Here is a 243,793-nt window from a genome sequence, read left to right as displayed (position 1 = left end):
TGGATGGCACTGGTCTCGAAAATGAAAACCAGCCTGGCTGTGGTGGTGGCCCGTTTCTGTGGTGTGAAAGTGAAAGTCACTAAGTCATGTCCTACTCTGCAACCCCATGGACTATACAGTCCACGGAATCTTCCAGGCCAGAATACTGGAGTGGGTAGCCTATCTCTTCTCCAGGGGATCTTCCCAAACCAGGAATTGAACCGGGGTCTCCTGCATGGCAGGGGTAGTCTTTACCAGCTGAGCCACCAGTATGCCCTTCTGGCGGACTTCCAGCTGTCAGCGGGGTGGCTGTGAGCATTACTACAGTGTTCCCATCACACAGATGCAGTTAGTGAAGGAAGGGCAGCAGACGGGAAAAATTAATTAAGGAAGGAAGCACTTAGTTCTGAACTTTACCTTTGTTTTTAACTTTTAAGTAACAGCTGTGTTTGACAACTGACTCACAAAAATTCTTAAAATGTAACAATTGGCTGTTGGGAGCGGCTTCCCATGGAGAGTTTTGAGCAGAGGAGCATTTGGGCAGATCTGGGGTCCCGCGGGCTGCAGAGCTGAGTGGTAAGTAGGCGTGGATTAAGAGATTTCAGAGGCTGGGGCCCTCCAACTGGGTGCTCCCTGGCGCACTTCCCCTGGTGCCCACAGAGCGGCAGCAGAGCCCCAGTGTTGGTGCCTCCAGTGGTCAGGGGTGGGGGGGCAGCCCTTCCTTGGTGTAGAAGGAGAGCTGAGTCCCCAGGGGAACAACGAGGGCTCCCTGCTGCTGCTGCTGCTGCCTGGCTCAGCCAAGGCCCCAGGGGTGGGTATGCAGGGTGGCCCAAGGTCTTGTGGGTCAGGGTTACCCCAGCTCCATGGACCTCCAGAGAGTTGTGTGACCCAGTGCTGCCACTCCAGGCTGAGACCCAGAACCTAACTCCCTACTCCCACCCTCTCTGGACTCATTGTGAGTGAGGCCCTTTATGATCTGCCTGATTTAATTCTCATCTCAACCTCTGATATATCTTATCTGGGGCCCAGGCTCAAATCCTGACATTGCCATGTACCTCTGGGCAAATTACTTAACCTCTCTGATCTTGTTTTTTTCCTATGTAAAACAGGCATAGGATGAAAGGAATGACCATGGTGCCTGGCACAGATCAAGTGTTCAGTGTTAATAAACGGTAGCAATTAACATTTGCCCCCATCTTGCAGATGAGCAAACTGAGGCCCAGAAAGATGAAGTGGCAGAGCAGGATTAGAACTTGGAGCCACAGAGACAAAGCACAGAACTCCACCTTCCAAAAGGTCTGTGACAGTCCCCTGGAACCTCAAACCTGACACCCCTACAGGGAGAGGGCTGCTGCTGCTAAGTCACTTCAGTCGTGTTCGACTCTGTGCGACCCCATAGACGGCAGCCCACCAGGACTCCCCTATCCGGGCTCAAACCCACCATGAAGGATGAGGGCTATCCCAGCTTGGGCTCCCAGTACTCTCAGTCAGCCCCCCAACCCTGCTAGAACCCTCGCCCACCCCACCCCCAGCCCAGATTCCACTCCTGGAATCCTGGGGCCTGCCAGGCCCCTGGAGGAGCCGCCAGGAAGAAGCTGCTTGTGTGGTTTGGGCAGAGGAGGAGGGTCGCGGCCTCAGCTGGGATCTGGGCCAGCTCCTGGAAGGCGGGCCTGCCTCCCGCAGCCAGGCTCTCCAGACCTTCCTCCCATCCTGGGCCGCCCCTGTTTGGCCTCCCTGGGGGGCTTTCTCACCATCCCTTCTCCTGCCATCTCTCAGCAGGTGGCCTTGGACCTTAGCTTCCATTTCCTGTCTATAAAAAGGTTTGTCCTTGTGACTACCTCCAGTGTCACCGCAAAGATCTGAGCAGATAAAACACAAATGCAGAGTCTATTGGGGTGCCTGCCTCTGAGGACACCCTGGATGCACGCCAGCCTGGCTCTGGGACACCCCTACTCTCCCTACATCCATCAACCACCAAGTCCTATGACCTTTGACTCCCAGTGTGGGTTATTATTTGCATTTTATATTTTTAATGCAACATTTCAACCACACTGAAAAATACTTAAGAGAAGCCACATTACCAACCACATGTGTTAACAGTTTGTCACACTTGCTTTCTGACTTTTTAAGATTAATTCATATATTTTATAAATGTGTTGAGTATCAGCTGTGTGCCAGGCACTGTTCTAGGCACTGGAGACACAGCTGTGAACAACAGCATTCAAAACCAAGCCCTCAGGGAGCTCATTCTTAAACTGGGAGACACATAATATATATAGATGGTGGGTAAGAAGAGGCAGGCAGAGAGGAAGAGGCAGGCAGAGAGGAACAGGCTGGGGAGGCGTTGGAAATCTAGAGGCCCTGGTGGCATGAGGCGGGGAGTGGGTTCCTTGAACAAGTGTCATCAAGTCAGGACTAAAAGGAGGAGAAAAGTAAAGTGAAAGTTGCTCAGTCGTGTCCAACTCTTTGCAGCCCCATGGACTGTAGTCTGCTGAGTTTCTCTGTCTGTGGAATTCTCCAGGCAAGAATACTGGAGTGAGTTGCCATTCCCTTTTCCTGGGGATCTTCCCAACCCAGGACTAGAACCCAAGTGTCTTACACTGTAGGCAGATTCTTTACCATCTGAGCCACCAGGGAAGACTAAAAGGAGGGGAGGGATTTGGCAAAGCATCTCAGGCAAGGAAACAGCAACTGCAGGTCTTCTGAGGAAGAAGCCCACCTGGTACCTGTGAAGACTGGAGAGGCGGCCAGTTCTGAGCCGGCTTGCCAGGGACAGATCCTGCTCAGCCTTGGGCTCCACTCCTGCTTAAATCAACTCATTGAGTCCTTACTGCGTTTTACAGATGGGGAAACTGATGGCCAGGTAAGATGGCTTACCAGAGGGTACCCAGTTGGCAAGAGGATGTCTTGGGATCTGAAGCCAGACCTAGGTCCCACCTCAGAGCTGGGCGGGACCCTGGGGTGGCCGAGGAGAAGGAGGAGGAGGAGGAGGAGGATGTAGGGAGAGGCCACCCCACCCAGGAAATGCCGAGAAGTCCCAGCCCGTCCCTGGCCCGAGGCTGACCTGAGGCTGGGAGGCTGCAGGATGGACCAGCTTTCCCTTCCGGTGCTGACTCAGGTGCCCTCCTGCTCCCCCACCTCCAGGACAGGTATGGGGGTCACCCAAGGTCAAGAAGACCCTGTGTGCAAGCCCTTGCCTGGGCTCCCCTGAGTCTGCTTCCTGCTCTGAGCAGGCTTGGCCCTGCTGCCCCGGGGCAACCGTGGTGATCACAGGCTGGGCCCAGGCTCTCGGGGTAGGGGAGGTACAAGCAGTCCTTGGTGCCCCAGACCTGCCCTGTGCCTCTCCTAACCCTGCCTCATGTCTCAGTTTACCCATTTAACTCCTTTCAACCTGATCCGATGGGGCCAAGCTGGGGCCTCAGAGTCACCTGGTAAAGGGCTGTTTTAAAGTCCAGACTCGGGCCCCATTCCACGGGCATTCTCACAGGTGTCGGGAATCCCCTCTTGCCTGGGGCCCTCGTGTCTCTCCCTCCTGCCTTCTCTACTGTTGAACTGCCCCTTTCCACGACACCTACCCCAGGTCAGATGCCTCTTCTGGGTTCCCAATACCCCCGGCATTCCCAGTATAGCACAGCAAACTCCGGGTTGCTGTGGTTTTCACTCAGTTCTGTGTCCCTCTAGACTGTGTGGAGGGGGAGGCATGGCTGCCCTTTCAAAGACAGAAATGGAGACTGAGAAAGGGCAAGGACCAGGGTGACAGAGGGGCGGAGCTCAAACAGCAATTACCAAGAACTCTAATGACAGCTGACTCCCACATGACACTTCCTGTCTGCCTGGCACAGTCTGGTCTCAGGGCTTTACAAATACTAATTCACCTCTTGTTCATAATGACCCTCTAAGGCAGGTAGAGGCTGAGCACCACAGAGTTAATGCTTTTGAACTGTGGTGTCGAAGACTCGAGAGTCCCTTGGACAGCAAGGAGATCCAACCAGTCAATCCTAAAGGAAATCAACCTTGAATATTCATTGGAAGGACTGATGCTGAAGCTCCAATCCTTTGGCCACCTGATGTGAAGAGCCGTCTCATTAGAAAAGACCCTGATGCTGGGAAAGATTGAATGCAGGAGGAGAAGGGGACGACAGAGGACGAGATGGTTGGATGACATCACCAACTCAATGGACATGAGTTTGAGCAGGCTCCAGGAGATGGTGAAGGACAGGGCAGCCTGGCATGCTGCAGTCCATGGGGTCACAAAGAGTCGGACATGACAGCCACTGAACAACAAAAACAAAGGCAGGTACTAGGATTACCCACATTTTTTACAAATGAGGAAACCTGAGACACAGTTTAAATGTCTTGCTCTAGGTCACATAGCTTCTAAAGGCAACTAAGGATGTGAATTAACACCTTCCTAACACTTCTCTATGTGAGGCCTTCACTTTGCAGAAAAGGCCACTTAGGGCTCAGGCAGTCAAAATCAGCCGAGAGTGGGAGGGCACGCACCAGAACCCAGGCCTCAGAGCACCCAAGTTGGGTGCGGGCAGTGGCCGGAGAGGCCTGATGCTTCTCAGTGCAGCCAGCTTGCACCTTTGCCTGTGAGCATCTGTCTTAGCTTCCTCGTCTAGAACACTGGGCTTTCCTCCTTCCCAGGACTGTTGAGAGCACTTAATCAGCTGAAACCGGGAGAGGGTTGTGAACAGTGCTTGCCACACCTGCAGACACTCAAGCCTTGTTCTTATCATCTTCCCTTCTCTCACTTTCCTGCTCCCCGGCTCACCCTTTTTCCAGATCCAATCCCAAGGAAGGGCTGAGCAGGGCTGACATGGGTGGGGTGTGGGGGCTGGGCCTGTGGCTTGGCAGCTGCCTGGGGTCACAAGTCAGGCACGCCTCCCTTGACACAGCTGGTGGGGTCTGGGCCAAGTCTGTCAGCCCCACCTAAGCTTCTGGGACCCTGAGCCCAGAGCAGTCTATTCTCAGCCTTGGAAGGGAAGGTTCAGCCTTCAGGCCATTATCCAGATGAGAAAAGGAAGCCTGGGAGGTGGGTAGCGATAGGCCATCCTCTCTCAGAGTGGAGGGCTGCAGCTTTGTTTTAACAGTTCTCTGCGCAGGGAGGCCTTCCCTCCATCTTGGAGAAGGCCGGATCCAATCTCAGGACCAAATGCCAGCTCTCGAGGAAAGGTCTCTTCTCCCAACTGGGTCTCCATCCTTCTCTTCAGCTCGTGGTGCGCCTCGTGGTGGCCCCCGTGAGGCCACCAGAGCTTCTTAATGTAGGATCCTGGAGATGCAGGAGTTCCCCAGGGGCTGGGGGCGGAGGAGGGCATTCCCGACCGACCACCCAGCTGGGACAGGAGTGTGGCGTGGGCGGTACTCTGGCCCGCTGGGGTATGGTCCACGTGGGGTCCCGGGAAATCCGTCAAACAATACAACTGAGCAATCACTGGGCCAATAGCGCAGATGGGGAAACTGAGGCTGGGGGCTAGGGAGTCACCCGGGTCAGAGCTTTCCTGGCTTTAGGGACGGGGCTGCCTCATAACCTGGGTGTGCTCATCGCTGGTTCCTGGCAGGAAGGGAAAAACCTTCTCCGCGTTAGGAAACGCGCTGCCACTCAAAAACCAGTCCCCAGTCATCCACGCCGAAGCCCCGCTTTCGGACTACAAGTCCCGGCAGGCCCCGCGCCGCGGCGCACGCGCGGCGGGGCGTGCTCGCGGGCGCCCACTGAGTGCCAGGGAGGGGCGGGGGCGGGCGGTGTGAGGGTCGTCCATTGGCCGAGCGGCGCGTCCGTCGGACAGCCCCGCCCCGTGCAGGCCCTGCCCCGCCGCGCCCGCGCCTGGCTCCCGCCCGCCCGCGCCTCAGGACCGGCGGGGCCGCGCGGCGCATCCTGCGGGCGGCGGCGGGCGGCCGGGCGCAAGATGATGAAGTTTCGGTTCCGCAGGCAGGGCGCAGACCCGCAGCGCGAGAAGCTCAAGCAGGAGCTCTTCGCCTTCCATAAGGTGCGGCGGCGGGCCGGGGGCAGCTGGCTGGGGGCGGGGACGGGGGCCTGGCTGGAGCCACGTCGGGCCGGGGGAGGGGGCGCACGCCGGGCCGGGCCGCCCAGCTCCGCTCCGCCCGAGCCGCGCGCCTGCATCCCTGCCCTCCGCTTCCTCCGCTCATGTCTCCGCGCCTCGGACTTCGCTGGCCTCTCCCCGAGGGGCCTCTCCGCCTCCGTGCGGCTCTCAACTCTCGCTCTGGTTCCACTCTCTGCCTCTTTATCTCTTTCTTGGGGACCTCGGCGCCCCTGCGCAGCCTTTGGGCCCGATTTGTTTTGCTTTCGCACCCAGGACGGTGGGGAGGAGTGCTGAGTTGGGGCAGATGTTGGGGGGTGGGGCTGGGAAATCCCTTCCCGGTTCCTCTCCTCCCTTCCCCCACTGCCTGGGACTCCCGCCTGAGCTGTGCCCGGCCTGCCCGGGGCTCCAGGGGGCATGCCTGGCCGTGTAACCAACTGCACTTCGAATCCTGGGGTCTCAGTTTCCCTTGCGATGAAATGGGGCCACGGTCTTCCCTGCTGCGGACTCTATTGCGGGGGCAGCCGACCCACCGCTTCTGGAGCCTTGGCGGAGGTGGGGGTAGAGGGCTGCTCCTTCCTTTCTTTCCTGGGTAGGGCCAGAGGGGCCACGGGAAAGGGGCTGCCTTCAGCCCCGCCTTCCTGCTCTGGTGTGTGGTTGAGAGAGGCCCGGCCTGCCGCTTGCTAACTCCCCCCAGGGGTGTCACTTCTGGCCTCAGTTTTACACCCAAGCCCTCTGATCACATGCCCCCTTGCTGCTCTTGGGGCTTCGAGTCGTTATGCTCACATGAGGGTGACAAAATTGAGGTTCACAGAACTGACGACCTGGCCAGAGACAGAGTGAGCGGGGGCTTGGTCTTTGTGTGCCCTTGTCAGTGGGATTTGACTTCAGCTTGAGAGCCAGGGCCCCTTGCAGGGGCTGCTGTAGATTCCGAGAGGCTGGCAGGAGACCCTGGTCCAGGGAGACACTCTTTGGGCACTGCTTCTGCACTGGCCAAGGCCGGGACGTTTCTCAGGGCAGGCAAGGTTTCCCAGGTGGCAATAGAGGGTGCCAGGATCCTCGGGCTTGATGGCCAAGGGGCCCAGAGGGGAGGCTAGTGCCCAGGGGTTCCCAGGTGGCCCCTTCCTATGCTGAGTGACTGAGGGTGAGCCCCTCGAGGTGAGAGGACAGCGTGGTGGGGCAGGTGTCATGCTAAAGTGTCACCTCCTCAGCCAGGAGTCGAGGTGTGAAGTGGGGGCCCCAGAAAGGTGGAGGGGAGGCGCTCCCCCATCTGGCCCCTGGTGGCAGAAGCTGGGCTCCCTGCTAAGGCGGGCGAGGCCGCATTCTGAGTGGGCAGCAGTGGTAGGAGGGGGGTGGACTTAGGCTGAGGGTCACTAGAGGGACTGGCAATTGATCACTAGAAAATAGGTCCCCGGGACTTCCCTGGTGGTCCAGTGGTGAAGACTGTGCTTCCACTTCCTGGGGCTCAGGTTCGATCCCTGGTCCAGGAACTAAGATCCCACATGCCGCGTGGCAACACCAACAAGCAAAAACAAAAAGCCTCAGATTCCCAAGTGGCCGGGGGTGGAGGGTGGTCGGGTGAGTGTGGACTTTGGGCTGTCTTGGGTCCAAATCCCAGCCCCTGCCCCTGGTTGCCTGTTGTGTGTCCACTCTGTATCATCTTAACACATACTGCCTTGAGGGGCCAGTGTCCTAGCTGGGGAGACAGTGAGAAGACGAAACAGGGAGTGGGGTGTGCAGCTGGCAATGGCTGGGCTGGTGGTCAGTGCTGTGGAGGAAGTCAGGCCGGTGAGGGTGTAGAGGAGCAGCTGCTGAGTTGGGGGAAGGCTCCAAAGTGGGGAGGGCACATGCCAGGTAGAGGGATTGTGGTGGGTGTTCTGGTCCTGAGGCAGGAAGCTTCCATGGTGGACTGGAGGAGAGCGGAAGGCCAGCAGCCAGGGGTCAATGGAAGGGAGGTTGGAGAGGGCCAGGTGGTAAGGACTAGGCTTTTGACTTGGAGTGAGCTGGAGGTCCCCGAGAGTCCTGAACAGAGGAACAGGCTGCAGGACCTGGTCAGGTCCAGTGTGGGCACAGCGGTGCCAGTGTTTGCCACCTCACCCTGGTCCAGTGGTCCACTCTGTCCTCAGGTGGGCTCCCTAGTGCCTGGATGGGAAGCTGAGGCTCGGACAGTGCTGTGACTTGCCCAGGGCCGAGCCAGCTGCTCAGACGACTCAGTCCTTGCCTGGATGGGCTGGGGCTGGAGAAGGACACAGGCCTCAGGGGACTAGGGGTTCTTATAAAACCTGTGTGTTGATGACGCAGTGGTCAGGAGGAACTGGCAGCCACGTGTGGTATCCCACCTTGGTACTGGGGGCTGGGGGCCCAGGGGTGCAGCTTCCCGGGGAGGGCTCCTAACCAGGCCTTGGGGTTGACTAGGGCTCCTTGTGCTGGTGGGCGGGTGGGGGAACTAGGGCTTTGCCAGGAGCAGGGAACCCGGTGGGAGCTGTTCCCCTGACACCCCCAGTGTGCAGCACTGCCTACTGCCCTGACCAGGGATGGGTGGGAGCCATGTCCCCCAGTTTCCAGGTCGGAGCCTGAGTCTGGGAGGTGCGTGACACCTTCAGGGACTGGGCAGGAAGCACCCTCTGTCTGGGCCCCCTTCTTCCTGTCTCTGGGGCTGGGAGTGGGGAGCAGCCCTGGTTCAGGGGAGTTAAGAGCCTCTGCCTAGCCAACCTTGCGTGTTGGTCTCTGACTGCCATGCAGAGCCTATGTGTGGGGGGTACCAAGGACTGTACCCCACTTCAGTCTGCCTGGGCGAGTGGGGTGCAGAGCCCACCCCGTGGGGCAGCTGGGTTTGCGTCTGTGCCCGCGCATCCTCCCTTGCGAGCCGCATTCTGTTTGTTGTCATGGACCCAAGTGTCGAGTGGGACGGGCCTTGGCTGGGAAGGCCTGTGGTGGTGCCAGGGCTCAGGCCCTTCCTCACCTGCGGGAGGTGTGGTCATCCATTTCACAGCTGAGGACACTGAGGTCCAGGGGCCGGGCATGCAGCAGGGACAGAGCTGGAGACTGCCATGGGTGGGCCTCGGGTGGGGGCTGTGCCTTGCAGACACCCCCACCTCCCTGCAGACCGTGGAGCATGGCTTCCCCAACCAGCCCAGTGCGCTGGCCTTTGACCCTGAGCTTCGTATCATGGCCATCGGCACCCGGTCTGGGGCCGTCAAGATGTATCCTTTGGGGTCGTGGCTAATGTGTGGGGCGCCGGGCAGGGCCCCTGGTGGAGGTCGTGCAGCTGCTGCCCTGAGGCGGCGCCTCAGAGATGAAGGGGTCCACAGCTGCCCATCGCTGCAGCCAGTTACCTCGGCAACCCTCCTGTTGTCCCAGCAGCTGTGACTGGGGAGGTAGGCCGGGGCTGGCAGCACATGGTCCCCAGCAAGGGTGGTGGGAGGACCAGGGTCACAACAGGCCTTACCCTGGGAACTGGGTGCACACACGTGTGCCGGCCTGAAGACACGTGTGTCCAGCTGAGGGCTGGGGGCAGTGCCAGGCTCGGCGTGGTGAGCGCGGCGCGGCCCCCACCTGGACGCTGGCCCCGCACAATGGGCCTGTGAGCCGCACAAAGGGCCATTCTCCTGAGAGCTCCAAGGGGAGGGGGCGGGGCGGGGGGAGGCTGGCAGCTGGATGCCTCCTTCCTGCTGTGGAGCAGCCCACCCCCACTGCACGAGGTGAGCCCCCCAGGTGGGGCCCAGGTGCAGGGTGTGGCTGGCCACTACAGGGTGGGATGGGGTCTCCCCATCCGGGACTCAGGGCACTGGTCGGGCAGTTGTGAGTTTGCCAGCTCCAGGGACCAAGGGGAGGGGCTGGGTCTAGGTGCCCCCTCCTCTTCCGTGGATCCCGAGGCATTCGTGGGACAGGGAGGAGACGGTGCCCTGGTCGTCTGCCCCAGGCTGCTGCCTGCCCAGGAGTCCCCTCCCTGCCTGCTGCTCCTGCCTCCAACTGCTGCCTGCCTGTGGGAGCCGTGGTCCCATGGCCCCTTCTCCCGGCACAGTGTGTCTCTGCCGGTGGCGGGGTCTTCCTTGCACACACACCAGCCCCTCATGCTGACAAAGGATGGGCGGCCAGACGGCCTCAGAGGAGGACGAGCCCCCGTCCCCCAGACCACTCCTACCCGTGTCCTGTGTTAGGAAACTGAGGCTGGTTACAGGGGCCATCCCACTCCCGAGTCTGGCCCGTCTCCCTGGCGACCTGGTTCCCGCCCAGCACTCCTGCCCCTCTTTTGTCCCCTTGTCTGTGTTCTCCCGGCTCCAGCTCCAAGCAACGGCTCCTGCCTTGTCTCCCAGCAACGTTGCTGACCCCAGCCTAGTCTTCCCCGCTGGGGCCCCTTGGCCCGCCGTCCACGGTGAAGCTTGAGGTTGCTGGGACGCTGGCGCTTACACTGGGCACTTGTAGCCAGGCATCCACCTCTCCAAGTCCCTGGGGCCTCTCCCCACTCAGTGAGGCTGCCACCCCACGAGGGCATGGATTTCCTGGCCTGCGGCTGGCAGCAGCCTGTGGTTGTGGAGAGGCAGCCTGGACTCTGCTCTGCCCCGGGCTTCCTGGGCCTGGCCTCGCATCTCTGCCCATGATGCCAATGTGCCAGGCCAGCTCTTGCGCCCACAGACCCGTGAGGCTGACTTAGAGCCGTGAACTGGGCCTGGGCCGGGTGTGCCGGGAGAACCTGCGTTCTTAGGTGTCCTGTGTCTGCCCCAGGAGGCAGGTGAGCAAGTCACTGGCCGGTTTTACAGATGAGGAAGGGAAGGCCATACGCAGCACTGACTTGCAGGACCGAATGGGTCTGCATCCTGAGCGTAGTGCTTCTTCCGTAGAGGAGCCCCCAGACCTGGGAGGGCCCCAGGACAGGGCTAGGTGACACCCCTCCCCGTGTCACCGGGGGCCTGATGCAGTGGTCCTGGGGAGGAGGGGCTAGGTGATCCCTGGTGTTGATGTCCTGGCCTGTGCCTGCTTTCCACCCTTGACCCGTCACCCTCAGCTACGGTGCCCCTGGTGTGGAGTTCACGGGCCTGCACCGAGATGCGGCCACTGTCACCCAGATGCATTTCCTGCCTGGTCAGGTGAGCCTCGGCCCTGCTGCCGGCCCCCAGAAACCCCCTGCCCCGCCCCCGATCCCAGTCAGCTCAGTCCTGGTCTTACTCACCCGCCAGGGTCGAGTCCTGACCCTGCTGGATGACGACAGCCTCCACCTGTGGGAGATCGTCCACCATGATGGCTGCGCCCACCTGGAGGAAGCCATCCACTTCCAGGCACCCAGTCGGCCTGGCTTTGACGGCGCCAGGTACCGAGGGGCTTGGCCGGCTGTGGCTGCCAGATGTAGTGGGGGGCCTGTGAAGGTGCAATGGGGACAGGAAGCTGCCCCAGGGCTGGGACTTGAGGTGGGGTGGTGCACTTCAGGCTGGGCCTGAGTCCAGAGAGCTGCTCTGTGGACTTTGTGGGCATCAGACGGGAGTCCCAGGTGAGCCCATGGTCAGTAGGGAGGGTCTGTGCCCTGGCACTGCCAGGGCCCAGGAGGCCCAGGGTGGGGAGGTTGTGTCCCAGAGCCTGGGGAGCGGCCCTGTGCCCCTGTAGCGAGAGGGGCATCTGGAGCAGGAACTGACCTCAGCACTGGTCCTCTGGACCCTTAGACAGGTGCGGGACAATGGGCCCTACTGTGCGGGGAGGAGAGGGCAGGTCAGAACAAGAAGGGTCTCCCTGGGTTGTGAGGTGCTGGCAGGACGCCCCGGGGGGCAACAGCATGGGGTTCAACCCTCACGGGGAGAGTAAGGGGCCTTGCGGTTCCTGGCCCACAAGCCCTTGTTGGAATGGCTGCAGCAAGTCTGACCAGGTCACAAGATGCCCATCCAGCTCAGAAACAGGCTTGTCCTGCTTGGGCTTGGACCCAGCGTGGATCTGAGGTGTTCCAGCTCCTGTGGGGGAGTGATTGGGGGCCCCCTTCAGGGTCAGGGAGATGTCTGAAGGCATGGGGCTTCTTGGTGGGGCTTGGAGGCAGAGTCCTGGAGCTTGTGGTCCCTGCCCAGGCGGGACCTGGTTCCTGCCGCTATCCCCTCTGGGTAGGGGAAGGAGCTCCAGGGCCTGTCTCCAAGACCTGGGGACCTATTTTTATCCCTCTCCCTGCCGACATCCTGGTGAATAATTGAGTGAGCTGGTTATGGTGTCTGCAGCCACCACCGTGGCCTTCCCGGGGGCCAGCCCCCTGCATGACCAGGGCCCAGCGAGACCAGAGGGGCTGTAGTGAGCTGACAGTCACGGGCCCCCATGCCCTCCCCAGCAGGTGTGTGGGCTCCCACCCTCACCTGCTTCCCCTCGGCCCCACAGCGGCCTGCCCAGCCTCGCCCACATCACAGTGGTCCTGCTGGTGGCTGCGGGTGACATGGCCGCACTGGGCACCGAGGGCGGAAGCATCTTCTTCCTGGATGTTCCCACCCTGACGCTGCTTGAGGGGCAGACCCTGGGCCCAGACGAGGTTCTGCGAAGGTGAGAGGCCACCCAGCTTCCCTGTGCCCCCTCCACCAGCCCCCGCCCCCCCCACTGACCACCCCGCCCGCTCACTCCCTCTGCTGCCTTCAGCGTGCCTGATGACTACCGGTGTGGGAAGGCGCTGGGCCCCGTGGAGTCACTCCAGGGACACCTGCGGGACCCCACCAAGATCCTCATTGGCTATAGCCGGGGCCTGCTGGTCATCTGGAACCAGGCTGCTCGCTGTGCTGAGCGCATCTTCCTGGGGAACCAGGTGTGTGGATGAGGCTGGCGGCCACCTGGGGCCTCTGCTCACCGCCGCCAAGCTCACGCCTTTCCCTCACCCCACAGCAGCTGGAGAGCGTGTGCTGGGAGCGCAGTGGCCACACAGTGGTCAGCTCGCACAGCGACGGCAGCTACGCCATCTGGGCCGTGGACACCGGCAACTCCCCAACAGCGCAGCCCACAGTGGCCACCACACCCTATGGTGAGTGTGGGGGACCTGTGTAGGGTTGGCTGTGACCCCAAGCTCCGACTGGCCTCAGTTGGAGAACTTCAGGGGGGATGTGTGGAAGGTGGCAGGACCAGGCCAAAGGTGAGAGCACCCCCTCTGCCCCACGTTGGGTAGCATGCCTTCCCCTTGGGGTGCAGGGAACAGCCGCCCGGTGGGGATGATGGAGGCAGGAGGAGATGGGGCAGTGGTGAGAAATGCGATCCAGGGCCCTCAGGTCCCTGCCTGAAAGCCTGCAAGTGAGGCCAGTGCTGTCTCCCCACAGGCCCCTTCCCCTGCAAAGCCATCAACAAGGTCCTGTGGCGAAGCTGTGCGTCTGGGTAGGTGGGGCCTGCCTGGGGGTAGGGTCGTGGGGGTAGGCTCTCCTGGAGCCCCACCAGCTGCTCATGTGGCTTTCTCACCCTGAACAGCGAGCACTTCGTCATCTTTAGTGGTGGCATGCCCCGCGCCAGCTATGGCGACCGCCACTGCGTGAGCGTGCTCCAGGCTGAAACCTTGGTGACACTGGACTTCACCTCCCGCGTCATCGACTTCTTCACGGTGCACAGCATGCGGCCCGAGGATGGTGCGTACCCAGCCCCCCTCCCAAGACCTAGGCCCCGCGCATCTCTGGCTGCGCTCACCCGCCCCGTCCTGCAGAGTTCGATGAGCCCCAGGCCCTCGCCGTGCTGCTCGAAGAGGAACTGGTGGTGCTGGACCTGCAGACGCCTGGCTGGCCGGCCGTACCCGCCCCGTACCTGGCCCCCCTGCACTCGTCCGCCATCACCTGCTCGGCCCACGTTGCCAATGTCCCCGCCAAGCTTTGGGCCCGCATCGTGAGCGCTGGCGAGCAGCAGAGCCCCCAGCCGGCCTCTGGGGCCTCGGTGTGTGCCGGTGGGGAGGGTGGGGCAGGGGTCCCCCGGGGGTGCACTGCAGGCTGGGCCCGAGGAGGGGATGTGGCAGGTGTAGGTGGGACACCTGCCGGGCCTTTGCGTCCTGCACGTGGTGCCTGGCATGACTTCAGCTTACACCCGACTCCATCCCCCAGAGCTGGCCCATCACTGGGGGCCGGAACCTGGCTCAGGAGCCATCCCAGCGAGGCCTGCTGCTGACCGGGTAGGTGATACCTCTCCAGCCTAGTTGTGACAGGTATGTGAGCGTGTGTGTGTGTAGGCGAGCAGGGTCTGGTGCCACCTGCGCAGGTGCGAGGCCTGTCCTGGGCCTGGCGGGTGCTGACCTGCCCGCTGACTCAGGCCTGGCCCCTGGTGGGACCAGGTCACCCTCTTCACTGGGTGCACCAGGTGAAGCCTCCCTAGACTCTGGTTTAAGGCCCGTCCCTCCTTGATGAAACTGAGCTCCACCCACTCAGCCTATCCCGGGACCGGAAAATCTGGGCCAGCCCACGCCGAGCTGCCCAGGGCAGGTGCCGGAGAGCCCGGCCTGGGCCTGGCGGGCGCCAACGTGCCCGGTGACTCAGGCCCCACCTTCTTGCCCAGCCCCTGCCGTCTGCCTGTGCCGGGACCCTCAGGCCTCTGGAGGTGTCCCAGCCAGCCCGCAGACTTTGAGCTTCTCCCTCCCTGGCTCTGGGCTGCCGCCGCCGCCCAGGGGCCCTGACCCGGGCTCTATGGCTATGTCCTGGGCTGCTTCCTTCTGGCCTCCCCAGGTTTCCTGCTCCTGCCCTCCCCAGGTTTCCTGCTCCTGCCCTAGCACACTCCTCTGCTTTGGGGGCATCTCTGTCACGTGTTCTGGAGGCCCCTGGGGGCAGAACCCCCATGGTCCTCTGTGCCCTGAGTCACTGCTCCGCACCTTTTCTCATTATTTCCAGTGGTATTTCTGCACCTTCTCATCCTCTCTGCAGGGAAGGGCCAGGCAATGTGGCCTGGCATACAGTAGGTGCTCAGTACTTGCTTGCCCTATACAGTTGGTGCTTCCTGTTTGCTGTATGCAGTAGGAGTCCAGTCAGTGTTTGGCTTAGGTGCTGGGGGCCCAGTGAGCAGTTGCTGGCTGAACAGATGCGGAGTGGTGGGGTGGGGCCCTGGGCCTGACGCCGCCTCTCCGCAGCCACGAGGACGGCACGGTGCGTTTCTGGGATGCCTCCGGCGTGGCCCTGCGACCGCTCTACAAGCTCTGCACCGCCGGCCTCTTCCAGACGGACTGCGAGCACGCTGACAGCCTGGCCCAGGCCGCCGAGGACGACTGGCCGCCCTTCCGCAAGGTACGAGCCCCCCACCCCCTCCTGGCCCGGGGAGCCTGTTCTGGGCTCTGCCCTGTCACCAGTTCCCCTCCCATCCCCGCAGGTGGGCTGCTTCGACCCCTACAGCGATGACCCGCGGCTCGGCGTACAGAAGGTGGCACTCTGCAAATACACGGCCCAGATGGTGGTGGCCGGCACCGCGGGTCAGGTGGGGCCGAGGTGTTGCCAGGGCTGCGGGGCTTGAGGGCTTCTAGCAGGTCCGCTAGGGTGCTAGAGGGGTTGGCCCGGCAGAAACCCAGAGGTGGGAACGGGGGAGGCCAGCTGGGGCCTTGGGGACCCTCACAGGGTTGGGGCCTGGGCGGGAGCAACCTGTTAAGTGAACCCTGGGAGGGTGGGGCCTGCAGGTCTTGGTCTCCATGGTGTTGCTCAGTGAGGGCCCTGGTATACAGTAGGCACCAGTCAGTGCTTATTCAGAGGATGCTCTCCAGACAGACTCCTGGAAGCACCCTGGCAGTGGTGTCACTGGCTCGGGTTGGGTGGGGGTGTCCTGTCCTCCAAGCTGACTGTCCCCCGCCGCCCAGGTGCTGGTGCTGGAGTTGAGTGACACGCCGGCAGAGCAGACGGTGGGCGTGGCCAGCCTGGACCTGCTGCAGGACCGCGAGGGCTTCACATGGAAAGGCCATGAGCGGCTGAGCCCGCGCCTGGGACCACTGCCCTGGCCAGCCGGCTTCCAGCCCCGCGCTCTCGTCCAGTGCCTGCCACCAGCCGCCGTCACAGCCGTCACTCTCCATGCCGAGTGGGGCCTCGTGGCCTTTGGGACCAGTCACGGCTTTGGCCTTTTTGACTATCTGCGCAGGAGCCCCGTGCTGGCCAGGTGGGCGTGAGCAAGCCCCTCCTGAGGTTCATGGGGGTGCAGGTTGGGGTGCTGGAAGCCTCAGAGGGCCCCGCTGGGGGAGGTCTGCCCCTTGGCTGCTTGACTTGCGCTTCCCTGATGGCCGGCCTGCACCCCCAGGTGCACCCTGCACCCCAGCGACTCCCTGGCCATGGAGGGGCCGCTGTCCCGCGTGAAGTCGCTCAAGAAGTCGCTGCGCCAGTCCTTCCGGCGCATCCGCAAGAGCCGCGCATCGGGCAAGAAGCGCACGGTTGCCGGCAGCAAGGTGGGGCAGCAGGCAAGGTGGGCAGGGTGATGGGGGCGGGGGGCAGGATGGTGGCCCGACCTTGCGCCCCTGCAGTTGCAGGAGGCCAACGCGCAGCTGGCGGAGCAGGCCGGTCCCCAGGATGTGGAGGTGACACCCGTGCAGCGCCGCATTGAGCCCCGCTCAGCCGACGACTCCCTCTCGGGCGTTGTGCGCTGTCTATACTTTGCAGACACCTTCCTTCGAGATGGTGAGACTGGGCAGGGTGGGCAGCCAGGGGTGGTGTGTCCCTTGGTCTTCTGGGAAATGGGTGATGGGGTGGACCCGTGCCTTCTGGAAGGCTGGAAAATACTGTGTGCCTTCTGAGTGCCAGGCTGTACTGGCAACAGGGTACCCTGACCCCCAGCAGCCCCTGGAACAACCCGATGGTGAGGCTCGGTGAGTGGGTGGGGCGGCCTTAGACCTGGGCAGAGAAGGGAGCCCAGGATCTGGGGAAAGTACGGGCTGCAGCACCAAGGCCTAGGCGGATGTGAGTCGCCCCGGCAGTGTGACTGGAGCAGAGGGCAGGCCTGGGAGGAGCTGGTTTTGACCCCAAGTGGGCAGAGCTCCAGCAGGTCCTGCCCAGGGCAGTGGTGCGTTGAGGTTTATGGACAGAGCCGCTGATCAATTTAACTTGGCAATGGGGCATTTCAGCCCTGCACTGACTCCCGACCTGTTCTCCATACATCGTGTATCTTGTAAACACATTTTAAACACAACTTAAAACGAAGGTTACTGGGCAGCTCAGGGTGTGTCTGGTGGACCTCACTTCTGGCACAGGGCCTGTGTCGAAGCCTGGAGTGTGGATACTGATGGCTGGGGTTGCCTGTCACCCTTGGCCCACAGGTGACCCCATTCACCTCAGAAACGCCTTCTCAGAGTTGGCATGGGGTCAGCGTCCAGCTCGTGTGCGCATGGTATCTCTGCATCTTTCCTCCTCCATCTGGGAGGGGAGCCCCCCACTTCTGATGTCATTTGTTGAGGGCCCCTTTGTCTGGGGGGTCTTCCCACTGTCTGCATGTGGCAGCCCGCGGCAGGGGGAGGGGGGCGTGACCTGGTTCCACTGTCTCCCTGAGAAGCGTGGCTTCCTGTTGCTCACCTATTGGTTGCTCGGGTATCCCCTCCCTCCCAGGTAAGATTGTTGCTGAGGTCACCAGGCCATTGAGGGTGCACAGTGTGACTGCCGGGTCCATCTGCACCCCAGTGTTTTTAGCTCACTGTCTACTCAAGAGCCTTCCCTAAGAGTTGGACTGTGTGGTGTGCATCCTGGATGGGCCCGGGACTTGGTGCCTGGGTGCCCTGCGGGTGGGGCCCAAGTCCAAGTCTTTGTTGGGACTGGTGATGGGCCGCGTCACTGGGATGCTAGGAGAGGTCTGAGAGGTCAGGGTCCAGTTTGATGTGCCTGTGGAGGGACCCTAGAGGGCACTCCTGTGCCTGCAGGGGGCTAGCCGGGGTCACCAGGGATGTAGGAGAGACCCAGTCCAGGGTCCTAGGGCACCAGAGGGGAGGGATGGCACACACCCGCCTCACCAGCCTGTCTCCCTGCAGCGGCCCACCATGGCCCCACCATGTGGGCAGGCACCAACTCGGGCTCCGTGTTCGCCTATGCACTGGAGGTGCCGGCGGCAGTGGCAGGTGGTGAGAAGCGGCCAGAGCGAGCGGTAGAGGCTGTGCTGGGCAAGGAGGTGCAGCTGATGCACCGTGCCCCCGTGGTGGCCATCGCGGTGCTGGACGGGCGTGGCCGTCCACTGCCAGAGCCCTACGAGGCCTCGCGGGACCTCGCACAGGCGCCCGACATGCAGGGTGGCCATGCTGTGCTTATCGCGTCCGAGGAGCAGTTCAAGGTGAGCAGTCTCCGAGACCCCTTGGGGTTCTCGCCTCCTGGATGCCGTCGGACCCTTGGCCTGCATCCACTCCTGCTCACTGGGACCTCCTGAGAGCCTCCAGCCATGGCAGAGGCACCTTGGGGAACCCTGGTGCCCCTCAGGACCCTTGGGTGGTCTGGCAGGAGCTTGTGGTGTGGGGTACTGGCTTCCAACTTGACCACCCAGCATGACTGGCTTTGCCACAGGTGGAGGGGCCTGGGAGGTTTCTGGGCTGTGGAGCTGGGGTCAGGGTGGCAGCTCAGGGTGGGTGGTTCTGGATGGAGGTGGTGGGGGCCGGGCTAGACTGGGGGCACTGGAGTGTGTACTGGCCCGGGCTCCGCTTAGCACCCACTCTACACCCACCTCCAGGTGTTCACGCTACCCAAGGTGAGCGCCAAGACCAAGTTCAAGCTGACAGCCCACGAGGGCTGCCGCGTGCGCAAGGTGGCTCTGGCTACCTTTGCCAGCGTGGCCTGCGAGGACTACACGGAGACCTGCCTGGCCTGCCTCACTAACCTGGGTGACGTGCACGTGTTCTCAGTGCCGGGCCTGCGGCCCCAGGTGCACTATGCCTGCATCCGCAAGGAGGACATCAGCGGCATCGCCTCCTGCGTGTTCACGCGGCACGGCCAGGGTGAGGCGGGCCGGCGGCTGCAGTCAGGGCTCCTGGGAGGCGGGGACGTGGCCCCTTACTGTGCTTCCTGCCGCCTCCTAGGGTTTTACCTGATTTCCCCCTCGGAGTTTGAGCGCTTCTCCTTGAGTGCCCGGAACATCACCGAGCCACTCTGCTCTCTGGACGTCCGCTGGCCCCGAGGTGCCACACACATCAGGTGTGTGAAGGGGTAGCCCCTGGCCAGGGGGTTGCAGCGCTGGGACCAAGGCTGGGCTTGTTCCATCCCCCAATTCAGCAAGCAGCAGGGTGGCCCTCCCCAGTCATCCCTCTGGCCCCAAGGCTCAGGAATGGGAGGGCGGGGATCTGGCCCTCAAGCCATGAGATGCCTGCCGGGGGTCTGCAGCACAGCCCATCTGTGCAGCCACAGGTCCCGAGAGTCACCCAAGCTGAGCCAAGCTAATGGGACCCCGGGCATCATCCTGGCCCCACAGAGCTGTGATGGAAGCCCCGATCCCATCTGCAAGGAGGCTGGTGAGGAGGCCGCGCGTTAGCTGGGCAGCTTGTCTCGTGGCAGTGGGGGTGTTCTGCAGGAGGCAGCTGCCCAGAGGGTCTGGGGAGGGGTTGGTTGGTGCTATGGTCCACCGTGGGCTGGTCTGGGACCAGGTCAAGTGTGGACGGGGCCTTGGAGCCCTAGAAGGACCCTGTTCACTTCCTCCCTGCAGACACCCCAGAGCCACCTGAGGCCATGCTCTCACCTATGTCCATTGACTCGGCCACTAGTGCCGACACCACACTGGACACAACGGGGGACATGACGGTGGAGGACGTAAAGGATTTCCTGGGGTGAGGAGCTGGCTGGGTCCACAGGAGGGGCTGGTCGCTCCCAACTTCCCTCCCTGACCCTTCAGCCAACCTCATACCCCAGCTGGGCGAAGGACTGAGGAGGGCCTGACCCCAGATCTGCTGACCGCTGCCCCTCCCTGCAGCTCCTCAGAGGAATCTGAGAAGAACCTGCGGAACCTGTCCGAAGAGGAGGCTCGAGCCTGCGCCATCCTGATCAAATGAGGCTGCAGGTGCGCAGCCTGGTCCCCTTGAGTCAGTTACCTCCCCCAGCCTCTCCCGACACAGACCTTGTGGCTCCTTCTGTGTGACCCCCTCCCTCGCTTCGGGGTTCAGGCTGTCACTGCAGGGCCCCCCATCCTGGAGACTGGTGGCACACGTGTGGCAGGCCGCCTGCCCCGTTGGACCTCCTTGGCCTTCTGCTGATCCTGTTTGTCTCTGCTAGGGAGGCCAGAACTGCCAGGTCGCCCCCGCCCTGCTCGGAGCTGGAGCCAGAGGTCCGGTCCTCCATGTAGACCTGCACCTGCTAACTTTGGGGTTCTGTGGGGCCTGCCAGCCTGGCCCTGAGCCTCAGGGACTCCACCGGGCCCTGCCTGCAGGCAGAGGCCACCCGGAAAGTCAGGCGCCACAGGGGAGGCAGCCGGGTCCACGGCTACCACCTCCCAGGCCATGTGCCGTCCCCTCTTCTCCTTTTGCAAACAAAGAGTATTTTTCTAACGCCTGTGCCGGGCACCACAGTCATTTCTAAAACTATTTTGGTACTTGCTCCTGGGCCAGCACCCCCTCGACCACCGTGCTGCGTGCAAGTGTGTGTGTGAAAGCTCCACTCTGGAACCAGGACCAAGGCCTGGCCGTGTGTGCGTGTGCGTGTGGGGGTCAGGATGGATTTCCTGTAGATTGTACTCTGGGGGACTTTTTTTCTGTCATTTTTGTTAAATTAGCGTTTTAAAATTAAAAATACTGATTTTTAATATTGAAAATAAAAGCATTTAATATCTCTTAAAGGACAGCCACACCTGCTTTATCCCTGGCAGAAGGGGAGTCACACGTGAGCTCAGAGTGGAGGGAGATTGCTTTGCCAGACCCCTGGAGACACTGGTCAGGGTCACCCCACTGGTGGCGCTGGGGACGGTGGCAGGGGGGCACTTATCCCTCCACAGAGGTGGAGCGCGGTGGCCTTAGGCCAGGGCTTGGCGGAAGGTGCTCCAGGCGTGGAAGCAGCGGGTGAAGGCGTGCTGCTCATTGCCCTTGCGCACGAGGCGCAGGCGGCGGGGCCGCTCGTGCTCCTTGGAGCGCATGTGCTGGATGTACACCTGGGGGGCGGGCAAGGGGTTGGTGAGGGCAGCCCCAGCCTCGGCCCCTCCCCCAGGCCCATCCTCGGCCCCTCCCCCACTCACCTGGCAGGCCTTCAGGCTCAGCTTGATCTCCACCTGGCTGGTCTGGGACCCCACCCACATGTAGACCTGTGGGGACAGCAGGGGACGTGGTCTCCCAGCCTCAGAATGCCTCTTTAGGGACCGTCAGGCTCCCAGTGTGGGCAGAGTCGGGCGGAGGGGGGGCGGGTCTCACCTCTTGGCCATTGTCTAAGAGCATGATGTCATCGTCTGCCAGGTCATCTTGGCAGAAATCAGAGCACTTCTCAGTCACTGCGAAGTAGCCCTTCTCATTGGAGCATCTGGGGGAAGTCAAGGGTCAGGGAGAGGCTGAGGGTCATGGCAGCAGGGCCAGGACTGAGGACGCTGGGAGCGGTGGCGGGGCGACCTCACCGGAAGAGCCGCGTGTGCTTCATGTACTCAGCGTCGTCGTCGTAGGGCTTCTGTGCACCAATGCCCACCCAGAAAAAGTTCTCGGGCTCCTCGCCCTCGTTGATGACCTAGGGGGAGAAGGCTGGTCAGCTCAGGGCCCACTGCTTGCCCGCCCCCACCTGATCACCCCCCCGCCCCGCCTGGCCCCCCGAGCCCCACCTCCCTGTCACCTGACCACCCGCCCCAACCCCGGTCACCTGCTTGCTGTAGGAGGCCTCAAACATGCTGTTCAGGATGTCCTCTGCCAGCTTGGCCTCGTCAGGGTCTGACGCCCGGCCCACCCACGCGTACACAATTCCTTGGTTGTCCTCGCTCTCAAAGGGAACCTGGGTGTGTTGGGGTCAGGTCAGGCCCACCCTGCTCCCCACCCTGCCCCTCGGTCCCAGCCACACGAGACCCCACCTTGAGGATGAAGCAGAACTCCGAGTTGAGGAGACTGGAGTCGGTGTTGATTTGGATGCACCTGGGGGAGGGGAGGGGAAAGTGAGGGAGGGGTCAGCAGGGAGCAGCCAGGCCCGACCTCTGTGCACCCACGGCCGCCCCGCAGCCAGGTACCGGGTGCAGAGGGCGCTGCCGTTGGTGCGGATCTGGTACAGGCTGGGCTGCAGGGCGCCCTGGGCAGCCTTCCTCTTGCCCCGGTGGATAATGAACTTTCTCTTGAAATGGGACAGGAACTTGGGGTTCTCCTGCTGCTGCGTCATGCGCACCACCTGCAGGTGTGGAAGCATCAGGGGCAGCTCCCTGGACCCCCACCCTGCTCCCAGTGGGGCAAGCCTCCCCAGGAATGCCCCCCGCCCAGGGCTCTGGGGCAAGGCCCCCACACCTCCAGCTTGCCAGGGAAGAGGCTCTCGAACTTCTTCTGCAGGCTGAAGGTGAAGGTCAGCCAACCCATGTTGGAGGCCTCACGGCCCTGCCAGAAGTACACGATGCACTGGAAGTCCTCCTCAGGCTGCTTCTCCTCCGCCTCAGCTGCCGCCTCCTTGCCCTCCTTGTCCTCGGCCCCCGCCTTCTCCTCCTCCTTCTCCTCCTCCTCATACTCCACGGGGACCCAGTACCTGCAAGGTCAGAGGGCGGTGGGCAGGGCTGAACCGAGGCCCCAGCACCGGGGGAGGGCCGGGTAAGGGGGGGGTGCAGGGCACCTGCAGAGGAAGACATAGCAATCCTGCGTGTAGAAGTGGCCGAACTCCTCTTCTGGCAGCCGAGCGAACTTCTTGCCCTCCAGGACGAAGCCCTCCATGCCGTCCAGGTCCTCGTTCCATTCCTCCATCAGCTGCTCGGCCTGCGTACGACCCCACCTGTCACGGTAGGACCGGCACAGCCGGCCCTCCCGCCCCGCGGCCCGGGGCTTGCGCCCACCTCGGCCAGAGCCATGGGCGGCTGCCGCGGCAGGAAGAGCGCCGTGAGGTCTGCCTTCATCTGGTCCTTCTTCTCGGCGTCACGCTTCACCTTCCCCGCGAGCCCCGGGCCCTGCAGCATGGCCTCTGCATTGCGCGTGTAGTCCACACTCAACACGTCGTCCCAGTTCTTGAACTTGGCCTTGAACACCTGCGAAAGCACAGCCTAAGGAGGCGGGGTCCGCGGAGCAGGGTGGGGCCTGGGACCTGGAACGGGGCGGGGCCGGAAGGGGCGGGTTATAGGGGTGTGGCCTGGGAGTGGGAGGGGCGGGTAGGAAAGGGGCTGGGCTGGCAGCAGTGCTGGAAGCTGTGTAGGGATGTTATGTAGTCTGTAACCCGTTCATGGGGCGTCAGGGCAAAAACGCGGTCACAGGACCTCGGGGAGGAAACCTCCGAGGGCAGCTGCATTCATCCGCACCTGCGCCTCGGTGCCCTCTAGGCTGCGGCTGACCATGGCGTGGCGTGGTCGGTGGAGCATCCCGCACAGTTCCTGGCCCAGCTTGAGGGCTGCGGCACGCACCAGGCGTGGGGACTTGCGGCCGAGCCAGATGAACACGTCGGACCAACAGTCCAGGATGTACACGCAGCGAGTGTCCAGCAGGCTCTGCAGCTGCGGGGCCCCAGAGGCTGGAGGTCAAGGCCAGGGTCAGCCAGCAGGGAGGGATCTCGGCCCAGGGGCCTAACTCCCTGTGAGTCTCACCAGTCGCATCCGAGGCATCAGTTCCACTTTGGGCCGCTTCTTATGTTCCACGGAGAGCTTGTAGTTGATCTGTGGCAGCTCCAGGTAGCCCAGGCCCAGGCCCACCTGGCAGGAGCAAGAGATGGGTTTAACTAGGGTGGGTCCAGGGAACACAAGACCAACCCACAGCAGCCCCTGGTTAGGCTGGCCACTGTGCTCAAGTCCACAGCCTGCTCCTCTCCAGACTAGTCTCCCTGTACCCCAACCTCCTTTCCAGGAAATCCTACCAGCAGAAGGGTTGTTAAACCTGCCTTCCCTCTCTGGGTCCTTACAGATTTTCTAACTGGTCCTTTTCCTGCCCACATCACCCCCATCTTCCTGTCACCCACAGAGTCAAGACCAGGTGCTCAGGCCAGGCACCCATGTACTTCTCGGCCTTTCTCTCCAGTCCCACCTTCCTGGAACCACAGAGCCTGATGCTAGTTTCCACGGCCCCACTCAGACCCTGGCATTTCCTGCCCAGGAGGTGGCACCCTCTCCCCACCAAAGTCCAGAATGAGCCCACAGCCACCACAGTGGTGCAAAGGCCCGCCCATATCCTGACCACTGATGAAGCTCACCTTATACAGCTTGGGCTGGGGTGGCCAAAAGTCATCAGGCACGTGCTTCTTGATCTCGGAGGGCTCCCCACCCAGCGTTTCCCAGAACTCTGGGGGCTCCTGGCCCTGTACCAGCAGCGAGATCTCTGCCTTCCCTTTTCGCTCATTCTTGTTAATTTTCTCTGCAAAGAGCCTGAGGGCAGATGCAAAGCCTTAGTGAGGCCCATACCTCCTCAGGTGACCATGTTCCTTTGCACAAAGCACCCAGGATGTCTGGGCAGGGTGCAGTCCTCTTACCTGGCCTTGGTAGTGCTGCTCAGCGTGGCCTGGGCCCCTCGCCACACGTAGATGTCCAGCCCTCTGTCCAGCAGGAAAACAAACCTGGACAGAAGTGGTGGGAGGGGCTGCAATGGGCCACATGCAATAACTGCCCCTGTGCCTCTGACCTCATCCCAAATCCCTCCTTGCAATGTGGGACAAGGGCTGGGCGGCTTCTTATCTAGAGCCCAGCTTTGTCCCCCTACACTTGTGGGGAGGAGGTACGGGGTTAAGCACACCACCTCACATCATGGGGCTCACCTTGGGTCCAAGGAGGCCCCCTTGAGAGGCACGGGCTCCAGCTTGATGTTCTTCTTCCCATACACGCGGTACATCCTGGGGGCCAGAGCGAGAGTGGCTTGGGGGGGCACCAAGGGCAGATTTACCCCAATGCCCTCCCCCATCCTTCCCGACTGAGTCCAGGTCAGTGCCCCTCACACACAAGCCTCACCTGGTCACGTAGTGCGTGTCCTCCACAGTGTAGAAGCCACTGGCTGTCCCACCCTCAATGTAGGAGATGTCGTTGTCAAATACCTGTGAAAGGGTGTGTGACCTTTTACTGAACTGCCCCCCTACCCCCACCAAATACCACCTGTCAGGAGAAGCAGAGTTGTGTACAGATGGATCAGATGCTATGAATCCATGACAGTGTTAAAAAACAATATAAGATCTATGCCTGCAGACAAAAACACACTTGGGGTGTTAGTATACACACAACCATGAACCCGTTTGCTCCTGTACAAGACACAGCATGGTAAGATTCAAGCGTATCAGGGGACAGGACCAAGCACGTTTACAGAACATGGCAAACTTAGGTAAGTACCCAAAATCTTCTGTAGGTGTCTGCATGTAACCAGCTGGTGGCAGGCCAGCATCTCTCACTGACCCAGTTCACTGGATGACTCTGGCCCTGCCCTTGGCCCCACCTCCTTGGTAGCCAGTCCCTTTGCAACTCTTGCTTCAACTTCCCGTCTCTCCTGGCTACACCCCCACCAAGCGGACTCCCAAACTAGCCTGGCCATCTCATCTTCACCTGACCCAGCTCCCAACCAGTGGTCTCATCTCGCTCCTCTGACCTCACCCCATCTGTCCCCGCACTGGACACATCCCTGTCAGCCCCACCCAGCCCTCGCACCTGCAGGAACTCCTCGCTCTCGTCGCCCATCTCCTCGCGCACCGTGCGGCACTCGGCACCCAGGTAGTTGCGCAGATTGACGGCGTGGATGGCAGAGCAAGCCTTCTTGTCGAGTGTGGCCTCCCCGCCGATCCAGTAGTAGATCTCCCAGTTCAGAGAACCGCTGTCATCCAGAAAAGTCTGGAGGCCGGGGCAGCATCTGGGTCAGCCCCTGCCAGTGGCACCGCCATGCTCTGCAGAGCTCTCCCCTCCCACCCCATCCAGAGCGATCCAAGAGACGCCCCCGCGGCCCCTCGCAGCATCCAGACTCGCACCTTGAGCACGATGTAGCAGTCTGCCTCATAGAACTTGCCGTGGAGGTCTTCCTCCACCAGCACAGGCACGAAGTTCTCGATCTGCCAGATGGTCAAGCCAGGCAGCTGGCCCACGTCCTCGGTGAAGAACTCCGAGTAGTCAAGGCGCGGCTTCTCCAGGCCCTGGTCCCAGCGCCGTACCTTGCCCCCAGGCGCTCCGGCCTCCGCGCTCTCCTGGTGGGGGTGGGCACAACACTGACTTGACTCTGCCCATGCCCAGCTCTGGTAGAACGGAGCCCTTCTGCCCTTGTCCCCTCTCCCACCCGACCTGGGTCCCTGGCGAGCAGAGCCAAGCCCTGGTCTAGCCGGATTACCTCCTGCTTTCTGTTTTTCTCCTGGGCCACATCTGACATGCCCTTCAGCACCTGCTTGGCCTGGTCGTCCTGGGCCGAGTCCTTGCGCCTCCGAAGCCGCATCTTGCGAGCCAGGGGGTCCTTGGGCCCACTCCCTGCTGAAGGGAGGGGCACACGGCTGACCCGGCTGGCTCCGACCCCTTCATCCCCAGGGCATCCAGCCAACCAGGGGCCAACCCCACACCCCCTATCCAGAGAGAACATCCCACCCTGTTTACAGATGAGTAAGTTAAGGCCCAGAGAGGCATCCCATGCTCACCAGCGGCCGCCGCGGCCACCGTGGCAGGGGAGGCACCCGCCAGCCGCAGCTGATTCTGCAGCGAGAAGTCGATGTTGTACCACTCGGCAGCACGGTCCACAGGTTTGGGGGGCATGACCAGGCTGGGGTTCTCCCGCACATCCAGGACCTGCCTCATGGGTGAACAGAGCCAGTGCTGAGCCCCGGTTCTCCCTCAGTGCCCCCAAACCCCATCTCCACCTCTGCACCACCAGGGCCAAAGGGCCCAGGTCCCCACCCTGCCGCCCCCGTGGGCCTGGCTTCCCCATCTGCGAAGAGCGGCCTCACAGGCTGGCTGTGAGGCTTAAGTGACAATGCCGAGTGTGATGTGGATGCCGGATAAGCGTCACCCCCTCCCCACCCTGGCACCGGCCAGCCCTCCAGGAGCCCCTGCTGCCCTCTTCCCAGGACCCCATTGCTTGGTCTTTCCTGGGGGTCTGTCCCCACCCCCAGCGCCAGCTGCCTGCAGATAAGCATCACCTCCTCCCCACCCTGGCACCGGCCAGCCCTCCAGGAGCCCCTGCTGCCCTCTCCCCAGGACCCCATTGCTTGGTCTTTCCTGGGGGTCTGTCCCCACCCCCAGCGCCAGCTGCCCGCCAGACCTCAATCTCCGTCAGGAAGTGGATGGCCTCTGGGAGGGTCACCAGGCGGTTCTTGTTGAGGACCAGCTTCCTCAGCTTCGTGCACCTGTGAGGACACGGTCGGGCCTCAGGAGTGGGCAGACAGGGGCCTTCCAGTCCTGGCTTGGACAGCCAGGTAGGACCAGAGGACCTGAGCAGCCTGGCCAGTTAAGAAACCAGCCAGCTCCAAAGAGCCCAGAAGGCTGGGGGCGGGGCGAGTTTCCTTGTGGCTGAGTGACTGGAGGCCCTTTCTGTGGCTCCTACAGGCAGCATCCTCCACTATGGCCTTCTGAGAACCAGCGACCCCTGGACACGAGCAAAAGGGCATCAAAAACCACACTCTGCTCTCAAATTAGCTCAGAAGCTGCCAGGGGTCTTCTGTTCTCAGTGCCGGGGACCATGCTAGTGGATGCTGTGACCTCGGGGAGCAAAGGCAGCACAGCGTCTCAAAGGGGGCAGCAGTGCAGTCCCTCTGGCCTTGCCCCTTGTCCCTGAAGGGCGTTTGGGGAACCCACTGGCATGAACCCAGTGTCTTTATCCACAAACTCAAGTCAACCCCTCGTGTTCTGTACAATGCACAGAGACCATGGGGCGCGGGGGAGGCCCCACTTCAGCCCAGCACCTGCAGAGGCTCTCGGGGATCAGCTCCAGCTTGTTGTTGGCAGCCATGAACTCCTCCAGGCTGGACAGCTTGCCGATGCCTGAGGGTAGCCCGTCAAAGTCCAGCTGGTTGGAATTCAGGTACAGCCTCTTCAGCTTGGTCAGTTTGCAGATGGCCGACTGTAGGGGACACAGCAGATGTGGGGTCTGAGGTGGGTGCCAAGATGGCCTATGGCCGCCCCACCCTCCCCAGACCTGCACACACGGGCAGCGAGGTCAGCTGGTTCCGGGACAGGTTCAAGGTCTCCAGGTGCACCCACTGGTCGATGCACAGGGATAGCTCCGCGATCTGGTTGCTGCTGAGGTTGAGGCGCCGCAAGCCAGGCAGGGCGTACAGGCACTCGGGTACGCGCGTCAGGTCGTTGCAGGACAGGTCCACATCTGGGCACAGGTGAGCATGTCAGCTAGGGCCCCTAGTGGCTCCAAGGCAGCTATGTGAAGCCTGGCTACCCCTCTGGCTCTGTAGCCTCAGGCACATGATGGGTGGTAACCACACCCCTTCCCCTGGAGGCACCCCTCCCCCTAGAGGCTTTTAGGGAAGTAGGGTCCAGCGGCCTCCTCCACGAGGAAGGAAGGGGCTGAGGGCTCCCGGGGACTGCCCACCTGCGAGGTGGCTCAGGCCCTCCAGGCTGGTGGGCAGGTTGCTCTGGGTGCGCTGTGTGTTCCGCAGGTGCAAGGTCTGCAAGGCTGTCAGTGCTGGGAGCTGCCTGTGGGGAGACGCGGGGAGACACTGCCTCAGGCCAGGGGCAGGGCCCGAGGGTGGGTGTGGGCGGGGTAGGCGGGATGCCTGGTGTTGACAGCTAGGCAGGCGGGTGTCGACCCAGCTAGGCCGGACCCAGTGGGGAGGGCGGGCGCCCACCGGAGCTGGGCATGCAGCAGTGGGTTCCCATTGAGCACAAGCGTCTGCAGGTGCACGAGCCGGCGCATCTGGGGGGGCAGGCTCTCCAGGCGGTTCTCGCTGAGGTCCAGGTACAGCAGGTCAGTGAGGTTGATGAAGAGCTGGTTGGGGATGCTGTCGATGCTGTGGGCAGAGGGTCAGTGGTCAGGGCTGCGCTCCGCTTCTGGGGTCAGCCATCTCCCCGGCCCAGCCCAGCACGCGGCACCTGTTGTGGCTGAGGTTCAGCACCAGCATGTTCTTGGCGTTCTCCAGCTCCCGCGGGCACTCTGTCAGCTGGTTGTAGCTCAAGTCCTGGGGAGGGAGTGAGGCTGGGTCAGGGGTAGCAGGGCTGACCCCACCCCGCCAGGCCTGCACACGCTCAAGGGTTGGGATGGGTGCTGAGAGGACAGCAGAGGAGGAGGTTTCCAGGCCAAAGGGAGACAGTGGGACCCTGGGAGGAAGCGGCCTAAGTCAGGGAACTGAGCAACCTTGGGCAAGGCACTGTCCATCGGACTTCTCCAGTTCCTTCATTTGTACAACAGGAAAACCATGGCCCCAGGGACCAGGGCAGTGGGGGGAGGGTCACTGAATAGTAGGGTTCACTGCCAGGTGGTGGGTGACCACTGACCAGGACTGAGAGATCGTCCAGCTTGAAGATATCATCAGGGACTCCTGAATTCTTCAGACTGTTGGCTCGAGCCACAATGGCCTGGGGATAAACCACGAGAGTCCATGAGCCCTGGCTTCCACTCCAAGGAGAAGCAGAGGTCAGGGAAGGCTACCTTCTCCGTCAGCCCACGGGAGACCAATCCTGAGTGCTCTCCCATTCTGGTCTTTGCTTGTAGTCCCTCTACTTGGCAAGCCCTTCCTACTCTACCAATGAGCTCCTATTCACACTTCAAAGCCCAACTCAAACGTGCCTCACAGCCCAGCACACAGAAACGCAGGGAACTTTTTCTGATGGAATAACCCCTCTTCCTCCCAGTTCCACAGGGCAAGATAGGGATGGAGCTCTGAGTCAGAGTTTCTGGCACAGACGGAAGAAGGCTGGACCAAAAGCATCCGAGTGTAGACTCACAGCAAGCCTGCTTTCTGTGCCCTTAGGGCTGAAATCTGCTCAGGCTTTCATGGTGCAGGACGTTAGTGCAGGATGGCTGAGGAGGGGGGGACGGACCAGGGGACGGCACCATGGCCACAGGTGACAGAAGGAGAAACAGGAGCCGCCACTGTGGCTCCCTGTCTGCCCAGTGTCTGCATGGTGACACCCTGCCACTTCACGGCGGTCACTGAAGGGCCATCTCGGAAAATGCAGAGCTCAGCTTTAACCCGACTCCAGAGGTGTGCCCTTCGCATCTCAGGGCTCCAACCTAAAGGCCATCCACTGGAATGGCCTGAAGATCTGGGACGGGAGGTTCCATGGAGAACAGCAGGAGGAATGACCCACCCAGACCACCTCCCCTGCCCTGCCCCAGCTTTATCACTGGGGATAAACCACAGGCAAGTGACCTGCCCCCGTGGTCAGTTTCCTCATCTGTGAACTTGGTGGAGGTTGGGATCACATGAAAGACCCTTGAGAAATAGCTGGAGTGCTGCTCGGCCAGGATCAGCTATCACAGCAGTTCAAAATGGATCAGACTTAGGTTTTTTCACCTTTTCTCCTACGTGTTACTCAACTCAGGTCATTACTGCATGCTCTCTCCCCCAACCCCCCTGACACCAGGGTGGACAGAGGGGCTGGCCTGGCCCCCAGGCGCCACCCTGAGTTCTGCAGTCTTGGGCGGCACTCACCCGCAGCGATGGTAGGCTGGACAGCTCCCCATGCAGAGTGGTTAGGTTGTTGTGGCTCACTGACAGGTGTTCCTGGGCCGGCACAGGGTGCAGAGGCTCAGCAGGGTGGGCTGGGCATCCACAGAGCACCCACTGGCACCACAGCCTTCCCCTGTCCAGGGACCCTCCCATAGAGCCCCCATCCACCACCAGGGCCTTGCCCCACCCAGGGATCTTCCCACAGAGCCCCTATCTGCTACCACAGCCTTGTCCTACCAGGCACCCTAGGCCATCCAGGTCCAGTCTACTCTTGCATCTTTCCTCTTTCGCACACCTAGCCTCTTCTTGCATACTTCCCAGGAAGGGTGCTCATCCCCTCTCCACCAGTTCTGCTTGTGACAGGCAATGTCCTGCACAGGCTCTGCCCACCTGGCTAGCCCCATCCACCAGGACCCTCCCCTGCCTGCCCAAAGCCTCTTACCAGCTTCTGCAGGGAGGCCAACTCCTCTGGCAAGTAGCAAAGGCCGGTGCGGTTTAGCTTCAGCCACCGCAGGCTGGTCATGGCCTTGACGTTCTCAGGGAAGTAGCCACCCTGGGGGAATGTCACAGGTCTGGGACATGGTACCCTTGCTCTGCCACCTTGTGGCCCCCACAGCCCGTGGGAGCCTTTGGGGGGCAGTAGTCACGTCTAGTTGGGTGTGTGACCCCAGACACATCACTTGGCCACTCTGTCTCAGTTTTCTCACCCGTAGAATAGGGCTGGTGAAAGCCCTCTGATGACAAAAGCCTCCTGAGAACCCACTGGTGATCAGGATGGCTGCTGACCTAAGACCCCCGCCTCTCCTGCTGGATTCTCGGCCCAGGAAGGCTTATTCTAGGTGCCACCCCACAGTCCGCTGTGCGGTCAGATCAACTCAATGTTTTCGCCTTGCATCCAGGCTGTGCCTGTTCAATTTGTTGAACTGTGTCTCTGCCAAGGCCCCACCTGTGCCCTGCCACCCACCCCCTGCATGAGGCCCCAGCTCCCCACCCTTTCCCACACAGGAATATTCATTAGTTCACTCACCCATTTGTCCCCCAGACTCAAATGCCCACCTCAGGACCCCAGCCCTGTGGCCAGAAGCCTGGGGAGGCTTATGCCTTCAGTGCTCTGGGCTGGTGCCTCTTCTCCCTACATCCACATTCCCTGCTGGTGACTCACTCTCCTAGACTGGAGAGGACACTTGGTGACTCCAGGTGAGGACGGTGGGGATGGAGGCAGAGGAGTGTGCATGGTGTCAAGGGTGGGTAAATACAGGAAGAAAGGGCCTGTCTCCTCTGCCCTGACCCCAGCCACTGCCTGGACCACTGCACCCTGCAGACCCAGGCTGACGCTCCACTGACGCCAGCCGGGGTCGACCCACTCATCCACCCTGCAGCCCTAAGGACCATCCTGGAACCAAGCCATCTCTCAGGGCCTCCTCTCTGGTCACCAGCCCTGCGGCCTCATTCTCAGTTCTCAAGAACCACTGATCCGCCCCGAGGCTGGGCTGGTGTTCCCAGCGGCCCTGGTCTGCCAGTTCGGCAGCTGCTCAGACAACTGGCACCCAGGGCCTCGCACACCTGCCCAACACGCCCTCCACAACTAATCCCTGCCTCCAGGGGTTTCAATGTAAGCCCCTCCACCAGTCGAGAAGACGAGGCTCCGAGAGGGGAAGTGACTTGCCTAAGACCACACAGGATGGGGTGGCGGGTGCGGGTAGCGCAGAGCCGGCGGCGCAACCATGAGTCAGGGCCCGGCTTGGGCTATGACCTCACAGGGGCGGGGAGGGCTGGGGAGGCGCGAGCTCGAGCTCCGACCGGGACCCCCGGCCGGCCTGCCGGGGCCAGGCGCCAGTACCCTCCCCGGTGGGCAGACCCCGCGCGCCCCGCGCGCCCCGGCGCAGCTCCGGGACCCTGCGCGCGCCTGCCCGCCCCGCCCGGCCTGGGCTGTCTTCGCGGGCGCCGGACGGAGGCCTGGGACGTCGGCCCGGGGCGGGGTCCGGGCAAGCCCGTCTGCGGTACCGGGCGCGCAGGAAGCGGAGGGGCGGGCCTGGGGTCCCGGCTGCCGCCCGGAGGCTCACCTTGAAGTCGTTGCCGCTGAGGTCCACGCCGCGCACGAACGGCAGCACCCCGGTGCCCTCCATGGCGGCGCTGGGCTGAGGGGAGCGGACCGCGGGCGGGGCCTGGCGCTCGGGGCGGGGACCGCGGAGCCGGCGGGGCGGGGAGCGCGCCGGCCCCGCCCCTCAGCCCGGGGCCGCTCGGGGCCAGCTCTGGGGCGTGGGGCCTCGAGGAGCGCGGTGTTCCGATACCCCGAAGGGCCTTCTCGGCCCGCGGCTGTCCCTGCGTTGGTCAAAGCCGGGGACCCGGGTGGTTCTGGCGGCAGTGCCAGTAGGACGCCCGGATCGTCGTCCGGAGCCACGAGCCTCAGGGAGACGCTCCGGGGCCAGTGCCCACACTCCTAGGCGTCCCGGGTCGTAGGCCAGCCCGGGTGCGCGGTTACGTGCCCGCTTGCCCCTCGAGGGAGGCCTCCCTGGGCCGGCACATGGCGGTCCCAGTAAGTGACAGGACCAGTATACCCTTCACTGGAGAGGCGGCCGCAGACTACAGTGACCAGGAGCTCCACCGGATGCTTCCTTTGCCGGGAAGGAGCTCACGTTCCCACCGACTAGTCCTGGAGCACGGCCCTGCGCCTTTAAGGAGGTGCTCGCCGAGGAGCCCCGCCCCGAGGAGCGCTCGGCCGCCATTGGCCGAGGCCGCCTCAGGGCGGCACGTGGGCACGGCCTTGAGCGCTCTGATTGGAGTCAGGGCCCATCCGTCTGCGAGCCGGGGGCCCGCGCCCGCCCCAGGCTTCGGCGTTCCACTCCCGGGTCCTGCACGTTCCATTCCCAGGCGGCCCCGGGGCGCGGCCCGAGAGGCCCCCTGCGTCCCCGGGTCGGGGCGCCGAAGCCGCGACGCAGGTACGGCCGGGGCACGGGGCGTGGCCTCCACCGGCCGCGCGGTTCCGGCCGGGAGAGAGCCGGATCGGGCCGAGCTCTGGTCGCTTCTTGGGCCCATCCTGGCGTTCCCCGGGCTTCGGTGTCCTCGCGTCCGGGGCTTGGTGGAGGCTAGGGGAGGCCTGGCCTTTCCCTCTCCCCTTCCCTGGTTAGGGTCTGCGCGCCCCGGGTCAGACAGGCGGGGGCTTTGTGCGCTTTACAGTTTGGAGGCGGTTGGCAGTCCTGATGAAGGAAGCCGCCGCGGGGCCACGCTGGGTCAACCCCCTCCGCCGTCTTTCCTATTTTTAGCTTGGGAAAGGGGGGCGGGTGCGGGGCTGTAGGCCCCACCTGGCAACCGGGCTCCGGCACCCGCTGGGAGCAGGGCAGCCAAAAGTCCTTGGGGCTGAGTTGGCTCTGAGCTCAGCGTCATCTGTTCAGGCATCCTCAGGGTGACAGTTCTGCCTGGCCATCTGACTGGTCCCCTGGGCTTGTCCCTTGGTCACACACACTCTCAGTGCTCAGGACCTGAGGTCTGGGGCTCAGCTTGCTGGGCCTGGCAAAGATGCCTGAGGTCCCAGCCATCTGTACTTCTGGGTTCCGCATGTCTAACGGTTTGTCGTGGCACCTGCTCCATCTTACAGACAAGCTAAGAGTATCTGGCACACTCAGGCCCTCAGCTCACCTGCCGTGGCCTGGGCTCTCAGCAGCTGAGACCCCTCTCCACCCACTATTGTCCCGAGCCTTAGAGGCCCTTGTCCAGGGCACTGGACCGACCCTGCTGTGGTCTTTAGAGCCCCCTTACACCCTGTCCCCACAGCAGGGCCTTCAGCCTTGTCTGACACATACCTGTTGACAGCCAGCCCTTGCCCCCCAGGGTATCGTGGGCCATCTCACTTGTCCTGTTCTTTGACTTGGTAGCCCTGCCTCTGGGGCTGCCCTGCTGAGATTTGGGGGTAACTGTGGGCCCCTGAATTTCACTGAGGTTCCCTCAAAGGCCTGAGGCTGTCCAGTGCAGGCTGCCTGGGTCCCCAAGCCGTGGTCTTCTCTGGGCCTTGGTTTTCTCCTGCAGGGCCTGGTTAGGAACCAAGATAGACCTGCTCCTGGGATCATAGGTTGGGTCTGAGTCCCCACCACTCACTGTGTGATCCACAACCTATTTCTTTGTAAATGGGGATGGTGCTGATAAGACCCACCTCATGGTCTTTGGTGACATCAGGGGGCCTGGAAGGTGGGATCGGGGAGATCGTCTCCCTTCTCTGACCTGCCATGGGCCTTAGGGTCTTTCTCTGTGAGAAAGTCATACAGGTGGGTTGTTTGAGGGTTTTGGTGGGGGCAGGTCTCTGGGCCAGCTCTCAGTCTCCTCCCAAGAAAACCTGGAGGTGTCCCCTTTCTCATCGGAAATTCTCTGGAAGCCCCCTTGTGACCCCAACTCTGACTGTAGAGCACCTGCCTGGATGCCAGGCCGGCCCCTCACTGAGTGGCCCCTGCACCCTGACTCCCTTACAGGCAGACTGACCATGGCGGAGTTCTCCCAGAATCGGAGCAAGCGGCGTGACGGCGAGGTGCTGGGAGGCGCTGTAGACTTCCTCCTGGCCAATGCCCGCCTGGTGCTGGGAGTGGGCGGAGCTGCAGTGCTGGGCATTGCTACCCTGGCCGTGAAGCGGGTAAGGCTGGGCTGGCCTGCTGACACGGACTCCACAGCAGGGCTGGGGAGGTGGGACTGCCTGAGATTGCACCTGCCTCCGCCTCTCCGCCTGGTTGGCTCTGCCGTGGCCACCCAGGCCTCAGATGCCCTCACCTGTGTCCCTCTGCCTGCAGCTCATTGACAGGGCCACCAGCCCCCGGGACGAGGACGACACCAAGGGGGACGCCCCATGCCTGGAGGACAGCTGGCAGGACCTGAGCCTGCTCAAGGCCACGCCACGCCTCCAGTCCCGGCCCCCGCCCGCCGCCCTCAGCCAGCCGGTGCCGCCTCCAGCCCCCTCACTCTCTGCTCCAGGTGAGCGGCACCCCTTCCCCTCTGACCTGGGTGGGTCCCATTTCGGTGGTCACATTCGGGAGATGTAGCCCAGGCCCTGCCCTGGTGACCGTGTGACCTGCTCGGGTCCCTGCTCCCTGTGGGCTCCCTTGTGTGTTGGATGCCTTCTCCCTCCTGCGTGGTGCTGAGGCTCCAGCCACCAGGACATGAGACCATGGGGGCTGGCACCAGAGCGAGGTGGCAGCATTGTGATGGCGGGGGCCCTCACCTGGGGAACTGAGACCTTGGGTTTCAGCCTCAGGGTGTTGGGAGGGGTCTCAGATGGTGAGAATGCGTCACTGAGCTCAGTGCCATCTCAGGTGGTCCCATCCCAGGCGGGTCTCTGACCCGTCCCCCTTCCCTCTTCAGAAGGGCCTGCTGACACAGGGCCCCAGACATCGCCTCTGCTTAGCTCGCCGGCACCGCCGCTGTGTCTGACGTTCCAGGAGAAACTGCTGGCTTTTGAGCAGGATCATGTGACCGTGCCAGGGGCTCACGTGTCTCTGGCCAAGCAGCTGGCGGGCGACATTGCCCTGGAACTACAGGCCTATCTGCGGAACAAGTTCCCAGACCTGCCCTTCGGGGCGCTTGTGCCCGGCGGGCCACTCTACGAGGGGCTGCAGGTGGGAGCTGCCGACCCTGTGCGGCTCTTGGTGCCCCTGGCACTGGAGCCAGGCCTGTGGAGCCTGGTGGCCGGCTCAGACACTGTAGCCCAAGACCCTCGCTGCTGGGCTGTGCGTAGGACTCAGCTGGAGTTCCGCCCCCGTGGGAGCAGCCCCTGGGACCGCTTCCTGGTGGGCGGCTACCTCTCCTCCCGGGTCCTGCTGGAGCTGCTCCGCAAGGCCCTGACTGCCTCCGTCAACTGGCCAGCCATCGGCAGCCTCCTCGGGTGTTTGATCCGGCCATGCGTGGCCTCAGATGAGCTGCTGCTGGAGGTGCAGCACGAGTGCCTGGAGCTCACCGTGGCCGTGCTGCTGGCCGTGGCCGGAGCCCAGGACGGAGACCTCTTGCTGGCCTGGCCCTTGGAGGGGCTGGCTGGGAACCTCTGGCTGCAGGACTGGTACCCGGCTGAGGCTGCCCGGCTGCGGGCCCTGGATGAGCAGGACGCTGGGACTCGGCGGCGGCTGCTGCTGCTGCTCTGCGCTGTCTGCCGCAGTCACCCAGCTCTATGGCGGCTGGGCCGGGACCGCCTGGCTCAGGTGGTTCTGCGCCTGGGCGAGCAGGAGGCTGACTGGGCCGAGGAGGCCCTGGGGGAGCACTTCCTGCAGGCTCTGGAGCTGCTGCTCAGCAGCCTGGAGCGGGCCAGCCTGCCCAGCCACTTCAACCGCAGTGTGAACCTCCTGGATGGCCTGCGGGAGGAAGAGATCGACGACTTGGGCTTTGCGCTGTACCATGGCCTACAGGCCCCCGAGGGGCTGCTCTAGAGGGTGGACGCAGCTGGGCAACAGACACCACTGCTTTTAGCTGGAATGAGGGGGTGTGGGCTGCCCTCTTGGCTTGCAGGAGCTGCCATGAGTCCCAGGCAGGGATGAGGCCACTGTCATTTTCTGTCTCGAGGGTATCATGCTTCCCTTGGGTGCGGGCATCTCCAGGTTGCTGGTGCTTGGGTGGACATTGTTTGGTCCCCCCCACCCCCGGGGCTGGAGTCACCTGGGATCCTCAGAACGTAGCTTTTGGCTGACCCTCAGGCCTGTTTTCCGTGCTGTATGCCTGGTTTGCTCTCTAGCCTTGACTAGCGGGGGCTAACCTGGGGGAAGGCCCTTCCCCTCTAGCCTCGGAGGCCCTGGGAGGGCTCTGTCGTCATTGGGGGAGCCAAGGCTCTCTCTGCTGCTCACCTGGCCCAGAGCCTAGGGTGCCCCTGGCTGCTGCCAGCCCAGCCCCCACTGTGCCAACACCAGCTGTCCTCGCTGACCCTGTGTTCTCCCTGGAGCTGGCGGGGGCTTGGGCGGGGGTGGGTGTTGTCTGCCTTCCCTCCCAGGCATCTCTCCTCTCTGGTATCCTTCCTGCCGAAGTAAAGCTATGCCGCAAGGACTGTGAATGAGAATAAAAAAAAACTCAAATGTCCGTGAGACGCATATTGGGCTCTTACATGCAGCCATTTGAGGCTTTGTGAGCTTGGCCAGAGGGGCTTGGGCTCAACCTGGAAGCAGGAGACTGACCTGGAGTGGCATCTAGCTTTAGTAATAGGCACCAGCTGGTCAGGGTTTTCTTTCTTCCAAAAAGCCTGACCCCTGGAGCCCTGTAATCTGGATGGGCGGGGCTGCCAGGGGGCCCTTTGGCCAGCAGTGGTCCACATGCAGAGAGACATGGACCCTCAAGTGGAGGGCAGGCTCCCTGCTTTGTATAGACGGGGACGCAGGCGTGTCTAGGTGTCCCTGTGGGAGCTGTGGCTCCCATGTAACCCCGTGTGGCAGACGAGCCAGGGAGGAGGGCTTGGGGCCACATGGGCTTGGGGTGAGGCCGCCACAGCTGTGCCAGGCCCCTCCTTCTTGTCCCATGTCCTGAGGCGACCCCCTCCCACCTGGGACATGGGGACAAGGCTGGAGGAGGTGCTCTTGGGCACTCTGGTTGCAGGGCCAGTGGCCTCTGTGGATAAGGAGGGACCTGCCTCCCGGGTATTCCCATGGGCTCAGTGGCTCTGCAGAGGGGCAGAGGGCAGGAGACTGGTTTCCCCAAGGACTGTTAGGTCACATGGTCTCAGGAGCTGCTTGGCCTGAGTGCCTTCAGTGGTGAGCAGCTGTGATGGTTGCAAGGGGACAGGCTGGAGGTGGGGCAGCCTTGGCCTCCTCCCTGTAAGATGAGGGGTCCAGAATACCTACTTCACAGGTGGGGGTGGGGTGTTAACCCAGTGCTGGCACAGAGCAAGGCACTCCCGAACCAGTGACCGAGACAGATGGTCCAGTGTCCGTCAAAGTTGGGGGCCTCTGGAAAGTGTCCAGACTAGACAAGTCCTTTCATGGATTAACTCGCGAGCAGGACCCCTTAGGACAGTGCATCACATCCAGAGCCGACGCAGCCAGTGCTTTCAGGCTGTGCAATTACTAAACAGAAAAAGCCCTGATCAAAGTCTGCACAGGCACTCTCTCGCTGAGGCTGCAGACTGGGGCCTGCTGGGCACAGCCACACTCAGGTCCCTGGGGATCTCACCAAGCCTCCTGACCGGGTTGTAGTCAAGGTCCAAGGGCCCTGACGGGCCAGGCTGGAGCTGGATGGGAGAGGGAAGCCCTTGCCTCTAATCCAGGACCACTGCTGTCCCCAGCCTGGTCCCCTCCAGGATGAGCAGCCTTCAGCCTGGTTTAAGTCACATACATCTGACGCATTTGCATTTTTAAGCATATTCTTTTATAATCAGGATAGTCTTTTAAATACTGTCCAAATAAAAAAAATTAAAAAGTTAAAAACCCCAGTAACGTAACTGTTTGGTGGCACTCAGTTCACTAAGGACAGACACCAAAGCTGGTGTCACCAGCCCAGTGCTCCCAGGGCCACCACGGGGCCTGGACGGTGCTCTGGGTGTTCTCAGCAAAGCCACCCACTTCCTGAGCCAGCAGTTCAGCTCGTGGGCCTCAGGTTCGCCCGCCTGTATGACCTCAGGGAACTTTCCAGGCTGACCCTGCACCCCTGCCCAGCATGAATACTGGTGAAGACAGGATGGTGCACCCCTGCCCTGCGGAGCAGGCCCCTCCCACCTTTGAGCTGAACACGGAGGCAGCTCAGGAACCTGAGACAGAGGTCTGGGGGGAAAGGTGGCCGATGCGCCCCGAGGGCAGCGGGGCCTCTGCCCAGCATCCTGGGAGGCCTGTGTGGAAATCTCCCTCACAGTGTCCACCCATCTGTGTGATGGTCTCACCACCTGTGCTGACAGCAACCCTGCCCCCAGAACCTGACCACCCTGTGAAGGCCCAGCCCAGGACCCCCAGTCCCACTCGGCATTTCTGGTCCTGGTGGGCACGGGAGATCCCCGTGGAGAGATTGCAACCTACAGATGAGTTGAAGGTCGTATCCTTCAACTCAACAGCAAAAGCACAAACCACCCCACTGAAAAACGGACAAAGGTCTTGAAAAGACCTTTCATTTCTCCAAAGAAACATGAAAGGCCACGTGAGTAGTGAAAAGCATGCCCAACTGCAGTGGTCACTGGGGATATGCAAGTCAAAGCCACGAGATGCCACCTCAGGCCCATGAGGATGGCAATATGGGCAAGGGCACGTCGGCAAGGATGTGGAGAAAGGGGAACTCTGGTGAGAAGGTAAAATGGCGCAGCTGCTGTGGAGAGCTTAGTGCATAGAATTAACTGACCCAGCAACCCCACTCTTAAGTGTGGATCCCCAAAAATACAGGTGTTCAAATAACTTGCACACAGAAGTTTACAGCTATACTGCTCCCAACAGCCAGGCGGTGGAAACACCCCCGTGTCCATCAACTGATGACGAGTGAACACAGCGGACTAGCTCAGTCAGAAAATCACAGAAGGCACCGCTGCATGACCGTGAGGGCCACCCCAGGAGACGGGCGCCAAGAGGGAAGCAGAGAGGGGCCACGACTATGCGGCTGTTTATGTGAGATGGTCAGCACAGGTGAAAACCAAAGGGACAAAGTGGACTGGGCCACTGGGCTAAGACCAACACCCAGTGACCAGAGGCTCCAGGAGCAGTTCTGGGCAGCCCACTGTCCAGTCCAGGTGTGAGGGCTGGTCTGAGGGAAGGGTTTGGGGCCAGGAGTCCCAGAACAGGTTGCTGCTTCAGCAGCCATACAACTCAGTCATGCTCAGCTTACTCCTACTTATCATCTGAGCTGCAGAGCAAAGTCCACCGACTCCCACTCAGCTCCATGGTTCTTGGGAGGCCGAAACGGCAGCATCTGCACCAGTTCTTCTTTGCCCCAAAGGACAGTGGTGGAGCTGGGGGAGGCAAGGCAGGTCAGCACTGCCCAGTATCCTGCCAAACTTCCCCAGATGCTACACTGCCAGGGTCAAGGGGCTGGATTCTTTACTGAGGCACCTGAGCTGTGGGGCATCCTGGCTGCAGCTTCTTAATAAAGAGGCAAAAACCTTCCACAGACACAACCTCCAAACAGGAGCCTCTCCCTGGCATCCCACCCTTTCTCAGGCCATCTGTGGGTGGAAGCCCCTTGCAGACAGGGCCAATCTCCACTAAGGCGCTGACAGCACAGCCCCTGTGAGTCACAGAAGGCAGCCTCTGTGGCTGCTCAGCCGTAGACACAGCTGTTCCTGGGTCCTGCACACAGGGCCACTGTCCAGCAGAGAGGGATCTGGACCCGGACTCAACAAACAGGCCAAACCCCGAGAGCTGCTGGTGGACCCTGAGAAACAACGTGCTTCCTAAGACATAAGGATGGGAAGAAGGGCAGGGGGCCCCCTCAGCCCGACGCTGCCTCATCTGTTCTGAGGACAGAAGGGACGGGTATGTCCAGGCTGGTGGCAAAGGCTGCACTTCCGGGGTTTCTTGGCTGCAGACCCTGTGTCTGAGGAGCCGGCCCGAGGCCTCTTGCTTCTGGCCTCCAGCCCCTGGGTTCCTCTCCTGCTTCCTGGCCAGATGGGGCCTCCGAAGGTCCCTGTGGGGAGAATGGAAGGTTGCTGAGTGCAGACGGGAATGCCCTCCGAGAGCCTTGCCACCATGGCCTTGGTTAGGGGCCCATGTCACCTCACATGCAGAGACGAGGACCTATTAGCCCAGCCACCCGATCGCGTGCGCGTGCGACAAAGACACGCTGGCTGTAACCAACACTCGCTCCCACACGCCGTGCGAGGAGCCTGAGCTCTGGACCCTCCCTGTCCCTCAGGAGCCTCACAGCATGGACTGCCCCGTCACCCAGGACCAAAGACACCACCTCCTCCCAACAGGAGACCCCGATGCCCGCCGTGCAGGAGGTGGTCCAGCCCTGATGCCTCCTAGACAGACTGCCTCCTACAAGGCAGACGTGGGTCCCTTGGAGCAGTGGTGTCTCCAACCCCTGGCCTGCACCCAGGCTCTGGGCTCTTCCTGTGTGTGCAGACCTGCCACGTATGTGTCAGGATCACAGCTGTAGGTTAATAGGAATGAGAGAAAGGGAGAAGGCGCCCATCTTACTGAGTAAACAGGCTGAGAAACCACACCAAACGGCTCAAGGACATACAGACATACAAGGCCATTTGGTCTCTCTCAGACACATGACCAGGTACCTGCTGTGTCCCAAGATGGCCAGGTACCTTCAGGTACCTCATCTACCTTGACCCTCTGTCTGGGCAGTGGTTCTCCCCACACCCATCTGCGGGGGGCCGACTCAAACCGTGTAACGTGGGGCAGGTTCCAAATGTCAGGGACAGGGCTTCCGTCTTACTACACCAGGCCCCGACACAGACCCTGCCAGCTTCACAACGGTAGGAGGGGCTCCCAGGTCAAGCCCCACCGTGGGGATCCCAACAGGCCACGTGGCCAGTGTGGGCCTCATGGTCCCTGTCTGGGAGGCACGACGGAGACAAGAGCAGCTGTACATGGAGTATTGTGCAGTGCCGGGCATTTGCCCGGGGCAGAGCAGGCTGCCCGTGACCCCGCGGGTGTGAAGTCCTGGTAGGGAGGGCAGCCCCACCCCTCACCTGGGGCCACGTTCTCGTCCACCCACTGGAAGAAGCCGCACTGGTGCTCACGGGGCTGGGCACACGTGTGGAACTGGCGGCCCTGGTTGGGCCCCTCCTTCTGCACGGTGCGTGTGACAGCCGGCTGGCCACACAGGCAGGATGCGCCACCGCTGCCACCACTGCCAGGCCTGCTGGACCCGCCCAAGAGAGTCCCTGAGCCTGGGGGGTGTTCCAGGGGGCCGCCTGGGGGTCTGGACGCTGAGGAGGGAGGCCCGGCTCCTGGGTGGCCGCTGTCAGCCCATAGAAAGAAGCTGCAGCCACCACTGCCACACTTGTAGAACTGGCGGCCCTGGTTGGGGCCCTCCTTCCGGACGGTGAGCAGCAGGGCCTCCTGACCACAGTTGCAGGTCACCGAGTTGCTCTCACTCTCAACGGCGGGTGGAGGCAGAGTCCTGGTCAAAGCCTTCGAGGGCCTGGTGACGGGCGGCCGGGGCTGGCCCTGCTGGCCACTGTCCATTCTGTTCAGGGACTGACTAGCCTGCAGGTAGCCGGAGGTCTGGCTGGCAGGCTGGCTGACTCGGGCGGCGCCCTGGGAGAACCTGAGGGCCAGGATCTCCCTCAGGGTCTCATCACACCCGCCGATGCAGCCGACAAATTCTAGGGGCATGGTTGGGGGCAGGCTGCCTCGTTTAAACTTGAACTTCAACCTGTGAGAACAGAAGATGACAAAGCACTCAATCCTTGGGTTAAGAGTCTTCTCCTGGGTCCACAGGGGGCTGTCCCCGACCCCCACCCCAGGGAAGCCACACAAGGCACAGCCACCTCACAAGAGGGAGGAGGGGGCTGGGGGGGTGGGCTCTGGGACCCAGTCAACCGCCCACACCAAGGTGCCTCTGAAAAGTGCCTGTCCTCGGGCCCCACTGCAGCAAGGTCCAGGGCCTCTTGGCTTATGGCTTGGTAATGGCGCCCAGCAGCAAGCGGCTCTGCCCTACTGTTAACCCAGATGTTATTCTGGCAAGGTTGGAACACAAGCTGTTCTCATTTTTTTGCTTTGAAAATAAATTGTATCCTAAAGACCTGTTAGTATGCAATTGTTACAAATTAACAAATATTTAAAAACCTGCTTTCACTTTGAGAATGTGGTAAATCCTCATAAGCATAAGTTCTCTGAGATCCTTGTGATTTCTGACACATGACCAAAGGTCCAAGGGCCAGTCGAGCGTCCATCTCACCTGTAAACTGGGTGCGGCTGGCACACTGGGCACACGCTCACATCCCTGCTGGCCTCCAGCACGCTGTCCGGGAACCAGACGGCCGACCGACACTCAGGGAAGCCCGTGCAACCGAGGTAAAACCTGGGGAGCAAGGCCGGGTCAGATGGGCGGCCCCGACGCTGGGACGGTGCCATTGGTGGGGACACTTATGTCTGATCACAGGTGATACTCAAGCTTCTGGAGACATGGTCCGTGACACCAAGTGACGGGAGGCCCAGCCTGCACTTGTGTCCTTGAAACCCCCTCAATCACTGCTGATGCTGTCTCCTGATGAGAAACCACCAAGCCGCCACCAGCGCCCAGACTGAAGTGGGGCCTGGCTGCCCAGGGTGCCCTCCGAGCCCCCAGCTGGACGCGCCTCAAAGAACACAGGCCTCACCCTCCTGCAGCTCTGTGAGGAGCAGATGGGCTCAGTGGGTCACTGATCAGGAGGCCTGCGCCACCGTCCATGGAGCATCGTCCATCCCCAGGGGACAAGCCCTGCCTCCACCAGCCCTCAATTCCCACGAGGCCTCACACCCAAGGCCACCATTTCAGCACCAGCACCCAGTCTGGGCTTTTAAATAGGACACAGAACCAGAGGATGGGCCTGCATGACAGTACTGGGCCTCAGGGGCGGGGGTAGGGTGAGGCATAGCCAGACACTGACCCGCCACTCTTCCTGGTCTTAAGAACCATGTCCCGGCTGCACTGAGGACACTTCCTGATGGGCTCGGGCACAGCCGGGAGGGCGTCCTGTGGGGCTACCTCTGTAGCCGCCCCGAAGTACTGGGACAAGGCCTCATCCAACCTGAGGAAACGGAGAGCATTTCAAGTCAGGCGCCCATCATGCACGTGTGACTCACACAGCATTCTCCCACAAACGGGGCCATGGGGGCCACGTGGCCTGCTCCCGAGGTGGCCGCTCCCGAGGTGGCCGCTCCTGGGAGTGATCCAGCTGCAGGCAGGTGCCCCTGCCTCACCACCTGCCCCACAGCAAGCAGACCTTAGGCCATGCACACACTCCAGATGGTCTGGAATCAAGTCTAAATGGCTCGTGCATTTCTTTTCAAAATTGGCATGGAGTAAAAAAATGTGTTATTTCCAACAGAATACATAGACACGCTACTGGCCACGGGCACCCCCGAAGGCCCAAGAAAACGGGGCACACGCCCACACTTGGTGCACCCACAGGCAAACCACCACCTGCTAACTCAGGATGGGATGGAGATGGCATATCTAAAGCCCAGAACGACTGGACCAGACCCTCCTGGCTGTGGCTGCCAGGCTGACAAGGCTCTGGTGTGAGGAGCCAAACAAACGGATGGAGAGAAGGGAAACTGCAGGTGGGGTGAGTGCCTGGCAAGGCCACAGTGCACGGAGCGGCCATCCCCAGGGCCCAGCGGGCCGCCCAGCACTCACTTCCTGGCTTTGGCCACGGCTTCGATGAACACCTGCTTGTACTTCTGCACCTGCTGATGCAGGACCACCAGCTTGTCCTTCTTTCCCTCGCAGATGAGCTTCAGGTCAGCCTCCAGCTCGGCCCGCAGATCAGGCTTGGACATCTCGTAGCCCATGGAGTCATAGCCTGTGGACAAGAGTAGCGTCGTGTGGCCTGGATACACTGTGGGGCTTCGTGACCATCACCCCCAAAGCCCCCAGCTCCTCACCTTCCACGAGCCCCATGCCCAGGTGCCCAGGGAGAAAGCGCTTATCTGGCGTGAGCCCGACGTACATCCGGGCCTTGATGGTCTCGATGTGCTCAGCGTGCGTGGCGTCCGTACCTGCAGGCCATTCCTGTCACTCAGGCTCATCCTTAGCCCCCAGCCCCACAGGCCCCTTCCTCTGCCTGGACTTCCTACTCCAGGGGACACAACTCCACTCAGAGCCAGCCGTGCAGAAGCCTCGGCAGCAACCTCACCTCTCCTTCACACCCACTCACTCCAGCAGTCACATCCCGCTGTAAATCCCCTGTAAGCTCCTCCCCCCACCTCCCTCTGCAGTGAGGGCTGGGGCTCTGCCCTGCTCCACCCTCTCCCTATACTCCCACCCTTGTGGCGCTGGTCGCCCTGGACTCAGCTGCCCTTAGAGCTGTGGTGAAAACTGAGGGGCAGCAGGTCAGTCACAAGGAACCCACCTGTAAAGCCTGGGCCACAGGACTAATGGGAAAAAGTATTCTGGCCCAGTTTCTTTAAGAAAAAAAAAAAATCTGATTTTTAAACAACTATGGGAAATACTTTATCAGAAGCTAAGCACATGGTCATCCATGAAGAACCCGAGAGGCAGACTCAGATCGCATGGGGGCCCTGCACGTGCTGAGCAGGTGAACAAAGCCAAGCGTGACTGCCAGAAAACAACCGCCACTCTCGGCTGCCAAGCCGCCAAACCCTGATGCTCCTGAAGAGGAAGGTACCTATTTTTACGTGGGTCTTCACAGTTTTAAATGTTGGTACCTTGCTAAATATACAACAAAAACCAACAAATCCCTGTGAGGGCCAAGAACGCTGGTCAGCGTGGCCCAGGTGAGCCTGAGTGATGGGGAGCGCCTGTGTCCACCTGCGGACGCACAGGGCCGCGGCCAAGGGCGCCGACTGTGGCGTCACCTGGACCCAGGGGCTCACGGCTCACACACTCTGTGCCCTGAGGCAAGCTCTTCACTGCTCCTGAGCCGCCCTTCAGCTATGAAGTACGGAGAAGACAGCCTCACTTCAGCTAAGGAGTACCAGTTACTATGACAACCAGCTACTGACCAATGCCGTGCTTCTCCATGAGGGCAATGAGGTCAGCCTCGGTGAGCAGCTGGGGGGGACTGGTCTCCCCGTCCACCATCTCCACAGTGCTGGGCTGAAAGCAGGTGCCTTGCTCGTAGACAGGGAGGGTCTACAGAGGCAGAGACGCAATGGTCAGCCCACCTGGTCCCTGAGCCAGGAAAAGGACGGTCCCCCGCCCAGACGCGTCACCTTGTCACTCCAGCGATCATACGGGTACACGTCCAGATAGTTCCGGGCCAGGATCATGAGGCCGTGGGCCACGAAGCGCTCCTGCGCGATGTCGATCTCCACAGTGGTCTCCTGGCCCTGGGCATCCTGCGAGCAGCAGGCCAGGAAGTGGCGGACGATGAGCTCGTACAGTCGCTGCTCATCCCCCTGAGGGCAGAAGAGGAACCCAAGCGCCTCCAGACACTGTCTGGCCAGTGCTGCCTCCCAGCCCAGAGCTCCACACCCGTGTGCAGGGCAGGCAAATCCATGCTGCTTGTGGGTTCAGGCCCATAAACTTCACAAGTGGAGTCCCCTTCCCTCAAGACTGGAAAGCAACTCCTCTGACGTAAAGCCTGTCTGAGCAGGAAAAAGGTGAAAGCAAGTTTCCAAGAGGGCCCGTGTATGCAGGACATGCGGCGTGAAGACACTCAGGCAACCCCAGACCTACCACAAACACAGGGTAACGGTAACCTCTGCCCTTTCAGTTACTAGAGACACAGTGAGGCCCCCTGGCAGGAGCCTGTAAGACGTTCACACTCAGATCCCAAATCCTCCTCTAAGAACATGTGCAAGGGAGATGTGACATCCACACACACAGCCACGGTGCAAACGCCTGTCGAATACAATCCTTCAAAGCCAAGCCCAGCAAATCTAGCACATGCACACAACCATCAGATGTCATGCTGCACGACCAGCCCAGTCTCAGGGGGAGAAGGTGGGGGCTGTGTAAGGGCTCAGCGAAGGGCCGCTTGGTCTGCGGGAGGGTCAGGGAAGCAGTGGAGGGAGGGGACAGCATGGTGCGGGGCCTGGATGGCCTGTGGGACCCCTCAGTGAAGCCAGGCACAGACTGTGGGAGGAGAGTGTTGATATGACATCTCTTCCCCGCAATGGAAGAGAAATTTTCAGTCACGCTGTTCCTGAAGTCAGATCCCACAGAGCAGATTCAACCTAGGCCTGAGCCCTGACCTCCTCGTGGTCCCGAGGCAGCATGGCCAGGAATACCCACCTGCAGGCTGTCAGTGTATTTGGTGGGGTGGATGGGAGGGTGCGCTTGGTCAGACTTATTCCCATTGCGTGGGGTGGGGCCACCGCGCTCTAGAATGTTTCGAGCAAAGGCCCCCCAGCGTGGATCCGGGGTCTGTTGCTCCACCAGTGCCGCCAGGTCTAGGTCTTTGGGGAAAATGTTCGTTTCAGTTCGAGGATAGCTGATGTACCTAGACAAGGCCAAACACACACAATGAAAAACGGCTGAGGTGGTCGAGAAACGACTGAACTGACCCAAGAACACTGGTGACCCCAGTAGCAGCCCATCTGATCCAAGACGTTGCGGTGCCCAACCGTGGGGAAGTCCCGAGACGAGACCCCAAGGGGAGGAGCAGCAGGCACTCCTGTGGGTCACTCCGAGGGGTCAGAGCCGGTTCCAGGCCGCCCACCCTAGCCCCGCCCTCCCACAGGCACACAAGTGCCACATGTGCTGCCTGCCCTGCAGGGTTCCCGCGCCCCGTCTATGAGAGGTCAACAGTGGGATCTGGACGTACTCTGTGGGATCTTATTTTAGGTTGAAAGTGACTCTGACGTGCCCTTTCCATTCTAAAAGAAGACAAGGCCAAAGTCTCTCCATGGAGAGCTGGTGACATCTAGACAGTCTGGTTTCCCCACGAGCTCAAGTTCTAAGATGCTTCACCCTGACTTAGACGCATCAAACTCTCTTCCCAAATGAGGACTCAGGCTTACCCTTGGGTGTAGAGCTTTTCTGCAATCCTCATGGTTTCTTTAGCATTTATCCTCAACTTCCGAGATGCCAGCTTCTCCAGCTCCTGTCAGATGTGTGACAGAGCACGGGTCAGAGAACACAACATCCACACCCTCTTCTTCAGCACCCCTCGGCCATCACCCTGGCTGTGTCACACACGTGTAAAAGGCTGTGCTGGGGAAGGACTCCAGGCCCGTCAGACAGTCAGGCCACAGCCCAGGGGTTGTCGGACTCTGAGTGCAGAAGCCAGAATGAGTGGGGACAGGAGTGGACACACTCCTGGGCACAGGCACTAAGGGATCTGACGAGGAGGGCTGGACAGGGGCGGGGCCAGGAACTGCGTTTCTAACAACGGGCTAAAGGACTTATTCCACTGCCACAGTCTGAAACCTGCACTCTGGGGACACCATCCAGACCTCGGGGCCTCCGATGGTGACAAACATCCATGCAGGCATTCAGGGGGTCACCAGCTATCCCTTCCTTTGGTGGGGGGGGCCCTCTGAAAATGCTGCTGGCTACATATCTGAGCACGTCAACCAGCAAGGGATGACGCACGTAGGGCCACTGCACACAGCCTGTAACCCGTGCTGCCCCTGCTGTCCCACAGGCTCCACCTTCAGAGTGAACACACCCTGAACTCTCCTGAAGAGTGGGGGCTGGGAAGCGGCACCCTAAGGTGTCCTGCTAGGTGGCTTTTCCTGGGGTCACAAAATTTGAGACGCCCTATTTGGGGGCAGGTTCATAAAGTGGGTATGCAAAATGAGGTTTACACAGATTATGCAGAAACAAAGAAAATGCTTTTCCACTTTGATGGAAAAAACTAGCTATTCCAATAACAATGCTGTTAAAAAAGACAGGGAAAACAGAGGACAACACCAAAACCGCAGCAGCAACCACCCAAGGCTGGGACGCTTCGGTGACTTCTCCCTGCTCGTTCCCCACGCCCCGCACAGAGCAGTTACGACACGTTTATTAGCTGCTCGAGCACGTCCTGCTCTGGGGTCTGTTTTCCTTCCTGCGTGGCACCAGGAAGACAGATGCCCCTGGGCACATTCTGCAGCAGAAGCTGGTGCCCCCCACGGACGCCAGGGCTCCTTGGGGCTGGCACAACGCCCCCCACCAACTTCCATCCAGAACGTACCACAGTGTCCAGAGCTTGAGGCCTCCACTTGCTCTTGGCTTTGGACCTGACCTCTACCACCGTCGCCCTGGGATCCTGGGAAGATAGGGAAAGCTGAGGTCACCGTGGCCGGCCAAGCATCTTCCCCAGTTCTCAGGGCCTGCAGAGCACCTGCTTCTACCCAGTTCCCCAGCTTCCAGCTCCAGGATCTGTGGTTCCTGGCTGGCCTAGCGGGTCCTTATCTGCCTCTGGCGAGAGTGCACTGTTTTGGGACAGATTCCAGCTACACATTTATTAACATTCCTGGTTTCACCTGAAAGTTCTACAAGTCTTTCCTTCCACAGTCAAAACTGTTTTCATGGGGTCTTACTGGTGCCAAAAGCTGATGTCCTGAGATGCATGCTGAAAACTGCAGTCCCGTGGGACACAGGACAGAGAGGAGCAGCTTGGGAAGTCCCAGGACAGTCTTCCCAAATCACCACCTTCCTAGACCTTCTCAGACCTTCTCACCTCCATGCACATCTGGTAGAGGACGAGACATGCCGTGTGATTGAAGAGACGATGCCTTTTCCAGCTGAACTCTACCACGCCGTCCCTGTGGTCATGAGTCACTGTCGGAGACACAGGAAGGCCATGACTCGGAGAGAGAGGCCCATCACAGGGACAGCAAGAGCCACCTCAGACACATGACAAAGGGGCGAAGACGGCGAGGCACAAACCACCCCCTGGACCAGTACCCGGGCTGCCCTACAGGCCCCGGCCCACACCTCGGATCTTGTGGAAGACTTCCGGCACAAATGCCTGAATGGCTTTGAACCTCTCCACCACGAACCCCAGGGTGGGGAACTGGCAGCTGCCGTAGCTGATAAGCTGCTCTGCCAGCACCTCGGGGAAGATCTTCTGCAGCCGCAGCGTCTGGAACCTGGTGAAGGCCGCCCCTGGCAGAGAGGATGGACAGAAGTAGACACCACAGATGGCAAGGTCACGGCTGGATGCGCGCCCAAGCCCCAGTCCCCCACTCCCATAGCCCCCTCCTCACCGATCCGCAGGTCCAACTCCTGCCTCACATCCACGGCGTCGCTCACTCTCTGGTCGGGCTCCGTAAGGTTTTCACATGCCGTCCGGACAGCGCGGGTGGTGATCTCAGAGAAACGGGCTCGCAGCACCTGCAGGCTGGGCTTCACTGCGCAACAGAGGGGGCACGGGGCAGGCTGGTCACACGGGCTCGCTGCTCCCAAACCACCCTGAACCCTGAGGGGGTGAACCAGTCCAAGAGGCTATGGTGTCCAACTTCACTGGTTCAGTTAAATTAGCCATGTGCTGCCTAAGAGGGAAGCCTTGTGGTGGCCAGGCTGAGAGCTGTCAGAAACAGGGGCTGAATGCATCTCAGCAACCAGCTGAAGAAGCCTGGTGAGCCTCGCGAGAATGCCCACGTCCCTTGCTGTCTTGGGCCTTGGGCCTAGGGAAAAGCACCCCCACTCTCTGAAGCCCAACAGTGGCCTTCAAGTCACCCTCTCACTTACCTGAAATCATTCAGCGGATGTCAATGGTTATTTAATGTCCAGGTATCGTACAGCCTGGGCCAAACAGGCAACAAGCCCTGGGCTATGGGGGCCAAGCCCTGACACACGCCTGGTGAGTCTGGCAGGGGGACCTGGGCTGAGCACCACCCACTGTGGCCTCAGATACTCACCGGCCTTGCACACGTGGATGACCTCAAACCCAATGTTTTCACCCTCTCTGTCGCAGTCGGTCCAAATCACCAGGGCCTGGCATTGCTGGGCCTCTCGCTCCAGAGTTTTCTGAAACGCCCAGTTGGGATAAGAGGGTAAGAGCAGGCCCTGCGGAGCGATCGCCCGACAGCTCTGCACTGGACCTGCCCACTGCTGGCGAGGCTCCTTGAGATGCCAGCTCGGTGAGGCCTGTCCCCACCGGGGCACTGAGGAGGCTAGGTCACCAGAGCAGCCAGCCTGCCTGGGAGCTCCTAGAAGACAGGGTTTATACCATGACACCCACGTGAGGAGCCCAGAAACTTGGCTCTAACACACACTTTCAGCTCTAGGAGTTCTGACCATGTCCTGGGTTAAAAAAAAAAAAATCAACCCTGAATTGAGATTCATCCCAAGAAGGGCCCCCAGTCGGGAGTGAACCAAGGACAGGTGCCCCAACAGCCTGAGAAAGCAGAGTTCAGGGCCAGATGGCCACTCAGGGCCTGCATTCTCCCTCCAGTGCGGGGAGCAGGAGCTGCTCTGACAGAAGCACGCTCACCCCCAAGATCTCCTCAGGTGGCCACAGTCCACACAAACGCTCACCCGGGCCCTCAGCCACTTAGCCGAAGTGGCCTCACCTCTACAGAAAGGATGGGAATGTTTTAAACCATGGTGCCTTGTTTAGTGGAAAACCTCAGTTCTAAAGCCATCAAAACATATAGAAACCTCTCCATTTAATTACGTGGTGGTTGTTCAACTGCAGGGCCACGCGTCTCCCAAGATCCTACCTTGATGTCTACAAAATTCTCTGGGCAGTACTTTTCAATTTCTGCTTCAAACAGGACAAGAGGATTGCAGCTCTGCCTGGAAAGGAAAACACAAAATCCTAACTCAGCGCAGGAGGGAGAAAGCCATCCCAGTGCCCTGGTGGTGCGTTCCCGCCAGACACAGGCCCCGAGAAAAAGCCAGAGGACATGAGTGAGACTGTGACCTTCGGAGAGGCACTTCCCCTGGGGATTAACAGGAGCTGCTGAGAAGAAATTCTGGAGCCCTTTCCTGTATATCTGCAACAGGGTAAACGCAACCCAAGGTCTGGGTGGGGAGTTCCCTAGTTGTCCAGTGGCTAGGACTTGGCATTTTCACTGTACAACCCTGGTTCAATCCCTGCTTGGTCAGGGGTCTGGGTATTTTGGGGAACACACCTGAAAGCGTGTATTTATTCTAAGCATGTGGTGAAAATTCACAGCAAACAAGTTAATCCTAGGTCACTGCCATGGTATCTGCGGTTTGTGTCTTCCTAGATTCACAGGCTGGAATCCCAACAACTGTGGGATGGTGCCCGAAGGTAGGGCCTCCTGGAGGCCATTTGAGCTCTTATAAGGGGCCCTGGCCGGCTCTCAAGACCATCTAGCGCTCCGACCTCTGGCCTCTGTAAGTGGGAGAAATGTGTTTCTGTCCTGCACAAGACACCCACTGACTGTGTTTTGCTACAGGAGCCGAATGGACTCAGTTATCTTACTGCTGTAAGTTACCTAACACTGACATGCCTCAGACTTCCCGTGATACTTTACAGGTCACTGTAATAATCAGAATGTTCTGCCCCCAGGGATTGAACTGACCATTTGCGAAACTGCATCCGGAAATCATGGGCCAGCAAGTGTCCTGAGACTGAGGTCATTACCATGGTGACATTCTGAATGAGGACAAAATTCACGTTAGCCTTGTTTTTCTTTAAACGTCAAACTTTTTATTTTGTATTGGGGTACAGCCAATTTAACAATGTTGTGACAGTTCCGGTGAACGGGGAAGGGACTCAGCCACACACAGACGTGTATCCATTTCCCCCCCAAACCCCCATCCCATCCAGGCTGGCACATAACACTGGGTAGAGTGCCACGTGATACACAATAGGTCTTTGTTGGTTATCCACTTTACATCAGCCTTTTAGCAATTAGATTTTGCCAAGTCAAAGTAGGGAACTTTTATAACTTCTATCAAAGAGAAAAAAAGTGGTTCTCAGGGGGCTGGGGGGAAGGGAGGATGAATGGGCAGAGCACAGGGGCTTTGGCGGCAGTGAGAATACTCTGCATGGGGTCCTAATAGTGGGTACAGGTACACATTCACGCAAACCCACAGAATGCACAAGAGTGGGGTGAACCCTAATGTCAACTTGGGACTCCAGGTATAGATGATCTCGTGTATCCCGTCAACTGTAACAAAGGTGCCATCCGAGGGGGTTGCTGGGGGGCTGTGTTGAGGCAGGGTGTGTGTGTGGGAAACCTCTGTACCCTCATCTTAGCTCTGCTGCAAAGCTAAACACACACAACCTCCCCAAACCAGAAGACTGAAAAGAAATAAACAAATACACCTCTTCAAAGCCAAAGCCACAGTAATATTAATACCATTCTAATTCTGGCTCCATGATGCCTTTTATATTTAAACTACAGTATACTAGCTTGTCTCTTGTCATAGACAGCTACATTGGGACCATGTTTTATAAAAAATAGACTTCCTTATGAATTATAAAATGATAACCTGTCACCAGTGATCTTCAGGTCATAGAAACAGTTTTTCTTAAAAGACATTGTATTGTCTACAATGGTCAGGCTAATTCTCCTTGATTAATTCTAAAACACAAGCTCTCTCTTTAGCCATCACTAACACCCCAAGGAATGTACAGCAAGATGGCAGGTGGATCCAAAAGCATCCTTCAGCCACAGGATAGAAGCCCTGCAGCACCTACCTGGCCACACAGATGATAATCAAACTCATAGATCTTGTTGAATCTTGAAAGTCCTTCCCTCTAGAAAGTGAAATAAAAATAGAAAAAAATATATAAAGCACATAAAAGACAAACTGAGTCCTCACATAAGGATCAAGCAAACTCCTGCAGAATATTACAAATGCAACAGAACTTCCTACAGCTAAATACGAGGCGAGATCACTAGGCCCATTTGTGAAGTGGCCCCTCCACACTCAGGGAAAAGCAGGGACCTGGTCATGTCCACTGAGGTCAGCGGACATGTTTCTACAGGTGAGACTGGACTTGTCCAAGATCACGTGACAATTACTTCAGACAGGATTACGACGTGTGTCACCAGTTCTCAGTTCTTCACACATATCTCTACTTCCCAGCCATACAACTGCACCAATAAACAGGACCATGGGCAAGTCATTCACCTTTCTGAACCTCACTTTATTCTGAGTAAAGTCATCTGTAAGGTCCCTCTCTCTGGCTTTGAAATCCAGTGAAGCTGTGAGTCCCAGTCAGGCCTGGGAACCAGCCTACACCTGCCTCCTTAGCTATACTTTTCTGTGAATGAGACCCTCTCAGAGAAGATCCCAGCCTTCAAAAAGGTGTTAAAAGTAACTACATGTGTGAGTTTCACACCAACACAGCACATAAGACAAGACACAAGCAAAGTGGGACTCTGGGAACCTGCAAGCACCAAGGAGGATTGTGTCCAGAACATTCTCCCCCAGCCTCACACAAATTTTCTGTGGGGAACAATGAGTGCAGATCCCTTCAAGCCACAATGGCAAACTTAAAGTGGGAATTTATTTTCATATCTGATACACCAGTTCACTGGGTCTAGTGCCGCTGCTGCTGCTAAGTCGCTTCAGTCATGTCCAACTCTGTGCAACCCCACAGACAGCAGCCCACCAGGCTCCTCTGTCCCTGAGATTCTCCAGTCAAGAATAGTGGAGTGGGTTGCCATTTCCTACAAACTGCAACTGCTGCTTAAGCCCTTTTAGTCCAGAGAAGAGAAACAGTTGAATCAGCAGCATTTCTACCTCTTTCTAAGAACGCATCAAAGCTTCTCAGACAAACTCCTGCTTGGGCTCTGATACGTACCAAGGCCCAGACTCTCTGGCTGCCACAGGCTGAGTCCAGCCAACAGCCTGGCCCCAGCCCAGCCCCCGTGGTGTGTGTCCATGGTCCCCACTTTCCTGGGAACAGTCTTGAAACTGTGTTCTAATCCTCTTCCGGGGGATGACCTGTCTAATAAGATGTGTGCACCCCAGGGCAAAGCTCTCCCAGGCAGTCTCCGCCAGTGGACTGTCCTGAGGAACCAAAACGTTTTCCTGGCATTTCAAACTTGCCCCTGACCGACTCCCCCTAAGTTCCCAGCTGAGGACAGCACTCAATTATGCATGATTCCATTGACTGGGTAAGGTGCTCAGGAGTGGGCTGCTTAAATTCCAGCAGAGTTCTGGAGCCTAGAGAAAGAAGAAAACTGTGTATACAGACCAAGAAGGTGGCTTCAGTGATCTCTCTGCAGAGTCATCCATGCCGTCAAAATTAGAGAAAACAAACAAACTCCCCTCCAGACGCCAGAGCAGTCCCTGTTCTAAGCACTCTACAGGAAGTGATAACGTTGCTGCCACTGAATTTACAAGACTTCTTCTGAATATAAATCCTCAAAGATCTATGAGTTACTATCAGTGGTCACTGTCCAAGTGGGACTGCTCTGCTTATACACATTTATGTTCTCTGAACTATCTTCAGTAGTTACTACCGTTTAAGTACTACTATTCAGGAGAAAAAAGGTTTTATCTTAATAGTGAACTTCTCTCAAACATATATATGTTTCTACATACAAGTCTTTTCCATGATGAGTATCTAATTACCTATCATAAAAAAAAAATAATAATAATTACCTATCATAACTACGACTTGATTTTACCCCCTGGTGCCATTACTTGTTACTTCCATTCTTTTCTACTACTAAGCTGCAAAGGCCATCCCCTGATTCTGAGCTCTGCGTGTGGATGTCTGGGCTCCTCCTTCAGAATTTACGTCCCTGAAAGGCAGGGATTATGTCATGGGAAGCAACCCCTGTGTGAGGGCTAAATAAGTGAACAGACCCATCTCTGTCTTAGAGAGTGACATTCATGGGAGAGAGGGACAAGCAGCTGGAACGTGACCCATGACAGAGATCCCAGCATCAAGAGCTGTGAAAAATGCATCTGGAAACAGAGATGAAAATAGATGGAGAGGAGCCTGAGGAAAGACTTCACAAAACAGGTTACTTAACATCACACAGAAAAATTAACCCAAAATGGATCAATGACCTGAATATAAGAGCTAAAACTCTTTCGGTTTGCCAATGGTTTCTTCAGTTCAGTTCAGTTGCTCAGTCGTGTCTGACTCTTTGCGACCCCATGAATTGCAGCACGCCAGGCCTCCCTGTCCATCACAAACTCCCGGAATTCACCCAGACTCACGTCCATCGAGTCAATGATGCCATCCAGCCTTCTCATCCTCTGTCGTCCCCTTCTCCTCCTGCCCCCAATCCCTCCCAGCATCAGAGTCTTTTCCAGTGAGTCAACTCTTTGTATGAGGTGGCCAAAGTACTGGAGTTTCAGCTTCAGCAACATTCCTTCCAAAGAACACCCAGGGCTGATCTCCTTCAGAATGAACTGGGTGGATCTCCTTGCAGTCCAAGGGACTCTCAAGAGTCTTCTCCAACACCACAGTTCAAAAGCATCAATTCTTCGGCGCTCAGCCTTCTTCACAGTCCAACTCTCACATCCATACATGACCACAGGAACAACCATAGCCTTGACTAGATGGACCTTTGTTGGCAAAGTAATGTCTCTGCTTTTGAATATGCTATCTAGATTGGTCATACTTAGACATGATAGTAAAAGTATAACCAACAAAAGGAAAATTAGATAAACTGGATGTCATCAAAATTAAACTTTTTTGTATCAAAGAACACTATCAAAAGAGAAAACAACCCACAGAATGGATGAGAACATCTGCAAGTCATACATCTAAGGAGGACCTAGTATCCTGAATATAGAAAGAACTCACAGCTCAATAACAAAAAGACAATTCAAAGCTGGACAAAAGACATGGACAGACATTTCTTCAAAGGCAACCCAGCAACTAACAAGCATATGAAAAGATGCTCAGTGTCATCAGTCACTTGGGAAGCACAAACTAAAACCACAAGGTATTTCACACCCACTAGTATGGTGGTGGTTTCGACTGTGCCAAAGCCTTTGACTGTGTGGATCACGACAAACTGTGGAAAATTCAAGAGATGGGAATATCAGACCATCTGACCTGCTTCCTGAGAAATCTGTATGCAGGTCAAGAAGCAACAGTTAGAACTGGACATGGAACAACAGACTGGTTCCAAATCGGGAAAGGAGTACGTCAAGGCTGTATATTCTCACCCTGCTTATTTAACTTATATGCAGAGTACATCATGAGAAATGCTGGACTGGATGAAGCACAAGCTGGAATCAATTGCCAGGAGAAATATCAATAACCTCAGATATGGAGATGACACCACCTTTATGGCAAAAAGCAAAGAAGAACTAAAGAGCCTCTTGATAAATGTGAAATAGGAGAGTGAAAAAGTTGGCTTAAAACTCAACATTCAGAAAACTAAGATCATGGCATCTGGTCCCATCACTTCCTGGCAAATAGATGGGGAAACAGTGACAAACTTTATTTTTTGGGGGGGCTCCAAAATCACACTGAAGATGACTACAGCCATGAAATTAAAAGATGCTTGCTCCTTGGAAGAAAAGTTATGGCCAACCTAGACAGCATATTAAAAAGTAGAGACATTACTTTGCCAACAAAGGTCCGTCTAGTCAAAACTATTGTTTTTCCAGCAGTCATGTACAGACTGAGAGTTTGACTATAAAGAAAGCTGAGTACTGAAGAATTGATGCTTTTGAACTATGGTGTTGGAAAAGACTCTTGTGAGTCCCTTGAACAGCAAGGAGATCCAACCAGTCCATCCTAAAGAAAATCAGTCCTGAATATTCATTGGAAGGACTGATGCTGAAGCTGAAACTCCAATCCTTTGGCCATCTGATTCAAAGAACTGACTCACTTAAAAAGACCGTGATGCTGGGAAAGATTGAAGGTGGGAGGAGAAGGGGATGACAGAGGATGAGATGGTTGGATGGCATCACCGACTCAACGGACATGAGTTTGAGTAAACTCTGGGAGTTGGTGATGGACAGGGAGGCCTGGCGCGCTGCAGTCCATGGGGTCGCAAAGAGTCGGACTGAGCGACTGGACTGACTGAGGATGGCGATAACTGGGCTTCCCAGGTCGTGCTAGTGGTAAAGGACCCGCCTACCCATGCAAGAAACTTAAGGAGTTCAATGCCTGGGTTGGGAAGAACCTCTGGAGGAGGGCCTGGCAACCCACCCCAGTATTCTTGCCAGGAGAATCCCATGGACAGAGGAGCCTGGAGGGCTCTGGTCCAAGGTCTTGCAAAGACTCAGACACAACACAACTGAAGCAACTTAGAATGCATCCAGAACAGTGATAATTAAAAAAGGAAAAAGTGTTGACATAATATGAAAAAACTAGACCATCAATGGAGAGAATATATTATGTTCCAGGCAGTGTGGAAAATAGTTTGGCAGTTCCTCAAACAGTTAAAGATAGAATTAATTTATGACCCAGCAATACCACTCCTAGGAATTTACCTCAAAGAACTGAAAATGGGTATTCAAATGAAAACTTGCGTGTAAGCGAACGTTTACAGCAGCTCTATTCCCAACAGCCAAAAGGTGGAACCAACCCAAATGCCCACCAACTGATGAAAGGATAAACAAAATACGATCTGTCTATACAACGGGATATTATTCAGCTGCGGTGCTAACACACGCTATAACGTGAAGCTTCCAAAAATGCTAAGTAAAAGAAGACTGACACAAAAGGCCACATATCACATGAATCTCTTCGTATGACATATCCAGGACACATCTTTGGGGACACAAGGCAAATTAGTGGCTCCCAGCGGCTGGGAAGAGTGGGGAAAGGAGGGTGACTGCTTAATGGCTACGGCATTTCCTCTTGGTGTGATAAAACCTGGAACTAAATAGAGGACAAAACTGGGGGTGTAGTGAACACTGATGAATGGTACCTTCAAGACAGTTGATACTCATCCATGAAACACGTGGCTCTCTCATCCTCTCTTGCTATGCCCACTTGTTCCTTCCCCCAGCACCCTACACTCTCAGCTTTCCAGTTTAGAACTTGCCAAGCTGTTTCAAGCCAGTGGGTTGCCTTTTGTACATGTGGTACATGGAGCAAAGTGTAGTTGCTCAGTCGTGTCCGACTCTTTGCGACCCCATAGACTAGCCTAACAGGCTTCTCTGTCCATGGGATTTTCCAGGCAATAGTACTGGAGTGGATTGCCATTTCCTTCTCCAGAGGATCTTCTCAACCCAGGGCTTGAACCCAGGTCTCCCACGTTATAGACAGACGCTTTACAGTCTGAGCCACCAGGGAAGCCTATGTGGTTCTCACTGCCTGGTAAAACTTCAAGACTGAGGTCAAATGTGCACCCAGAAGTGCTGAGTGAGGGCCTGCTGTACTCCACACACATATTGGGTATGAGGGATACAGCAGGGGACCCAACAGCCACAGCTCTTTCCTTCGGAGCTGAGGGTCCATGGAAAGGCGACGGGGACTCGGATGAGATGAGCAACTTGCACAGCACATTATGGAACTGTAACCAGGAGGTGCCTTCCAAGTAGAAAGGGACACAGTGACAGTTTATCACACTGCACCCTGACCCTTCTGGGGGAAAGAAACGTGAAGAAAAGGTTCCCTGAAGAAGAGACACTTAAACGGAGGCCGAAGGATACAGAAAGTTAGCTGTGTAGACAGGCCAATCTCAAGGAGCCTGGAGCCCTAGGAGTTGGCATAGCCTGGGGCTGGTCACCAGGACGCTCAGCTCTGGGAAAAGGTGATGCTGTCAGCCAGCACCCGTACAACCTCTGCTCCAGTTCCCACCACCTATAGGCAAGAAGCAGAGGCCTGAGGACCCTGAGATGTGAAAGAAGGGACTTCCACCCGCGCGCCGAGATATGTCCAGAAAACCATTTCGGGGCCCACTTTTGTAACTGAGAGCTTCCTGAACAGCTTGTAAGGCCTCCGGTCACCCCCTTCCCAAACCTTTTCACCGTCTCTCTCCTCTGCGCCTCCCGTGGTCCAGAACAGACACTATCGCCACCTCGCCCGCCGGAACAGGGGCTCGGGCAGGTCGCCGCGTCGGATGCACCCAGACCGACGACCCCGCAGGCTCCAGAGCAAGCCAGGGGAGTTCGGCCGGCGGTTCCGCGTCTCAGACCAGCTTGGCACCCGCCGCCGCCCAAGGCGGACCTAAGTTCTCCAAACAAACTAGAGACATTAACTCCGTTTCTAAACGGGTTTAGCCCGTCGGTCGTAGCAGGCGCCCGGACGCCCTGCCCCGACGGCGGGGACGCCCGGAGGGAGCAGAGGCCGCTCGTCCCCGTCCCGCCCGCCCGGGGACCTCCTCACCCGCCGCATGCGGCCGCCAGACAGCAAGTCGGCTATGCCCTTGGCCGCGTCGTTCTTCTCGGCCACGCAAAGGATTTTCCGCACGCCTCGCAGGGCCACCTCCATGGCGGCGCGAGTCAGGGCCCGAGTACCGGGCCGCGGCAGCCCCCGGAGAGCGCGGTGGGCGGCCGGAAAGATCATCCCCGGGCCCAGCGCATCTGCAGCGCCCGCCCCGGGAACCGGGAGTCTCCAGCTGGCCCGCTATCCCGCGCACAGCCCGCTTCCGCCCGCCTTTCAGCCGCTTCCGCCAGCGCTAGTCGCACAGCCCCGTGAACCACAACTCCCAGGCCGCCCTGCGCGGCCGCCTCACTTCCCTGCCTTCCCGCTCCGCTCTCGGGAAACGCAGCTCTCCGGTTCGGAAGTTGACGCGGACGTTTCCGGGTCACGCGGCACGACAGCTCGAGTCATGTGACACCAAGATGGCGGCGCCGCGGTAGCTGGATCCGGGTTGTGGCGTCCGAGGAGCCGTGACGGTTTCTGCCTTCGGGCCGTGGGAGTCGTCACGCTTGGCTGGTCCGTGCCGCAGCCCGCAGCCGCGCACTGGGCAACTGTCCTGAGGTGGGGCTGTTGCCGTGGTGGTGTGCTCGGGGGAGCGCCGGTGACCTCGCTGCGGGTGCCCGCCGCGGTCGCGGGAGGAGGCGAAGGGCAACCAGTCTCCTGGGTCTTCCTGACCTGCGGAGTTCCTGGGGTCTCCTGAGGCCTCCGGAACCCTTGAAGGAGCCACACCTTTGAGGGGCTGCGAGAACTCGAACCTCCGGTTTGTGATTGGCAGCCTCGGACCCCTGAGGACGCAAAGAAGACTGCTCCGCAGGCACTTTGCTTCCTCCTCCAGAGGCCTGGCTCCCCCGCGTTGGCTACCTCCGCATCTGTTCTACTTCCTCTCCATGTTCTTCCCATATACCTGAAAATATGATCAGCGCCCCTGACGTGGTGGCCTTCACCAAAGAGGACGAGTACGAGGAGGAGCCTTACAATGAGCCGGCACTGCCCGAGGAGTACTCGGTGCCGCTCTTCCCCTTCGCCAGCCAAGGAGCCAATCCATGGTCCAAACTGTCCGGGGCCAAGTTCTCTCGGGACTTCATCCTTATTTCCGAATTCTCTGAGCAGGTGGGACCCCAGCCCTTACTGACCATCCCCAATGACACCAAAGTTTTTGGTAATTTTGATCTCAATTACTTCTCTTTGCGGATCATGTCTGTGGATTACCAGGCCTCCTTCGTGGGGCATCCTCCTGGCTCTGCCTACCCCAAACTGAACTTCGTGGAGGACTCCAAGGTGGTGCTGGGTGACTCCAAGGAAGGGGCCTTTGCTTACGTGCACCATCTCACCCTGTACGACCTGGAGGCCCGCGGCTTCGTGAGGCCCTTTTGTATGGCTTATATCTCGGCAGACCAGCACAAAATTATGCAGCAGTTCCAGGAGCTCTCAGCTGAATTTTCCAAAGCATCAGAGTGCTTGAAGACAGGCAACAGGAAGGCTTTTGCCGGGGAACTTGAAAAAAAACTGAAAGATTTGGATTACACCAGGACAGTGCTACACACGGAGACAGAGATCCAGAAGAAAGCTAATGACAAAGGGTTTTACTCATCTCAGGCCATCGAGAAGGCCAATGAACTGGCCAGTGTAGAGAAGTCCATCATCGAACATCAAGACCTTCTAAGGCAGATCCGCTCATACCCTCATCGCAAGTTGAGGGGGTCCAGTTTGTGTCCTAGGGAATCGGAGCCCATCCAGGATCCGCCCAGCCAGGCAGCCACTACCTCTGACCCTGAAGAGTCTGCTGACACCGACCATTATGCCTGCAGACCCTCCTACACCCCGAAACTCATCAAAGCAAAGTCCACCAAGTGTTTCGACAAGAAGCTCAAGACCTTGGAGGAGCTCTGTGACACCGAGTACTTCACCCAGACCCTGGCGCAGCTCCGCCACGTTGAGCACATGTTCAGAGGGGACCTTTGTTACCTCCTGACCAGTCAGATTGACAGAGCACTTCTGAAGCAGCAGCACATCACCAGCTTCCTTTTTGAAGACTTGGTGGAGGTCAGCGACAGACTGGCTGAGAAACAGGAGAGCACAGTCTCTAAGCCCCATCACTACGTGCCGCCTTCTGAGTCTCCAGAAGACTGTTTGGTTCCTCAAGTATTAATCAGCGTGGGCTCCTACAAATCCAGTGTGGAGTCCGTGCTCATCAAGATGGAGCAGGACCTTGGGGATGAGGCATCAAGGGAAGCGGCCGTGATGGAATCAAGCAGTTTTGACCCCCAGGAGAACTTGGACTACCTGGAGATGGACATGAAAGGGAGCGTTAGTAGCGGAGAGAGCATCGAGGTTCTGGGCACAGAGAAACCCACCTCTGTGCTGTCGAAGTCTGAGAGCCAGTCCAGCCTCACAGTGCCCTTGAGCCCCCAGGTCGTCCGGAGCAAGGCAGTCAGCCACAGGACCATCAGTGGGGACAGCATCGAAGTCCTCAGCACCTGCCCCTCTGAGGCCCTCATCCCTGACGACTTCAAGGCCAGCTATCCAAGTGCCATTAACGAGGAGGAGTCCTACGCAGAAGGCGGCCAGGGGGCCATCCACTTCCAGGCAGGCATCAGCCCACCGGAGGCGGGGGAGGCCGAGGAGGGCAGCTCGGGCCTCGCTTTGCTGCAGACAGATGCCTCCTGCTGCATCGGGAGGGAAGCTGGTGCTCTGCTGGTGCCGCTCTCCACCCCGGGCCACACACTCTCCGATGAGGACGGGGTCGTGAGCGTTCCCCCACAGCGCTACTGGCAGAAGGACCAAGGGTTCCACGTGGACTTCTCGGTGGAAAATGCCAGTCCTTCTTCCCGAGACAATAGTTGTGAAGGCTTCCCTGCTTATGAGCTGGACCCGAGCCACCTGCTGACCAGCCTAGATGGCAGTAAGACCAGCCTGGATGACCACTCCGATGCCACCAGCTATGGGAGCAGCGTAGCCTCCACCAGCTCCGACAGGACTCCCTCCTCCATGCCTCCTGCTGGCCCCTCTTCCGAGAGGCACAAGAAGAGGGCAGGCCAGAACGCCTTAAAGTTCATCCGCCAGTACCCGTTTGCCCACCCAGCCATCTACTCCCTGCTCAGTGGGAGGACGCTGGTGGTCCTGGGGGAAGAGGAGGCCATGGTCAGGAAGCTGGTGACTGCGCTCTCCATCTTTGTCCCTGGCTACGGCCGCCATGGCAAACCCGTGAAGCACTGGCTCTCCTCCCCTTTGCACATCACGGACTTCCAGAAGTGGAAGCTTATTGGCCTGCAGAGGTAACTGGTCACGGGGTGGGACAGGCCCTGGCCGTAGGAGATGAGCTGTCGGGTGGCCGTCCCTTGGGGTGAGGTTCATGGGTCCTGTGGGGGGCCCCACACCAACTCACTGTGTCACTTTGGGCAGATCCTTTCCAAAGGGACTTCGGTTGCGAAGTGGTTCCTGACCCTGGTCTGTACCTTGTTGTATCAAAACTGTTTGGGAGCAATTTCTAGAATCACAGGCTTCTTGGCCCCACCTGCAGAGATTCTGATCGGGTTGGCTTGGGGTATGAAGTGGAGTCACGTGGTTTGCAGCAAGGTTTGGGAATGACTGGACTTCTGGATCTCAGGTCCCTGCTGAGTCTCTAGTTCACACTATGGTGTAAATGACTGAGGCGAGGTCTGGGTCTTAGGAGGGTAGCAGTGCTGGGAAAGGCAGCCTTCCTGGCTCCCCCTCCACTGTCCTGTCGGCTGTGAGAGCCGATTCCTCCACCTCTTAAAAACTCTGTCTCCACTTCACTCCCTTGTGCTTTAGCAGTTCCTTTTGGGGTTTTCCACTCTGTTTGTCTAGCTTGAAGGACTCCTGTCCTTGAATGTGCTCTGGGCTCAGCCTCCTCGCTCCTCTCCCCAAACCTGCCTTTGCTCACCTGCAACATGCGGGCATTGAGAGGGGTGATAGCTGGAGTCCAGTCCTTGGACCATAGAGAAGGGCATCCTTGAGTTGCTCCCTTGCAGTGGGCACCCAGGCAGGGCCCTCCTCCCTTCTGGGGAAATAGGAGGGTTGCATCACTGAGCAGTCATTTGCCAGATGTTTACTGAGGCTGATAAGTGGCAGCCACTGCGCCCAAGGCTGGATTACAGATGTGTCCACAGTGGGGCATCCCTGTGACAGGCTGCCCTGCTCCCACTCCAGCTGTGACCTCTCCGTGGGCTGGGTGTTGGGCCAATTGTGTCTGATCCCTGTCTGCTGCTCTGATGTCCACGGGGTGAAGACCTGCCCTGAGGAAGGTAGGCTGGGTGGCAGGGGCAGAGCCAGGCCCTGGCCCCTGGCCTTGAAGTCATGGAGGGTTCCTCCAGGAAAGTGGGAGACCCGTCAACAGTGGCAGCTGAGACCTTGGAGGTTGTCTGATGACTCGTGCCATGAGCCCTCCCTCCCAGAGCTCCTGAGTGCACAGGGGTTGAGAATTGGGACATGTGCCCCCAGAGGGTCCTGCTTGGGTGTGAGCCACAGTGGACAGGCTGGGGGCCTTGCCCTCCAGGGCACCTGTCGCTGGAGGGTTGACCGAAGGACCAGGAGGAGAGTGGGGACTGGGCTTGCTGCGGCTTCTCTAAAGGTGTCCTGGGCAGTGAGCAGCAATGAGGTGGGGGGCACTCTGAGGGGATGAACCAAGGCTAGGGCGGGGGTCCTGCAGCTGCCCTTCAGAGCAGGAAAGGGCTGCCCCCTGGGATGCACGTTGAACCCGGGCCCCAGGGGTGCTCAGAGCTGAGGTGGGTGGTGAGCCAGGCCGGCAGGTAGGTTGGACACTGAGATACGAGGCAGGTCGAGGCCCCTGAGGGTCAGTGCTAGAGGGTCCAAGCAGAGGGTGCCTCTGTGTGTCCACTGCGCTTGGTCCCATGCTAAGTCAATATGGAATCTGAGAGCTGGACCCAGGACAGTCCCTACCCCGCCTCCCCTGGCACTCCTTCCCTTGCTGAGCGAACCCCACCCACCTTCTCGCCTCTGACATGCAGGGTGCCGCATGGGTTACAGATCCAAGTCTGCAGAAGCTCCTGGCACCACACTGGTCAGCACCAGGCTCGGGGTAAGGGCCAAGCGCTGTCCTGAGCACCCCGGACTTGCCCTCTGAGGTGACCCAGTAGCTAGGACCAGCGTCTGCCTCACAGACAAGGCTCAGAAGTAAAGGAACTTGACTAGGTCACAGAGGAAGAAACAGGTGCACACGGAGGTCAGGGAGGCTGGGTGAGGTTTGAGTTGTCATAAGCCAGGCACAGCAGAAAGGGCCTGGTGTTCAGGCAGAGCAGAACCTGCCCCCCACTGGAAAGCTTGGCATGGCTGCAGGGGAGTCCCCAGGGAACTAACAGCTGGGCCTCAGAGACCAGCAGAAAGCGGTCATCAGGGCTTCATGAGCCACACTAGGATTTGACCTCCATCATGAGGGCTGAGGAGCCGTGAAGATCTTCGCGACCACATTTGCCTTCCAGAGAGCACCAGCGAGTGGGGCTGGCCGGGGCTGGCCTCTTGAGAGGGGGCCCACCCCAGCTTCTGCCCCCTGACCTTGATCTGTGTGTTTCAGGGTGGCATCCCCCGCCAGTGCCAGTGCCCTGCACGCCCTGAGCCGCTACAGCCGCTACACGAGCATCCTTGACCTGGACCGGAAGACCTTGCGCTGCCCGCTCTACAGGGGCACCCTGGTGCCACGGCTGGCGGACCACCGTACACACATCCGGCGGGGCAGCACCTACTTCCTGCACGTGCAGAGCATGCTCGCACAGCTGTGTGCCAAGGCCTTCCTCTACACCTTCTGCCATCACCTGCACCTGCCCGCGCACGGCGGTGAGGCCCCGGAGCTGGCTGCCAGTCGCCAGGCCAGCTTCCTGCAGCTGACACTGGGGCTAGTGCATGAGGACGTCAAGGTGGTGCGGTACCTGGCGGAGCTGCTGCGGCTGCACTACACGCAGGAGCGGCGCGGGACCAGCCAGCCTGCCCTCAGGTTCGACTACGTGCCCAGCTTTCTGTACAAGATCTGAGTCCAGCCCGCCTCGGTGACTGAGACCTGTGGCCCAGGGTTGGGGAGGGGTTGGCATGACTGAGCGGTCCTCTGAGCTGTTCGGACTCCTGCTGTTGTCAGCGGGAAGGACACCAAGGCAGCAGCCATGGTTCCCAGGTGCCTCTGGGCAAGGGTGGAGGGCCTGGCCCTCTGGCAGTGTCCCTTGGAGGAGAGTGGTTGGCGTCAGGCCCAGAGGCTGGGACAGAAGAAAGTCTCAGTGGTGGATTAGGGCAGCGGGGCAGAGCCCATGTGGAGGACCACGCTGGTTGCGGGCAGGTTCTCTGGACACTCACACAAGCAAGATCAGGGGGGCAGCTGTTGCTTGGAGGACACGGGAATCAGGACGAGGCTCTTCACTCGGCTTCGTGGAGCCGCCCTCTCAGGGAGGCTCCTGAAGGCACCCTACCCAGGCCTCACCTCCTGACCAGGCATGGAGGCACCTGTCACTGGGCTCTCCAGTTCAGCAGGAGTGAGCGGAGTCACTGGCACCCAATTTTCAGATCTGTTCTCGGGGGTGGGGAGCCCCGGAGACAAGGCCACGGGGTTCCTCGAGGAAGAGCCAGCCCTGTCCACCCCCCTGGCCAGGTGATCCTACTCTGTTTTTTCAAAGGGTCTGCCGACAGGCTGGAGCTCAGTTGGCAGAGGTCACCCCAGTCCTCACACCCACAGCAAACCTTTGCAACCACTTCACTACCTCGTGGGGTGTCACGGGCCTGGCGGCCGCTGGGTCCTACTCAGCCAGCCACCAGGCTGGGGTCTCCAGGAAGGCTGTGTGGCAGTCTCAGTGATCTGCCTCAGGGGCTGTGCTGGCCTGGAGCATGGGCACCTTACGGCAGCTTGCTCTGCTGCAGCCCCCCCCCACCCCGAGTCCCCCACACCTTCACCCACCAGGACCCCCGAGGCTCTGACAGTTAGCCCTGATGTATATAGATGGGTGGTTTTTGCAATCTTGAGACTTTTGTACCTTCTTTTCCTCATGCTGTTTTTCCTAAAGTAGAGAGAACTCTTGGTGTTACTGCTTTATGTTTCCCCAAATTGTGATAAACACACCTGAACCAGCCACAGTGGTTGCTCCTGAGCATGTGTGTGCAAGTCTGCTGGGGCAGCATTCCGTGTTGTTGGCTCCATGTCACCTCAGTCTGGTGGCTTCTCCCTGCCTGGGCTTCTGCTCAGGGCCTCCATTCCCGCTGGAGGGCTGGTCCTGCTCCAGAGTCTGTGACTGAGGCCCCTTGGGGGCATTGTGTCGCCTTGTCTTCTTGGCTGTGTACCTGTGCTGTCACCTGTGTTCCCCCAGAGGCGTCTCCGCGGATGGCCCAGCAGCTTTTAAATGTGCAGTGTGGGTACAGGCAGGAAGACTGTCCTCCTGTTACTCCCCACTCCCCGCTCCTCGTGTTCTGAGGCTTTGTTTCCAGGTAGGTGGCTGATTGTGTCTACTTGGGCCTCCTGGGACATGAGCTTTTGTGACACCTTACGTCCAGGGAAGATTGGTGGGCCATGGGGCTCCAGTGACCAGATACAAGGTGATCACTGGCCCACCTGTTTTGTTCCTGGGCCATCAGCATGGACTCAGCAGTTCACACCTCTTACTTGGGAAGCTGGGAGGGGCAGCAGGTCAGTCACACTGGCCTCCTTGAAGCAAAAGTCCAATTCTGGAGAGTATTTGTGCAGAAGCTACACCTTAAGTGGTCAGGAGACCCCCAGGGTGTGGAGGGCAAGCCTGGCTGGTGTGAGCAGGCCTGGCCATGGGGCAGCCACAGAGTGGGCACCCGGGAGCCAGTCCCTTGAGCTGTGTCTTCACTTAGAAGTAGCCTTTGCTAACTAGTGGTTGAACTCCAGCATTTAAATGTTGGTTAGACACCAGCTCTGCAGTGTGGCTGTTTCACAGGCTTGCTTGATGGCAAGTATGTTTCTCTTCAGAGGATCTCGAAAGGGAACCAGGCTCTCCCTGCCCTGCCACAGTTCCGGAACCTGCCGGAAGTGTCAGACGCACCCAGTCTGAGCGATGGTAGCCTGTGCAGCAGCTCATCTTATTTGCTCTGTAATAATAAGTGTTCAGACACCAAGACACTTAAGAAATCGGGGTGTTAGCATCCCTTGTTCAGTCCTGGTGTCACCTTGGAGGCCCAGGCACCAAAACCTTGAGGTTGGTTTCAGCTTCACTTCCAGTCTGTTACGTGCACCGCGCCCCCCTGCCACCACCTTTTTAAAGTAGTCCAGGTTATGAAGAACCTGCTCAAGCTGGCAGTTAAGAGATTTCCGGAAGCTCCACACCCGCCGAACCCTTTTACAGCCCCTGGGGGGCTTGCTCCTTCAGTAGAAACTGATCCCAGGTCATTTCCCAGTTGGTTCTTAACATCTTGTTTTAGGTCAGTTACCACCTGCAGAGATTGTAAATTTCACCCCCAAACTAGTGACAAGTCACAGGAAGGCTGATAGATTCTCCCCCAAGCGCTGCTGCAGCTCATGACACGTCCCCAGAGGCCAAGCAGTCCAGACAACCCTGCACACAGCTTGCCGCCCCCTCCCTGGCCTGATGTTGCCTGCCCGGCCAGCTTCTCCACTCAGTCCATGATGCTGCCGCTGCCACATGGTCTCCACACAGACAGGAGCCCTCGGCTAGTGGACAGCCTTTCCCATCTCCCTAGAGGCTTGAGAAAGTGCCTTGGCTCGTGCTGTGAAGCAAACCAGCTGGCTTTCTGGCTTTTCCCCAGTGTTGTGATAGAAACTGCTAAAACTGAAATTTTAAAGAAAGACAGCATTAGCAGACAAAGCATCAAATCTCTACTTCTGCCCAGAAGGAAAACCAGCTTCAGCTAGGGTTTGAGCACACTGGCCCTACCTGAGGAGGTTTGGTTACCACTGCTGTGGGGAGGAGGGAGCAGGCGTGTGGGGTGGGCGTGCGGCAGCCTGGGGATGCCCCTTTGTCTCAGGCTGGGCAGTATGACGACCCCACAGCCTCCAGAGGTGGCGGCTGCCCTGCCCGCTGCGCTGGAGCCCCCACCCACAGCTGCGTTCAGGCCACGGTGAGAAGCATAGGGCGTGACCAAGTCGTATTTGTCACTTTTTTAAAGGCTATTTTATTATTGCATGTTCCTTGTCATGTGTGAGTGTGAGTCCCCCGGGTGAGCTGTGGGCACTGCAGGGTGAGAGCACGCTGCACATGTGTGTGCCCACAGCTCTCGGTGTGGCTACACCAGTTTAACCAGTCATGCCAAACAAATAGTATGAAAAGTGTACTTTTTAAGAAATTAATTTATTTGAGTTGAGATATTTTTGAAATATAAAAATTGGTTGTATTTTTTAAAACTATAATTCTTGTAGACATCCTGTGGTTAAAAATTTGACTGTGCTTATTAAAAATGGTCATCTATGTTTTGCACTTGATATTTGTGGAAAATAAAGTTTCTCTGGGAAGGTGACCTCTGGTTTCCTGATCAGGGGAGGGAAATGGTCGTCTGGACCTTGGTGGCTCCAGACTGGCTTCCAGGGTTGCCCATTCCAGACTGGGAGAGGAAACCACAAACATCCCCCTCCTCCCCAGGTGTGAGAGCCGGACTCCCACCTAGCCGGGTGGCACCCGAACAAAATCATCTGACTTGGGATTCTGGTTGAAAGCACAGGCCAGGATGCTCCTTCCTCACTCACATCAGAGCTGAGCCCTTGTCTGGTGTCATAGCAGCAGCTCAGTGCTTCTATTTGTTGCAATGTCGGGAAGCCCAGGGGATCAAGATGGGGTAAAGGTCCCAGTGTCTTCCCAGTAGCTGTGCCCACACTCATCTGGATAATTAAGGTGGAATGGCTAAATTGTATTCCATTTTCCCATGATAACTGTATTTGAAGCTGCAAGAAGGTGAGGTTCAGATTTATACTCCTTCATAACTTGTCCCAGAAGCTTTAAATGTTGATTTGTGCAGCAGGTAAAAAAGGTAGCAAATTCTGAAAAGAGGCCTTTGGGAAGGCCTGTGTGGGGCCCACAGGGTGCTGGGTCCTTGGGCAGGCAGGCGCTCCTCTAGAAGCCAGGCAGGCCAGGCAGCGGGAATAGGGTGGCGAAGCTCTCCACCTCTGCCCTGAGGGCCGCCACGGCCCGCTGGTGCTCCTCGGCCCCTGCCAGCTTCTCCATGAACTCCTTCAGGGTGGCCTTCACCCCTACGGCGTCCTGGATCTGCAGGGTCAGCTCTATGCCTGTGCCAGCGAGAGACACCACTGCCCACGTGCCCAGCAGCCAGCCAACTGCTCTGCCGTCCAGGCCCCAGTGTGTGCCTCCCACCCACGCCCGCCACCCTCTCTGCCCATGTATTCTGCTGGGCGAGGCCCTGTCCCCTGGCCATCACCGGCCCTGACAAGAGCAGTCCTCCCCCGCCATCCCACAGCCCAGCATGGCCAGCAGCCATGCCTCCCCCTCACCTCTGTGAATGAAATGGGCGACCTTTTGGAAATCTTCTTCCAAGAGCCCTCGGGAGGTCAATGCTGGGGTCCCCAGGCGCAGCCCACTGGGCCGTAGCGCGCTTTTATCACCTTCAAGATAAACAGGCTCTGTCCCCCACTGACCCCCCTGAACCAAAAAGGGACGCATAGGCAAAAGGAATGGGCCTGAAGATACCACTCAAGCAGACACAGCCCAAGGGGGCCAGAGCGGAAGGCAGAAGCCAGGAGGTGGAGCCAGGTGTCGGCTGCACTACTTTAAATACCAGGAAGTGGCCTCCTGGACGTGGTCCTTGCTCCTGACACCAGGCATTCACATCTGCATCTGAGATGCATCTCCCACATCTTACTCATGAGCCGCTGAGAAATCCAGTTTTCCAGAGGGCCCCCACCTCCCGCACCCTCTCCTGCTCTGTCCTGGGCAGGCTCAGTGTCTCATCAGAGGGGGCAGGCAGCGGGGGAAAGCCTGGCTCCTGTCCTACACAGCACATCTTGTCCCCAGAGCAAGTCACCATCAGCCCCAAGAGGTCCAGACAGGAGAGGACCAAGGATGCTCACCTGGGCAGGTGTTCTTATTGCAGGCAATGGAGCAGGCTTCCAGCACCTTCTCTGCCCTGCCGCCATCTGTGCCTTTGGAGCGGAGGTCCACGAGGATCAAGTGGTTGTCAGAACCCCCTGGAAACCAGGTGGGAGACATGGAAGGTGATCCTGTGCTGAGCACAGGGATCCCTCTTCCAAAGAAGTGGCAGGGTGCAAGGGGGCTACAGCAGGTGAGGTCAGGAAGGTGACCCCACCACGTGTCCTGCAGGGCTGTCATCACCTGCTGAAGACCCAGGGCCTCAGGGTTTGAGATGAAGCACAGAGTAGTTGAGAAAGGGAACCGGAGAATGCAGAGGGGGCTGAGGGTGTATGGCCAGCCCAAATGGCCCATGGCTGCATCCCAACCCACCAGCTCCCAGAAGCCTGTCGGGGTGACGACCCCCCTTGGGAATTTCCCACTTGTCTCTAGATCCATCTTCAAGGCTCCCTCTAAGGGGCCTCAGGGCAGCGGGCAGGGGGCAATGGAGGTGCCCGGGTAACTGGCACGTCATGTGCTTTACCCCTAATCCTGCCAAGGTGATTGTATCTTCAAAGTGGTGTAGGTGAGGGTATGGAAGAACTTTCTGGAACAGCCCCTGGCCTCCCAGGCATCTCTCACGCACCTGATCTTCACTGTGAATGAACCCTGCATAATCCCCAGCCACTGACTTCAAAAATGCTCATGGCCTAAGCTGACCCTTGGCCCTCGACCCATCCTCCTACCCCTACCCTCACTGCCCCTAACTCCAGTAGTCGTGTGGCTTTAGGAACCTCAGATGCCCATTTGTAAAACAAGACCAGTGATTCCCAAGGATGTTTCAAGGTTTGAATCCAGAGGTCATGTGTCCAGAGCTGGGACTCCTGAGTCACCCCAGAGCTATGGCCACCTGCCCAGGCCACGACCTACTGCCACACCTGGACGGAGATGGGACGAGGAGCAGGGCCACCCCATGGGCTCACTTCCGGCTGTACCTGTGACCACTCTGTAGCCCAGTCCCATCAAGGCCTCGGCCAGAGCCCTGCAGTTGGCCACCACCTGGCACTGGTAGGCTCTGAACTCTGGAGTCATGGCCTGCTTCAGAGCAACCGCGACCCCTGGCAGGAAATGAAAGGCAGACCGTGAGTCAAAGAAACACCTGTCTCCACTCAGGCATCCAAGCTTCTCAGTGTCACCAAGGCAGGGTTACATCTCCTCCCAAATGATCCCATTTTAACCCTGCCGTTCCCTGGCTGGCTCTCCAGACCTCTCTAAACAAGAGTTTTTCAGGCAGCCCCTGTCCAGCATGAAGTTCCAGACTAAGATCGCCATGGGAGAGCGGCTCCCTGTCCCCAGCAAAGTGGATGTGGGACATGCTTCACTTAGCTGCCACTGCTTTGATGCGAAGTGAAGCAGCTTTCAGAGCAGAGCAGGGGAGAGGAGTGGCCGATCCACCAGTTCATCCAGGCTCCTCTGGATTTGTTCCATCCCAATGGCTGCTTAAAGGGGCACCAAAGATGGAGGAGGATGCAAGCTACCTGCCCGAGTCCTGGCACAGGAGCCTCCAGTCAGCATGTGGAAAGGGCTGGAGTGGCCAGTGGATGGACACCCCACCATCACAGAGCTGGGGCACCTGGGCGCTGAGCTGGGAGTGTAAAGGGAGCCACCCCGCCCAGCCCCAAACCTAAAACTCGCCCTTCACTGCTTCCTCCACATCCCTCCTTGCAAACACTGGTTGAAAGGGAAGTGACACCTTGACCCCGGCTCCTCCACCAACTGCTTTTCTCCAAAGATGGAGAAGTAACTCTGAGGTCATCACAGATTCTCTAAGGCTTGTGTACCACCAGAGAACTGCTTCTGCCTGGGGTGGGGTGGGGTCGTGAGCAAGGTGGGGATCGGGCTGTGGGGGGTGGGTAACAGCAGGGAAGCCATGGGGTAGGGTGCATTACCAGCAATGGCGTGGTTGTGGGGTCCCCCTTGCAGGCCTGGGAACACAGCAGAGTTGATGAGCGACTCCAGGTTGTAGCGAGTCTCTCTGCCTGTCTTGGGGTCCACACTGCGCACTCCTGGATGAAGGACAACATGGGACATGGGACAGGCTGTCCCCTCTGTCCTCTCCCTGCCTGGACACAGACCTGGCCCAGACCCCACTCCTGGAGCTGACACTGCAGACCAGGGAGGGTGCTTGCTCCTGAGGGGTCAAGGGAGGGGGAACCAAGCTTTAGAGATTAAAGGAAGGATGAAAATATCCCTCCATCAAGACAGGAACGAGTACACCTTCGGCAGTTTCTCAAAGAGCCGTCCAAGATGATGCCTCTGGAGGAGATGGGGCTCACTGGGCCAGAAATGGGAAAGAAGCTTCCTTTCTGAGAATAGTTAAGGATCAGGGATGGGAGCTTCCAGCATCTCCACTGAGCTTCTTGTGAGCCGGGAACTGCTCTGAGCAGCTTCCCTAAATTCATTCATTTAATCCTCACGACAGCCATCCCAAGGGACAGGCGCTATTGTGATGATCCGGAGGTGAGGAAACAAGGCACAGAGGGGCTGCATAACTAGCCCAAGATCACACAGCACTTCTGTGGCAGAGCCAGGCCTTGCTCTGTGACTGGGTCAGTCAAGTACCACCAACGTACAGCAGGGAAACAAATGTCTCCCAGGTGGGTGGGAAAGGCTGCTGGCCTTGGAAAGCTTAAAGCAGCTGGGGAGGGGCCTCCAAGGAGCAGCAGGGCCCTGGAGGCCCAGTGGGCGATGGTGTGTCCAGCCCTAGCCAGGGGCTGGGCAAGGGGGTCTTTCAGGGGTCAAAGAGACTTGGTCCCCAGAGTGGGTTGTCTCTGTTGATGGAGCTTAGTCACCGGTACCATCTAGGGCTGAAGGACCGTGGGACCCTCATCTGGCTTCTCGGGAATGGAAACCCCAAACAAAGGCTCCGTCATCCAGACCCCTCCCCGCCCTCCTGCCCCACGACCTGGACTGCTGTGCTCTCGCCCCCGGCTCTTCACGGGACCCCGACCCCCCCCAGGGATAAGCGCACCCTTCCTGTAGAAGATCATGCCGGCACGGCAGCCCCGCAGGGTCTTGTGGGTGGTGGTGGACACCACGTGGCAGTGCTCGAAGGGCGAAGGCACCACGCCGGCCGCCACCAGCCCACTGACATGTGCCATGTCGGCCATGAGGTACGCCCCGTTGTCATCAGCGATCTTGCGCAGCCGAGCGTAGTCCAGGTTCCGGGAGTAGCAGCTAGTCCCTGAGATGGCAAGGGTGATGTGGAGTCACCCTTGGAGAGACCTTGGCTGGCAGTCAGCTCCAGTACGAGCAGAGCCCCTGCCCCGCCCACCCAGTGTGCCTGCCTGAAAGCCGGGGCTGCTCCCTCTAAGGTTCGAGAAATCCCATCCGTGCCAAAAGCAACCCTGTCCTCTGCTCCTGTGTCACAGGATCGGGGGGACAGTTTCCCCACTGTTACCACTCCAGCTCGACAGGGGCCAGTGTGTCCAGATGCTTCTGGAGAGCAGGGCAGTACTAACAGTCCCGAGAGAGACGGAGATACTCAGACCCGAGCAGCCCGGCTGCACAGCAAAGCCAGCAGGGACCAGCACGTGGTGGAAGAGCACACCTCCCGTGTGGGGGCTGGGGCCCTGGCCCGCTCTCACCAGCAATGATCAGCCTTGGGTGGAAGAGGCGGGCGTTCTCCTCCAGCTGGTCGTAGTTGATGTAGCCGGTATCGGGATTCACCTGTGGATGTCACAGAGACTGGGCTCACACTGCTCCCTCCAGCCACACGGGCCACTCCGCCAGAGCACACCCAGCTGTTGAGGGTAAGAGGACTCCCTCCCCTTGCCTAGACCCCTCTGCTGCCCTCGCCCCTGACCAGGACTCGAAGGCAAGACAGGCACAACTGTTTAAAACAGTCAGGTATCGTCACTCTCGGACAGGATGCCCTGGGGGGTTCCAGCGAGCCGTGAACACCCAAGGGTCCCCAGAGCAGGGAGATGAGAGACAGTGATGACGAGACTTCCTGAAGTGCCTTGGAAATGAAGCTCCTTATTCCTACAGGCATGGCCAGTGAGGAAGTTTTGAGAAACAAGCCACAGAGTGGAGACACACACACCCGTACCTTGTAGGGCATAGATTCAAAAAAGATGGACGTGGCAGAAATCTTCTTCTTGTCAGTCATGAACCCATGGGTCAGGTGGCCCCCATCTGGCAGGTCCAGGCCCATGATGCGGCCATGGGGCTCCACCAGGGCCGTGTACACTGCGAAGTTTGCTGGGGAGCCTGGAGTGGACAGACCCGGGAGGCACAATTACTCCTGCCCACAAGGCCATCAATCACAAGTGGCCGCAACAGCCTGGCTGCTGCCATGCCCTCTCCTGGACCCAGGTGCCCGAGTAAGTAGCAGGGACATTCAGAGATAGGGGTGGGGTACCCAGGAGGCATGCATGCAGTAGGCAGTTGAGGGGGATGGGGGAGACCTCATCTCCCCCATCTGGCAGGGTGTCCTGCTTATACTCTCCTTTTCAGGGAGCCCCAGGAGGCTGGCAGGAAGGGGGCCACCCAGGCTTGTCTGGACCTGGCCATTACCTGAGTAAGGCTGGACGTTAACCCCCCAGCACTGGGAGTCCAGGCCATAGACCTGCAGCGCTCGCTTCTGACAGAGGACCTCTAGCTCGTCGATGAACTCCGTCCCACCATAGTACCTGCGGAGGAAGGCGGGAGGTATAGGCCCACTGGTGCCACTTCTGCATGCAGGACAGAGGCCAGGCTCCTAGTGGGATGAAGGAGCAAGGGTGAGAACACGCACCCTGAACCCACAAGACGGCTTCCACCAGGCCCAGGTGGCCGTGTCTTGCCATCTGTGGGGAGGTCTGACCCCACATCTCGGATGAACCCTGAGGACACTGTCACAGCCATGTGATGGCCTGTGCCAGCTGCCCAGGGATCAATTCATAGCATGTGGAGCAGGACAGTGGTTTCCAGGGGCTGGGAGAAGGAGTTACTGGTTTGGGGGGATTAACTTTGCATTTCTAATAAAATTTTATTTTTTGTTTAATAATTGCATATCACAATGTATCACGCACTTATGTTTTTTTTATTATTTGTGACTAGTTTTGGCCTGGGACGGAAGCCATGCTCTTCAAGTCAACTTGACCTGCCAGAGAATGGGTGCTCCTCTCTCCTCCTGTTGTAGTGGGAACAGAGCTGGGGGCAGGGGTGGTGTGCCATGGTCACCATGCCCTCAGTCCCAGCAAGAAGCAGCAAGGCTGTAGCACCGCATCTCTGGACAGAGGAACCAAAGTATATCCTCCAGGGTCAACTAGAAACACTGGGACCCCAGGCAGCCTGGGGTTTGAACACAAGCTTGGTGTCCCACAATTCCACTTGGTTCCCAAACTGACCACCCAGAGTCAGTGCGGACCGACAAGCTGAGGGCGCAGGCCCACAAGACTGCCCCCACTTCAACGCCAAAGGCAAGTCCCTGGTCACTGGGCCACCAGCACTGCTGCCCCAGTTGGCTACAAATGACCCCCTCAGTTTCAGAAATTCACTTGAAAAACTCAAGACTCAGGAAAGCACCTCACTCGTGATCCCTGGTTCATTGTGAAGGACTCAATTTGTGAACAGGACAAGGTTCAGGAGGGCATGTGACCCTACAACCCCCTTCCAGGGGGAGGGTGTGGGGGTCCAAAAATTATGACTGTCTAATCAGTGTAGAATGGCAGTTGACCCTCCCTTTTCCATGTCCTCTGGGACACAAGTGTGCAATTTTGCAAAAACCACGTGTTAAATTTTGTCATCACCATCTCTGCCTGATGACAACCGTAAGAAACACAAATGAATATGACTTCTTCTGGTTCTCAGGAAGAGAAGCTGACCGAAATCTCTGGTAGGTAAACCCAGCATTTAAAACACTAACCCAGTTTCCAGTGTGGAAGGTCAGTCTCACCTTGGGGTCCCTGCTTACACAACCTTCCTCTGGAGGCTCAGCCGCAGCCAGCAGCTGCTCCTTCGGGCCTGGTTGTTATTCTAGAAAGGCCCAGGGGGACTGTGCAAGTGAGCCCAAGTATCTTGCCCCCAGAACATGGGTGCCACCACCCGCTAGGAATTGTTAAGAGAGGAGGGGACAGGAGGCCCTGCCATTGAGAACCTGGCTGTTTTCTGAAATGTCCACTCTCTTCCTGGGAGGCAGGCCTGGATGATACTCACATACCTCTGGCCTGGGTACCCCTCAGAGTACTTGTTGTTCAGGCAAGAGCCTAGGGCCTCCAGAACAGCCCGGCTGGCAAAGTTCTCGGAGGCGATCAGCTCCAGTCCAACCCTCTGCCGGTTACTCTCCTTCTTAATGATGTTGTAAACCTGACAAGAAGAAAACAGGAAAGGGGACACTGCAGTTTAACATCTGCTCTGATCCGAGCAGTAACTGAGTAAAGAGAAGAGACGCTTATACTTTCAGATTTTGCCCTCAGAAGCCAAGTGTAACCAGACTAAGATGACTCCCACAGCACCTGAGGAACAAAGGAAATCCTCCTCAAAGCTTTTAGCACCTGGAAGGAATTAATAGAAAGTGAATTAAGGAGAACAAAACAATGGAAGAGAAGATGATCCTTAAAACATGCATCCCACGGAATTTTAAAATTCTGCGCCACCTTGTTATTTTCATCCCTAGATTTCACCAAGTTTCCCTCCTGAACTTTGTTCCTTATTCCTTGCCTTAAAATAACAGATACCTAGATGAATCCACAGAGACAGAAAACAGACCAGTGGTTGCTGAGGGTTGGGAATCTGGGGGATGGAGGGGGGCAGTTGCTAATGGGTTTGAGGTTTCTTTTGGGGGGATTAAAATGTTCTAAAAGCAATCATGAATACACTAAAAACCACTGAACTGTGTACTTTAAATGGGCAACTTGTATGTTAAGTGCATTCACTTATCTCATGTGTAAAGCTGTTGTGAAAATACATAAATAAAAGATGCTTCTAGAAATGCTCCTCTGAACTGTAAGAAGAGGGTCAAGTCTCAGTGAGCCCACCCCTTCCCCTTTCCTCAGCAGCAGCCAGCACACTGCTCTTCACAGAAACTCAGATCTAAATGCACCCTCAAGGGACTTTCAGCCACTTTGTAGCCACTGTCTATAAACCTGTCCTGTGTCCAAACCACAAGGCTGTCCCAAACACAGCTAATTTCTGGTAAGAATCAGAGGCCTGAACAAGGACCTCCAACAGCAGAACTTGCGAGAACACCCACAGCCTCACCTCGACATCGTTGTCCTTCAGGGGCTGTGCCAGCATCTTCTCGTGCAAGGACCACAAATTGGCATCTCTGGGTGCCTTGTTGACTGGAGCTGCCATTGTGCTGGTTCAGAGGCACCTAAAAATGGAAAAACTTCGAAAATTAAACTCAGTCACAGCTCATCGCCACCTGTCAGTTTCCAAGTTGCTGAAGGACTGACACACGTGTGGGCCTTGTCCCAGAACCGCCTGGAGAGCATGAGGACTCTGCTGCAGATCCACCGTGTGGGACCACCTGTGGATCTCTGCAGGTCACTGGCTCCTCAGGAGACCCGCCCTCCTTGCCTTGAGGCTGCTCCAGCCTCGGGGAGTCCAGCACCCTCTCTTCCTACCTGAACTTCTCCTGGTTGTGGCTTAGCTCCCCAACTGAGCCAGCTTCCTGAAGGCAAGGGCTGATGGTTACTTTGTAAAAAAATTTCCCACAGTACCCAGCACAGCCATATGAGAGTAATATTTGCCAAATGAACAAGTGAATTGCTGACTTATGCATTACTTTTTCTATTTCTCAAGTAATGAAAATGAGACTCAGAAAAGTATCTTAGGGGAGGGCTGCACAGCCCACTGGCCTTGGAGGAGAGTCTCAAACCCCACACAGGCTCCACCACCTGGTGTCCCGTGGCTGGGGCTGCAGGTAAAGTGCACGCTCTGAGTTGACCCTTACCTCTGGTAAGGTCCACGGGCAGAGGTACACACCTGGACTCGGCATCATCACAGTACAGCAGGCTTGTGTCTTCACATACGTGCCCACAAAGAACAAGAGTCTGAGCTCAGTGCTATTTCAGCTAAAGGGACAGCGTAAATGTTTACAGGAACTGACCTCCTTTAATTGATGGTTGGCAACTTTTCAGTACTTTCTACTAATTAGATAAGCTTTCATTTCAAATTCACTCCCTTAACAGTTACTTAGTGAGGCCCTTCCCCTCAGCAGCCACAGGTCGGGACTGGGAACACAGTGGGACCCAAACAGACTGAAACTTCACGGGGCTTCCTGGGGGAAGGTGAGCAGGAAACAGCAAGCACACTAAATGCAGACAGATAACCAGGCCCACAAGGACAAGCGCTGGTGGCAGGTCAGCTTGGAGGGTGGTGACTAGAGGAGAGGACACCAGGCTGAGAAGGAGCCCATCAGACGCAGTCTCCTGAGAGCACTGTGAGAATATAAATAATTACACACACACACAGGTCTCTGCGATTTCCTAGTGACAGGAACATCTCTTGTTCCAATGATGCAACTCGGGGTGGGAGGCTCCCAAGTTGGGGCTGGTCCCAGAAAGACCAGGCCATGATGAGAAGCATTTTCAGCCCCCTCAACTCCTCCAGAGAGGGAAAGGGGCTGGAAATGGAGTTAATGACCCCCTCACAGGGTTCAGGGAGCTTCTGGGTGGTGCACCCCAACTCCATAGGAACCCTCCCAGCCCTCGCCCTGAACATTTCTCTCTTCCTCTGGCTGCTTGTCTGTGTCCTTTGTCATATCCTTTAATGAACTGGTGAACGTAAGTTAGTGTCTGCCTGGGTTCTGACAGCTCTTCTAGAACATGTTCGAGTCCAAGGAGGGTCCTGGGAGTCAAGCTGGACAGAAGCTGTGGGTCCCTTGGGGACCTGATACTTGTGACTGGCATCTGAAGTGACGAGGGGCGGCTGTCTGGTGGGACTAACCTGCGGGGTCTGTGCTCACTCTGGCTCACGTTAGAACTGAGCTGAAATGAGCGACACAAGCTGGTGGGGCAGAACTGCTGGGTGAGGGAAAGCTGCCCGGTCATCTGGTGTCACAGGTGCCATCAACAGCAGCTGGGAGAGTCAAGAGCAGACACAGCAGGAAGAGCATGGTTCTCCTGCACAAGGTGCACATGCAGTATCACTTGCTAGACACATATACTCACTAAATAAACCAGCCACACAGTCCCCAGTCACAGTATCCTCCTTAATCTCTGGGGAAGCAAATATCTACCAGCAGGAAGCTTTAACCAGGAAATCCCAAACTGGGGTTTTTGAAGCAGCCATTATTTTAACATGAGCACAACAGGATCAGAAACACGGCCACTCCCGCAAAACCAGCAGTGAGTGCAGGACTTAGGCCACAAATGCGTCTAAGGCAGAAGTGGCCCCAACCCCGGTGCCAGGGCCTCCGCCACATCACCCCCCCCGGAGGTGCAGGGAGACGAGGTGGTCTGGACACCTGGCCAATGGCTCCTCTGAACTCAATGGTTGCTTCCCATGTGCCCTCAGCAGGTGGTGGCAAACCCACAGAAAACCAGAGACCAAATGGGTACACTCGTCCTACAGTCTTTTTAAAGAGAAAAGTTTCTTTGAAATTCCAACTGCTCAATGTTAAAAAGGATTCAAGCAATACAGAGCAAGTATTTCTCAACCACCAAATAAGTAAATAAAGTCCCTTTGGAATGCTTTCTCCCCCTTCTTCCAGGAAAGTTACATCTGCATCAGCTCCTAGAGGCACTCAGATCCACTCCACTCCACCTCCGCCTGTGGTCTCAGCATCTCCTGTTAAGATCGCCACCCGCAGGGTGGCAAAGCCGACTGCTTTGCCCTCATAGCAAACTCTTTCTTTTATGGCTGCATCGCAAAGCATGTGGGATCTTTTGGGATCAAACCCGTGCCCCTGCATGGGAGCATAGCGTTTTAACCACTGGACCACCCGGGAAGTGCCAACAAACCCTCCTCTCATCTAAGATGCAAACTTGGGAGTCCCAGTTCCTTCTCAACCCCTGGGTGAGGGCTGTCTGTGTGGTTGGCCCCCCTCCAAGGCTAGCAGGGCCCCCTTGCTCCTGCTGCCACTCTCTGGGGGTGTTTCTCACCCTGCATCCTGTTATCACTCAGATCAAGTCACCCCCACCCCCAAATGGAGTGCTCAGTTCACATTCTTATTAAATCCACCCAAGTTGAGTTCTTTTTAAAGTTCTTTTTTAAAAAAACCAAAAGTCAAATAGGTCTGAATTCTTTATTAAAACAATAACTTCAGGATTCTTTGTTTTGTTTCAGTTAAATCTGTAATATCTATTACAGTATAATGTATATCTTGCAGCATTCTAAATTACAGCAAGAAAGGCAGAGAACCCTGACAGCTGGCAAACAAGTGAGACAAAGATCCCGAGACTGTCCTCTTTTACATCAGAGGGAAGACCAGAAGATACACTGAGCGTCTATCCTTCAGGTCTGGATGTTGACTGAGAAACAGGACACCTTGCACTTTTCTCACTTTTTTTTAAACTGTGACAGAAGTGCACAGCTCAGTGACATTAAAAACATCCACACTGTCATGCAGCTCCACCACCATCATCTTCAGAATGCTTCCACCTTCCTAAACTAAAACTGTGTCCCCATTAAGCATGCTCCATTCTCTTCCCTTCCAGCATAGGGTAGCAACTATGCTAGTTTCTATCTCTGTGAATTTGACTATTTCAGGGACCTCCTGTAAATGAGGTCACACAATATTTGTCCTTTTGTAGCTGGCTTATTTCACACAGCACAATGGCACCAAAGTTCAACTGTGTGGTGCAGGTGTCAGTTTCCTTCCTTTTAAAGGCTGGATAATAGTCCACTGTTCAGAGAGACTGCTTGTTTATCCATCCACCCATCCATCTGATGCCTGGGCTGCTCCCACCTCCTGGCTATTGCAAGGAACGCTGCAGTGAACACAGGCGCACAAATATCCAGTCCCTACTGTCAGTTTTTTTGGGTTATACTCAGAAGTGGAATTTCCAGGTCATATAGTAATTCTACATTTAATGAGAAATAAGCTTTTGATATTTAGGAGCTTTACTTCACTATCATTAACCTACAATGGATTCATTCGTTCCTTTAACAAATATTTATTAAGTGACACCTGTGTCCCAGGCACTGAGTTAGGACCTCAGAATACAGAGGCCAACAAGACAGAGGCCCTGCCATTATGAGAAGCAGGATATAAAAAAGTAAATAAGTTCACAAGAGATAACATCAGGGAGTGATGACTGTTGCTGCTGCTGCTAAGTCACTTCAGTCGTGTCCGACTCGTAGCGATCCCATGGACTGTAGCCCACCAGGCTCCTCCATCCATGGGATTTTCCAGGCAAGAGTACTGGAGTGGGGTGCCATCGCTTTCTCTGGTGATGACTGTTAGAGGGCAATAAACAGTCAGAGGGCTTGTTTAGACCTGCCATGGAAAGCGCCTGAGCTGAGATCGGAACAGTGGAAAGGAGCCAAGCTTATGAGACATGGGGCAAGAGCAAACACCAGTCCAAAGGCCCGAAAATGGGAAGAGGTTTCAGTTGTCAAGGATCAGAAATAAGGAACACAACAGAGACGAGGAGATGAGATTCGAGGGCCTAAAGTCCAGTGCAGGGATGAGATAAGATCCTCACCTTGGCAGAATAGAGCTCACAGGTTTCAAACTGTGCTCAAGGACCTAGGTCTCATGTTGTTTCCCAGTGTACCTGTTTGAGAAATACCTGTCTGAAACTAACAACAAGAGAAACCCGACTGGAGAAGATCAAGGTTCATTTCGTGAGAGCAGTGGACATTCCATGGGTCGGACCCCCGCCATGCCCCACTTCCCATCAGTGAAGGCCACATCCAAGGGAGCTGTGCTGAACTCACTGCAGAGCCAGCCTGCAGAGTTTGAGTCCCGCTCTCCACTTCCTAATGTGCTGCGGACACCTGTTTCTCAGTCTCCTTGTGCATGACACAGGGATGACAACAGTCCTGAGCTGGTTGGAGTTAAATAAGGTATACAACACAGAGCATTCAGACAGGACCAGGCAGAGTGACTACTCAACAATCAGCAGCTACAGGACATCACCAGTGGTCCAGTGGTTAAGACTCCATGCTTCCACTGCAGGGGCCATGAGTTCCATCCCTCGTTGGGGAACTAAGATCCCACATGCCATGTGGTGTGGTCAAGAGATTTAAAAAAAGAGAGAGAGAGAGCAGCTACTATTATTATTAAAGAGACTTGGGTACCTTAGGGCCATCTTTACTACCTCTAAGCACCCCGGGAAACACAACCTACTGCAGCCGTCACTGTGTCATGCTGTTGGTGTTTCTGTTGGAGAAATGTCACTTACCTGTGACACTGTCCATGATCATCACCTCAAGCCCAGGGAAACAATCCGAGTAAGTGAATTCACTTCCCAGGGTTACCATCCTTCCCATACCCCCAGATCTTTCCTGGGTCTTTGTCACACAATGGGATCAGCCCCTTGTTGGTCCTGAGGAAATTATTGTCTGTGTGTGTGCCCTACTTTACAAAGGAGCAAACAGGCTCAGAAGCTAGGTGGCATATAATAGTGACAGAAGGAATCTGAACTCTTTTCCCTGACTCTGTGCTAAACAAAACCATAATCGCCCACGTCCACTGCCCGTTCCGGCAAGTAAAAAGATTATGAGCCCATAAGAACGTGAACTGGTGTTTCCAGTCTGCCAGCTCTAATCGCGTTTGTGCTTGCCTCAGTTGATCAAAGGTCGCTTAACTTCCTGGACCTCGACGCTCAGGGCCCTGGGCCGTGAACCCCACAGGGCAGCGCTTGTCTCCTAGGCCGGGGTGAGGGGTGGGGGGTGGGGAGGCCAGGCTCGCCCACCACCACCCCAGGGCGGCCGCAAGTGCAGTGGGACCGCGTGGGCTTCGTCGGGCCCCCTCTTTGAGCCTCCCCTTCCCCGTCTGCAAAATGGGCTACAGGAAGCACCTGGATACAGCAGCGCCGGCAAGATACTGGGACGAGGTGACGCGCTGCACTGAAATCTAGAGTTCCACAAGGAAGGCGGCCGCCGGCACCTGCACCGAGCCTTCGAGGTGCGGTCAACCCAACCGCACGGGTCTTGACCTGGGGCCGCGCTCCCCGGCCCCTTACCCCAGGCGCCAGCAAGGCGCTCCACACTCACCCGATCCCGCTTCTCGGAGCCGCGGGGGAAGAAGCACAGCCAGAAACACCAAGCTCCCGGCTGCTGCCAACACCACCTGAGTTGGGACCCGCGCGCTAGCTCCACGTGATCCACGCTCAAGACCCGCTCCCAAATCTGGCGCGCCCCGCCCCGCCCCGCCCCGGCCCCGCCCCAGAGACACCCAATCAGAGCGCGCATCCTGGAGAGCCCCCGAGTAGCCCAATCAGGACGCGGAAACGGGAGAGCTCCGCCCCCAAAGGAGCCCGCGCTATTGGCTACCGCGGGGTCGGGCCTCGCCCAGTACAGCGCAGTGTGTCTTTGCTCACCTGGGCCAGGGGTCATGGTGCCATCCTCTGGGGCTGCAGGCCAGGGGCTGGGGGTTTCCCGGAAGACAAGAGGTTTAGAGGTGAATTCTGTTGTTTATATCTGTCTTTTGCATTGTCCTACTTACAGGTTACCACAGTGGACATTTAAATAGGACAAAGTGGGGTTCCAACTCCAACACTATTAGTCTGCACATATGGAACCCTAGACCAGTCACTTCGCTTTTTGAGTTTCATATTCTCATCTTTGAGTTGGAGATAACTATATCTTCCTGACAGGGCTGTGGAGAGGTTTTGTAGATGTATCTAAAACACTTGACTTTGTGTCTGACACACAGCAAGGGCTCAATAAATAAAAACCGTTGTTGTTATTCAGTCGCCAAGTCACGTCCGACTTTCTGCCACCTCTTGAACTGCAGCAGGCCTGGCAGGCTTCCCTGTTCTTCACTATCTCCTGGAGTTTGTTAATATGTTAACATTTTAACATTAAACCATTGTTAAGAATAATAAAACCAAGGGCCTGCACAATATAGGGAACAAGCTGACGAAGATTCTCTAACTGAAGGAAGGCTGACTTTTGGACTTTCCTTTTTGTCTCTGTGTTGTCAGATTTCAGCAAGAATCCTGCTAAGTCAGTTTAAACAGAACAGCCCGCCCCCACTTCTCCATATCTGATTTGATTCCTCATATTCTACCAGCCTTGGTGATGTCTGACCACCCAGGCCCAGTCAGCTCGGCCAGAATTCCCTTTCCCCTGATGTTTCCCTTAATCATTTTCCATCCACCCACCTCATCCTGCTCCTTGCTATATAAATTCCCACTGCCCTTGCTGTATTCAGAGTTGAGCATAACCTCTCTCCCAAACTGCAAGGTTCCATGCCAGTGGTCCCTACACCAATTGAAATCATGCACCCCGACACCCCCTACCACCACCACCGAATAAGATCTGTCTTACTGTGTCATTGAATATTTTTTTCTTTAACAGCTCTGGATTTTTCAGTACTCAGTGTACCCACAACACTTTACCTCTTACAATGTCAAGCAATTTCTAAAATATTGTAACAAATGTGGCTAAAATGTGCCAGTGAATGGATTCAAAATTGATTCAGAAAAGTCCAGGGAAAGACAGTGAGACAGTAAGTATCCATAAGAAAGTCAAGAACCTTCAGTTCCTTTTCAAGGGCTCTATATAAAATCCTGAGCCATATCCTCGAGCTGTTGTGCACATACTGAAACCCCCCACAAGGTGGAAGAAGTTAACAGCACACTGACCACCAACATGTAGACCCTACACTGGTTAAAGCCAAAAAATTGATAACCGAGATTCCCAAAACGCCACCCTGTTACCACCACCAACTAAGAAGAATGATCACGAGCTGATCACATACCCTTGAACCCTCACCCCTAATGTTGTCTTTGAAAGCCTTCCCAAAAGCCACTGGGGAGTTGAGTCTTTTGCACATGAGCTGCAGTAAACTTGGTCCTGCAGCAAACGCTGTATTTTCCTTCAGTACCACTTGGTGCCAGTAGGTTGACTTTGCTGTGCATCAGGTGAACAGATGCAGGCTTGGTTTGGTAATGTCTGTTGTTGCTATTCAGTCTCTAAGTCATGTCCAGCTCTTTGTGACCCCATGGACTGCCGCATACCAGGATCCCCTGCTCTTCACTATCCTCCAGAGTCTGCTCAAATTCATGTCCATTGAGCCAATGATGCTATAGATAGATATTAACAACATCTCTTTTAAACATATATAAATCCTTTTGAAGATTAGATAGGCCTTTTGTCAAGTTTATGACCCAGGAATGTCTTTGTCAAGAACCTGGGAGCCATCACTTTGAAACAGAAATGTGAAGGATCCAGCAGCCATATCTCCAAGTGTCTGTCACTGGGTAAGAACCTCCTTTTAAGATGCAGAACTACTTCCTGTGATAAAGATAGGACAAGGTTGTTATTCCTCTTGAGACAGGTAGGAAGGAGAAGGCACAACCATTAAAGCAGTTCATTGGGTCACAGAGTCGGACATGACTTAGCAACTGAACAACAACAACAGACTTTGAGGATACAACAAAAGCTGCTGCTGCTAACTCGCTTCAGTCGTGTCTGACTCTGTGCGACCCCATAGACAGCAGCCCACCAGGCTCCCCTGTCCCTGGGATTCTCCAGGCAAGAACACTGGAGTGGGTTGCCATTTCCTTCTCCAATGCGTGAAAGTGAAAAGTTAAAGGGAAGTCGCTCAGTCATGTCTGACTCTTCGTGACCCCATGGACTGCAGCCCACCAGGCTCGTCCATCCGTAGGATTTTCCAGGCAAGAGTACTGGAGTGGGGTGCCATTGCCTTCTCCGACAACAAAAGCTGATTGGAACCAATCAGGCCCAAGACAGTGGAAGAGTCGACTTCCAGCAGACTCTGAGCCTCAGTCTGTGCTCAATGTAATGCGTTAGCATCTAAATGACACACACACAGGCAGCATAACAGCTTTGAGGCTGACCCTAAGAGGGCAAAAAGTGGGCAGTGGCCCAGTTCCTAGAAATCCCTGCCCCTTCTCCAACCACTTTACTCTTAAATTCTTTCCTGTGTGAAGCCAAGGACCCTCACTTGGTGACTCGCTAGAGACCTTGTTCACTCCTCCCCACCCTTCTCCTGCAACGTCTTTTGTGGCAACCACAAAAGGGACATCAAAGGGCATAAAGTGGACCCATCTACTAGGCTGTGGCTGCCCACTGCAGAGGACGGCTGGGACTTAGTCCTGAAGATTTGAGTAGCCCTTAGGTGGCAGCTAATGCTGCCTGGGAGATCTAGTGGAGACCAGCTCTCTGGCCCCAAAGGATCCCACCAAGCCCAAGGCTTTTCTCTTCATGTTTGTCATTCTCCCCATTACTCCATTTCTTTGGACCTGAGAAGATCCACAGAGTCCACCACTTGGACTTCCAAATTAAGACTGTGGCAACTGGCAACCTGACTGGGTTAGTTTCCCCTCGTGGGTCCTCAAGACTGATTCCCCCTCCCTCCTCGTTCTTAGTCTTGGCCCAGTTCCAGAAAGTCAGAACTTCATTGGGGGCCCAAATAAGGAGACCATGGGAGTCTCCCACTACATCTGTGGCCCAGCCCTCTCTGAGTGCCTCTCAGGGCTCACAGCCTCATTGCACCCCTGGTTACATGTGAGGGTTTCAGACTTTATCAACACCTGAGCAGAGGAAGTGATCAAGCACCCTCCTCAGGGGGCCTGTGAATCTCTGGCTGAGGAAGCATCCTGGATGGGCACCTTCTCTCTTTGCCCTGGATTTCTCTCATACCCTCCTTCTCTCATCCCCTGCTGGTTTCTTAGCCTGTCTACTGGTCCTTGCACCTCCCTGCCAGCTTTCCCAGCGGGTGGGGGTTACCTCTGTCCTGCTCATGTAAAGAAGTGCCCATCCTCAATAGCACAAGGACAACCTCCCAAGGAGGACTTTGACTTTGTCTTGTTACCACTTTCTGGCTTCTGCTCTACCCTGCAGCTCTGTTTGTTAGAAAAATGAAAGTGAAGTTGCTCAGTCGTGTCCAACTCTTTTGGACCCCATGGACTGTAGCCCACCAGGCTCCTTCATCCATGGGATTCTCCAGGCAAGAGTATTGGAGTGGGTTGCCATTTCCTTCTTCAGGGGATCTTCTCGACCCAGGGATAGAACCCGGGTCTCCCGCATTGTAGGCAGACACTTTACCGTCTGAGCCACCAGGGAAGTCTCTTTGTTTATCTTTTCCTTTCTCCGAAAATGAAGGTAATCTGCTTAGTGACACAGGGCCTAGGTCTCCTCCCTCTCTCCCTGAAGGGTTTAGGACTTGGGACTCTAGTCACTTTTTCTGGCTCTTGTTCCTCCCCTTGACTAACCCCAGAGGTCTCCTCAGGCTCACCAAACTGATTTTGGGTGCTTACAGGGCCCTCGCTGTTGTCTTTGCAAGACAAACCTTTTCTCATGGTCTGATGGCTACAAGCCCAGTTTTCCCTGCTTAATTAGACACCTCTTCAGCCTTGATCCCCTAACCTGATCAGTTTGTTCAGTCACTCAGTCATGTCCGACTTTTTGCAACACCATGGACTGCAGCACACCAGTCCTGGACAGCACTTCCCTGTCCATCACCAGCTCCCAGAGCTTGCTCAAACTCATGTCCATAGAGTCAGTGATGCCATTTAACCATCTCATCCTCTGTCGTCCCTTTCTCCTCCTGCTTTCAATTTCTCCCAGCATCAGGGTCTTTTCCAATGAGTCAGTTCTTGGCATCAGGTGGCCAAAGTATTGGAGTTTCAGCTTCAGCATCAGTCCTTCCAATGAATATTTCAGACTGATTTCCTTTAGGACTGACTGTTTTGATCTCCTCATTATCCAAAGGACTCTCAAAAGTCTTCTTCAACACCACAGTTCAAAAGCATCAACTTTTCAGTGCTCATCAGTGTCTTTATGGTCCAACTTTCACATACATGACTACCAAAAAAACCATAGCCTCGACTATACAGACCTTTTTCGGTAAAATAATGTCTTTGCTTTTTAATATAATATCTAGGTTTGTCATAGCTTTTCTTCCAAGGAGCAAACGTCTTTTAATTTCATGGCTGTAGTCACCATCCACAGTGATTTTAGAGCCCAAGAAAATAAAGTCTGTCACTGTTTCCATTGTTTCCCATCTATCTGCCATGAAGTGATGGAACCAGATGCCATGATCTTAGTTTTTTGAATGTTGAGTTTTAAGCTAGCTTTTTCATTCTCTTCTTTCACTTTCGTCAAGAGGCTCTTTAATTCCTCTTTGCTTTCTGCCATAAGGGTGGTGTTATCTGCGTATCTGAGGTTATTGATATTTCTCCCTGCAATCCTAATTCCACCTTGAGCTTCATCCAGTCCAGCATTTCACATGATGTACTCTGAATATAAGTTAAATAAGGAAGGTGACAATATACAGCCTTGATGTACTCCTTTCCCAATTTGGAACCAGTCCATTGTTCCATGTCCAGTTCTAACTGTTGCTTCTTGACCCGCATACAGATTTCTCAGGAGACAGGTAAGGTAGTCTGGTATTCTCATCTCTTGAAGAATTTTCCAGTTTATTGTGATCCACACAGTGAAAGGTTTTTGGCGTAGTTAATGAAGCAAAAGTAGATGTTTTTCTGGAATTCTCTTGCTTTTTCAATGATCCAACAGATATTGGCAATTTGATCTCTTGTTCTGCTGCCTTTTCTAAATTCAGCTTGAACATCTGGAAGTTCTCTGTTCAAGTACTGTTGAAGCCTAGCTTGGAGAATTTTGAGCATTATTTTGCTAGCGTGTGAGATGAGTGCAATTATATGGTAGTTTGAACATTCTTTGGCATTGCCTTTCTTTGGGACGGAATGAAAACTGACCTTTCCAGTCCTGTGACCACTGCTGAGTTTTCCAAATTTGCTGGCATATTGAGTGCAGCACTTTCACAGCATCATCTTTTAGGATTTGAAATAGTTTAGCTGGAATTCCATCACCTCCACTAGCTTTATTAGTAGTGATGCTTCTTAAGGCCCACTTGACTTCACACTCCAGGATGTCTGGCTCTAGGTGAATGATCACACCATTGTGATTATCTGGATCATTAAGTTCTTTTTTGTATAGTTCTTCTGTGTATTCTTGCCACCTCTTCTTAATATCTTCTGCTTCTGTTAGGTCCATACCATTTCTGTCCTTTATTGTGTCCATCTTTGCATGAAATGTTCCCTTGGTATCTCTAATTTTCTTGAAGAGATCGCTAGTCTTTCCCACTCTATTGTTTTCCTCTATTTCTTTGCACTGATCACTTAGGAAGGCTTTCTTATTTCTCCTTGCTATTCTTTGGAACTCTGGGATCAGGCCAATAAACTGCCTATAGGACTTATCTCTGTGACAATCCCTTGAAGAGCCCCACCCACTAAAGTCCTTGGCAGCACACTCCTTTCTTACATTTTGGGCTATCAGTGAAGAGTAAAAGTGTGTCTGACTCTTTGTGACCCCATGGACTGTAGCCCATCAGGCTTCTCTGTCCATGGAATTCTCCAGGCAAGAATACTGAGTGGGTAGCCATTCCATTCTCCAGAGGATCTTCCAGACCCAGGGATCGAACTCAGGTCTCCTGTGTTGCAGGCAGATTCTTTACTGTCTGAGCCACCAGGGAAGTCCTGGTGGGCTATCAGGGAGAAAAATAAACTGCAGCTCCCATGCCTGCACCACCTCAGGGCTACCTTTCCTTGTGAAAACTCATGGGAAGGACAGGGTCCGGGAAGGACAGGGTCCAGGAAGCCCGGATTGGAGCCCTGCCCTGTGGAGAAGGGATGTGTGTGAAGTGCAGCCAGGAAGGCTACCGGAAGGATGAATGTCACTCGCGGGGAAGAGGGCCACCTGTCCAAAATATAAACAGGAGAATCACTGGAAGCAGGACTGCCCTCAGTCCCGAAGGGGACTCAGGGCTCCAGAAGACTGACAGGGCCCAGGACCCTCCCTGGCTCCCAGAGGACACCTGGTCATTCTCCAGAGGAGCTGCAGCAGCCCTTGATGTGGCAGGTAGGAAGATTATTTTCTATTAGGTATGGGGGCAGGCTACTCTGTGCTGACTGGTTTCCCTGGACAATCCAGTCTAATTCTCAGGAATGAGATTCAGAACCAAGTGATTCAGAATCCCCTCTTCCCCACCCCATGCAGCTGCTTGTTAGGAATTTTACCTCTGCACATCAGTTTCTTCTCATGCCTGAGTGCCACCCCCACCTCATGGATCACTGCCTTATTGTAGCAAAGGGGCTTGCATAACTCAATGAAGGTATGAGCCATGCCATGCAGGGCCGTCCAAGACGGATGGGTCATAGTGGAGAGTTCTGACAAACCATGGCCCACTGGAGGAGGGAATGGCAAACCACTCTAGTATTCTTGCCGTGAGAACCCCATAAACTGTATAAAAAGACAGAAAGATGTGACACCGAAAGATGAGCCCTCCATGTTGGAAGGTGTCCAGTAGGCTACTGGGGAAGAGCGGAGGACAATTACTAATAGCTCCAGAAAGAATGAAGCTGCTTGCTGGGAAGGGACCATTCTATTTCAAATGATACTCCACTCTGGAGACCCTCACAGAGAAGGCACTCAGCCATGGTAACCTGCCTTAGTCCCAACCAGAGGAGGTCTCCATTCCAGCCCACATTATTTCTCAAGTGGGCCCCACTGTCTGGGATGCTGAAGTCCCTGGGAAAGCTACTAATTTGCTCCCAGTTCAGAGCCTGTTAAACCCAATGCTGATTACCCATGCAAGAGACTCTGATACCTGAGGCCCAACAAGGTATCCAACTTCTAATAACCAAGTTCTTAAAATATGGGCTATGACCCTGCCATTTGGACAATTCATTTGTGTTAAACAAAAGCCCACTCTTCGGCCCTGGAAGGAGTCCCCTTGCCGGCAACAATTCTGCTTATAAAAAACAGTGGAGAATACAGGTTTGTTTAAGTCCTGAGGATGTTACTGAAAGCCCAACTTCTCTGTATGCTAGCGCTGAAACAAATCCCAGAGACAGAGTTTTGGATGAAGTCAAAAAGGACAGCTTTATTGCCTTGCCAGGCAAAGGGAAGCACACCACACTTCTCCTCAAAAAGCCTGTGTGCCTCTACTTCAGAGAACTGGATGAGGGTTTATAGCAGTGGGCCAAAGGTGGGGCCAGACAAGACCGGGGGTCTCCCAATCTTGATGAGCTTCTCGAGTTCCTTTAATCTTGCCTTAGATTGTTTCTTGGCTGCTCTTCCCTGAATTAGCAGCTGTTCCAATCTGCCTTTTGGAACTCCAGGAAGGTCAGGGAGGCTGAAGTCTTACCTACAAGAAATGGGGGACACAAAGACCTCCATGCCTGGGAGCCCCACAGAGTCCAGCTTGGTTTTAAGGGCAGGAGATCCAACCAGTCCATTCTGAAGGAGATCAGCCCTGGGATTTCTTTGGAAGGAATGATGCTAAAGCTGAAACTCCAGTACTTTGGCCACCTCATTCGAAGAGTTGACTCATTGGAAAAGACTCTGATGCTGGGAGGGATTGGGAGCAGGAGGAGAAGGGGACGACAGAGGATGAGATGGCTGGATGGCATCACTGACTCGATGGACGTGAGTCTGAGTGAACTCCGGGAGTTGGTGATGGACAGGGAGGCCTGGCGTGCTGCAATTCATGGGGTCGCAGAGTCAGACACGACTGAGCGACTGAGCTGAACTGAACTGAATGGGGCAGTAGTCCCAGTTCACCTGATAGTCCCCTTGGGGAACTCCCCTGGTGGCTCAGCTGGTGAAGAATCCGCCTGCACTGTGGGAGACCTGGGTTCAAGCCCTGGGTTGGAAAGATTCCCTGGAGAAGAGAAAGGCTACCCACTCCAGTATTCTGGCCTAGAGAATTCCATGGACTGTATAGTCCATGGGGTCACAAAGAGTTGGACACAACTGAGCGGCTTTCACTTAGCCACACTTGTCCTGAAGGAAATCAACCCTAAATATTTATTGGAAGGACTGATACTGAAGCATCACCAACGCAATGGATATGAATTTGGGCAAACTCTGGGAGATAGTGAAGGACAGCGAAGCCCGGTGTGCTGCACCGCATGGAGTCAAAAAGAGTTGGATGCAACTTAGCAACTGAACAACAACAACAATAACACCACCATATTGACTAAGTTCCAGAGACTGTAAACTGATTTCCAGAGCTAGACCTAAAGGATGTTTTCTTTAGGATTCTTCTGCACCCAGACTCCCAACACCTCTTTGCTTTTGCGTGGACAAATCCAGACAGCCACGTAATGCCGTGAATGCTCCCACTCTGTGGCATTCAAGTAGAGGAAAGCCAGGCAGTTCCAGGAACTCAGTCAACCACAGCCTTGTCCACTACTGCTGCTTCATCGGTGTTCAAGGGTCACATGGTGCCCAGCACGGACTAGGCCAGGGGCCTGTGTCCGCTTCTACACACATTATTGGCATCCACAGTGCATTCATGGCCTTGATCCCCAAGGACTACTCTGTGTATCACGCTGTGTACCCTCCTACCTCTTGGGCTGTGTGATGCCCTGTGCCCTCTCCCCTGTGCCCACCCCCTCGGTGCCCCCGTGGCTGTGTGGGTAGACTCAGACCCCTGGGTCTTGCCTCTCCCTGCTCCAAGGCCATCCAAAGCTATCTGGGGTCTTCATTTACCCACTGCCCACATGGCCTGCCCCACAGCTCCGAAGGGGGCAGAACCCTTCGCAGGAGCCTGGTGTGCCCGTCTGTTCCCCTCCAGACTGCTTCTTTCTCCAGCCCAGAGAAAGTCCTCTTCCCAGAGAAAGTCCTCTTGTCTTAGAGGCTCGGTGGAATGGAAAATCATCTGGCTCACCAGTGTATTCCCTACTCTAAATCACAAGGAGAGGAGGCCTTTGTAACCCCAAGGCCTCCTCTCTGCCACTAAACCCTTTTCTCTCAAACCATTTGCACTGTGAGGAAGTTCCCAAATGACTTGAAACTCAAGAATTACGACCTTTATTCTCTCTGCCTAATCTGCTGGCTCTTCCTGATGCTATAGTGGAACAAGGACCCAGAGTCTCAGCTCACATTGGGTGACAAGAGTACACATATGTAAGCAGATCAAAATACTACCTTCCAGGGGAGGACGTCTTATTCAGAGTGGATGCTAGCCAATTAGGAGAGGCCACACAGCTCAGTGAGAGTGGACGCCTTTGATTTTGCTGCAAAGGCACATCGAAGCATACAAGGTCAATGTGCCGTGTGGCCTTGAGTAAGATGTTCGAGCTCTCTGATTTTTCACCACGTCCACCTTGGACTCCTCTCTTCCTCTGCTTTCCTCCAGGCTGTGGGCTCTCCAGATATGATCTATGATCTTCATTCTCCTACACATTCTCCCAGACCAGCTCCTCTACTCCCAGGTGGTGTTGACCATCTGAGTGAAGTGTCACAGGTGTTGGAGGAGAAGGAGGGAGAAACTCTAGGGTGGGGGAGGTGTGCAAGGTGGGAGAGGGGCTGGCAAAGAGACCCACTAACCCTGCCTGTGGCGGGTAAGGAAGCCTGCCCCAAGGAGGGTCACATCAGACTCACAGGTCTGATTTCTCTGGACAAAAGGAGGTGGAAGGGAGGTAGGCAGGACAGAAGAGCAGGCAGGATGCTGGAGTTCCACCCACTGTTTCCTCCTAGACATCAGGCTGCCTCTGTAACTTTTTATTTCTCCCTATTTAGCAACACTTAAAACAAAAAGGAACTTAAAACTCCACTGTCATCACTTCCCTGTGTGGCCATGCAAAAGCATTATTCTCAGAATGTTAAAAATATGAAACAGACTTCCTCCTCCAAGCATGATACGGTAGAAAAGATCACACTTAACCTTCCTTGATAAACAACTAGGAACTGGGCAAAACCTATCAAAGAGCTCCTTGCAGACACTGAACAATCAGGGGTTGGGGGTTTGGACACTCCGGGAAAAGTGGGGTCTGCCCTGGTTGGGTGTGTGGAGACGATCCTTGATGAGGGGATGGCACAGAGGCTGGTGGCCTTGGCGGGTGGAGAGGGTGGAAGTCAGGGCTGGGGAGAATGAGGCATTGCTTTGTGTGTGGAATTCCTTTGAGTTTGCCAAGTATGTGACTTGCATGTACACAGAAAAACTCTTCAAAGAGGTAGAACAGCCAGGGAATTGTGAGCTGACAAATCCCCAGAGTTAACAAGGAAAGATGTTCAAACTCTGAGCAGCCCGAGGATCTTCCCCAGTGATGGCAGGGGGCATGGGGTGGACACCCTGGAGCCAGCATACCTGCGTAGTAAATCCAAACTACCCCCAGATGGAAGTTAATCTACTCTCCTCTAGCAAAAGTTTGAAACAAGCCTCAGGCAGAAACCAGAGATGATACTGAAGAACCCAAAGCCACCCTCAGCCGGCTCGATCCAACTGACATTTATAGGACGTGCCACATAACAACAGAACAGGAGATTACATGTGCTTTCAGGTGATGGCGAACAAATACCAAGGTGGACCACATCCTGAGCCGTAAAACAAACTTCAAGAAATTCAAAAGAAATGAAATCAGAGTGTGTTCTCTGATCACAATGAAACCAAAATAGAAGTCAATAGCAGGAAAGTAATAAAATCTCCAACAACCTAAATGCCCACTGACAGAGGAATGGATGAAGATGTATACATACACAGTGGAATATCACTAGGCCACAAAAAGAATGAAAATTTGCCATTTGCAATAACATGAATGGACTTGGAGAGTATCATGAAAAGTGAATTAAGTTAGACAAAGACAAACATTGTATGATATCAATTATGTGGGCTTTAAAAAATAAAACTAGCCAGTCAGAATGGCTGCAATCCAAAAGTCTACAAGCAATAAATGCTGGAGAGGGTGTGGAGAAAAGGGAACCCTCTTACACTGTTGGTGGGAATGCAAACTAGTACAGCCACTATGGAGAACAGTGTGGAGATTCCTTAAAAAACTGGAAATAGAACTGCCTTATGATCCAGCAATCCCACTGCTGGGCACACACACTGAGGAAACCAGAAGGGAAAGAGACACGTGTACCCCAATGTTCATCACAGCACTGTTTTAATAGCCAGGACATGGAAGCAACCTAGATGTCCATCAGCAGATGAATGGATAAGAAAGCTATGGTACATATACACATGGAGTATTACTCAGCCATTAAAAAGAATACATTTGAATCAGTTCTAATGAGGTGGATGAAACTGGAGCCTATTATACAGAGTGAAGTAAGCCAGAAAGAAAAACACCAATACAGTATACTAACGCATATATATGGAATTTAGAAAGATGGTAACAATAACCCTGTATACGAGACAGCAAAAGAGACACTGATGTATAGAACAGTCTTATGGACTCTGTGGGAGAGGGAGAAGGTGGGAAGATCTGGGAGAATGACATTGAAACATGTATAATATCATGTATGAAACGAGTTGCCAGTCCAGGTTCGATGCACGATACTGGATGCTTGGGGCTGGTGCACTGGGACGACCCAGAGGGATGGTATGGGGAGGGAGGAGGGTGGAGGGTTCAGGATGGGGAACACATGTATACTTGTGGTGGATTCATTTCAATATTTGGCAAAACCAATACAATATTGTAAAGTTTAAAAATAAAATTAAATTTAAAAAAAATAAGAAATAAAACTAGTGACGATAACAACAGTAACTAAAACAGACTCACAGATGCAGAGAACAAATTAGTGGTTACCAGTGGGGAGAGGGAAAAGGGGAGGGGCAAGATATGGGTAGGAGATTAACAGGTTCAAAACTACTACATATAAAATAAATAAGCTACAAGGATATATTGTACAGTGCAAGGAAAATGACCAATATTTTATAATGACTAAGCAGAATATAACCTTTAAAAACTGTGAATCACTATGTTGTACTTCTGAAACTTATATTGTACATCAACTATACCTCAATTTTGAAAAAAAGGAGTCTTTCTTACCGTAGATCTTAGCAACCTCAGCATATGACTTCTTTCTTTCCGTATTAAGTTGAGAACTTTCACCTTTTCACTTAAAGGAAGCGCTGTACGGTGTCTCTTTGGCAGATCTGAGTTGCAGCATCACTACTCTCACACTTTGGGGGCAGTTATTAAGGAAAAAAAGGGTCACTTGAGCACAAGGTCTGTGACACTGCAGCAGCTGGTCTGATAGCTGACACAGGACAAAGGCGTGATTCACGTCCCAGGCAAAACGGCGAGAGATTCCATCACGCTGCTCACAATGGTGTGCGATTTAAAGCTTATGAATTATTCATTTTCGGAATTTTCCTATTCAGTGTCTTAGGACCATGGAAAGTAAAACCATTATAAGGAAGACAACCACATATGAATCTATACATGTGATACAATGGCACAAAATTATACATACATTGTATCAACATTAATTTCCCGACTTTAATACTATACAACAGACAGTTGTGGAAGAAAACTGGGTGAAGGGTTCAATGGGCCCACTCTGCATGATCTTTGAAATTTCCTGTAAATCCATAATTATTGTGAAATAAACTATTTTTAAAAATCTCAAAGAGTGTACGAGACTGCAAAAGAGATACCGATGTATAGATCAGTCTTATGGACTCTGTGGGAGAGGGAGAGGGTGGGGAGATTTGGGAGAATAGCATTGAAACATGTATAATATCATGTATGAAACGAGTCGCCAGTCCAGGTTCGATGCACAGTACTGGATGCTTGGGGCTGGTGCACTGGGACGACCCAGAGGGAGGGTAGGGGAGGGAGGAGGGAGGAGGGTTCAGGATGGGGAAAACAGGTATACCTGTGGCGGATTCATTTCGATATTTGGCAAAACTAATACAATATTGTAAAGTTTAAAAATAAAATGAAATAAAAAAAAAGAAAAAAATCTCAAAGAGACTGAACACATCACAAATAATTTAACTGCTTTTCAGAGCAAAGTCCAACACCCTTTAAAGGAAGACACCAAATTCCAGATACTCAACAAGTAACACCTACAGTGTCCAATAGCCGATAAAAAATTAGGAGGCGTGCCTGGAAGCAGAAAAAGACGACCCATAATTAGGAAAAAAAATTATGACTAGTAACAGATGCAGAATGACAGAGGTGCTGAAGCTAGCAGACAAGGACATTGCTGCTGCGGCTGCTAAGTCATTTCAGTTGTGTCCGACTCTGTGCGACCCAATAGACGGCAGCCCAACAGGCTCCTCCATCCATGGGATTTTCCAGGCAAGAGTACTGGAGTGGGTTGCCATTGCCTTCTCTGGACAAGGACATTAAGACAGCTTTATTTTATTTTTGGGCGCACTGTGCAGTATGCAGGACTTCCCCAATTAGCAATGGAACCTGTGCTCCCTGCAGTGGAAACAGACTGAACCACTGGACACCAGGGAAGCTCAGGACAGCTTTTTCTTTTAGTCGATTACTTTAATGAAAACCCAAAAAGATGGTACGGTTCCCAAGAGCTTAACACCTTTGTTAAAAAACTAAAGATAGTCCCAAAGATCAGCTCCATGGAATATGCTTGTCTAAATCTTCCCCATCCTCTGAGACCACCTCTGTGTTTTCCCCTGGGCATGCACAATGACCTTCTAATTTCTTCTGTACTGCAGTTGTTTTTGGATATCTTCTTTTTTTTAAAAATTACACTGGGTCTTTGTTGCCGTGCATGGTGCATGGGCTTTCTCTAGTTGAGGTGAGCAGTGGTTAATCTTCATTGTGATGTACAGGCTTCTCAATGTGGTGACTTCCTGTTGCAGAGCACAGACTCGAGGCACACGGGCCTCAGTAGTTGTGGCTGGCAGGCTCTAGAGCACGGACTCAGTGGTTGTGGCTCACCGGCTTAGTAGCGCCAAGCAGCATGAGGTAATCTGCCTGGATCAGGGATCAAACCTGTGTCCTCTGCATTGTCAGGTTGGACTCTCATCCGCTGAGCCACCAGGGAACTTCTGGATGACTTATTTTTCAACGTCTGGGTCACAAAATGAGGAAAAGAGAAGAAATAAAGGAAGGGAAAAAAAGGCCTGGTCCTTTCCATTCCCTGGAAGTCACTTTAGTCAGAGAGGATGTGGCTTGCAACACTAGGTGGAGGAGCAACAAGAGCCCTGTCTGCACATCTGTAATCAGAAGCAGCAATCAGTGGTTAGAGAACAAACGTGCAGTTCCTGAAGAATGTGGTTCTCCCCTCTGCCTGGCTCCTGCCAATCTCACACAAGCTGCTGTAAACACCCATGCACAGCTGCCCGCCACAGCACTGGTGGGTAGGAAGTGGGAACTGCTATTCTGCTAAGAGCTAAAATTGACTCTGATTAGCCACCCTTTTCTGTCCAAAGCTTAACTTGGAAGTTACAAGCCTCCAATAGACTCCAGAGTTCCAAAAGATTTACCTGAGACAGAGTTTGCCTGGGCAGTTCTAGGTGGGGTGACAAATTTCTGGCTCTGCTACCTCTCTAACTTTTCCAAATTCCTGTATTTGATTTTTGACAATTTGAATATAATATGCCTTTTGTGGATCTTTTTGGATTTGTCATACTTTTAGTTCATTGAGTTTTTGAATATGCAAGTTATGATTTCATCAAATTTGAAAAGTGTTTGGCCTTAATATCTTTAAATAGTCTTAACTCTGTGTGTGTGTCTCTCCCTGTCTCTCTGTCTCTCTCTCCCTCCTGGGTTCTCATCATGCATCTATTGATACATATGGTGATGTCCCACACACCCCTTAGGCTCTGTTCATTTTTCCTCATGATTTTGTGTCTATGCTCCTCAGACTCAATGATTTCACTTGCTCCATCTTTACATCTGCTGATTCTTGATTCTTTCCTCGGCCTGCTCACATCTGGTTCTGATGCCCAGAGAACTTATTTCAACTGTTGTACTCTTCAGCTCCAGTATTTCCATAGTGTTGCTTTTCATAATTTATACCTTTTTAGTTATATTCTCCATTTGTTCATACATCATTCTCCTGGATTTCTCTAGCTTTTTAAGTACATTTAAGACAACTGATTTCAAGTATTTGTCTAGTAAGTTGACTATCTGGGCTCTGCCAGGGACAATTCTTATTAATTTCTTTTTTCTGTGAATGGGACATATTTTTTTTTCCTTTGCACTCCTCATCATTTTTTGTTGTTGTTGAAAACTGGACATTTTTAGTATTATAATGTAGAAACTCTGAAAATCAGATTCTTCCCTCTCCCGAGTCTGTTGTTATTTATTGCTAAGAACTGACGTGTTCTGTTTGTTTTTGGTGACTTTTCCAAGGTATTTTGTAAAAACTATATTCTTTGCCATGTGTCATGACTGAACTCTCAGTTCTATTATGTCAGTGGACAGAGGTTTTCATAAATGCCTGGAGCCAAGGAGAATAAACAATCCTCCTCCCAATCTGTGCAGACTGGATCTGAGCTGGACGCTCCTACAACCTTGGCCAGGCCACCTAGGACTCTGCTTCATCTTCTGCTTATGCAGAGCCCGAGGGTCCGCTAGATTTGTAAGCCTAGGACCCTGGGAGACCTTTTCTGTGTATGCATCTGGCTCTGGGCGTGCTCTTCGTAGTCCAAATACCCTCATAGGTGCCTCAGTCCTTCAAAGCCTTATTCCATCCACCATCTTTCTCCTCAGCCCCCTTCCTCCCAGGCCTTTCAGTCCATCTGCTGCCCTTTTGTCCACTCACCCTTGCCCCAGATGGCTTAGGGGACTCTAGATCTTTAAATATTTTTGACTGTCACTTCCAGGAAAATGGATTTAACCCGAGGTGGGCAAAATCAAGAGACATCTTGGCACCAGGGCCTTAGGGAACTGCCAAACTGGTTAAAACATTCCAGCACAGTGTTTAAGAACAAAGTCCACACTGACCCCTTTCCCAACAGGCCACACCAGGAACACAGGCTGTGGTTTCCACAACCACCTGTGGCAATAAGGGAAGCAAAAACACCACAATCCCCTCATACTGAAACTTAACTCCCCAACTCCTTCATTAAGCACTCCCCTGGTTGCTGTAAGCTCTTGGCTGGATTCCAGAGTTCCAAAATAAGTTAGTTCTGTTGATTTTTGCCTAATGGTTGCTCCATGGAGGGGCTGACCCCTTGAACTCCCTATTCTTCTATTTTCTGTTGCTGTCATGCTCTCTTCCTTTGCTTTTTCAAGACTTTTTAAATTAGTCACTTGTTTTCTTTCCAATTACTTCCTATCATGAATAGTGCTATTAAAAACATCTGCAGAAAAACTGCATATCTTCCCCTTGGGAATCATTTCCTTGGAATATATTCCCAGATGGGGAATTTCTAGGCCAAAGCAAAGAACAGCTGCCTGGCTCTTGTTAAATATTACCAGTTGCTCCAGAAGGATTGGCTCAACTTACCATCCTGCCCACACCTCCAATTTTTCTTTGTTTTTCTCTTCAATCTGTTGGCAACGGTCTTATTTTTTATTTTTCTCATACTTACTCTTTACTGTCTAATATGTGCCGAATGCCTTTATCTGCTATCTCTAAACACATCTCCTCAAAGTGAGCATTTTCATTTTTTAATGAAAAAAGCTTGGAAAGTTCAAGCCACTTGAGGTCACATAGCCAAAGGCAGATGAGGGTTCACTGGCCAGAACATTCCTACAGTTTTTATGAGCCCTGTGGCTCCCACACTGGGTGACGACCTGTATCAGGAATGAAAAAATATGCAGATCCAAATTAAAGCCCAGAGGGAAGAGTCCTGGATGATGGTGGCAATGTTAGTGTAGTATTTAAATATCCCCAAATTCCTACATAAAAACAGTTCAACCAGGAAAGCACACCAAAATCTCACAGCCTAGATCTACAACCAAGCCAGGTGGCAGGGAAACTGTCATGACGGTACAAGGACTCAAGAGGGAGCAGTATACCTACGAGCCCTTGTCAAGGGAACCTATCAGAACCTTTTCGGAGGATTAAAAATGGCCCCAAATTTCTCTTTCTTTATGGCTGCGCTGCGTTTCGTTGCTGCACTCTGACTTTCTCTTGTGGTGAGCAATGGCTTCTCTTGTTGCCGAGCACAGGCTCTAGAACACAGGCTCAGTAGTTGCGGTGCTTGGGCTTAGCTGCTCTGTGGTATGTGGAATCTTCCCTGACCAAGGATGGAACCCGTGTCCTCTGCATTGGCAGGCAGATTCTTATCCACGGTACCACCAGGGAAGTCCAAAAAATGCCCCAAATTTCTTTAAAACCCCTCCCACTAAGGAATTATGTGGTCTCTCCTTCAACTCGAGTGGGCCCTGCGACTACTTCAACCATTAGAACACCAAAGAATGAGGATAATGTACCCATTTCTAAGCTCAGGAGATAAGAACCCTGAAGTTTCCACTTTCTGTGTCTTGGAACACTTATTCTGGGAAAATCTATCTGCCATGTCACAGGGCAGACTACTCTAAGGAATGTGGAATAAGCAGCCACATGGAAAGGTTGCATAGAGAGAGGTCAAGGCCTATCTAGTTTCTGGTGGTTGTAGCCATCCCAGTTGGGGCACCAGACAGGTGAACCCAGGTGAGCAGCCTTAGGAACATTCCAACCCCAGTTACCATCTGTCTGACTACAACTGCAAGAGAGATCCTCCATGGAAAAACCACCCAGCTGAGCCCAGTCAACTCACAGAACTGTGACAAGGAAACAACTGTTTTTCATGGCTCTAGGTTTTGTGAAGGTGACATAGCAGGAGATAACCAGCACTACCTTGCTACAGCAAGTTTGGTCCTAAGACCAGCAGTGCCAGCATCACCTGAAAGAGCATGAGAAAGTTAGGTTCTCTAAACTATACCCTTAGAATCCAAATCTGCACAGCAGCCTGACCTCCAGTCACATTTAAATGCCACGCTCTGGGCAGCCCTGCCACTACTTGGAGTGGACACCTGGGCACAGCTGCTCTGGCTTCCTTTTGTGGGCAAACTCCGTTTGTTTTTGTCTGTTTCTTGTCTCTAAGTACATTCCTATTGCTACATGCAGGGTGGTAAGGTTTTTTCCCCCCAAACTTTAAAGCTTTTCTTTTGTATTGAGGTATAACTGATTAATAATATTGTGGTAGTTTCAGGTGACCTGCCATACATATACATGTATCCATTCTTCCTCAAACGCCCCCTCCCATCCAGGCTGCCACATAACATTGAACAGAGTTTCATGTGCTATACAATAGGTCCTTGTTGATTACTCATTTTGAATATAGTATGTGTACATGACCTTCCCAAACTCCCTAACTATCCTTCCCCAACCCCAGCAACCATAAGTTCATTTTCTAAGTCTGTGAGTCTCTGCTTTGTAAGCAAATTCATTTGTATCACTTCTTTTTAGATTCTACATATAAGGGATGTCATGTGCTATTTCTCCTCTATCTGACTTATGTCACTCAGTATGACACTCTCAAGTCCATCCATGTTGCTACAAATGGCATTATTTCATTTTTTTAAATGGCTGAGTAATACCAGGGTTGTAAATTTTTTGTTTTTCTTTTTGAAAAATTTGAGAAATAAACTGTATACTGTAAAACTCACTATCCTAAAGCATAAAATGCAGTGGTTTTCAGTAGGTTCACAAGGTTATGCAACCCTCACCACCATTCAACCTCACAACACTTTCATGATTCCCAAAAGGGGTTAGTAGTAATCCCCACTCCTCGCCCCCTCCTACACCCACAAACCCAACATCTAGCAACCGCTAATCTGCTTTCTATTGCTATGGATTTGCTTATTCTGCACATTTCACTTAAATTAATAAAATATGTTGCCTTTCCTGTCTGTCTTCTTTCATGTTACATAATGTTTTCAAGATTAGTGTTCATTTCAATGGTTTAGTAAAACTTTGCTCCTAAACAGCTGCATCCTCCCCCTCCTTCGTGCTGTTATTGCCACAAAGTACATCTCTGTACACAATATGCCCACTTGCACAGATTGCTAACTATTGCCTGATGTAGTTGTCTTTTCAGAGAATAAAAAGAGAGGAGTTACAAACCAAAAATGCAAGAATTCACCAGTGTAGTTCCCAAGATGCAGAGCAGCGCAGAGAAGGGTGGGGAGTCACTGAGTTGCTGCACGGGGAACAGCTGCATGCAGGGAAGATCCAGGAATGTCCTCCCTGGCTGCAGAAATGTCTTTCCACCCTGGACTGAGTGAGAAGGGTTGTCACCCTGGTGACTGCCGACGGTCAGGGAGGATGCTGACACGAGGGGGCGAGCCTGACACAGCACTCCATCACTTGGGCCAGGAAGCCCCTCTTGTTAGGTCTCTGTTGCCTGAGCCTGTCAGCACCCCACCGCCTCTGCCCCCCTCTGTCGTCTCACATGGCCACAGCCAATCTACAGCTAAGTCTTTGCACCTGGAAGTCTCCTCACTTGGAATGCCCCTCCCCCAAGCCCATCTGGTGCAAACCTAATTATCCCCCAATATCCAAACCTCCCAGCTCAATCAGAGGTCCAGGACACTCTGCTGCTGTGCCTACACTATGCTGTCATGACTGGTTCTGGACTGGGAGCTCATACGGGGAAGGGCTGGGCCCTCAAGCTCCAGCACGGAGCTCAGCACAGTGTTCTGCAGGGGTCTTAGCCGTGCTGATAAATGCTTCCTTTTCATTACTGTATAAGGCCCCACGACACCAGATCATTAATCTACATTCTCCAAAGTCAGCTGATCATGGATGTCATTTCCATTCTTCAGTTATAACACATAATGCTGCCCAGAACATTCCTTTCCATGTATTCTTGTCTGCTCCCTGGGGTTTCCTCTCAGCACAAAGTAACAGAGACATGAACAACAGTGGCTGGACACTGCTCCCCAAAGACATCAAGTCTTCATCCCTGGAGCCTGTAAATATTCCCTTACTTGGTAAAAGAAATGGCAACCCACTCCAGTATTCTTGCCTGAAAAATTCCAGGTTTTCCATTCTTGCCTGGAAAACTCCTCCTAGACTGAGGAGACTGGTAGGTTACAGTCCATGGGGTCACAAAGAGTCAGACATGACTGAGCAATTTCTGTTTTACCACGACTTTCATTTGGTAAAAGGATCTCAGCAGATATGATCAAGTCAAGGATGATGAGATGAAGAAATTTTCCTGGATTATGTACGTGGACCCTAAATGTAGTCACATATATCTTTCTGAGTGGGAGCCAGGGGAAGATTACACACATATACACACAGTTGGCAGCATGTTGTTCAGTTGCTAAGTCGTGTCTGACTTTGCAACCCCGCGGACTGCAGCATGCCAGGCTTCCCTGTCCTTCACTATCTCCCTGGGTTTCCTCAAACTTCTGTCTATCAATGCCTTCCAACCTTCTCATCCTCCGCTGCCCCCTTCTCATCCTCTCCAGTCTTTCCCAGCATCAGGGTCTCCGAGGCAGAGATCAGAGTGACGCGATCACAGTCCAAGAAAGGCTCCTGCTCCCAGATGCTGGCAGAGGCCAGGGGCAGATTCTCCCTTAAAGCCTCTGGAGGCGGGGAGGCCCTGCTGATTCCCAGACATGGCCCAGCGATGTTGAGTTCAAACTTCTGGCCTCCAGCACTGTGAGATAATACACGTATGTGGCTTTAGTCCACCCCTGGAGAGCCAGTACACAACCACAGACAGAAGCTGGTGTGTCTCACACATCTGAGTCCAAGTACGGACAGCCATGGCTGCTATGGTATCTCCACAGACAGCCACGATTCAGGCTGACTCAGCAGTTTCTGCTCTCTCATCCCCGGGGTGCAACCCTGACTTCATGCTCCAAGAAGGCACTCCAGCACCACATCTGATTTCTAAGCAACAGACAAGAAAGGGCAAAGGGCACCCATGAGCTGTTGTTTGAGAGAACTTTCTAGAAACTGACATGTAACACTTGCACTTCATCCCACTGGCCAGAACTTAGTCATGTGGCCTCCCTCACCATCTGGGAACTGGGAAGTGTAGCCTCTACTCCAGGTGACAACCTGACTAGTTGAAAATCAGGAGATGTAAGATGGAAATAACAGATCCTGGGGTTGGCAACAGCTCTCTTTTGGGGCTATTTCCCTGCACTTGTTTTCATTTTACAACACCATGCATTATTTGACTATTTAAAAAAAAATGTTTGAAGTGAAAAATGAAACAAAAAATAAGGTTTAAAAAAGTTTTTAAAATATCACCATGCGTTATTTGTAAGTACACAATGAAATGTTTGAAAGAAAAGGAAAACAAAGAAAAGTTTTTTACGTTTATAAAAATCACCATGTGATATTAGTGTACTTTAAAAGTGTTTGAAATGAAAAGGCAAGGGGACCTGGGGTGTAGTGACTCTCTGTGTCCAAGGCCTGGCCCTCCCAAGGGGGGCTGGTCTGGATGCACCCAAAGGAGCTGATTCTAGAGGAAAACAGTTTAAACACCCAGGAGATATGATCTAACAGACTTCCTGGACCCCCACCCCAACCCCATCAAGGTGATTTTCACACCAAAGCCAGCAGTAGGCTCCACAGTGAGTGCCAGCTCAGAGTACGAGGAAAGGAAGGCATCTGCCAACAGGCTTTCTGAGCACTGTGTTGGGCTGCATAGTGTCCCCTATCCAAATTCCTGTTTATCTGAAACCTCACATGTGACTTTATTTGGAAACAGTGTCTTTGCAGGTGTACTTGGTTAAGATTAAGTTATACTGGGGTAGGGGAACCCTAAATCCAATATGACTGGTTCCTCGGAAGAACAGCAGAAACGCAGAGATCCATACACAAAACCTCCCTGTGATGAGAAGGTAGAGACTGGAGTGATGCAGCTACAAGTCAAGGATCACAATGGACTGTTGGTACCATCACAGCTAGTAGAGGCAAGAGAGGACCTCCCTGCCGCCTTCAGAGGGAGAAGAGCCTTGCCTACACCTTGGCTTCTGACTTTGAGCCTTCAGCACTGTGAGAGAATACATGTCTGTCACCTTAGGCCCCCAGCTTGGGGCACTTTGGAAGCCTCTGAGACACTGCTCGGAGCCTGAGACACATAGTGAAGAAAGTCAAGACCCTGTCCTCACTGCCCTCAGTCCAGGAGGGAAGCAGACCTGTATCGAAGCCCAGGAGGTTCTGGGGGTAAAGGGCAGAGACTCCTAACCAACCCTATGGTTGGGAAAACCCCCAAGGTTTGGAAGGATGAGCCCTTCTTTGGAAGGACATTTTCCCAGGTGGTGGTCAAGCTGTCCCTTCCCTGTTGTCTTACACTTTGCCCCTGCTCCCTCCCCACATTTGCAATTAAAGCGTCAGAAACCCTTGTCACTTTCTGGGTCACTGCACATCCCACACTACTCTGTACCTCCCCAAGATTACAGCAATTGGGTTATGTCTGAGTCTCTCTAGGCTGCAAGGACCAGGTTTTCCTGATTTTTCAGTTATTCATATCGCCTAGAAAAGTGCCTGGCACCAGATAAGTGCCCAAAGACTGTTGAAGAAAACGAGGTTAAAAAACAAACTAAACAGGGCATGAGGGGTCTAGGAATGATGGAAATGTTCTATAATTGATTCACTGTGGTGATTGCACAAGTTTACTTAAAAGCATTGATTTGTACATATAAAAACAGGTGAATTTTACAGTATGTCAATTCAATCAAGCTGTTTTTAAAAAACCTATTGAGGGAATTCCTTGGTGGTCCAGTGGCTCCCAATGCAGGGGGTCCAAGTTCAATTCCTGACCAGGGAACTAGATCCCACATGTCACAACCAAGACCTGATGTGGCCAAATAAATATTACTGCCCCCCCCCAAAAGAAAACCCTATTGAACTTGAATGGCTAACAAGGAAAAGACAGAGAGTACCCAGTGCAACTGGACCCTGAGTGCAAATCCGCTCAGCCTCCTTGGAAAGGGTGTGGCAATCAGTATCCACTGACACTAAAAAATGTATACAACTTGTGGCCCAGCAATCCCATTCACAGATATACACCCAACAAAAGTGCATATATATGTGTCCACTGAAACATATGTGAAAGGTTTCCAGCAGCATTATTTACTCATAATGGCCCAAACCAGAAATCACCCAGATGCCCATCAACACTGGAGCAGACAAATGAACGCAGGGACCGCAGAACCTGAGAAAAAATGTGTTCACACGGAAACACAACTACACACGACGGCGCAGAGGAAGCTCATAAAGGAGTCCATACTGTAGAGTGGAGCCAGTGTAAACGACACACTGAGTCAGGGGAGCGTGGGCGGCACCAGGGGGCTCCTGAGGCCTCGGTCGCTGGCCTCGCAGATTCGTCCAGTTTGTGAGGACTCATCGACTGCACGAGGCGCTTTCCCATATACAGTTAAAAAGCAAAACCCAAAGGACTGACTTGGTGATGGACAGGGAAGCCTGGCGTGCTGCAGTCCACAGGGTCGCGAAAAAGACACGACTGAACACCTGAACTGAACTGAAAGGACTGAATGGAGTCTTGCCTCTCGCTTCTCCATCGCCCCCTGACGGCCTCTCTTGGAACTACAGCCCCAGCGGCGCGACTCCTGACAGGGGACTGAGCCGAAAGGAAGCGCGTTCACCAGGACTCTCAGGAGAAAATTCAGCCCCCTTGACGTCCAAAAATCATTCTGGGGACTCAAAGGACGAAAACCCACTCAGAGCCAGCGAGCACCCTAATGGCCTCTGAGGTGGGCTGGACCATGTCACCAACCAGGTCCCCCACCCGCACCCCACCCTCCACCGCTTCTGGCCTCATCTCTCAGATGCTGGAACCCCAGCGCGAGTCACCTGCCTCCCAGAGTCACCTGCTTCCGAATCTTCGAGGGTCGCTGACATCACTGACTCACTTCAGGGCCGGGTGTGAAGCATGTGACCCAGATCCACCAATCAGGGCCAGACATTCCCTGATTGGTGGGCATGTGATAAGCCTGGCCAATGAGAGCAAGCCTTGGGACTTCTGCTGAGCATGCTGCGGCAAAGGCTTCCGCAAGTCCTTCCGGAAGGAAGCATGCTTAGGAGCTGGTAGCTGGTACCTCGTGTAGTGTCTACAAAGGGAAGCCACCCCGAGGAACAACAGCCATGTGATAGGGCTAGAGCCGCGGGGCCTGGCTGCCTGCCTGGAACCCTGGGTCCAAGCCTGCTTGACATGGAATCTAGGATTATTTGGTTATGTGGCAGAGTTTCCTTTTTTTCTTTTTCTGTGCCCTGCAACTGAAAGAAGGCAACAGGAAGAGTCTAGAAGAAAAAGCACTTGGATTGGGGGGAGGGACGGAGCCTATAGTCGGAGTGGGGGAGGGGCGCTACATAAAAGGGGAATTTGCGCTATGACTTGAGAGCAGGGAGCTTTAAACAGAAGGAATTAACTCACTGGTAAACCACACAGGAAATGAAAGCAGGTGGTGAACACCTCCATTTGAGATTTTATTTCTTTTGATTTCTTATCATAAAAATTTTCAAGCACTGAAGCATAGTTTGATAAACTCATTATCTGGCTTCAACAAGTGTCAGCCGTTTTGTTTTATTTAACTTTTTTGTCCAGTGATTTCAAATGTTGCTGACATCTGTGACTAGAGGGAGAGCTTTCACAGCTGTGAATCCTTCCTCCAGGAGCTGACTTGTAGTCTGAACTCAGATGGCGTTCCTGTAGGACCTGTGTGTGCTGTTCAACTGCTGTTGAAGGCTGCCTCTCGGCTTGCTGTTCTTGGCTGCTGGTGTAACTCGTAACGTATGGGCCCTAGCTCTGCTGAAGAATGCATGTGACCTCTTACTGTCACATTGCCACCAGACAAGCAGGGAGCCACAGAGCCAGTGGGTACTCTTTGCTGAATCCTCTGGGGCTAGAACCTAGCCCATATGCAGTCATCAGAGCCGTGGAGAGCTGTATAGAGTGCTGCTGTACTTCCTGTTCCACATCCTTTCTAAGTCAGCTAGGTGCTGCGTGAGCAGTTAGTATTTTGAGTTTGGATGTCAGCCCTAAACCAAACCCACTGCTGTGGTCTTGTGTGACTTTTCACCTCTAACTAATTAGGCACGCATCTCTCTCTCTTTTCTTTTGGCTGGGTTTTCGTTGCTGTGCTCAGGCTTTCTCTAGTTGCGGTGATCAGGGCTACTGTCTAGTTGTGGCGTGCAGGCTTGTCGTGTTGTGGAGCACAGGCTCTAGGCAAGTGGGCTTCAGTAGTTGCAGCTCTTGGGCTCTAGAGCGAGGGCTCAGTGGTTGTGGCATGTAGGCTTAGTTGCCCCATGACATGTGGGATCTAGTTCCTGGAGCACGGATTGAAGCCATGTCTATGCACTGGCAGGCACTTAACCACTGGACCACCAGGGAAGTCCCAGGCATGCATCTCTTAAATGTAAGGATATCCTATGCAACCAAAGTGTCATTATCACATGTAGGAAAATTTTAAATTCTATAATATCACCTCACAACCAGTTTATTTTCAAGTTTCCACAACTGTTCCCAAAGTATTCATTATAGCTGCTGTTTAAAAATAAGGATCCAAAGGAATACTGGGAAAGATTCTCTGGTTGACCAAACTTTACTCAGGCTCCTCTGAGTCCTCTTTGGCCCCATCCTTGGGTGTGTCCTCCAAGAGTCTAGTTTTAGCAAGAATCCTGCCAGGTCAGTTTGGCCAGAATTTCCCACCCTTGATCACCCTGGTTATCTGACCAAACTTCTCATTCTCCACTGAGGTGATGCCTGATCACCCCTGCCTGCCTTCAGCAAAAATCTTGTTTAGCCAGAATACTTCTGTATTCCTGATGTTTCCTTAATAATTCTCCATCCACTGGCCCCCACCCTTGTGTTCCCATGGCTTCCTCTTCATATTCAGAGTTGAGCCCAGTCTTATGATGAGGCCTCTTTCCCCCTGCTGCAATAGTTCCTGAGTAAAATCTGCTTTTACCACTTCAACTACTGGCAGGCTCTGGTTTTCTTTGATGTTGTGAGATTGGAGCATTTTATGGACCAAACCCTAAAATGGTGTAAATTACTTCTGCTCATATTCCATTGTCCAGAGTACCATCACACAGTCCCACTGGAATGAGACTGGGAAATGTAATTTATCTGAGTGCCCATGAGGACACTTGTGAGGTGTCACTTTTACTGCAGGAAGAACAAATCACAGTGGTGAATGTTAATGGCTATTGCTGGTCATTTCCCTAGTATCCATTGTCCCCATCTAATATTACCCTAGTTTTTGTATCCTGAGGGAAATTGAGCCTGCCTTTGAGTACAGCTGGGAGAGGGGACAAGGTGTTCAGATTCCACCTGCAAGGTTGGCAGTTAGAAGCCATCACAGGTTCTTATGTAGACAAATGACATAAGTAAATGTCACTTATAAATGATAAATAAGTGTGAAAGTAATTTTTTAATTTTTTAATTTATTTACTTGGTTTTTTTGCTATTTTGGGTCTTTGTTGCTGTGCAGGCTTCTCTCTAGTTGTAGCCCTTGGCATGGCTTCTCTTGTTGCAGAGCATGGGTTCTAGGTGCACAGGCTTCAGTAATTGTGACATCTGGGCTCAGTAGTTGTGACAGTGATTTTTTTTTAAAGGAACTAATCAAGATTCATGCATAAAATGTCTTTTCAATCTGAGGCAGATTACCTTCATCTCATGCAAACAGGCTCCCCAGAAGAGAGATTTTGTGCCTCCCCGGCCCCCCCACCCCCCGCCCCGACCCCAGCTGAGTCAGGTGGCCTTTAACACCAGTTCGAGGGACAGGTGTGTGAGTCAGAAACGATTCAATGGATGAAGAGGTTCAGGAGGGGAGGGAGAAGGGACTTCTGATGACCTCCGGCACGTGACTTCCCCTCCCCACCCACCAAGATGTGGTTGCCTGAGACCTAACAGGCAAGACAGCTGTCTTGGGTGGGACCTGCTTTACAGAGGATTGTCTTCAAGTTTCTCTGTCAGAGGAAAATGGTAAAAGGCTGTGTTACTGTTCAAAAGCACCCACTGCCACTTTCTGGAAAACTCTCCTCCCCAGCCCCGTTAACAACCGTCTTGGTCACTTGCCTTCCTTTGGCCAATAGATGAGATGAATTAAAGAAGAAAAGATTCACTCTGACTCTTGTTAAAGAGTGGTAAGGCAGGCTTTATTCAAGAAGAGTTGTCAGGATAAGTGGGGGTTTGCAGTGGGAGAGAGAGGTTGGACTGACTGAGCGGAAAAGTGGGAATTTATAACCAAGGAGCAGGATGGAGTCTCTGGATGGAAAACTAATCAAAGGAAACAGGAGTACTGGAGGATTCTCTGTGTATGTGTGCTCAGTTGCTCAGTCATGTCCAACTCTTTGGGACCCCATGGACTGTAGCCCACCAGGCTCCTCTGTCCATGGAATTTTCCAGGCAAGAATACTGGAGTGGGTTGCCATTCCCTACTTCAGGGGACTTTCCCAACCCAGGGATTGAACCATTACCTCTTGTGTCTCCTGCATTGGCAGTCAGATTCTTTACCACTAGTACCACCTGGGAAGCCCACAGGAGGTTTCCGATTAAACAAGATTTTTGCTGGAGCTAGGTCAGGGAGATTGCACATCACCTGGGGGATAGTGGAGGATGAAGAACTTGATTAGATGTGGAGGGTAGTCAGATATGGAGGATGGGGAATCCTGGCTAAACTGACTTAAGCAAGATTCTTGCTACAGTTGGACAATGCAGAGATGAACATGGAAGTCCAAAAATCAAAACCTAGTAGGAAAAGATCTCAGAGGAGCCTGTGCAGAATCTGGTCAAGGGGAGAATCTTTGTCAGATGTGAGCAAAGGTGACATGCATCACCTCCCAGCAGAAGCTCCTCTGGTTGACACACAACTAGCAACAGTTCTCTCGTTTTCCCTCCACTGCACCAGGGACTGCACCCCACACAGGCACTGCTCCTCCAGACTGGGCATTGAGTGTAGGTGATCTGGATTCAGCTCCCAGGAGATTCATGGTGGACTCACAGTGTGGGGAAGGAAGGACTCTGGTTAGTAGAAACCAACAGTGGTTTGGGGCTCATCTGTTACTGTGGCAGAGCCCAGCCCTTCCTGACCTAGACAGAAATCTTCATTTCTATCCCAGCGGTGCCTCATTGACAGGACAGGCCTTCTGTCGGCTTCTGTGACCACCTTTCTGAGGCTGAGACAGAACTTGTTTCCCTGCAGTCTCTGCCTTGGCCCCCGCTCCAGCACTGGCCATGAACAGGGCCCAGCTGCTCCCTCCCATGGGATCGCCCTGCAGTGATGTATAGACGAAGGAGCCTCTGCATGGTGTGCGCCCTCTGTCTGCTTTCAGGAAAAGCTTCCACTTCATCTGGCAAGCTCTTCTGGCACCCAATCTAGGACTTAATGACCATTTCAGAATTTTCATTTATATTTGATATCTAAAAAAATTAACACATATGATTTTTTAAAAAAACTGTAAAACCAAGATTAATAAATGTTTAATTAAATGCCTATAAAATATAACATTATAGTCAATTTCCTCATCATTAAATTTCATATTCATAAAACTTTCAGGACAGTGAAAAACATGTGGCTTAGATTTTCTCACATTGCCAGAATTCCTCATAAAGTAAGATGAAAGATGTTTCCTTAGAAATCACAGTCAGTCATAGGTTGATTGGACCACTTGTGCCAAATGATTTAGGAAGCAAAACCATAAAAATCCTTTCAAATTTTATTTTGCAGCAAAGGGTTATATTTTCTGCAATATGTGGGTGACTTTTACATATTTAATAGCGGATGTGGAGCAAATGTCCAAAGGGAAAGCCTTGAAAGAAAGTCTTTTGTTTGTTTCCTGCAGCACTTCTCCTCACAGTGATGTGTTGCTGGGCCTCATGTTCTCACATGACTATATAACACCAAAATTTCTTGTCATCTCTTAAGAACTGAGGATTTAGTACAAAAGTCTTGCCTAAGTTAAAAGGGTGAATAAGTTTACAGCGGTAAATGAAAGCCGTTTTCCAAGTGAAGGCAGATAACAGTCCATGGTGCCCTGGAGGGAAAAAAGCAGATATGAGAGGAAAGCAGGTCCTGAGGCTCAGACCTTCCCGAACCTCACCAGGCCAGCAGAACAGAAATAGTGATTGGCTCAGGACTCTTGCCAGCCTCTAGAGAAATCCTGGAATAAGAGGCTTTAGAAAAAAATAAAAAAAATTTATTTACTTAGTTACACTGGGTCTTTATTGTGGCGTGTGGGATCTAGCTCCCTGACCAGGGATCTAACCCTGGCCTCCTGTATTGGGAGCACAGAGTCTTAGCCACTGGACAACCAAGGAAGTCCCTGGGCTCAGCAATTCTGACATATTAATCCTCTACACAGATAGAGAGATTCGAGGTCTCACAGATTCTCATCCAGCCAACGATATTTCTTCCAGAAACATGTTTTCACTTCAGCCACGAAGTGATGGAATCACTACACAAGGTATTAAACATATACCAAGGGGGGCTTCCCTGGTGGCTCACTGGTAAAGAATCCACCTGCCAAAGTAAGAGACATGAGTTCGATCCCTGATCTGGGAAGATCCCCCATGCTGCAGAGCAACGAAGCCAGTGCACCACAACTACTGAGCCTGTGGTCCAGAGCCTGTGGGCTGCAGCTACTGAAGCCTGAGAAGCCTAAAGCCAGTGTTCCATAACAAAAGAAGCCCGCCACAGTGAGAAGCCTGAGCACCAAAACTGGAGAGCAGCCTCCTCTCGCCACAACTAGAAAAAAGCCTGCATGCAGCAACAAAGACCCAGCACAGCCAAAAACAAACAAACAAACAAAAGATACACCAGGGGAAGTGCTGAATACAACGTCAAAATCAGCAGTAAGTTCTACAGTCTCAGATATAAGTTTCAAGGACAAATTTATTTTCAAAGACTTATTCTAGTTTCAGGAGGCTGGCAAAAGTGTGTGGCAAATTTATCCTGAATGAACTTACACAGCAAGTGCTATGCATCTACTCACAGTCTATTTAGAAGCGTTTGTGGAGAGGCCGGTCCTGCCGGTCCACCCACATCTGTTGGAAGATGGACTGTGAGGCTGGGGTGCAGCCCACTCCCCACCAAGTACTTGTGTCCAGAGGAGTGAGGGTCATGATTTCCATCCTGCTGGGGGCCAGGGCTCTGATCTCCCTCTGCATCCAGTCTATGATGCCGATGTACACGGTGGTCCCACCGGACAGCTCAGTGCAGACAGACAGGTCCTTCTGGACTTGTACGTCACCCTTAGTGATGGAGCTGAAGGTGTTCTCGTGGATGCCACAGGACACCACACTCAGGAGGGAGGGCTGGGAGAGCGCCTCTGGACACAAACCTGCTCCTTGTGAGCACCTGACTGTCAGGTAGCTTGAAGCTCTTCTGGGGAGAAGAACAGGATGGTTACTGCCCTGTCCCTCCATGCACCTGGCTCTGTGTCCCTTGTAGCCCAGCCTCTCCTCAGCTAGGGCCTCCCTCTCCTGCCCCATCCACTGACTCGCCGTAGTGGCCTGGCTGGCAGGTTATGCCTCTAAGTGCCCAGAGAGAAGTGAAAGTCACATTACAGGGAAGTCATGTGGGATGAAGAAGCACTGAAGACCTGGATTTGCAATGGGATTGGGTTCAGTCTCTCGGTCAGGAAGACCCCATGGAGAGCAGAGCAGGGAGGGGATGAGCATGAACAAGAATAGCAGAAGGAAAGCCACGGAGGCCATGGAAGCCAGCGGTGGAGGGGTGGGGTGTATGTGTGGAAGGAACAGGCAGGAAATGCGTGGGGACAAGTGCACCGGGACAGCATGTAGGACAGAGGATCTGCCCTTGGGGCCAGCAGGTTTCTATAGATACACTTTCTGGAGGCATACTCTACTGATGCTGACGCTGATAATTTGGCCATACGATGCAAATAAAAGACCCTGATGCTGGAAAAGATTGAATGCAGAAGGAGAAGAATGAGATGGGTGGATGGCATCACCGACTGAATGGACATGAGTTTGAGCAAACTCAGGGTGATTGTGAACGACAAGGAAGCCTGGCATGCTGCAGCCCATTGGGTCACAAAGAGTCGGATATAACTTGGTGACTGAACAACAACAACTCTACATAAAGGCTTCCCTGGTGGCCCAGTGGTTAAAAAAAAAAAAAAACCTGCCTGCCAATTCAGGAGCCACAAGAGACTCTGGTTCGATCAGTGGTTTAGGAAGACATCCTGGAGAAGGAAATGGCAACCCACTCCAGTATTCCTGCCTGGGAAATTCCATGGACAGAGGAGCCTGGAGGGCTACAGTCCATGGGGTTGCAGAGAGTCTGACATGACTGACTGCCTAAACAACAACAAACAATAACTCTACGTAAAATACAGTATTACCATTGTATGAACTGCTGTCATGCTACATGATATGATAAAACTTTTGTATCTTTTCTTTTTAATTTTTATTTTATTTTTAAACTTTGCAATATTGTATTAGTTTTGCCAAATACCAAAATGAATCCGCCACAGGTATACCTGTGTTCCCTATCCTGAACCCTCCTCCCTCCTCCCTCCCCAAACTTTTGCATCTTTGTGAAAAATTCCTTCTTGTTCCTTTGCAGGCCTCCCTGACCTGCCTCCTGTCACCGTGGATTAGTCTTCCAGGAAATCCCCGCAAAGGGAATCACACAGTCTGCAGTCTGCTTCTCTCTTTTGGCTGCACCTCATGGCTTGTAGGATCTTAGTTCCCTGACCAGGGATCGTTAAGGGGGAAAAGGAGGTTAAAAAAAAGTCAAGTGCTTATCTCTCCATGATGAGATAATGGCAAAGATCTTTTAAGTTTTTTCTTCTGGTTTGTTTGAATTGTTTATAATATGTCAATATTAATCATCATGAAAGATAATGAAGCCTTTTTTTTTTCCCCATGGGGGGTTGTGGATTAAAAAGGAGAAAATCCAGAGGATGAAGGAAAGGACACAAACATGGAAACTTCCAAGTTGCCCTTATCTAGTGACCAGGCCCCTGGCCTCTGCAGCCTCCCCTGGCTGAAAAAGCTGCCATCCTCCTCCACTTGTGGAAAGACTGAAGCTTCATTTGTTCATTCCTGATGGCCAGAGATATGAGGGTGGGGAGACAACTGCACAACAGCTTCCTCTGGTGGCCTCTCCACTCTCTGACTCCACGGAAAAGTCATCCTCGACCTGGAATCCATATGTGGCTGCTAAACTTAGTGCCCATTTTTCAGATGAGGAAACCTTCCCTGAGAAAGGTGCCTTCAGCTCTCTGGCTGAGGTCATTTCTGTGGAGGAAACTGGGTACAGACCCTGGTCAAAATGACTGACAGTCAAGTCCCTCTGTTTTTGTTTCAATAGTCATTTGAAGAAGTCTGTGTTTTCTGGTTTACCACCCTGCTGAAAACCTTCTATAAAACTTTAGCAAAGACGCTTTTCTTTCCTTAAAAAAATGTTGAAGGGCAATATCTTAGGATTGAGTGTCTTGATTCGTGTTCTATGTGCCCTTGAATGTGGTCAGTGACACGATGCAGGCAAACTGAGCATCCATCATGTGCAGGCTCTGCAAGCAAGTATTAAGCTTGGAAACAGACTAACCAAAAACTTCATTACAGTGAAACTGACCACAACCTTTAGATTCTGGTTCTGATCCTTTCTTGCTCATTACCCATAGACGTGTGTCAAGACATTGACAAAAAGAAAAAAAACACACACACAAAAGACACCACCAAAGGCAGCAACTTAGTACAAAGTTTTATTATTATCTCTCAATTTTTTGTGGCTTGAGTTCGCTCAGCTGGGTGGTTCTCATTTCGGGTCTCTCATACAGTTGAAGTCAGGTAGTGACTGGGGCTGCAGTCACTAGTGGGTCGTCTGGGCTGGATGTCCATCGTGGCTCCCTCCCATGGCCTAAACCCCAAGGATAAAGAAGGAGGGGGAAATAAGGCATCAGCATATGAGGGATTTCAAAATAGTTTGGAGAATGGAAAGTGGATGGATAAGTGGTATCTGATATAATAGAGCAAAGGAAACTGAAAACTACATGCCTTCAATGAGGAGAAACTGATGGGAAACTGGCAATTTCATTGCCAAATCCTGGGAGCATGATATGTGGGAGCTAGCTCATACTGACTTAGCAGAGACGATTTTTAAATTATCAGGAATACTGTCCCTGTGTGGTGCTATTGCCCACCTCCTTTCCATCAGGGGTGGAGGTAATTCTGAAGTCACCCTCAGACATTCCTTGAGTACCACACTTGTGCCAGACACTGTGCTGGGTACTGGGAAACAGTGATCAACAAAAGAGACAAGAACTTGCCCGCCAGGTCTGGGATGGGAATATTTATAAAATGACCATACACACAAATACACAATTAGCAATCATGATAAGCCTAAGGAAGGAAAAGTACACGATTTTTTTTTTCTTAGAGAAGGCGAGTGGTTTAGGAAAGGCTTTAAAATGACAATTGCACTGCTGCTGCCAAGTCACTTCAGTCGTGTCCGACTCTATGCAACCCCATAGACGGCAGCCCACCAGGCTCCCTTGTCCCTGGGATTCTCCAGGCAAGAACACTGGAGTGGGTTGCCATTTCCTTCTCCAATGCATGAAAGTGAAAAGTGAAAGTGAAGTCGCTCAGTCATGTCCAACTCTTCGAGACCCCATGGACTGCAGCCTACCAGGCTCCTCCGTCCATGGGATTTTCCAGGCAAGAGTACTGGAGTGGGGTGCCACTGCCTTCTCCAGACAACTGCACTGAGATGTAGTTTAAGTAGGAGTTGATGGAGGAGAGGGCAGCAGGAGGGAACATGTCCCCAGAGGCAGAAACAGCATATGCAAAGGCCCTGTATTTCAGGGATAGGGGAACAGGCTGGTGGGAAAGAACAGTAAGAATTAAACAGAGGAGAACAGCCAGACCCCTGTGATGATGGAAACCCAGTCCACACTGACTTCAGGAAGGAGGGAAGGAATTCAGTGTTCCATATTCAGGATCCTCTAGTTATTCTGACTGCATCAACTGGAGAGGTAGCCCACTGCGGCTCGAGCATCTTCTGGGCTCCCACTGGCTCAGATGCAGATGATACCAACCTTATGGCATGCAGATAACATATGATACGCAGATGACACCACCCTTATGGCAGAAAGTGAAGAACTAAAGAGCCTCCTGACGAAAGTGGAAGAGGAGAGTGAAAAAATTGGCTTAAAACTCAACATTCAGAAAACTAAGATCATGGCATCTGGTCCCATCACTTCATGGCAAATAGATGGGGAAACAGTGGAAACAGTAACAGCCTTTAATTTGGGGGGCTCCAAAATCACTGCAGATGGTGACTGCAGCCATGAAATTAAAAGATGCTTGCTCCTTGGAAGAAAAACTATGACCAACCGAGACAGCATATTAAAAAGCAAAGACATTACTTTGCCAACAAAGGTCCATCTAGTCAAAGCTATGGTTTTTCCAGTAATCATGTATGAGTGTGAGAGTTGGACTATAAAGAAAGCTGAGCGCTGAAGAATTGATGCTTTTGAACTGTGGTGTTGGAGAAGACTCTTGAGTCCCTTGGACTGCAAGGAGATCTAACCAGTCCAACCTAAAGGAAATCAGTCCTGAATATTCATTGGAAGGACTGACGCTGAAGCTGAAACTCCAATCCCTTGGCCACATGATGCCAAGAACTGACTCATTTGAAAAGACCCTGATGCTGGGAAAGATTGAAGGCAGGAGGAGAAGGGGATGACAGAGGATGAGGTGGTTGGATGGCATCACCAACTCCACGGACAAGAGTTTGAGCAGACTCCAGGAGTTGGTGATGGATAGGGAAACCTAGTGTGCCGCACTCCATGGGGTCGCAAAGAGTCAGACACAACTGAGCCACTGAACTGAAATGAACTGAACTGATTGGCTCAGAGCCCTGCCCTTGGAGAGAATCATCGAGCTGAGAGAGATGAGTGGCCCTGATTGGTCAGATCCAGTCACTTGGACTGTGAAATGCTGGGTGGAGCCAATGCAGACCCAAACCAGGAGGTGAGATGCATCAGGATTGGGTCAGTGCAGAAGCAGTGGGTGAACCCAAAGCACCCTAGAAGGGGATTCAGTTTTGTACTCGAATCTGTCTGTGGGCTCACTGGCCTCTTCACAGAGGTAAGACCCTGTAAAGCTGTCAGGCAAAGGAAATGACTCCATATCAGAAAGCATTTTATAGTTTATAGTTCATAAATAGAGATGCTTGTATTCCACGTTGTAAATTAGGAGGCTGGACTGTGAAGACCAGCTGCTTTTAGCTGGCTGTGCTGCCTCTTGTGAGCGATTTCAAGCCTCACTCTAGTTAAAAAGTCAAAGCAGAACTGGAGCTGGGGCATGGTATAGGGCCTGACTTAATGCAGACCATGCTGCCAGGCCACCTGGATTGAAGTTCTTGTTCAGGTTGTTTGTTTAATTTTGTTGTTTAGTCGCTCAGTTGTGTCCTTCTTTTGAGAATCCATGTAGCCCACTAGGCTCCACTGTCCATGGGATTTCCCAGGCAAGAATACAGGTGTGGGTAGCCATTTCCTTCACCAGGGGACCTTCCAGACCCAGGGATCGAACCTGTGTCTCCTGCATTGCAGGAGGATTCTTTACGGCTGAAGCCCTTGTCATTAGGCAATTTGTTTAATGTCAGTGTTTCAGTTCCCACAACTATTAAAATGAAGATAATAAGATCATCTCATACTTCTGTGAGGGTTAAATAAGTTACAGTGTTTAATATGTGGTAAGCACTTCACCTGACACACTCCATATGTGTTTGCAATTATTATGTTTTATACATATATAAAACACTCAAATTATAAGGAACTCAGGCAAGCACCACTTCCTTACTTTATGATAAAAGAAGAAAGGACAACAAAGCAAATAACTGTAATTAACCACAATAGAGGGTTTATTATATGCCAAGAACTGTGCTGGAAACTCAGTAGGTGTTATTTTACTTACTCCTCCCAACAATCCTTAAGATGGGTGCTACTATCATCTCCACTTTTCAGCTGTGGAAACTGAGGCACAGAGACGTAAAGTGGGTTTGCCCAAGGTTGATGCTGCTGCTGCTGCTGCTGCTGCTCCTGCTAAGTCACTTCAGTCATGTCCGACTCTGTGCTACCCCATAGACGGCAGCCCAATAGGCTCCCCGTCCCTGGGATTCTCCAGGCAAGAATACTGGAGTGGGTTGCCATTTCCTTCTCCAATGCATGAAAGTGAAAAGTGAAAGTGAAGTCGCTCAGTCATATCCGACTCTTCGTGACCCCATGGACTGCAGCCTCCCAGGCTCCTCTGCCCATGGGATTTTCCAGGCAAGAGTTCAGTTCAGTTCAGTTCAGTTGCTCGGTCCTGTCCGACTCTTTGCGACCCCATGAATCGCAGCACGCCAGGCCTCCCTGTCCATCACCAACTCCCGGAGTTCACTCAGACTCACATCCATCGAGTCAGTGATGCCATCCAGCCATCTCATCCTCTGCTGTCCCCTTCTCCTCCTGCCCCCAATTCCTCCCAGCATCAGAGTCTTTTCCAATGAGTCAACTCTTTGTATGAGGTGGCCAAAGTACTGGAGTTTCAGCTTTAGCATCATTCCTTCCAAAGAACACCCAGGGCTGATCTCCTTTAGAATGGACTGGTTGGATCTCCTTGCAGTCCAAGGGACTCTCAAGAGTCTTCTCCAACACCACAGTTCCAAAGCATCAGTTCTTCAGCGCTCAGCTTTCTTTACGGTCCAACTCTCACATCCATACGTGACCACTGGAAAAACCATAGCCTTGACAAGACGGACCTTTGTTGGCAAAGTAATGTCTCTACTTTTCAATATGCTATCTAGGTTGGTCATAACGTTCCTTCCAAGGAGTAAGCGTCTTTTAATTTCATGGCTGCAGTCACCATCTGCAGTGAAGGTTACAGGCCAGTAAAGACTTGAACCCAGACATTTGTAATTCCAAACAGCAAGTCCGCACTCGCTTTCACATGTCGGTGATGATCTTGAGTCTCTAGTACTGGAGGCCCTGCCCCGCCCCTCGCCCGATCCGGCCCCACCCCTCCAGTCGGCCCCGCCCCTCTCACGACCTCGCCCCGCCCCTCGTCCGGCCTAGCACCTTCCTACTGGACTCGAAGACCCCGCCCCTCCCCTCGGTGGGTCCCGCCCCCGTAGAGGGGTCTCTCCTGAGGCCTCGCCCACGTGGCCCCGCCCCCAGGCCTCGCTGTCGCCTCGGACGCTGTTCTCGCGCTCCGAGTCGCCATTTTGCTCCTGGACAGGCCGCCTGGGGACCGGCGCTCTCCTCCTTCGGCAGCGGAAGCTGCGGCGGGGCCGGGGCTGGGGTCGGGGCCAGGTAGGCGGGCGGGAGCCGGTGACGGTGGTGGCGCGGCCGGCGGGCCGGGCCTGTGGGTCTCAGGTGCAGGGGCGGGGGGCTCGGCGGGGGCCGGCCGCGTGCCGCCCTCAGCGCGGTCCGGTCTGTCGGGGTCCGCGGGCCTGGCGCGAGGCCGGTCCCGCTGGTCCGGAACCTGCGGCCGCGGGCGGAAGCGCGGTGCCGGGCCGGCCTCTGTCGCCCGGAAAGATGCTTTCTTCCGCGGCCGGGATGTGGCTGCGAGGCAGGCTTCTGCTGTTCAGGGTCCCCCCGCCTCCCCACCGCGACTGCACAGTGATGGTGCGGATTTTTCGCCCTTTTATTGACACTGACGCGGTTTGGGTGTGTAGCTTTTGCAAGGAGTAAGAAATTCAGGATGGAGATTTGGAGTGAGAAAGTATAATTTCTCGTGTGTGAAGATGTTCCGTACACAAGTATAAGTGATTCGCCCACATTATTGAACCCCACAAAGTCCTGCCCGTCTTCTCCGTATTCCTGTCCCGACTTGGTCCATTGCCCTTATCACCCAGTTCAGCTTGGAGGAGATGCAGCTCGGCTCTGCACCCGCTTAACATAAGCACTTTCACACAGTCTCGGATATATACCGTTTTTTATTCTATTGAATGTATATTCAGAGTTTTACTTAATTACCCCCATTATGTAACTTTTCCATATGTTCACGGGTCGTCCTCCTAGAAAAAGCATGCAGTGGCCATCATTGAGCTTTTTCCTTCTTTCCCTACAATAAATTCTCCAAAGGGGAAATACCGAGTCATGTGTTCTTTCTTTGGCACGTGATAAAAATTGTTCTCCAAACAAGGCGAGTTTACTACAGACGTTTTTTTAACCTGGTGTTTGTCAGGTCCTACCCCCCTGTAATGCGGGGTGTTAGGTCACCCTCCTTGGTTTTGGGAGACAAGCTGAAGCTGACCTGGTGTCCTCTGCTTCCAGGAGGGCCACCTGAAGGAAGTATCTTCATCTCCAAGCCTCACCCTGCCCCCTAGCACTGTGTCTGAAAGGGGTCAACTTGTAGTGTAATACCTGCTTTATTGAGTTGTCATAAGAATTCAGAGCACTCAGAAAATGGTATTTAGCTGAAAGAAAACATTCTGATGGAGAGACAGCTGAGTGCCTGGGATCCCAGAGGCATGGGGACTTAATTACATCTAGGCTTTGCCCTTCTAATTCTTTCAGAATTCACATCCCCAAAATGTGAAGAACATCAGAATAAAAATAATAATTCTTTATGGTGCCTTTGAGCTTGCAAACTGCTTTCAACTCTGTGTGTTAATCAGTGCAGCTCAACGAGGTCAGGCTTTATTCCACCAACATGTGTTATCTGCAGACGTGTACTGAGCCTCTCCATCTGCCAGGTGCTGTTCTAGGCCCTGGGTACACAGCAGAGAACAGCATAGTGGAAAAAGTCTCTGTTGTCCTGAGCCTTAAATTTGCTGGGGTAGCTGTTTTTAGCAGGCTTCTATCTCTTGTCCTTAGGGGAAAGCCAAGAATGCGTAGGTGGTAACTGGGGAGACAAATTGGATATTGACACTGCGACTCCAGCGGCAGTGGAGGAGCGTGAATTTCCGATGGAGGGTGTTTACACACCTTGATGCCAGCCTTTCTCATCTGAGGTGTGGATGAGTTTTTTTTACGATGACTGCTAGCACTTACAGAGCAAGTGGTCTTTCAGTGAGGTTTGGTTCATGAGACTTAGCAGATTGCCCTGTCTCATTCAAAGAGAAGTACGACCCACTTTGTGTGAGGTGCTGAGATTCTGTGGAAAGGGTGTGTTTTCATGCGTTATATATAATTCTCACACATTCCAGAGTTAATTTAGGATAAATAAATGTAAGGGCAACTGAAGTTTATGGGAGGAGAAATGGGAATGTTGTCTTTACACTCTGTTAACACTAAAGCCTTGTGCTAATGAACTTTCTGCCCCTCCATCCCGGTGATTATCTTGCTTCTGAGGATTCTCTTTAAAACTCTTCCTGAAGCTTGGTAAAGGACACAGTTTGAATTTACAATAGGAAAAGGAGAACTGAAACTAGCAGCTAGTTCTGTTGTTTGACAAGCTCTTGAGATGGACAGTCGGAGAACTTGGCTGTATTGATAACCTGTTCCCAATTTCCCTGCCTGTGGCATGTTGGGGTCTTAGGTTTCCACTATTGAAACCTGCTGCCTGGACTGGAACCCTAGAGAGCATGGTCAGTGATAAAGGACTTAAACCATGATCAGTAATGCCAGGCCCAGGCCAAGAGTGCCATCTTGAGATAGGCTGAGGACTGCCGAGGGGAGAAGGAATTTGAGGTTTCCCATAAATCTTCAAGGAAAGGAGAAGGCCCAGAGGTGGCAGCTGCCAGGAAAGCAATCATTGTGTATTCTGAGGAAGGATTGGAATGGCTGGGACATCCCTCGGTGTGAGCATTGGGTCCGGGCTATTCAGATGTCTGGAGTGGCTTGTTGGTAGGAATCCTAGAGATGGACTGAGTTACTTCTGAGGACTCTTCCTGCCCCTCAGACACTGTGATTCTCAGTATTACATGTCCACTCAAGAACACCGTTTTCCTTTAAGAAGCTTCTTATTTGAAGACTGGGGGATGTAAAAAGGTTGCCACCCCCATGCATATTACGTGCTTGTTCAGTAGATAGTGAACATATTACAAGCTGACTCCTCGTAGCTTCGATTTACCAAGGGTATCCTGTATGTGGGGCAGTGTGTTAAGTGCTGTACAGGAGCTCATCTTACAGTGACCCTGTAAGGTCAGTATTCACAGTGGCATGGATGAGGGTGAGAGAGGTTAGTTTATGTGAGATCTTGCAGTAAGTTGAGGGCAAATAGGAGCTAAGATGCAAACCTGGATTGACTCTAAAGCCTGTGTTCATAACTACAGGAGGATGAGTTTTATTTTTGTTGTGGTTTCCTTTTCCAGACCTCTGTTCCTAAACACAGCCATAGAGGGGTTGAGAGGTGGTGTTAGAAGACAACCAGGATCTCCTCCAATTCTGAGTGTTGGGGGTTAAACAGTATTCTTTCTTTCATTTGCACCAGCCCCCCTGCCCAACGCTATGCTATAAAGCTGGGTCGGCATGCATTTTCTGTAGGGGGCCAGGTAATATTTTAGGTTTTGCAGCCCACACCTAACTCTACCATTGCATCCACGGACAGTTTGTAAACAGTGAGCATGGCTGTGTTCCAGTATAGTTTTATTTACAGAAATAACCTGTTTTGGCCTGCATGTACCTTGCTCATCCCTGCTCCAAAGCTGCTTTCCGCTATACACACCAGTGGTCCTTCTTGGTCTCCTTAGGGCTTTGGCCAGTTGTTCATATGTTTCTGTTTGTAATTAATAGGCCAAGTCCAGTGGGATGGCCCATGTTTCCCATTGTGGAAGGCCTCTGAAGAGGAAGTGTTTTCTCCTAGCCTGCTTGTGGGACCATGAGTCACCCACCCGTGCCCCCTTGGCTCCCCCTGGCAGTTACTGCAGAGGGAGACGCACGCACAGGGAGGCCTGTTTGGGTTGGTGACCTGCGAGTGCAGCCTGGCTGCACCAGGGAGCACTGGCAAAGTTAAAAAGTACAGGATGGGTCTATGCTTTCTCCTTGGGTTCTCAAATATATCGTTTCAAAATAAAGCAGATTAGAGATAGATTTGTATGATGGTCCCTTTTTATGTTACAAATGAATTTTTATACATTTTTAAAAAATGGGGATCACATGTGTGAATGTGTAAACAGCCCAATGGTATCTGTATCAAACCAGTAATAAGAACTATCTCTTCCGGGAGGTGGGTGGGAGGAGCCTGGGATCCGATCGGAGCTGGTGACCTTAGTCTAAACGCTCATGTTTCAGTTTTTTACAAGGAGAAGGTACTTGTGTAATTAAAATTTAAAAATAACAAATAAGATATGGGCTCCAGGCTTTTCCTCCCTCCACCAGCCTTCCAAGAGCATAAACATAACGGCTGCGTTAACGCGGCAGGCTTGCTCAAAAGACTCCTCCATCCCCCCAGGCCTCCTGGGCTGCTGATCCTGCACCCAGTCCTCTGCCTGCCTTTCTCCATCAGGACACTTGCCCCAGAGTGGAAGGAGGAGGAACATGTGGATGACTCTGAAGGCCACTAGGCCAGGGTCTTTCTGTGTGCCCTGCTGCTGGTCAGTTATGTGGCTGAGTCACTTTCCTTCAAGATTATTGTAATCTGCTCAACCTTGTGTTCCAGTTGAGGAAAGTACAGATGACCAGGTTAGGCTTAGACAGGACCCAGGACAGCTGCAAGGCCAGGAGCGGGGTAGGGGTGGGTGGTTTGGGGTAAACAGGTATTACAGGGAAAGCTGGGTGTGGATGGGTTATTTATTCATTGTTTAAGGATCAGTCAGTTCTTGTCCTTGCTAATGGCTCTGCCATTTTTCTGTGTGTTAATCCAGGAGGAATTTTGTTGTCAGAAACTAAAAGGAGGTTGTCGTAATTGACTTTAAGCAGCAAACAGTAAAACACTGAGCTCTTCAGCTCCACCTTTCTTGTAAGTTTATCATTTATTCCCAGTAGTCATGAAAATAATTGAGACATATGATGACATCTTTCCATAAATTCAAATAGACTCCCTACTTGTCCATATACACGTTCAATGTGAAAGACTCCATTATGGTAAAAACTAATTTCCTTCAGCTCATTTGCTGTTCAAGAATATTCAGGTGTATTTCATCTCATATGACCGTTTTTAACATATTTGGTATCTTTCTAGGCACTGAGAATTGGAAAACCAAGAAGGTTTTGATGTTTTGTGTGGCGCCACCTGAATCAGAAGCCAAGATGAACATAACCAAAGGGGGTCTGGTGTTGTTTTCAGCAAATTCAAATTCATCGTGTATGGAGCTTTCAAAGAAGATCGCTGAGTGAGTATAATCACACTGTTAAAGTCTGTGCTTGTCCAGTGGTGGTTTACGTTTGATATGCATATTGGCGCTGGTGTTAACTTTGACAGCAGCTATTTTACAGTGAATCTGCATGTCATCCGTGCACCAAGGGTTCACCTTTTGTAAACTGTCATCACTCCTACACGTGGATTCAGGAGACATTTACCGGGGACTCCTGAGTGCCAGCGATTGTGTGAGGTGCTACATTTGTATAGAGCTATTTGAGTACAGAGAACAATGAAGGGTCTATGCTATATGTAGGTAGTTCACAGGTTACAGTTCAGTATAATTTTAGTAACTTATTAAATAAATACTGAACCCCTGCTGTGTACTATACTTTGATCTAGATACTGGGGTGTAAGAGTGAACAAGCCGGTCAGAATCCTTCCTTCTTTAGTGGAGGCGCCAGACAAGGAGGAAGTCAACAAACAGACAAACAGGATGACTTCAGGTAGTGATCTGCGCAGGAAAATCAGAGCGATGGGGCAGGTTGTGCCGCCTTAGCTCAGGTGCTCAGGTGCCTGTAAGCCTGTGGGTGGAATGTGAATTGAGAAACAGGAAATGGCAGCAAGTGGGGGTTGGGGCAGAGTCCTCCAGGCAGAAAGGAAAAGGCAGGAATGTGGCCGCGGAGTGCAGGGAGCCCCAGGACAGGATAGGTGTGGGGTGGAGGTGTGACGGGCTAGGTGACCGAATAGTTTGAGACCCACTTTAAATGTTATAATAGCAATATCTCTATTTTTTAAATTTGTTTTATTTTCATCAATTTCTAAACCATCTTAATAGTAAAGGTGTTGTATCTGTTTTATTACTGTTTCCGCTTTTTCCGTCTTTCTCTTCTCTAGGCGGCTGGGGGTGGAGATGGGCAAAGTGCAGGTTTATCAGGAGCCTGACCGAGGTGAGTGATCCTGTGCACTTGTGATGGCTTTTTGTGGTACCTGCCATTCTGGCCCGGCCTTCACCCTCCATAACTGAGCAGTCAGCCTCAGTGTCCAGTGAGTTCTGTCTGCAGGAAGGCAGACAGGGGTGGGCCATCATGGTGTTCCCACCCCAACTAATACCAGCTCCATAGAGAATCTGGGGCAGGTCACAGCCGGGGACTTAGAGGCTCATCCTCAGACCTCACCCAAAGGCAGTTGCTGTCAGCTGACGGAAGCGTGAGCTTGGCCTGGGTTGAATCTGTCCCCTGAGGCAGAGTGCATGTGTCTGGCGTGGCCCTGGTGTCAGGTGGCATTTTCAAAGTGTGTTAATCACAGTGTGTTTGTTATCCTCCATGGAATCTAAAGCCTTGTAGTGAGTTTGTAACAGTTCCAGTTTCCATAGTTTATAACCTTGGGGAATGGTGCAGATTTTCTTATGTGTTTTTTTAAAATGATGTGCCTTGTTCACCCTTCTCGTTTCCCCTTTTCCTTCCAGAAACAAGAGTACAAATTCAAGAATCTGTGAGGGGAAAAGATGTTTTCATCATTCAGACTGTTTCAAAGTGAGTAGCTTATCCACCAGAAATGTTGTTGCTTTCTGGGTCTCTGTTTGGGCTTGAATGTCTAGTATAATAAGAGTTACCCAGACAAGAAGGACTAAGATTGTTTTAAAACTAGCTCGATCTTACTCAGCTGATCTTTCTGACATAGCTGCTGACTTTCCTGTGTCCTTTCGGTGTGGGAATAGCCGCGCGCTGGGGGAGAGGCATGGGACAGTGAGCACCTATGGCGTGCAATGTCAGGAGCCAGAGTCTCACAGAGCTTAGAGGGAAGCTCTTTTAGTTCCCAAAGAGAACAAGCAGCAGGAAAGGTGTTTGCTTAGTTGGGTTCTTAAAGCTTTTCCTGCAGATAATTTAAATGTGGTCACTGGGTGCCATCCTGCCGCATCATAAGTTAAAGGAGAATAGAGACAGTAGTGAAGGCAGGTGTGCCTCTGTCTGCCATGACGTCTGGGAGCCGTGTGTTCTAGAAATTGTCGAGTCACAGGCGTGTGCGCTAGGGTAGAAGATTCAGTGCAGTGAGGTGTCTGTACCACTCCTTGATTAAACGCCACTCTGTCTACACATGTCCCTGAAGGCCTCTTAGATGAAAATTTTAACTCAGCAGTTTTTAATAATGTCTAGAAATGAGTTTGTATAGTACATCAGTTTTTAGCCTAGAGATTCCAAAAATTGCTTCATGCTAAATGTGCATTTATATGTAAAATAAGTGCCTCTTTTTACTAAAAGTATAAGAAAATTTTTAAGTGAAGAAAATTATGTCCATTGACTTAAGTTTTCTGTAATCCAGAGAACCTGCTCACCTGAAAGCTCCAGGCTTCCCATTGCTCTTTCATGCACTCTCTTATTCACAAACATGTGTCAGGTGTCTGCCATGTGTTAGCCATTGTTACAGGTGTGCAAGAGGCATAAAAGATTAGAATAGATCACAGATCCTGATCTTCATGGAACCTGGGTTCTGTGACATGCAAGTAACATAATGAACAAGTAGATTATCCAGTTTGTCAGGAGGTGATGAGGGCTCTAGGGAAAACCAGCACAGTGTGCAAGGAAGCTGGCGTGACGGTGGCAGGAGGCCGGAGTGAGGATTGATCGGTGGGTGACCTCTGACAAACACTGGAAGCCGGTGCCAGCTGGCAAGGAGGTCATTCCAGGCAGGAATGGGGGGCCCTAGACAGAGGGCCCTCAGGTGGCCATGAGGACTGGCATGGAGGAGGAGTAGGGTGCAGAGAGGGAGTGGGGTAGATCCAGAAGGAGCCTCAGGAGCCCTGTGGGGCCTTGGGCATCTGCCACGGGCCAAGTGGGAAACCACCCCTGGGTCCTGGGCAGAGAGTCTGTGATCTGACCATGACTCTAAGATCAGCCAGGTACTATTCAGAGAGTGGTTGCAGACTGCCAGGGACAGGGGGAATGTGTGGGTGCAGCTGTTGCCATCCTTTGGGGATGTGGGCCTCAGCCCGGGCAGCAGTAGAGTGTGAGATGCTGCCGGTATCTGGACAGGAGGGCAGCTAAGGATGCCTCTAGGGCTCTGTCCTGGATAAACTGGAGTGAACAGTGCTGTTCTTGTTGGGAAAGGAAGTAGAGTCATTGGCTGAGAGGTGGCGTGGGGGCTACTGATGGAGGCCCAAGAAGAGTGGTGTTTGTCTCTTCTGTGTGTCTGGAGCCTGTCTTGGCTGAGGCGGGCGTGGCATCTTGCTGATGCTTAGCTGGGACTGAGAGAGGTCGTGGCAAGTCTGATACCCTCCCTGCTGGTCTTTGCCCTTGGGTTGCAGGGATGTGAATACCACCATCATGGAGCTCCTGATCATGGTGTATGCCTGTAAGACCTCCTGTGCCAAGAGCATCATTGGTGTGGTCCCCTACTTCCCCTACAGCAAGCAGTGCAAGATGAGGAAGAGGGGCTCCATCGTTTCCAAGCTGCTGGCCTCCATGATGTGCAAAGCCGGTGAGGGGCGGGCATTGATGGTTGATGGGGGTCTGGGAGTTGCATTTTTACCTGAGGAATCGTAAAGCTCATCTTCACTGACTCAGAGCGTTGGACAGTGCCCAGAGTGATGTCGCTTCCAGATGGTGAATCTGTAACAGACGCCCATGCTGACAGTTTGCTCCTGGTCCAAACTTTCTGAACACAAAGCTCGTGAGGACAACTTATTTTTTCCTAAATTCTTTGTTTAAAAGATTAAAAAGTTGGAATGGCAGGTGGCAGTCCTATTGAGGCTGTTTTTAAAGTAGAAAAGGCATTGGAATCAGCTACTCTAACACAGCAACTCTCTTTATTTTCACCTCTTCTCTTTCCCACAACAGCTTGGCATATTTTGCAAATCCTATGTGTTATTTTGTGTTGTGCATTTTTCAGTAACATCCTAAGTGTCTCTCTTGTTTCTCAATAATTTCAGAGTTGTTACTTTGTGTGTGTGTGTGCACATGCGCACAAATGTGTACTTGTGTATGTGACTATAGAAGGCACACATCAGAGTTTGCACAGAGAAGAGAATAAAGAGTCCCCACATACTACCTTGTAACACACTTACTGCAGAATAAATTTCTCCTGTAGCATTTCAAAGAAGGCAAAACCAAAACAGAAAATGACCAGACCTGAACCCAGTGACCTCCAGGCACACCCTGCTGAGAACTTTGCTGAAGGGAGCAGATGGGCCACCGAGCTCCCGAGAAGGTTCCCTGCCCTCCTACCTAGTCTTGCTCATGATGGGCCACCAGGCTTTCTTGCTCTTTTGGGCAGATTTTGCTTTTTACATTTTTTCCAATTGAATGATATGTATGTGTGTGTATATGTGTGTGTGTTTGTATGTATTTCAATTTCAGATATCCTTCAAGGAACCAGTGGGATGAAGATTCTTCATTTTTTCCAGTTATAGGCATGTGAGGTTTACCTTAATATCTGAAGACATTATATCTTAATCTGGCTTTATCATGCCTACTGGCACAACTTCAGGGAGAGGGAATCTCCCTCATAGAATTATCAGAGGCGTTTCTCCATCGCTGTGATTTTGGCTATTTTAAATTGGTATGAAAACTGTGCATCTCTCTGTAAGAAGAATCACCAGTCTTTCCCTTCTGAGGAGGGAAAGCCCAGGTCCCCACTTGCTTAGGAGAGGGGGCGTCCCTGTGTTCACCACCCGGATACTCCCCAGAGCCCTTGCTCTTGGGGCTTCAGGGAGGCGTGGTCATTCATCAGCTCCATGTCCAGTCCCTCCCCCTCTCTGGACAGTAGGGGCGGGAAGCCTGGTAATGCCAAGCTTTCTGTCAAGGTGACCAGCCACGTCCAGGAGCCCATCCCCAGAGCTTTCAGGAGCTCTGTGTCAGAGACGGGGTCACAGACCAGATGTGACAACAAGAGAGGCTCCCGGTGCTCTTAGCACTGAGAGAGTGACAAGGGGTTAGGAGTTTTGTTCTGGGGGCAGAGACCAGGATAATAGATATATTTTCTATTATCTCATAATCTCATTGTACTAAGAATCTGAGGAATAAAGATGCTGAGTTTTTGATGAGAGAGTAATTTTAGATAGTAATTTATTCCCTATGGTATCTTGTTTTATGTAGCTCTTATTCATACAGTGCAACTGGTCATGAAACAATCTGTGTGTGTGTGTCTGCTTTGTTTTCAAAGGTCTGACTCATCTCATTACTATGGATTTACACCAGAAGGAAATCCAGGGCTTCTTCAATATACCTGTTGACAACTTGAGAGCATCTCCCTTCCTCTTACAGTACATTCAGGAGGAGGTGAGTTAGCTCAGACTTCTCAACCTTCTATTTAAAGCTGAAAAATGCATCTCGCATCTCCTTGGGCTCAACGAAGAATTAACATTGACGTGTTCTGCTTAAAGTTAACTTTATGAATGTAACTGGTGTCCTTGAAACTCTTCATCTGCGGAGCTCTGAAGTTACTCTTTTTTCTCTTGGACCTCAGGTGCCTAGAATCACTAGCCTGGGGTGTGTCCTGAATCCCGAATCCTCTTAGTGCCTTCTGAGTTTACCTTCTCTCCCTCTACAATATACACATAGTTGCAGATATCGATTTGGAGGGGGGTGGGGGGTGGGGACAGAAAGAGTTGATATATTGTTCGTGTTGTTCTGAAACTTTCTTTCCTTTCCTGTTCTGTAACTTTCTTTCCTTTCCCCAACTGGTGTCTCTTGGTCTTCCCATGTTCAGATATATAGGATTACCTCTTTCTTCATGATTGCCACACAGTATCCCAAAAATCAGACCAACTGTAATGGATAGAACTTTCTATGCCAGTGAAAATGTTCACTCTGCCTTCAGAATGGCAGCTGAAGTGCCCAGTGTGACTGGAGAATGGAATCCTTGATTTCATTTGAGTTTAGTTAATGTAAAAATAGCTGCCTGTTTAGGTGTTAAAGCACAAGTTTAAATGAGCCACAGGTTTTTCATCCATTTCCCTCTTGGCTGGATATTAGATGGTTTAATTTTTCATTCTTTTAAGTGAAATATTTTCAAAAAAATTTTAAGTAATGTTGCACTGAAAATTATTTTTCAGTACTTCAAGTACTAAAAGCAGTACTTGCTTTTCTCAGTACTTAAGTGCTCTTCTGAAATATACTTGGAAGTGGAATCATGATTGAAAAGTATCTACATTTTTAATATTTTACTGCTGCTGCTGCTAAGTCGCTTCAGTCGTGTCCAACTCTGTGCAACCCCATAGACAGCAGCCCACCAGGCTCCCCCGTCCCTGGGATTCTCCAGGCAAGAACACTGGAGTGGGTTGCCATTTCCTTCTCCAATGCATGAAAGTGAAAACTGAAAGTGAAGTCGCTCAGTCGTGTCCGACTCCTAGCGACCTCATGGACTGCAGCCTACCAGGCTCCTCCGTCCATGGGATTTTCCAGGCAAGAGTACTGGAGTGGGGTGCCATTGCCTTCTCTGAATATTTTACTAGGTACTGCAAAAATTAAGATTGTCTGAAGGGCTGTGTTAATCTGCACTTGGACAGAATTACCCGTGTGAGAGAGTGCTTTATCCTTTTGCTGTGGTTTTGAAATCTCCGCATGGCATGTCTGTGGACATCTATGACCCATGAACCAGCATCCAGTGAGATGAACCATCTTCATCCATCTCACTGGATGCTCAGTGGGGCCTTTCCGTTCCCTATGAATTTTGTTTTCTGTAATTTGGATTTTTCATTTCTTTCTTCAGGAGCTATTAGATGTTGAAAACCTTGTATCTAGTCTATATATTATTTAACTGTTTTTTGTTCAAGTTTTGCTTTCTCCTGTACTGAATTGGTGGGAAAATTCCACGCCTTGCTCTCACCGACATTTTCTTGCAGCCGCGTCCATCCTGCCTCTGAACCAGCCAGCTTCTTACTTTGACCATAAAAACCTTCACCTTCATAACAACTTGTTCTTTCTTTATGCGTTTGATTTCCTGTTTTGAGTCCCGAGGAGGAAGTAGACCTGTTTTTATTAAAAAGTCCTTTCTTTTAAAGTTTCCTTTTCTTTGCTTTAGTAACTGTTCCTTCATTAGTTATTTCTCCTCTTGGTTGGATTTGGTGCTGTTTGATGATGTTCAATGAGGCATGGAAGTACATAAAACAGTTCATAAAGACTCCCAGGAAAGATGAGGAACATGCGAAAATGAAAATATTTTGTGCTATTTATGTGTGTAGATGGACCAGATGGAGAGACATCTTATCCAATTAGGTATATCTATAATAGAACCTTCTTCAAATTCATCAGGGTTTTGTTTGTTTACTAAGTATTGGTTATTTAGTTTTTTCCACATGCTAGGCACTGTGCAGTGTGCTAGATGGTGGTGAGTGCTTATGTTCCAATTCACCAAGCTAGCATAATTGTGAGAAATCAGTGGGGATATATCAGAATGGAATAACATAATTTAATGAAGTGATTAGATTTTAAGCACATGGTTTGAAAATATTGCCCAGATGAAATCAGAAACAGCCAACTGCTGCTCAGCTGAAAAGCATACTAGTCCTATCCTGTGAGCTCTGAGGCGTTGGTACCGGGTGTCTCTTCAGTTGTCGTCATCCTCATCCAGGTCACTCAAATGCTCAGAGTGAAGGGCTTCAGAGTAGACCAACATTTGCTTATTTTCTTAAGGGCTCTTAGTATCTTTGTAAAGAGTGCTGGGCTGATTCCATTAGCAGGCCGGTTTCTTTCTTCATCGGCTGTGACAGTTACATTAAGTAGTCACTTGTTTAGAAGTTGACAAATGCCTTTGATTCAGGTCCAGTGAATATCATCCTTGGGCTGTGAAACTACATGTAACAGGGGTCCGTGAGAGGAGTTCCTGTTGATTTTATAAAAATGTCTTTGCTGCCACTTAGATATGAGCTTATTACTGATTAACTCTACTTTTTTCTTAAAATAAGTCTATGAGATTCATGTCTTGATGATATTTTTTTTTCCTTAGGTAGGCATTTCTTCATTTTCCAAAGAAGAAATTTACTCTGAATTTTCTCTCTTTTTGGAAAACGTTCAAGTGACCAGCTGACATTTCTGAGTGTGTTGGGGTGTTGCTTTTTATTGACTGTGGAGCTGGTGTGAGCAGCCTTTGGAGACATGGCAGTCACCCAGCCCCTCCTCTTCTCAGATCCCAGACTACAGGAACGCGGTCATCGTGGCCAAGTCTCCGGCCTCAGCCAAGAGGTAGGTGGGTGCTCACAGCTGCTGTGCAAAACCACACCTGAGTCCAGCCCATTGAATCCCCATGTTCTGGGTCCCATTGCAGCAGCTCCCACTCTGGCCCTTGCTTTTTTGACCTGGGGACTGATAGTGCACAGCCTGTCTGCCGATTTCATTTATTAGGTGATGGTTCATCGTCCTCCCTTGTCCCAGTCCCTGTCTGTGACTGCTGGTCACATTTCCTACCAGGAACTGTCCAGGACTGTAGAGTCCCAGCCCTGCGCTTGGGTAGCTGCTGGTGGTTCATCTTCACATCTGCAATTTAAAATACCAGCAAATATATTTTGAGGTTGTTTACTGCCTTTTATTCAGAGAACTCAGTAATTTATTAACAGATAATTCTATCCAGCCAAGAAGCCACTGATTGGTATGTGTTAAAAAGTGACATTTTACAAAACTTTCAGACACTACAGGTGTGCAAATGGGGCAGTGCTGAGAGTTCCATGTAACTGGAGTGACTGATGAGACGGGGGTTCAGAACCTGCAGTTGTGTTTGACTGAGAGGATGTCAGACACAGACACGCCCTGGGGGTGGTGTGGGTTCCAGAAAGCAGTGTTGCAATAAAGTGAGTCAATGGACGTTTGGTCTCCCAGTGCAAATAAAGTTATGTTTATACTACACCACAGTCTATTCAGTGTGCAGTAGTGTTATGTACTACAAACATTGTACATCCCTTCATCTAAAAATACTTTATTGCTGAAAAATGCCCCCGTCATCTGAGCCTTCCTACTCCGCTGAGTCGTTAGCACGCTCTGCCTCACGTGTTGGTTCTCACTGTTAATCAGGTGAGCAGGGAGAGTGCATAGCTCCAAGCGAGGAAGCAGAGGCTTCAGGGAGGTGAGCTAGCCTATAGCACAGGCTCACTCGCTGGCTGCGTGCCCACAGGCCCCGCAGGGGGACGTGTGTCAGGTGGGTTCTCCACACTCTGTCCTGGATTCCCAGAAGCTGAGGTGGCTTCAGTCTCCTTTTTCACTAATCCTTTGGGAAACTTCATTTTCTGAGTTCCTGTGATACTTCTCCGTAGACATGAGTGGAAACCACTTTGCGTGGCTGTGACCCATCTCCTGCTCTCCCTAGGGCCCAGTCTTTCGCCGAGCGCCTGCGGCTGGGCATCGCGGTGATTCACGGAGAAGCACAGGACGCCGAGTCTGACCTGGTAGACGGGCGGCACTCCCCACCCATGGTCAGGAGCGCGGCTGCCATCCACCCCAGCCTGGAGATCCCCAGTAAGCACGGAGCCCTGGGTCACTTCCTCTTTGCCTTTAAGGCTGACTTAATTTCTGTATTGAATGTGAAGTACTTCTTGTCTGTTTCTTAAGTTGGCAAAAACTGGTACCTTTTTCTGGCTCTGACAAGTGCATCTCTGATGGCCCCTTAGCAGTGGTCTGTCTGATCCCAGCAAGACCCATGAACATGCCCAGTTTAGACTCACTTGTGGCCCAACAGGGATCACATTTGTCCACTCAGTAGTGTGTGCTAGAGCAGAGTTTAACACGGGCAGAAAGCTCTAGGTGCACAAGTTATTCATGGTCCTGTTATTTCTGATGTAAAATACTAGACAAGTAAATAGTTCAGAGGGGAGGCCTTGGTGAAGAATGTCTCATCAGCACAACTCATTATGCAGCCCACTGAAAGAATTGACTGGAAACAAGAGAAAACCCAAGGAATGTGTGTGAATAAGGCAGAGTGTCTTATTCACTGTCTTCTGCCTGGGCCAGGAGGGAGCATGAGGAATGTGGTTGTGACTGGCTGTTGGAGTTGTGCATAAGTTTGTTTTTGTCTTTAAGAAACTTATTTCAAGCTTTAATAACGCCTTTTCAATGGAAAAAAAAAATACTGCTTTTGTTTGAGTCTGTTAGGGAGAAAAAGCTTTTCCTCTAGCCTCTTCAGGTTCACTGCTCAGGAGGCTGCAGTGAAATAAAACTGTTAACAGACAGATTAGCAAGAGAGAAGACAGATTTTAGGAGGAGGTTGGAATCTGGGGCTTAGGGGAAAGGGAGTAGGGCAGGGGCACCGAGGGGAAGACGAATGGCTCTTTAGGGAAGGGCGGGGGGAGACAGGACCATGTGTCTGTCTCCATGGCGATGTCCATGTAGGAATGGCACTGACCTCTGGTCTGGGTGATGAGAGCCAGGCTTCTGTGTTGTTCCTGGACCAGGATTTATGACAACTGAATTCTTTTGGGGGCTCTGGTTTTAGGCAGATAAAGGGATGTCAGGAAATCAGATGCAGAAACTTGTGTGTGTGTTCTCTTCTGACCAGTGCTGATTCCTAAAGAAAAGCCCCCAATCACAGTTGTTGGTGACGTGGGAGGCAGGATCGCCATCATTGTGGTACGTGCGCCTCTTCTGTCATTACTGGTTGTCATATTTACCCTCGTTAGCTTGTCAGCTCACCTTGTTAATCGTGCTGGGGATCGTGCTATGGCCAGGTAAGTCTCAAGTGGGTGGGTGTCTTAGGCTAAACGTTTGCTTTGGTCCAAAAACTGGGAATTGTTAGGTGACCTCCAACTTCTGTCTGACATGACTCCCAGGACCCTCCTTGGACTCGGACATGTCCTAGAACAGCTCTCAGAACCCAGGCAGACACTAACTTAATGTTCACCAGTTCATTAAAGGATGTGACGAAGGACTCAGATGAGCAGCCAGAGGAAGGGAGAGATGCTCAGGGCAAGGGCTGGGAGGGTCCCCATGGAGTTGGGGCGCACCCGGAAGCTCCCTGAACCCTGTCATTAACTCCATTTCCAGCCCCCTCCCCTCTCTGGAGGAGTGGAGGGAGCTGAAAATGCCAAGCTTCTCATCATGGCCTGGTCTTTCTGGGACCAGCCCCCGCCCAGGAGCCCTCCAGAGTCACCGAGTAAAGACAAGGGACTCTTGTCGTGCTCTCATTACTGAGGCACCTACAAGCGCTTTAGAAGCCTGCTGTCAGGATCCAGGGACAGAAACCACCATATGTATTTTCTGTTACCTCGTACTGGGAGTCTGTGAGATTAGAAACCACTAGACTGTGTATTTTGTTGATAGTAATTATTGTCTTCCCACCATAAAAATATATATAAGACCCCATTTCCCATCCACCCAGTGGAGAAAATTTGGAAAATAAGGAAAAGTAGCACCAAAGGGGAAAGAACCTGGTGGAGTCAAAGCATCTCCTAACAGGTGCCGTACTGGGCATGGACATACAGGTGCGTGTTCCTGGAGCCCCTGCCTGGTGGGGCGTTGCTCTGGACAGTAGGGACAGAGAGACGAGGGCCCAGGGGCCATGAAGTGACAGCTGTCATGACTGTCCAGCTGGGAGGCCCAGAGGGAACTCCACAGAAGCCAGTGATCTCGCTGTCTGGACAGGTCACCGTGGACAGCGAGCATGTCACAGGAGAATTAGCCCCTTCTCTCTCCCCATGGTCTACACTTACCTCTGCACATGTCTTTAGTCCCTCCTCTTTCCCCATGGTCTAGACTCACCTTTGCACAAGTGCTCATGTCTTTTGCTGCGTCTGTAATGCCAGGATGACATCATCGACGATGTAGACAGCTTCCTGGCCGCCGCGGAGACCCTAAAGGAGAGGGGTGCATATAAGATCTTCGTGATGGCGACCCACGGCCTGCTGTCCTCCGACGCCCCCCTGCTGATCGAGGAGTCTGCCATCGATGAGGTAACAGAGCCGGGCCACGTGTGGGCACAGCTGCTGGTGCACGTGGGCCCCTGACCTGAGGTCACAAGAGCAGGTGGAGAGTTAAGAGTGGCTTCCTGGCATGGGTTCTGTTTTGTTGGTCACTGGCTGTGGCCTCTGCTCCTGACAGTGGCAGTGGGTGGTAGTTTTAGTAACTTCTATCGATGGAGTACACGGTCCCTGCAAGTACTGCCCGGCGTCAGGCACACACCCACCCTGAGCTCGGACACACCCCTGTGGGGAGAGTGAGAGACATGCAGGGACCTCAGGTTGGGCAGCCATGAGGCGCACGTGGGTTCAGACCCTATTTGCCTGATGCTGAGGCCCAACTCCCCCTGGACAGATGCCCGTGACATGACAGAGAGGAGGGCATGCTGGCCATCTTCCTACACGCCTGTGGTGCCCAGCTGAAGTGAGCCGGGCAGGCGTCCCTGCCCTGCTGTGTCCACCTTGGCCCAGCGCCTGGCTGGTGAAGTGAACCGAGCAGGCATCCCTGCTCTGCTCTGTCCACCTTGGCCCAGCGCCTGGCTGGTGAAGTGAACCGAGCAGGCATCCCTGCCCTGCTCTGTCCACCTCGGCCCAGCGCCTGGCTGGTGAAGTGAGCCAAGCAGGCATCCTTGCTCTGCTCTGTCCACCTCGGCCCAGGGCCTGGGTGTCTGGAGAGCGATTGTGTGAATCACATGTTTATTATCTTTTAAGAAATAAAAGTGCTGTTTCCTGTACATTCCTGGAAGATCAGGCAGAGAGCCAGTCTGAGTCCTCACGGTGGCCAGGTGATTGCATTCTTGGTGCTGGTTTGGCATGATCCCTGGCTGTCCCTTTCAAGTCTCGTGTGTGGACTTTCTTGTTATGAACTGTCTTGAGGCTTATTTTGGAAGTAGGAAATATGTATTATAAGTAATAACTTGAGAAGTATTTCCATCCTCTGTTTTTTTTTTTTTAAAGGCTGACTTTTTTTTATAGCTTTTGAAAAATGTTTGTTTCTCCTTTTTTAGATGTTTTATCAAATCTTAACTTTTAAAAATAGCAGCTTTATTGAGATATACCGGAAAGTGAAAGTCGCTCAGTCGTGTCCGACTCTATGTGACCCCATGGACTATACAGACCATAGAATTCTCCAGGCAAGAGTACTGGAGTGGGTAGCGTTTCCCTTCTCCAGGGAATCTTCCCAACCCAGGGACTGAACCTAGGTCTCCCACATTGCAGGTGGATTCTTTACCAGCTGAGCCACCAGGGAAGTCCAAAGTCCCCACTTATCCACAGGGGATGGGTTCCACGGCCTGCCAGGGGATGTCCAAAGCTGTGCAGGATAGTACTGAACCCTGTGTGTAGTCTGTGATAATGTTTATTAGTTAGGCACAGTAGGAGATTAACAACTAATGATAAAATATAACTATTATAACAACGTACCTTATTGTGCAAATTTAATGCCTTTTTCATCTTAACTAAGCACTTACCACACACTGTAGCCATAACTTTTGTGGCTTGAGGTGCAACAGCAAAACCAGCATGAATTTGTTTCCTTCTACACAATTTCACAAATGGACGATTCATTCTTACCATGGATCTTCACAATCTCAGTGCACAAAATTTTTTTCTTTCCTTGAGAACTTTTGCCTTTTTGCTTAAAGGAAACACTTAGCAGCTTCTCTTTGGTGTATCTGAATTGCCAGTATCACTGCTCTTGTGCTCTGGGGCCATTATTAACCCAGATAAAGGTCCGCTGGTCACAGGCACTGTGAGTCACTGTTGGGGTGGGGTCTGCCAGACAGAGGGATGAGTCCCCTCCCTGATGGGGCACCACAGTGTGAGGTTTTCTCACACTGCTTGGCTCTCTGCATGATTTAAGATGTATGGGTTATTTATTTCTGGAACCTTCCATGTGATGTTTTCAGACCGAGGTTGACGGGGGTAGCTGAAACCATGTAAAGTGAAAGCTTGGATGATGGATGGGAGGAAGGTCTGTAATTCACATGCCTTATGACTGACCCATTTAAAGTATACGAGACAGACAAATGTCATATATTGCTTATAAGTGGAGTCTTTAAAAAATGGTTTTTTAAATGAGCCTATTTACAAAACAGAAATAGTCACAGATGTAGAAAACAAACTTGTGGTCACCAAGGGGGAGAGAGGGAGAGGGATGAATTGGGAGATTTGGATTGACATATACACACTATGATGTATAAAATAGATGATCAACAAGGACCTGCTGTGTAGCACAGGGTACTCTGCCCATCAATACTCTGTAATGCCGTGTATGGACAAGAAGCTGAAGAGGAGTGGATGTATGCATATGTGTGATTGATTCACTATGCTGTACAGCAGAAACTAGCACATCATAAGCCACCTATACTCCAATACAAATTCATGAAAAAAATTAAATATATAATAATCTTCAATATTTTCACAGAATTGTGCAACCATGACCACCCTCGCTTTTAGAACATTTTCAGGCTGCCAGTGGAACTCCTTATCCGTTGTCTGCCTGCATTTCTTCTCAACCCACTCATCTTTAGGTGGCCGCTGATCCACTGTCTGTCTCTGTAACGGGTCTACCTAACCCGGCCTTCTCATATACATGGCCTTGGGTGTCTGGCTTCTTTCACCAGCATAATGTTTTGAAAGTTCACCTGTGTTACAGCAGGTGTCAGTACCTGCTATTTTTGCCTAGTGGTATTTCATTGCCTGGATGTAGCACATTTTGCTTTCTATTCATAATTTGGGTTGTTTCCTCTTTTTGACTATTGTAAATAACACTATTATGAACTTTTATGTACAGGTTTTCAGGTGGAGATGTTTTCATTTCTCTTGGGTGTCTTACCTAGGAGAAGAATTGCTGGGTCACACGGTAACTCTATGTTTAATCGTTTGAGGAACTTCCAGGCTGTTTTCCGACACAGCTGAACCAGTTTGCATTCCCACCAGCAGTGAGTGAGCCTTCCAGTTTCTCCACGTCCTTGCCCACACTTGCTGTCATCTGTCTCTAGCTGTCACAGTGGGTGCAAACCTTAACCTCAGATACAGGTTGTGTTCACACTGACTGAACTCGTGCTGAAGGCAGAGTAACCCCAGTCCTGGAAGTAGGACTCAGAAGGGTGAGAATGTGTCACATTTTCAGACCCATCCAGGAGGCTACTTGGTGTTACGACCTCTCCTTTCTTCCTCTTGATTGGCAGGTGGTGGTTACCAATACAATTCCGCATGAAATCCAGAAGCTCCAGTGCCCCAAAATCAAAACTGTGGATATCAGCATGACCCTCTCAGAAGCCATCCGTCGGATTCACAATGGGGAGTCCATGTCCTACCTTTTCAGAAACATAGGTTTAGATGACTGAACACTGTCCTCTTAATAAGTCCTGAGGGCCACACTGGAGTCGTGAGCATCTGTACTCTGAGGCGCATGCCTGGCTGGATGCATTTCATGGGGGCCGGCTGTGTCTTGTTCCTTCCTTTTGTTACTTTCTATGAAGACAGACCCACTTTTTATGTCCATTTGGGTGTTTGTGAGCTTGAGGGGCAATTTTTATAAAAGAAAAACTATATTCTCTTAAATAGAATAAATTAAGACCTGGTTGTATTCAGTTTAACTATTTAAAAAATAACTTGGAAGAAGATTTTTAAGCTCACAAACGGCCTTTATCAAAAGTTGCTGCAGCCCAAGTGCTTTTAAAAAGTTAGTAAAATAAAATGATCTGCTGTATGATACTGCAGTTGAAAAGCCAAAAAGATTATGCTGTTAAATCCAGTAAACTACATTTTTAGAAACGCTTTTATAGAAAGCATATGGAATATGTGACGGTTATTTATTTTCTGCAACAAAAGAAGGAATAAAAACATACTGTGTTTGTGTGTGTTTTTTTAAATTTTGTGTTTTGGCAATTGTTTTATAACTAAAATAAAGTGGAAGCTGAATATCCACGTGTGGATGTTGAAGTGTTGGTCAGCTTGTGGGGATTTCTGCAGCTTGGCGTGGTGTAGTTGTGTCTTTGGGATGTAATGTTCCCTGTTCTGTTTGTCCAGGGCCCTGCACGTTCATGACGCATAGTCACTTGACTGCGCCAGGAGAGGAGTTGGGACATCAGCCTGAGCCACTGGGGTCAGGTCAGGAGTCGGCATGAGCTGCCGTCTGCATCTTGGCGTGGCTTTGTTCTGCTCCTTGTCTGATAGCACAGTCATACTCGAAACAAAACGCACCGCTGCATGCTCTGGGTGATGAGGTGTGGAGGGAGGGGGTTCCAGAGGGCAAGCGCTGTGACCCTGGTCAGTGTCGAGCATCTCATACTGTCTATCAGAGTTCAGAGCCCAATACTCTGCCTTAGAGTTTATCAGGCTGTGAGATACTGGGGTCATCTAACCACAGTCCCCTCCAGCTCATGCACACACAAAAAGAAGACTTTCTTACAAAGAGAAAAATTGCTTTTTTTTCTTCTAAAAAACCTTAAACCTTTGCTTTCTGAGCATGTGCTCAGAAAGGCCTGAGAAAGCCATAAACTTGCACCTCTGTCTGACCTTGGGTTTCTGTGCAAGTAAGAAGTGAGGGCCCCAGTGGGGTTGTAGATTTCCTGGCTGAGCGTTGATGGCATGCCCAGGACTCACAGCCCACTTGTAGATTGGGAATGCTGTTCTCTCTCTTCTTTTTTGGTTTCAGAGTTTTATGGAAGTATGTGATGACTCACTAGCTGACCACTAAGCTGACTGTCCAGAGATTTCAGTTGCCACAAACAATGAAGAATGCAGACTTTACAGAATCAGTTGAGAAAAGCAGACAGACCCTGTGGATGGAGAAGACCCTGATTTCCATCACATTATATTAGAAATAGCAGTTTTCAACAACAAAAAGTTCTGAGGCATCTAAAGAAACAAGATTGCACCCATGTATAGGGTCTTCCTTGAGGAAGCTCAGACTTTAAACGTACTAGACAAAGACTTTAAATAATTTATTTTAAACATGCTCAAAAAACTAAAGTATAGGAATTATATGTCACCGAATGGAGGCTGTCAATAAAGAGGAATAATAAAAATGAATCAAATGGGGAGGATTTGTGGAAGACGGTGGAATAGGAAGCACCAGGAATCTGTCTCCGTCTAAACAGTGGCAAATCCATTTCATGATTTTGGAACTCTGGAGACTTGAAGGTTTGCAACTTCCAGGGAAAGTGTTAGACAGTAAATGTAGCTAACTTTTGTAAAATCCAGCTCTTAGTAAAGTTGCCGATACCTGACCCACACTCCCAACCCTGTGGCAGGTAGCTCTGCACACATTCCTGGAGCGATCTCCAGAGTTTCGTGGGAGCCAGGATAGGCAAGAAGTCCCCTCCAGACAGCAGAGATCCGTGCTCTGATAACAAGTAGCTACTTCTTGCTACAAAGGTACAAAGAGGCTGGTAACCATTGTTACTTCACCCTACCGCCCCCATCCCCACCATTGTTGCAAGCTCCACACTGTTCCTGCTGAAAAGGGGGTAGTTCCTAACTCACTCTATGAGGCCAGCATTACCCTAGGACAAAAACCAGACAAAGATATTACAAGAAAAGTAAACCAAAGTCCAAGATCTCATGAACACAGGTGCAAAAATCCTCAACAAAATATTAGCAAATTCATTCCAACAATGTATAAAAAAAATTATACACGACCTAGTGGATTTATCCCAGATATGCAAGACTTCTCAGCAGTTGAAAATCACTTCATATAATCCATCATACCAACAGACTAAAGAAAAACAACAATTATATCAGTCAATGCAGAAAAAGCACCTGAAAAAATTCAACATCCATTCATGACAAAAGCTGAGGGAACTAGGAATAGAGAGGGAACTTGATCTTGTTAAAGAATATCTACTGACAGCCTACAGTGAACGCCATACTTAGTGGTGAGAAGCTAGAAGCTTTCCAATAGGGCAAGAATGTCCCCTCTCATCACTTGTTTTCAATATCGTACTGGAAATCCAAGCTAATGTAATAAGACAAGAAGGATTTAAAAGGTACACAAATGGGGAAGGAAGAATTAAAACTGCTTTGTTCTCAGATGATATGATCACCTATGTAGAAAATATGAATCAAGAACAACTCCCAACTCATTACTAATAAGTGATTATAGCAAGATTATAGGATAAAAGTCAGTTGCTTTCCTGTATACCAGCAAAGAACAAGTGGAATTTGAAAATAAAAATATAAAACCATATACACTAGCACCACAAAATGACATATTAAGTATAAATCTAACAAAATAGGCATAAAATATAAGGGAAACTACAAAACAGATGAAATAAATTAAAAAAAACTAAATGGAGAAATAGCCTATGTTCATGGATAGGAAGACATGTCAACATGTCAGTGCTTTCCAATTTGGTCTAAAGATTCAATGAAATTTCAGTAAAGATTCCACCAGATTATTTCATGGATTTTGTCAAACTGATTCTAAAGTTTACATTGGAGAGATAGAAGACTCAGAACAGCCAAGGCAATAATTGAAGGAAAAGAACATATTCACACTACTTCTCTTCAAGCCAGCTTTACGTTGCCATAATCAAGAATGTGGTGGGACTTCCTGGGTGGGCCAGTGGTTTAAGACTTCATGTCTACTTCAGGGGGTGTGGGTTTGACCCCTGGTCAGGGAACTAAGATCCTACATGCCCTATGGCAAAGCCGAAAACAACAACAAAATATTGTTGAAAGAAAAGACAGATCAGTTGAACAGAATAGAGAATGCTTATAAACAGACCCACATAAATATAGTTAACCAATCTTTACAAAGAGCAAAGGCAACATAGTGGACCAAAAATATTCTTTTCAACAAACGGGGCTTAAATAACTGGATGACAGTGTGAAAGTGTTAGTCACTCAGTCATGTCCAGCTTTTTGCGACCCCATGGACTGTAGCCCCCCAGGCTCCTCTGTCCATGGAATTCTCTAGGCAAGAATACTGGAGTGGGTAGCCATTCCCTTCTCCAGGGGATCTTACTAACCCAGGAATCAAATCTGGGTCTCTGGCATTGCAGACAGATTCTCTACCATCTGAGCCACCAATAACTGGATATTCACATGCAGAAGAAAAAAAAAGGAATCCAGACTTAAATGTAAAAGTCAAAACAAACTCCTAGAAGAAAATCTAGATGACCTTGGTTATGGCAATGGTTTTTTTCAGATATGACACCAAAGGATGATCCATGAAAGAAATAATTGATAAATTGGAATTCACTAAAATTAAAAACTTCTGCTCTGTGATACTCAAGAGTAAAAGACCCGTCATAGACTAGGACAAGTCTTTGGAAAACAATCATCTGATAAAGGACTAGTAAAGAGAACAATTAAATCTCCATTAGAAAATAAAAACCTGATTAAAAATGAACCATAAAACTTGGAAGTGAGATTACAATATGCTTAGATTTAAGTGATTTTTAGAAAGAAAATTCCGGGATTGATTTGTTATTATTGAAATTCCACCAAGACAAAGTAATAGGACTTTGTTTTTGATCAGTTAAATAGACATCAATGTCAACATATAGAATTCTTTCTTCTTAAAACTTGTCCACATATTTTGATCCATTTTTCTGCGGCATTTGGGACAGGAAACCTTTTGAATTTATACTGAAAAAATGGGGCCAAAGACCTTACAGACACCTCACTAAAGAAAGTATACAGATGGTAAAGAAGCATATGAAGAGATGCCTTCAATCATATGCCATCAAGAAACTACAAGTTAAAACAATGAGAAGCACTGCACACTTCTTAGACCAACATCTGGGACACTGAGAGCATCAAATGCTGATCAGATGGAACAACAGGAGCTCATTCATCACTGGTGGGGATACAGAAATGACCACTTGGGAAGATGGTTTGGCAGTGTCCTACAAAACCAAACACACTTTACCATGTGATCCGGCAGTCATGCCCCTTGGTATCTCCTGAAAGGAGTAAAAAACTTACGTCCACATAAAAACCTGCACGTGGAGTTTTATAGCAGTTTAATTCATAATTGCCAAAACTTGGAATCCGTCAAGATGTCCTTCAGCAGGTAAATGGATAAACTCTGGTGCCTTCAGACAATGGAATATTATTCATGCAAAAGGAAATGGATTATCAATCCATGAAACAATGTGGAGGAAACTAAAATGAATCTTAATAAGTGAAAGACAATCTAAAAAAGCTACAAACTATGTAATTCCAACTGTATGACGGTCTGGAGGAGGCAAAACTGTGGACACTAAGAGATCAAGTGTTGGTGGGGGAATGGAGAGAGGAATACATAGAGCCTAGATTTTTAGGGCTGCGAAGATGCTCTGTGATCCTCTAATGATGGATGTGTGTCATCATGTGTACATCTAAACCCATGGAACACACGACCGCAAGAATCAGCCCTAATGTAAACTCTGGACTCTGGATGGTGATGGTGTGTCTATGTGCAGTCACCAGTTGTGACTCTTTGGCTGGACAGCTGTTTGTCTACCTGTCCTGGGTGAGCTGGCCCAGAGGAGTTGGATCTGCGAGTGTGGTCAGGGGAGGCTGGAGGAGAGTGTAGACTGTGATTGGACTGCCGTGTGGAATTTCTTCTCCATTCCCTCCCCTGCCACCCTCCCCCTGGCCCCATCCATCAGCTCATGTCGGCCGTCTCTCCCCAGGCCTTTTGATCAGACAGTGGAGGGGGTGGAGGACTCTGTCTAAGTGGTATATTTCCTTCTGAGACCCAGGCTATGGAGAGGGGACCAAAGATTGTTCTTTCAGCTACTTCCTCTTTAGGAGACCAGTTTAATAAATCTGGACATTACCCACTTGGGTCCCTCTGCAGTACGAAGTGACCTTTTGAGTCACGATGCATTTCCAACAATGAGTAAGACATCTGAGAGCTTAGCTGGCTGAAGGTGAGGGTGGCTGGGGAGGACGGTCTGGGCCTACCTGAGTTTACCGTAAGCAGCGACTTACTTCTTCCCGGTTGAGTCCTGCATGTGAGGGGGATTAATCTTCAAACCCTCCGCCTCGGTTACCAAGTAACAGTCACGGCTGGCTTTGCAAGCCGGTGTTCCCAGTGCCAGCCACTCACTCATTAACACTTCTGGAAGGGCTGCATGTCAGGGTAAACTCCAAGTGCTCTGTGAAGCCACAGGCCATGTCACCGAGAGCTGCCCAGCTGCATACACCGATTTAATCAGTGAGCAAGCATCTGAGCAGGAGGGACATAGTGGACCCAAGCCATCACTGCCACCACTGGGGAGCATCTGGGGTTGATACAGGGCCGAAGCCCAGCTCTGGCCCTCAAGTGGCTGGATGGGGGCAGGTGGCCACCCTCCCGATTCCTTCCCTGACTGTGACCCACAGCACTTACTCTGAGCACAGAACGGGTCAGTGAGCAGAAAGGTTAAGCGTGGCCCAGCCCCTGGCAGATGCTTGCTCAATGTGGGGCCCAGTATCCGTGGTGCTGGGAGACCAGGGGACCCAAGGGGATGATCAGGAAGGGGCTCTTGAGCCTGGTCTAGAAAAGAGGACAGGAAATGTGACAAGCCTCTAGTGTCCAACAGAGCACGTTCTAGGACTAGGACTGCTGTGCCTGGAAGTGACCCAAGAGATGCAAATCACTGCCAAGGGCCTCGCGGTCCACTTGAGGCCCGAGGGCTGTAGAAGGACATGGCTGCTGTCATGGCAGTATCCCCAGAGGAGGGGCATTTGCCCCCATCCCTCCTGCTCCTTATCTTAATTGCATGTATTTGGTAACAAGCCTTTTCTTTCTGGGACAATTCTGGTTCCTCTGGGTCCACTAGACCCCTTTACATTTCCCAAGTCTCCTTTGTGTGTAAAGAGGTGCCCCTCCCCCAGGGGTCCCCACCGGGGCAGGGGAGGGGGTGGGGTGGAGAAGACCCAGCTGCACTTTGAAGCGTGCACCGTGGGCTGGAATGTCACCGTCGTGCTGGTTTAATCATAAATTTACTGCCTGCCAGGAAGCCTTCTGCTCTGGTCCAGCCCTCAGTCCCACTCGCTCAGAGCCGGCTCTGCTGCAGGATGGCTGTGGACAACTCCACCAGCGACGCCCATACCCCTGGGCGGCAGCTGACCGTGGTGGACATTGCCATCATCGCCGTGTATTTTGCCCTGAACGTGGCCGTGGGCATATGGGTGAGAGGACAGTGGTGGCAAAGGCTGGGGCGGGTGCTGGGGCATGGGAACCATCTGGGATGTCCCTGGGCATGGCATACTCTCTCTGGAGGCCCGATGCCCTTGGGCCCTCCTCCCAGCCCCGGGGACATTTGCCGGAGACCTTGACCAAGCCCCTTTCTCTCTTTGGCGACAGATTCTCAAGTCTCTAAAGTGAGGAACAGAAAGTGTCTCTAAGGGCAGGTAGAAAGGGACGCTGGGGGCTTCTGTGCAGCTGATAAGCTGGGTGCTTGGCACAGTGTGCAGTCTTCTGCTTCCCCTCCGATGTCAAATGGGCTCACAGAATCACAGGGGTTCTTGGCTGCGCCCACACCAGCTGAGCCAAATCCAGGGCGGGGCAGTGGCATGCAGGGCCTGGGGTCTCTGTTTTAACAATGCCATGTCCGCCAGCCTTGCCTAGTTCATAAGCCAGTTTCTTCAGCCTTTGAGAAGAGAGAAGGGCTTTAGGCCACCACAGGCTCCAGCAGCAGTGAGGCCATTGCTATGCAGGTGCTGTGCGCATTGCCCCCCGCAACAGCCCCATTTGCAGGTGAACCCCGGGGCTTCAGGGGGCAGGGACTTGGGCAGTGAACCCAGGACCCTGCCCAGAGGGGAGGGTCTCCTCCATCTACTCCTAATCCTGGGTGGGAGGTGGACACAAGCCAGTCAGTCTTGTCTCCAGAGCTCCCCAGGCTGGCACCCCTGAGCCCTTACTGGCAGTGGTCTTCCTCTCCTGGTGGAGAATGAGAAGCCCCTCTTATCTTCTCTGGCCATGGCCCTAGTACTAGGATCCTTGGAAGTTGCTCAGCTTTTTGACCTTCAGGGTCTTTATCTGTAAGACATGTATCACCGCCTGGTCCTAGGTCCCAAGTTCCCAAATGGGAGAGGTCTTCTACCTGAGATGACCACACATAAGGGACCCTGCTGCTGCTGTCGATCCTGTAGTAGAAAGTGCGAGTGGTGGAGGTAGAGGTGGAGATGGTGGGGGGCAGGGGGCACTGGAGATGATGGTGGAGGTGGGGGAGGGGCTGGTGGAAGTAACAGCCACAGTGACTAGAATTCATTCTCCTGTGATTAAATAGTAACTCTCAGGCAGCCCAGTGCTGAGTGTTGGGAAAGTTGGGTCTGTGTGTTCTGAGAACAGTTACTTAACCTCCTGTTTCCTCAAACACACCTCGTAGATCTGTACACTCGTCTCTCACAGCTGTTCCAAAGACCACAAGAGCCCAGTGGATGTGAAAATCCGTTCCAACCAAGTGTACTGTGTTCTTGGGAGCACCGTGCTGGGGGAGGAGGGGCCCCTGCGGTGGAGGCTTTCTTTTTTAAAAAATATTATCATTACTATTTATTAATTTACTTCCTGGTCTTAATGACCCAGATAACCACAACAGTGTGGTCACTCACCTAGAGCCAGACATCCTGGAGTGTGAAGTCAAGTGGGCCTTAGGAAGCGCTGCTATGAACAAAGCTAGTGGAGGTGATGGAATGCCAGCTGAGCTATTTCACATCCTAAAAGATGATGCTGTTAAAGTGCTGCACTCAATATGCCAGCAAATTTGGAAAACTCTGCAGTGACCACAGGACTGGAAAAGGTCAGTTTTCATTTCAATCCCAAAGAAGGGCAATGCCGAAGAATGTTCAAACTACCACACATTTGTTCTCATTTCACATGCTAGCAAGGTCATGCTCAAAATCCTTCAAGTTAGGCTTCAACAGTACATGAACCAAGAAATTCCAGATGTACAAGCTGGATTCAGAAAAGGCAGAGGAACCAGAGATCAAATTGCCAACATCTGTTGGATCATAGAGAAACCAAGAGAATTCCAGAAAAACATCTATTTCTGCTTCATTGGCTATACTAAAGCCTTTGACTGTGTGAATCACAACAAACTGTGGAAAATTCTTAAAGAGATGGGAATATCAGACTACCTTACCTGCCTCCTGAGAAACCTGTATGCAGGTCAAGAAACAACAGTTAGGACTGGACATGGAACAATGGACTAGTTTAAAATTGGGAAAGGAGTGCATCAAGACTGTATATTGTCACCCTGTTTATTTAACCCCAATGCAGAGTACATCTGAGTACATGCACAGTACATGAGGAATGGGACAGGCTCTGTGACTTAGGTAGCTTGGGACCCCTGGAGCTGGAGTGAGTCAGGACCACTCAGTCAACCGCTGGGAAAGATGAGGTCCTTGTAGGAAGGGAAAATGCTGTGAGAAAGCCGTTGGCAACATCCACTACATCCTTGAGGATAAGAGAACACGATAGAGAAAAGCAGGGGCTAAGACCAGGGCGGCTCTGGAGGTGGTGCAGTGCACCACCTACACAGCTGGACATGGCCATCCTGGCAAGATGGTGAGAGTCCTCAAACTGTACTGTGTTCAGTGTGGCTGGATCATGAGCACAGAGAGAAAGCAGAGGTCAGGGGACTGTAGTGGGACAGGCAGCCAGCAGTCATATCAGAAGCTTCGAGTGGTGGGCCCAGACAAACCAGCTTAGTTGTCCTGACCGTCTGGGCAGCAGAGAGCAGACAGTTGGAGTCTGGAAGAACCAGGCCTGCATGTTGATGGACTCGTGTTTCAGCAAGTAGTGGTGCCTCTTCCTCTTGGGGGCTGGGCGATGGTCTGTGGTGTGGATGCACGTTTGTTCATCCGTCCATCCATCCATTAGCTGATGAGCCTTTGGGTTGCTTCCACCCTCAGGCTGTGGTGAGTTACACAGCTGTGAGCAGCCACGTGAGGGGGTCATTCGAGCACCTGCTCTCAGCTCTCCCGGATGTAGCCGGGAGCAGAACTGCTGGGTCTCGGGGTCACCTGTGTGTCCCACTCTCTGGGGAGCCAGTGCACTATTTCCCACGGTAGTGGCACATTGTTCCCTGCCTCTGGCCCAGCGAAGGCTCCAGTTCCTGCCCCTGTCTTTGCAGTCCTCCTGCCGGGCCAGCAGGAACACAGTGAGAGGCTACTTCCTGGCCGGCCGGGACATGACGTGGTGGCCGGTGAGTGCCCCCCAACCTCTCCCACCCCTCCTTGCACTAGGGCCACATCTGACCCCTAGGTCAGCCTGCATCTGCATCCCTGCTGTCACTTCCTGTGTCCTCCTCACACCCAGAATCACCCCCAGGCCGGGCCAAGGAGGCAGAGATGGGGCCTAGGCCAGCAGGGGTCCCTGAGCGGCCGTTGTGGGAGGCAGGTGGTAGAAGGCGTGGAGAGGGCATGACTGATGCTAGCTCCTCCCCTCTCTCTCCTCCAGATCGGAGCCTCCCTTTTTGCCAGCAGTGAGGGTTCGGGTCTCTTCATTGGGCTGGCGGGCTCGGGAGCGGCTGGAGGCTTGGCGGTGGCTGGCTTCGAGTGGAATGTGAGCTCCAGAGGCGGGTGTCCGCTGTGGGTGGGAGTCGGGTGGGGTGGGCAGCAACCTTGATAGGTGCTGGATGGTGCGCATCAGAGCCCACCCCTCCATGGCCAGAGGCAGTACCCAGCAACCCAGAAGGCCAAGATCCAGGCAGACAGGGTTGATGGGGAAGTCGGGTCTACAGAATGCTGCAGGCAGGGAGCCCTGAGCCTCGGCCATCATCCTTAATGTTCAGGGCTGCAGAGAGGAGGCGGGGACAGTTCTTGACCCTGTATGCCCTATCCTTACCTGCCTCTGACCCCCACAGGCTACCTATGTGCTGCTGGCCCTGGCATGGGTGTTTGTGCCCATCTACCTCTCCTCGGAGGTGAGTCTGCCCAGGGACAGCCCAGCTGGGGGCCTCGGGACAGCCAGGCCTGGGGTGGAGTGGGTGGTGGCGATGGGCAGGACCCCTGGCTTCACACATGAATTGGTAAGTGAAACCACAAGTCTCAGCTCTGGGTTTGTTTCTAGTCCAGCTTAACATTCCTATCGACCCATGGAGTCAGGTCCCCTGGGCCCTCAGCCCAGGGGCCTTGTCTGTTGGTCTCTACTGTACCTGCATGTTGCATCTGGAGGAGGATGCTCCATCTACCTGAGCACACAGGCTGCACACCTGGGCTGCAAGTCACATCCTCAATTACGCCGCTTCTTTGGTCCCATCCGGGCGTCACTAAGTCCGGTGGTTCACATTTCCTGGATGTCTCAGTCTCGTACTTCCCCATCTAGCCAGAGCTCATCTGGATTTGTTATAACAGCCTTCCAACTTGTCCCCTGCCCCCAGCCACAGCCCCCCATGCATCCCTCCTGTCTCAGCCTGCTACAGCCCAGCCTAAGCCCCCCACCATGTGATCGGAAGTGTAAGCCTGGAATTCTAGGCCTGGTGCTGGGGCTGTGAGATGCTCCGGGCCCAATTGCTAGCTGTGGCCTTGAAGCAGTGAGTTTAGCCCGCCGGCCTATGCCCCTAGATCGTCACCATGCCTGAATACATGCAGAAGCGCTACGGGGGCCAGCGGATTCGCATGTACCTGTCTGTCCTGTCGCTGCTGCTGTCCGTCTTCACCAAGATATCGGTGAGCCATCCCTTCCCCCACCAGCTTCTGGCCAGCTTAGCCGTAACATCCCTGCTCTGGGGCCCTCAAAGTGACCTGACAGCCCCTGATCAGCCTCTGCCTTGTCTGACAGCTGGGGAGACCAAGGCCCAGAAAGGCACACTGACTTGCCCAGGATCATACAGCTGCACCAGGGCCCTGGGAGGGGGCAGAATGGAGCCCTGTGACTCCTGCTTTGCCCCTGGGTTCTTGTCTGGGCTCTGGGTCCTGGTTCTGGCCAGCCAGGAGTGCCCACTAGGGGGCGCCCAGAGCCTTCTGTCTCTGGCCCAAGGTGGCAAGTGGCTGTCAGCTCCACTGCCAGGCTGACTCCCCTTTCCCTGGGGGGCCTGGCCTGGGCACATCCTGTCCACATCCTGGGTCTCACAGGAAGCCAGGATGGGGGAGCTGGTCCCAAGCCCATGGGGCCTCCATGGCCACTCCAGGCCTGTGTTCTCCCTCCTGAGTCCCCATCACCAGCCTGTCCCCAGAGGCCATCCAGCTGCTCCAGCTCTGGCAAGGCTCAGAGGTGGACAGCGGTCCCTGCACAGACCAAGCCTGGTTCCTCCCTCCTGCCTGGAAGCTTCTGCAGGGGTGTCCAGGGCTTCCTCCTCCACAACCCCGACCCCGGGACCCCCGGGAGCCTCGGCCAGGCCTCCACCTGGGCTGCCAGGCCCCTGCTGGGTGGGCGTGGGTTTCCGGAGGGGGGTTGGTTAGTAAGCCGGCCCTGCCTTTTCTCCTAAGAGGGTCTCCCCCAGGGGTTTCTCTTAGAGGGGGTGCTGCTGCCCTCCAGGACAGCTCCCATGTGCTTCCTCCTCCCTCTCCTGCCCCTCCTGAGCCCCCTGCCCCTCTGGAAGCAGGGACTCAGCACGGTGGGGGGTGCAGATATAGCACAGGGGGTGGACCTCAGAAGAGAAGGCGGCGTTCCTGCTGGATGGCACAGAGCTGGGGTCTAGTGGAGAAAGGGATGCTGATGGGGAGGGCAAACGCCAAGGAGGCGGGGGTGGTGTGGGATGCTTTGGCGGTGGTCATGGCAGGGGGCTCAGACCCTAGGGGTCAGACATTTCAGGACCAGAGGAGGAGCCGGTGGGGGGTGACAGGGAGCAGCGGGCCTCGGACTGACCAGCGGTCACACAGCCGGACCGAGGCTGCATGTTGCTCTCGGGCGCTGCTCCCACCCCAGGCCAGAGGGCTGGTAAGAGGTGAGTAAGGGATCTGAGTGTCCAAGGAGCCCAGGGGCTTTGAGCAGGGGTGACACGTCAGGCTTGTGTTAGTGCCGCCACCCTCCCCCACCAGAGGATGCACTTGAGCAGACAGGGGCAAGAGGTGAGGGGCAGGGTCTGCCAAGGCCAACCTCTGGGCGTAAGGGGTCCCCCAGCTCGTTTGTCCTGTTGGTGGCTCTGAGGCAGAGTTCACATCCCACACTCAGAGCCTGGACAGGGTGTCCAGAACGGTGGGGGAGTAAGTAGGGAGAGTCCTTAGAGGACACTTTGTGCACAGCCCTGTTTACAGACAAGATGGTGGAGACCTAGGGAGTGATCAGGGTGAATCAGGCAGAGACCACGGTTAGAGCCCAGAGTGCCGATCACTGTCCCACTTTGTGATGAGGTGTCTCAGTTGTCATCATTCAGTCGCTCAGTCATGTCCAGCTCTCTGTGACTCCATGGACTGTAGCTCACCAGGCTCCTCTGTCCATGGGATTCTCCAGGCAAGAATACTGGAGTGGGTTGCCATTGCTTTCTCCAAGGGATCTTCCAGACCCAGGGATCAACTCCTCATGTCCTGCATTGGCTGGTGGATTCTTTACCACTAGGACCACTGGGGAAGCCCCAGGTGACTCAGTTTACCCACCTATAAAATGGGAGGGAACCCACTGATGTCAAGGCTAGGGCTGCATGGATGAAGTGGGAGGAAAGCAGGGGGAATGCTGATTGCCAGGCCAGGCCTTGGAGGGACTGGGCTCCCCTGACCAAGGCTTTGGGCTGAAGCTGTTTGCAGCTCTGGAGCCCAGCCGGGCCCCTGAGGCCCTGACCTCACTGGGCGGAGCCCCTGGAATGCCCCGTGTGTCCACATGCCCAGGACTCACCCCAGTTCCAGCCTGCTCAGAGACCATAGGGGCCCCCTGCTGCCAGCCTCAGGCAGGGACACTAGTCTACAGAGAACCGCCAGATGACCCCAGGGGGCCTAAAGGCTGGAGGGTAGCTGAGCTTCATCACTGTGTGCTCCAGGCCGGTCACTTAACCTCTGGACAATAGAGAAACCCGGTCTGACACCCTGGGTCATTTAGGGGCTCGAGGCCAGTTGCTTCAAACCTCTGCACCTGTGTGCCCCTCTGTGGAGTGGAGCGGCTCCCTCAGGGCTCCCACCTGCCCCACCCCAGCTTCCCCTGCTCTGGGTCTGCAGAGGCCAGGGGGCTGGTAGGGGCTGAGCACCATGCCGGTGGTGCTCCACACGCACCCCCCACTTTACAGACAGGGTCCCTGGGGCTCAGGAGGTAAGGTGACCTGCTCACCAGGTTCACAGACCCAGGGCTCTTAGCTCCTACCCAGCTGCAGCTTGCCTGGGCCCCCAGGACAGAGTTCAGCAGAAGGAGGGGTCCGATGGGGCTGGGGGACAACCTGGAGCCTGAAGTTGACTGCACACTTACCTGGCCTCCAGCAGCACCAGGAGCCTTTACAGAGGCCGCTCAGGGTCCCCAAGTCCCTCCTCCACACCCATGCCCTTGCTGTCCCCACCGCCCAACCATTACTCTCGGAAGGAAGTCCCTGGGCTGCAGAGCAGTTTGGGAAGCAGGGCGTCGGGGGCAGGCTGAGTCCTGAATGATGTAGATATGGGAATGTTCCTGGACGGAGGGACCTGGGTGAGCTGAGGCCTGGAGGCAGCAAAGTGCTGAGCATGGAACAGCAGCCAGTCTGGCGTGACCAGAGTCACTTGGGCTTAAAGGCAGAGCCTGAAGGCTGGGCACACAGACCAGGGCTCCCTTCCGAGGTGACTAGGGTCTGGGGAGGGGCCTCTTTTTTTTTGGCTGTTCTGGATCTTGGTTGCTGTGCAGATTTTCTCTAGTTGCAGGACAGGGGCTTCTCACTGCAGTGGCTTCTTTTGTTGTGGAGCACAGGCTCTAGGCACGGGGGCTTCAGTAGTGGTGGCACGCAGGCTCAGTAGGCGCAGTTCACGGGCTCTGGAGCACAGGCTCAGTAATTGTGGTGCATGGGCTTAGTTGCCCTGAGGCCTGTGGGATCTTCCCAGACCAGGGATAGAACCTATGTCTCCTCTACTTTCTAGAACCCGCCCCCTGCTCCCATTGCCTGGCCACTCCCATCTCTGATACTTGCCAGGGCCTGACCATGGGGAGGTCCCTTCACCTCCCTGTTCCTGGTCTGATGGAGCGGGGTAAGAGGGGTGGGGCTTGGAGAGACCTTCCTGCTCTTATATTCAACAGCTCTGGGCTTCTCAGCTTGGGCTGCACTGGCTCGCTGCCAGGGGTGGGGGCAGAGTGAGGGGCCACTGTTCCTAGAGCAGCTTGTCAGCGTCCCCACACTGGCTGGTCTCTGCTCCAGGAGAGGGGAGAGGGGGAGCCTGGGGAAGCAGGGGCCTGAGAGCCTGACTTCAGCAGGGCTGCTGGACCCCTAGCTGGGCCGGTGCTCTGGCCTCACGCAGACTGTGCCCCATGTGGCAGCTAACCCGTGGCCTTTGGAGCCTCTTGGCCCCACAGGCTGTGTTTTGGAGTATCTTCCTGACATGAAGCAGGTTTGGACACTTGGGGGTGGGGCCCCTGGTCTAGCCCCTGGGTCCTGCAGGACGGGGTCCTCCCTCCTTCTCCGGGCACCCACTGCACAGTGAAGGTGTGTGTGTATGGTCTGTAAGGCCTGTTCCAGCACTGATATTCTCAGGCTCACCCCAGAGCCCTGACTGTCCTGTGCTCCCCGGAGTCTGGGACGGCAGGACTGAGTCCAGTTCAGCCCCTGGGATCAAGCTCCAGCCTGAGACATGGTCCTGGATTCAGTTTCAACCCCATGGGGAGAGTTCAATAAGCAAGAGCGCCCCTCTGTTCCCCCAGCCTGGCCGGCGTAAGCCTGGTCTCTTCTCGGGGGCCCTGCCTAACAAGGAACAGAGCACAGGGACCCATTTTACACAGAAAGACGTGGGTCTGGAGACTGAGACACAGGGTCCTGTGCTCTGAGACCCACTCCTCCCCAAGGAAGCCCTCCAGGACTCTCCTTCTCCATCCCCAGGCAGGAGCCAAAATGAACAACAGGCTGCTCCCTGGTGGGTAGGGGGCGCTTAGGACTTTATTAACATCAGCAATGTCCCCTGCCCACCATTGTCTACAGCCAGGATGCCCGCCCCTGCTCAGGCCAGGCCCTGGTGGGTGAGGCGGTCTCCCCTTCCAAGGCCACTGGGCAGGCGCGTGGTGCTCTGGGTCCTGGGGTCGCCTTGGGCCTCTACACATGCTTCTTTCCCGTCCCCAGATTGACCTGTATGCGGGGGCCCTGTTCGTGCACATCTGCCTGGGCTGGAACTTCTACCTGTCCACGGTCATCATGCTCGCCATCACGGCCCTTTACACCATCGCAGGTGCAGCACCCGGGGACACACGGGAAACTGGAAGCTAGCCCGTGGGGGTTCGGGCACCTCCTCCTGTAGCCTGGGACCTGGCCGGTTTGAGCCAGGCACATGGGCCTCTGCAGCTGCTCAGCCGGCCTGGTTGCTGTGTCCACCTATGCCAGGGCAAGGGGCACGGGTGTGGGACAAGCTGTCCCTCCCAGAGCTCGGTGGCCTCCCCGTCCCTCCCCCGTTGAGGCCAGGCGCCTCCAGCTCTGTTGTCTCCACTTGCAGGGGGCCTGACTGCTGTCATCTACACAGACGCCCTGCAGACGCTCGTCATGGTGGCGGGGGCCGTGATCCTGACGATCAAAGGTGAGGGCCATGGGCCTATCTAGTAGCAGGCCCCCCATGTCGGCACTGGGGGTGGGTGTCCCCACGAGGCCAGGCTGTGGGGCCCTCAGCCCCCTGCCAGCCTCCCCTGAGTGGCAGAAGCCTGTTCCCCTCTCACCCCAGCTGCCCTGTGGCACTTCTGTCACCAGCTCAAGCTGGCTGGTGTTTGGCTGCAGAGCTGACGCAGGAAGCAGGGCCATCCATATCCACCCTGGCTCAGTTATGGGAGGTGGGGCTGTGGGTGGTATGCCCCCACACCACTGGGAGACCACATACTTGCCTGGACATCTGCCCCCACTGTTTGAAACCTTGTACAAGACCCCAAGAAGTGCTGTGGCAGGCAGGACAAAGGCAGGGTGGGAAGAAGGGATTCAGACCAGCATCTCCTGGTCTGGGAACAGGGAGGGGTAAGCTTGGGGGCTGTCCCGGGGGTAGTGAGCTCCCCAACCTGGGAAGCATGCAAGCAGAGCCAGGAAGAGCCCATAGAGGGCAAACAGAGGCCTTTACAGTCTCTTCCAGACTCAAACTCTAGAACCCTTGTTTAGTGTCTGTACCTTTGCTCTGAGCGCTCACCTCGGCCTGGTCTGGGCTCCGGGTGGGAATGACGCTGGGGGCTGTGGGGAGCTGGGCCTGGGGCTGCCTGGGCTTTGTGTACCTGCCTCCTCACAGACCAGGGGCCTGTGTCCCCGGAGCCCACTGCAGGAAAGCACCTGGGCAGCCAGGCGCAGTCTGGTTAGGGGTGGTAGGGCAGTGACCACAGACAAAGCAAAAGCCACAGGCTTCCCTGGTGCCTCAGCTGGTGAAGAATCCTCTTGCAATGCGGGAGACCTGGGTTCAATCCCTGGGTTGGGAAGATTCCCCTGGAAAAGGGAAAGGCTACCCACTCCAGTATTCTGGCCTGGAGAATTCCATGGACTGTACAGTCCATGGGGTCACAAAGAGTTGGGCACAACTGAGGGACTCTCACTTTTGGCCCAGACCCCAGGGCAGACAAAGAACAGGGAGTGGTGAACGTGATCTCGGCTCCGGCCAGCTGGCTGGCAGTGTGGCCTTGGTGGCTCTCCTGCCCTCTCGGGACCCTGTTTCCCGTCTCAGAGCCATACCCCCCTGCCCCCCAGCCACTCTCAGCTCCACCAAAGTCTCATCCTTCGGAAGCCCCTGGGTCAGGACATTAGCCCTTCCGACTACTGGGGAAAGTCCTCGAGTGCCAAGGAAAAGACGCGTCTGCGTCCTCGAGTCGACAGTGAGCCTGGTGGGGGGCCCCCTCCTGGCCGATGGGCATCCAGAGGCTTGCAGGACATGGGGTGCCCACGTGCAAAATGTTCCTTTAATATTATTACTTTAAATACAAATAAAATAGTCTTTTGAATTCACTTTTTTTTAAAAACCCTCTATCTCCATACCTTTCCAGACATTGGGAAAGGTAATGGGAAAAAGTTGAGTCTCCTGTATTTGTGAGACTCCTGAGTTACTTGTGAGATGAGGGCAGTGGGGCCAGGAGTCACAGCCACTGGCCGCTGACCATCACCATCCCACCCGCCCCTGTAGCTTTCGAGCAGATTGGCGGGTACGAGCAGCTGGCAGAGGCCTACGCCCAGGCCGTCCCATCCAGGACCATCTCCAATACCACGTGCCACGTGCCCCGGGCAGACGCCATGCATATGTTCCGAGACCCCTACACCGCGGACCTCCCGTGGACTGGGATGACCTTCGGCCTGACCATCATGGCCGCCTGGTACTGGTGCACTGACCAGGTGAGGGTCCATGTCGCCGCCCTCCCCCATTCCTGCCTTCCAGGGTGCCTGTGGAGGTGCAGGTGACCCAGGAACCCCTTCATGGTGAGCCCAGGCTGGGCAGAGGCCATGGACGGTGTGGGCCCGGGCACGGGGTGCTAGGGGTCCTTGTGGTCCCGGGGGGCATGGGCCCGCCGTTTAGAGTCAGATGGGGCCCACTGGCTGCCACCCGCCCTGGCCTTCAGGTGCTTTGACTGGGACAGTTTGGAGTACGGGATTCCAAAGGGGCTGGGGTGTTCCTCGGTGGCCCTGCTGTTGGCCAGGGCACTGGCATTTCGGGCCGGCCTTGGGCTCCCAGGACCCGGCAACATGCGGGGCCCTGGGCCGCTCTTGGCCTGCCAGTGCTGGGGGCTTGCCATAGCCGGGCCTGCTTTCCTGCTAGAGCTCTGGGCACCGTCGGCAGTGGGGCGGAACCGCGGGGGTCCCAGGGTCCTCAATGGCCGCGGGAAGCCGTCTTTCTCCCTGGTGCCTGAGGCAGGGGCTCCGTAGTGGTGAAACCGCTGGCCCTGGGGGAGACAGAGTGGACAGGTGAGACCCAGGGGCTGGAGCCAGCTCCATCCCTTTTCGAGGGCTCTGGCCTGCAGTGAGCATGCCTGGTTTTGCTCCCTGGCCCTGCCCCCAACAGCTGGGGCTCCTGGACACATTTCCTTCCCTCCTCTGTGCCTGTTTCCCCACACGTACTACGGGAGTGATCCTGCCCTTGTGGTCACATCAAGGCCAGTGCCTGCTCCTCCCCAAGCCCCTGCCTGCCTCCCCCATCTGTAAGGGGTCAGATGGGCCTCCACCTGGGCCTGGTGCCTGGGGGCGGGGTCCCCCTCCCAAGCTGGCACCAGGTGGCCTCAGGGGACCACGCTCCCTCCCTGGGCAGAAGCAGATGATGTCCTGCCTGCCTGAGGGCTGTGGGTACCTTCAGGCAGCACTCAGGTGGGAGGGGTCCTCAGGGGCACTGGCCCGACTGACCACTGTCCCTGATTCTGGACCACGGCACAAGGACCCCCACCCTGGGAGTGAGGCCACCTGGCTGGGAGTCAACCCAGCCAGTCATGGTGGAGTGAACGGGGACAGACTTCCTGGGAGGCGGGCCCAGCAGTCCCATCCACAGGACGGGACACTGAGGCCAGGGTGGGTGCCAGCCGGTGAGGGGCACTCTGCATCTCCCAAGTGTAGGTGTTCCATGTGCTCGCCAGGAGACCCTGCCTGGGTTGTAACTGTGGGACACAATCCAGGTGGGAAGGATCCTGGGCCTCAGTTTCCCCAGCTGTGATAAGTGACATGGTCACATGCTCGAAAGTCCCTGTAGGCTGTACCCACTGCAGGCGTCTGCCCAGCACCTGGGAGGACTGAGGCCCAGCCCTGGTGAGTGAGGGTCTGGACGAAAGGCCAGCAGTGGAGGGTGGGCAGGGGGTGCCGGGCAGCCCTGTGGACCAGTCGCAGCCCCTTCCTCACCAGGCACCTCTCATTCCCTCCCCGCTTAGCGTGGGCCTGGCATGGCCCTGCATCCAGGGACGGGACAGCACTCAGGAGATTCTCCCATGAAGGCCGAGTGAGTCAGCACACAGGCTGGCCTGGAGGTCAGGGCTGGATCGGCCTCCTTCCTGGATAAGAAGGTCACACGGGGAGGCAGAGGCACTGCTGACCCCATGGGGGTCCAGAGTGCCAGGAGCTTGGGGCCATGCCTGGCCTCAGCCCAACCTCCCTGTCCCCCTCCTGCTCAGGCTGGGTTTACCTAGGGAACCGCTGGGCCTCAGACCAGATCCCCAACCACGCAGGTACCCATCCACTGGGTCCTACTCAGCCCCTGATCCAGGCAGCCCTACGGTGTGGTCAGCACCACGTAGCAGCTGTGTGTGCTGGGGCCATGAATGCTTTTCACCTTCTTCAGACATTTCTGTGTCTCCCAGCTTGGCCACAGCGTGTAGGTGACACTCAGAACCCAACAAAACCAATGAAACAGGAGGAGGGGCCTGGCCAGGCACTGGGCTCCCCTCTGGAGGCTACCGTACCCTCCCACTGCAGCTGCTCGTCTGCACACAGACAGGAAGGGCCCTGGGCCTGCCCACTCTGGCGGTGCTGGAGCGCACTTGGTCCCCTGTCGTGGCTGTAGTTTCAGATGGACCGTCCCTCTTGGGCAGCAGCTGGGTCTGTCTGCAGAGGCCACAACCTCCAGGATCTGCTGCGGACCGGGCGCCATGTTGAGTGCACAGCCCCTGTCACCCTCGTTCCCATGAGCTCCTCTCTTGTCTCCATCTCACAGCGAGCATCTAAATGCTCCTGGGCCAGCACATGGGCCCTCTGTCAGGGTGACTCGCCGCCAGTCAGCCAGAACTGGGCTTGGCTGGCCACACGAGGCCTCATCCAGGATGTGCAGTAACCCTGAGGGTTGGGGGTCACATCCCACCTTGCAGGCGAGGACACAGCACTTCGGGGCAGTCCCGTGGCTGAGCAGGGAGAGGGAGCGGCCTCAGGCAGGGCCTCTATGGCAGCGGTGCTGATGCTGCTGGGGACGGGGCGGTGGTCCTGGCCTGGTCTGCAGGGGCACCACTTCTCCAGCTGTGGAGTGGGGCAACCATAACTGTCCCTCCCCAGTCCCGGGCCTGGCCACCGAGAGGGTATGGAGTGAAATCACAGAAGATGGCAGGGATTCAGGGAAACGCTCCTGTGAGGAGTGCAGCCCCAGCTCTTGTAATCACAGGACATCAAGGGGAGGGTCTACAGAGAACCACAGCTCACCCCCACTGCAGACAGGGAAACTGAGGCCCAAAGTGAGGAATGGAATGTCCCAAGTCAGAGCTGGTGGAGAGGAGGTGGAACCAGCCTGTCCTGCAGCCCCCGTGCTGCCAGCCTGGCACTGGCCATGTTTTAAGAAAAGCAAAGGCAGTTTATTCTGAACTGCAGCAGGGGAGGCGGCTCCCATACCTCACGTTTGGCAGAAATTCAAAGGCAAGCAGAGGAGGGGGAACCTCTGCAGAGGCACAGAGGGGAGGCTGGGGGGGGCGCCGACGGGAGGCCACCAGCCTGGGGACGCAGGAGGCAGAGACTGAAACGGGGCGCCTGTGAGAACTGTCAGGGTCGGAGGACGAGTTGGAGACAACAGTTAGAGAAGCTGCCAGTTATTAATTAGGTCCTGGTCACCTGGGGCTGATCGTTACAAAGTCACCGTGCAGCTTCCTGGGCGGGTGCTGGAAACAGCCATCTGCCTTCCTGCCTGGCTCTGAGAGACATCAGGGCAGTGGTTTCCCAGGCAGGCTGCTGCAGGTCGTGGATCAGAGTACTATAGTTTTTTTCTATTGGTCGAGCCACAAGGCTTGTGGGATCTTAGCTCCTCAGCCAGGGCCTGAACCCAGCGCTAACCACTGGACCACCAGGGAAGTCCCAAAGTTCTATTTCGGTATGCAGCTCAGCCACCGTCCATGCGCTGTTCAGTCTGAATGGGATGGGCTTCCACAGTTAGAATGTGTGAGTATGCCTCCAAGGACACACTTTCGCTTTTGGATCTTGAGGTGACTATAACAAGAAAATTGCACCGAAGCCTAAATTTTCAGGGATCACCATCTCTGATCCAGAGCTCCTTTATCGAGCAAGTTTACAATCTTCAGGGCATTTTCTGAGATGTTTAGAGGGACCTCTGAAGAAGCTCATGACAGTTTCTCTTAAGGGTGCCGAACCTAAATGGGCACCTAGAGGCACCTAGGATGGACATTTGCAATTTCTAGCCTTTAGAAAATCCACTTTCATCAAAGTGGATTTCATCAAAAGCCTAAAACAAAGGCTTGTGTCCATGCCTATGCACAACCCTGTGATTCTGCACTTGCTCCCCAGGATGGTAACTGTCCCCAAGCAGCAGACCAGTAGGCACCTAACTGCTAGGTGCTTAATACCTTCACACAAGCAAGAACCCGGGAAAAGATGGAGAAAGATCGTATCGAGGAAGCACCTGAGGTCCTTGGTGAAGAACAGGCTATAGGGGCTTCCCTGCTGGCCAGTGGTTAGGAATCCACCTGCCAACGCAGGAGACACAGGTTCAATCCCTGGTCCAGGAAGATCCCACATGCTGTGGAGCAACTAAGCCTGTGCCTGAGGCCCATGCGCCTAGAGCCTGTGCTCCGCAACAGGAGTAGCCCCCGTCTCGCTGCAACTAGAGAAAACTCAAGCGTAGCAATGAAGACCCAGCACAGCCAAAGATAAAAAAAAAAAAAGTCTGCAAGCCTCTATTTCCCACGTGCGTCCTTCCCGCCCCTTTGCTTTGATGTAAACGTAGGTAATTTTCTTCAGCTGATGAAAAGGTGCTGGAGGATGAGCCAGGGAGGGTGGAGTCGCCAAGTGAACCCAAGGAATGTTCTAGTGGATTCCATTGGCTGCACCCTTAGAGCTTTGTAAATTGCTCTGTCCCCGCCTGATTTAGCAGGAAAACATCTATTTTAGAGCTCACCCTGACTGGGACCCTGTAATTAATTGCTTCACCAACAGCCATGTCAGAGGCAACTGCTAGGAGCCACTTGTCAAAATTGTGTGTTTGGAAAATAAGTGAAAATCACAAAGAATTTCTACTTCTGAACTGCAGGAAGTGATTTAAACTGCAGAATAGCAACCGAAAAATACTTGCATTTAAAAGTTATAGACTGCACAGCTGGGAACATACTAAAAACCATGGAGTCGTATGCTTCACGTGGCTGAACTGTGTGTGAATCATATCTCGGTAACACTGTTTAAAGTCCCATGTTCTTAACAAGTAGAATCGTGGTGTCAGAACTGGAAGGATCTCAGATGCCATCAGTTCCGACTACCCCCTCCTATTCTGCAGATCTGGAAATTGAGGCCCAGATAGGCGTCGCCTGCGGCTGCATGAGAAGTTACCCTCATGTTGCAGCTTCTAGCTCCTTCCACAACTGACACACAAGCTTCCCCAAACCCAGGTCCTAAAGCTCCAGACCTCTGCCTGGGACACAAAACACAGCTGGAACCAGTGTCTACTCCTGACACGTGCATGAGCCTGCCGGCCTCTCGTGACAGCGCAGGAGGTGGCGGGAGGGTGTGGGGGGTGGTCCCTGACACCGCTCCATGGTCTTCTCCAGCCCTGACAACTGCCTGCCGGAGTGACAGGCCGGGCAGGACCAACACTCCTCTGCTCGACAGATGGGAAGACTGAGTCCTGGAGAGAACCTGGGCCCCAGATGCTCAGCCAGCCAGCAGGGGTGCTGTCAGGGGTCAGGGAGGGTGCATCCAGGGCTGACAGGTCAGCTTCCACCTCACGCACTCCCTGAGCCCCGCGGAGGCGGAATCCGGGGCAGCTGGGACTCACCCCCTCCCCTGCCCCCAGGTCATCGTGCAGCGGTCACTGTCCGCCCGGGACCTGAACCACGCCAAGGGGGGCTCCATCCTGGCCAGCTATCTCAAGATGCTGCCCATGGGCCTGATGGTCATGCCGGGCATGATCAGCCGCGTGCTGTTCCCAGGTACGACATGCTCCGGGGGTGGGGCTGCAGGACGCGGAGGGTGCCAGGAGGAGAGGTCAAGGACAGGCAAGATGTTTCCCGGCCTAGGGGAGCAGGGAGGGGCATGGTTCCTGGGCCACAGTCAAAGGGATCCACATGGAGGTAGCTGGATATGAGGTCCAGGCAAAGACCACCTACTGCTGTGTGACCTCGGGGTGTGAAGGAACACCTCTGTGCACCGCCATCCGCTCATCACAAACTCGGGAGCAGACCACTCGCGTGACCCTGCACACTTGTCACTTCTGGGCATGCTACATGTGTCTTCTTCTGGCTCCTGGTCCCTGGCTCAGGCTACCTCTGTGGAATGCTGGGTAGTGACCTGCCGCATGTGAGCCCTGCCTGGTTGCTACCACCCCCCACCATAAGATCTCCCCATAACACAGAAAGCCATCAGCACTGCGGATGCCCAGCAGGTGGCACCTGTGGGTGCCCAGTCCTGGGGGTGGGGCTCCCAGGACCCCGACCCACCTGTGCCTCCTGGTCCACAGGACGTGCGGCCTGCATCCTCCTCTGGGTGCCTGCCTCTTCTCTCTCCTGACCCTGGGCCCATGAGGAGTCACCCAGGGCTCCACCACAGGTCCCACGGGTCATATGGGGGGCGCTCAGCTGTCGGCGGGGTGCCTGGGCCGGCCCGTTGGCCACCTGCTCCGAGTGGCGCCTCCGGAGACAGGCCGAGCGATCCGTCACCTCAAAATACTCGTCTGACACGGAGGAGGAGGCCAGTGAGGCCCGCCGGGGGCCAGGGCCATGGTCAGAGCTGCCCGAGAGGCTGTCCTGGTCACTCAGGGTCACGTAGTCATCGTCGTCTTCCTCCTCCTCCCCGTCCAGCCCGTTGGGGACCACCTGTCCCTCGCCGTCGGGGTCATCCGGGGTCACAGGCAGTTGCCGCTGAAGCGCGGCGTGGCCTGGGCCCGCCGTCCTGGACAGCCCATGGTCCATCCCATTGTGGGGTGATTCCTCCTCTGGAGTCTCCAGGGCCCAGCCAGCACCACCGCCCTCCTGGGCGAGCAGGTCTGCCACTGGGACCGTCCGGGGCTTGGGCACAGGCGGCCGTGGCTGGGCGTCCCCCTGGGGGAGGCTGTTCTCGGCAGGGATGCCGTCCAGCGGGGCACTGGACTGGAGGGCGGGGCCGGGGTCCTGGCTCTGCCTCCACAGCTGAGTCCCCGCCTGGGATGTGTCTCGGATCTTGATACGGTTCATCTGACTGGGCTGGGGGTTCCAAATGTTGGGGTCGATGATGTTGATGTATCCCAGGATGTCGCTGCCAGGCTCGGGGTCGGGCTCCACCCACGTGGGCAGGTAGTCGAACATGTTGGCCCGCTCCAGGTTGAGCAGCCCTGGGTGCACGGGCAGGGGAGGCTCGGGGAGGTCTCCTGGGCGCTCAGCGAGGACTGCACCCCGCACCCCCGCAGGCTTTGCAGTGTCCTGCTTCTCAGACGATGACTTGGCAATCTCGTCGGCGCTCTTGGCCTTGACCAGTGCGTACTTGGGGTTGACGAGCTTCTTGGCCACAGTGCCCGAGGGTACCAGCGGGACCGAGGGGGGCAGGACAATGGGCTCGGGCTCAGGTTCCTTCTCCATGGGGATGTCCTTGAGGCAGACGCTGTGCGACATGAGATACAGCTCCTGGAACTGCCGGTCAAACATCTCTACCACCTGGCCCGACAGCACGGAGATCACGTTCCGATCCGTCCTGGCGGCCGACCACGTGAAGCTGCAACACAGGGACCTGGTCAGGTGTGGGGTCTGGGCCCTGGATGAGGGAGTCCTCCCCCACCCCAGTGCACCCAGAGGCCAGTGTCCGTCAGACTGCAGCCACAGAAGGGTTTCAGGAGAAGGGAGCAGAGGCAGAGGAGGGGGCTGGAGCCCCAGGGTCAGGCCTGGTGTGGGACCTCAGGCAGCCCCATACACCAAGCCCCTCCTGGAGGTGCAGCCTGGACAGGGTGTGTCGTCCAGCACGGTGACTTGTGCCACCATCAGTATCTGCTCGCCCACCCTGTGTGGCTGTGGGCACCTCCCAGCTCCCTGTCCCTGCTTGATGGACCCAGTAGAGCTGGGCCCTGCCAGCCTCATCCTGCCCCCACCCTTAAGCAGCTCTCAGAGTGACCGCCCTGTGAGCCCGGCCCACACTCCACCTCCGGGCTGCTGACACCTCGAGGCTGGAACAACAGTCTGGCGGAGGAAAGTGTCATTCTGCCTGCTTCTGAGACGGGCGGGTGGTGTGCAGGCGGGCCCAGTGCCACTCACACCTCAGCAGTTTGGGGACCAGTGAACCAGAATAACCAGGGTGTCATAGGCAGGCTTAAGGGCAGAAACCAGCTGGGAACTGGAGCCGCCTCTCCCCCAGCCCCCAGAATGCCAGAGTCACCTGTAAGAGCCACAAATGGCCCGGTCACCATCCACGAACATGAACTTCTGGGCCAGGGCACCCTTGAACTTGGTGGCCGACCGCGTGAAGAACTCGGTTCCTCCGCTGCTCCGCACCCTGAGATTCTGGGTTGGAGACAGGAGACGGAATTACACAACCCAGCACTGAGCACCCTACCTGGGCCTGGGGAGGATCCAGGCGAGCGTGGACAAGAAGGATAAGACAGAGGAAGGGCCTAGAGAAAGCGGTAGTGCATGCGTGGGTCCTGGCCAAGGTGGGTAGGGGAGATGGGTCCAGCCTGGGGAATGCTACTGCAGGTCTCCAGCAGGAGGGGGAGGTGGACACGTTTCAGGAAGGTCCAGCGGATGGCTGGGGGCTGTGTAGTGGGGTATGGGGCTGCCCTGAGAGACCTGGGTCCTGCACTCGGGCAGATCTGTGGCCTTCCCAGCATGGGTGACCGCCGTGCCCACCCCCTCACCCCACCCCCATCTCCCCGTCACCACGGTGTCCCTGTTCCCTGAGCCCTGCAGGCAGGGATCCTGGCAACCTCCCCCTCTTCCCACAGAGCCAACCCCCTGCCTGGGCATATCCCCCCTTGCTGGGCTGGCACAATCAGCTCAGGGGCCGGCCAGAGAGGTCCCAAGAGACCACGGAAGGGGAGCCAAGACCCAGAGGGAGTAGAGAGTCTCCCAGGAGTCAGAGGCAGACCTGGTCCAGCCCAGCCCCCTGTCAAGGCTAGATTCCTCCTGCCTTTCTCTGGGCGTCAGAGCCCTCCCTCTCTGTAAGTCTGTGGATGTGCTGGGATCCGGGGACGGGCTCCCCTCCCATCAGGAGAGCTTCCTGTTTGGAGGGAGGGGCAGGCATGAAAGCCCAGTGGTAGGGGGACCCCAGGGTGGGCAGGGCAGGCCTGGCTGAGACCTGGGGGTTGAGAGGATAACTGAGGGCACCCTGACGTGAAACCTCAGGGCAAGAGGCAGACGGGCTCAGGGGGGTCAAGCATCACCCAGCTCGTGACTGCCCCAGCTCCCACTCTGGAGGACTGAGCTCAGGAACTCCAATTCTAACACAAGCCCCAGGGACTCTGAGCCTGAAATCCTTTGCGTGCCCCAGTGACAGAGTTCTTACTCCCTCCCGGGGGGCCCTATTCACACCGGGGGTGCTGGCCTGTCACACCTTCTGCAACACCCCCATCTGTCACCCTCACCCAGTGACAGCTTACTAAGTCATTCACTGATCCCTGCCGAGGTCCCCAGCCCACAAAGGGGTGACCGAGACAACAAGTCCACACTGGAGAGAGGGGAGCAGACAGGTAATGACCCCGGCTGTGGGCAGCCTCCCGGGAAGGCTGGCGTCCAGGCTGATGTGTGACAGATGAGGAAGAGCTGGTCAGGGTGGGCAGAGGGTGCGGCACCCCAGACTCAGGACGACAAAGGCCTGACCGAGAACCGGGAGGACTTTGGGGGAGAAGGGTGGGCTATGGAACCTACAGAGTAGGGCCAGCCAGATCCTGATGAAAGACCCTGTGGGGCAGTAGGGAGCCACAGAGGAATGAGAGTAGGGAACAAGGGGCGGGGGGTTCATCCAGGAAGAATGCATGCATTCACAGGGCGCAAAGGCTGACAGTGGAGGGCAGGGTTCTGTGCCTGAAGGAGGGGGGCCTGAGTCCGGCTGGATGAAAGACCTGGAGGCTGTCTCCACTCCGGCCCTCGGCCCTGGGTACTCCACGTCTGTCCCTTCTGTGACGGGTCGCAGACCCCTTGCCTGGGGAGCCCCAGGGTAGGACCCACAGAGGTTGAGGGGCAGGTTCCAGGGATGCCCACCTGGCCGTATAGCCCAGCCCAGAAGGCAGATAAACCTCTGCTCCCAGGCTGGCTTCCCCCACTGCCTGTCTGCATACAACCAGCTCAGCAGGAAACTGGCCGCGGCCCAGGACAATTAGTGCCTGTGACTTTGTACCAAACACGAAACAGGCTCAGGGACCAGAAGTCTGAACAAAGCTCCTGGAGGCGGTGTGAGGCCTTCCCCTGTCACCTGTGCCTGACCGCAGCCCTGCTCCACAGCTTCTGTGGGTTCCTGGCCCAGAGCTTGGCACACTCAGGCTGCAGCTTCTCCTCGGCCTTCAAGGACTGAGGACTTGAAGGACTCCCCTCCCAGCCAGGACTCCCCTCCCACCAGTGTCTGCCCCCACCCTCCCCGAAGCTTATCCCATGAAGGGCTCAGAAGGTCACCACCTACAGCTCAGAGTGTCTCAATCCGTCGGGGAGGCAGGCCTCAGCTTCGCCCGATGCTTTGTATGACTCTAAGTGACTCTCTGACCCTCTCTGGGCCTTAGTTTCCCTGACTGCGTGATGGGGGCCTGGCCTACCACTCCAGGCCTGTCCAGCCCTGGGGCCCAGCAGCAGGCAGGGGCTTGTGGTGGCTCCCCGCCATGGCAGCACCTGGCTGTTTGGTCCTGGGTGGGGGTGGGTCCGGTCCCACCCCGTGGGGCCGGACCCAGATGAGGTAACGTCTCAGGAGCCAGAGCTTGGGCAAGCAGAAGTGGAGGATCCACAAAGCCGCATTGTCTCTGAGCCTGGGAAGCCCCTAGCAGAGCACACAGCAGGTGGGGGACACAAATGGGTTGCCCTGGCCCTGGGTGATCCCCGGATCCTCGGGAGCCTGTTTCCTGATATGTATGGGAGCAGTGATGGGCCAGAAGAGGAAGATGGCTGGGCAGAGCTTCATCCACTCCCAGGGTGCCACCGCCCCAAGGGTGGATGGACGGGGCAGGGTGTGCTGGGCACAAGGGCTCCACGGAGTCTCCTGTGTATACATGGGGCTGGTGGAAGGTGGGGGGACCAGCCCAGACCCCCCTTCCCTGAGCAAGTGGGTCACTCTTGAGCTCTGGTCAAACAGCCCCAGTCCTGGTGTAAAGGGATGCAAGCTGGCCTCCCCCTGCCTCAGTGTTCTCAGCTGTGAAACGGGCCTGTCCACCCCCTGCTTCAGGGCTGCTGTGAAGATTGAGTGCATCAGGGGAGGGGCTAGGTGCTCAGCGGCTGCTCCCTAAACTGAAGGGGACAAGGAGGGCTGTGTCATGCAACACGATGGGAGTGGCATCTCCCTTCTCTCTCCCTTCTACTCAGAGAGAAGGAGCGGGAGGGACACAGAGGAGTGGAAAACATCTGGAACGGTGTGGACTCGGGCCCAGGGAGGCAGGGATGCTTGGCCATACACAATGGTCAGGTGGCTTAGCAGACTGATTTGCCCAAGGCCTCCCAGTGGACAGGGTCCAGTCCCCAGGGACTGACGACAGCCCACACCTGCACCCTGGCGGCTCTTTCACCCTCTAGGCCCTGCTGGCACCTTCTGGGTTGGAGGAGGCATGGGGAGGTCCAGAGACCACGCTGAGCAGGGCTGATGGGTGACAGCAAGTTCAGGCCAGGTTGGGGACAGACAGCTGTGTCCCAGGTGCCTTCTTCTAAAGGGTCTGTTTTATGGGGCAGGGGGAACCAACACTCCCCCTGGCGTCCCCCAGGAATAGTGAAGCTGGGATGGGATGCACCCTTGGGGGCAGGGGACAGAGCAGGGGTGGGGCGCTCCTGGCTCCTCCCTGGGGCCAAGCCGATTGGCTTCGTGACATTCTGGGCCAGGCAGTTCTCTGTTGGGGGCTGTCCTGCGATCGCTGAGCAGCATCCTTGTCCGCCACCTGCAAGATGCAGGTACCGCAGTGCCCTCCGGGTCACGGCCAGCAAAAAGTGCCCTGAGTCCCCTGCAGAGCCAGGCCAGGGTCCGAGAAAGCAAGTCAGGAGAAGGGGAGGCCCAAGTACCAGAAGGGGGCGGGGACCAGCCTGTCCAGGAGGAGCTGGAATCCGTACATCCTCAGCTGGCACTTTCCCATGGCCACCCTGCGTGGGGTTCTTTTGTTCCTCAGAAATGGGTCTAGCCTTCGCCCGGGTGGCTGCTGGTTTTTCCAGTTCAGCTGCACAAAGCCAGCTAGCTTTTCCAAGCAGCCAGGCATCTCACAGCTCTGGTGCCATCCTAAGTGGTGACCTCGAGGCCTGGCTCCCTGGCCTGGGCACCCCTCAGCACCCAGAGTCACCCCAGATGTGCCCAGTCCTGGGCATGGGGTTAGAGGCTGGGGTCGTCTTCTCGAGGCCTGTTCCCATGTGTAGTGTGGGCACTTGTGCCCACGTCCCCTGGGCCTGGGGGAGTCAGGGCCCAGCTGAGCAGGCGGGCGGGGGTCTGGGGACAGCTGGGAGCCTCAGGCGGGGGAGGGGCTGGCGCCAACCCTCCCACCTCCTGGGAGTGGGCTGAGTCCAAGCAATACTGCAGCTGTTTTCAGACGGTGTTGTGTCAGCTCAGGGGTTCGGCTGGGGGGCTGCCCTGAGAGCTAGACGTGAGGGGTCACCAGCCAGACCACAGCTCAGAGGGGCGCGGGGAGCATCGTGGCACTCACACCAGAGCTGGGGCCACGGCTGCCCCAACTGCAGACAGGAAGGAAAGGAGTTCAGGACCCAGTACCCTGCCCTCACAGGCCTACCTAACTCTTCATGGAAGCCCTGCCAAATAAGTGACAATATTCCTAATTTTCAGGCAAAAAGGCTGAGGCCAGAGACCTTAGTGTCTCTGCCCAAGGTTACAGTGCTAGAGGGCAGAGCTGTGGCCCAGGCCTGGCCCCTGGCGTTGCCCTCAGACTGGCGCCCAGCACCGCCATGGTCGTGAGTATGACCCTAGCAGGGACAACCTGCACCCTGGGTCCCATGACCTGAGGGCAGGTCACTGCAGAGCTGGGCAGGGGCGGCAAGCCCAAGGGCGGGCCCCGGGATTACCGGCAAAGGAAGTGCTCCTGGGACAGGTCTGGGCCCAGCCAGCCTGCGGGCAGGGAGGCAGGCTCTCGACAAGGTGACACTTGGCCAGGGCTGGGCCAACAGGAGCCTCTGGCTACCTGCCCAGGCTGGGAGGGGGTGGACTCAGAGGCGAGAACAAGGCGGCCAGGGTCACACATTCCTTCCAGTGAAAATACCTGGTGGACCCACAGTGTCTAGCTCCAGAGTGTGTCATCCTGTGGACCCGCCATCTTCTGCAGAGCAGGGAGGGGTGAGCGGGGCAGGCTGGGCCACGCTCTGGGCTGGGGCCTCGTTCCCAGCCTCCTGCCCTCAGCTCAGGGCCCGGGGTTTGTAACTCCTGTTGCTGCTGCAGCCATGTGCTTACCCGTCGCTCAGAGCAACTTCAGAGCCATCATTCATCTGCTTTCACCCTCAAACCACCCAACGAGGTATCCTGGTGGCCACGGAGCCCTGGAGGCTCAGGAAGGTGGGCCTCGCACCAGAAGGGGGGCAGCCGCATGGCCAATACCAGGGTGACCGCCTGCCAGGTGCAGCCTCAGTCCAGGACACTGGGCACCAAGGGTATATGGCCCTGTCTGCGCCGACCTCCCATCACTGGCTTTTAAGTTCAGCTCCAACTTGGTAGAACGCCTCTGGGCAAGTCACAGGTTCCCTCTGGCCTCAGTTTCCCTGAGCGTCCTGGGAAGCCTGGTCTGGATGGCCTGCCCCACTTGCCCACTTCTGGGAGCTCCGGGCACTTCCAGGAACCTGCATCAGGGTTTCCCTGCCGGAAGAGCAGGGGCACTGGAGCCTCTGCACAGACTAGCCTCCTCCCTGTTTCTTCATCTGTACGTGGAGTGGGGGACTCAGAAGGTAGACAGCTGTGATGTATTCAGGGTCCCTGCCAGGCACGGGGCAGGGGTGCAGCAGGAGGGGGCTGGTTGGCCTCTGAGCACAGGAGTGGGCTGGACGAGAGCCCTGAGGCTCTGTGATCCCCTGCCCACAGGACAAGGCCCCTGCGGTCACCTTTCAGAAGCTACCTCCTCCACACCCTGGACCTCCCAGCCTGAGCTGTCCACCCTGGGAATTGGCACTCAGTACTAATTACACGGCAGGCACCACAGCGGGCCAGCCCACCAGCGAGACCACATAAAAATGTCCCAACAGCCAGAGACTCGCACTGCCGGGAGAGCTCACACCCACTTGAAAGGACTCAGCTGGGACGGGGGTCACTGGACAAAGCCAACTAATTATGGGCGCTGGAACCCAGCCCCTTGTTAAGAGGGCTGGCATTGCCCAAGGCATTCTGACCCATTGGAAGCTATGCTCAGCCAGAGGGCTCGTGCTGGCCCTGCGCCTATGCCTTGCTCACTGGCAGGGGTGACACCTGGCAGTGCCCACATCCCCAGTTGGTAACGTGGAACAGCCACCCCTCCTGCCGGCTGCCAAGAGGGGGGCCTAGTAACCATATCAAGGGCCCAGGACAAGAGCTGTGACAGGATCCGCTGTCGTTGGTCTATACTCTGGGGAGTAAGCTGCACACAGGTGCCAAGCAATGGCTCCCTCCACCCCCAAAGTGTTCTTCGCTAAGTGATGTCTGACTCTTATGACCCCATTGAATATAATCTGTCAGGCTCCTCTGTCCATGAGATTCTCCAGGGAAAAATACTGGAGTGGGTTGCCATTCCCTTCTCCAGGGGATCTTCCTGACCCAGGGATTGAACCTGGGTGTCCCACATTGCAGGCAAATTCTTTACCATCTGAATCACCAGGAAGGCCTCAAGTAAGGCACCAGATGCCAGGGTGTCTGAGCAGAAGAGCCCAGCCACACGGGCCATTGACCGCTGCACTGGACCACTGAGCCCAGAGAGGGGAGGTCACGTGCTCCAGGCCACACACAGCAAAGCAGTGCTGGGAACCCAGGCCCAACCTGAGAATTCCGTCTCCATCTCCGGTGTCACTCCCTGGAAGGCCCTTTCTATTCCACTGGCTCCTCAAGTCTGTTTCAACTCTGCAGCCTCCAAGGGAGCCCTCCCTGACCTCAACCCAAGGAAGCTTCCTCTGTTGGGTCCTAAAGACTATGGGTGGATGTGATGTGGAGACAGACTTGGGCTTAGGACTTCCTGAGTTGAAGTTCTCCAGCTGGCGTGTGAGCTGCCAGAGCCAAGGGGTGAGCACCCTGTCACTGGAGGTGAGCAAGCAGAGACAGACAACCACTGCGGCATGGGCTGCTTTGAGACACTGGTGAAGGAGCACCTCACGTGGGCTTTGACAGGTAGTGTCCTGTCCCCAGGGCACCGAAGCAGAGGCCACGTGACCACTTGGTGGGCGGCCCTAGACACTGAACTCTACATGCTCAGCCCCAACCCACATGGCAGGTACTCCAAGAATTTGTCAATGAACTGAAAGACTGGCCAGTTCACCTTTAGGTGCCCCAGATGCATGCGGGCCCGCTCACACATGTGCAGGAAGTATTTGACATTGCTCTCGTCCACAATGATGTACACGGCCACCTTCCTTTTGAAGCCAGCATCCAACAGGTCCTTGAAGATGTCCACGTCGGTGAACATGTCCATGACCACAGCAATCACCTGCGAAGAGGAACGGAGACCGTCAGGCCACGCAGCCAGGAGGACAGGTGCCTCCATGCCCACCACCCTCTCCCACACCTGCCCACTCTGGCTCTGCTCCCTGCGGCCCTGGCTCTCCTGGCCCTGAGGCTGCAGGCAAGGACCGACACTCAGGGTGCAAGATGCCCAGTGGGTGGCACAGGCTGGACTCTCTCTCTGGACAGCAGGGGATGGAGGCAGGCCCAGTCCACAGGCCTGCCTTTTCCAGAACACAAGACCACAGAAAACCAAGCCCAGTGACTGGGAGGTGAGGAATGTGGAGGGAAGGGGAAGGTGCTGAGGAGCCCAGAGGAGCTGACTCAAGGCCCCGCAGTGGGAAGGGGGCAAGTTCTGGGGTTCAAGCCCTGGCCGCCCCCACAAAACTGGGTGGCCCTCCCTGCTCCCGGGGCTCAGAGCCCGGTCCTGTTTCCCCTCCTGGGCTGCTTTCCCAAGGCGGGCAGGCCACGCCACGCCTTCCACCCGCCACCTCAGGAAGCTGAGATGAGCCAGACATGTCAGCACCAGGGAGGAAGGCGGGGGCTGCGGCCGCCCACCGGTCATCGGTCCCTGGACAGGCTCCCTCGCCGCCACCTCTCCAGTCTGGTTTGGACGGAGTCCAGAGTACATGTGCTCTTCCTGTCCTCTGACCACATCTGTGCCACAGCAGCAGACCTCAGCCTCGGGACTGGCTCTGGGTGGAACCGAGAGGTCAGAGTGCGCCCAGCCCAGTCCAGCTGAGACACGCCCAGGCCTGGCGTGCAGGGGCCCTGGTAGTGCAGGGCCAGGGAGTGGGGTGGTCAGCAGGTGCCAGGCCTGGCAGGGCTCAGTGGTCAGCAGGCTCTGGCACTCAGTCTCTCTCCTTTGCCCTCCCTGCCCCACTGGGCAGCAAGGGGAACACAGCAGACCAGGGTCCAGTGCTGCTGAGCCCTCTCACTCACTAAGGCCAGTGCCATGGCTCCATCCTGGGTCTGAGAGCCCCCTAGAAGAGTCTTCCATCGAAAGGCGGGCAGGGTTGTGCACTGGGCCGCACGGTGAGCTGGGCACAGACAGGCTCAAAGCAACCAGGCCCAGGAGAGCCAGAGTTCCCCCACCCCTGCCAGGAGGCCACCTGGCAGGTGGCCCAGGGCCTGCCCGCACACTCCTATGAGCTCACGCGCCCCTGCAGGCCCAGCAGGGCTCCTCCTGGGCCCCAGGCCCCTGCTGACGCTGGTCACACGTCTGTACCAGAGCCAGTACTGCTGGGGGCCCCTCCCTGCCCTGCCCTCTCTGAACAGACACGCAGCCTCCTCACATGGCCCCAGCCAGGGCTCCTGGGGAACCACAACTCACTGTCTGAGTCCCTCAGGGGTGTTTCAGGCAAGCCCGGGGAGCAGAAATAGTCTGTACAGGGCTGGGGGGCCACGGGGCAGTGGCAGCACCAGCTGAGGGACATGATCTCTGACCCCAAATAGGCTGGGGTCTTGAGAGGAAGTGAGCGCCCCATCCCTGGATGTATGCAAAGGCCGAGACTGCTTGAGGGGGTGGACAAGAGGACAGATGGGATGCGGCATCAGAGCTGGTGGGCTCAGCACACCCTTGGGCTCCACCAAGGAACCCAGGGACCCAGAGTGGGGTAGGGGTGGCAGCAGGGACCCTCTTGCCTGGACATCCTCCCCACCCCCCGCCCCATGGTGACTCCAGCCCTTCTGCAGGCATGGCCTCACATGCCAGCCTGGCGAGGGCTCCGCTAACACACTGCTCCTGGAGCAGGCCTAGGTCCAGGCTCCGCCAACAACGCCAGAAGGGGATGTGCCCTGGGCCCGGGCTGGGGGACATGACATGACCCAGCAGGACCCACCCCACATGTGCCTTCTCCGCGACACCCGGGCAGGTGGGTGCCCGGTCTAGGCCGCCAGCTGTTGGGCTGGGTCTGCTGGGGCCTGCCCCTCTCTCCCCAGTGGAGCCCCACGGGGTCCCAGGCATTGGGCTCAGTGCCAGGGGTCAAAGAAGGGCTTGTACAGGTGCCAGCGGAGCTGGAGAGGGGTCTTGGTGCTCGGGAGGGTGGGGTCTGAGGCTTGTCCATGGGGCCCACCACCTTTCTTAGAGGCCTGGAGACCTGAGTGCTCGTCTCTAGGGTCAGAGACTGCAGATGAGAACCCGGGGCCCTGTGCCCCACCCAAAGCAACTTCTGCCTGACAATCGCTACCTCGTCCAGTCCTCAGACATGCTGTGAGGTGCGGATCATTGCCCCCATTCTACAGACGAGGACACTGAGGTACAGAGCCACTCGTTCACTTGCCTAACGACCTGCTCAGGTGGCATGGCAGGAAGAGAGATGGAGCTCTGGACCCCAGCCTGCCGTCCGGGATGGGTGAGCTGCAGCCTCTCTGGGTCTCAGTTTCTTCATCTGTGAAATGGGGATGATGATGCCCAAGGCTGTGCCTGCTGAGCAACCCCAAGTTCCTATGCCTGGTCTGGGTGCCCCACACAGCCCATCCAGGCAGGCCGCAGCCTCTCGCTGTGTCCACGGGTTCTGAGAGGCAGCTCTGACCACTGCTGCCCCACCTCCCTCTGCGCCACCAGCTTGGGGCTCCTATCTCACAAGCTGACTCTCAGCCTGAGGCTTCTGGCACCCCCGCTGCTGCTCATGAGACCCCACCCCCGTGACCACAGAACCCCTCCTGGGGCAGAGGTGCACTGTGGGCAGGGGAGGGTGGGGGAGAAGGGGCAGTGGTGAGGCGACCCGGGGTCTCCCTGCCGCTGGAAGACCATGGCCCAGCCTCTGAGCATCTCTCCCCAGAGGCCCAGAAGCCACAGGGGCTCTGACTCCACCAACCTCTCCCTTCACACCCCAGACCTCGCCTCAGCTGAGCCCACCGTCCTCCTGACCAGGCACCTTCCCCTCCTCCTCCACGCTGGTAACATCTTCCCGTCCTTCAAACCCTGACTCAAAGGCTGCCGTGAGCAGGCCCCACATCTGTTTCTGGAGAAGCCATAGCAACCCACTGAGTGGCATGCCGTCTCTCTAAGGCCTGACCCTGAGACCCAGGACTGCATGGGCAGTTTCCCTCTGCACTGGTCCTGCCTGCCCCCACTCCAAGACCACGGAGATGCCTGCAGAAGCTTAAGGGGCCAGCAGGGGTCTCTCCCCTCAAAGTGCTCCCCAGAGGAAGGGGAGACAGTCACACCCACCTGCCCTGGAGCCCAGAGATCACCAGAGACACGATGCACGGCAGGCAAGTCCCCAGCATTCACTGGGCACTTTCACCACCTGGAAAAGCAAGAGGTGGGTCTGGATCTCTGGGTCTGTCACTAAGGCTCAGGTGGACACAGGATGGTAGCAGCGTGGGCTCTAGACTGTCCTCCCAGAAAGCTGTGTGACCTCAGGAAGGGCCTTAGTTTCCTTGTGGGGTGATGGCAGCACCCACCTGCATGGCTATTGGCAGGTGAAGTGAACCAATGCAGGCACAGTGCCATTCAGGGTCCAGAAGCTGTGCTCAGCAGACGGAACCAACCCCAGCCCTCTGGACCCACAGCACCCTCAGGTGGACAGGCTGGAGATCACTGCCCACCATTTCTGCTTCCTTTTCTGCCAACTGGAGGGCAACCCATAGGAACACCAGGGGCTTGCTGCAGACTGTCCTAAGAGTGGGCACAGTGCCTTCAAGACCTGGGATTCCGCTTCCAGCCACAAGGGAATATCAGAGCCTGCACTTACCCACCTGCCTTAGCAATAAACACCAGGCAGAAAAGTCTGTGAAGCCGTGGCCAACAGGCAGCACAGCAAGTGCAGGGACCCTGGGCAGAAGGGAGACAAATGAGGCAGTCAGCTGCAGGACTGCCTCAGTCACCTCCAGGACACAGCAGAGTCCCGGGGCTTCCGGAGTTGAGGAGATGAAGTTTGCTCAGAGCCTGGAAACCAGGATTTTCAGGACAGAGGAGAGGAGAGGGCTGCACAGAGAAAATGCCACAGAGTTGCCTCTTGAGGATTCAACTGGAGACTGAGAGGCACTCTCTCGGTGGTGGAGGAAACCACCAAGACTGGAACAGAACTGCTGGAAAGAAGCGGCTGGAACAACGGCTGGTAATCACACAGGACCAGGAGTCATTTACGTTCCCCCAACAGAGTGCAGGCTCTAAGCACCTGCAAGAGGGTCCCCAGAAGGATACCACCTACATGATGGGCAAACATGCCCTGGACCCGAGGCCATGAGGTTTTTCTATAAAGGCCAGGTAGCAAATGTCTTAGGCTTTGCAAGCCATGTGTCTCTGACACCCCCTTCAACTCCAAAAACAGACACAGACAACTCATAAACAAATGTATACATCTCCATTCCATTATTTACAAAATCAGGCTGTAGGCCAGATTTGGTCCATTGTTAGCCAACTTCTGTAGTAGACTAAATCTGCTTTGGTCCTACCTAATAAAGCTTAACAGCAAGCCTCAAAGTGTTACATTGTTTCCAAGAACTGTATCCCCAAACAAAGCTCCAAAATGTTTAAAGGAAAAAAAAACAAAAAACAACTCCCACAACATAAAATTTTCAAGTCTAGTATCCAATCAAAAATTACCAGGCATTCAAAGAAACAGGAAAACAATGAGCCTCAAGAGGAAAAAAAAAATCGATCAAAGTGAACCCAGAACGAATACAAATGGCAGACAAAGAAGTGTGAACAGTTATAACTTCATCCTATATGCTCAAAAAGTTACTTAGAGACCTAGAAGATTTTTTTAAACAAATACCAAATTGAAACACAAGAGGTGAGTTTCAGCATTTAAGATGAAAAATACAGTGGATGGGACTAATAGAAGATTAGATACTATAGAAGAAAAGATTAGTGAGCCTGAACATCTATCAGTAGAAATTATCCAAAATGACACACACAGAAAAGACAAAAAAAAAAGCAAGACAGGATAACCAAGGCCAGAGTGTCAGTGAACTTGGATCAACTCCAAAGGTCTAGAGTACGTGTAACTGGAGTTTCAGCAGGTGCTGAGGCAGAGGATGGGGGAGGGAGGATAGAAAAACATTTGAAATAAAAGGCCATAACATTCCTACATTTGATGGAAACCACTGGGCTTCCCTGGTGGCTCAGACAGTAAAGAATCTACCTGCAATGTAGGGACCTGGGTTCGATCCCTGGGTCAGGAAGATCCCCCGGAGAAAGGAATGGCTACCTACTCTAGCTATTCTTGCCTGGAGAATTCCATGGACAGAGGAGCCTGGTGGGCTACAGTCCATGGGGTCGCAAAGAGTCAGACACCACTGATCAACTACCACTTCCACTAGACTTTTCATTTATCCCCAAGTCCAGAAGTTTGATGAATTCCAAGCAGAGGACACATGAAGAAAACACACCACGACACATCATAATCACATCACTTAAAATCAGTGAAAAAGAGAAAACCTTAAAAGCAACCAGAAGGGAAAAGACCATCAGCCAGTGAGGAACAAAGTAGACGTCTCAGAATCAACGCAAACCAGAGGACATGGGAGCAAGTGAATGGAGAAACCATTAATCTGGAATTCCCTACCCAGTGAAAACAGCTCTCAAACCAAAGATGAAATACGGACTTTTTCAGGGAAACAAGTGCTGAATTTACTCTGGTCAACCTGCACTGTGGCTGTCACCAGCCCTACACGGGTGGAGGGGCTGAGGCCTGGCGGGGGGAAGCTGAGGCTGCCCTTGCTCACTAGGGTGTGGAACACCTGCCCCCAGCCCCGCCCCCACCAGCAGGGCTGGGCAGACCCGGCCGCTGTGCCTCAGTTTCCCACGATGCGACATGGTGCCTCTCCCCTCCCCACCCTGATGCTGAAAGGACCTGCAAGGCCTGGGGAAGAGGCCTCCTGGGAGCCCCAGCCTCCCAGGCAAACGGGGAGGAAGTCTGTATACAGGGTGACAATGCCAGCTCAAGCCAGGGCTAGCTTGCTGACGCTTGTACCGCTGTCTCTTCCTGGTGGGGGGCGTGGTGGGGGATGCTGTCACCATCTCAGGGTTACACAGTTGGCTGGTGACAGAAGCCTCCTGCTCCTGGCTCCTCTCCCAGAAGGGATCCTGCGTCCATTCTAGCTGTGACTCCACCCGCCGCCTCCCAGAGCCCACCCTGGGTCCTAGAACAAAGCCCTGGCAATCAGCACTGCCCAGAGAGTCACTGCCTGGGCCGCCCAGCTCTGCTACACTTTACAGTGTGTTGGGGGGCTGGGGGGTCGGGGAGGGGAGGCTATGGCACAGCGATTCCCTCCTCAGTCATGGGGGAGTAGACTGGAAGACCTGCGGTCCCTCCCCTCTGACAGTCATCAGCTCTGGCACCTTCTTTCTGCACCATTAAGACAGAAGCCTCATTAAGGCCAATTAAAGGAGATTCAGGCCACCCAAGCGCCAAATGGCTGCAATGGGCCAGGGTCAGGAAGTACATGCAGGTCCCACCCAGCCCAGTGGCGTGGGCCCTGCCCTGAGTCTGATAGATATCGGCCACAGCTCAGGAATGCTACAGAGACCAGAGGCCACAGAGCATGGGGTCAGGTGACCAGGGCTGTGCCTGGTGGACGAGACAAGAGGACAAGCCTCTCCCTCTTCCTGCCGCCCCCAGGGGCCTCCAGCTTCCAGGTGCAGGATCCAGACCCAGGCCCGCACAAGCCAAGAGTTTTCAAACTGGAAAATCTCAAGTTCATCAATCTGAAACATATAAGAGCTCAGCTTCTCCAGGGTCTACGAGCAACAGACATGGTGGGGTCATGGAGCATCCTAACGCCCCAGCTTAGGGGGCCTGGAAAGGACTTGCCCAGAGTCACAGAACCAGCCCCACAGGGCAAGGCTCCTGAGCCAGTGGAGGCCCATGTCCTCTCTGCTGTGTTCCATCAACCCCTGCTTGAACTCCTCCAGGATGGGGGCTGGGGGGCTCACAACTTCTCAAGCCAGACCACCCTCAGGGATAGGCCATCAGGATGACAGGGCTGAGGGAAGAGACCTGGCATTTACTGAATCCGTGCCAGACACCATGCTTTTCCCGTGCAAATCTCACAGCCCCTTTGGGGCAGGTGCTGGCATCAGATGGTGCTGAGCAGGAAGGGACGGATGATCAGACAGGTGGAGAGGTTACCTCGGGCAGCATGGCCCGACAGCAGAGCTGGGCTCAAGCACGGGTCCCCCAAAACCGAAGACTGTCTTCCCACCGCCCCACGTGGCGTTTAATCTGGGGGATCACTCAGACCTCACAAAGGAGGCTGGTGCAGCCCACCAGCCAGGGCTTGCCAGGATGAAGGAGGTGTGGCCCCAGTAGGGGGCAGTCCAGCTCCCCGCACTGAGCATTCTCATGTATATGACTGCCTTATTAAGACCAGTGCCCAATCCCCATCTTACAAACAAAGAACCTAAGGCCCGAGGTCATTCAGCAAGGGGGCCTCTGAGAGGCCTGGCCTGGCCCACCTCTGAGGGCCCAGGGGAAGGACCCTTGGCTGCAGGGTGAGCCTGCTGGACCCCAAGACCAGAAGCTCAGTGCAAGCCTGCCACTCAAAGCCCTGGTATGTTGGACTTCCCTGGTGGTTCAGTGGCTAAGATCTGGCCTTCCCAGTGCAGGGTGCCTGGGCTCAATCCCTGGTCAGGGAACTGGATCCCCACATGCCACATGCCCCAACTAAGAGTTCACATGCCACAACTAGAAAAAACAAAGACCCTGGTGGAGCTTCAGCAGGCCCTGGCCCCTCTGAACCTCGGCTGTCATCACCTGTGACCTGGGAGTGATGACAGGCCCTGGCTCCCAGGGTCGTGGAGGGAGGGCAGGGTCGGCTGGTGTGGGGCAACCTGCCCGGGCGCTCTGGAGCCTGGCGTGCACCCAGCCCAGAAGTGCCAGCCCTCCTTCTTGGCAGAGTTGCTCCTCACTCTCCTCAACCTCAATTAAGACACAAATGCTGCTGGGTAGGAACCTTTGGAGAAGATAGGAGCCAGCACCTGGGACTATATTATCAGATGGTTCCCCACCTGGGGCTCTGGGCTGGAAAGTGCTCCCCAGACCCACTGTGTGAGGCTGGCTGGTGCTGCCCCTGGAAGCAGCCAACTGGGCCACCCCAAGGCCTCTCACGGTGTCAGGGCTGTGAGGGTACCGCCTTGTTTGGGGACAGTGAGAGTCCCTGGTCCTCAGGGGCCTTGGCTCCCTGTAACTTTGTGCTCACCAGGCCTTGGGGCAGTCAGACTTCTGCTCCTGCGGGAACCCAGAGTCTAGGAGCCTCGTGAAAATACTTTTACTGCCCTGATTCAAGCTGAGGGCCCACAGTGAGGCTCCACGGCTCTCATGAGGGGCAGGGCTCAGAAAGAACAGCCGAGACACTGCTCCTCCAGGGAAAGGGGGCTTAGAGCCCCCAGAGCTAGGTCCTAGGAAGGCTCCTCCAGTGTTGGCTGGGTGACAGGTCATTTGCTCTCTGCGAGCCCCTCGTCTGCACAGACGGGACCACACCTATGCTGTGGAGCTGGGAGGATCCAGGCAGGCAAAGTGCCCGCTCAGCACCTGGGGTACAGCTGGCATTTAATAAATGCCTCATTAAGCTCTTTTATTCTCCTGGAGCCAAGCTGTGAGCTAGGATGGCAGCGTGGGAAGGCAGGGACCAGACAGAAAAGACGTGGGGTCACTCGGGCACCATGGAACCTGGTTCCAGTCCCTTCTTGCTGTGTGGCCCCAAGCAAGAAACCTAACATCTCTGGGTCTGGCCCCGGCCTGGCGGGCACAAGATCTGGTTTCGGGTCTAGGCTTTACCCCTTACTCTCCTTTGTGCCCACCCCACCGATTCCTCACCCACACATGATGCAGCCCTGCCCTCGGGGGCCCTGATGAAGAAGTCCCGTGGGGGGGAACCCTGAATGAACAACCTGCTAGAGCATCTCCCCTTTTGCTGGCCAAGGCGGGCCCTCCACAGCCCCAGCCCGACCCAGCCCGGCCTTACCCCTTCTGCAGAGGCTGCAGCCGCCCAGGCGTGATGCTACAGGCGTGATGCTACAGGCCCGGCCTCTGGTATGCAGTTAGAACCCCATGGCAGGTTTTTCCCCAGATAAATCCCTGGCTCCCAGGGGCTGGGAGAAGGGCAGGCAGATGACCCTCTATCTCTGGGGCCTTCTCAGGACCACCTGCCAGTGGAGTCAGACTCTGGACCCACTAGTCTTTTTACCAGAGGAGGGTCAGAGTAGGAGAGATCCTTAAAAGGCCCCAGTGCCTTGCCCGTTTCACAGATGGCTTGACCGGGGCTTGTGCCGGGTCACAGGTGGTGGAGGAAGAGCCGGGACCTGACCAAGTACTTGTGGCTCCTGTGCTGTGGCCCATTAGTTCCACGCTCATCTCCTGGGAAAAGGGGAGAACTCAGCGTTGGCTTTGATGGGAACACGGCCACTCCCAGTGAGACGGGCTGAGTGTGTGCTGTGTCACTTCCCTGCCCCCGGGTCGGCCCGCTGTGCTGACGACAGTCTAGGCTGAGGAGGCGGTGGGCTGGGCTGTCCTGACTCAGCGCCACCAGCCCCAGCCCAGGGGCCCAGGTGGGCAGGGGGCCAGCGTTTTGGCCAGGCAGCTGGACCGCAGGGTCTCCATCCCAGATGGGGAGAGAGGGTGTTCTCCCTGCGCTGGTGCTGGGGGCAAGAGGAGGATTCGGGGGTGAGGGAAAGAGAGGTGATTCATGGGGAGAGAGAAGGCGGGTCAGGCTCCTGGCGGCCAGGCGGGCGGCCCAGGCAAAGCGCCCTGTCAGCACCCGTCAGCACCCGCCGGCGTCATGGCCCCGCCCTGCGAGCCAGGAGGCGGCAGAGCAGGGAAACGGGAGGGTCCCAGGCAGCTCGGATGAGCGGCCCCTCCCTGCTCTGCCCCTCACTGGGTCCTTTCAAGGCCAGGGCAGGACAGGCAGGGGACCTGTCTAGAGTCTGAAGACAACACCAGTCTGGTCCCTTCCCTACCTCTCCACCCAAGAGCTAGCCAGGTGACCTTGGCAGGGACTAACCTACTGGGCCTCAGTGGCTACATCTGGAAAATGGAGCAGATAACACTACACGAGACTATAAAGTGCCTGATACCCAGTAAACAGCAGCTCTGGTTATCAGGGCCGCCCCCTCCACCCTCCACACACTATGTTGGCCGTGGGTCCTGGGGTGGACGTGGCAGGAAAGACATGGGCTGGAAAGCAGGAGCAAGGCTCCCCATCAGGTGTGAACAAATCCCCTGTCCTCTATGTCTCAGTGTCCCTGGCCAAAAGGGGAGGCACTTGGCCTCTGAGGCCCCTCCTGTTGAGCCCAGGGCTCACTGCCACGCCGTAGGAGCATGGTCAGTGAGCCCCTACCCTGGGAGGGATGAAAGCAGGGCCAACGCCCACCTGTTGGGGGCTGCAGGTCAGCACCAACTGGGACCACACAGACCAGAGTGCAGGCCTGGGCGGGACTATCTCCTGGCTCTGTCCCTTTACACAGGTGATGCTGATAAGCTTGAGGGCTTTGTGGGGAGCAGACGAAGTTACAGGGGGCATGGGGCTGCATGGGATGGCTGGGTCTTAGCCCCGGACACAGAGACGAGAGAGGAGGGAGGAGGCCCTGGTGCTCAGCCTGGCCCCAGGCTCCCCTGTCTGGACCTGGGGAGACAGACCTGGATCTGTCTTTCCATTTTGGGGTGATAAAACTTTCCAGCTGTTCCCGAGCAGTCTGGGATCTGGGATCTACCTCTTTCCTACTTCCGGTGGGGAGGAGAGGCGCCCCAGCACGGCAGGTCAAGCCCCCTCTACCAGGGTCTCAATTTCTCCATTTTTAAAAAGGGGGTGGAGGCTGGGTAATGGGATCCAACAGGCACTCCTAGGGGACTGGGTTTCACAACCTCAAGCCTGGCACCCACACCAGCAGCACCCCCCTCCGCCATAGCAGGTTATTCAGTCTAAAAATTGTGACGGTCCCTCCACCCCACCTCTTCCTCACTCCGATATCCGACTCCATCCTTACTGCTTTCATCCCCGCCACCTCCGTTTCACAGAGCAGAAACCCAAAGCCCCAAAGCTGCCTGGGATCAGGCAGAGAGCCAGGCTCCCCAACACAGGCTATCCGACCCCGCCAGCCCCCTCAGGAAACAGGGACTCCACCTTTCCGGAAACTTAAGCCATGGCCATCTTGTCAGTGCCTGACCCACTTCTGGTCTCTTTGCCCAAGAGCTCCCCTGGGCCCTGTCAGCCAGGATGATCCCCAAGGCCACTGTCTGGGTTTTGAGCGGGCCCAGAATAGTGAAGGGGTTAGATTCAGCTAGAAATACCTTGCCCTGCCGGGCCAAGGCCTGAACAGACACTGCTGACCACTCACTCCTCTCTACTGAGTCCAGAGCTGGCTTATGAATCCTCACTTGCGAGGCAGGCTTTATCAGTCATCTCAGAATGTGCCTTGAAACATGGAAGCAAGAGAAGGCCCTGCTTATGGTCATGGCTATCCAGCAAGGGCCTGGCTGGCTGCCAGTGGAGAGACCCCTTCTCAGAAAGTATGTCAGTGTGTCAGCTGAATGGATATCCACGGCGGGACAAGGCACAGCTCGGCAGGGGTTGCTCCGCAGGAGGTCCAGACAATGCCTGAGGTCCCTTCGATCCAGGTTGACAACCCTCACTGGGACCTGCTCTGCTTCCACCCCCAGGAACACACCATCGCCAGTCCCCATCTCCCACTCGGGGAAGGTTCTGCCACTGCAAAGCTCATGAAGAGGCTCAGAGAGGGAGAGCTACTTGCTCTCAGTCACCCAGCACAGCAAAGAAAAAGGCACAGTTGAACTTGGATCTCCAGGCCAGCCTCGGCCAGACTCAGGCTACTTCTCAGTCTCCATGCTTACCCCAAGTCCCAGACTGTCTCCACCATCCACAAAAGCAACACCAGAGCACTTGGGAGCACGTGTGCGCAGGAACCTCCTGCTTCTCAGAGCCATCCCCGGGGACAGTGAGGGAAAGCCCTGTGATCCTTCCTGCCCCACCCCGTCCAAGCACCTTCTTTTGGGGAATCTGCTCGCCAAGTCTGAGGAAGTCAGAAACACCCCCCAACGATGCACAAAGATCTTTTGAGCAGGAGCAGCCTGCTGTCAGCGGCCAAGGGATCCAGGTGCCCTATCGCTCTGCAGAGAAACCGAGGATCCCGGCGAAGGCAGGAGGGAGGCAGCCCAACAGGCAGCCGAAAGCCCGGGCTGGGCTGAGTGCACGCGTATGGGCGCCTGAGACACCGGGACAGGTCAGGCCTGCCCGGCTGCGTCTCTTGGGGACTCTGGCCGGCCGACTCACCTTCTGGGCCTGACTGATCATCTTGCGCACCACCTCCTTGATGTGGGCCTGCCCGTCGATGGGGGGCTGCATGTAGACGCTGGCCCGGGTCACGCCGCGGTAGGCGATGGTGTCGGGCCAGCCCAGGTCCAGCTGTGGGATGGAGCGGTCCGACTTCTGGGGCCAGTACTCCAGCGAGAGCAGCGGTTCGGCCTCGGTGGGGGTACCCTCGGCCGCGCTGGCCGCATCACCATCCTCCGGCCCGCGGGGCTGCGTGCCGGCGCGGGGGTCCTCGGAGCCGGGGTCATAGACCTCGATGGTCTCCAGGATGCGCCGCAGCTCCAGCTCCGAGAGGAAGTCGCGGATGTTCTCGCGCTTCAGCACCTCGTAGAAGGCGTCCCGGCCGTTGGCCGCCAGCGCCTCCAGCGCCAGCCGCTGCTCCTCGCTGTAGAAGAACTCGGGCTTGGCTTCGCTGGAGCGCCAGTTGACGTGGCTGTCGTCCAGGCACTGCACCTGCGAGAAGGCCATGGCGGCCGCACGCTCCGCAGCTCCGGGCCGTCTCCGGCTGGGCGCTGAGCGCTCTGGGGCCTCCGGCCGCCGCCTCTCCTCTGCCCCGGACCTGCGGGAGGGGCGGGGGGGCAGGGTCGGGTCAGAGTGCAGGCGGGGCCGGGGAGGGGCGGCCGCGCGGAGGAGGGGCCGGCGGGGGGCGGGGGCGCACGCCTCCCGCTCGGGTGCCGGTACCTGCGGGGGGGCCCGCCTCCCGGGGGATTTTTGGAGCTGCCACAGGTCCTGGCTACTTCTGGGGGGAACTAGGGTCGGCAAGGGACTCCCCAGAAGTTCCCAAGAAGGAGGGTCCGGAGTCTGCTCTCCGACGACCTCTGGACCTGCTCGGCGGCGCCCCGCATCTCCAGGGCTTCCGGGGTGGGAAGGGGCCCCCAAAGCTCCCAGCGCCGCGATCGGCAACCCTAGGGGTCTGCGCGGAGGAGGTTCGGGGCGGCGCGTGAGCGGGCGGGTCTCCCGGGGGCCGAGGGTCGGGGGTCGAGGGCGCGGGCCTGGGTTCGCTTACCGGGCGCGCGGGCGGCGTGGGCGCTGGCGGCGGTGACTAAGTGCGGCCCCGCCCACCCGGCTGCCGCCACCTGCGGTCACGTGCGGCCGGGGGCGGGGCCGGAAACATTCACATTCACCCCACCCCCGACGGACCGACGTCTGGAGGGTGTGCGCGCGTCTTCTCCGCCACCACCAGCCTCAGGTTGCCGAATTCTGAACCGCTCAGGGACCAAAATCCAAGCGCTTCTGGGCCATTGCAGCCCAGAGAGGGACAGTGTTCTCCTGAGGACACACAGCAAGGTGATAGCCTTGACACGCCCCTCCCTCACACTGCTGGTAATCCTGGTCCAACCTAACCGTGTCCAGTTTCCCAGGTGGGACAGAAAGCATGCACAGATGCTCACCCGTTGTGGAAGTAGAGTTGGGGTGCTGGGGTGGGAGGCTCTGAAGCAGGGGCGGGGCCGCTCTGACCCAGCCTCAGGGGCCCTCCCAGAGCCTGGTGTAGACAGGGCAGGCACCCAGTTCTAGGTCCCAGCCCCGGCTTCCTGCTGAGAACAACAGCCCCCCCAGGACTGGTCCTGCATGATGAGCCGCGCCCAGGCGCTGGGGCGAGGAGGGCGGAGAGGGGAGCAGTGGGCTGGGGTCAGGCCCAGCTCTCTGCCCTGCGTCCCTGGGGCTTGGGACCCCGGTGACGGGGGGGTGTGTGGGGACCACATCTGAAAGCAGGCTGCCAGGGTGGGGACAGCAAAGCCCATTAAACCTCGCCAACCACAGCCCTCACCCCGTCGCGTGCCACAGCCAGTCAGCCAGGCATCTGGCCCAGCCTTCCCACCCCCTCCCAGCCATGCACGGACTGCTTGGGGCTCTGAGGACACTGCTCTGTGCTGCAGAGGGTTGGCTGTTGACATCTCTAGGCCTGGGCCCTAGAAAACCTACCTCAGGACCCTCTCCACCCCCCGGTCTGCCTGTCAGGCCATCTCCCCTGGGTTTGCTGCCCTCAGCGGTGGTGCTGCCTCCCGGCCCAGTGTCTCTATGGTCCCATCACGGGGTCCTGCCCTCTGCCCTGGCCTGGGGGCTTCACATTGTGTCTGAACACGGTGCCCCTTCAGGTGCCCCCAGCACCTCCCAGGTAGGTGCACACACACCTGCCTCCCCACCCCCACCCCCCACAGTCAGATGTGAGAGGGATGCGGCCCCTGGGGTGAGCACAGCACTGGGAGCCCTGAAGCCTGGCTAATGGCCTCTGCAGCTGGGGACCCATTCAAGACTGTCTCTGGGCCTTGGCATCTCCTTTTGTTCTTCCCCTGGTCGGAGGCCCTGGGCTCATGAAGGGAGTCCTGGCTCTCAGGGCTGAAGGGCCTCCAGCCCTGCAGTTACCTGCCCATAATTTTAGAATCACAGGAAGCTGTTGAAAAGCCAACAGAGAGCTTGCAGGCACTCTTCACCCAGTCTTCCCCAGTGGTGCCATCTTGTATAACCACAGTGCGATAACCACAGCCAGAAAGCTGGTTCAGATTTCAGCAGCTTATGTGTGCTTGTTTATGTGCATGTGTGTACACCCTCATCACACACGTAGGTTTGTGTAACAACTGTCACGATCTAGGTGGAGAACTGTCCCCCTGCAGTCAAATATCTCCACCCTAACTCTGGCCACCACTGATCCACTCTCTGGTGATTCGTTCGGGTCAACGTATATCGGTAGCTCATTCCTTTCTATTGCTGACTGATACTCCATGGCATTCTAGTCTTTATTTCTATGGGTTTGGCATTCTTAGCCTCCACATGTAAGGGATATCATATGGTATTTATCTTTCTTTGGCTTATTTTACTCAGCATATAACCCTTGAGATCCATCCACATTGTTACAAATGGCAGGATGTCTTTCCTTCTCATAACTGAATAATATTTTCTTTTCCAATATTTATTTTATTTATTTGATTGCACTGGGCCTTGGCTGCAGCACATGGGATCTAGTTTACTGATCAGGGATGGAACCCACACCCCCTGCATTGGAAATGTGGTCTTAGCCACTGGACCACCAGGGAAGTCACTGAATATTTTCATATATATCTATATGAGCGTCACATCTTCTTTATCCATTCATCAAAAGTATTGTTTAGTTCAGTCGCTTGGTCGTGTCCAACTCTTTGCAACCCCATGAACCTCAGCACACCAGGTTTCCCTGTCCATCACCAACTCCCGGAGTCCACCCAAACCCATTTCCATTGAGTCGGTGATGCCATCCAACCATCTTATCTTCTGTGGTCCCCTTGTCCTTCTGCCCTCAATCTTTCCCAGCATCAGGGTCTTTTCCAGTGAGTCAGCTCTTCACATCAGGTGGCCAAAGTATTGGAGTTTCAGCTTCAACATCAGTCCTTCCAACGAACACTCAGAACTGATCTCCTTTAGGATGGACTGGTTGGATCTCCTTGCAGTCCAAGGAACTCTCAAGAGTCTTCTCCAACATCACAGTTCAAAAGCATCAATTCTTTGGTGCTCAGCTTTCTTTATAGTCCAACTCTCACGTATCTTGGCTATTGTGATTAATGCTACAATGAGCAGGAGTGCAAATGTCTCTTCAAGGAGGTGATTTCATTTCCTTAAAATATGTACCTAGTTGTGGGACTGCTGAATCATATGGTAGTTCTGTTTATAATTTTTTAAGGAACCTGCATGCTGTTTCCATAGTGGTTGCACCAATTTACATTCCCACCAACAGTGTACAAATGTTTCCTTTTCTTCACATCCTGGCCAGCTCTTGTTATCTCTTGTGTTTTTATAATAGCTCTTCTTGCAGGTGTGAAGTGATAGCTTATTGTGGTTTTGATTTGCATTCCCCTGATGATTAGTGATGTTGTACAGGTACTTTACACATACCTGTTGGCCATTTGTTTCCTTTGGGAAAATGTCTGTTTAGTTCCTCTGCCCATCTTTAAAGCAGATTTTGGGGGTTTGTTTGTGGGTTTTAGTCTTAGATACTGAGTTGCATGAATTCTTTACATATTTTGGATATTAGCCCCTTATAAAATATACAATTTGCAGATATTTTCTCCCATTCTTCAAAATACCTTTTCATTTTGTTGATTGTGTCCTTTGATGTGCAAAAGTTTTTCAGTTTGATGTAGTCCCAGTTGTTTTATTTGTTTGTTTTTGCTTTTCACTTTTTTTTGCCTTTGCTTCTGGTGTCAAATCCAAAAAGTCATGGCCCAGACTGATGTCAAGGAGCTACCACCTATGTTTTCTTCTAGGAGTTTTATGGTACCTGGTTTTCATTCAAATCTTTAAGCCACTTTAAATTGATTTCTGCATGTGGTGTGAGACAGGAGTCCAGTTTCATTCTTTTGCATGTCACTGTCCAGTTTTCCCAACACTATTGATTGCAAAAACTATCCTTTCCCCATTGTATATCCTTGACTCCTTTGTCGTAAATCAATTGACCATGTATGTGAGAAGATCTGCCTGCAAGTCTGGAGACCTGGGTTCAATCCCCGAGTCAAGAAAATTCCCTGGAGAAGGGAATGACTATCCACTCCAGTATTCTTGCTTAGAGGATTCCATGGACAGAGGAGCCTGGTGGGCTGCAGGCCATGGGGTCACAGAGTTGGACATGACTGAGCGGCTAACAGCTTCACTTTCTCTTTGCTTCTGGGCTCTCTACTCTGTTCCATGGAGCTATGTGTCTGTTTGGCGCCAGTACCTCACTGTTTTGATTACTACAGCTTTATGATTTGGTTTGAAATCAAGGCCTGTGATGCCTCCAGCTTTGTTTTTCTTTCTTAAAAATTCCATTGGCTACTCAGGACCATTTATTGGTTCCATCCAGATATTTTAGGATGGTTTTTAATATCTCTGTGAAAAATATCATTGGAATTTTGATAGGGATTGAATTGAATCTATGGATCACTGTAGGTAGTATGGATAGTTTAACACTATTAATTCTTCTCATTTGTGAGCATGGAATATCTTTTCATTTTTTGGTGTGTCTTCTTCAGTTTCTTTCAGTGTCTTATAGTTTTCAGTGTACAGATCTTCCATCTCCTTGGTTAAATTTATTCCTAGGTATCTTATTTTTTTATGCTATTGTAAATTTTTTATGTATTGTAAACAGCATATTTACAATACATAAATGAATAGCAATTTTTTATACGTTGTAAATAGCATTAAAAAAAGAATAAGATTGTTTTCTGAATTTCTCTTTCTGACAGTTCACTCTTAGCATACAGAAACAACTGATTCTGAGTATGGATCTTGTTTCCTGTGACTTTATTGAATTTGTTTCTGCAGCTTTTCTTTTCATCCTTTTCACTGATGATGTTTTACACAAAGCAAAAGCTTTAGTTTGTTTGTTTGTTTTTCTTCTTTTTGGTTTTGTTTGTTTGTTTGGGGTTTTTTTGGTCACACTGTGCAGTTTGTGGAATTTAGTTCCCCCACCAGGGATTGAACCCAGGCTCTCAGCAGTGAGGGCTCAGAGTCTTAATCATTGGACCTCCAGGGAAATCCCCAGAGCTTTAGATTTGATGAACTCTATTTTGTCCATTTTTCATTTTATGAATTATGTTTTTGATGTTAAGTCTAAAAACTCTCCATTTTGCCCCACGTTCTGATGATATTCTCCTATTTTTTTTCCTTGAAGTTTGATAGTTTACACTTAAATCTGTCGTCTATTTTGAGTTAATATTTGTGTGAGGTGTGAAGTTTAGGTTGAGTCATTGGCTGTGGATGTCCCCAGAAGGGCTTTACCAAGGAGCAAAGAGCCCGAGAACAGTTTCCCAGGACCACACAGTATGGGAGGCTTCCCAGGTGGCCTAGTGGTAAAGAAGCTGCCTGCCAATGCAAGAGATGTAAGAGACACGGGTTTGATCCGTGGGTCGGGAAGATTCCCTGGAGGAGGGCATGGCAACCCACTTAAATATTCTTACCTAGATAATTGCAGGGAGAGAAAAGTCTGGTGGGCCACAGTCCATGGGGCCACAAAGAGCTGGACACGACTGAATAGGCTGAGCAGGCACACAGTATGGGTTTGGGAGAACTGGACCCAAACGCAGGTCTGTGTGCTTTTCTTTTCTCCCGCTTCCTCCTGCAACATCAGGGTCTAGACTAGCTCCCAGGGATGAGCCAGGCTGGCCTGGGAGTGGGGAGCACCCTGTTTACTCCCTGAGGTGGTGTGTCAAGTGACCAGCTTAGAAGAGAGTCATTCAGTCAGTCAACAAACACAGCCACACCCTGCCACGCGTGAGCTTATGCTGTGCACGCCTGGGGCCCAGGCTCCCCAAGGGGCTCCTGCGGTAGCGCCTCTGGAGAGGCAGGAAGGCGCCCTTGGAGAGTGATGCCTTAGAGTCGAGAGGAGTCAGGAGGAGCTCCCTGGGTTTCAGAAGAGTATTCCAGGGAGAGGGAACAGCAGACACAGAGGCCTGGAGTTGTGGGTGACATTTTGGTGGTAGTTAGGGTGGTCACGTGAGCAAGAGGCTGTAGTGCCCAGCTAGAGCTCCATGGTCGTTCCTGTGGGTGATGGGGGCCACAGGAGGCTGTGAGCAGGAAGGAGTGTGGCCAGACTGATGGACTTAGAAGTTCCCACAGGGCGTGGGTTACAGGGGCTAGGTGGTACAGCCCCCCAGTCCCCAAGCCTAGTGACTGGACTTGGCACTGGCTGAAGGGAAGGAGGACATGGAGGGCAGAGAGGGAGGCAGCCCTCAGGCCTCCAGCGTGGCCTCCACTGGGTGGGGGTGCTGATGTCAAGGTGGAGCCAGTGGGGACACCCCCACAGGCCTGCAGAGTCCAGCACCAGACAAGGCCAAAGCCTCTCACTCAGGCCCCTGGCCCTGCCTTCGGCCTGGGGCTGCTGAGTCCTGAGTTGGCACAAATGGGGGCCAGTGTTTAGCTGGCGACGACACCTCTGCTGCTGTCACAAAAGAGAGGTTGTTCTTTCCTGACGCTCAGCACAAACCCTGAGGTGCCCAGAGGCAGGGCCCCATCCTGGGAGCCTGCAGTGGGCTGCGACAGGCTGAATAAACCTGGGCAGAATCTCCTGACTCGGGCTTTTCAAGCCATTATGTGGCTGTGACTCTTCATCCGTCCCTCCGGGAGGGCTGAGTCCTCCAGGTGCCAGAGCCGGCCAGGCCAAGCCCAGAACCTGTTGGGAGGGGCCAGTCACCTGCCCTCACCTGGACCCAGAGTCCCTCCAGGGGACCCCGGGCTGTATCCTGGGTCTGACTATGTGTCCTAGGCAAGTTATGCCCTTTCTGGTCCTGAGTTCTCACATCTGCACAGTGGTGGGCAAGGCAGCTGGATCAAACAGTGCCTGAACTCCCCCCTAGGGCTTCATGGGCTCCTTTCTCCCTTTCCTTCTGGCCTTCTGTGCCTTTCCCCTTCCTCCAGCCATTCACTTATTTACTCACTCATTCATTCACAGATGTTCACAGACTATCTTCTCTGGGCCCAGCCCTGGACTGGGTGATACCTGGGAGCGGAGGTGATTCAAAGCCAGTGTCCGCCCTTGGGGAGCTCCCAGTCTGGTGGAGGAGGTGAAATATGCAAACAAATAATTGTGATTCAAGCCTGGGCTTTAGGAGGCCTTGGGAGGAAGCTGCTCTGCCTGGGAGGGGTTGGGGGACAGTTATGGAAAGCCTCCGAGAGCTAGTCCTTTGCAACAGGCGTGAAGCCGGAGGCAAACAAGGGTAGGGATGGAGCAGGAGCAGTGGGAGGAGGCAGCCCAGCCGCGTCTGCCCAGGCACAAAGGCGTCGGGTGCTGGGTGTGTGTGAGAAAATACAAGCAGGTCAGGGTGGCCGGCACGGGTGCTGGGAAGACAGGACCTGGGCCCAGCTGTCCAGGGCCTTGAATGTTGACTGTCTGAATGTCGTGGAAAGGAATTTTTTTTCCAGGAAACCATGGGCTCCAGAGTTGGGGAGGGGGCTCCTGACAAGGAAGTGACAAGAGCAAAGCCGTGACTCTGAAAGGATGAGGCTGCAGAGGGTGGAAGAGGGCCAGTGAGAAGACAAAGCAGCAGGTGGAGGGAGCCCAGTGGAGGGGGCAGGTGACGGGAGGAGCCCCCATGGGCTGGGGGCTGGTGCACTGGAAGTGGGGGCTGTCGGTACAGATGTCCTAGGAGCCTGGCGCTCAGGATAGGCTGGGCTGGAGACGGGCCGAGGATCGTGGGGGCAGAGTGATGCTACTCCAGTCCCACTGGCTCAAGGGAGGAGACCTGAAACCCTCCGTGGTGGGTTGGGCATCTAAGTAGGGATCTTAACCCAGGAGCGCTCGGTCCATGAGGAGGGCTCAGTGACAGAAACGTCGATGCTACACGTGGAAACATTCTGACCCCAAACAGACCCCTGTGCCGAGCAGCTGCATTCCCGTTGCCTGTTCTCCCTGAGCGCAGGTCACTCTCTGTTGACCTCTGCCCCCCTCCCTGCCCCCACCACCGCTGAAAACCCAGGGGTCAGGGCCGATGGTGCTGGAAGGGAGGCGGAGACTTCAGATTCAGTCCGGATCTGGGTCGAGGCCCTGGACGTCCACTCAGAGGGCATGCAGTGGGTGCTGTCTCCGCCATGGGGAATGTCAGCAGCGAAACCTGGGTTCCATCCTTACGGCCCAGATGGAGGAGATGACTTTTGAGCAGCCCATGGGAAGGCTTGGGAGAGGGAGGTTGGGTCGGGGGGAGGCTGGAACACCATGAGAGGAGTGTGCAGAAGGAGACCAGCCTGGAGGAGCCTGGCGTCTGGCGAGTCTTGTGGAGGGGCCTCCATTCTTGTTTGAAGAGTCCTTTGGAAGCTGCTGGAGACAGTCTGAGGGGAGGGCCTTCACCTGCTCCTCTGGGGAGAAGGGCTGGGGGCAGGAGGTAGGGGGAGGGAGACGGCAGATGGTAGACTGACCACTGACCACTGACCACTGCTTGGGCAGGCAGCCCTGCAGGGGAGCCCCGGCCCCACGTGGGGACAGGGAGCCAGCGTCGTGGGTATGGACAGGCTCATGGTGATGGACAGAAAGGCAGGGAGAGAGGGTGTCTAGGGACAGAATAGTGCTCCAAGACTGGCCCCCTCCTTGTCTGTCACCCTGGCCGGGAAACTGAGGCTCAGGGCTGAGCAGCAGCTGATGGCAGGTGGTAACAGAGCAGGTCCAGCCAGGCTCCTTGCCCACCCCAGGGTGGTGGGCAGGCCGGGGACACTGAGGATCCTTCTCCTGCAGATGACGTGGGCTGTGTGGTGCCAGCCGAGTGCCTGCGGGCCTGCGGGGCTGAGATCGGCTGCTCCAACATCGCCTACCCCAAGCTGGTCATGGAGCTGATGCCCACGGGTGAGGCCCTGGCTGGGTCTGACAAGGGGCCCTGGGGGTGGTGGAGGCCACTCTGGATCCAGCGTGATGCTGTGTGACACCTGGGTGGGATGTTCTGCTCCTGGGGGAAGAGAGGAAAGGAATCAGAAAGCATGTAGGGTGCCCACCGTGCACCAAGCACCATGCCCAGGGGGTCGCACAGGACTGACCTGCACCTGCTTCTCAGGAACCCTGGTGCTCTAATCATCATACCCTCTTTGTTTTTTTTTTTAATTTTTTGCAACCCTGCAGGGCACACGGGATCTTAGTTCCCCAACTAGGGACAGAACCTGCACCCCCTGCGGTGGAAGCACAGAACTCTAGGGAAGTCCCTTATCATCCTGGCTTTACAGATGGGGAAGCTGGGACCCAAAGGTGCCCTGGATGGCCAGGGAAGTCCCTTATCATCCCAGCTTTACAGATGCATAACCTGGGACCCAAGGTGCCCTGGCCAAGGTCAGGTGACAAGCGAGCTGCAAAGCTGGAGTTTGAACTCAGGGCTGGGGGATCCTCTTAGCCTGTGCTGGCCCTGCCCCCAAGAAAGGCTGCCACGCTTTTGTCCTTCAGGCCTGCTGGGTGTCAGGCCCACTCACAAACGACCTCTCCTATATGTTATGAGGCAGAGTTCTTAGCTGTGTTTACAGATGTGGAAACTGAGACACAGATGAGAGGAAAGTGACTCGTCCCAGGCTTGTAGCTTGTGGCTAAGACACAGAGCTCAGTCTCTCTGGCCCCCAAGTCCACTGTTGACTCTGCCGGGGCCCGAGGCGCCCAGCCCTGCCTTGAGCCTACAGCTTCTGCCTCCCTGAGACCCTGCAGACCAGAGAACATGGGTGTGTTTTGGCCATTTCCACATTCCCGGCCAGTGGGATACAGGATGTGAAAGCAGATCACGGTGAGGGGTGTGGTCCCACTGAAGCAAATGGAGGAGACGGCTGTCCTCTGCTGGCTTCACCTCCTGATTCTCAGCATCCCACTGTGGGAGCTCGGACCCCACCCTGCTCCTCTCACCCTCCCTCCCTCCCAGACCAGGCCTGGGTTCTGCCGCTTGCTGGCAGAGATATTTGGGGCAAGCCTCTTCCCTGCTCATAGCTTTGTGTCCTCATTTGCAAACTGGGGATAATGATGCCTACTCACCCCTCAAAGTGGTTGTGGGATTAAACACAGCACAGGGAAACTGACTGGCACAGGGGTTGGCTGCCCTGTGGGCTCGCACCTTGGGGCGTCGTCTGCCTCTACTCTTCAGAGGGGCTCACCACAACCCCTAGAGATCCAGCTGCAAGATCTTGAGCTCCCCACCTGAGAAATGGGAGGAGAATAAACCCCAAGGTAATCCACCTCCCTGAGCAGGAGAAGGAGGTTGGAGAAATGTTTGAGGGGGAAACCATGATTTAACTCACTTTGCTTTGGGCCCCATCTCAGCCAGCCTAGTGAACAGAGGGAGCTATGAGATGCCTGGAAGTCACACAGCAGGTCAGACGCAGAACCAGGGCCAGGCAAGCAGTGGCATCTACAAGGCTGAGCCCTCGGAGGAGGTGGCATTTCCTGGAGTCAGGGAGGGGTGTATAGGTGTTGTGGGGGTGGAGGATAGACAGGGAGTCTACAGAGGTGGAGGAGGTGCTTACACACTTGAAGAAAAAGCACAAGAAACTTTGGAGACAGACTTGTGCCAAAGCCCAGAGAGGGAGCCAACCAACCTAAAGTCACACAGCACTGAGTCTCTGTACCCTCAGCCCCTTTGGAGCCTACAACCCCCAGGAGGCCTTGCACAGCAGGGCCTTGCCCACCTCAGTGCGGGCCCTTCATTCATTTTCAAGGGCTTTTATCCCCCAGGTGGGCAGCCTTATCTCCTCTCAGCCTGCCTGGCAGCCATGCACAAAAAGTAGCAGAAACCACAGGCTCTGGACCCCTGCGCCCTGCCCGGGGTGTGGGCTCCAGGCTGAGGGTCCCTTGTCACTCCCCCACTACCCTTGGGTTTTGCCTCTGGCCTGCTGTGCCTCCCTGGGCAACTCTCTTCTCCTCTCTGAGCTTCCACCTCCTCACCCGTCAGATGCAGTCCGGGTGTGGAAGCACTCTGTCAACTGGCAGCTCTGTAGAAAGAAGAGGCTGAGAGCAGACACGTTGCCTGCAGCTGCAGGAGCCCACTGTCAGCCCCAGCATCCCAAGTCAGGGTCTTCCTCCCACCACCTCCAACACCCTCACCCCAACCCTTCTGGGCCTCTGCCTGTGGGCACTTGGAGGGGCCTCATCAGTAGGGCCCAGGAGCAGCCCAGGGAGGTCACAGTGGCCTGTACCCCTCCCCCAGGTCTGCGGGGGCTGATGGTCGCTGTGATGATGGCTGCGCTCATGTCCTCGCTGACCTCCATCTTCAATAGCAGCAGCACCCTCTTCACCATGGACATCTGGAGGCGGCTGCGGCCCCGTGCGGGCGAGCGGGAGCTGCTGCTGGTGGGACGGTATGGGGGAGGGGTGGGGAGGAGGACTTCTCCAGCACACCCTCAGCCCAGGAGGAACCCCCAGAGGTGGGCACTGAGGGATGAGTAAGAGTTTGCTGGTCGGAGATAGAATGATGCCAGGAAGGAGAGGAGAGGAGAGGCCAGAACATCCTGCGCCTACCTTCCATATCCAGCCCCTGGCCATGCCCATCCTGGGTAGCTCTCTTACTCCAGTCGGGACCTCTGAGGGAGTCTGCTGGGAAAGCCCCCTTCCCCAACACCCAGAGATGTCTTCCCTGGGTCTGAGCCCCTAGTCCCCTGTTGTATCCCAGTTGCTGCAGACATACCGGGAGCCAGTACTTGGGCGTGGCCACACCCAGGCTGTAGCTGTCCCTCTGGCCCCACTGAGCTTCTGCCCACATCCTCTAAGCCCTGCTTGTTCCGTTCTTATCCCTCTATGACTCATCTAATCTTTCTAGAATCTGCTCAAGTGCCCCTCCTCCTGGCAGCCCACCTGATACCCCCGGGCAAGGACTGAGTCCCCTCCCCTGGAAGGGGAACTAGAGCCTGGAAGTAGGAACTAGAGCCCAGTGGCTCCCATAGATCAGGCAGGTCTTGTAGGTCCCACTGGTGTTCTGATGCCCCTCCTGTGGGTGTAGCTGTGTCTGGCCCGGCCCTCCATCCCCAAGCTTGGCTAAGTCCCCAGGAGCTCCCGGGCTGAGACTCTGTGATTGGTGAAGGGGAGCTGGTGCCCTCTCAGGGGTCCCGCCCCCAACTATCTCCCTCTGAGCCATGCGACCCCCACTTTGCCCGCCCCAGGGACCCTGCTCTCTGGTGCTGGGCTTGACCCAGCAGTGCCCCCTCGGGCTGAGAGTGCATGGCACCCATCCTCAGGGTGGGGTCCCCTGAGCTCCGGGCAGCTGTCCCGTGACGCAGTACAGCCGCCTGTGTTGGGACACGCCAGCTGGCAGGTATGGGCTCCTGCATGGCCCGGGCCTCATCCAGGGCAGGGAGCCCCTCCCTCTACTCCCAGGGTCGGCACCTGGGCCACTTTTCCCAGCCAGGTGACTCCCTGAGCCCCTCCAGCTCCAGCCTCCCGGATGCTGGGACTGGGCATTCTCCTACTGCCCAGGGGTTTGCCTCGCCCCCCTGGCTGGACACAGCAGACTCAGGGCCCCTTTGGTGGCTCCACAGCCCCTGCCTGCTGTTTCCTGGCCAAAGTCCTGAGCTGGTCTCCCCTCCATGCGGCCCACCCCACAAACAGCACCCTTGGCCCACCTTCACGCCCATCCCCTCAGGCAAGCCCACCCTGGGCCCTGCCAGCCTGCCTGTGGGCGCACAGCTGTGTGATGTGGGCCTGGCTGCTCACCCTCTCTGGGCCCCAGGGCTCAGCCCTACCATCTGCCCTCTTGAAGCACCAGCACACCCCCAATACCTCCAGCCTGCTTCCTGCCTAAAACAGCACCGCTCAAGCTGTGTTTCCCCAATGCGGGCTCTGGGTCTCTGGAGCCCCAGTCCAAGAAGAGACAGAACACAGGGCAGGGCAGCAGGGGTCCCCCAGGAGCCTGGCATCGCCTCAGGTGGGGGGCTGGAGGAGCCACCACAGGCCTCGGAGTGTGATCACTTCATGACCGGCGTCCGGAGCCTCACTCCCTGGTCCTCCCTGCACCCACCCCTGCTTTTCAGTCCGCTAGTGCCGGGCCTCCCTGGGACCCAGAGAGGTCTCAGAGACACCTGGCCTTGTGGGGCTCCCCTAAAGTGACCACAGCTGCAGCCCAGGGACAGTGGAGGGGGCCTGCCCACCCGACAGCAGAATGGGGTTGGGGGGGGGCAGGAAGACTTCCTGGAGGAGGAGGGCCTCGAGCTGGGCTTTGGAGGATGAGGAGGCTTTGCTGGGGGAGGAGCTGATTAGGGCATTCCAGGCAGAAGGAACAGCCTCTGGGTTTCGGGTCCCTCTGGCAGCCTGATGGGGGCTGAGTCAGAAGAGCAAACCCCAGAGGCTGGTGAGGGCCAGGGCCACACTTTAGGCCGGCTGCAGAGGCCCAGCCCTGTGAGAGATGCTGAGTCTGGTGTTGGACGCAGGGCCTGTACAAGGAGGGTGGGGTGCAGCCTGCCTGTGCCTTTGAAGAGGGCAGCGCCCGCCGCCTGCCAGGCGGAGGGTTAATTAGCCCTAATCAAGGGGGCGCCTCCTTCCTCCACCCTCTCCCTCAGGCCGGGAAGGGGAGGACCCACCCAGCTGCACATATGGCCTATTGCTGTCCTTTCTGGGGTCCCGGAGGGTCCCACCCATCACCCACCTTGGGGGTGAGGGACATCCAGGTGAGCCAGGATACAGGCAAGGGGCCCTTAAGCAGAGAAGAGCATATGGACACCTAGCCCCAGTTTTGTCCCCCAATGCCGCAGGGCCCCCTCTTCCTGGAAGCCCTCCTGGATTGGTGCTTCCTCTGGGCTCCCTTGGCCTAGCCCTGAGCACACGATGACAGAACACCCCACTCCGGGGGCAGCACTGAAACCAGGCCCGCTTGTCACCAAGACCTAGCCCCAGCACCCCATCCGTCTCTCAGGCAGGCTCCTCATGAATGCTTCATGGAGGAATGAGTGAAACACGTCCCTGCTGGTGTCGGGGGGCGGGGGGGCGGGTAGAGGGGGCAGGAAGGGTGCTCACACCAGCCAGAGGCAGGCAGGAGCTGAGAGGAGGTGTCCACACAGGGGGGCAGGGAGAGGGGCTTCAGGCCACGCACAGCAGAGGGGGGGGTGTGCCACCAGAGGTCCCAACTCCTTCAAAGGCCCGCCAGGATTTGAGGAACCACCAGGGGCTCAGTCTGGCCTGGATGTGAGGGCAACAGGTCATTCACAAGTTTGTATTGAGCGCCTACTGTGTGCTGGGAGGTGCAGCAGGGAACTAAAGGATGAGGCTGCTGCCACCAGGAGTGGGAGATGGCAAACCTAGAGAGGTGGAGTCGGGCCTTGAAGATAGACAGGAGACCAGGGGGAGATGGCAGGGATGACCGGGAGCACTGCAGGCCTAGTCGGGGGCGGTTCCTGCAGGCAGCGGGGAGCCATGGAAGAGTCTGGAGAGGGCAAGGCCAGCTGTGTTCTTGGAGGAGAGGAGCAGGGGCCGGGGAGGAGGCTGGAGCTCTGCAGCAGCGGACAGATGGAGAGCCAGCCTCAGTGACCCAGGGGAGGTGGGGAGGGGTGGGGGTCTTGAGGACGGCCCGCCTCCTGCTACCTGCAGGCTGGTCATCATGGTGCTCGTCGGCGTGAGTGTGGCTTGGATCCCCGTCCTGCAGGGCTCCAATGGCGGGCAGCTCTTCATCTACATGCAGTCGGTGACCAGCTCCCTGGCCCCACCGGTGACCGCAGTCTTCGTTTTGGGCATCTTCTGGCGGCGGGCCAACGAGCAGGTGGGATGTGGGAAGAGCGGGAGGCTTCAGGGCTCATCTCCCCTGCTGCCTGGGTGTTGAGTGGGGGAGGCCTGGCCTTCCTCCCGAGGCCCCAGCAGCCCTGCCTTCTCCTCCAGGGAGCCTTCTGGGGCCTGATGGCAGGGCTGGCAGTGGGTGCCACGAGGCTGGTGCTGGAGTTCTTGCACCCAGCCCCGCCCTGCGGCCACCCTGACACGCGGCCCCCCATCCTCCATGGCGTCCACTACTTGCACTTCGCCGTGGCCCTCTTCCTGCTCAGTGGGGCTGTGGTGGTCGCTGGGAGCCTGCTGACACCACACCCCCAGGGCGTCCAGGTGAGCCTGCCCTCACCCCTGGCCTCTGACCCTCTCTGACTCAGGAATCTTCTGGGTCTTGACCTGTAACCCCATCTAACCCTGATCCCTGCCCTCTTTCCGTCACTGACCCCTGTCTGGGCTCACCCCTGCCCTTCCCTCTAGATCCAGAGCCTGACCTGGTGGACTCTGGCTCAGGACCTGCCCTTGGGAGTGAAAACAGGTGTGTGTGTGTGACCCTAGGCCCCCCTCTTGCTCCCACCCATGGCAGGGTGGCAGGCAAGGGTACTGGGTGGGACCCTGTGGCCCTCATCTCCCCGTTCCTCCCACTACCCCCAGGTGATGGCCGAGCATCCCAGAGACACGCCTTCTGGGCTCGTGTCTGCGGTGTCAACGCCATCCTCCTCATGTGTGTCAACATCTTCTTTTACACCTACTTCGCCTGACGCTGCCCCCAGAGTACCCCTTTCCCCGTCAAGAACACCGAGGGCCAGAGGAGGGCAGCGCGCCTTGGGCCACAGGGCAGGCCAGTGCCCAGCGACTGGCCAAGCCAGCCAAGTAGGAGCCCTGAAAAATTAGGGAGGAAATGGGAAAAAAAGAATGTCTGATACTTTAAAAATAGTAGTTGTAATTGGAAAGAAAATGAGATTTCTCACGGACATACTTATCTTCTTTCACTGTATTTATTTTGAGTTCACGGGCCCAGGTCATGAGCAGCGAATTCACCAGAGCTCAGGCCTCTGAGCGTCCCGGGTCGTATGGCAGCACCATCCCCATAGACACCCAGCCTCTCCTTAAGCCAGGCCCACCAAGGCTGCCCCCATCCTGGATGCTGCTGGGCCTCAAAGTCCAGCTCCTGCCCCAGCTCCCGACCTGGTCTGCAGTGACCCCCGCTTCCTGAAGTCCTGGTCTGGGCAGAACCTGGGCCTGAACAAATACGGCAGGTGCAGCTGTGTCTTCTAGGGGGCCATGTCCAGGGCTACCCCCTTGGAGTGCATCTGTCCCATGGGGCCAGTGGCAAGGAGCAGCTGCCTCCATTCCTCCCACCCCTCCCCTCCTTCCTCGGGACCTCGCCTCTACCCTGCCCTCCTCACTAAGTGTCTGCAGTGGACAGGGGTGTTGGAGGCCTGTGGATCCCATAGTCTTTGAAGGACAGCTGAGAAGTCGTTTTCCACCAGGGTCTGTCCAGAAGTCCAGGTCACTGGTACACAGGGCCCTGGCCCCTTCCCAGTAGCCAGCCCTTGGGGCTTTGAATGGAGAGACAGGCAGGCCCAGCCTGTGGTTCCTTGGCTTGAGCCCCCAGTGGGTGGAGCCCGAGTCCTCAGCCCTCCTGGGGTGGGGCATTGGTGTTTGGAGTGGACGGGCCCTGCTGGCCAACCTGTGATGTCAGGGGCCAGCAGAGGCCGTGGAGCCCCCCAGACCGGTGGGCGCTGCACATGGCAGTGGTTCCGGGGCGCTGGGCCCATCCCAGTTAGCATGAAGCACCAAAGGCCAGCCAGACAGTCAAGACGCCCATGCTCCCGTCCAAAGCCCTGGATTGGGGGTGCCAGTGTCCTCTCTCCATGTGCCTGGTGGACGGCGGGTCCACTGACTCAGCCCCTGGGCCCACTCCAGTCACATGTGCACCGGCTGGACGTAGCTCCGCGGGAAGAAGCCGATCCGCCCAGAGAGCCGGCCCCGCCACCAGCTGGGGTCAAGGCGCTCCAGGACCTCAATGATGTCACCACGACGGAAGCTGAGCTGGGAGGGATCCTGGGCCGAGAAGTCAAACTGGGCCTGGGCGAAACAGGCCCGGGGCGGCTGCAAGGGAGGAGACGGTCAGTGGGCTTTCAGGAGCCCCCGGCTGGGCTGTCCCCATGGAAGCCCCAAGAGGAGGCAGAGTTGGGATTGAACCCAGCTCTGTGTCCAGGTTCAGATGACAGCCATCCCCCCACCCCACCCCGCCATGGGCCTTCTGCTGCCCGCTCCCTGCACATCTGCAGCACAGACCCTACATCTCCACAGGGTCTGTCCTGGCAGCCCAGCTGGGACCACATGGCCAGCAATCAAGGGACCAAGTCCTGGGCCTCAGCATGGGACTTTGGTTAGATACCTGTGCGTCTTGGGGGCTCTCTCCTGAGCTTTTGACTCCAGGCCCCAGACCTATGGGAACAGGCCTTTAAATTGTAAAGTGATGTGTGGCTATGAGCAGTCTGCTGCTGTTACCCTTGGCCAGGCTTTGAGGCAAAGGATGTCACTTTGCACACTTCCATCTCTCAGGATGGGCTCTAGTCCCACCTGTGCCCCAGTGGCCGTGGGTAAGTCCCTGACCTCTGTGGGACTTGGTTGCCCCCTGCGAATGGCTGCTGGATGAGAGCTCCCCGCCGGGCACGTCAGACTGGCGCCATGATGATCACACCCAGCACCCTGGACCTGCCTGCCCACCAGGCACTCTGCTCCGAGCCTGCAGAATCTCATCTGGGCGGGCGATAGGATCATGGACAGGCTGTAATTAGTGGTTCTCTGCCCAGGACAGAGGAGGCAGCCTGGGTCCCAGGGGCCGGGCCTGCTCTGCAGTCACCTCTCAGGGTGGGTGACCTCAGAGCCAGGCGGTGGGTGTGGGAGAGCCCTCCGGCAGCCCCCAGCTCCCTCGTGGCCCCCTCACACTTTCCAAGGGCAGAGCTGGCCTGGGCAGCAGACCCACTGGGGGAACCATCCCTGAGACTGAGCTCTGAGTGGGCCAGGCGCTAAGTGTGGTGATGGGAGGAGGGTGCATAAGGCGGGGAAGGGGGTCCTCTGAAAACACTGTTTACTCTCCTATCAGCTCCCAGGGCTCATCCTACTGGCCCCAGGGGAAGCTGAGGCCCAGGGGAGGGAACTGGCCCTAAGATCACACCTGGCTAGGAGCAGGGGTTGGGGGGCCTAGGAACAGGCAGGACTGGAGCAGCAGCCTGCGGCCCCCTCTCCCTCCCCAACAGAACCCGAGTTCACTAGGCTGTGCAGGGTCCTGACCTCCAGCCCCAGGCCTTGCTGACACCCCGTCCCAAGGAAAACAGTATGTCAGGTCTAATAAACCCACTGGCTGATTTCATCACCCTAATGAGACTGAGATCTGGTCCCAGGGCCCCTTGATGAAAGAGCCGGCTGGCAAATTGCTGTTATTGTGAGAACAAGGGGTGGCTAGACCCCCTCCACCAGACCAGGACCTGGCCCACGGGCACCCCCTGCCCCACTTCCCAACCCCACGCCACTGCTGGCAAGCAGAAGCTAGTGCTGACCCCACCCGGCAGGCGGCCTGGGACGAATCCCGTTGCTCCCTGAGCCTCAGCTTCCTACCTGTGAGGTGCCGGCTCCCAGGAGGCTCAGCAGGTGGCATACCTTCACTCACTCAACACACAACTACTGAGCGCCTACTGTGTGCACGCACAGCTTCTGGCTGAGAATAAGCCAGGCTCTGCTTGCCCAGCAGTTTCTACCCGCCCTTCCCGCCTCCCCCTGCCCCCCAACTCCTCTTGCTTCACGGCAACCCCCAGGACAGAACTGGAGAAGCTGTGCTAGACCCTCCTCCTGCCGCCCCCCAAACCCACCCACCTTGGGCAGGGGCTCCTCGTCCTGCAGGAAGACCTGCCGCTTCTTGGCGATGGTGGTGGTCCGGTAGAAGGCGACCAGCTCGTTAAGAGAGTTGAACTTCTCCTCCCACAGGTAGTACTTCCCTGAGGGGTCGCGTAGCACCTTGAAGTGCTGAACCTGGTCCCCGTAGCTGGGGGAGAGGCCATCTCAGAGGGCTGCTCGGATGGGCCCTCCCCCTGCCCCCTGGAACCTGGCCTTTTCCTCTCCGGGTGAGGACTGAGTCCCCTCCAACGGGCTCCGTGCAAGGCACAGGGAATCTCCTGGCCGTGGAGTGTGGAGTTAAGGATGTGGACCCTGGATCAGGACACTTTCTTGCTCTGTGACCTTAGGCAAATCACTTACTTTCTCTGAACCTCGGTTTCCTCATAGTAATACCTCCCTTCTGGGTGAACGCTCATTGGTTGGCAACATTGCATGGTTCCTCTGAGAGAGCTGAGCAGACAGCACCTCCTCTCTCCAACGTCCCCTCAGCCTTAACTCTCTTTTCCCTCCCCGACCTTATCCCCTCTCAGCCCTCACAGTCCCTTGAGGGGTGAGTCCTAAGAGCATCCTGACTTAGACCAAAGCCTGCCAGTGTGCAAGAGGCTCAGGCTATGGGATGCTTCCTGTCCACCCCCACCCCCCTTAAGAACCTTCTATGGCTCCCCACGGCCCTCAGCCCTCGGGGTAAAATCCTAACACCTTGATCTCAAGGTCTGGCTCTGATGACCTGTCCAGCCTCAACTTTCTTCAAATACACTGTGATGCGATCAACGTACCCCTTTCTCTTCTCCCTCCCTTTACCCAGCCTTGCATCCCAACTGCACGGCATCCTACCCCTCTGCCCAGCACCTTCCAATTGAAGGGATGGCCTGCCTCTCCCAGACTGGCCACAGGGCAGAGGGACCTGCCGGTGCCTCCCTGTGCTTGGCCTATCCCATGCCAGGAGGGGCCGCACATGACTGGGCAGCCTGAGCTCCTGCAGTGCTGCCGTCCAAGTGCTTCGAGGGCCTGGACCGGAGCTCGGAGTCCATCCCCCAGTTGCCTATCCCTGTCTGAGCTCACTTCCTCCACCTGTCAGCCCCAGGCCTGGCGTGCTGCCTTGTTAAAAGTAAGATGTGAGATTTAAGATGGAGATTTGTCCCAGGTAAATACCTTCCATTCTGTGTCTCTGGGCCTGGGGGAGGGGGAATCCTCCTGCCCCACCCAAGGCAAGGATCCCAACCACGCCATAGCTTCTCTCTCCACTTTCAAGCATGCCTCCAGGCCTCTGCTACATTATTTCTTCCAAATTCTTCTTCAGTCAAACTCTTATTCATGCTTCAAAGCCTGGGTATCATGGCCCAAGCTCCGTGAGCTGCCTCAGATGCCCTCAGTCAGAGTCAGGGGACTCCTTGTCTTCCTCAGCCCTGTGCAGCCAGCCAGCAACCCGCTGCTCACAGATACCCAAAGTCAGGAAGGCAGGAGTCGGCCCAGGCATAGCCCAGTTGGGAGAGAATCTGGTCAGGGACACTGTGGGGCAGCCCAGGCATCCATGCTCACTGGCTGTTTCATTCCCAGACCCCGCTGACACCCCCAACCCCCACTGGCTCTGAGCTGTACTCCCAGCCCCTCTAACACACGTCCACGCTCAGGGCAGCCAGCTCCACCTGCAGAACTGAGGCCAGAAAATGCTGGAGGCTCTGTGACCAGGCAGAGCCATCACCCCGGCCTGAGACAAAGCCGCTCGTGTGCCGTCAGCAAGCATTGTTCCCAGGTGACTAAGCACCTGTGCTGTCGGCTGTAGGATATGTGTGTCCATGTCCCAGGATGGGAGGAGGGCAGGCAGGCGGGCAGGCACCTCCCTCCTGTCCGGCCTGCTGCAGCCTTGGTTCTTGACTCCCTCGTGCCCTGTCCCGGAGAGCCTGGGGTTCTCCCAGCCCCTGGACTGTGGCCGTGGTGCTGGGGAGGCAGAGTCCCTAATTCAGTGCCATCTCCGAGGAGGAGCCGGGGGTGTATTCAGCAGCTGTCCTCCGGGTGAGGGTCGGAGGGTGTAGGGATTTTGAGGAGACCTCAGCTCCAAGTGAGCACAGTTCTGAACACTCTGGTGTTTGAAGGTTACCTTCAGTCACCCGGACGTCACCCAGAATGGAGTGTTTCCCTGATCATACCCAGGGAAGGGGTGAGACCTGGGAGGGGGCAAGGGATCCAGCAGTTCTAGAACCTTATTGTTGTTCAATTGCTAAGTCAAGTCCAACTCTCTGTGACCCCGGGGACTGCAGTGTGCCAGGCTCCTCTGTCCTCCACTATCTCCCAGAGTTTGCTCAAATTCATCAGACTGACAACCGGTGGATTCTCAAACCTGGGAAGCTCTCGTGGTCCAGTCCTCAGCCTGTGCATGGCTCAAGATAGGATAGCAGGGCCCAGAGGGGAGAGGAGCCCGCCCACGGCTGGGGGCAGCTGGTCTGCTGTGTCTGTGAGCAGGTGTGACCCTCCTCTGAGCCAGCCCCTGGCCTGACGAGTGACCGACCCTCCTCCATGTGACAGGGATGAGGACCCAGCACCTGGGCAGACTTTCTCTCCTGGCCAGCCTGTCTCCTACCTCCCCAGGCCCGAGTCTAAGTCCAGGTGACCCCAGAGCTAGGAGGGGTGGCCCTGCTGGGTGAGCCCTCCCGAGCTGGAGAGGGCACCAAGCCTGATGTATGTGTCTGATGTCTAGGCCTGCGCGTGCCAGTGTCTCTCCATCACACCTGGATGTGTGCGTGTGTCTCTCCCTGCTCCGGGAGGCCGGCCATGTGCATCCATCTCCGAGCAGCCATGGGTGTGTGTGTCCCTGTTTGTGACCCTCACGCCCACCTACCCAGGGGGGTGAGGGCTGGGCCGGGCCCCTGGGCTGTCAGAAAAGTCTAAAGGATGAAGTCAGGCCTAATGCTAGCTGCCGCTGGTCCTGCCCAGCAGGTTTTTCTGGCCTGGTGGCGGCATTAGCCAGGGTGACAGTGGCCCAGGGTGGATAAACAAGGCTGGGGTAAGGTGTCAGGATCCCCAGGACCCCCCAGTCAGGGCTTGGAGACCAGGTTGGTGGCCTGGTGGAGGCCAGGTTGCTGACTGCCTACTGGGTGATTTCTGATAAGGCATGGCCCTTGTGCACTCAGTCTTCCCATCTGTGAAAAAGGAGGGGGTGGATGACTTGTTCTGCAGCAGATGTGAGATAGAATCAAACTGACCTTGGGAAGGGAGTGGAGAGAGAACCCCCCAACACCGGGTTTTCAGCCTCAGGGAAGGAGAGCGGAAGGGCAGACCTGGTCTTTCAGGTCATGGGGGTGTCAATGGGCACTAGATCTGCTGTTTCTGGCTGTGTGACCTCAGGCAAGTTACTGCACGTTTCTGAGCCTTTGTTTCTTCACTTGCACACCAGACTTCTGAGGTCACTTCCTCCCTGTCTTTGCCTGCATAAAACTATGCCTTCTTCCGATTCTTTCTGCCTCATTTTCCAAGAGCCTTTTTCATCTTCCAAGATTTTATATAATTTACTAATTGTTTAATAAATTATACATACACATCTCCTCATACATACATGTATAAAATTATCAGTTGCTCTAGTGGAACCTGGGCCTAAAGGACAGGGAGCTTTGTTCAATTGATGGCAGCTGAGTCCCTGAAACTGGGCATGGGGCCTGGTGCACAGTAGGGGCTCAGCAACCAGAGGGGCAGAGCAAACAGTTAGGACCCCAGGCACCTGAGCCTGAAAAGAAGCAAGCATCTTCCTAGTCTCACTAGGGAACAAACTGCTTCCAACCAAGGAGCCCACCGCAGCCTGTATTAGAGTGGGGGCAAAAGTTACACAGCCAGGCCATGCGCCCCTGCCCTGGCCCTCAGGCCGCCAGCTCAGACATGCTCCTGGAGGTGGGGGTGGGGGTGACCGCCCTCTGTAAACTTGTAAAGGGCACCCAGCCGTGGCCACCGTCGCTCCAGGAGGCAGAGCAAGGCCTGTAAACCCCACCTCTGACAGCTTTATGAGGCTTGGCGGGAGCGTGTGGGAGATGCCACTCGTGTAGGATCAGAGGTCCCGGGAGCCCTGCCAGTGAGGCGGAAACGCTCTTGCACATGCATCTGTGTAGTCATCACCCAGAAGGGTGGCTGTCAGGTCACTGGACTTCACAACGTCCTGGCTACTGTCTCCACACTGGAGATAAGGACGTTACAGCCGAGGAGGATGGGATCTGCTGAGGTTACACAGGAGGAGAGCTGGGCTGCCCAGCCCCACATGGCCACTGGCCTTTCTCTAACAGCCTGGGACCATGGGGCTGGGGCCAGGAGGCACTGTGTGGTCCTGGGAGGGTTGACATGGCAATGACAACTATAGCTGGCTTTTGGGATTGTTGTTGTTCATGTCGCTAAGTCATATCTGACTCTTTGCGACCCCATGGACAGTAGCCCACCAGGCTTCTCTGTCGATGGAATTTCCCAGGCAAGAACACTGGAGTGGGTTGCCATTTCCTTCTCCAGGGAATCTTCCCCACCCAGTGATGGAGTCTGTGTCTCCTGCACTGGCAGGTGGATTCTTTACTACTGAGCCACCGGGGAAGCCAACATTTGGGGAGAACTTGCTGTGTGCTGGCAGCATTCTCAGCCCCTTGCATCGATGTTCATCTCACAGACGAGGAAACAGACCAGGGTACCTTGCCCAGGGTTACACAGCTCATATTCTTCCTCAAAAGCCCCTCTCCTAGCCACAGATGCCCTGAGTCTGTTTCCTGCTCTGAGGTCTGCCTGGTGGTCCTCCAAGGGCCCTGAAAGGCCCGCTGACAGAGGATGGACCAGAGTAGGGGCAGGACCCAGGATCCTGGCCCTGGGAGATGCAACTGAGGCTGGAGGGCGCCACCTGGTGGTGTTGTGTACACACCACAACCCGGGCACCCAGGGTTCTGGCTCTGAGCTAGGGGAAAGGGCTTGGGCAGGATGCCTGGGGTGGAACAAGGGGGACAGTGTGTGTGCGGGGATTTCTCTGAGGGACACTCCAGGCCCCTTTCCCAGAAAGCACTGGTGCTGGCTCCCTAAAACTGCCCATTCCCCTCCTGCTCGGACAGACAACTACTCTCCAAGCCCACCTTCTCTGCCCCACCTCTGGGTCTTCACACTTGCTGTTCCCTGGGCCTGGCATCCCCTCTCCTCTTTGTGCACCAAACTCCTACTCATGCCCCAGGGCCCAGCTCAGATGTCATCTCCTCCAGCCTGCGGAGTGCCTACTGCCATCGAACTTCCCTCCATCAGGCATCGTGGAGACCCCAGTCCCTCACTCCCCAAGGGACTCCTCCCCTGTCCTACACACACACACCCCACAGGTTGAGCTGGCTGGCCTGACCCTGTGCCTGGGGTGGCGGGTCTGCATGCCCCGGGAGGCTCCAGGAGAGGGCAGGGTGCCAGGGCACCCACGGCGGAAGTTCAGGCCATGGGATCCACTCTCAGGTGAGGGGGAGGCAGGTAGGAGCTCAGTTCAGGCTGCAGAAGTGGCCAAAGAAGCCCCTGTGCCCTGCTTTGCGGTGACCCTGGAGCTGATTCCTGGAGCGAGGCCAGACCAGCCCGCCTGGTGGGCGCCTTTCCCAGGAGATACTGGGCCCTGGGAGCCAGCACAGGGAAAACTGCCACTTCCTGTTCCTCGGGGACCCACTGGCCTCAAGGTCTGGGCTGTGGAAGGAGGGGCGAGCCAGGGGGCTCCAGACGCTCAGGGCCAAGAACTGGTGTCTCACCACCCCTGAGGCTCAGAGAGGAGGAGAGCCATTGCCTTGGATCAGGAGCTCAGCCTGTTCCCAGGGGAAATGGAAGTGAGAAAAGCCAAGGCTGGTGACAAAGCTTGGAGAGGGGCGGGTGAGGGCTGTGACCCCTGGTGTGGGACCACCATCCCCAGAAGCTCTCCTGACCCCGACGAGGAGAAGCCCACCTGCCAGGGCTCCAGTGTGCCAACTGCACACCACCACAAGCTCTGTATAGAACAGACAGGAAAGGCCTCCCTTGGGGCACATTTCTGCAAACAGGAGCCTCATGGCCAGCCTGCTGGGAGACACGAGCTCTTCCCTCCCCTGAGCCTGGTGCCGCATCAGACTTTTCCCCACAGAAGCCATCAAAGCCATCCTATGTACGTTTATCCATTGGAAAATCAGCCAGCCATTGGCTGTGACACATCCAAGTCCTAGAAGACTGGTGCCATCCAGCACCCTGAGGCCATGCTGCCCATGTCCACCCACCCATCCCATCCAGCTATGTGCCCAGTGTCCTCAGCAACCCTGAAGGTGGTATTATTGTTGGTGGTCCCCAATTCACGGGCACATGCCACCTCCCTGACCCTCCAGCCCCATCCCAGTGCTAATGCCAGCGGCTCCGTCTGGCTCTTTCCAGGGCCTGCCTCGATCCCAGCCATCCTTCTCCTCAGTAGCCCAAGGGATCCACTTCCTTCCCCTAGTGGGGATGCTCCGTGGAGGCCTATTGCTCTGGGGGAACCCGCCTCCTGCTAGGGACCTGTCAGGCCATTCTCTCTGGATTTGACACCCCTCCCCACACTGGCTTTGCCCAGTCACCCCAGGGGCTTTCCATTTGCTGTTCCCTCTGTGTGGAAGCTCTCCTCCCAGTCCTCACTCCTGGGGCCCCGGACAGCCTGCACTGCAGCTGCAGATCTCTGCTCAAACCTGAGGCCATCCGTCCCTGCCACCTGGCTCCTGCTGTGTTTGTTTCAAGGTCTGTCTCCCCGACTAAGACACAAACCCTGAAGGACAGCAACTTTGTTTTTTCCTGTTGTTTCCTGAGTCCCTGATGCTGCCCGGCACACTGCACATAACTCAGTGACTAGTCCTTGAATTGCTGCTCCCACATCCCCCTGTTCCAGGTGCGGAAGAGGCAGGACAGAGACGAGCGGGGCCCGACCCCCTCCCCGGCTCCTGCCCCTCTTTCCACCTGGACTCCTCATTGCCCCATTGTGACTTCTGGTTTCTGGTTCCACTTTGCCCAGAGGCTGCCACCCTGCTTCAGTGGCAGCCACTATTCTAACGGCTCTCGATAGAATGACTCATTTGCTCCTCGCAATAATTCATTTTACACGTGAGGAAACAGGTACAGAGAGGTTAAGTGACTTGCCCAAAGTCACACAGACAGGAAATGGCCGAGCTGGAATGTGAACCTAAGCACCCTGGCCCCAGGGTCCATCCTCTTGACTGCATAGCACAAGGGGGACCCTGTCCAGAGCACATCCTGGACACCCACCCCGGGGGGCTTGCTGCTCTCCCCCTGCAGCCTTGTCATATCAGCTTCCCCTGGTGACTTGCTGCTCGTGGAACAGTGGCCGACCCTTTGGCCCGGCATGGGAGGACTCCCAGTCGGCCTCCAATCCTCACTGTCCAGGGCCACGCCCTGCAGTCGCCTCACCCCCGACCCCGAGACTGTCATCTGCTTCCAGGGGTCTGTTGTTCCCTCCTCGCTCCGAGGGCCTGTCTTTGCCCACCCTCCTCCACGTATTCGGGTCAGAACTCACTTCACAGAAACGGAGAACTCCCCTGGGGAGCTCTCGCTCTCCCGGATCAGGAAGGCTCCCTGGTGGTTCCGCTTCATCAGAATCTCTTCCGCCAGCTGCCGGGAGATCCGGCCCGAGTACCACCTGCAGAGAGGGCAAGGTGAGGGCGGGGGGCCAGCCACCCTGCCCGGTGCCAGGCACCCATCACAGCCAGGTCCTCCCAGCAGTCCTGGACACAGGAGGTGCGACTGCGCCCACTTTACAGACTATCAACCTGAGGCCCAGAGAGGCAGAAGTCATGTACCCAAGGTCACACATGGTGGCAGACAGGAGCTGTGCCTAGTCCCAGCATTCTGCCTCCTGAGCACAAGCCTTTGCCACCACACCAGGCAAACACACGGGGCTTCTCATGTGGCACTAGTAGTAAAGAACCCACCTGCCAATGCAGGAGACACAAGAGTCTCGGGTTCAATCCCTGGGTTGGGAAGATCCCCTGGAGGAGGGCATGGCAACCCACTCCAGTATTCTTGCCTGGAGAATCCCATAGACAGAGCTTAGCAAGCTACAGTCCACGGGGTCACAAAGAGTCAGACACAACTGAGCGACTTAACATGCGCACACACTCAGGCAAACACACACCTCAGTGAACTCTGACCCAGCCACCCCCACCTGGGCTTTTACATTTCCTGTTGTAGTTTCTTAAAAGTGAAAAAATATTTTAAAGATGACCAAAGAGAAATGGGTTTTCCCTGGCTCAGATGGTAAAGAATCTGCCTATAATGAAAGAGACCCAGATTCAATCCCTGAATGGGAAAGATCCTCTGGAGAAGGAAATGGCAAGCCACGCCAGTATTTTTGGCCTGGAGAATTCCATGGACAGAGAGAGCCTGGTGGGCTACAATCCATGGGATTGTGAACAGTCAAACACAATTTATTTTGTCTTTTTTTCAGTCAGACCCAATTTAGCGACTAAACCACCACCAAAGAGAAATAGTAGCTTTGCTCTGATGAGGAAGGGTCTCTTCCTGTACCCATTTCACAGATGCATAGACTGAGGCCACCTGGACTTTTTCTCACAGGTTCGATCAAGTCCCTCTTCCTTCTGACCAAACATAACCAGGTATATAGAAGGCTCCTGGTAAATGCACGAGGCAGTCTGGCGGAGTCTGGCTCTTTGGGAATCGCCTACCCTCAGAGGGCCCAGGTGACCTCCAGCTGGCTTCCCAGCCCCAGGGTTTTAGTCCACTCTTGATGTTTACATGGGGAAACCAAAGCCCAGTGTGACCGGAATCTCACCGTGAGACCTTGGCGCCCCGAGGCCGCCAAGCCTCCCTTCCCTGAGCTGTTTCCCTTCTCCCCTTCCTGAGTCTGAGCGCCCAGCCGGCAGATACGAGGCGGGAATTTCCTGTCATGTCAGGATGTTGACAGAGAGCCCTGCAAGCCCAGCACGGGGGCTCAGGTGCAGGCAGACGGGGTCCTGCCCGCAGCCCTACCTACCCCTCCCCTGCCTGCCAAGTGTGAGCGCTGGCAGCTCCTCCGAGTGATGTGCCCGGCCTGGGTGTGGGCGGGTTGGGCCCCCAATGTCTCAGGTGGTGACTGAGGGGAGTAGGACAGGCACCCTGCCCAGCTCATGGTGTTGGCTCCCTGGTTCCAGCCAGAAAGAGCAGTTCCAAGGCTCCTCCCCATCTTCCACCCCAAAATAAAATCCTGGTCCTGACATTGTGTTCTAGACGCCACTCCTGGGAGCCCATACCCCAAAAGTGAGCTTCTAGCCCACAACTGCCCCCATACTGGGGGGTGGAGAGGCCTGGGCCCATCTCACAGCGGGTTTTCCCGGAGTGGAGGCAGTGGAGGTGGCGGCCAAGGGTAGGGCTCCAGGCTGCCTCTGAGAGCTCAGCCTGGGTCTCTGGGAGTCCCGGAGGAACCTCCAGGCCAGAGGCTAAGCTGGGACGCGGAGGGCCCAGGGCTCGGGGGTGCCCAGAACGGAGCTCCTCTGGGAAGCCCCCAGCAGGAACCCGTGCAGGTGCTGCCGCGGGGGGAGCAGGGGTCCAGTGGGGCCCCATGTGGGCGTTTCCCGAGCCTGGTGTCTCTGAAGAACCCACAAAACCCCACAGGAGGCATCCGCGTGTGGGCGGCCGTCACCCTCAAAGGCTTTCACAACCGCAGTCTTGAGGAGGGTGCCCAGCCCCCTCCTGGTCCTCGGTAGCTCAAAGGACAGGATGGGAGAAACCAGCCTCCCCGTCCTGACACCCCCAGAACCCAGCTCACTCCTCACTTAGCCCCCATTTTACTGATGTGGAAACTGAGGCCCAAGGAGGGGCAGAGGCCCCCCGCCAATATTTGCCTGGCAAATTTCCCCAACTCCATCCTTGTGGGCACAGCCCAGGCCCACAGCACCTGAAGCAAACCTCCCTCCGTCTCTGACCCTGGACAGGCCACTCATCTCTGCCACAGTCTCCTGGCCCACAAGACGCTGACGAGAGCACCCAGCTCGCAGGGTCATTGGGAGGACAAGGGTGCCGCCACCTGCAGGGGTTTACCGCCACTGCTCCGACCTTCAGCCATGCGCACCCCACCTCCCCCACTGTTAGCTGGTCTGCCCACACTCCTGGCAAACTTCTACTCTACCTCCCAGGCCCAGCAGATTGTGCACTCCTAGACCCCCACACGACTGGGTCAGACCCTTGGTGGACCTTGCCTGTGATGCCCAGAGGCCCTGGGAGTAGATGGCCTGCATCACACCTGCCCCGGGCTCCCTGGGCTGCAGCATGGTGGCAGTGATCAGGGCCCCCCTGAGACCCCTGCCCTGCCATGTTCCACACTGGAGCCCCAAAGGCTGAGTCAGTTGCTGGCTGGACTTTCCCCACTGCTATTTCAGAGCTAGGGCAGGGGTGAAGTTAGCCCAGAACGCACCTGGACCTGGCCTCAGCCAAGTGGGGGATCTGCCCTTGGTCCCTGATCTGTCCCAGACACTAGTGGCCAAAGACAGCCCCAGGGACCCCAGGGCCATCAGACACGGAACCCTCCACGGCTGCTACCCACCCTGGTGGAGACTGGCTTCAACCACCATAGTGCCCCACAGGGCATGGCCCTGAAATCCATCAGCTTTTCTTTCCTTCTGAGTAAACCAAAGCCTCTACTTGGGTTTCTCAGTGGCCTCCAACCTCCTAGGCTCCCAGCCTTCGCTGGGCCACAGCCTCCACCTGGAGGCTCCCACTTCCATTGTGTCTTTCACTGACCTGGCCCTGGCTGGTGGCCCTGGCAGGTTCTCTCCATCTGTCTCCCTTTACGGAAGTCAAGGTCACACAGCCCTTGCAGGCTGGGAGCCCAGGCTACAGGACCTGTGGCGGGGTAGGAGTGCTTGGAGCCCAGACAGGGGACCTAGGTGGGTAGAGGCCTTGCCCAACACAGGAAGCCGGAGGTGGTGGCAGCTTTGAAAAGAACTCGAAGACAGATAAAGAGGAAACAGCCTCCAGGCCCCACCCTGGCAGTGCACCTCCCTCTCCTTTCACCCCACAACCACACACATGTTGCAGCTCCCAGCCTGCCCCCTCTAGCCTGCCCAGCCCTGTCACCTGCCTCCGCATCAGATGCAGGACCCCCATCCACGCTGAAACCCATCCGTGGCTCCTCCCACCCTCCACCCAGCATCTGAGGCCCCGCTGCCAGGCCCACAGCCAGGGGTTCTCATTGCCCCTCTCCCCGGAATGCCCTTCTCTGACTACGCAGCTAACTCCTACACACATCCTTCAAAACCTCAGTTTGTCACCTCTTCCGAGAAGGCCTCCCTGGTTAGTTATCTCGATGCTGACTGCCTTCTCTTGTCATACTTTCTTTACCTCCTGTCTCTCCCTGGGACACGTTGCTCTGACCCGAGCATCTCATCACGTGTCTCCAGCATCACCTGGGCCGGGTCCCTGGGGCCATAGCCAATGTTTAGTGAATGACTGTGTCTCAAGGCTACTTCAGCCTTCACTCCACACATATCCACTTGGTTTTTCATAGATTCTTAGCCACTTAGGCCTGTGTCGGGGCTGAGACTAGGGCATTCAATGTTGAAAGCCTGACCAGAGGCTTCCCTGGGCCAGCAGGTCCCAGGCCTGGGGATGCCTGGGCCCCACACTTGACTCCTGCTCTGCCCTGTCCCAGCTCTGCTTGGCTGGTGTCCAGCTCTCCCATCTCCTGCTCCAATGGCAGGGCCCTCAGGTCTGCCTCCTTCCTGCCCCTCTCCTCCCTGGCCCCTCACCCCCACCCCTGCACAGGCTCCTAGGGCCCCCCATGAGTGGAACCTCGGGCCTCCTTGTGCTGTAGACAGAGAAACAAGAACAGAGAGAGCCAGGGCCTGCCTGAGGCCACGCCGCAGCCGTTGGGCCCAGCGCTGAGGGCCCAGGCCCCGTCCTCTCCAGGGCCCGGGTGCTCTCGGGTGTCCCAGGTCCTCGGTGTTGTGGCCTGGACTGGCCTGGACTACCACCACTTGGGACAAGTCATCACATCTCTGTCCCCCACTCCTGCTCAGGGTACAGACAGGGGGCTCCAGACAGATGGAGGGAGGCTGGGGTGAGGCCTTGCAGGTCACTCCGTCTGGGCCAGGCTGGGAGGGGACATTTGGCAGCGGGGCAGGGGGTCCTGTGGATGTGAGGGAGCTACTCACGGGTGGGGCTTGACGCGGATGTAGTTCTTAGGGACAAACCCCTCGGCGCCCCGCAGCTCAGCCTTGTACCAATTCTGGTCATCCTCCATATTCAGGATCTGTGGGCAGGAGAGACATGGCTCCTGGTCACCCAGGAGTGTCAGCTTCCCCTGCCAAGGGCACACGGGGCTGGAGCTGGACATCCAAGTGCTGCCACCCAGACCCCCAGCACCCCATGGGGTTAGGGCAGACCCCACAGCCCCTCAGTCCCTGAGCTGTGGCCCTGGACATGGGGCCCATGGTACTCGACACCTCCGCTGACCCGGGGAGGGGGCAGTCTGAGGAGCCCCACCAAGTGGTGGTCACCTGGAGTCACCCACATTTACAAACCCGCACGCCTGAACTCAGGGGTGATGGTCTGGTGGGGAGTTCAGACCCTGGGGAGCAAACGGGAGGTATTTGGGCTGAGACAAGGCTCGGGTCACAGGCTCTGTGTCGCCCTGCAGGTGGCCCGAGGGGAACTGAAACCCAAGTGTGGGTGGAAGCTGCTGAGGGTGGCGGCGGGACGCTGGGCTCCCTCCCCTGTCGCTGGGCAGGCTCGCCACGGGTCACCCCTTCTCACCCCGGCCCCCGGGGCTGCTGTCATCAAAAGCTATTTCACAGAGGAGGATGCAGGCTCCAAGAGGAGGTGAGCAGGACCCCCTCACTCTTCACGCCAGTCCCCCTTCATTCTGTCTCTGGACCCTGCCCAAGGGCAGTCTTCCCTGTCCGTCCTAGAGCAGGTCCATGTATCAGCTCCAACCCGGTGGGGATGCTTGGTTGAGACAAAAAATCAGACACAGATGAGCCACCCAAGCAGAGGCCCCATGGGAATGAGGGCTGGGGCAGCAACTCGTCTGACCGCCTGGCCCGCCGAGCCCCCTCCTTCCTGTCCCCACTGTCTGGGCCAGGCTAGCGTCCCCAGGGACAGCCGGAAGCAGGTGGCTGACTCAGGAAAACTTTTGCTGAAAACCAAACAACACAAAACAAATCCCCCCCACCCCAGCTTAATGGGAAAATCAGGGCCTATGGGACACAGATTCAGTGAAGGTTCCCGGCAGCCTTGGGCTCTAGACCAGTCTGCCTGCCTCTAACTCTCTCCGCAGCCTTGGCCTCGGTTTCCGCAACCATAAAATAGATGCAGCCTACACGGCATGTGGTGGTGTTTTGTGACCTACAAAGTCCTGTGTGGACATGAGGCTGTAACACGTCTTGTCTATCCCAACTTTGTTTGTTTTCCTGTCATCTCCACTCCAGGGAAAGACTCAGAAATGTTCTGATGGGTTGCGGTAGCTGAGGTCTTGCCGTCAACATTGTTCAAAGCACCCAGACCCTCTGAGACACAGGAATTGCCAACCCTCCCTGGTGATGCTCCCACCTTGGCCTGCCCCCAGCTTGGCCCCTTCTCCTGGGTGCTGTCCTGTGCCACTACCCCCTGGCCAGTGTGGTCACTGAGCACCTCCTGCAGGGCAGGCCCTGTGTCCAGCCCAATGACACAGCCGGGAGCAGGAGGTCACGCTTTGGAGGGCAGAGGCAGAGGGAGAAACAGGAAACAGACAAATAAACAAGATAATTTAATGCAGTGGGGAGTGCTTGCAAGATATACACCAGGAAGATGTAGATGCCTGGTTGGGGCAGGGGATTGTCCACAGGGGTGGGGGAGTGGGCAAGAAAGGCATCTCTGAGGAGGTGACTGACATGTGAGCTGAGGCCCAAATTATAGGAAAGGCTGGACGTGAGAGGATGTGGGGATGTCGGTCCATGGCCGAAGGAATCGCCAGTGTAAAGGCCTTGAGGTGGGAGCGAGCTGTCCTTGGAGCAGAAAGGAAAACTGTGTGACTGCAGCTGAGGTGGGGGCCGGACCGTGAGGTACACAGGGAGCGAGAGAGCTGGACGTTATTGTACTCTGGTGGGAATGAGGAGGCCATTCAGATTTTTATTTTCAAAACCAAGACGAGCGGGCTTCCCCTGTGGCTCAGTGGTAAAGAATCCACCTGCCAATGCAGGAGACTCAGGTTCGATCCCTGATCAAGGAAGATCCCACATGCCACAGAGCACCCCAACTATTGAGCCTGTGCTCTAGAGCCTGCGAGCTGTAAGCACAGAAGCCCATGGGCCCTAGAGCCTGTGCTCAGCAACCAGGGAAGCTGCAGCAATGTGAGGCTCAAGCACAGCAACCAGAGAGTAGCCCCTGGTCCCGCAACTAGAGAAAGCCCACACAGCAACAAAGACCCAGCATAGCCAATAAATAAAGAAAATTATTCACAAAAACAAACAAGAGGAACCATTGAGGGCCACTGGGGGAAGGTCAGGCTCTGGGTTGTGGCTGTTGTGTGGAGACCAGGCTGTGGACTGGAGGGAGGGATGTGAGGAGCTGGGCCCAGGTGAGCGGTGATGGGGCCCTGGACTGGGGTGACTGAGATGTGGTCAGATTTGGGACGGTTTAGGGGGAACTGCTAACAGGCTGGCTCCGAGATGCAGAGAAAGCAGCCAAGACCACCCCAAGTTCTGGGCCTGGGTGCTGGTGGGCAGATGTGGCCACCGGGTGCAATGGAACAGCTGCCCCGGCAGGTGGGGAGCTCAGGGCTGGCTGTGTCCAACCTGGGGCACACCGGCCATCCCCGTGGAGGTGCTGAGGCCATGGGCTCCCTGAGTCTGGGTTCTGGGGGCCAGGCTGTCGATGAAGAGGCAGAGGTAAGCCAGCACCCACATCTTTCCTCTAGCCAGGAGCGACGGGTACTGTGCACCCAAAGCAGCCTACTCCTGGGAGGGGGCTATGTTTTAGGGAAGTGACATTTGGGGCTATTTGTCCAGAGGGTCATCTAAGAGCAGAGCTCAAGACTGGAAGAACAGCGTCCTGCCAGCTCCCAGGGCCTGGGATCTGTATGTCCACTGGGCGCTTACAGCTGGTGCGCTGGAAACACGCTCGAATGGACGCCCTGCGTGCTCAGTCACCAGACGGGAGTTGGAGAGCAGGGCTGCCGGGCGATGTCGCAGTCGAACTTTTGCAGTTACAGAAATCGGACTCCAGACCACATAAGGTGGGGGAGGCACTTTGAGCGCAAAATTTACGGAGCTCCGAAGATGTCACGAATCAACGTAAATAGTATTTTAAGAGAATATGTTAAAAAATCAAAATCAATGCAAAAAATTTTCATGCTGTCAGTAGTTAATGATAATGTATCCATATCAGTCTATTAATGTAACAAATGAACCAGGTTGATACTCTAAAATGTTACCACGGGAGAGGGTATGCATGGGCGAGAGCGGGCCTGCGGTGTCAGATGCGACTCCCTCTGCACTACCTTCTCGATTTTTCTGTAAACCTCAAACTGTTCTAAAAATTAGACTGTTTAAAATTTAATGCAAAAAAAAAAAAATCCATCAAAATCTTAAATTAAGGCAGGATTTGACCTGGCACCTGCACCACCGTGAGGAAGGGCCCTGTCGCCAGGTCTGGGCCTGGAAGGCCCACTTGTTCATCCCTGTCCATCAGGGAAAGGCAGGGGCATGAACAAGGAAGTGGGACTTGCTGATGGCCCGCCTCCCAGGACCCAGGACTAACTCCTCAGGACATGCTGGTGTTTTTTCCTAGGCACGAATCCGGTGCCTAGAAGAGGCTCAGCTTTCCCTTTCTCACCTGCAGAATGTCAGTTTCCTATCCCTAAAACTCAAATCTACTGAGTACGTGTGAGTTGGCTCTCTGTGTATATTCCTCTGCATTCTGCCTTTTTGCCACTTCACGTTGCCTCATGAGCATTTTTGCATTGTTAAACGACCCTTTCCCAGATGGCATTTTTAGGAACTGTGTGGTATTTTATGCCACCACGGAGCATGGAGCTAGGCTGAGTCCACGCTGCAGACTCACTCACACCCCGCTGGATGCATCTCCTCCTTCACTCTCCTCCCCCGCCTCTTCTCTGCATGGTTGGGTCCCGCTCATCCTTCAGATCTCAGCTGAGGTGTCACTTCTTTTGAGAGGCTGCCCAGACCCCCCCCCGCCCCTAGTCTAAAGCTGTCCCCCTGCCCCTCCCACCCTCTGCATTCCATCTTCGCGGGTGATTGCTTCCATCCATCTGTCACCTCCTGGCATGACTCACCCTCTGGAATGTCAGGTTTGGGAGGACAGGGATTGGGCTTTGTCCACTGCCTGTGGCCTCAGCACTCAGGACAATGCTCCACAGGCCAGCAAGGGTTTGTTGTATGAAGGAAGGAAAAGGCAGCCCTTCCCATGGCCTGTCATGCCTCGAGAGGTCCCCTCCTGGGTCCTGGCTAACATCTTAATCCCGCCTTCCTTCCTCTGACACCCCGTGTCTTGCTGAGGTCCTGCCCTGTGCCAGCACTGGTTTATGCCCCTGCCCTCAGGAGCCTGGGTTAGAAGCAAACACAGCAGAAGATGCCAGTGCTCTAGCCAGGGTTAGTGGGAACCCGGCCAGTCTCTGGGTGGGTAGAGAGCCCAGGCATCCAGGAGGGAAATGGGTGTCATAGTTTTTACAGTGATTCCCTTGGGGGACCCCACAGATCCATCCCCACCACACTGTCCATCACCTGCATCTCAGGGGGAAAGCACTGCCCACCCCATTCCAAATTCCTCATGATTCCACTTTCTCCCAAGCCCTGGAGTCTGGAACTAGAGACCCAAACTCTCTCAGATCGGCTAACAAGGCCTTTGAGCTGGTCCTAGACCTCAGAGTCTCCTGTACTGGCTGTTTGGTCCTGGTGTCAAGCCTGCCCCACCCTCAGGTAACCACACGTCCTCAGGTCACCACCCCCTGCCGGCCACCCAGGGGGCCCAGGGCCAGCATCCCAGCACAGATAAGGGGGGACTTCCTCAAAATGATGTGGCTCTTCTTAGAACTGTCACCCTCTCACCCCAGCCCAGGTGAAGGGGTTCACACCCGACCCCACACTGAGCAAGTCATGGTGCCTGGGGGCCTCACTTAGTCACCTGTAAAATGGGGCCGTGGCAGATTAAGTGGGCATTGGAGCACACCGCCGAGCTCAGACCTGGCTCCATACACGGTCAGCCCACGGGAGGTGCTATCCCTTCTGAGGCCTGAAGCTTGGGGCAGCCCGGAGCAGGGCCCCAGCTCAGACTGGAAGGATGGCCGGTCTCATGCCCACCGGGCCGGCGTGGAGCCTGGGGCCCAGGGAGCTTTCTGAGTGGGACTTGATGGCTAATCCAGCACCCAAATCGTGCCAAACACTCCCGAATCAGGGCCCTGAGCTCCGCTTCCAGATGCAGGCATGTAAGCAGGCACACTTCCTGAGAGAGAGAGCCTGGAAACCCCTCTGCCCTGGAGGGTGTGTGCTCCTTACAGAGGTTCCACGAGGGGAGCTGCGTAGCATTGAGGCTCATCTCACCTGTGGGGAGGCCCGTCTAGACCCTTAGTCACAGTTGTTTTATCCCCGATAGGTTAGTGTGTGTACTTAATTCCCAAGATCCTCTCTCTGTCTCAGTCTCTTTGCCTCTCTCTCTTTAACTCATTTCAAATGAGTTAACTCATTTCTTTCCTGGGAAACTGGGTGTTGAATCAGCCCCTGCCACTCACTACGCTGAATTCTCAGAATGGCTCCTAAGGGAGGGAGCACTAACTAACTCCCCATTTCTCAGATGGGAAAACTGAGAATCCGAGGCAGAAGGTGGCTTGTCCAGAGTCACGTAGCCAATAACTGGAGAAGCTGGGCCTATCTTCCTCCAGAGACTAGACTCTATTAGAAGGGCCATCCAGGCCTTGATTTTAAGCACCCACCCCATATCACATACGCACAACTCGGCCAGCCCCGGCCACCCTACCTTGAGCGTGTCCCCCTTGTTGAAGGCCAGCTCGTCACTCTCCGTGGCCTGGAAGCTGTACAGGGCCACAGACTCCATACCGCCGTCCCCGCGCCCTGGCAGCTGGGCTGCTAGCAGGGCCGGCAGCTTCCTGCTTCCTCCGCAGTCGAGGACCAGCTTCCTTTGTTTTGAGAGCGTGTTTGTGCTTTTGAAGCTGAGACCGAGACTTCCCCTGACGGAGAAACAGGAAGCAGAGATGTCCCAGACAGGGGGTGTGAGCCACGGGCCCCTCTCAGACTCCAGGGCGTCCCCCAGCAGCCCTGGGAGTGGGTCCTCCTCCTGCACCCACCTTACAGATGATAAAACTGAGTCTCCAGAGCAGCAAGAATGCTGAACTTGTGGTCGCCACCACTCCCACTCATTTACCAATCCTTCCACCACAGTTTCTAAACTCTGACGCCCCCTGTGACCCACTATTGACCTGAAGCTCCTGGCCCAACCACCAGGGCCTTGCCTGTTACTCCTCCCCACCCCACCTCTCCAGACCCATCCTTTGTTACTCCCCTTCCCTCTGAACAAACCTGGGCTGCAGCCGCAGCAGGGGGACACCTCACATGCCCAAATTGCCCCCAGCCTTTCCACACGCATGGCCCCTCTTCCCCTTTCTCTTCTCAGGAGACTCCTATTCATCCATCAGTGCCCAACTCAGAAGGCGCCTCTTCTGGTTTAAACACTGGGCACCTTCAGTGGAATGGTGAGCCTAAGGTCAAAAAGGACTGAAAATAAATGCGGACCTTTGCTTAGGTTTGCTGTGGGTGGTGAGATCAGTGCGGCAATTCTGGGATGAGGCTGAGTCTCTTGGGAAAGAACCTAAACCACTGAATGTGGTGAAGCCGTCAGAACCAAGGACGGAGGATGGAGTTTGCTGTGCAGGGAAGGAGTGTGACCACGGTCCCAAAAAGAGAGAGGAAGAGCCCTGGGGTGTTGGACGGGGACTGGCTGAATCAGCGTGAAGTCAGCTTGGTTTTATTTTTTTGTTTAAAAAAAAAGAATTTTTATTCCTTTATTTATATTGATAAGGTGACATCTTGCTTTCAGATATTATGATTATGATCCATTACTATTATTTATGTTGATGCTTACATTGTCTTAGATTTGATCAGTGGGACCCCTTCCAGATGCCCCTTGTCCTTAAAAATCCCCGTGGTTTTCTGAGCACCTCCCATCTCTCTGATGACACATCCCAGGCTCCTCCAGGACTTCTGCCTCATACCCAGAACCAGCCCTTCCTGAAGGGCAGAGGGAGGATGGTTTTAATGGAAAGTGATGTTAGAACCCAAGGTTGAGCTGGTACTGGGTGTGCTTATTACTGTGGAGGCATCATTGCTCCCAGGGCCTCTCCACAGACAGAGACAGGAAAAAAATAATAAAATCGCATATATCCTATATATTTAAATAAATCACTATATATATTATATATGGGGCTCCCCTAGTAGCTCAGACAGTAAAGAATCTGCCTGCAATGCAGGAGACCTGGGTTTGATCCCTGAGGGGGGAAGGTCCTCTGGAGAAGGGAATGGCTACCCACTCCGGTATTGTCAGCTGGGAAATCCCATGGACAGAAGAGCCTGGTGGGCTATAGTCCATGGGCTCACAAGGAGTTGAACACAACTGAGCGACTAACATGGATATTGTATATAATCATGGAAGCAACCTAGATGCCCATCAGCAGATGAATGGATAAGAAAGCTGTGGTACATATACACAATGGAGTATTATTCAGCCATTAAAAAGAATACATTTGAATCAGTTCTAATGAGATGGATGAAACTGGAACCTATTATACAGAGTGAAGTAAGCTAGAAAGAAAAACACCAATACAGTATACTAACGCATATATATGGAATTTAGAAAGATGGTAACAATAACCCTGTGTACAAGACAGCAAAAGAGACACCGATGTATAGATCAGTCTTATGGACTCTGTGGGAGAGGGAGAGGGTGGGGAGATTTGGGAGAATAGCATTGAAACATGTATAATATCATGTATGAAACGAGTCACCAGTCCAGGTTCGATGCACGGTACTGGATGCTTGGGGCTGGTGCACTGGGATGACCCAGAGGGGGTAGGGAGGGAGGAGGAGGAGGGTTCAGGATGGGAACGCGGGTATACCTGTGGCAGATTCATTTCGATATTTGGCAAAACTAATACAATATTGTAAAGTTTAAAAAGAAAAAAAAAAAAAAAAAAAAAAAAAGAAAAGTAGCAAGAACATAAAAAAATAATCATTATATATATTAGAAATGTGTTTCCTAGTAGACAGAGTTGGTGTCTGCATATTTCTGCATTTACCTCTATGTGTAATTACAAAGCTGTGGATAATAGATTAAAAATGATGCCCTTAACCACATGTGAATTGGTTAGTTCAGGTAAGAGGGATGTGAGTGTCATGTCTTTCTCACACCTTTTCAAAAGGCTTGAAATTTTTCCATGTAAAAAGTTGGTAAGATAGATGTGACACTACAGTAATCTCAAAATAAAAGGTTTAGTTAAAAAAAAAAGAAAAAACAACAGTTGAGGGAAAAGAAGAGGGCTCTGGCAGAGCTGTCGCCTCCCTGGAGCCCCCAGAGGGCAGAGGGCAGCGACCCCGACCCCACTCCAGGACCTCTCCTCACCTTTCCTCCAGGCCCCTGCTCAGGGACAGGATGTTAGCAGGTGTTTCTTTGCGGCTCCAGCTCCGTTTCAGCTGAGGTTTCAAAGCCTCAGAATGGAGCAATGTGGTGGGGAGGAGGAGTGGAGGTGGGGGTGGGGGGGTGGTCATCCACCCAGCCCCAAGTCTGAGATGCCTGGGAGGCAAGAGTTGGGAGGGCTCCCTTTATAAAACTAAGTAGTGTCCTCTGGGGCCTGGGGGCTTGGGGGCTGGTTTATTTTGTTTTTCAAAATGCTTATTCTGTGCCAAGTCATATACAAAAATGTGAGTCGCTCTCCCAAGGTCTGCGGTTGATAAGTGGCAGAGCTGAGCCCAGGCCAGAGCTGTGACCCCTGGGCCATGACCCTGGGCCATAACCCCTGGGCCATGTGGCCTCAGTCTAGAGCCAGGAAGTGGGGGTGGGGGTGGACGGGTGAGCAGCAAATCTTGGTGGGAGGGCATATGCGCCCAACTCTCAGAGGCCCAGCAGGACCCTGGGAGTGGGACTTGACTGGGAGGACCCCCTGGGGGTTCAGGCACCCCACTGAGGGTGCATGCTGGGGCCTAAAATGAGGGGGTGCAGAGCTGGCAGCTGGGAGACCATTAATGGTCCCATCATGGCTGCAGCTGAGTCCCCGTGGGAGGCCCCTCAAAAGCCACCCCCTGAACAAGCACTGGTGGCCACTGGCCATGCCTGGTTGTAGCAGAACCAGCCACTTAGGACTGTCTGGTCCTTAGGCCCCCCAGCCCCCTGTTCCAGTCTGATTAACACCCAGACACATCCAGGGCCTGACCCCTGGGCCTGGGAGTGTTCCCATAGGTGACAAAGGGACTTCATCGACATTATTGAGTTGAGGATCTTGAGATGGGGAAGTGGTCCAGGGTTATCCAGGTGGGCCTGAGATGTGATCTCGAATATCCCGGGGGAAGGCGATAGATGAAGCAATCACTGTGGCTGAGGATGGAGGAAGGGCGAGTGGCCGGGGGCTGTCAGGAGCGCAGCTCTGGAGGCTGAAAGGGCAGGGAAGGGGCTCTCTCCAGGGCTTCACGAGGAACCAGCCCCACCCACGCATTCTCCTCGGCCGAGTGAGGCTGAGCTGGGGCTTCTGGCCCCCAGAACAGTAGAGAGTGATCTTGTGATGTTGAGCTTGTGGTGACTTACCATAGCAGCCACAGGAAATACACACCCCCTCCCTCGGGGCCGTCCCGGTGTTGAGTCAGAAATGGCAACTTGAGACCAGGCCATGAGGACAGCGAGCAGGAACTGACCCCCCCGCCCCCCATTCCAGGCCCGGAGCTGGGCCTGGGGCTCCAGGGACCACGATCTGTGAAGCTGGAGCTCTGTAGTTCAGAGACTGGACGAGACCCTTGGATTCTCTAGAGAGGCTGGATGCAGCCTTCTGTTATCTGACAGCGACGGACACACCCAAGTGACCTCTCTGGGCTTCATCATGGGGCGGGGAGGGCAGGTTTACCAGGAGAGTGGCAGAAAACCAGATGTGCTCCTCTGCCCATCATTGAGCCTCGACCTGTGCTGGCTCCAGGAAGGCTCTGTGGATGAGATGCTGACAAGGAGACAACAGACACAGAGCCTCCACCTTCAGAGGTCAGCACCCCCTGCAAGGTGAGCTCAACATTCCACTGCAGACTTGCTGCCCATGAGACTGGTGAGAAGTGGTAAAAATAAAAATATTGAACGTTTCTGGAAATGGCCCGAAGGGTGAACAGAAATGAAGAAATGTTTGTTCAAGAACATTCATGACAATTTGATAAGAAAAGTGAGAGTCTGTGGTATTTGAACCAAAACCACTCTCTCCCTTCAGCCTCCTCACAGCTGGTGAGCCTCCAGACAGTTGTGCCCAGGACCCAGGGCCCCTCCTCATAGCTCCCAGTTAGGACTTTTTTCCTGGGAGGACCAGGCTGTCAGTGTCACTGAGGCTGACTGCCTGAGTGTGGTGGAGAGGTGGACGCCCCTCCATGAAACAGGATCTCTACGCAGAGTGCAGTGGGCAGGAGTTCCTGGCACCCTGGCCTCCAGCCCTGGCTCCTGAAGTGGTGGCTGCTCATGGCTCTCAGGCTGCCTCTCCCTCTCCAGCTCCTAAAGCAGGCGTGTTACTCAGAGAGAACGTACCCATTGTTCCCTGGGTTTTGCCTGGGGATAGAAACTGGCCATAAAATGGACAGCTCCTACTCTCTTCCCAAAGGAACTGACCTCTCTGGCAACAACACAGAGTGAAGAAATTCAAGCCTGAAATTCTGTCAAGAACGGTGGTGATTACGGAGATACGGAGGGGAGAGTCCACACCCAGGCTAGACTGGAAGCTAACTAGTTTTCAGTACAATACCCAGGCAGGAGCCCTTCTGGGGTCAGAGCAAATAATCAAACAGGTGTTAGTTGCTCAGTTGTATCTGACTCTTTGCGACTCCATGGACTGTGGCTTACCAGGCTTCTCTGTCTATGGCAATCACACACTATTCCTTCAAAGGAGCCAGAATTTGACTGCATCTGTTGGTAGAAAATGACCCAGGATGTGATTGGAAGACAACAAAGAAACAGCAGGAACTTAGTGGAGTTTAACGGCTGATGTGGTCCAGGAATGAGAGAGCCCTAGCAAGTCCCCTGACATCCCACATAAATGGAAAAGAATAAGATCTTGCCATTTTCAACAACCTGAATGAGCCTCAAGGGCATCATGCTAAGAAAAATAAGCCAGATAAAGAAAAACAAATACCTTATGGTATGATTTCACTTAAAAGAGGAATTAAAAACAAAACAAACAAAACCACAACAGCGAAAACCTCAAGCTGGTAGATGCCAAGAACAGATTGGTGGCTGCCAGAGGTGGGAGGTTGGAGGTGACGAAATGGGTGAAGGTACAAACTTTCAGCCATAAAATAAGCCATAGCTCTTCACTTCTATAAAATAAGACATAGGGATGTACTGTCAACATGGTGACTATAACTAATAAGACTGTGTTGCATATTTGAAAGTTGCTAAGAGAATTGGACTGTGAAGAAAGCTGAGTACCGAAGAATTAATGCTTTTGAACTGTGGTGTTGGAGAAGACTCTTGAGAGGCCCTTGGACTGCAAGGAGATCCAACCAGTCCATTCTAAAGGAGATCAGCCCTGGGCATTCTTTGGAACGAATGATGCTAAAGCTGAAACTCCAGTACTTTGGCCACCTCATGCGAAGAGTTGACTCATTGGAAGAGACTCTGATGCTGGGAGGGATTGGGGGCAGGAGGAGAAGGGGACAACAAAGGATGAGATGGCTGGATGGCATCACCGACTCGAAGGACGTGAGTTTGAGTGAACTCCGGGAGATGGTGATGGACAGGGAGGCCTGGCGTGCTGCGATTCATGGGGTCGCAAAGAGTCGGACACGACTGAGCAACTGAACTGAACTGAAGAGAATAAACCTTAGAAGTCTCCATCACAAGATTTAAAAAAATTTTTTTTAATTAAAGAGAGCACCCTCTTGTCAGTCCAGCAGGTCAGCCTGACTAGATTAGAGCCTCTGTTATCCAGTGGTCAAAACTCACTTTCCCCAAGAAGGTGTGAACCCCTTCCAAATTTGTCCTTCCTGGGGTACCCTCCCTCAGCACTAAGGAACCATAGGCTTTCCTTAGAGTTACCCTTTGGTCACAGTTAGCAATTCATTCTCCAAACTTCTGTTTAAACTGTGGTCTCCTGACTAGACTCTGACTGCTACTCTTAGCAGATATTACATCATTTGGACTTTCTTAAAAAAAAAAAAAAAAAAAAACTACTCAATAATAAAATCTGGTCAGTCTATGAGGAATTGATATAAAGAACTCAGAAATAGAAAATTGATGCAAAAAGGACTGAGGGTAAGTACTAAATGTCTTCCAGTGGAAAGTGAAAGTGTTTGTCGCTCAGTCGTGTCCTTCTCTTTGCGACCTCATGGACTGTAGCCCGCCAGGTTCCTCTGTCTATGGCATTCTCTCTGCAAGAATAATGGAGTGGGTAGCCATTCCCTTCTCCAGGGGATTTTTCCTACCCAGGGATCAAACCCAGGTTTCCCACACTGCAGGCAGATTCTTTACCTTTTGCAGAACTCAAACAAAATGAGAAGACTCAGGGCTGCAGAACAGGACATAAATGTATTACACATGTTAACAAAGTCAAAGTAACAGAAGTTGCCAGGGCTCAGTGTAAAAAAATATTTTGGTCACCTTATCTTTTATTATAGAGAGACACTCATATCTAAGTTTAAAATGTATGGTTTAAAAGAAAGACTCCAATGTGTTAATGACTTTCACAAACTCTGTCTTAACTCTACAGGAACTCTTTGTAAGGAATTCACTTTCCTTTCTCCTTCTTCCTCCTCCTCCTCTTCTTCCTCCTCTTCTTCCTCTTTTCTTTTTCTCATTTTACTTTCATTTTGAACCCACATTTCTTATGGTTACAAAAAATGCATCTCAAATTTAGAATTTACTCAATTTCACTTTTCTTCTTCATATTCTAAATTGCAATAAAATTATTTTTAATGTTTATTTTAAGAGAAGCATAGGCTGATATTGGAGAAGGAAATGGCAACCCACTCCAGTATTCTTGCCTGGGAAATCCCATGGACAGAGGAGCCTGGCAGGTCACAGCTCATGGGGTCACAAAGAGCTGGACACGACTGAGTGACTAACAACAAGGCTAACATCACAGGAGAAAATCCAGATGATTGTAGGTTCCAGTTATACAACATTCCAGGAAAGGAATCAGAAGACGATCTGTGGTGGACAGGGGCTCAAAAGGGAGGGAAGGATGAATACATGGAACATGGGGTTTGGGGGAGGGCAGTGAAACTTTGCCAATGTGGTATCATAATGGTGAATACATGTCATTATACACTGGTCAAAATCCACAGAAAGAACAACACAAAAAGTGAACCCTAATGCAACCCTATGAACTTTATTTCATAATTATGCATTGATATTGGCTCATCAATTGTAACAAATGTACCACATCACAATGCAGAATTTTAATAGGAAAATGGCTGGGTGAGGAAGACGTGAGGTGATATATGAGAATTCTCTGTACTTTCTGTTCAATTTTTCTATAAACTTAAAACTGCCCCTCCCCCCAAATCTCTTAATTAATTTAAAACCACACACAGGCCATGGATCATGATCCCAGTCTTCATGATCATATCTGTCTGTCTGTTCACTCACCCTATAGAGACGAGTGAAGCTGGGTAGGGAGAAATCTGTGAGATAGTCATGAAATACACACCTCCACTGGTGACGATGTTCTACTGCTTATTGTCTCTGTACTTTCTTTAGTAAATTGCTTGGATTTCTTTCTGTTGAGTATGTGTTACTTTTCTAAAAACAAGTCATTATTTAAAGTAAAGGAAAATTCTTAATGAACTAATGTGACATTGCTCATGCCCTTGAATTTGTGGATAAAATATTCATATATTTATGTATGTATGTGTTTGCAGTTAAAAAAAATGAGACTGCAAAACTTTATACCAATATCCTTATGTTTATTGATGAGAAATAGAATTATAGTTAGCTTTCATTAGGTGTAAGTTCTTCCTTTTTTTTCCCTTTCTCCCTCCACCCACCCCGCCCAACCCGTATTGTTTAATCACCGAGTTCCTCCGCTCCCACGCTTTCCAAGGCAAACCAGCTAAATAAAAATTCCTTGGATTCCTCCCGCTCATTAAATGGCCCACGGCCCTTGTGGGAGGTCCACAGTTGCATCTGAGATGAAGCTGTAGGGGGGAACGCATTCATAAACTATATGTTATATTCATATTATTTAACCTTTCCAGGAATCCGTTTTACCGGGGGAGGGGTGGAGGGGCAGCCTGGGTAACGGAGAACCGGGATCGATCCGGAGAGCCTCTGGGTTCTGCCGCACACCCCGCAGCCCCTCGGTCGGCGGCCGCGTCTGCCCTCTCATGGCATCTCTCGGAACTACAGGCCGCCTTTCAAGCCGAGTCGGGAGTCCGGACCTCGGGTCCAGCGGGGGACCGAGCCACCCGGGCGGGGGTCCAGGCTGAGGCCTTTCCCTCGCGTCATCCCTGCCTCTCACCTTCCCAAACGATACTGCTTAACAAGAACTGAAAACTTCCATGAACAGATGAATGTTTTTGAGGACGGTTTTAAAATGTCAGTAACATAGCGCTACTCTTAAGTGGAAGTTTTGTCACTTTGTAAATAACAACAGGGAAATTACCGTAAAAACAAGACAATGTTATGAAACGCTGTTGGACACTGTTTCTCACAAAAGCCAGTGCTCTTTAAAGAGTTCAAAGGGAAATTATGTATCAGAAAAGCTTTTTTCAAACACATTTTAACATTTTGACCTACACCATACATAAAAATGAAACAAAAATTTCACAAAATAATACCCTTATTTTTCTGATATTTTCTATTCTATTTTATTCTATCTACTTTATTTTTCCCATTAAAAAAAAAAACTTGAAGTATAGGTGATTTACAATGTTGTATTAGTTTCGGGTATACAATGAAGTTTTTTTTTTTTAATATAATTTTATTTATTTATTTTATTTGGGGCTGTGCTGGGTCTGTGTTGCTGTGCTCAGGCTTTCTCTAGGTGTGGTGACCAGGGACTACTCTGTGTTCCGGTGCACAGGCTTCTCATTGCAGTGACTTCTCTTGTGGAGCACGGGCCCTAGAGGGCTCAGGCTTCACTCATCCCACCATGCAGGCTCAGTAGTGGTGGGGCACCAGTTAGCATGCACACATGTACACGCTACACATGTCTCACATATGCAGCATGGTCTGGCATGTGGCATCTTCACAGACCAGAGACTGAATCAGTGTCCCCTGCATTGGCTGGCAGATTCTTCTCCACTGAGTCACTAGGGGAGTCCGGATTCATTATATATATATTCCTTTTATAGATTATTTTTCATTACAAATTATTATAAGATATTGAGTATAGCTCCCTGTGCTATACAGTAGGTCCTTGTATAAACATATGTATCTATTTTATTTATGGGATTCCCTGGTAACTCAAACCATAAAGAGTTTGCCTGCAATGAGGGAGACCTGGGTTCGATCCCTGGGTTGGGAAAATCCCTGGAGAAGGAAATGGCCACCCACTCCAGTATTCTTGCCTGGAAAATCCCATGGATGGAGGAGCCTGGTGGGCTACATACAGTCCATGGGGTCACAAAGAGTCGGGCACAACTGAGGGCCCTCACTTTCACTTTCATTTTATTTATAATAGTGCTGCTGCTGCTGCTAAGTCGCCTCAGTCGTGTCCGACTCTGTGCGACCCCAGAGACGGCAGCCCACCAGGCTCCCCTGTCCCTGGGATTCTCCAGGCAAGAATACTGGAGTGGGTTGCCATTTCCTTCTCCAATGCATGAAAGTGAAAAGTGAAAGTGAAGTCACTCAGTCGTGTCCGACTCTTTGCGACCCCATGGACTGCAGCCTACCAGGCTCCTCTGTCCATGGGATTTTCCAGGCATTTATAATAGTGTGTATATGTTAATTCCAAATTCCTAGCTTATCCCACCCCATTTTAATATATTTTTTTAATGTTCAAAGGCAGGTAGATGCACATGTGTAAAAAAATGTTGGTGGGGACTGAAGCTGAGTGATGGTATAGGGGGTTCAGACTTTCTATTTTCGTGCATATTCAGAAGTTACAAATTAAAAGAATATTTTAAAACTCACTGGTTTGGGACTTGCCCGGCAGTCCAGTGATTAAGATTCTGTGCTTCCACTGTCGGGGGCATGGGTTTGATCCTTGGTGGGAAAAATAAAATCTCACATGCTTTGTAACCAATTAATTAATTTAAAAATGTAAAAAGAATTTTAAAAACTCATCAGTTTGGGATTCCATACATGGATTTTACAACCCACTAAGGGGTCATAACTCATAACTGGGAAATTTTGAATTACTTTAAGCTGTGCAGAAATTTACCCTGGACATGATCAACAGAGATTAACCTGGATGTAATCAACAGACCTAAAGAAAGAAGTGCTTTTCCAGTGCAGTTGACCACCCCCTTAATGGCCACCAGCAACATCTCCCTCCCTGCACACACCTGTCATTCCCACAAGAGGTGAAGCCCATTTCTCCACCCCTTGAATCCAGGCTGGCCCAGACTAGGAGAATGCATCAGAAGTGACATTCTGGGATTTCCGAGTTCAGACCTCAGAGAACCAGAAACTTCGGATTCATAGTGCTTGGAATGAGCTGCCAGGTCATGAGGAAGAGCAGTGGGAAGACACACGAGGAGTGCTGAGTGGCCAGTAACAGCCCTGCCAGCACCAAGCCAGCCCCGCATTTCCAAACAAGCGCTTGGCTTCCCACCTCAAGAGGTTGCCAGATAAAACACAGGCCACCAGATAAATCTGATTTTCAGATAAACAAGTCCTTCTTCAGCCTGTCTCAAATATTGCATGGGACATACTTATGCTAAAAACCAGTCATTGTTAGCCTGTAGTTCAGATGTAAGTAGGAAGTCTGTATTCTCATTTGCTGCGGTTGGCAATCCTACACCTGGAGCACCTGAGGGCTTTCTCTGCAACTGAGGACACTCAGCCCAGGTGAAGGGCACCAGAGCAAACATCATCCGATGAGGCAAAGGCCACCTTTCCCAGCCCTTGATGGGAGGGACAGTGCTGGGGTGAGCTCTATCCAGCCCCTGTGCCCTGGCAACCCTGAGAAGCAGGACCCACTCCTTTGCTCTTTTTCTGTCCCCTCACCTCTGCCAGGGCTTCTGAGGGTTGTCCCCAAATAAATTCTTGTCTCAGGTCTGCTTTGGAAGAACCAAGGAGGAGAAGGGGATGACAGGATGAGATGGTTGGATGTCATTACCGACTATTCAATGGACATGAGTTTGAGCAAGCTCTGGGAGATGGTGAAGGACAGGGGAGCCTGGTGTGCCGCAGTCCATGGGGTCATAAAGAGTCGGACATGACTGAGCGACTGAACAACAACAAACTGAGACAGTGAGCTTAACCGGGGTTAACTGTTGTAATCGCTATAATTATCCACTCACACAGAGTCTCTCACAGCAGAGGGAAGCAACCTGAACATCACAACTGACATTTATTGAGCCCTTACTGGGCACCTGCTCAAGATGCGTTTCCTCACCAGCACCCCTCTGAGGCGTTGCAGATGGGGAAACGGAGGCTCGGAGAAGCTCAGTGCCCCGTGCCTTTCCACTGCTCTTCCCTCTGTCTTGAGCACCCTTGCCCGTCCTCATCATCACCACTTCCCAGTCTGGGGCCCCAGTACGCTGTCCCCGTTCCAGGCTTGATCAGGCTCCTCGGGCTCTGTGGCGTTCATTAGGCACCTACTGTATGCACAGCGCTGTTCCAGTGAAGGAGACAGACCCCTGCACCACAGGGCTACCTTCTCATGGGGCAGATGGGTCAGAGCACGGTGAGTCAGATGTGGGGCTTGGCAGGTGATGAGACGTGTCGTGGAGCGGCGGTCAGGAAGTAAGAGAATTACCTTAAGTAGAGTGGTGAGGGGAGGCTTTCCCAAGGAGGTGACAGGAGCAGAAACCTGAAGGAGGTGAGGGAGTCACCGGAAGACCTGGGGGAAGAGCATTTCGGGAGAGGGAACAGCAGATGCAAAGGTTCTGAGGTGAGAGTGTGCTGGGGGTACGAGGAGCGACAAGTGTGGGGGGAGCTAGGGAAGGGGTGGGGTGAAGCCAGGAGGCGACAGTGGGGCAATAAGGGCAAGTTCACTGAGAAGCTAACAAGGCTTAAGCTGCAGTGCCCTCACCTGCCCAGGTGTCCAGAGCACTGGGAGGGGCCTTGCAATAAGTTCATATGCAGGTGCCTCTCCTGGAACTCTGTGTGGTTCATGGCAAACCGTTAAAAAGCCAATTTAAACATCTTTTTCAAGAAACACTGGTAGGAAATGTAATGCATTTCCTTTCACAATACTTAGTTAATGTCCTGTATTTAATTCATTTTATCCTCTCAGGAAACTTTCCCATGAAAGTGGCATATACCTACGTGCAGCTCAAGGAGTTTCCACAGTTGATTGTCCTTGCTCCTCGTCTGTGTCCTGAAGCATCAGCTTCGCTCCTCTTGGGCTCTGCCCTACTCCAGGGCCCAGCTCAGCATCAGCACCAGGAGGGATCTCTGCACACGCTGAGATGGGGCAGTGAGTGGGTTTTGTAAAAGGCGAGCCGGGCACTGAGGCAAGGCCTCCGTGCTCTGATCGTCTCTATTCTACAGAAGGGGAGCCAGAGCAGCCAGGCGACTTGACTGGAGCCACACAGCAGAGAGTGCTCGTTAGGGCTTTAGTCCACAGTGGCCGAGCTTACATGGAGAATAGGCGGCAGGACAGGGCCATAGCAAGGTCTGTGGCCCCAGGCCCCTCTGATGCTCTTTCCAGGCTTCCCACCTCGTTTGATGGTCTGGACCCGGGATTCCGCACCCCCACAAACCCCGCCCAGAACCTGGGGCTGGGCTGAGTCCCGGGCGGGCGGAGGGCGCTGCGATCTGACAGTCGCCACCAGATGGCGCTGCCGGACTGAACCTGTGGGAAAAGAGCAGACGAGCAGCCTGGCTCCTGGGCCTCTGGGTCCCTAAGTTCCTCAACTGACCTGGCTCCACGCTGTGGATAGAAAGACCCTGAGCCTCGCCTGCTCTGAGCACAGGGACAAATGTGGCTCCAGATGTCTCTTCCCAGGCGGAGTGACCTGGAGGGCCCAGGGAGGGGGTCCCCTTCAGCCTGGGGACTGCTCAGCAGATGTGGGCAGTCGGCCCGTGTCTGGACGTGGTGCCCAGCTGCCTGGGTGCTGGCACCGGAAGGGCCACTGTGGACTAAAGCCCTAACTGGAGCACTCTCTGCTGTGTGACTCCAGTCAAGTCACCTGGCTGCTCTGGCTCCCCTTCTGTAGAATAGAGACGATCAGAGCATCTCCTTTAGAAGATTGCTGTGAGGATTGAAAGTGGCGTGACAGTGTTCACGGCTCAGTTGTGTCTGACTCTTTGCAACCCCATGGACTGTATCCCACCAGGCTCCTCTGTCCATGGGATTCTCCAGGCAAGAATACTGGAATGGGAAGCCATTCCCTTCTCCAGGGAATCTTCCCAACCCAGGGATCGAACCAGAGTCTCCTGCTTTGGTAAGTAGATTCTTTACTGTCTGAGCCACTAGGAAAGATAAAACAATACGCATGAAGCACTTGACTGCTGTTTTTCCAGGGACTCCCCTTGCGTGCCTCTATCCCTTCTGGTTCTGAAAACTCACCTCACCTTCAGCAGGGTGTGCACTAAGCCTGGTCTCCCAGACTCTGAGACATCATAAACCAACACTTCTGAATTCTCCCAGTGGTCCTCTGGGGTTGGTATTGCTTATCAGACCCCCTCTGTGAAGGAAAAAACAGAGGCTCAAAGAAGAGGAGGAGGGAGGGACTTGCTAGAGCAAGTCAGACAGAAAAAGGACTGAAGAGGGAGTCCGTGTGCAGGTACGAAGTGATCTTCCTCTGTTTGTTTTTTTACTTTGGGCCTCGTGGCATGCAGTTTCCCAAGCCAGAGATCCAACCCATGCCCCTCTGCAGTGGAAGCGTGGGGTCATAACCACTGGGCCACCAGGGAAGTCCCAGGAAGTGATCTCTAAGTGATATTGTTAGATATTGTAAATGGGGGAAAAAAAACAAGTATAGGACAATGTATAGTACATGTTCACATTTGAGCTAAAAAGGGTCCATCCCTTTTTCTATCCAAGAATAGAAAATATAGGTAGAATTGCCTATATGTGCATAAAAAAATCAAACAAGGTATTATTTACCCCTAAGGAGAGGACCTGGGTGCCTGGGTTCTGTGGTAGAAAGAAGACTTTCGCTGCACACTTATGAAATACCTAAAAGGGTGTTTTTGTGTTATTTCTCTGAAATAAGGTCAGGGAGAGGAAAATAAATACATTAATTCAGGGGTGCAAATTCCAGAACCAACAAGAACCAGGAAAGAAATATGAATACATTGAGACATTAAGGAGTGGTCGAGGGACTTCCCTGGAGGTCCTGCAGCTAAGACTCCTTGCTTCTGACGTGGGAGGCCCAGGTTTGATCCCTGGTCAGAAAACTAGATCCTGCACGCCGCAATGAAAGACACTGCATGCCACAAGTAGGAGCCAACACAATCAAATAAACTAATTAATTAAAATTTAAATTTAAAAAAAGAAGGCAAGTGGTGGGGACTGAGGCAAACAGTCTGTGTCCCACCTGACAGGATGGCCCTGCTCCACGGCCTGGGGGGTGGCCAGGCTGGAGGGAGGGGATCCATCAGCTGGCTGACCTATCTATCTGCCATCACCAACCCACCCTCCCCTGTGGCCTTCCACTTAAGAGGCTGGAAAAGAGAAATGACTGGCTTTCCTAGTCTCCCTTGCAGTTAGTTAGGATCAGTCATGTGACACAGTTCTGGTCAATTAGATCTAAGGAATCCGTAGGGTGGGGGGTGGGAGGTAGGGGTAAGTTTTGGGAAATTATTTCTCTGTATGGTAAGAGACAGATTATTTCAGTTCATCCTAAGCTTAACCATTTCTCTTCCTTCCTGTCCTAAATGTAAATGCAGGTGCAATGCCAGGTACACTTGCAGCCATACTGAAAACAAGAGGGAAAAGTCAAGCAATTGCAGAGATATGAACCCTAATATCAGTGGACTGGTAGGCAAAGCAGTGCCAACCATAGCTGATCTCCAAGCTCACTGGGATGGAGGAAAATGCACTCCTATTTGCCTGAGCCACTCTGATCCGTTTTCTATTTTTTTGTAGCCCAACACATTCTTAACTGTATAGAAAATGTGTATTTGATAGAACTCAGAAGGTATGGGAAAGGAGAGGCTGGGCAGGAGTCTGGAGGGTAAAGGTCCAGGAGAGAGACTTTCCGTTCAGAGGTGGGGGAGGTCTGAGCGTGTTTCTTTTATAATAACCAGCATTTATTGTGCACATGCTGTGTACTCCAACAGCAATTTACCAGATCAACTTACTTCTCACCACAGTCCTCTGAGCCGGGCCTGGGTTTATCCCCACCATCCAGAGGTAACTGGGGTCAGAGAAGCAAAGCAGATTGTTCGGAGGCCCTACAGCTACAGGCTGGACAGCAGGACCTGAGCTCTGGCAGAAGCTGTCAAGCCCAGGGTGGACTCTGACTCCTCTGTCTGCCCCTCTTGGGGCCTCGGTCTCCATGTGAAAAGGGGTGTGGGTTCTGGTGGGGGCTGGGACGTGCCCTGCTGACCCAGAAGGCAGAAATCAGCCTGGTGACCATTTCCCCTTCCACCTCCATGTCCATGTCCCTCACCTCTGGTGGTATGGGGAGGCTAGTGGGTCATGCAGCCCTGATGGGGAGATGCCTGGAGGGCACAGCCTGGCCCTGGAGACATTTCGACTCTCTGGCCCTCTGGGCCTGTTTCCTTCTCCTGATTGAAGGGACTGATCAATCAGCACCCCGAGGCTACTGGAAGGAAGGCTTGCAGTGACCTAAGCCCTGTGGGTGTGGCGTGAGGGTGTGGACCTCCAGGGCCATCCCCTCGTCCCCTCCCAGGGCCCCAGGTCCGCCCCAGGCATTTCCGGGTGATCTCAGGAAATACCAGACCCACCCCACTCCCCACCCCCCCCACCGCAAGCTGCCTGCAGTCCAATTGCCGCCACCGCCCTCCCCTCCCCCTCCCTGTCCCTCCTCCACCTCCTTCCTGTCACAGGTCTTGCTCACATCTCCACCCCGGTCAGTGCTGGACTTCAGCCCCCCAGCCTTCTACAAGGTCTCTCCCTCCAGCTTTCACTTAGAGAAGGGGGATTGGGAGCAGGCTAGGGTCCTGGTAACTGGACCCAGGCAAGGTGATCTGTGATTGTGAAATAGCTTGAGGGAATTCTGAAAACTTAGAAGAGGAATCAGGGAAGCAATCAGGGAAGACTGCTTGTAGAAGGTAACATTTAAGTCTGGTCCAGAAGGCCAAGGAATTGACCAAGGACAAGTGTTTCCAGACAGGAATTCATTTATTCAACAAGCATTTATTGAGCACCTACTGGTGCCAGTCCCCCCATAGGCCCTGAGCTCTGGCAGGAGGCAAGATAAGTTTGTGCCCTCTTGGGTTTCGCAGTGAGGTAATCAGAGGAGTAAACACCAGCTCACAAGCTGGGCTCAGAGCTACCGAGGAAGAGTAGGCGGGGGGAGGTGAAAGGGGCCCCATGCTAGTCTGCTGGGGGCGGCCAGTGAGGGCTTCCCTCCCCTGGGAGGGCACTGCCTGACTGCTGAAGCAGAAACAGCCATTACTTAGGCGGCAAGGGAGGGTGGAAGGGAATCCAAGGGAGGGAACAGCAAGTGCAAAGTCTGAAAGTCAAGAGGATGCAGGACGGCTCGGCTGCTGGACAGTGGACTGGATCAGGAGGCCACAGAGGCTCAGGGCAGAGAGGTGACCTGCCTGAGGTCACAAGCGCTGGAAGGCAGGGATGTGGGCTCAACCACAGGAGTCTCTGCGGCATTTTGAAAGGGGCCTGCAGCTGCACAGCCTCCCGGGGCAGGTATTGGTGGAGGGACAGCTAACTGCCGGGAGGAGACGCTGCCCTAAGAGAGGCAGCAGCGGAAGTCGCCGTGGGTCGGTGGAGGCTGTGGTGGCCGTGATGTGGTTTCTTCGGGGCCCCTGTGGTAACAGCCCGGGCACTTTGCCTGCCTCCTGTGGCTTTAGCACCCACAGAGAGCCCTCACTGGGGCACGCCTGCTTCCTGGAGCTTGGACCAGGGCCGGGAACCCAGACAGGACCCTCTGTCCCGGGACACCTCCCAGTCTTTTATCTCCTGGGACATATTTAGTGGGAGATATTTAGTGGGGCTTCTTTTACAAAAGAGGAAACTTGGGTTCAGAGAGGGCTGGTGGCTGGTCTGGGACCACACAGCCAGAGGGCGGGGTCAGGTGCCCACAGCTCTGGGCTCCCTCTCTTTCCCCACGCTCCTAAATGTGACTCCTGCAGTCACGTCCAAACCAACAACTGCCATTGGAATCTTTGTTCAAGGTGGGCACTTGTGACCTTGGGCAGGTCACCTACCTGCCCTGAGCCTCTGTGGCCTCCTGATCCAGCCCCACTGTCCAGCAGCCGAGCCGTCCTTCATCCTCTTGACTTTCAGCCTTTGCACTTGCTGTTCCCTCCACTGGATTCCTTTCCACCCTCCCTCGCAGGGAAGCAGGAAATCCTTGTTCAATGCAGACCTTCAGTCATGATTCACTCCCGGCCTGAGCCCAGGCTGAGTGCATGGGACAGGCTTGACAGTCCCTGTCTATGGGGGAGTGGGTAAGGGCACAGACTGGGCTCCTAGCTCCAGGCTGCTGCCTCCTAGCTGGGTCACTTCGCCTGCCTGTGCCTCAGTTTCCTCGTTGGTGAAATGGGATCATGAGAGTGACTTCTTGTTGGTGTGAAAGTTTGGTGTGAAGGTCCAGTGGGATGATAGGGGAGGGCTCAGGAGAGGGGCTGCACGGTGGGGTCTGTGTGGCTGTGACCTTGTGGTGGCCTGGCCCCAAGGAGGTGGACTCCGGACCTGCTCCAACCTTGCGCTCACCCCACCAGGTTCTTCACACCTCGCTTCACAGGGTTCGGAGGTTGCCCAGTCTTGCAGCTGGTGGGGTGGTCAGGACTGGAACCCCGGGCGACAGCCCTGTCAGACAGGGTGGCTGTAACTCAAGTCTGCAGGAAGTGGGGAGGTGCATAGGGTAAGCGGGTGGTGGCAGGGGTGCACTGTCTGTCTTTGGAGAGAGCCCGCACGGGGCATCTGGACCTCCGGACATGTGGCGAGGGGCATTCCTGGCAAAGGGAACTTTGAACAGTGAGCGGTTGTGCTGTCGGGGGGGACTGGGGGAAGGGGCAGGGGCAGGGTCTTCTGGCCATGGGAGGGGCTGTGGATGATTCTAAGTGTGGTGCCAAGTCCTTGGAGAGGCTGAGAGGGGTGACATGTCCTCCTGTGTTCTCCCCAGAAATTCTGCCAGGGAGGGGGCCAGGCCCTGAGTGCAGCGAGGAAGCAGAGGCTCTGAGGGTCCCCGTGTGCGCCTGTGGTCTGGTCCCCAGCACAGAGCAGCAGCCGGACCGGGATCCCTAACTTGCTCTTTGTGTGGGGTGCCGGGTGTGGCTACAAGCACCCCCACCGACCACAGCTGGGGTCCCT

General features: G+C 54.7%; 10 protein-coding genes across 21 annotated transcripts; 5 read left to right on the top strand and 5 right to left on the bottom strand.

Annotated features, from left to right (window-relative positions):
• The first annotated feature begins 5,804 nt into the window (after positions 1–5,804).
• On the top strand, positions 5,805–20,650 carry LLGL1 (LLGL scribble cell polarity complex component 1). Of its 3 annotated transcripts, none has more exons than XM_070389621.1 (23): positions 5,805–5,969; positions 9,126–9,223; positions 11,026–11,107; positions 11,198–11,328; positions 12,366–12,524; positions 12,618–12,780; positions 12,861–12,993; positions 13,283–13,337; positions 13,428–13,582; positions 13,657–13,880; positions 14,045–14,112; positions 15,058–15,211; positions 15,294–15,398; positions 15,772–16,064; positions 16,203–16,347; positions 16,423–16,576; positions 17,914–18,209; positions 18,600–18,864; positions 18,946–19,060; positions 19,265–19,374; positions 19,566–19,686; positions 19,830–19,916; positions 20,129–20,650. In XM_070389621.1, exons 1-22 carry the CDS (start codon positions 5,889–5,891, stop codon positions 19,906–19,908), a joined length of 3,186 nt encoding a protein of 1,061 aa, XP_070245722.1. In that variant the 5' UTR covers positions 5,805–5,888; the 3' UTR covers positions 19,909–19,916; positions 20,129–20,650. The 3 variants fall into 3 exon arrangements, with proteins under 3 accessions (XP_070245722.1, XP_070245721.1, XP_070245720.1); XM_070389619.1 differs by having other exon boundaries at positions 5,806–5,969; positions 12,858–12,993; XM_070389620.1 differs by having other exon boundaries at positions 12,858–12,993; positions 19,830–20,650.
• FLII (FLII actin remodeling protein) lies at positions 20,648–32,836 on the bottom strand. Its single transcript, XM_070389618.1, has 30 exons — positions 32,623–32,836; positions 31,002–31,112; positions 30,542–30,613; positions 29,382–29,462; positions 28,980–29,065; positions 28,736–28,897; positions 28,480–28,583; positions 28,082–28,257; positions 27,839–27,996; positions 27,199–27,283; positions 26,579–26,726; positions 26,281–26,417; positions 25,928–26,140; positions 25,614–25,793; positions 24,930–25,012; positions 24,740–24,814; positions 24,458–24,541; positions 24,182–24,353; positions 23,583–23,687; positions 23,301–23,492; positions 22,845–23,033; positions 22,628–22,767; positions 22,312–22,543; positions 22,044–22,198; positions 21,891–21,951; positions 21,686–21,814; positions 21,450–21,556; positions 21,253–21,358; positions 21,081–21,146; positions 20,648–20,996 (listed from the first exon to the last, which is right to left on the bottom strand). Exons 1-30 carry the CDS (start codon positions 32,683–32,685, stop codon positions 20,862–20,864), a joined length of 3,807 nt encoding a protein of 1,268 aa, XP_070245719.1. The 5' UTR covers positions 32,686–32,836; the 3' UTR covers positions 20,648–20,861.
• A 247-nt stretch (positions 32,837–33,083) lies between these two features.
• On the top strand, positions 33,084–37,594 carry MIEF2 (mitochondrial elongation factor 2). The gene is made up of 4 exons (XM_070389622.1): positions 33,084–33,498; positions 35,020–35,177; positions 35,332–35,512; positions 35,900–37,594. Exons 1-4 carry the CDS (start codon positions 33,084–33,086, stop codon positions 36,952–36,954), a joined length of 1,809 nt encoding a protein of 602 aa, XP_070245723.1. The 3' UTR covers positions 36,955–37,594.
• Positions 37,595–39,994: 2,400 nt separating this feature from the next.
• Positions 39,995–60,575, bottom strand: TOP3A (DNA topoisomerase III alpha). Its single transcript, XM_005887285.3, has 19 exons — positions 60,231–60,575; positions 53,664–53,723; positions 52,540–52,613; positions 51,709–51,784; positions 50,905–51,013; positions 50,251–50,394; positions 49,979–50,149; positions 49,722–49,822; positions 49,233–49,307; positions 48,073–48,155; positions 47,345–47,552; positions 46,321–46,506; positions 46,111–46,240; positions 45,031–45,144; positions 44,783–44,948; positions 44,031–44,171; positions 43,340–43,462; positions 42,126–42,814; positions 39,995–41,104 (listed from the first exon to the last, which is right to left on the bottom strand). The coding sequence occupies exons 1-19, from the start codon at positions 60,408–60,410 to the stop codon at positions 40,926–40,928; spliced, it is 3,009 nt and encodes a 1,002-aa protein (XP_005887347.1). The 5' UTR covers positions 60,411–60,575; the 3' UTR covers positions 39,995–40,925.
• A 107-nt stretch (positions 60,576–60,682) lies between these two features.
• SMCR8 (SMCR8-C9orf72 complex subunit) lies at positions 60,683–69,710 on the top strand. Its single transcript, XM_070389615.1, has 2 exons — positions 60,683–63,541; positions 65,818–69,710. The coding sequence occupies exons 1-2, from the start codon at positions 61,179–61,181 to the stop codon at positions 66,269–66,271; spliced, it is 2,817 nt and encodes a 938-aa protein (XP_070245716.1). The 5' UTR covers positions 60,683–61,178; the 3' UTR covers positions 66,272–69,710.
• SHMT1 (serine hydroxymethyltransferase 1) lies at positions 69,526–104,465 on the bottom strand. 3 transcript variants are annotated; one of them, XM_070389616.1, is made up of 12 exons: positions 104,195–104,465; positions 78,515–78,629; positions 77,475–77,620; positions 75,848–75,963; positions 75,381–75,541; positions 74,917–74,998; positions 74,301–74,513; positions 73,219–73,335; positions 72,265–72,387; positions 71,272–71,388; positions 70,696–70,806; positions 69,526–70,473 (listed from the first exon to the last, which is right to left on the bottom strand). In XM_070389616.1, the coding sequence occupies exons 2-12, from the start codon at positions 78,608–78,610 to the stop codon at positions 70,301–70,303; spliced, it is 1,455 nt and encodes a 484-aa protein (XP_070245717.1). In that variant the 5' UTR covers positions 78,611–78,629; positions 104,195–104,465; the 3' UTR covers positions 69,526–70,300. The 3 variants fall into 3 exon arrangements, with proteins under 3 accessions (XP_070245717.1, XP_005887344.1, XP_070245718.1); XM_005887282.3 differs by lacking the exon at positions 104,195–104,465 and adding an exon at positions 84,425–84,555; XM_070389617.1 differs by lacking the exons at positions 74,301–74,513; positions 104,195–104,465 and adding an exon at positions 84,425–84,555.
• A 17,784-nt stretch (positions 104,466–122,249) lies between these two features.
• On the top strand, positions 122,250–147,877 carry PRPSAP2 (phosphoribosyl pyrophosphate synthetase associated protein 2). Of its 5 annotated transcripts, none has more exons than XM_070389610.1 (14): positions 122,251–122,383; positions 126,823–126,917; positions 127,140–127,290; positions 128,154–128,206; positions 128,725–128,791; positions 130,561–130,733; positions 132,417–132,532; positions 135,381–135,436; positions 136,551–136,699; positions 137,736–137,806; positions 138,979–139,125; positions 142,323–142,436; positions 143,169–143,247; positions 143,795–147,876. In XM_070389610.1, the coding sequence occupies exons 3-14, from the start codon at positions 127,172–127,174 to the stop codon at positions 143,812–143,814; spliced, it is 1,164 nt and encodes a 387-aa protein (XP_070245711.1). In that variant the 5' UTR covers positions 122,251–122,383; positions 126,823–126,917; positions 127,140–127,171; the 3' UTR covers positions 143,815–147,876. The 5 variants fall into 5 exon arrangements, with proteins under 5 accessions (XP_070245714.1, XP_070245715.1, XP_070245711.1 ...); XM_070389611.1 differs by lacking the exon at positions 122,251–122,383 and adding an exon at positions 123,899–124,029; XM_070389613.1 differs by lacking the exon at positions 126,823–126,917 and having other exon boundaries at positions 122,250–122,383; positions 143,795–147,877.
• A 1,081-nt stretch (positions 147,878–148,958) lies between these two features.
• SLC5A10 (solute carrier family 5 member 10) lies at positions 148,959–203,915 on the top strand. 4 transcript variants are annotated; one of them, XM_070389606.1, is made up of 18 exons: positions 148,959–149,250; positions 152,196–152,267; positions 152,522–152,626; positions 152,928–152,987; positions 153,628–153,732; positions 158,217–158,322; positions 158,584–158,664; positions 160,231–160,436; positions 165,793–165,928; positions 168,673–168,680; positions 175,681–175,698; positions 195,782–195,803; positions 197,194–197,301; positions 199,625–199,775; positions 202,990–203,158; positions 203,275–203,490; positions 203,635–203,692; positions 203,809–203,915. In XM_070389606.1, exons 1-18 carry the CDS (start codon positions 149,137–149,139, stop codon positions 203,913–203,915), a joined length of 1,842 nt encoding a protein of 613 aa, XP_070245707.1. In that variant the 5' UTR covers positions 148,959–149,136. The 4 variants fall into 4 exon arrangements, with proteins under 4 accessions (XP_070245707.1, XP_070245706.1, XP_070245708.1 ...); XM_070389605.1 differs by lacking the exons at positions 168,673–168,680; positions 175,681–175,698; positions 195,782–195,803; XM_070389607.1 differs by lacking the exons at positions 158,584–158,664; positions 168,673–168,680; positions 175,681–175,698; positions 195,782–195,803.
• FAM83G (family with sequence similarity 83 member G) lies at positions 160,430–189,071 on the bottom strand. The gene is made up of 6 exons (XM_070389604.1): positions 189,031–189,071; positions 187,986–188,583; positions 175,564–175,731; positions 168,336–168,460; positions 166,436–167,681; positions 160,430–160,981 (listed from the first exon to the last, which is right to left on the bottom strand). The coding sequence occupies exons 2-6, from the start codon at positions 188,490–188,492 to the stop codon at positions 160,574–160,576; spliced, it is 2,454 nt and encodes an 817-aa protein (XP_070245705.1). The 5' UTR covers positions 188,493–188,583; positions 189,031–189,071; the 3' UTR covers positions 160,430–160,573.
• A 214-nt stretch (positions 203,916–204,129) lies between the features above and the next one.
• Positions 204,130–225,177, bottom strand: GRAP (GRB2 related adaptor protein). The gene is made up of 5 exons (XM_005887273.2): positions 225,001–225,177; positions 219,186–219,283; positions 214,556–214,678; positions 207,040–207,208; positions 204,130–205,269 (listed from the first exon to the last, which is right to left on the bottom strand). The coding sequence occupies exons 1-5, from the start codon at positions 225,076–225,078 to the stop codon at positions 205,084–205,086; spliced, it is 654 nt and encodes a 217-aa protein (XP_005887335.1). The 5' UTR covers positions 225,079–225,177; the 3' UTR covers positions 204,130–205,083.
• Between the last annotated feature and the right edge of the window lie 18,616 nt (positions 225,178–243,793).

The sequence above is a fragment of the Bos mutus genome, chromosome 19 (assembly GCF_027580195.1).
Source record: "Bos mutus isolate GX-2022 chromosome 19, NWIPB_WYAK_1.1, whole genome shotgun sequence".
Classification (NCBI taxonomy): domain Eukaryota; kingdom Metazoa; phylum Chordata; class Mammalia; order Artiodactyla; family Bovidae; genus Bos; species Bos mutus.
Note: the sequence above shows the minus strand (reverse complement) of the source record. Positions and strands in the feature narration are given on the sequence as shown.

Bases quoted from the DNA above. Each gene is read 5' to 3' on its own strand.
- LLGL1 (XM_070389620.1), top strand. From the start codon at position 5,889: ATGATGAAGTTTCGGTTCCGCAGGCAGGGCGCAGACCCGCAGCGCGAG. The intron at 11,108-11,197 runs GTGAGCCTCGGC...CTCACCCGCCAG, and splicing joins TGCATTTCCTGCCTGGTCAG to GGTCGAGTCCTGACCCTGCT. The intron at 12,525-12,617 runs GTGAGAGGCCAC...TGCTGCCTTCAG, and splicing joins CCAGACGAGGTTCTGCGAAG to CGTGCCTGATGACTACCGGT.
- FLII (XM_070389618.1), bottom strand. From the start codon at position 32,685: ATGGAGGGCACCGGGGTGCTGCCGTTCGTGCGCGGCGTGGACCTCAGC. The intron at 28,258-28,479 runs GTGGGCAGTCCC...ACCTGTGCCCAG, and splicing joins GGGCCTGAGCCACCTCGCAG to ATGTGGACCTGTCCTGCAAC. The intron at 27,284-27,838 runs GTGCTGGGCTGA...GTGTCCTCACAG, and splicing joins ATCCCCGAGAGCCTCTGCAG to GTGCACGAAGCTGAGGAAGC.
- MIEF2 (XM_070389622.1), top strand. From the start codon at position 33,084: ATGGCGGTCCCAGTAAGTGACAGGACCAGTATACCCTTCACTGGAGAG. The intron at 35,178-35,331 runs GTAAGGCTGGGC...CTCTGCCTGCAG, and splicing joins CTACCCTGGCCGTGAAGCGG to CTCATTGACAGGGCCACCAG. The intron at 35,513-35,899 runs GTGAGCGGCACC...TTCCCTCTTCAG, and splicing joins CCCCTCACTCTCTGCTCCAG to AAGGGCCTGCTGACACAGGG.
- TOP3A (XM_005887285.3), bottom strand. From the start codon at position 60,410: ATGATCTTTCCGGCCGCCCACCGCGCTCTCCGGGGGCTGCCGCGGCCC. The intron at 50,395-50,904 runs GTGAGTATCTGA...TCTGTTGCGCAG, and splicing joins CATCCACGTGTGCAAGGCCG to TGAAGCCCAGCCTGCAGGTG. The intron at 46,507-47,344 runs GTGGGTATTCCT...TTCTGCCCTCAG, and splicing joins AATACACTGACAGCCTGCAG to GGGGATGAGCAGCGACTGTA.
- SMCR8 (XM_070389615.1), top strand. From the start codon at position 61,179: ATGATCAGCGCCCCTGACGTGGTGGCCTTCACCAAAGAGGACGAGTAC. The intron at 63,542-65,817 runs GTAACTGGTCAC...TGTGTGTTTCAG, and splicing joins AAGCTTATTGGCCTGCAGAG to GGTGGCATCCCCCGCCAGTG.
- SHMT1 (XM_070389616.1), bottom strand. From the start codon at position 78,610: ATGGCAGCTCCAGTCAACAAGGCACCCAGAGATGCCAATTTGTGGTCC. The intron at 75,964-77,474 runs GTATGTGAGTAT...CTTCCTCCGCAG, and splicing joins GAGGGGTACCCAGGCCAGAG to GTACTATGGTGGGACGGAGT. The intron at 70,807-71,271 runs GTGAGCATCCTT...TTTATCTTGAAG, and splicing joins CAATAAGAACACCTGCCCAG to GTGATAAAAGCGCGCTACGG.
- PRPSAP2 (XM_070389613.1), top strand. From the start codon at position 127,172: ATGTTTTGTGTGGCGCCACCTGAATCAGAAGCCAAGATGAACATAACC. The intron at 130,734-132,416 runs GTGAGGGGCGGG...TTGTTTTCAAAG, and splicing joins CTCCATGATGTGCAAAGCCG to GTCTGACTCATCTCATTACT. The intron at 135,437-136,550 runs GTAGGTGGGTGC...TGCTCTCCCTAG, and splicing joins TCTCCGGCCTCAGCCAAGAG to GGCCCAGTCTTTCGCCGAGC.
- SLC5A10 (XM_070389606.1), top strand. From the start codon at position 149,137: ATGGCTGTGGACAACTCCACCAGCGACGCCCATACCCCTGGGCGGCAG. The intron at 152,627-152,927 runs GTGAGCTCCAGA...TGACCCCCACAG, and splicing joins TGGCTGGCTTCGAGTGGAAT to GCTACCTATGTGCTGCTGGC. The intron at 197,302-199,624 runs GTGAGGCCCTGG...CCCCTCCCCCAG, and splicing joins CATGGAGCTGATGCCCACGG to GTCTGCGGGGGCTGATGGTC.
- FAM83G (XM_070389604.1), bottom strand. From the start codon at position 188,492: ATGGCCTTCTCGCAGGTGCAGTGCCTGGACGACAGCCACGTCAACTGG. The intron at 175,732-187,985 runs GTGAGTCGGCCG...TCCTCTTCGCAG, and splicing joins TGATCAGTCAGGCCCAGAAG to GTGATTGCTGTGGTCATGGA. The intron at 168,461-175,563 runs GTGAACTGGCCA...TCTCCAACCCAG, and splicing joins TGCATCTGGGGCACCTAAAG to AATCTCAGGGTGCGGAGCAG.
- GRAP (XM_005887273.2), bottom strand. From the start codon at position 225,078: ATGGAGTCTGTGGCCCTGTACAGCTTCCAGGCCACGGAGAGTGACGAG. The intron at 214,679-219,185 runs GTGAGTAGCTCC...CCCTCTCTGCAG, and splicing joins ATCCGCGTCAAGCCCCACCC to GTGGTACTCGGGCCGGATCT. The intron at 205,270-207,039 runs GTGGGTGGGTTT...CCTCCCTTGCAG, and splicing joins ACGAGGAGCCCCTGCCCAAG to CCGCCCCGGGCCTGTTTCGC.